This window comes from Homo sapiens, chromosome 6, assembly GCF_000001405.40.
Source record: "Homo sapiens chromosome 6, GRCh38.p14 Primary Assembly".
Classification (NCBI taxonomy): Eukaryota; Metazoa; Chordata; class Mammalia; order Primates; family Hominidae; genus Homo; species Homo sapiens.
In genome coordinates this window covers 14,539,915-14,775,958 of record NC_000006.12, presented here as the reverse complement: position 1 = coordinate 14,775,958, position 236,044 = coordinate 14,539,915, and the positions used below count along the sequence as shown (strand labels likewise).

The following is a 236,044-nucleotide window of genomic DNA, read 5'->3' as shown; positions in this document are numbered from 1 at the left end:
AATCACAAGTTTCAATTGTGATCCAAGGGTCAGGAAAGGGATTCTGGTAGGATAAACTGTCCTTGCTTCTTCACACTCACCCTATCTATTCAAAGACTCTGGCATCTATACAAAACAAACCAGAAAAAAACTTAATGAGAGCTGGAGATGGCAGAAAGAGAGTCACTTATAGCTAGTGTGATGACTGTCACAGGTTGTATCAGGCCCAGGAAAGAGTAAACAGCTCCGTCATACTATCATGCCACAGCTCATGAAGGGGGATGGTCAAAGTCACAGAGACTCTAGGGATATTCTTTCTTCACATGAGATTACATTGTGGTGTTTCCAAGGGAAATTAATGCTTGACTTGGCAAGGTGTTCTTTGCAATTTCCAAATAAACCAGTTGGGAGTTAGCCAGAGTGCTCTTAGAGTAAATTAAGATATTAAATTGGAATTGGGCACCCAATGTTGTTTTCATTTACAGAACTGGAGCTCATCCCTACTCTGCTCATGCCTCAAACCTCCACTCAGTCCCACCAAAGTTGAGGCATTTGTAAGAAGCAAGTGGGAATCCAAGGTGCAGAACTCCTTTCCTGGTTAAGAGGGGTGGAATTTGCAGAGGGAAGGAGAGGGTACTCCATGCACTGAGACTTAGTAAAAAGGACTATGGAATAAAAGGGGGGAAATCGAAGTGAGAGTGAGAAATATGAATGAAGGAGTTGGTTTTTAAAATCCAGCTGAATGTCACTGTAAATTTTACAGTTTGATGTTATGTTTCTAACCTAACGGTTCTCAATCAGGAATGGTTTTATGTTGTTGTTTTGTTTTGTTTTTGTGTTTGTTTTTGAGACGGAGTCTCACTCTTGTTGCCCAGGCTGGAGTGCAATGGCGTGATCTTGCTCATTGCAACTTCTGCCTCCCAGGTTCAAGCGATTCTCCTGCCTCAGCCTCCCGAGTAGCTGGGATTACAGGCATGCACCACCATGCCTGGCTAATTTTTTGTATTTTTAGTAGAGATGGGGGTTTCTCCATGTTGGTCAGGCTGGTTTCGAACTCACGACCTCAGGTGATCCGCCTGTCTCGGCCTCCGAAAGTGCTGGGATTACAGCCGTGAGTCACCGCGCCCGGCCAGGAATGGTTTTAAACATTGAAGGTTAGGTGGGGATCACTGACTGAAGGAAGGGGAAAGGCAGGGAGAAAAGTCAACTTTTCTTCTCCTGGCAGAGCTCAGCTCAGGAAGACCTTCTTCTCTTGTTAGCGGGAAGGAATAATTAACTTAGACAAAATGAAAATTTCAGTTCCTGCTCTGCCATACTGCTCTTTTTACAATAAAATTATCCAGAATATATAATAAAAAATAACTTCCCTAATAGTAACAAAAACTATATAATATTTAGGAATTTCTTTGATCAAGATTATATCGGACTTCTCTGGAAAAATATTTTAAAACTTTTATAGGAGGCATAGAACATGATATCAATAAATATTGTGTCCTTGGATGAATAATTCAATGTTATAAAGATTGCAGCTCTTCCCAAATTAGTTTATCATCTCAATGCACTCTCAAATCAAAATTCTAGTTGGATTTTTTTTCCCCAAGAACTACAGAAATTTTGGAAGGAATAAAGATTGACAAATAGGTAAGTCAATTTTCTGTTTGTTTGTTTTGAAACGGAGTTTCGCTTTTGTTGCCCAGGCTGGAATGCAATGGCGTGATCTTGGCTCACCGCAACCTCCGCCTCCCGGGTTCAAGCGATTCTCTTGCCTAAACCTCTTGAGTAGCTGGGATTACAGGCATGCGCCACCACGCCTGGCTAATTTTTGTGTTTTTAGTAGAGACGGGGTTTCTCCATGTTGGTCAAGGCAGGTCTCGAACTCCCGACCTCAGGTGATCCGCCCGCCTCGGCCTCCCAAAGTGCTGGGATTACAGGCGTGAGCCACTGCGCCCGGTTGGTAAGTCAATTTTAAAAAGAAAACAAAAATAAAAGGGGAATTTATCGAGATATTAAAACTTGCAACAAAGCCATAGTAATACAAATCATATGCATTAACATATATATAGACCAATGGAACACGATAGGAAGCTCAAAGACAGACCCAAGCATATTAGAAACAATGATGAGACACCACACATTACTGGGAAATTGCTTGAATGACTGCCAGAAAAGCTCTGCACAGAAAAGGTAAAAATGAGATCCCCACCTTACACAGCATGCAAAAGTAGACTCTACCTCCAGATAGATCAAAAGCTTACTCTAGAGAACAGGTCTGCTGATGGTAAGAACTAAAGCTATAAAGTTAATAAAAGAAAATATTAGGAGAATGTCTTCAGCAGAAAGGTAAGAAAGGACTTCTTAAATAAAATTCCAGAAGTACAAACCAGAAGGCAAAAAAATTGATAAATTTGTTTACATCATAATTAAGAATTTTATTTCATGGAAGGATATTATAGACAAAATTCATAGAGAAATGTCAGAGTGGAAGAAGATTATTTGCAATGTTTAAATCTGACAAAGGGTTAGTAAGTAGAATATTCAAAGAAAGCCTGAAAAGTAGCTCTAATAGAAAAATGAACAAAAGGTATGAACAGGCATTTTAGAAAAAAGAGAATCCAAAAGACAATAAATATAAAGGAATGCTTATATATAGGAATAACCAGAGAAATGCAAATTAGAATTCACTTTATACCAATTTAGACAGGAAACAATTAGAAAGCGGGGTAGTGTCAATTGACGGTGGAGAAAGGGGTTTGTCTTATCTAGGGCTCCTCATGCACTGTGGGTAAGAGTCTAGTACTGACATGTAGCCATTTTCATGAGTAATCTGGTACTACTCAGGTAAATTAAATACCTGCATAAACTGTGACCCCGCTATTTCATAACTAGATGCATATCCCAAAGAGTTTTCACGCTGGTCTGTAGGGAGAAACATATAAGGATGTTCATATTAATATGTTGATATATTATTATGTTGATGGAGAGTTGCAGTACCAGGAGAGTTCCTAAGTGAAACATGGTAGATATACATCATCTATGGAAATACTCTGCAGTAACAAGAAGCAATGGGTTCAATATACAATAGCAATGTGGATTTTCTTAAAAAACATAATGCTGATTAAAAAACAGAAAAAATGTGCAACATAAATCATTTCCACAAACTAAAAATACACATACACCAAAGAGCAATAAACATTACGTAAGAAAACATACAAAAAGATGGACGTTAAATACATTAGAATAATTACTTGTGGGGGGGGCAGTTAATGAGGATTATAAATGGGAACAAAGGGGATAGATAAAACAAATAGACAAGAAAAGGGCCCCCATAAGGACCAAAGACGATATTGTGGCAAGAACTATCAAGTGTAATTATATCCACCAATGCTCTCCATGTCTAAGGTTAAAGAATGTTAAAGAATGGTGTAACTAACTGGCCAGTAAGTCATCTTCGGAGGCAAAGAGATGGGTCTGGGATAAGGGAAGCAGGTAGGCACCAGCCTCTCCACGGATTAGTGGGTGGATTTACCATGGGTTAGGACAGTAGCAGAGGATAACTCACTCCAGGCACAAAAGGCAGGCAGAGTGAATTCCCTGAGTGCTCTCCATGTTTAACTGGGGCGTGTCTTTGAGGCAGAAACAAGGGACCTTGCATAGTTTGCATAGCATGGTTTAAAAAATTAGAATGGGGAAGAGGGCAGGAAGTATGAACTCCTGAAGGTCTTGAGCGGAAGCAGAAGGTGGAGGAGACTGGACAGGGGAAGCTACTGGAGGACTCCGCGATGCGGGGTGTACACTGCATCGTGAGACCACCCACGGGGGAAGCACACCCTGGAAAGGAGGGAATGAGACTCCCAAGAGCCACAGACTCGGGAAGGGCAGGACGAGATGCTATAGGTGTAGAGCCAGCAGGGCGCAGTCTGTGCCCTTGAATTTTTTTTTTTTTTTTTTTTGAGACAGAGTTTCATTCTGTTGCCCAGGCTGGAGTGCAATGGCGCGATCTCAGCTCACCGCAACCTCCGCCTCCCGGGTTCAAGCGATTCTCCTGCCTCAGCCTCCCAAGTAGCTGGGATTACAGGCGTGTAGCTACCACGCCCGGCTAATTTTGTATTTGTAGTAGGGACGGGGTTTCTGCATGTTGATCAGGCTGATCTCAAACTCCGGACCTCAGGTGATCCGCCCGCCTCGGCCTCCCAAAGTGCTGGGATTACATGCGTGAACCACCGCGCCCGGCCGAATTCTTTGCCCTGTTTTCACCTTTCTTGTTACACAACACAACAGCAATTCTTAGTGGTTCTGACCTGAGAAATGCCATCTCTGAATGTCCTGTCTGGACACTCTTAAAGCCTGTGTGGACAGCAGGACATAGCCCATGGGGCCCCGTGTCCCTTGGGTTCTGTCTGGAAGAATGCAGCAAATGTTCCTGCCTATGTGAAATTACACCTTCTCTTTGGTCTCCTCCTGAGTACATTCAGGAAACATCTGATGATCCAATCTACTGTTTTTGTTTTTTTTTTGTTTTTTTCTTTTTTATCTTTCCCCCAGGCTCCCCATCTCTTCAGAAAGCCTGCTCCTTTCTTTCCTTGGAGGGCCGCTGGACTGGGCTACACCCACCCCCATTCCTTAGTACTTAACTCTCCTCCGGAATTCTCCTCTCTTTTCTGAACCTCCTCCTTTACACAACTCCCCCAGCTTTTTTTTTTTTTTTTTTTTTTTTTTATAAATACACTTAGGTTCCACTGCAGCATGTGGGGGAGATGAGAACTGTTGGTTTAATTACAACAGCATCCTCCATGATGCTTTCATGATGTTTAATTACAGTAACGTTCTTCATAATGCTTTTGACCTTGGCAAAGCTTGGGAAAACCAAACCTTCTCACCCTTGCATAGTTCACAGCTGAAATCTCCAGGTGGAGTGGAAATGGGGTATTTAGGGACAGGCAGAGGTGAAGTTTGTGTGGAAATTGCACCTCTGTTTGGCCCCTGTCCTGTCTGCCCTCCTGACCCTTACCACATTAACTTCAGCAAAATATAACTGCGTTGCCGAGTGCAAGAGTTTTGGGTGTCTGGGTGTACCCAGACTTTGTGTATTTTTTGTGTCTTCATGTTTCAAAAACATTTCAATAACAAAGAGGCTTGTTGTTGCTAGGAGATTTCTAAAATATATCATTGATGGAGACAAGCTCCACCAATGCCCTCTTACTTTTGCTGATGTGAGTCAGGATGACCTTTTCACCTCCTTCCGGAGGATATTTATAAAAACCAGACACAGCGCGCATGTTGGAGAGAGAATGTTGGACAAGGCCAATCACAGTTGGAAAGAAGCAGACAGAACACCTCTCCCTGGAATGATGTTGGTGCAAACCATCCTGGAGCCGTCAGATTTTTCTAGTTGGTCTTTGAAAGAGAGGATGTCCCATGCCCGGTGTGTGCAGAAACATAGGTTTGGTTTCTGTATCTTCTCCCTGACTTCCAGAAGTCAGAAGCTTAGTCCCATGATCTGTAGAAGGAAGGAAGGAAGGAAAGAAGTGAAGATCACTTGGGCCTGGCTAAGGTGGGATTATTTTTAGCAGCGGGAGGAAGGTGACCTGAGGGACAAGCTTGCTCGCCTTGAGGGGAAGGATGGAGTTAAATAGGGGTTTACCCTGTGTCTCAGTCAGTGCAGGCTGCCCTAACAAAGTACCACAGATGGGGTGGTTTAAACCACAGAAATTTATCTCTCCCAGTTTTGGAGACTGGAAGTCTGAGATCAAGGTGCCAGCATGGTGGGGTTCTGGTGGGGGCTCTCTTCCTGGTTTGTAGACAGCTGCCTTCTCACTGTGTGTTCACATGGCCTTTTGTTGGTGTGTGCTCGTGGAAAGAGGGGGAGATTTCTGCCTTCCTTTTCTTATAAGGGTACTGTCCTAGTCTGTTTTGGCTGCTGTAACAAAATACCTGAGCTTGGGTAATTTATAAACAACAGAAATGTACTGCTTATAGTTCTGCAGGCTGGGAAGTCCAAGATCAAGGTGTCAACAGATTCAGTGTCTGGTGAGGGCTACTTTCTGCTTCAAAGATGGTGTCTTATTGCGTCCTCACATGAGGGGGAAGCAGTTTCTCTACAGCCTCTTTTTTAAAGACACTAATCCCATTTGTGAAGCCTCCACCCCTCTGATCCAATCACCTCCCAAAGGCCCTACCTTCTAATACCATTACCTTGAAGGTTAAGTCTCAACATATAAATTCTGGGGGAACACCAACATTCAGACCACAGCAGACACTGATCCCATCTTGAGGGTCCCACCCTTACAGCCTCATCTAAAACGAATTACCTCTTAAAGCCCCACCTCCAAATGCCATCATGGGGGGTTAATGCTTCAACGTAGGAATTGTGGGAGGACACAAACATTCTGCCCATAGCATCCTGGTAGGCTGGGAGGGTCTTAGCATCCAGCTTCCCAGCAGCTGCTCCTTCCTGGTCAGGGCCAGCCTCACCATATCAACTCCCTTCCTTGTGATGCTCCCCTCCTTGTTGGGGAGTGTGATAGTCCTGGGGCTGAATGAGGAGAGAGACAGAAGTACTTTCTAAGAAATCTAGAGCAGGGCTCTACTGTTCTATAAGAATGCGTCTGCCAAAACCAAAACAAACAAACCCAGCCGCAACAACTACCAAAATAAAAAAACTGCACTTACAACTTAAAAAAAGTTTTAATAAAACTTTTTAAATTAATAACTGTTACATCTAATTATTATGTCTAGTATTAATTTTTTTTTTTTTTTGAGCAGAGTCTAACTCTGTTGCCCAGGCTGGAGTGTAGTGGTGCGATCTCTGCTCACTGCAACCTCTGCCTCCCCGGTTCAAGCAATTCTCATGCCTCAGCCCCCCAAGTAGGTGGGATTACAGGTGAGCACCACCACACCCAGCTAATTTTAGTAATTTTACTAGAGATGGGGTTTCACCACATTGGCCAGGCTGGTCTCGAACTCCTGGCCTCAAGCAATCCTTCTGCCTTGGCCTCCCAAAGTGCTGGGATTACAGGCATGAGCGCGTCCACCCTGGTATTCATTTTTAGAAAAATTTTCATATTTTAATTTTAAAAATATAATCTTTTTATTTTACCAAGGTATATATCTTGACACCATCTGAAAAACTTACCTATCCATTTAAGCAAGTTCTTATTTCTCTTTTGTATTCATTTCCCCTTCTTCTTTCCCTGGTGGTACAGAGCATTGTATAAAATTAGTTATTCTTTCACAAGGGTCATTTTATTGTAAACGATTTTATTTTCAATTTCTCTTTAGCACTATGTTTGAAAATAAAATACTGGATTATACTGGAAGTGGGTGTTGCTTCCTGTACTCTTGAGTTATGCGGACAGGGAGGAGGAGAGGATCCCTGATGCTGGGGAAATAGCCAGGGCACCTGATATGGTGGTGATAGAGATTGCGTGGCTTGTACTCTGTGGCAGCCATCACACCGTCAGCTTGATTACCTCTACATTCAGGGAGCTCACCCCACTGAAGAGGGCAAGAAGCTTAGGAGCAGTGACAGTTTAGTCTTTCAGTAGCAGAATTAAAAATCTCTTTGTTGGCTGGGTGCAGTGGCTTATGCCTGTAATCCCAGCACTTTGGGAGTCCAAAGTGGGCAGATCACTTGAGGCCAGGCAGGAGTTCCAGACCAGCCTGGCAAACATGATGAAACACTGTCTCTACTAAAAATACAAAAATTAGCTGGGTGTGGTAGTGCGTGCCTGTAATCCCAGCTACTGGGGAGGCTGAGGCACAAGAATTGCTTGACCCCGGGAGGGGGAGGTTGCAGTGAGCCAAGATCGTGCCACTGCACTCCAGCCTGGGTGACAGAGTAAAACAGTATCTCAAAAGAAAGAAAAAGAAAAAAAAGTTTCTTTGTTTTTGCTTTCTCCTCCTTTTTTCTTGGATTCCTATAAAAATTGTAAGCCATTTGTCACTGAGTGTCCACTAACTCCATGCTGCATCCCAGTAGTTTGAACTTGAGGAGACAAAGCTCACCATTTGAAGAGACACAGTGGCTATGTCAAAGGCTGTCCAGTCTTCTTCCACTTGGGGAGATACTGCCTGAGAGGAACAATGGTCTTTGCAGCACTAGCGCCTCATTTGCTTTAAGCAGATACAGGGATTTGCAGTTTTTGAAAACAAATTCAATTACCACCTTTTTCTTTGGGGGTGTCCTTTTTTTGCCCTTCAAAAGTCATTCACTCCCTGTCTATTGATAATATATCCTCAGATAGAGGCAAGTTGGGGAGTGTTCCCTTCACCCCGTACTTCTCTGTGGTGAAAGAGGCAGGAAAAGTAAGCCCTTTGCAGTCGACATATTCACATTTATGGAAAGAAAGTGCCAAATTATCCCTTGAAATGTTCTAAGACCTGAGTTGACCCCAAATTGTACTGTGAGAGGAAACAGATGGAGGAATAAAAGATGTCCTTTTGAGAACGAAATCCTTTCTTATATCAAGAGCCTTCTACAGAGAACTGTTCCCCCATTCCCAAGAACCAGGGAGTCCAAGAAAGCCCCACCCCGCTGATTGGTCTAAGGATTTTGGTGTAGGAACAGATATACTGCTTGATCACTGCATCGTAATTGGTTTTGAAAACACATTTGCAAAATGGCAGTGAGCCAAACACTCCCTTCCTCTCAGTGCCTTCCATTTCGGAGGGCTTATGACTGATTTAAAGGATTTTTTTTTCCTCTGCGTCCTAGCCCCCCAACTTTTTGTGAAGAGGCAAAATATCTCAAGTTATTTGAACTGGGTCCTGGCTATGAACAACCTGCCCATGACGAGAAGAAAACAGAGCTCAGGTTTGCTGATTTTTATAGCAGGAGGGAACTGAACTACAATTTACTTGTCTTGCTCGGAGCCAGCTCAAATATAAAGCAGACTGGAACAGCCTCAGAGTTTCATTGTTGCGGGGCTGCATTCAAAGTTCAATAAAAATAGAGAAAAATATCTTTTGAAGGCCTAGAAAGCATATGGGGGCATGAAAGTATACACACGTGTGTTATTTTATGATCATGTTGAACGAGTGAGGTGGTAACTTCGGAGTTTTGCTGAGATCCTGAAGTCTTTTTTTTTTTTTTTTTTTTCCCCTGAGCATTTCCAATTCAGAAGCCAAGTTGCACATCTTCTCTCCATATGACAAGGGCAATCCGATGTGGGAGTGAGGCTTGCTTTCATTCTTGGTGGCTGAGACCTTTGCGTGGAAGTCTTCGTTGAATAACAACATGATGTTACATGGTTGTGATGGGCATGGGAGGGCTGTTTTATGGTAATGGCTTGTGTGTGCATGTGTGTGTGTGTATGTATGTGTGTGTAGACAAGGTGGAAAGCAACAGAATTCAGATTCTACAGGGTAGAAGTTTTGGCCTTTGTTTTAGCTTTTGTGTCACGAAGAGTTGCATGTGGCTATAAATATGAACATGATTGGCAAAATCTGCAGATGACGTAAAACCTCTGAAGGGTGTAGAATGCTTTATATACATCACATATTGGCAGTGTCTATTCATAGGATGCACATTGTAGAATTTGCTCTTTTTTTTTTTTTTTTTTTTAAAGCTTACTCATTCTATGTTGATGTGTACTTTTCTCCTCTTCTCTCCCCTTTCAGAAATCTTATTTCGAGTAGCCTAACTGGAGATTTGTAAGGAGGGTAACTCTCAAGATCACATCTGTTTAGATCAAAGGCAGGACTATTTCCTGATGTTGGCAAAGGGATTATGTAACAAGAAATCCTCATTGGTATCAGTGTGACACATGGGATGACATGGCACTTGGGAAAAATAAGGATATAAGTCAATATTCCCTCACCAGCTTCAATGTTGGAACTGTTTTTCCATACGATGCTTTTTATTCTTTGTCTTACTCCCTAAGTGGAACTGACAACTGAAAATTTTCTCTTGCTAATTTTTTATTTTGATTTTGCCACCAGGCTCCTCATTAGAAAACCTTGGCTGCAAAGTTGCCTCTTTGAAGCAGCAGGACTAGCCACATCTTCCTACACCACCCCACCCCAGTTCCCCTTTTCCAGCAAGGGATGGAAACAGATTAGCTTTGCCTCATAATTGGGCAAGTTCAAAATATTAAATATTTTCCACTCTTTATACTTTTCTGATTCAGGAGTGGCTGGAAATATTGGAAATCTACATCCCTTCAGATTTCGCAAAACTCCACTTGTCATAGGGATTCTTGGGACTTTGTCACAGGATGACATCTGGCCTGAAGAGGAAAGGCCAAACCACACTGGAGTGCTGTGGGGTGTCCTATTTTCAATGGATTCCTGTTCCTGACATATATCCCAGGATGGATTTTAGCTTTTTTTTTTTTGAGATGGAGTCTTGCTCTGTCGCCTAGGCTGGAATGCAGTGGCATGATCTCAGCTCACTGCAGCCTCCACCTCCCAGGTTCAAGCAATTCTCCTGCCTCACTGTCCCAAGTAGCTGGGATTACAGGTGCCCGCCACCACCACTGGCTAATGTTTGTACTTTTAGCAGAGGCGGGGTTTCACCATGTTAATCAGGCTGGTCTCGAACTCCTGACCTCAAATGATCCACCCACCTCAGCCTCCCAAAGTGCTGGGATTACAGGCATGAGTCACCATGCCTGGCCAGATTTTAGCATTTTAAAGACTGTACATTTTACTCAATCTTTGAAATCTCTGACCTGTCTTCTTCCCGGGGCCTGGAAGCAAGTTTGTGACTGAAAGAGGCATGTAGGTGAAGAGCCATTTCTAATGCCCTCCACGTCATTGCTTCACACTTCAATGTGCCTACGAGTCATCTAGGCATCTTGTTAACAGGCAGGTTCTGATCCCTTAGGTTTGGGGCGGTACCCAAGAATCTATTTATGTATTTATTTATTGAGACAGGGCTTTGCTCTGTGGCCCAGGCTGGAGTGCAGTGGCAGGATCATAGGTCTCTGCAACCTCTAACTCCTGAGCTCACGTGATCCTTCCACCTCAGCCTCCTGAGTAGGTGGGACTACAGGCATGTACCACCACAGCTGGCTAATTTTTAAACTTTTTGTTTGGACAGGGATCTCGTTATGTTACCGAGGCTGGTCTTGAACTCCTGGCCTCAAGCAATCCTCCCACCTCAGCCTCTCAAACCTCTGGTATTACATGTGTGAGCCACCACTCCCGGCCATGACTCTGTCTTTTTGTCAGTGCCAGATGATGCTTGTGAGCTGCACTTTTAGGCCTAAATGATCAGGTCTCACATTCTCACTGGCAGTGGGGGGGGAATGGGCCTGGGTGGGCATGGTGCAAAGATACTGAGAAATTTGCCCTGACTCTTCTCAGCCCCACTAATGTTCTGCTCATTGCAGGCCCTCTTTAAAAGTGCAGTTGACCTTGAACCACTAGGGCGTTGGGGTGCTGACTCTCTGTGTAGTGGAAAATCTGATCTCCCCTAAACTTAACTACTAATAGTCTACTATTGACCAGAAATTTTGTGGATAATAGGAACAATTGATCAACACATATTTTGTATGTTATATGTATCATATATGGTATTCTTACAATAAAGTTAGCTAGAGAAAAAATGTCATTAAGAAAATGATAGAGGCCGGGAACGGTGGCTCATGCCTTTAATCCCAGCACTCTGGGAGGCCAAGGCGGGTGGATTACCTGAGATCAGGAGTTTGAGACCAGCCTGACCAATATGGTGAAACTCTGTCTTTACTGAAAATACAAAAATTAGCCAGATATGGTGGTACATTCCTGTAATCCCAGCTACTCAGGAGGCTGAGGCAGGAGAATCGCTTGAACCCAGGAGGTAGAGGTTGTAGTGAGCCGAGATGGCGCCATTGCCTTCCAGCCTGTGTACCTGTCTCCTACCTCCACAATGTACTCCACAAGTGTACCTATTTGAGACTCCATTAAAAAAAAAAAAAAAGAAAATCATAGAGAAAATATGTTTACTATTCATTAAATGGAAGTGGATCATCATAAAGATCTTTACCCTCATTGTCTTCAGGTTGAGTTGGCTGAGGAGGAGGAGGGAGAGGAGGGATTGGTTTTGCTGTCTCAAGGGTGGCAGAGGCAGAAAAAAATCCATGAATAAGTGGACTCTGTAGCCCAAACCCATGTTGTTTGAGGATCAGCTGTATTTGGAATAAACTAAATAATGCTATGCTGTTTTACGAGCCAGCCTGTGGGAGACAGGGTGGAGACAGGTTACAGAAAAGAATGAGATCAAGCAGATACAGAGAAAGATAAAGATGGATGGGGCAGACAGTCTCTCCTGTAATTTCTGTCACTATCTCTTCCATCCTTTTCTCTGTTTCAATTTCATTTTTCTCCATCTTGTTTTCCTCACTGCTTTTCTGTCTGTTGTAAGATAACAGAATAATTCCACTAAAGTTCGGAGACACTGGGCACTTGGAAAGCAATATCTGAGCCCCAGCCCTGCTACTGAGTGTGACTGGACCAGTAACTTGCGGTCTCCAGGCCTCAGTGTCCTTTTCTGTAACATGAGCAAGTTTGGTTTGATGATTTCTAGACCTTTTCCAGCTCTTCAGGGCTATGACTCATAATCCATGTAAATATGTTTATCTGTTACTCGGGGCAAGTCTGTTCAATATGCAATGTAAATGAGTGAACTGTGATCTCGTCAGGGTTACTGGAGTACATAATTCCCAAGTCCACTGGGCATGTGAATGCATGCTGAGGATGCTCTTGGGTGAGCATCCTGCCTCCGCCCCGACCCCCAGTGCCATCGGAGCTCCCCTGTGTGAGGCTGTCTGAGAGAGCCACCCTCTGGATTTCTCAGAATTCAAAATCTGTTGTTCTTTAGGGGTTTCACAGCCCTTGTAAAAGATTATCATTATTATTATTCATATCATTTGACAGCAGATTCTTATCTAATATCCCCAGAGTCGGAAAACTCAGTTGAAAGGCTTCAAAACTTGGAACTGTGAAACTCATTTTGTAAATAATGTCATGCATTGTTATTTCTTGGGGAAGGGAACTGGAAGAAGACAAGTAGACCTGTTGGCTCAGGAGATGGGGTGTGATGGAGGAAAGTGTGGTTGGCCCATTACGTTTTTTCTTCTTCCCCTCCACCCCCCAATTGTTTGCTTTGCAAGTATGATAACCAACAAGCGACTGGATTTAAAAAAAGAAAAGAGCCGAAAATGAAAGAAAGAAGCCTCTGGGCACTGCAGAGGATAAAGCCTGTCCACGAGGGTGGACAAAAAGATCTATGACCACCAAGAACAGCATCAGCCAGCTCCTGCTCCTTGTTCTTCTGTCCTGTGTCTGTGGGGAAAATCAGGCTGGTTGGAGAGAAGTTGAAGTTATACTGGACCATTTGATAATGATGCAGAGAAACCCAGCAGCATCTATGGCAGGGAGGAGGGGTGTTTTGAGATTGCTTCCTGGGGATGGTGACTAACATTTGCAGAGTGCCTACATCTGTGTTGTCACAGATTCACAGGTCCATGGCCCACCCCACCCCGCCCCGAGGTCCCTTAGCTAGTAAGGGTGGAGCTAAGATAACAGCCCCGAATCCTAAGCTTCACTTCACTGGGCAGCCTCATAGTAGAGAACTGGTGAGAGACCAAGCAGCCCGAACCTGGAAGGCCTACAACGAGTTGCCTTCTGATGTACCACCAGCTGCCTAGTGAAGAGAAGACGGCGGCCACCCATGAATGACTCCAAGCCTTCCTGTGAGAATGGGTCGCAGAATCATCACTCGTCTTTGCTGGACTTTAGCCTTGACCCTTGTACCTAAAATTGCAGTCACGAGTGAGCAGTTGGCCAAACTAAACATGATGGTTGGGAAATCAGTTTCCCAGAATTGTTACTTCAGAGAAGTAGTAAATTGTGGAGGTAGGAGACAGGTACATTTGTGGAGGTAGAAGACAGGTACAATAAAAGTGAGGGGAGAAAACCTCCCTGGGAGGATGGGGGTGACATTGTCCAGTTATAGTTTTGTTGTGATTTTTCTCTTACTTTTCTAGGAGATAAGAGGATTTTCTGGAGCTCTCTTATGCTAGCTACCCTGGATGATAATGCTCAGATTATCTCCAAATCATCATTCAGATGGAGTCTATGTTGATTCACCTGATAACACCTTTTCTAATGGGATGACTTGGAAATCTATTGTCAAAGGCACTGTCCTGATTAATTTCCTTTTTTTTTTACAGTTTAATTTTTATTTTATGTTCGGGGGCACACGTAAAGGTTTGTTACATAGGTAAACACGTGTCATGGGGGTTTGTTGTACCTATTATTTCATCATCCAGGTATTAAGCCCAGTACCCAATAGTTACCTTCTCTGCTCCTCTCCCTCCTCCCACCTTCCCCCCTCCAGTAGGCCCCAGTGTCTGCTGTTCCCTTCTTTGTGTTCATAAGTTCTCATCATTTAGCTCCCACCTGATTCATTTTATTTCCTAGCATCTACTTAATAGAGTGTTGAGTTGATGTTTCTTTAATACCGATGCCCTAAATGTAAGCATGGATAGCAAGTCAGTCTGAGCAAAGGTACGATTCTCTCTGCCTCTGCCACCTTCCCCAAGTCTAAGCCTCCCTCATCTCTGGCTGTACATTGACAGTAGCCTCTTCACGGGGCTACCTGCTTCCACTCTTGCCCCATTCCAAAGAATTCTCCAGAATTCAGCCAGAGAGATTATGTTGAACTGCAAATGAGCATGTTGAACATGCCACCCTCTGTTATAAATTGCCATGACATCTCACGGCCATTTTGTTTTGTTTTCATTTTTTTTTAAATTTTTAACTTTTGTGAGTACCTAGTAGGTTTGTATATTTATGAGATACATGAGATATTTTGATACCGGCATACAATGTGTAATAGTTACATCAGGCTCATGGCTATTTTGATTTTTTGTTTTTTTCTTGAGACAGGGTTTTGCTCTGACGCCCAAGGTGGAGTGTAGTGGTGCAGTCCTAGCTCACTGAAGCCTGGGCTCAAGCAGTGCTCTTGCCCTAGCCTCCTAAAATGCTGATATTATAATACAAGTGTGAGCCACCATGCCTGGCCTCGAATTTTTAGTATAATAAATACCTATGAATCTATTGCCCACAAAAAATGGAACATTCACAACATTTATCTACCTGAGTGCTTCTCCCCAACCCCTAACACTGTCAACTCACAACTCTAAGCCTTGTACTTGACTATTTCTTTGCTTTATTGAAACATGGTTTTATTACAGTAGTATATTCCTAAAATATGTCTTGTTAAATTTTAGTTACCTTTAAATTTTTGAAAAGTTTGTCGTATTATGTGTTATCTACTGGGACCTGCTTTGTTTATTTCATAACGTGTTGCTAAGACTCACCCATGTTGTTGCATGTGGTTGTAGTGGATTTGCTTTCGCTGCTTTTTAATATTCCATTGTGTGAATACAACAGTTTTTATTTATCGATTCTCCTCTGGTCTTTTGGTTGCTTCCAGAGTTTTGCTAATGGCATAGTGCTGCTGAGAACATCTTGCACAACTTCCCACCATTCTTATCTGCATAGCTTGGATCCTACCTAACCCTCCACCTTTGCCTCATCATGCTTGTTCCCTTCCTTTTCTGTGCTTCACCCCATCCCAGTACAGTAAGGACTGGAAGAAAGTAAGAAGGATATGGTCAAGAAATTGAAATACTCCTTGTCTTCCCTCTTCCCTTCCTAGCTTCAACGTTTCCTACAAATTCCAGATCAATCATTAATCTACACTTTGGCATATCTTCCTTGATATCCCAGAACAGGAGGTCAATTCACCTATGTTGTGCTTTTATAGCTCTATGGACCTCCCGTCTGAACACTTGCCAAGGTTATTGTTTTTTGGTAGACTGCATTTGCATGGTGTGATGAACACCTGCTCTTCTACTGGACTTTCAGCTCTGAGAACAGGGACTGTCCCTCATTGTTCTCAGTTGTACCTCCAGGACCCAGCATGTTGCCTGCCTAGTTAGGAGCTTAATGTAGATTTTTAAATGAATAAAAGTAATCTAAAACAGTTAGGAGAGTAATTGAAAATGCCTAGAGGCCAGATGCAGTGGCTCACGTCTGTAATCCCAACACTTTGGGAGGCCAAGGCAGGTGGATCACCTGAGGTCAGGAGTTTGAGACCAGCCTGGCCAACATGGCAAAACCCCCTCTCAATTAAATACATAAAAATGAGCTGGGTGTTGTGGTGCACGCCTGTAATCCCAGCTACTCGGGAGGCTAAGGCAGGGAGAATTGCTTGAATCCGGGAGGTGAAGGTTGCAGTGAGCTGAGATCGCACCACTACACTCCAGCCTGGGTGACAGAGCAAGACTCCGTCTCAAAAAAAAAAAAAAAAAAAAAGAAAAAAGAAAAAAGAAAATGCATAGAGACCAAATAACAGGATCCAGTATGCTTCTTCCTCAAACTCTATAGTAGGAGTCATCAAACTTTTTCCTCTAAAGAATCAGTCAACATTTTAGACTTTATAGGCCACACAGTCTCTGAAAACTGTTCAACCTTGCTGTTATTTCATGAAAGCGGTCATAGATAATATGTAAACAAATGAGCATGGCCATGTTTCAATACACCTTTCTTTATGGATGTTGAAACTTGAATTTCCCGTAATTTTAATTTTCATGTGTGATGAAATGTGAGTCGTGTGTTATGACATATGGCTTTTTTGATTTTTTTTAACCATTTAAAAATGTGAAAGCCAGGCTTTGCTCATGGGGTGCACAGAAGCAGATGGTGGGCTGGAATGGAGCGGTGGGCCATAGTTGGCAAACCCTCTTCTAGAGGGGCTCTGTATCCCTGCCAGTCCAGTGACCTTGGATGTCAGACAGCCCTTAATCACTATTTGTGAGCAGGCAGCCAGAGAGGATGGAGAGTGAGAAAAGGTTCATTTAGTGCTTTATTTAAAAAATTAAAAGACACCATTAAAAAAAAAAACCTTTTCTTTAAAAGTTGCAAAAATCTTCTATTGCTTTCACCTTCGATATTGAAAACTCAGCCACTTAAAAGTGCATCTTATGACAACCATGTCATCCCCTCCAATTGCATAATAAAGAAGCTGCACACCTACTCGCTGGCTGCTCTTCTCCTGGCTGATTCACCCAGCAGGAGTGAGCAACTGACTGGCTGCTGCAGTTCACCAGCACTTTCACATACTGAGGTCTTGGCTGGGCTGACATCACCTGGTCGGTCTACCTTTGGATGAATGCAGGCGTGGGTTCGCCAGCACTACCAATAAACTAGGAAAACAAAACAAAACAAAACAAACAAAGGCTCCTGCTTTGCAATATTTGTTAATATCAAGCCATGTTGACATACTTTTTAATCTGTCAGCAGACAAACCCTGGAAGGTAGCCCACACTGTCAGCGTGTTAACTTGTTCTTGTTCACTGAGATGGAAATATTAATTGATTGGAAGGGATGTGTATTGGTACAGCTCTGAAAAGGAAGTGGCAGTGTGTGGCCCTGGTGTATGCCATTGTCAGCTGGAGAGAGGGATGGAGCAAGAGTGAGGTAACGAGGCCATTGCCCTCTCATGTAAATGCTCGGCCTGAGTTGCCCAACATGGCAGAGGCAGATTCTTGTCTTGACTTACAGTGTGGATATTGTTAGCACTATATACCCCTGCAGTTGGAAGGGCACTTGGAAGATCTCCTAATTCTGTCCTCTGCACTCAGAAACTTGTCTAGGTCATCTTCTGGTCTCTACTTGAAGGCTGCCTGCCTTCAGGTCCCACAGTTTGTACTTGGGTGGGCTGTCCCCAGACAGCTTTCCCTAGCAGAGCATTGGATGTGTTAGCCTACTTCTTAGTTCAGTTCTTTGAGAGGCCCCACCTGCCTAAGTGCTGAACATACCTGACCACAGTTACCAGGACACCTTCTTCCAAGCCACCAGCATCTCCTGCCTGAATTTTTGCATTCACTGGTATCCCTGCTTCTGGTCTTGCCGCCAATAATCCATTCTCCACACGGCAACCTGAGCGACCTTTTAAAAACAGAAATCAGATCATGTCACTCACCTCCTTAAAATTCTCCAAGAGATTACATTTAGAATAAAATCCAAATCCCATATCCTGTATTATGGGTTGAACTGTGTCTCGCCCAAAAGATGCTGAAGTCCCAAGTACCTGTGAATGTAACCTTATTTGGAAATAGGTTCTTTGCAGATGATTAAGGTAAGATGGGGTTGGTAGGTGGGCCCTAAACCAATATGACTGATGCCCTTATGAAAAAGGCAATTTAGACCCAGAGACAGACATGTACAGAGGGAAGACAATGTGAAGGCACAGGGAGCACAGTGTCTACAAAGCAAAATGCTTGAGCCCACGAGAAGTTAGAAGAAAGGCATGGGACAGATCCTCCCTTGCAGACCTCAGAAGGAACTAGAAATGCTGACACCTTGATTTTAGACTTCCAGTCTGCAGAATGGTGAGTTAATAAAGTTGTGTTATCTCAGCCACCCAATTTGTGGTACTTCATTACAGTAGTCCTAGGAAAATAATACAACTGCCTACAAAGGCTGGTGTGATGCAGGCCCACCTTCCTCTTTGTCCCCCTTAAACTGTGCTCATTCCTGCCTGCTGTGCTTCTTGACTAGGGCAGCACTACAGCTGCCCAAATGCCACTGGAAAAAGTGTGTGTGTCTAGTTTTCAGTAGTTAGGACTAGGGGCTTGACCAGCATTTAGTGGGAGGGAGGCCAGGGATGCTACAAATCCCCAAGTGCATGGAACAGTCACACATCATATTGTCACTGAAGCCCCATTGAGAATTACTGCACACTGGCCTTCACTCAGCTCTGTGAACCTTCCCTTTCACCCTACCCCAGGGCCTTTGCACGAGCTATTCATCTACCTGGACTGCTGTTCACTTACTCTTCACATGGTTTAGATAGCCTGACAAACATGATCTTCTCAGAGAGGCTTTCTCAGACTGTAAAGTACTCACTTGTTCACTTTCTTTCACATTAGTGTTTTGTTTTGTTTTTAAATACTCCTGCATAGAGAGCACTATCACTATTTGATGTTTTTAAATCGATTCTTCTTTTGTTTTGTTTTTGAGACGGAGTTTTGCTCTTTCACCCAGGCTGGAGAGAAGTGGTGTGATCTTGGCTCACTGCCACCTCCGCCCCCTGGGTTCGAGAAATTCTCCTGCCTCAGCCTCCCAAGTAGCTGGGATTATAGGCGCCCACCACTACGCCCAGGTAATTTTTGTATTTTTAGTAAAGATGGGGTTTTGCCACATTGGCCAGGCTGGTCTCAAACTCCTGACCTCAGGTGATCCATCCGCCTTGGCCTCCCAAAGTGCTAGGATTACAGGCCTGAGCCACTGTACCTGGCCAAACTGATTCTTCTATTTGCTTGTCTCTTCTGACTAGAATGTAAGCTTCATGAGAGCAAGCATGGTGCCCGGATGCCCAGGATCTAGAGCAGAGCCTGGCACACAGTAGGTGCTCTCATGTAAATGCTGAGTGAGTGAGTGAATCATGAGCTCTGAAGCTGGAAGCCTAGGAGAGCCTTGGGGGTCAGGGACAGAGGAAGGAAAGAGATGGGGCAAGAGGCAGGGCAGGGACAAAGAAGGAATTGGTGAATCGTGGTGGCAGGGCTGAGGAAGCACTAGTCAGGGCAATGGATTGAACACAATTGGCCTTCCCAGACTGAGAATGCAGCCAGTGTAAGGATTCCTGGAAGAGCTCTGGGTCGAGTACCCTCTCCTTCTCCTCATACAACAGGGATAGGCTTATGGAGCTCATTATCCCTACGATGGTGGAGACTGGGAAACGGAACCATCTTCCCTTGGTGTAGAGAAACTCATGGATGACAAGTTTTCTTTTAATAAGTTATCTGGATAATTGGGGGCCAGGTGGAAAACTCAGCTACAAAGTTGATGTTGAGAAGGACTCATTCATCTTTTATGGAACGCCCTTTCTTGTCTTTGCAAGAGCCGGACATTGTGTTAGATAGGATGTGGACTCTCCAGTGTGGCCAACCTGGCTTTTTAGGGACTAGGAGTTCTCTGGATTGAGTGTTAGCTCATTTCCTGGTTCAATTCTTTGAGAGGCCCCACCTGCCTAAGTGCTGCATATACCCGGTTACAGTTACCAGAACACCTTCTTCCAAGCCACCAGCATCTCCTGCCTGAATTTTTGGACTAACTGGTGTCCCTGCCTCTGGTTTTGGCCCTAATAATCCATTCTCCACACAGCAACCTGAGTGACCTTGTTTTTTTTTTTTTTGAGACAGAGTCTTGCTCTGTCGCCCAGGCTGGAGAGCAGTGGTGCGATCTCGGCTCACTGCAAGCTCGCCTCCCGGGTTCACGCCATTCTCCTGCCTCAGCCTCCCGAGTAGCTGAGACCACAGGCCACCACGCCTGGCTAATTGTTTTTTGTATTTTCAGTAGAGACGGGGTTTCACCATGTTGGCCAGGCTGGTCTCGATCTCCTGACCTCGTGATCTGCCCACCTCAGCCTCCCAAAGTGCTGGGATTACAGGCGTGAGCCACTGCGCCCGGCCCTGAGTGACCTTTAAAAAGCAGAAATCAGATCATATCATTCACCTGCTTAAAATTCTCCAAGAGATTACATTTAGAATAAAATCCACATTCTGTATTGTGTATTATGGGTTGAACTGTGTCTGCCCCGTCACAAGTTGCTGAAGTCGCAAGCACCTGTGAATGTAGCCTTATTTGGAAAGAGGAAAAGAGACAGAACATATATTCAGCAAGCTTCTTCAAGCACCTTCAAATTGGGTCATCTCAAAGTACATACGGTAATGAAAACAATGTAATGTTTTCCAAGCCAGCCGCAGCCCTTATTTTTTCCTCCGAAGTCCTCTATTTTACTCAGTTTGCTTTACAGAAAGTTTCATTTTCCATCTTGCGGCACCCTCGGAACTTCGGAGGTGAGAGATGCCGATGTTCTCAACTGGGCGAGGGCGGCCGTTTTGTTAATTCTCTTTGCGCTGCTAACTTGCTGGGTGACCTTAGTGTTTTAGTTAACCTCGTGAGGGCCTCAATTATTCTATAGAAAATTCGACGAGAATACGTTACACCACAGGGGACTGGTGATGAAGGAAGAATCCAATATATGTGAGAGCTCATGGAGGAACTTTCTGAGTCGACTTTCTCTGTCTTAGTTTTGTTATTTCAACTCTCCCCGCAGGGCCCTGTCCTCGGGGCAGCCCCTCTTCACCTCCCTGCCACCTCTCCCTCATATGGGTTTCCGAAACGTCACTCACCACCAAATTCACAGTCTGCAGTATATGTGAGGACTAATTCACTGTTGTTTGCTTAATATTGTGTTAACTCACTTTAAAAATTAAGTTGGTTTATTTAAAAAGGGAAAATTTGACTGGGCACAGTGGCTCATGCCTGTAATCCCAGCACTTTGGGAGGCCAAAGTGAGAGGATTTTCTTGAGTTCAGGAGTTCAAAACCAGCCTGGGCAACATAGTGAGACCCCTGTCTCTAAAAAAAAAAAAAAAAAAAAAAAAAAAAAAAAAATTAGCCAGGCATGGTGGCACACCCTTGCAGTTCGAACTACTTGAGAGGCTGAGGTGAGAGGATCGCTTGAGCCCAAGAGTTCAAGGCCACAGTGAGCTGTGATCATAGCACTGCACTCAGCCTGGGGGACAGAGTAAGACCATGTCTTCAATAAATAATTAATTAAAAGGGAAAATTTATGTCAGTATATATAATGACAATGAAATCATAAGTTTGTCAAGTATATATTTTTCCTAATACACATTTGTATTACTACACGATTATTAAAATGAAAACTCACCCCACTCTCTAGCACAGTCATTATGGAAAACAGTGTGAAATTTCCTCAAAAAATTAAAAATAGGACTACCCTATGATCCAGCAATCCTGCATCTCGGTATACAGCTAAAATAAATGAAATTAGTATGTTAGGGAGATCTCTGCACCCCCAGGTTCACTGCAGCACTGTTCACGCTAGCTGAGATATGGAAACAACTCAAACGTCCATCCATGAATGAATGGATAAGGAAAATGCGATATGTATGTATATGCATATATATGTCACATAAAGAATATTCCATGATATCTACATATAATGAAATGCTTTACATATATAAAATGGAATATTATTCAGCCATTAAAAAAGAAGGAAATCCTGTTATTGGCAACAAATAAATGGACCCGGAGGAGATTATGCTAAGTGAAACAAGCCAGGCAGAGAAAGACAAATACTGTGTGATCTCACTTATGGGTGGAATCTCAGAAAGCTGAACTCATAGAAGCAGAGAGTAGAATGGTGGTTGGCAGAGGCTGGCCTGGTGGATGGGCCAGGGTTGTAGAGATGTTGGTCAAAGAATATAAAATTTTAGTTAGATAGAATAAGCTCAGGAGATTAATTGTACAACATAGTGACTATAGTTAATAATAATATATTATATACTTGAAAATTGCTAAGATAGATTTTAAATGTTCGTATTACAACAAATGATAGGTATGTGAGATATTGGATATGTTAATTAGCTTGATTTAGCTAGTTGGAATGCCAGTGTATGCATATGTGAAAACATCATGTTGTACACCATAAAAATATACAATTCTTGTTATATTTATCAATTTAAAAAATTCAGTATCTGTGGAGTCCTGGCTTAAGGACTTCTTCCTCAACGACAGCTTCCCGAGCCTCCAGGCTACTTCAGTCCCCCTTATATACCTGTGCTTTTTCCTCTTTTGTGACACTCTTCACATCCTCCTGTAATTATCACCTCCTACTGCCTCTTCCATTAGAATGTAAGCTTGTATATCCAGGGTCTAGCACAGCACCTGGCACATAAAAGGTGTTCAAAACATTTGTGTGGAATTAAATAAAAATTCATCTCTGGCTGGGTGCGGTGGCTCATGCCTATAATCCTGGCACTTTGGGAGGCTGAAGCGGGTGGATCACCTGAGGTCAGGGGTTCAAGGCAAACCTGGCCAACATGGTGAAACCCCATTTCTACTAAAAATACAAAAATTAGCTGGGTGTGGTGGTGGATGCCTGTAATTCCAGCCACTCGGGAGGATGAGGCGGGAGAATCGCTTGAACTTAAGAGGCGGAGTGAGATTGCACCGTTGCATTCCAGCCTGGGCAACAAGAGAGAAACTCCGTCTCAAAAAAAAAAAAAAAAAAAATCTGCACCAACTTAGGTCTTTCTGTAGACCATTAGTGGGAAATTGCAGTGCATGACACCTTCTCTTTCTCTGTCTTTCAGTCCAGTGCTTGCCAATCTGGGGACATTTGTGGTACCTCTGAGCAGCCAGGTCAGAGCTTACTCCTAGGAGCTGGGGGACGCATAGTTAGAATTCTAGTCACTTCCTCTAATGGTCCAAATTTTAAGTATTGATATGTACAGAGAGTGAAGAGCTTGGTTAGGGCCATGGACTTCTCAAAGCTGTGAGTCTTGGGGATGAGTAATTAGTGGGTAATTGGCAACTTATTTTTCTGTCACAAAGACTTCTTTCCATATAAAGCATATTCCCACAGGGAGTGTTTTGCTCTTCTTGAAGATGATGTCTGGCCAGTACTTACATCTCCATGGGGTCCCCAAAGCAGGGCCTAAATCTTTTTACCTGTTATTCCCTTGACTTTTTACATCTGGTTCTATTAGAACTTTCCACAAGTTTCGGAACCACTGCAAAACAGAACTGTGCAGGCATGGTAGATGTCTTGGCACATGTCTGGTTGTGCATGGGTACTGAGTCCTTGACAGTGGTTTTCTAGAAAAATTGTGTGCTCCTTATCTATTTGCTAATTCCTTCCACATATCACAAGACTTTTCTGTAAATTCCCTCAGTCTTGACAAAGTTATCTTGTAGACCTGTGTAGTGATTTTGATGGCTGCACAGAGCTGTTTGTCTTGTTCAGAACTAAATTAATAACACTACGATGGCACCTACTTTAGCACCAAACTTCTTAAACTCTCCTAATATACGAATCAGCATGTCAGCGAAATATATATATATTTTTTCTGGATAAAGACAAGCCTGGTGAAATGGATTAGACATTCACATGGCATTGCATAATTCAGCATGCCGGTACGGTGCATATGATTTGCATTAATAGCCTGCACTGGAAGCTGCTGCTCATAGGTTTCTCTCATTAGGTCGAATATGGAAGATTCCAGACTGTCAATCAATTACAGTAATTTCCTTTTCCATATTTATTCCATCACCATCATTGACAGCTACCATTAAGTGACATTAATACAATACAATATCATCTTGCATTTCTACAGAGCATCTCAGGGTGCCTAATAGTTCCTCTTCAGCCAAGAAATCATATTACAAAGGAAAAAGTACCCTCATTCTCTAGGTAGAAAATATGCTGCCAACTCTCTTGGATAACGTGGGAGTTGCCCAAATCCCTGGGGATGCCCCTGACTTCTGGGCATGGGTGTTTATTTTTCTGTTGTCCAAAAATATTCAAGACTGTGACTCTACAGACTGGAGTGGCTTAGTGGGCAGGGATGACTTTCCAAGACGCATACCTGACCACACTTTCCACCTCTATTCAGCCTTGATTTAGAACACGTTTACAAGGCAGGGCTGGTGGGGACCCTTGTGGGGGAATTCACTTTCTTTCTTTCTTTCTTTCTTTTTTTTTTTTTTTTGAGACGGAGTCTCGCTCTGTCACCCAGGCTGGAGTGCAGTGGCGCGATCTTGGCTCACTGCAAGCTCCGCCTCCCGGGTTCACGCCATGCTCCTGCCTCAGCCTCCTGAGTGGTAGCTGGGACTACAGGAGCCCGCCATCAAGCCCGGCTAATTTTTTGTATTTTTAGTAGAGATGGGGTTTCATTGTGTTAGCCAGGATAGTCTTGATCTCCTGGCCTCGTGATCCACCCACCTCGGCCTCCCAAAGTGCTGGGATTACGGGCACGAGACACTAGGCCTGGCAAGAATTCACTTTCTTAGAAGGGGAGCAGTTATTGCATACCACTGCTTTGCAACAATTCCTCGCTCCAGGCCTCCATGGCCCCCCCGACTTGCCCCATCCCTTGAAATGCAATCAGCCACCTTGACTCAGTAGAATGGGGCAAAGCCCTTTTTTTTGCCAGACAGACGATTTGAATATGCTGTTGCCAGAGTTCCCATATTCACTCTTCCCCTTCTCTCTCGTAATCAGGGATTATCAGAGTTTTGCCACACAGAGGTCATCTCTGTTGCCTAGAAGTCACTAACTAAACATAGAGATTAATCTCTTGGTTGGTTTTGGGTGACATACCAGTAAGCTTTCCAGATAAGTATAGAATATACCGTTATATTTGAATTTCAGATAAAAAATGAATTGTTCGCATATATTTACTAAATATTGTATAGGACATATAAAAATTATTCATCGTCTATCTGAGATTCAACTTTAACTGGGCGTCCTGTATTTTTATTTGCTAAATCTGCCAGCCCTACCCATCAGGTGACTCAAAGGCCTAAGAGTTCAGCCAACAAAGCTACTGAGATCCTAGGAGAAATCAAATCAAGACAATATGTCTACACTGAACCAAAGTATTTGCAGAGTGCTGTGTTCACAGCTGTGGGAGATGCAAAACAGTGTCAGACTTGGTGAGAAAACAGTAGAGGAGAGGAATGGCCACAGGCCAGAGAGAGACCGTGGTGCTAGCACAAAAGCCTGGCTCAAGGACTACAGAAAAGCAAAATGGCATTTAAAAAAAGATTGTTTCCAGTAGTTTTATCTCCAACCTTTTATGATGGCTTCTTGTAATGGGAGCTTCCGCGTCACGGGAGAAGGCTGGAGAGGCTGGAAAACAAAGCTTTCTGACAAGGCAGGAGGCTTGTGGGCATAGCATGTACCCTAGTCCTTTATTGCTGGGATAAAGCAAACAGCATCTTGATTGACAACTGAGGGACGGTATGGCAGTAACAATCAATAGGCATTTGTGGGTTGGATGACTGACAAATTTTTGAGCAGGAAGAGCATGAGGAAGGATATTTTAGTAAGACTATCTTGGATGTGTTGTGGGAGAAACATGAAGGATACAAATCCCTTTTACTAACTGGGGAAAAATCAGCCATCTACCCTGACGGCTGTCCTGCACTGAACATCACCTAACACTGTCATTCTTCCTCCTCCAATCACATCAACAACTTGCTGTCCAGTTGTTCAGGGACTTCAAACAACCATGGCTATTATAGCAAGTATTGTGGTGCCATTTCTTCCGAAAACTGGGAGGATAATTATACACTCTGTGGGTGAGGGTGTAGAACAAACAAGAGGACAGATTAATGGCAGAGAGAGGACAGCGTTGAGAAAAGTGAATTAGAAAGCAGATTGGCTGGGAAAGTAGGGAGTCATTAAAACTTCTTTCTGATCAATTAATCTTTGGGTGGTTGGGGTTAAGGAACAACCTGGAATTCAGCCTCCACTGTGTGCCTTGAACTTCCATTCCTGTTATCTGTAAGGAAAACTTTATCCTTGTTTTAATGACTTTTCAAGCAGTTAGGAAACTTTGTCAAGAGTGTTGAGTGGCAAGGGCAGAGCCAGGATTGGAGGACAGGTCTTTCTTGCTCCAAGACGAGTTCTGGTTCCATGTCTGAAGGCTGCCCAGGCTCCCTGTGAAAAGGGGCTCTGCAAACTGCTCCTTCAGTCTCACAGAAGTGCATGCTAATGAGACTAACACAGACATCTACCCATCCATTGCTGTCAGTTGTGTGTGCTGAATTCTATTTTGCTATTTGAAATAAAAAGAAACTTACAGTCTGGATTGGGGATAAAGGAAAATGAAGATTTAGTCTACCTCGGTGATAGAGTGTAATTGCAAAGGGATAAATATATGGACTCACATCAGTTTTTCACTTCCTACAATGGCCAACCCTTCTGGAAAAAAACAGTATTTCAGGTAGTAGCAATGAGATTATCTGGCGATTTGGTAAAAGAGTTAAGCGTAACATTTTATGGAAAGAACTATAATCAGATGATAACCACAGGAAGAAGCAGCAACAGAGCAAAGAAAATAACATATTATCTTTTTAAAGACACCTAGATTTGTTTCTGAGGAGGATGAGGAGGCTTTCGAGATACTGAGAAGGGAAAAAGATATTAGAGCTGAGAATGATCTTTGTGATACTAAAAGCTACTTGAGGTTTGCGGTGGGGAATGAATGAGCTGACACCCGAGTAATAAACCTTAGGCTCTCACACGTCTCCACAGAGCCTGTTTGGAAACCAGGAAAGAGTAAGTGACTCAAGTATTCTAAATTTTAGTAAAAGAAGAAGGTAATCATCTCACCACCTCCCTTCCCCTCCCTCTTCCTTTGTGCTTGGTTTTCCTCAGGTTCTTCTCATATTAAATAATTAATATTTAATAAAAGGGTCACTCTACAACTATGCTTTTGCCCTTGTGCCAATCTTGAAGCAGGGCTCTATACTTCTGTGTTTTTCTCTCAAAGGAAGTTCACTCTCGAAAAGTGAGAATGCAAACTTTACTGAACATTTTATAAGGAAGACCGAAGAGGGGATTTACACCTCGTGATGCTCAGAGTTTAATTTCCCAAATCACCGTGAGAAGTCCCTCCCCAGTTCTATTCTCAGCTGTTGTTCTTTGGGTCTTTAAAATCTTCCACCAAGTAGCTTCTCAAATTCTCTGTTTTAGAGAAATCTTCCCTTCAGCCATGGTTCTTTTGCAGAAAAATTTCACTTCTCACCTCTCTCAGTCGTTGGCACCAGCCCACCCACAGACCTCGAAGCCCAGCATTCACTATGGTTTAGCAGAGGATTCCCCCTAAAAACTCACACTTTCTTTTGCAAGGCATTCATGAAACAACTGCTAAGAAAAATGAGATGTTTTTGTATTACCACAAGAACATAATTCATTGGGGAATGATACCTTGCAAAGTTTACCATATGCTTTGGGTTTCTTAATTTTTAGAATATTTGCTATCTTCTTATCCAAGCTTGGAGGTTGGGTTTGGTGGCAGTGGAGATAATTGAATTCTTGTCTAACCACATTTTCAGAATGACATCAATTATTCTCCCATTTTTAAGTGAATGTTTCCAAAGCATTCTGAATGGCTATTTACCCAGTAGCTGAGAGAGAAACTGGGATTTTGTTTTTTTAACTTCTCCATCTGTGAGGAGTGGCCAGCCATCTTTATTCCTTCTCTTTATGTAGGGGCTACCCTCTTGGGGGTTTCACAGTATTTCTTGTAAAGACCATGAACTTGGGCTGTCACTGTGTGATAACAATTCCTTTATGCCCACGACTGAATCTCAGATTCTGGCTGGGCGCTGTGGCTCATGCCTGTAATCCCAGCACTTCGGGAGGCTGAGGCAGGCGAATCCCTCTAGCCCAAGAGTTCGAGACCAGTCTGGGCAACATGACAAAACCCCATCTCTACAAAAATCTGCTGTTCATGGTGGCACAAGCTTGTAGTCTTAGCTACTCGGTAGGCTGAGGTGGGAGGATTGCTTGAGTAGGGGAGGTGGAGGTTGCAGTTAGCCAAGATCACGCCATTGCACTCCAGCCTGGGCACAGAGTGAGACCCCGTCTCAAATAAATAAATACATTAAAATCCAGATTCTAAGATGTTAGAATTACTACCTTAATTTTAAGGTTTTAATATTATTGATTGCTTATTCTCATGGGGACACCAGAGTTTGGTGATCCTGGTGGTCCGTATCCCTGGGGGAATTCAAGATGTTTGCTCAAAAGTTGGCTTATCAGCGTTTTGCTCCCTTTTGGCGCTTCAGCTTCCTGCAGCTTCGTGTAATTTGTGCATTAATAGTGCTCATTATGATCATGGGGGTCTTTTGATGTGAAAATCAGGCTTGATGTAGACTTGATATGTATTGGGATATTTCAAAGATATTTGTTAAATGCATCTGGAAAATTCAGGATGTCTGTTGTTGAGTTTCTAGACCTGTGCAGGGAACACCTTTCCAGAGGTCATTGTGTTTTGTATTTTGCTGCTCATTATTTTTCTTCCCTGAAGAACTGTTTTGTTTTGTTTTGTCACTTTCCAAATCTGAGTGAGTTCTTTTCTCCTTCCAACTCCCCTGCCTGTGATATTCTTTTATCATGTCATCATTATTTTATCAGTAATTCTGCTCACGCCCAAGAATTTTGCCTCTTCTTCCTCAGCTTACTGATTTCTATGGCATGTCTTTTTTTCTCAGTATTTCTTCCTAGGTCGGACATTTCCCCCAGTCATCCTTTCTCTCGCTTGATGCATGTCACATCCTAGGAAGCATCAGCTACTACATCTGCCCCCTCCTTTTCTCTTCCGTCCCCACCGGGCTTTCCTGGAGCTGCTCCTGCCACATTTACTCCATGTCTTGGGCTCACAGTGCTTCACTTCTATCCTTGTCATTCAGGGGTAACAGTTCAATGATCTTTCCCCTTCTCTGTCCACTGAGTTCATTTACAATTTACAATCCAAACAGTTTCTGGTTGTCAGCTTGCCTGACTGTAACCTTTAATATTTACCCTGCTGTCCCCTCCTCCAAACTTTCCTGTCATCTTTCATTTCTGGAGTTGTCAATATCTATCCCAAGTTGTTTATTTTTCTTTCTTTCTTTCTGTTACTTCCTCCCTCATCCTTTTTTGCTTGCTTTCTCTTGACTTTTTAATTTTGAATAAATGATAGATTTGCAAAAAGTTGCAATGATAGCAAAAATAGTGTGGAGTGGTCCTGTGTGCCCTTCACCCAGTTTCCCCCAATGATCACATCTTACATAATTGTTGTCCTGTATCTGAGCCAGGAAATTGACATTGGTACAATGCATGTGCATAGTTCTATGCCATTTTATTGCATGTGTAGATGCAACAAGATACAGAACTATTTAATCACCACAAAGATCTCCCTCATTGTAACCCCTTTATAATCATATTCTACTCACCATTCCTAGCCCCATGGCAACCATTAATCTGTTCTGCAGTCTATAATTTGTCATTTGGAGAATGCTATCTAATTGGTATTGCATAGTATATGATACATTGAGACTGGCTTTATAAAATTCAGCATAATGCCCTTGAATTCTACCCAAGTTATTTTGTGTATCAATAGTTCACTCCTTTTTATTGCTGAGTAGTATTTCATAGTATGGATGAGCCACCATTTACCTATTGAAGGACATTTTGGTTGTTTCCAGGTTTCGGCACACACATAATCTTTTTCCTTTTTAAAGATCTTTTTCCTCTAGGTTGCTGCTTTCTAAAAGGAACTTTCAGGAAAAGAAAAACTTTTGGGGGAGGAGGATTTACCCATTGGTTCTTTTGCCTAATTAAGGGTTAGGTTCAACCCACAGTGATTGGCAATGTAAATAAACTATTAATATTTTCTTTTCAGAAACAGCCTTGCTTTTGACATCCTGTTCCAATTCTTGGTTGTCAGTAAATGCCCTCCCTGCTTGTCTTGTTTGTCAGTGAATACGTTAAATTTGACCTCTGTGGAGGTGTTCCAATATAAATTTTGATCACGAACAAAAATCAGGTTTAGTTATTTTAAGTTAGGATGTTAATTTAAAGTGACTACATTGTTACAAGAGCTTTGGTGCCTGTTCAGGAGATCCTTAAAGTTATTTCTGGCAAAATGTATTGAAACTAGGGGACTTTAGAACTCAGACCTCAAGGGAAACAGGACAAGCTGAGTTTTAGCTGTTTGACTGGAAGGCTGGGTCAGCAAGCAGCCTCTGCTTAAAAAAAAAAAAACACATGCTCATTTTCCAAATGAGTTTAGGCTCAATATTTTGTTAACCCTGCATATGTTTGAGAGGGAACTCCTGAGCGCTGGCTGGCTGAGCTGGTTTTATCTTGGTTCTAGTAAATTAGTAGATTGGCCTGACATTTTTGGCATGCAGTAATGAAGGTTGTCATAGGTTTCCTTTCTGTGAGCAACTTGGCTTCCTATTATGTTTGAAGATTTCACATATTTGCATAAACTGAAGTTGAGGTGATTATATGGGAGAGAAATAAAAGTGCAAATATTTAAATATTACAGGATATTTTAGAGTCTTTTAGGGTAAAAAGGGGATTTAATATATGTGAAATGGAAGTTTGCACTGGCACATTAAGACTTTCTCTCTCTCTCTCTCTCGCCCAGACTGGAATACAGTGGCATGATCATGGCTCACTGCAGCCTCAACTTCCCTGGCTCAAGGGATCCTTCTGCCTCAGCCTCCTCCGTACTGGGACTACAGGCATGCACCACTGCGTATGGTTAAATTTTTTTTTTTTTTTTTTTTTTTTTTTTTTTGAGATAGAGTCTCTCTCTGTTGCCCAGGCTGGAGTGCAGTGGCACGATCTTGGCTCACTGCAACCTCCACCTCCTGGGTTCAAGCAATTCTCCTGCCTCAGTCTCCCGAGTAGCTGTGTTTACAGGCACATGCCACCACGCCCGGCTAATTTTTGCATTTTTAGTAGAGATGGGGTTTCGCCATGTTGGCCAAGCTGGTCGCAAACTCCTGGGCTCAAGCAATCCTCCCTCCTTGGCCTCCCAAAGTGCTGGGTTTACAGGTGTGAGGCACTGCCCCTGGCCGCCTTCTTTTTTTTAAAGTCCTCAAGAAATTAGAAATTTTGATAATGAAAACAATAATCAGAATCTTTTCTATTTTATGAAATTTCTAGGTCTTTGCTTTGCTGGTAACATTCAATTAACATCTTTGTGAAAGTAAGATTGCCCCTCCAATGCCCCCAGCCTCCTATTCCCCACTTCCGATTTCCACTGCTCCTTAATGTGTGGGAGATGATAATGCCTTGTATACATATAACTTATGCCTGGAGGAACAGAAAACAGTTTGAACACTTTGTCTAATGAGTCCCTAGTTTTCCTCAAGGTAGGCGGAGGAAGGTGAGCTGCACATGGGCCCAGTGGATCTCTGCGTGACAAGCACTGAGTCACCAAGTGAGTCACTGGTGAGGCGGGAGGGAGTGGTCCACCCAGGCTAGCATTCTCAGGCTAGCGCTCTCAGAATGTTTTCACAATATCCCAAGGTCTCCACAAGTGTTTCATGAGGTTACTGTAAGATTCATGTATCTCACAATCAAATCAGAATGAATTCGAAACAACAAAGCAAAAAGACAAAACCACAACCATTTGGGGAGGATTTCTTAGGACACCTTAGAGAACAGATCATTCTAGGGCAGTGTTGTAGCTCAGGAAACTTTGAGACACAACTCTTTTTATCCACCTTCCTTCTTTCTCTTTCCTTCCCCCTTCTCTCCTTTCTTTCTCAATTTCTGATGGGCCCAATCCTGGAACGAGGCCATTTAGGGAGACGAAGTGGGGAAGTACAGCAGCTCTGTTTTCAAGAGAAGTTACTGGTCAACATTCTTGGCCTTCTTTAGCAATACCATGAGCCCACTCTCATCTCACTCTCCTCTCACTATTACTATCATCTAATAATCAGAATTCTTTATTAATCAGTCTATTTTGAACATCTGCTATGTGACAACTGATTACTGCCAATGATGACTCAGGAGTGAAACATTTTCAACTGGCTCTGGATGATTGAAATCCAGATTTTACTGGGTGTTGGTGTTCATGCTAATCCTGGGAAAAGTGAGAACCCCCATGACGTGACTAGCCATGGTAGCAGTCTAATAAACAACGTCTCTCATTTGCTGGTGTTTGTGGATCATGGAGTTCCCAGTTCCAGTACTTCCTAGGCAGTGAGACTTCTAACCATTGAGCCATCTGGAGGCCTGCTGGGACCTGGCCATTAGTGTACAAAACATTGAAGCAATGGTGAAGATGTGGGAGAGCAAGTGATCAAAGCTGAGAAGCAAGACAAAGTGACAGGAACTAACATCTATTGAGCATCTAGTGAGTGCTAAGTATTGGGCTACGGGCTTTAGTGCATGTGGTCTCATTTGTCACTGAGAAATGACAACTGACCAGTGACAGAATCCTCACCAGAAAAGGTCTCAGGTAATGTGGTTTCAGAAGAAACCAGTATGGGTTAGGGTGCTTACACTGGCAATTCATAGAAAATGTAAAAACTTTCCTAAGTGATAAGGACACTTGTTGGCTCAGGAGAGGAGAGGCCAGTGGCTTATTGATGCTTGTAAGCCCCCAGGTTACCTCTATCTCTGCCTATGAGGGTTCACTCGCTCCTGGGGCTTGCTGTCTTTGTGAGCATAGAATGGTTGCCAACACATTAATGCTAGTGCTCCCTTATCTGTGTCCAGAGAGTGCGAGTGAGTGAGAGAGAGCGGGTTTCTAGTACTTCTTCCGGAAAAGCAATGTACCTCCTTCCTAGAAGCCTCTTAGCCATCCCATCTTGTTGCCTAGAACTGGGTGACACGGCCAATCTTCAACTCTAATAAGGAGGATGGAATTACCTTTACAGGTTTAGACTACCAAGGGGGTACTCTGGGAGTTAAGAGTGGGGTCAGTGGGCAACTTGGAAGCAAGGTGTATTCAAATGGAAATCTTGCTTTTGGTAAGAAGGAGCAAGCCCTGAGCTATACAGAAGTGAAATCAGGTTCTATGCAATGATATTTAGAAAGAAATTCATCAAAAAGATGTAAACAATTTCTGCTTTTACAGGGGAAAACAACAATTACCTGGGTTGTTCACTCAAATTTCACTCCTAAGCTCCAGATATATTTGGTAACCTTATGCATTTTAAATACAACAAATCCAAGATGGCAGCCGTCACTGCTTTGTTCTACCTCATCAAATGTGCTCTTCCTACTGGGTTCTCCGGTTTGTTCAATGACACCACCCAAGCATAGACACCCAAGCAACAAATTAAAACCCTTTCTGCCAAACTCTTATACCTGGATATGCCAGGGTGTCTCTGAAGTTATTTGTCATAAAGGGACAAAGCCTAGTTGGCAAAGCCAATGTTGATATCAACATATTTGGAATCACCTTCAAGCATGTTTCAACGTGTCTATGACTACCTGTCTTTTATGTAGATTTTATTTTATTTGGGCCAACTGCAGCATCTAGAACACATGACCTCAAGTAAGCAAGTTTAGTCCTTGCATTTTTCTTCTGGGGCTAACCTGTGCCTGTGAGAGAGACAGCTAAAGTTAAAGGCACATGCCTGGCTGCATGCTGAAAGGAGCAAGAGTTTCACCTGGTGGTAGCAAGATCGCTCTGGGGGCAGGTGGTGGTGAGTGTTGGCCGAACTTCAGAAATTTTCTGTAGTTGTAACTGATTTTGCCTGGTTGTGCTGTGAGTGCCACACAGTGTTGTGCACATCTCTGGATGTAAATGTGGAATTTTAAAACTTTGCTATCTGGCTTTAGTCAACCTAAAACATGGACTTTTTTAGCCAGGCGCTACCCCGGCTCACCAGACAGGTTTGCCACAGGGAAAAAAAAAATGAAGTGTAAGTTTGGCTTCAATTTACTTACAGACCATAACATAGACCCTCAGAATATGCTTTTGGTTTTTCTTGGTTGCTGTTTATTGCTGTATTAATTCCCTAGGGCTGCCATAACAAATTACTAAAAACTGATGGCTTAAACAACAGAAATTTATTGTGCCACAGTTCTGGAGGCTGGAAGTCTGAAATCACGCTCCCTCCAAAGGTTCTGAGGGAGGATCCTTTCATCATTTTCCAGCTTCTGGTGGCTCCCGTGTTCCTGAGACTATTCTGTTTTCAGCCTCCATCTTCACATAACCTTCTCTGTTTCTCCTTCTTCTGTCTCTCATAAAGACACTTATGGACACTGGATTTAGGGCCCACCTCAATAATCCAGGGTAATCTCATCTCATCTCTTAATTACGTCTGTAAAGACCATTTACCCAAATAAGGTCACATATACAGATTCCAGGATGTGGACCTATATTTTTGGGGCCATGATGAAACTCACTAGAGTTGCCATGCTTCTCCTGAGATCATGAATATTGAGACATTCAGCACGGTTCGTGGCTTCCAAATCCAAGGATCGGTGCCACCGCTCAGAAGAGCTGCTTCAAGGAAGGTGAGTCTCAAACATCCAAAATGGCAGGCTGTATCCCTCATAATCGTCTTGTTTCCTTGTTGTTTTAGTTATCACCTGGAGAGCTGTACATGCACAAGAAATAACTTTTGGGAGATCCCAGTGAGTAGCCACCAAGTTCCTTAGATTGTATCTTCTAAATCTCTGAGTCCATCATACCCTTCATTGCCACCACCACTGCTTTATTGAATCCCCATCATTTCTTCCCTGGATTATGCCTTTACATTTCCCCTGCCTTCTCTTCAGCTCCCTTTCTCCACATTGCTTTCTGGCAGATGTTGTAATCTGGTGTTACCTGCCTAGTGCTTGGTAGCTTTCCCTTGTGCCTCCAGGCCCATCCTTCTCCACTCTGTCTTCTTCTTCCAAAGCTCTATTGCCCTGTGGCTTCTGGCTGGGTTTGGTCAATGGGGAGCATTGGTGAGATGGGAAAGATGGAGTGGTGAGGGGGCATTTACCTCCCTAACGTTTTCCCTGGGGGTCACTGCTGGCTGGCTGCATCTCTCAACTGATGCTGACAGCTTCCATCAGATGCCTTCTTCACATGTCTTTCTCCTCCAAGCTTTAGTACCCATTTCTTTCTTTACCCTTCCAAACCTAAGGATGGCAACAGTGCCCTCTGTGGTTTCCCTACCTTGCCCACACCTTTAAACATAATTCCTTTATAAACTCTTCTTGGTGTGGTGGCTCACGCCTGTACAAAGTGCTAGCACTTTGGGAGGCCGAGGTGGGTGGATTGCCTGAGCTCAGGAGTTCGAGACGGGCCTGGGGAACACGGTGAAAGCCCATCTCTACTAAAAATATAAAAAATTAGCTGGGTGTGGCAGCGTGCACCTGTAATCCCAGCTACTCGGGAGGCTGAGGCAGGAGAATCGCTTGAACCTGGGAGGCGGAGATTGTAGTGAGCCGAGATTACACCATTGCACTCCAGCCTGGGCGACAGTCTCAAAAGAACCAAAACCAAACAAACAAAACGTGTCTTAAATTACCGATTTCAATGTGCCATATGTTTCTTGACTGGACCATGACTAATACATCCATGCTTAAAGCATGTCACTGGCTCCATCTTGCCCAGAGGGCAAATGCATTAGCCCATGCTGGGGAACAAGGCTCCGGCCTTGCTTCCAGACTTAGTATTTCCTGACACACCCACGGTACTCCTGCATGCTGATGGACTTTTGGTTTTCTGTACTTGCTGTGGAGATTTTATAAGTGATGTTTTCTTTCCTGATTTATCTGCCTGGGCCTTTTCCATCCTTCAAGATTCTGCTGGAAGATTACCTGTTGCCTGTTGTTTTGTTGACCTCCCTAGGCAGGGCTAGCTGCTTCCTCCTCTGTGCTCCCACATCGATTATATAAGTCCATTACAGTGCTATTCACTGCGACAAGTGTTTGTTTGTGTGTCCGTTTTCCTTCTGGTCGCTGAACCCTTGACTGTATACCTGACTATATCCCATTTTTCTTTGTTCTCCAAGTGCCTGTTGTTTTCTCAGGTAGGATTAATAAATATTTTGTGAATGAATACACTTGTTTTATGGACTACATTATTTCTCACCTTTTCATATCAACAAGATTGCAGCAATAAAATGTCATCTTCATCTATGCAACTGTGCATGCTGTTTTGTGTCTTGATGAGTATTATTTTATCCTTATGACAACTCAGAGAGATTGAGTAGATGGGAAGCAAATTTTCCCGTCATGTAGATTGTTACTGGCAGAACTTTGCCAAGAATCTAGACCTTTTGATACTGATTTGCTCTTCTTTTCATGAGACCATTTTGCCTCCTGAGATGCCAGATTTTAAAAAAACAACAGAGCCCAGGAGCAGGCTAACCTAATGAGCACCACCCCAAGGACCACTTCAGATGGAAGGCAACTCAGGCTGCCATAGAGATAACTCCAAGTAATTATAAACACATGTCAGGAAGACCGAAGAGAGAGAGCTTGTTGTCAGAAGGGTTCTAACGAACAGAGCTGGTCACATTACCGGAACCTAACTTGCTGTTGCGAGAGAATTATGTCTGATGTAGGCTCCAGGGACTATCAACAGAACATAACACTTGGATTAAAATTAGGAATGAACATCAAAAAGAAGTATTCCGGGACCCTGGGGAAGGGCTGGCAACCCATGGAGGAAGGAGTGGATTGTTTCTATAATTCAAGCCATATCCCATGAGAAAGTAATATATAGGCAGCAGCACAAATAAAGATAAATTCAAGAGCATTTGGGGCAATTTCTGTTATGTCAATAGAAGGCTTATAGGTTCTTCCCTCTGCCTTAGGGGAAGGAGCATTAAGTTGAAAGCGCTGCCAATACAATGTAGCTCACTTGTGAGGAACATTCACAGAGATAACTATCAGAGAATTTCAGGAGGAGAAGGGGTCTTAAAGGTCATCTGATGCTAGGCCTTGTACTTTTGGATCATTTCCAAGGGGAAGGAAAAAAATGAGACCTGAATACTCCAATTGAGTGAGGGTCAAGACAGACCAAGTTTTGGATGTGGCACATAGGTATTACCTGACATGATCTTTGCAATGCTGTTCGGTCTCAGCATGTCTGTGCAATCCCTGTGGGTCTGTGTCATGACCTCATAAGCCATCATGACAGACCCTCGATGAACTGGAACACCCGTTACTTGCTTGAATTTCTCCCTATGTTCTCCAGTGAAGACAGAGGCGAGTTAAAAAGAAATAAAGGCAATAAAGAAAATACATTTCCATGTATCCAGCTTTATCTTTTAAACCTTTGATGTTGGTGTTCTCAGTCTTAATATGTTTCTGTCTTTTGGCCTGATGTGTTTCTTTTTGGGAATTTATCTCAGTGATACAATAAGAATTGTAGACGAAGATCTGGAAACAAATGACATGAAGATGCTTATGATATAAACCAGAAAAGCAACATACAAAGTATATGGTAAAATCTCTGCCTGATTGTTTGAAAACCTTTCTCTCTCTGCCTAGATATGTATCTCTATAAATAGAAAAATACCAGAAAGGAAACCATCAAAATGTTAATTATGGTTATATTGGGGTGGTGGGATTATAGGTGTATTTTATTTTCTCCTTGTACTTAATTGTACTCCCAAACTTTATGAATATAAATTAGAAAATAACTTTATAAACAGTATTGAAAATCCTTCTCTGACTTTGCCCTGATTTCCAAGACAAAATCCAGACCCTTCAGCTCAGCAAGTGGAGTTCTTTTGGATCTGGCTGCCCACTCTCCTGTCCCATCTCTCCCCACTCCCCTCCCCTTGCCCTGCCTTGCAGCCATGCTGAAGCTCTCGTAGTTTTCCTAAAGCCGGATGCTCCTTGAAGGTCCCATTGGTGTTTTTTCTGCCTAGGACACTTTGCTCTCCTTGTCAGTATTTGCACACTCCAGAACACCCCGGCTGCTCCCGTTTTAGAAAGTCTCCTGTAGTGGATGCTGTGGTTTGCTGTCCCATCTCCTATTCAGGCGCAGGGTGCCCTTTTCCCCAGTGCTAGGGTGCTGCCTGCTGCAGGCTCATACATGGATCCCTCTCCCAGAATTGCCCTTGGTCCAAGGCAGCAGCTGTGTCTGAGGTTATGACCCTCCCCCTTGTGGGACTGCCCACATCTAAGGAGTAGTGAATGCAGGGTACCACGATCTGACTCCCTTGTCTCAATTCGTGTCCCCTCAGAAAGGTTATTCCAGCTTCAGAGCTGACTTCCTGTGGGATCCGCCGAGGCCTCTTTGGCGACCGCATCTCTCACTCTGCCCAGTCCTGTCTCCTTCACTTTCTTACAAGTGAGCACTGATCCAGGACACCTCTTGCACACAAATCTGTCTCTGTTTCTTGGGGAATGTAACTGAGTACCCGTCCTATGACCCCTTACCTCAGTCCCTAAGTTAGAGTCCCATCCTCTGGGCTATTGATTGCTCTTTGTTAATTTCTCCTTAAGCACTTCTCCCATTGCACTCTTGCAGAGCATGGTCCTAGCGTCTCCCCCAGTGACCGGGATCTCCCTGAGGGTAGGAGGCAGTACGTTGTTTTTCTTTGTGTCTGCAGCACCATTCCCAGTGCTTGGCTTTTGGTACATGGTGAATGAGCAAGTGTGAAAGGGGATCACATAGTAGGCAGAATAGCATGGGGAAGAGGGTGAACTACGGATTTGAATGAGAGCGTTATTGACAAAAATGAAATAATACAGGCTCTTCTATATCTTCCAATTGAAGGGACATTCCTATTGAACCTTTCTATGTATACACCCATAAACAAGGCTCTCACTTTGAGGTCCCATGCAGTTCCTGTCACTTTAAGCACCTTGGGAAATTCCAGTGAGTTGAAAGAATTCTGAACTTTATTTTTCCTCTTGTCCTGTATTCGTAAGACTGGTCTTCCTTTGCTCTCCCCTTCCTTCATTCTTTCTTCTCCTCCCCTTCCTTCATTCTTTGTTCTCCCCTTCCTTTTTTTCTCACCATTTTTTCCATCTAGGTCGAGGACTAGTTTGTTGCCCAGGGAATTACAAAAAAGTGGTGGCCAAGGACTAATCCTCTAGTAGTCTTATTCTTCAAGAAGTTGAAGAAAAAGTCGAGTGCCCTTTCAATTCCTACCCTTCTCTGATTTATCACTCTGAAAGTAATGATGTTCAGCTTTCTTGCTCTAGAGGAATGATTCAGGTAAAGCCCCACTGAGGGCAAAAGGTAATCTGTACCAGGTTTCAGAGTTACCAGTGTAATCAATCAAAATGTGTCATTAAGCCCCTGGCTGCGTGTTCTCCAAATGGAGTCAGTAACACCCAACCCTTAAGCTTATGGGTTAGGGGGACCTCCCCACCCCTCCCTTCTGTTTCACTTTGATGGGGTCCACCTTGGATAAACTCTCTGGTGCTAAAAAAGTACTGAGAAGTGACAGAAAGTTGCTTCACATCTACTCTATTTTTCAAGAAAAACATTACTATTTTCTCTGAATATGGAACCACCCCAGTGCTTCTGTGAAGTGGAGCTGGGTTATTCAGAGGCCCTTTCTGGTTTTATCTTGTCTTTCACACACTTGGCAGGACAGGTATTCTGATCTCCAGTGCATAACTGAGGACAGAGCACATGGAGGGCAAGAGACCTTGAATAACTATAGAGCTGCTTAACTCAGCACTGGGATAGGAATTCAGGACTCCCTACTCAAGGTCTGTGCCTCTAGCACTAGTCCACACCAAGGGCATTTCCTTAACGGTGGAGATTTTCTTCATGAGTACATTCATTCCCCTCAGACTTAAAAGTTGTCACAAATCCCAAAACTATACAAAGCATGAGCATGGCATTGGTGGCTGTGTGTGTGTGTGTGTGTGTGTGTGTGTGTGTGTGTGTGTATGTGCGCTGGGGGCAAGGGACCTCAACCCCACAGAGACTTAGCCTTACCTGTTGTAGGTAGCTGATGGGAACATTTGTTCCCTGCTGTCCTTGTTTCTATTGGGGACATGTTTCCATTGAGTAAATCCCCTGGCCGCCTGCATCCTCTCTCTCCTTCACTTCATTGGAGGAAGAGGAACTTCAGTCGGCCTGGGAGAAGCAATGGAAGATGTACGCCTCACCTATTCCTTTCTCTCTGGGAAGAGCCTGAGGAAAGTAAACATCCTCTGCCCCTCCAAGCCTTAACTTTTAAGTGGTAAATCTCCATGTTGCAAAGTTTCTGTTTGCCATCAGTGGTACAATATTAACAAGCCCAAGGACCTGAAATGATAGCCACCAACCAAGACTTTGTCAACTTAAAAGAATGGTGATATTTTCCCTCTATCTGCCTGATTCCTATTCCTCTTAATTGGCTCAGAAGTTGGGCAGGAAAGAGGGGTCCTATTTATTGGGTACCCTAAAACCCCAACATAAGGGAAGTCTTTTCTGGTTTCCTCTGGGAAACCTTAGGTTCAACAGTGGCCTGTTGTGGATAAAGATCTACTCTTGGGGGTGACCAAGGATTTGGGGGCAGGAATTTGGAATGAGAACCCAGGCAAGCTGAACTAAAATGCTAACTGGGCAAGGGTGTCCTGTCTCCAGTTTGATGACCAAGGGAAGGTCCTGACTCACTTGGGGCTTATGAAGGGTAACAAGGGGGACTTCTCAGTAAATCAACCACTCACTCTTCATGTGACAGTAAAAGCAGTCATGGAACAAACAAACTTCCTGCCAAGGCTCCTTCTTGTTACCGCAAACTTTCAAGTGTGAGTAACCATGTGAGCAAGGGGGAACCCAATAATTACTAGAATAATTCCTTTGTGTGTGCTGAAGTTCAGTTCATATCTGACCTCCCCAGCCAAAAGTAATCTCTCTTCTCCAGACTTCTACGTCCAGTATCTGGAACTTGCATTTGAGACTTACTATTCCTGACTGGCTTTATTATTTGCTTAGTCATTGTGGTGGTGGTTCTTGCTTTTTGTGCATTTTATCTCCAGTCCCAAAGATTTTAAGTTTATTAGGCATAAGGACCATGTCGTATATCTCCTTGTATTTTCCCTGACCATTCAAGGGCCTAGCATAACATTTACTTGCATTTGGAAGTGTGGAAATAAATGAAGACCAACCAAATAAGAATAAGCACAGGCTGTTTATTCAGAGCTACTATCGTTTGTGTTTTGGCAGAGACTCAAATGCGGGCAGAGGAGTGGGAAAACTTCATAGTAGAAAAAAGGGAGGCTCCAGGTATGTGCTGATTGGAGGCTGTTGGTGTGGGAAGCTGGAGGTGGTTCACTAGAAGCACAGATGCCTATGTGATTGCTTAGGGTGCATATTTGCCTTTCTCTGGTTTGTCCTAAGTTGGAAGCAGGGACAAAAATCAGGGAGGCTGTCCATTGTCAGTCAAGTTCTGGCCATTTGGAGCTGATTCTTACAGGGGTTATTGTTTGGCTTCCTAACTTGTTGATAGAGATAGTGGTTAGACTTCTAGAGGTCTGGCTGATGATAGCAGGCTGGCTTCCTGGGCCGATTGCTGTTGCTAATGGGTTGGTGTCCTGGGCTGGCTGCTGTAGATTGTAGGTTGGAGTTGTTTTTAATTATGGCTTGGCCGTTGTCCATTTGTATATTCAGTCTCTTGGTGAGTATCAATAAATCTTGCTTGATTAACTAATAGATTGTTCTGACTATGGGTTGAAGCATGCCCTTTGAATTAATATTATTTCTCTTTCTCCTCACTGCTTGATCAACTGTTTGACAGGTATTCTCCATTTGATTTTTATAACATGACCTTAGAAATAGCGCAAGGGAGAAGGAAACTTGCTCCATTTTTGCTCCTTTTCTTAATTACCTCTTTACAGACCCTATCTCCGAATAGAGTTACTGTCTGAGGCTCTAAGGGTTAGGGCTTCAACATTTGAAGTTTGGGAGGCAGTGGGGCATAATTCCCCATCATACTCTTTGAGGGCCTCATTTAACTGAATATGCTCAGATCTATCTCAACTCAAACACACTCTGAGCCTTTGGCCTGGATGCATCCAAAAGAAGTGAGTAGAATGCTCAGGTGGCCTGTGACTTGCCGTGATTCACTGACCAAACACGAAGGAAGTGGAGCAGATGGTCACGCCATTAGAAGGCAGTCTCTCCTCAGGGAAGTCAGTCTCGTGGATTCCAGTGGCCCTGAGAATCACGATGCTAGTCTTCAAAAGAATAAGAAAGACCGATAAAAGATTGCTTCTGCTCTAAGTTGAAAGTGGCTTATGGCAGCTTCTCTCACCCCATTGACCAAGCCCATTCGCTAAAGCCCGTAACAAAAGGATTTTCCCCCCTAACATTTAGAAATGGCAAAAAGCAAAGAGATGAATCATCAAATAGGCAGAACGCTCTTCCTACACCTCTTTTACCTGAGCAAAAACATGACTTCCTGAAAGAGTACAAAGAGAGAAAATTGGTAGGAGATGACTAACAGGGGTGACTGTGCTGATGCAAAGAATGTCAGGACAGCATGAACTTTAGAAACAGGCAAGGTTAGATGCTGAAACGGAGGCGGGTGAGCACACTCCCTCAGGAAATCAAACTCAGGGAGAACCGTGAATAAAAGGCTCCCCAGAAAAGACGTGAGTGTGTAACTTACTTGACATTTCCACCAACGTGCAGCAGTGGGTTGGGTATGATGGTTCTAAATACCCAGTGACACATATTTACAAAAGAACTGTGTGGTTTTATTTTAAATGACAATGTCTTCTTAATCACCCCTCCGTACTGCCTGTCTGCAGCACTGCGAGTCACCAGGGTTCTGTCTTGGAGGAGCACTGTTTGGTCATGAGTCGTGTGCTGGCAATGTCTGGGAAGTGAGGGAGGGTCAGCAGCTCATGACCGTAGGCTCCAGGGAGAGCAGGAAGCTCTGCAGGATGCATGTGTTATGGGTTGAACTGTGTCCCCTAGAAAGATATGTTGAAGTCCCCACCCCCAGTACCTTGAAATGTGACCTCATTTGGAAATAAGGTCATTACAGATGTAATCAGTTAAGACAAGGTCATATCGGGGTAGGATGGGCCCTTAATCCAATATAACTGGTGTCCTTAAAAGGGAACTTTAGACACTGAGACAGAGACATACAGAAAGAATGCCATATGATAACAGAGGCAGAGATTGGAATTGTGAACCCCAAACATCTGAGACAGGTCTCAGTCAATTTAGGGTTTATTTTGCCAAAGTGAAGGACTTGCCTGTGACACAGCCTCAGGAGATCCTGACAACATGTGCCCAGTGTGGTCGGAGTACAGCCTGGTTTTGTACATTTTAGGGAGACATGAGACATCAATCAATATATGTAAGATGTACATTGGTTTGGTCTGGAAGGGCTGGACAACTCAAAGCAGGGAGGGGGCTTTCAGGTCATAGGTAGATAAGAGACAAACGGTTGCATTCTTTTGAGTTTCTGATTAGCCTTCCCAAAGGAGGCAAGGAAATTCCTTGTGGACAAATTGTAAGGGAGGTACGTAGCTCTTTTATCTTAGTAGCTATCTTTTAAAGAATAGAATGGGAGGCAGTTTTGCTCTAAGAAGTTTCCAGCTTGACTTTTCCCTTTGGCTTAGTGATTTTGGGGTCCTGAGATTTATTTTCCTTTCACAGAATAATGCATTTGTAGTCCAAACGTTGCCAGCAGACACCAGAAGCTAGAAGAAACAAAGAAAGGGTTCTCTTCTACAGATTTCTGAGGGAGCAAGTGCCTGACACCTTGATGTCAGAACTCAAGCCTCCAAAAGTGTGAGAACATAAACGGTTGTTGTTTTAAGCCCCCCAATCTATGTTACTTTGTAAAGGCAGCCCTAGCAAAGGAATACAGCCCATCATACATTGTGGTGAGCCCAGAGCTTCACACCACACATTTCCTGCTCTGTGCCTTCTAAAGTATATTTTTCAAAGGTCTTCACTTTCAGAAACTTGACCTTTTTCCAATTTTAAAAAATGATACAAGACCTTATTGTCTTCTACCCTCTTACCTCAACATATTGCACAAAGGCTGCACAGATCAGAGCTGGAAACTGTCTACCTGTTTTCCATGGTGACATCCTCTGTAGTCTCAGCTTATCACTGACGACCTTGGGCGAGTCTTGAGGCCTCCGTCTCTTCATTTGTAAAATGAGAGACTGGAACTAAAGCAACTTTAGCCTGAAACATTGGTAACCATGACTCCTCTTTTTCTTCACTGGTTTTTTAGACTCCAAGATGATGATTAAGGTGGGCCCTAATCCAATCTGACTGGTGTCCTCGTAAGAAGAGAAGATGAGGACACAGACAAACACAGAGGGAAGACTGTGTGAGGGCACAGGGAGAAAATGACTCTCTACAACAAGGAGAGAGGCTTCAGAATAAACCAATTCTGCTGACACCTCTCAAACTTCTAGCCTCCAGAAGAGTGAGGAAATCCATTTCTGTTGTATAAGCCACCCAGTTTGTGGTGTTTATTATGGCGGCCCTAGCAAGGGAATACAGAGGGAGACAGGTTCAGACATGTAAAGCGAGCCTTTAAAAGACACCACGTGCACCAGTGGAGCCCCAGGCCCAGGCCCCACAGACCTTGCCTCCTGGTCCAGTCCTTACTTTATCTCAGGATGTGACATTGCGTTTCTTATGGAAAAGATCTCACTAACCTACTTCATTTAGGAATGCAATTTAATTGGCAACTCAACGGTGATGTCGCTTCTTTTGCCATTTTTCTGCAACACCAAAGGAAAAAATTTTAAGCCAGCTTTTTTTAGCTGCAAAGATGACAAATGTTATCAACAATATCCAACCAGAGTATATTTTCATCCCTTTTCATCCCGTCACGATAAGCCAGAAGTATTTGTTGCCAGAAATGGAAAACAGCTTGTTCATCAGCCAGATGATCGCAGTGCTCAGAAGTTCCACTCGTTTGCCATGTGTGAAAAGTTAAGAATTGAAAACAGACAGGCTTGCTCTGCTTAAACCGTGAGTTCTGTGAAGCAAGAGAAAGAGAAATTTGGATACTAGGAGAAGAGTTGTGAGATGGTTTCGACGGCAAAGTGAACAGGGCCTTTTCACATTATTCTGAGATGGGACCTCTGGGTTGATTTGATAGTGGATATGACTGTTCTCTAATTGGCTAGAAGATGAGTCTAAAGTTACCAACCACCGGAGGATACTTTTGTGTTCTAGAACAAATTCCAATGTCCTACACAAATGTGATGCTGGGGACTTCTCTGTTACCTGACACCAAATTTCCTAGACATTTCCATTATACTTCCTCTTCCTGATTATCTTGAGTGGGAAATCTCCATGAGTTCTTAGTAGAAGGCAGAAGTATACAGTGGACCTGGGCCTTCATTAGAAACCATGAGACTTCAAATGAGAGCCTGAATTATTCCTTTATGTTTTCATTTATGTGAGAAAATAAGGGATATTGTTGACTTTTTATGAGATTAAGTTACCCAGTTATCCATCCTATTATTATAAGTTTTAGTGTTTGCAAAGAGATTTCTGATCGTTTTTATTAGTCTCTTTGTAATAGCTTCAGGGACTTTTTGACAAAAGAGAGAACCATTTTAAGCAGTAGAAATGTAGGCTTACAGAGGTCAAATGGTTAATTTGAGATTGCCCAGCAAAACAAAACAATACGAAAAAGAACACCTGAAGAAAAATCAAGATTCATACTCTGGGCTGTAATTACCATTCTGTAGGTTTCCGGAAGCTCATATAGTCACATTACATTTTGTTCATGTCGTTAGAAATCATTTGCAGTTCAACACTTAGATTCCCTCCTGTGTTTGATTTGCAAGGTCTTGGAAGTTAACTTGAACTCAAGGATTTGTCTACCTAAGAGAGGCAAATAGAAAAACCCCTAAAGCCACCTGACCTGATTCTTCTTTGTTAAGACCAGCTCAGAATAGAGTGAAATAAGCAAGCTGCAGAAAGACAATGCTACGTTGAGTTCCACTTCCTCTTGATAAATTCAGAACAGCCAGTCCATCTTAAGGGTGGATGTTTTTAGCAGCAGGGAGTGGTAGTTGGATGGAGGCAAGCGGATGGAAAGGAGGAGAGAGGAGAAGAGAGACAAACTCAGGTGCCCCAGAAAAGTCCACTTTCTCCGTCCCCATTCAGGCCACCTTCATCTTCCCCCACCCTCTGCTGGCCTTTCTGGGGGCTCAGGTTTTGAGCTGACTGAGCCCTCAGCGGGAGACCACAACGCATTTTCAGATGAAAGGACAACCCTGAAGGTACCTATTACATGTCTGTGAGCAGAGAAACAAAGGCCCGGCTGCTGACACCCTCCCACTAACTTGAGTTTTAATGGTAGGTTTGATTTCCTCACGCTTAGCTGAAAGAAAGGGAAAAAACTAAGCGGAAAGAACGAGGGTGTGGGTATCTGTGGTGGTGGGGAAACGACAGCTGTTGTATTCATGGTTAATCAGGTGTGTCTGGCTTTGTGTCGCATCTGTCTGCTACTGTTGCCAGGCCACATGTGAAAGGGAACCGAGGGGAAGGGGCCATTCATGTTCAAAGCCAGTAGCACTGACCTCTGCCTCGTTCTCTTCAGGGTAGGAAAGCTTGTCTATTTAACTTTCCCTATTATAGGAAGCTGTAATTCTACTCTATTAGCCCACCCTAACCATTTTGGCCTGACAAATGCAAGCTGCATCCAGAATGCCATAAATCTGCATGGGAAGGAGTCCTCCTCCCTCCTTCCCATTTTTTTCCTTTGGGGTTCGGTTCGATTTGTCAAACAAGAGAAAACCAGCAAGAGAGAGAAAAATGAGAACTCAGGGCATCTTGGTTCACCTTCCATCTTAAATGGGCCTAGGGACCGAGATGGGGGCTGGGAGGCACCCCAAGGTCAAGCCTGGAGCACTGGTTCCCCCTCCAGATCTGTTTATCTCACGAGTCCCACATGCGTGTGGTGATTGCGTCAGACCTTAGTCATCTCCCTGGCACCAAATCCTCCTCCTGGATCCTTGATCCCCCTCCTCCTTCTCTGCCCACATACAGAGGGACCATGATGGAGGAGGGGAGGCTTCTGGCTTCTCCTGGAGCCAGGCCTGTGTTCTAGATATTGCTGGCCCAGGCCTGCCAGGCACGACTCTCCTCTCTGGCATATGGAGAAACAGCTGAAATGGAAACAACCCCCAATGCACCACATTGCACTAAAGCTTAGCGTCAGAGTTCAAAGGACTACTCCAATTGGAGATCAAACTGATCCCTCCCACTGTGGCCTTTTTTGAGGGGGTCCATCACAACCCTTCGGGGGTGCTTTTCTCCAGCACTTCCGCTTCAGGGCCAGCCCTTGTGTTTCTTGGAGTAAATGATTGCTGTCAGCATTTCCAACACCATGGAGTTCTGGCTCCAACTTTGGCTTCCTGGAGAATGGGCCATCATAGACTTATTACAGGGTTCAGAAGAGCTTGCCATCTGCAATCTATTTTAGTTGTCACTGCCTCTTAAAATAGGCACTAACTTTTATCCCATCACATTAATTCCTCTCATGTTGAGGCTAGAGTCGAGCTTTTGGGGTGTGTGTATGCACGTAACTATCTTTTTAAAATCAGAAGGGTTATTTTCCTAAGACATGGGTTATCAGCAGCACAGCTGAGTTTCCTCTTTCTACTGGCCTGTGCTGATGAAGTTGGTTGCGTTATTGACCTGCAGCTTTGGGGTCAGAATGCTTTTGGTTCCCTGATGTAGAAGGACATTGCAAAACTATCCCAGTGCCCTGTGCACTGTCTTTCTCTCTCTGATACTCCCCAGATCTCCAAATTTTAATGGTGTCAATAGACATAACTCATGCTCCTGCTAGAAGCCTAGCACCCTGCTAGGCTCTGTGAGGACTTTGAGAATTTGTCATCTTGTGAGACGCCATGAATAATGCAAGAAATAGCAAAACAGGTCTGAAAATGAAGTCTAACTAAAAAGTGTACAAATCCTAAGTGTACAGCTCTATGAATTATTACTAAGTGAATATGCTCACGTAACCATCACCTAGATTAAGAAACAGAACATTACCGCCACTGGAAACTTCTTAAAGTTCTACCTAGGTGGACACCTTGTTATATCTAAAACAATTCTACAACGTGATTGGGAGTGAGATTTAGTTCTTAATTATGTGGCTATGGAAATGTAGATTTTGAAAGGTTCCCATTGGCTGGAAGAGATTTGCCCATGGGAAGATTTTGAGTATGCCCTGGGCTGGCCTGCTGAAGTTGAACTTTAGAGAACCCGGGCGGGCTGGCTGTGCAATGCTCTTGGCTCCAGAGAAGGACATGCAAGATTCTGGCATCCTTTTTAAAAAAATTGTGGTAAAATATACATAACATAAAATTAATCATTGTAATCATTTTTAAGTGTGCAGCTCAGCAGTGTTAAGTACAGATTGTTGCGCAATGATCACCACCATCCATCCCCAGAGCTCTTTCATCTTGAAAAACGGAAACTCAATACCCATTAAACAGCAACTCCCTATTTCCCTCCACCCCCATACCCGGTAACTACCATTCTACTTTCTGTCTTTCTGAATTTGACTACTGTAGGTACCTCACAGAAGTAGAATCATGCCATATTTGTCTTTTTGAGACCGTTTTATTTCACTGAGCGTAATGTCCTCAAGGTTCATCCATGTCATGGCATGTGTCAGAATTCCCTTCCTTTTTAAGGCTGAATAATATTCCACTGTACATGTGTACCACATTTAGTTTACTCATTCATCCATCCAGGGACTCTTGGGTCACTGCCACCTTTTGGCTCCTGCAAATAATGCTGCTTTGAACATGGGTGTACAAATTACCCTTATGCACCTTTCCATTCTTTTGGGTGTATACCTAAAAGTGGGATTGCTGGATCATATGGTAATTGTATCTTTAGTTTTGGAGGAATTACTATATCATTTGCTGTAGCAGCTCACTATTCTGGAATCCTTTTCACCTGGACCATTTCCTCCTGACCAGCCTCCTGGATGGCATTAGAGGGAGCCTGACACGTGGATTGAGGTGGTGGCAATAGTGAGGATGGTGGTCTGTACTCTGTATGTGCCCGTTGTTGGGAATCTAGAGCAAATGGGGCAGGATGGAGTGTGACACCACAATCCATGGTGGAAACTTGAGAGTTCACTGAATAGAGGGGGAGGAATTTATTTATTTACTTATTTTTATTTTTGAGACAGGGTCTTGCTCTGTCACTTAGGCTGGCATGCAGTGGTGCAACATAGCTCACTGCAGCCTTGAACTCCTGGGCTCAAGAGATGTTTCCACCTCAGTCTCCTGAGCAACTGAGACGACAGGCCCACATCACCACACCTAGCTATTTAAAAAAATTATTTTTATTTTGTAGAGATGGGGTCTCATTATGTTGCCCAAGCTGCTCTTGGTCTCAAACTCTTGAGCTCAAGTGATGCTCCCACCTTCAGCCTCCCAAAGTGCTAGATTTACAGACGTGAGCCACTGTGCCCAGTCTGTGGGAATAGTTCATTTTGCACAAAGATAAATGCTTTTCCCCCTAATTTGTGGGAGACTGAGGTTAAAGGAGTCCTTAATAACCAGGTATTCAGAGGCCTTCTGCCTGTTCAGTGTATCACCTCCAGATTTTTGGGGGGCCTTTAGGCGTAAGTGTTGAGATATTTATAGAACAGATTATGAGCTTTTAAATAGATTACCTAAAAAAAAAGAAGAAGAGAGAGAGTGAGGGAAATGGTAGCCAGTAAACCAACTGAGGAAGGCACACACCTTTTGCCTGATAGGGATGTCGAGGAGAGGGATGCCACTTGAATACGAAGGTCGTTCTTGGGCTCACGGGTGCAGTCGTTTGGGTTTAGTGCTGGCTGCTGATGCCAGAAGCACTCAGTATTGAACATTCAGGGGCTTCTTCAAACAATTTTAAGTATTTCTGTTTTCTAAATCTTGATGCTTTATTGCTAGGGATAAGCTCACATTAATATCCACTGGAAGGAAGAACTATGAGGATCACCAGGGTGAGGACCTTTAGAACTGAAGAAGGACACATTATTATTGCTAAAAGAATATCTGCTTCTTCCCAGTTCCTTCCCTTTGGCCTTCTCCCATTTCATTATAGGAAAAAAAAGCTCCATGAAATTACATATTGTTTTCTTAAATTTAAAAGATACGTATGGCTGCCACCTAAAGTCTGTCAAGGAAAAAAAATGTCCTACCCCAAATGGTAACCATTATTTAACAGTTGTTTTATTTTCTTCCAAAACGCTCTGTATATATTCACTGTGCTTTTGAGGCAGCACAGTTTAGTTCTAATTACTTACAACCCAAACACCACCAATTATAAAAATATACAGATACTACCCGTATGCAACTCTTTACCATTATAAACTACTTTCACATATAATTGAACCTTATCAAAATTGAAATTAGTAGTAGTCTTTTTTTTTTTTTTTTTGAGAGGGAGTCTGGCACTGTTGCCCAGGCTGGAGTGCAGTGGTGTGATCTTGGCTCTTGGCTCACTTCAACCTCTGCCTTCCGGGTTCAAGCGATTCTCCTGCCTCAGCCTCCTGAGTAGCTGGGATTACAGGCATGCGCCACCATGTCTGGCTAATTTTTGTATTTTTAGTAGAGACTGAGTTTTGTCATGTTGGCCAGGCTGGTCTCAAACTCCCAACCTCAGATGATCTACCTGCCTTGGCCTCTGAAGTGCTGGGACTACAGGTGTAAGCCACCAAGCTTGGCTGAAATTGGTATTATTCTTATTTAATAGAAAGGAGAGGCAGGGGAGATTAAGACACTTGTTCAAATTTACACCACATGTTAGAAAATGGAGTTGGGACAAGAATCCAAGTCATTGAAGTAAACTGTAGGTCCACAAGCCTTTCTCCTCCACCATAGAATCTGGAGTGAACATTGGAGGCCAAAGTGCCTTACAGAAATACTTAAAGGAGCTACCAAGTCACTGGCTTCATAAAGCTGACTAATCTTCATGTGTCCATGGTGTCAGTTTATGAAACCCTTTATCTTATACGAGGAGGCACACTGGACTCACTAAGAATTGCAATGAGAATTGAGTTTATTGGAATAGGTATAACCTCAATAGAATCATAGAGAAGACAACTGAGAACCTGGAAAACATTTTTAGTATTCATGAGTGTGTTGGCACCAGCTTATTTATAAAGTTGTTTTGACAACGTGTGTGCCTTAAACTTCTATTTATAAGAAGTAAAATGGAATCATCTTCTTACCCTGCTGAGTTGCAAATTCTGTTTTAGGGCAAATTTTTAATCTGCCTCTTTAATATAGAGCAATAGATATATTTTTTTTCCTGCTGAGTTTATTTTTTCAAGTACATAAGTTAATTAAGAACCATTTACCTGAAGATATGTTTTCTTCCTTATGAAGTACATAATGAGAACATGGCCACAGATGTTAGGTAGTGACAGAAATGCCTGTCTGGAAGGTGAATTCTTTAAATTTTTTTTATCTCACAATAGCTGTATAGAGAATTGTTGATGGTTCATGTTTTATTTCCCTTTGTTATAAAATTTTCATAGTTTGCAAAAATAAAAGTTATGGGCTATGTGTCCTTTATTTGATACTCCCTGTGAGAAAGGGTAAGATAGAAGATTCAGTAATGGCCAGTGTTGGTGGAAGAGACTGCTGCTTGTAACCAGTAGAGAGGAACGGGGGGTGGGGAAGTTTACTTCAGCACTGTATTGATTAGAATTAGATTCTTCTTTATAGGAGACAGAAATATCTTATATAAGTGGCATAAAAATATGAAAGTAAATGTGTCTTTTACATAAAAGAAATTCAGAGTTGCAGTCTATGGCTGGTATGGTTCCTCCATGAGGTTTTCAGATACTCAGTTTCCTTCTAGTTCATTAATCTGTCATTCTTAGGTTATAGCTTTTGTCTTTATTGTCTTCATGATTCAAGATGGCTGCTAGAGCTCCAGCCATCATTCCTTCCTTCCTTCTTTCCTTCCTTCATTTCTTTCTTTCCTTCTTTCCTTCTTTCTCTCTTTCTCTCTCCTTCCTTCCTTCCTTCCCCCCTTCCTTCCTTCCTTCTTTCTTTCATTCTTTTGTTCTTTCTTGCTCTCTCACCCAGACTGGAGTGCAGTGGCACAATCACAGCTCACTACAGCCTCTAACTCCTGGGCTTAAGTGATCCTCCTGCCTCAGCTTCTCGAGTAGCTGAGGCTACAGTTGCACAGTACTATGCCTGGCTAATTTTTAAATTCTTTGTAGAGAGAGGGTCTTGCTTGGTTTCCTGGGCTGGTCTTGAAATCCTGGCCTTGATCTCCTGCCTTGGCCTCCCAAAGTTGCTAGGATTACGGATATGAGCCACTGCACCTGGCTCATGTGTGTGTGTGTGTGTGTGTGTGTTTTTACAGAGGAACTTCCTAGAAATTCCACACAATACTTCTGCTTATGTTGTATTGTCCAGAACCTAGTCATATGGCCACATTTACCTGCCAGGTAGGCTGGGAAATATATGTTGTGGATGGCAATAAGCTGAAATAAAAATTGAAGTTCTGTTATTGAAAAGGGGAAAAATGGATTTTTTTTTCCAGGAAGAACTTTTTATTAATATAAAGTTTTAAGATATTCACCAGTCAGATCTAAACTTACTCATTAAACTCTATTTTTAAAAAATGAACACACTGTACTGCAGTGAAAGGCAGGAACGTGGTTTTAGACACTGATTGAAAACCAGTGTCTTCACGCACTGAGAACAGGAAACATTCTGCACTGCGAACGAAGTGCACAGTCAACAGGAAGACACACACACACGACAGAAAGCCCCCAGTGTGAGTGACCGTGTACCTGGGCAGGTGACAGGATGCCCAGGCCGTGGCTTGGACATGGCTGCCACGCTGCGATGCCTGCTGGGCCCCACAAGGACTGGGGACACACACAGAGCCCAGCTATACACTGTGATAGAGTCCACCCATTTTGCTACCCTATACCCATGTGCACTGTTCTCCTACCTTCCTGCTACCTGGATTGTGATTGTAAGGCCTGGATTCCAAGATGTTAACTTGATAATAAAAGCCACACACAATAGAACAGTAAGATGCAAGGCACATGCATCCCTGGCACTGTGGAGCTGTGGACAGACTAGCTCTAGATTTCCACGTGAGAGAGAAATACCTCTCTATTTTGATTAAACCATTTTGCTAGAGTTTTGATGGTTGCAGCTGAGCCTAATCTTAACAGATACAAGCATAATATAAACTTATAAAATAGTGTTCTTTTTAAGATTGTGTCTTACTTTGCCTACCAATGCAGGTGGACTGACCATCTGCCTATCCAGCCTGGCCTACCATGTGATACTAGGTATACGAAGTTGGCTCAGAAGTTAATTTCACTCACGGGAGCTTCTGTTCTAGGAAGAACAAACAAACCAATGCAGTAAAGGGACTCCCATTGCTTTAATGGAAATCTGTATAAAAGAGAGTGGTGCCCAGAGATATTTGCTATATGCTCTACTGCCATCTTAGACTAGGAAAAACCAAAACCAAAACAATGCTGACCATAGCATATTTTTTTCATCATTGACATTATCTTTATATTAATCACTTGTAATTATTCCTTGAATATACAAAATCTGACTATTGGTTTTTGTTTATATTGAGAGAATGATGACATCAGATTAAACATTAATTTTCCCTTGAGAATCTTTCAATACAATTGGAGTAGAATTTTTTTTTTTTGAGACAGGGTCTTGCTGTGCCACCCAGGCTGGGGTGCAGTGGGGCAATCATGGCTCACTGCAGCCTCAACCTCCTGGGCTCAGGTGATCCTCTTGCCTCAGCCTCCTAAGTAGCTGGTACCACACGCGTGCACCACCACACCTGACAAATATTGGAAAATTATTTATAGAGATGAGGTCTCCCTATGTTGTTCAGACTGGTCTCAAACTCCTGAACTCAAGCGCTCCTCTTGCCTCGGACTCTTAAAGTGCTGAGATTGCAGGTGTGAGCCACTGCACCCAGCCTGGAGCAGAATATTTTTACATAAAACTAAAGAGAGGTTGGCGACTTATAATCGTGTTCAGGAGGTAGCAAATGTTTTACTTAGGTGAGAAGAAATATACTTTTCGTGTTGTCATAGAGTAAGCCCAATCCTTATTTACTTTTGTTACCATTGGCATGACAACAATCATTGGAGCATCTTTGTCTTCCAAACATTTCTTATATTATTTACTTTTTCATAGCAACTTAAAACGGAAGATCATAGAGTTTAGGTGACTTGCCCTAGGACACGCCCTTGGAAAATAGTAGAGCCAGAATTTGAATTCAGTTCTGGGTCTCTTTTTTTTTTTTGAATTCCATTCATGTGTTGATAATAGCTGCTATGGAGACTTAGCCAGGAAAGCAGATGTGGATGGTTAGCGGAAGCTAAAGAGGAAAAAGGTTAAGCTTTTTTTTTGAAGTTTTCCTGCTCAGCTAGGAAAACATTGCTGCAGTTATCAGGTAATTGAAGTGTCAACGTGACGCTGTCAGAAAGGTTGGATGAATTTGTTCCTGTTGGCCTATATTTGGCTGTTAAGTGAGTTGCACAATTGCAGTTTTCAGGTTAAGAAACTCTCTGGCAGTCGTGGGAGTTCCTCTTTAGAAGCAACTCTGCTAACATGCAAAATCAATGTCACTGAAGATTTTGCTTATGTTACTGCCTCCAACACTGTTTGATCCTTACATAAAAGAGACATTTGTCATTTGACAGGACTAAGACTGGGAAAGGTTGTGGAGGCTTCCCCCAGCTGTGGTGCACAAATATCTACACATTCTGTCTGCTTAAGTTTCTTTGGAATGTTTTCATTGCAAAGGCTGGGTCACTGAGGGGGCCTGCCCTTGCCCTTTGACCTTGGTAAATTACTGCCCCCAGTCCTGATGAGTTTGCAGGACAAACTTCCATCATCTTCCCAACCTTGGCAATGAGGGAGAAGGCTGGACCTCCCTGGCTTTGTTTTAATCCATTTTCACCTCCCTTTTCTTTTTCTTTCTCTTAATTCTTGTTGTTCTTCCTTTGAGTGACTACCAGCCCCTATGTAACTCTTTCTCTTTTTTTTCTACCCCTCTATCTTGGCTGCCACTCAACTTCAAAGCTCACTTCAGCAGGAGAAATGTGTGAGTTGTATGGAAATGCTGCCCTCTGGACTTTCAGTATTTTAACCCCCGGACTTGATTCAACTGCTTCCCAAATGATTGGAAAGAAATATCCCAAGCCCAGAACTGGAGAAACCCTTTTTTTTTCAGTGACCAAATAGATTTTGGTGTTGTGCCTATGTACCTTTGATCAATTCATATTTCCAATTTGGGGACATGCTTTTTCTAAAGACAAGTGTCTTTCACTTAGAGGAACTTAGCTGATGGATGACTTGTACAGATCCAATTAGTCTTGTTTCAGATTATAGGCATTCAGAAAGAGGTATCTTTTAATGGTTTTTTGGGACCGTGGGAATTTTGTTACAATATCTGTCACATCTTCCAGTAAAAAAGTGATAGCAATTTTTTTCTCTTTGGAGGTCTTTTTAAAATGCCTTCTTTCCTCATTGCTACAGATATGTTCTTGCATAAATCTTTGAAGCAAGCCAATGTCTTCTAGAATCTCATTAAATTTCATGACTTTCCATTCCTTGTGTTGAAAATATATTCCATTTTTTACATAACATTTTAAACATTATCCCTTAAAAAGGTAAAGGATGTTCATAGGGAATCAGAAAGTTTGTAAAACACAAATAATAAAAATTAAAATAATCCATAATGATAAAATTGTCACGTTTTATCCTGTTTATTTTGCTTAGAGAGTGATAGAGCCTTTGTTGGGTGATCATACACTTGTTATTGTTACTGAAGAGTGTGGGGTTCTGGTAAGCATGTTCTGAGAAAGAGAGAGATATTTTGTTTTTCTCTAAAGTGCTTGGATCTTCTATGAGTTGATTTACACTAGCATTTATCATTTTTGTCACTTGTCAGACATCAACAATTCAAGTGGTTGGCATTCAAAGTTGTGTCTAAGAAAGCAGTGTTCAACCATTGTGTTCCACTCTGGGTATGAAAAGGAATTTGCTAGCTAATAACAGAGTATCACAGTTTTGAATAATTTACTTTGTTGATAAATTACAATATATTTTAGAGTGTGCTTCCATAACAATGCTGTTTTTAGATTCTTGCATTCTGATCTGCTTTCTTGAGTGGGAGAGGAAGGAAGGGGCGGGTATACACTTGGCCCACGCGTATGCCCATGGGGCCATATTATTTGTGACTATCATGTAGGCTGTTTGCTGGGTCAGCGGAGAGACAGTGGTCGGCTCTGGGAGGTCACGCCTCCACTACTTGGCCTTCCTTCGGAGGCTCTTACTGGTTTCCACTGGAGAATAAGCTGTGGAAGCACTCTAGTTAATGGTAAGTAGAGAAGGAAGATGGCTGTGGAATGCAGAATATAGGAGTTTGTGTACTCTAATCCCACTGTAATAAACTGTGTTTCTGAAGTTGAGACTCAATTGAGATTACGATTATGCATGTAAATAGTGCATGAAATAACCAACATGACTATATTTAGATATTGGTTATGAATCGAGTCAGACATTTTCAGCAGGAGAAGAGAGCAAGACCTCCTGCAGAGAAAATCTCTGAATGCTGCTGTCCTTTAAACACACGTAGCCTTTCTGACAGGAGGCAAAGTGCCAGCCTCATTGCTTTGGTTTCAGCCACACTGAGCAGAAAGGGTCAGTCTGACTGCTTGCTGAGATTTTTCTCTTCTTTGCTCCATAGTTTCATTGATTTATTTTCTCTCCATCTGTGTTATATATATATATCATTTTTAAATTTTTTGTTTGAGACAGTCTTGTTCTGTCGCCCAGGCTGGAGTACAGTGGCATGATCTTGGCTCACTGCAGCCTCTGCCTCCTGGTTCAAGTGATTCTCGTGTCTCAGCTTCCTGAGTAGCTGGGACTACAGGCGCACACCACCATGCCTCACTAATTTTTGTATTTTTAGTAGAGACAGGGTTTCACCATGTTGGCCAGGTTGGTCTCAAACTCCTGGCGTGAAGTGATCTGCATGCCTGGACCTCTCAAAGTGCTGGGATTACAGGCGTGAGCCACTATGCCCAGCCCTGCTGAGTTTTAGAGCTACAGCTCCTCTGTAGTTGTTTTTTTTTTTTTTTTTTTTTGAGACAGTCTCACTTTGTCACTCAGGCTGGAGTGCATTGGCGCGATCTCGGCTCACTGCAAGCTCCGCCTCCTGGGTTCACGCCATTCTCCTGCCTTGGCCTCCCAAGTAGCTGGGACTACAGGCGCCCACCACCATGCCCAGCTAATTTTTTGTATTTTTAGTAGAGACAGGTTTTCACTGTGTTAGCCAGGATGGTCTCGATTTCCTGACCTCGTGATCTGCCCAGCTCGGCCTCCCAAAGTGCTGGGATTACAGGCGTGAGCCACTGCGCCCAGCCTGTAGTTGTTTTTTGTGGGGAATAGAACAAAATGGAACTAGAAAACTTGAGGCCTTTCAATCACAACCATGCTACATTTTATCTGAACACAGGAGAACCTGATAGTTCCCCCCAGCTCTCTACCTCATTGCTGCAAAGGTGGGATGGCTGCCCAGGGGTGTAGGAGCAGGAATCACAGCTTTAAAAAATATTTTATATTGATACACACTAATTGTACATGTTGATGAAGTACATTTGATATTTGATAGTTGCACACAATGTGTAATGATCAAATCAAGGTAATTGGGATATTCCTCACCTCAAACATTGATCATGTTTTTGTGTTGGGAACATTGCAAATCTTCTAGCTATTTTGCAATATACACTCAATTATTTACTACAGTCACCCTACTGTGCCATCAAACACTAGAACTTATTCCTTCTATCTACCTGTATGTTTGTACTCATTAATCAGTCTCTCTTCATCCCCACTCCCCACTACCCTTTCCAGCCTCTGGTAACCACCCTTCTACTCTCTACCGCCATTAGATCAACTGACAGCTTTTGTTTTTACTGCAAGGTCTTGTTCCACCTTCTTCCCACGGGTCCAGGCAGTTGTTCTTCTAGTCTACACTGTCTCTTGTAGCTTGTTTGTCATCTGGAGGGAATAGGTTGGAAATCTTGTATTTGGGTATCTATTCTCATACAGGGAGGAAATACAGGCAATTAGGTTAAAGTCATAGGCACCATGTAGAGGGCTGGGCTGGAAGGAAGTCAAGCTCTAAGTGTTGACTGTGTGGGAGGAGCTGTGAACATGAGGATGTGAACCTGAGTAAGACGGATCTCTACCCAAAGGGTAAGGAGTTTGGGGGACATGGTGAGTCCTGTGAAATAGGCCAGCAGAGTTTGCACAGAGTAGGGGCCCGGAGCCCACTGCTTGAGGTTGTGAGGGGCAGAGAAGGTCTCTAGACCAGAGACAATGGGGGTGCACTGCATGCATGCACAGGGAGGTAAGGTTGCACAGAACCCCGAGTCTGCAGCTCAGTAACTAAGGCCTCGTACGAAAACGGTGGCTTCATTCATTCCAAATCCCCTTGTGTGGTCTCTTCCTTGCCGTGACTGCCACTTGCTGTTGCTGCCTTGCCTGTTTCTTGTTCCCAACCTCATGACTTTTGCTTCCTTGTGCTTTCTAGGCCTTATGGCTTCTGCTCTCTGTCTCTTCTTTTGAAGTCCTTCTGCCTACTTGCTGCTGTCCTGGCTGCTTCAGCTGCTGCAGACTGTGACAGGCTCTCCCACAATCCAGCTTCTGAGAGAGGATCTGATTGGACTTGAATGGTTGCTGCACAGTTTAGAGTTTCCCTCCGAGGCAGAGTTTTCTTGTCCCGACTTGTCAGAGGCCACTGGCCCGCTCTTGGTTGATTCAGTTGCTGTACCTCAACATTGGATGAGTTGAGGGAGGCAAGACCCCTGTTAGCCGATGGTGACCTTTGAATAGGGAATTGCCTGCGGCGAGCCCTTTCCTCAGAGAAAGGCTGTGGGCCGTGGTCAAGGAGAGACGTTGGTCTGTGCTGCACAGGTGTGCCTACAAGTCTGAGCTGAACTGCTCCGCTCTATAAAGGGAAGAAGATTCAACTTTCTGGGGAAGTCCTGCAGAGGCAAAGAGGCTGGGTGCAGGGTTGGAGAAGGCAGGCAAAGAGACAGCCTCCTGATCATGGATAACTGGGAGGGCTTGGGGAATGTGCATTGTGGATTTTATTCCTTTCCTTCTTGCCTGCCTTTCTTTTTTTTCTTTCTTCTTTTCTTTCTTTTTCTTTCTTCTTTTCTTTCTTTTCTTTTTTTTTTTTTTTTTTTTTGAGATGGAGTCTCAGTCTGTCATCTAGGCTGGAGTTCAGTGGTATGATCACAGCTCACTGCAGCCTCAAACTCCCAAACTCAAGCAATCTTCCTGCCTCAACCTCCTGGGTAGCTGGGACTACAGATGAGCACCACCATGCTCACTAATTTTTAATTATTTTTTAGGACCTGATCTCACTATGTTGCCCAGACAGGCCTCAAACTCCTGGGCTCAAGTGATCCTCCCACCTCAGCTGAGACTACAGGCATGAGCCATGGTGCCCAGCCCATAGATTCTTGATTTCTGCATGATGTCAGTCTTTCCTCTTGTTCCCTTCTCTGTAGCACTTGTTAGTTATTTTGTGACAGTGACGTTGAATACAGTAGGGAGCCAATAGGACACAGCCCAGAAGCAGTATGTGAAGGTGTGGAATCCAGAAGCAGAGGGCATCAGGGGAGGGTAAGGCCCTTCAGTTGGCTGAAATTACAAGAAAGAATTTGGACGTTCAGAGGCCTAGAATTGGGTGTTTGTGTCAAGATCACCCACGTGTCCAACAGACAGGGAGATCCTGTTTACCTATAGGGGTCATAGACAACACAGTGTCCAGGTGTAGAGCAGGGTCAGACACACATGTGGATGAAATGAGAACTCGGGAGACCGGAGTGGAGGAGAGTAAGCTCGTGCCACCACAGTGGACAGTCAGGCAGAGCCCGAGGGCTCCAGAGCTGCTGAAGTGTGGAGTTGGGGACTTTCGTATAGGGATGGCTTTGCCAGTGGGTGCAAGGCATCCCTTAGGGACACTGCTATGAAAGGGAAAAGAGAAGCAGGAATGATGGAGAGAGAACCAGGCACCCAATTTTGACACACCCCAGTTCTCCCTAATGGAGCTGGCTGGAAGGTGTGACAAAATGCCTAAGAAATGCTCTCCAAACCCACTCTCCTGCCTTTCTCTCTTTTCCAGATCAGTGTCTCCACTTCCCTGTTCCCTTGGGCCCTCTGTGAAAGGTAGACTGATCCTCGGTGAAGGCTTTGTTAAACCCAGCCTCAATGCATGCCCTGAAAATGAATGAACGAACACTAAGGAAGGAGGCTGCAGAGGGGATTTTTCGAGACTGCATCAGTGTTGGTCACCTGCCTCCTTTTGGCTATAATAGGAGTCATGCAGCTTAAAAACCCTGACTGCTGATTTGAAAATTTACCTCATGCAGTGATTGATAATAGAAGCTTTCAGAAATGAATAAAAAAAGAGGGGGAGGGGATGGCAAGTGAGTGCTGGGGAAACATATGTGGATAAATGTTCAGATGTTGCAAACGAGGATGATTAAAACTTGAACCATTCATCTTCACCCAGTGGTGTTCGGATGTCCAAATTTGCCATGTCTGTGTTATAGGTAGGGAAACAGAGGCACAGGGAAGGGAAAGAGGCTGGCAAGCTCTCAAGTTCATCTTGGTATCATTTTTTAGGAGGGGTACAATGACCAGGTCACCTCTGGTGGCTTATTTTGAACCAACCATTTGCAGAAAAGTGAAGCCCGATCCTTCTCATGCGTTGTCTTCTACAATTGCAGTAGCCATCTGACAGATAATAGAATAATAGGAAGATGTTGCCTTGGACAATGGGCCAGCCAAAGAGCTGAATGAGAGACACTAAAATAAATAAATAAATATTCTAAAAAAGGCATTTTGACAGAAAAATTCTCCAAAGAGGGGAGGCATTCTCTTGTCTTTTCCTATCCACCTTTGCAGCAGGGTATCTTTTCCCCCTCACTTGGAGTCTTTCATCAGCTTTGGGCCCTTTCCTAGCTCCTCTGCTCTTTTAGAGACTTTTTTTTCAGGGGCCATGTAGTGGTTTAGATTTTAATGGAAGTATGTTAGGTGGGGCCTGGCTTCCATTATGCTGAGCTCAGGCCTAGTGATGTGATCTGTCCTCTTCACTGTTGTCAGGGAAGAAAAGAAGGAAGGGAGGAAGAAAAGGAAGAGAGGAAGGAAGGAAGGAAGGAGGGGAGGAAGGAAGGAAGGAAGGAAAGAAGGAAGGAAGGGAGGGAGGAAGGGAGGGAGTTAAATTAAGTTTAGCCCTAAAGCTATCTCCCTACATATTTTAAGTTCAGCCTAAAGGTTTCTCTGTACACAGTAAATGGTCACCCACCTGGACATGTAAACAGACTGTAATCTATTATTGTGCCAATCACCAAATTTTGGCCAATCACAGGGGGCCAACTGTTCAAGCCCTGTTCAAGTAAGGCAAACACCAGATTGTGACCAATCCAGCTGTTTCTGTACCTCACTTCTGTTTCCTGTCCATCACTCTCCTTTTACTGTCCATGAGTCTTCCACCATGTGGCTATGCTGGAGCCCCTCTCAACCTATTCTGGTTCAAGGGCTGCCTGATCCACGAATCATTATTTGCTCAATTAAACTCGGTTAAATTTTATTTGTCTAAGGTGTATCTTTTAACAGAGGGAGAGAAGAAGGAACTTATAGCAACTATCACGATGACAGTCGTATCATGCGTTCTTAGAAAAACAACCCTGAGGGTCGGCAATGGCTTTAGTATACTGAAGGGAATTTATAGTCGAAAACAATTAGTTTTAAAATGCAGCTGCACAGTCAAAACACTTGAAGAACTTAAAAACAATACTGGTGCCTGAGCCGCATTCCCAGAGAGCCTGGGGTGGAGACTGGACATCAGCACTTTTAAAGTCTCCCCTGGAGGCTGCAAAGCGCAGCCAGGGTTGAGAATCACTGTTCTAGATGGATCCCTCCTCGCATCCAGGAACAGCTGTTTGGAATAGAATCTTTGGATGGTGGAGTTTTTCACATGGTGAAAGGGTTGGGAACTTGTGTGGGAGAAGGCTCTGGAAGCAGAAGAACAATGGGAAGAGCTTTGATATCATCCAAGGTGGTCGTGGAGAGACTTGGCTGAAAGGTCCTTCACACCAACCTGGGGATGGGGAGATTTGATTTCATACTCGGGGTTCAGGAAGCAGAGAATTTTCTGCTCTCTACAGTTGAGAGCAGCCTGGGAGGACATCCAGCCTCTTCTACTCCCCTGCTGTGTTTTCTAGGCTTTGTAATCTGCCGTTTGGTTTCCTGGAGTGACCTACCGCCTAGGAAGGGAGCGCCCTGGACAGGCAGCTGGTCTCAGTTCTCCGGCCAGGAATACAGGAGAACCTTACATAACCCTGCAATTGAGCTCTTGGAAAGGAATGGCTGCCTGATGCAAAAATGCTTAATGAGAGGTGAACAATTAATGGAGGATGGGGCTCTGTTCCCAGGCCAACTAGGAGTGAGTGGTGACGGGTGCACAGGGTCTCGGAGTCACCCTGGGGCTGTGCTCATTCCTGACTCATCAGCAGCTCACTCACGACAGGCACATGCTGATGTCTCCATAGTTTGTCCCCAGGCAAGCATTCTGTTTCTATCTTGGTCTTGCCCTGCACACTCAGTTTTGGTATTTTAAAGGATTTGCTAATAATGTTCCTTTAGAATCGTTTTGTGGATCTGTCTTTCCCTTCCTTCTTTCCTTTGTGAGGGTTGTCTGGCATCTTTTTTTTACTCCCTGGCTGGTTATTCACAAACCAGAGGAACAGTCCTCATGTACATCAAACTTACCTCTCAACTCTCCAGGTGCTAAACCTTCTCATGGAGAAGAACAAACTTGACTGCTAGCCCATTCTGCAGCAGAATTCTGAGAGCTAGGGCAGGCTCTGTTACAGGTCAGGAGAATTGGCCTGATTAGAAACCATTTGAGGTAGGGAATGGGGGCTCACACCTGAATCCCAGCACTTTGGGACACTGAGGCCAGGAGTTGGAGACCAGCCTGGTCAATACATGAGACCCTGTCTCTACAAAAAAAAAAAAAAAAAAAAAAAAAAAAAAAATTTTTAGTACTCCGAATAAATGTATCTGTAAAAGGAAAGCCACAGTAATTCAGAGTCATGGTTTATATACCTATTTCACATAAGATGCCACTGTATCTTCTCCTACAATTAATAAGTTGTCTTTTTAGTACAATTCAGGTCTCTTTGCTTTTGGGTCTTAGAAGCCTAATTTTCTAGGCTCTGGCTATCTTTGACTACTAATAATATCATAAAACTATGATAATGATAATAACTCTTATTTATAAGAGTTGATATCAGGCACTGGTGTAAGGGCTTTCCTTACGTTACTGAATCTAATCCGTACATAAGATCAGTGTAGTCAGCATGATTAGTATCATCTCTAGGTTACACATGAGGGAATCAGGGCTTAGAACATCTGAGAAAATCCAGTGACGATAGAGTTTGAATTCAAATTGACATCATTCTGATTCCAGAGCTGATTCTTAGCCATGTCATATTCTAAGTGACGTTGAGATGACACGCATGATCTCATTCAATCATGTGGCTTTAAAATCCATCTATATGATGGGTGAGCCTCAAATTTATATCTCTAACTTAAACCCTCCCCAGGCTTGGGGATGCAACTGCCTGCTGTCATTGTCAGTCCAATTTCTTTCTTTCTTTTTTTTGAGATGGAGTCCCACTCTGTCACCCAGGCTGGAGTGTAGTGGCACGATCTTGGCTCACTGCAACCTCTGCCTCCTGGGCTCAAGCAATTCTTCCACCTCAGCCTCCTGAGTAGCTGGGACTACAGGTGTCTGCCACACCCAGATAATTTTTGTATTTTTAATAGAGGTGGGGTTTCACCATGTTGGCCAGGCTGGACTCAAACTCCTGACTTCAGGTGACCCACCCGCCTCAGCCTCCCAAAGTGCTGGGATTACAGGCGCCCAGCCCCTCAGTTGAATTTCTAACAGGCACCTCACACCTAAGCTGACCTAACAAGCTTGTTCTTGCCCCCTTGCTCTCCCTGCTCCCTCAGTAAATTTGTCTCCATTCAGTTACTCAGGCCTCGATGAAGGAGTCACCCTTGACTCCTCTCTTTCACAGCTCACATGGACACCATCAGCAAATCCAGTGGGATGCCTGTATTCAGAATCCATCCACTCCTTCCCTCCTCCACTGTTGCTGCTCCTCTACTGTCTGTTTTCAACACAGATGTCAGAGTGAGTCAGCTTTTGTCACTTCCTTGCTCAAAATCTTATCTCATTCAGAGAGTTCCAGTTAGTAAGTTATCATCTTTCAGCTCCAAAGCCTTCCTTCAATACTTGATTCTATGCTGGGCCCCTGAACACTGCATTTCTCCTTTGTTGGGCTCCTTGTTGCACTCAGCCAGTAGGGGTTGCTAGAGAGGCTCCTACTCTTTCCCATGGGTATCCTGTCTGCCTGTGGCTCCTGTGTGCAGCACCCCAGTACTGCTGCTTCATCTTGGCAGCAGCAGTTTCTTCCTGTAGCAGCTGTTCAATCTACGTTGCAATTTTTCCTACACTCAAGAACCAGACTCATTGTGCCTTTTTAGGGCCACAGCACTGACTGCCATTGCCCCATCTTTGAGGTTTGGGTTCTAGCCCCATGGGACTGTTTTCTAAGCTTCTAAATTTTAATTATCCGACAGCCCCCTTTTTCTTCTGCCAGCCCCAGGGGTGGAGCTTCCTGAAGTTGTTATACGAAAGACACCTTAGAGTTGTCTTTTTACTCTTTCAGTTACCTGGTTAAGACTTTATTCCTAGAAAATTATTCTTTATATTAAATTAGCCGTGTTAAAATAACTGGTGTGGCTTCTGTCTCCTGGTTAGGCCCTGACTGATGTGCTGAGTTAAAGGTGAAGTCCTTAAAATGGTTTGCAAGGTTGCAAGCGATCTGGCTTCCGGCCACCTCTCCTGTCTTAGCTCCTTCCACTGTCACCGTCATTCCTCGCTCCTTTTGGCCCCTTGCTGTTCTGTAAACACACCAATCCCTCTCCTGCCTCACAGTCTTGGCCCTTTCTGATCCCTTTGCCTGAAAAACCCTGCCCTGCAATTCTACATGGCCTCTCTTTCCCCTGCTTGGGTCTTCCTGAGATGTTACCTCTTCAGTGAGACCTTCCCTGACCGCACCACATAATCCACATCCCCCACTCCCCCCACCCCTGCCTGGATGATTTCTGTCCTTCTTAATCTGCCTTGCTTTTTCCATAGCACCTATCACCATCTGATAGTCTGTTTATTCATACTTGATTATTTGTTAATTCCTGTGTCCCCCTAACTAGCAAATAAACACCCCAACAAGGCAGAACTTTTCCTACTTTAGTGATTGCTACATCCCAGACTTTATAACAGTGTCTGGCGCATATAAATGCTTGAAAAGTATTTGTTGAGTGAATAGTAAAATTGAAGTTCTGGACTGTCAGGATTAAGACTGTCCTAGGCCCGGTGCTAGAGGGAGAATCCTAAAGAGGACGCTGGCCTTAGAGGAAAATGGTAATCATGCTTCCCACACCACATGTCAGGGAGAGCAGATGGCAGTGTCAGCTCACAGTTCGCATGAGTTTGGGGTGTACTTTTGAAGACTGAGTAATGTCTTTTCTCTCCCTTCTCCAAATTGCTATTGTTAGACCTGAAAAAGCCTGTAATAAAATTTGGAAGCTACTGAGTTTATGACATCTCAACTTTACCCTCCATTTCCACCCCAAATGGCTTTTGAACTGACACTGAATTGCTGCCTTATTAAATACCATCCTGAGAACTTTACAGAACATTTTAAGTGATGCCGAGCTCCCATGAGCTTCAATCATAATGGAAGAGCCTGGGACCGTTGGTTGTCAGCTTTTTCTTGTCATCTACATGGGGACTGTCTGTGAGGGTGTGTCTGCTGGGTGAAGTGCCACACCTCGCTTCCGAGACGGGGCCTAGCTCGCTAATCCAAGAGGGCTAGCAACATTTGCAAACCAGGAAGAGGCAAGAGAGGACTTTCTTAACAGTAGCAGTTACTGGAGACCTAACTTCTGAGGGTTGCAGGTTGAATTGTCCCTAATTCCTGGGGATGACAGGTTCCACTCTGCCCTGCCAGATTATGGGGACGCTCCCTGAATTACAGTGGCAGCTGTTGGGTTCCACTGCTGCGACTCATCTCTTCAGTCTTGTTGGCCTTGGATCTCAGCCACCCGAGTTTCAGAAGGTGGTAAGCTGGCCAGTGTTCTTGGCCCCAGAACACGGTTGTGATTGGTGCCATGTTAAATGCGAGTAGCAATTATGGCTGCCGATTTGAAAGGAGGCTGAACACGCTGGCTTTCATCGGGTCACCTTTGCTTGGCCACATGAGACTTTCCACTTAGGAAAATGAGGGCTGAATTCTTGATCCAGACAGGCTCTTTCAAGGTGTTGCGTTTCTGCTCTCAGATAAGACAACCCTGTGAAGTTGGGTGCTTTCTGCACTGTCACTGAACTTGGTGCCCTGTGAAAGGAGATTCTCTCTCTTTTTTTTTTTTTGAGATGGAGTCTTGCTCTGTTGCCCAGGCTGGAGTGCAGTGACGCGATCTCGGCTCATGCAACCTCTGCCTCCCAGGTTCAAGTGATTCTCCTGCCTCAGCCTCCCGAGTAGCTGGGGCTACAGGCATGTGCCACCATGCCTGGCTAATTTTTTGTATTTTTAGTAGAGACAGGGTTTCACTATGTTGGCCAGGCTGGTCTCGAACTCCTGACCTCATGATCCGCCCGCCTCAGCCACGTAAAGTGCTGGGATTACAGGTGTGAGCCACCATGCCCGGCTGAAAGGAGATTCTTAAATACACAAAATCCTTCACTCCAAGGGTTTAGATTTTTTGCTCAGTTTTAGCTGCAGACTTTGCTCAGTTTAGAGCTACTAGGGCTTTAGTTTACTGTGCCATATTTGAAACTAAAAGTCTGAATTATGCTTTATTTTTTGCATGTGTTATAGATAGCACGTAATGAATAAGCACCCTCAGAATACCTAGCACCATGTTAGGGAAACACAACGCTGAGGCCTTGGTCGTTGTCCTCAGGAAACTCTCACTGTATTTACGGTCCAAAAGGAGGTCCAATAAAACAAGACTATATATAAGCATTAAAATATCTATAGAAAGTCAGAGGAGAAACAGGTAGTTGTGGATCTGTGTTTGTTGGAGAAGGCTTGATTGGAATGTGAGGTGGCCTTGAGGAAAGAGTGCAGATTTCGATTAATTGGGAGAAGGAGAAAGGCCGGTAAGGCCAGGGGGGCTTGAACAAGGTTTGGTGGCAAGAATCTGTGTAGTATCCATGGTGCTCTGCAAGTGGATGAGCCCTCTCCAAGGGAATCATTAGGAGGGAGATGAGCAGATGGGAAGGACAAAGCATTGGAGGACACCCAATTGGGTTGGGTAGACAGGATATGTGCATAGAAAGAGATGAGCCAGACTGTTGTTTGTGCAATTTAAAATATGAAGAGAAGAAAAGGGAAAAAAAAAAGATAAGGGATATTTGGCAATGTACCTTCAAAGCCAAATGAAGGTTGCCAATAAGAAGTGCTTCAGGACCTCAGCAGAGGAAGGAAACACCCAGGGCAGGATTTGTAGAGGATTGTTGAGGGGGAATAGGTCTTAAGACAAGGGAAAGGAAGGGGGAGAGGCAGGAGAAAGGGATGCATGCAGATAAAGGGGGCCTCAGAGCAAAGTTGACTCTAGAAGGGCTCTGGCTATTCGGTGAAGGAGGAGAAGGGTATTATTCAACCAGGAATGGGGCTGAAGACAAGGTGAGAAGGTCTTTAACTGTTGTTCTGGGGAAGGAGTCAGGGAGTGGATGAAGGACAAATACCAGGTTACTAAGTACCTGTCAGGGCCAAGCTGTATTTGGATGGCAGAAGCCACTGGTGGGCCAGGTCTAGGGGTCACAAGCCCTTCTCTAGGTGTGTTTGTAATTCAAGCAGCCAGGATTGGGTGTAGGTGGGGCTGGCTCAAAGAGGGCCTGGGAAGATGAAGTCTTGGTTGCTGATGAAGGCAGCATTTATACAGCTGAATACAAGGTCTGCCAGACTTCAGAGAGGATTCTTGGGAAATTGGAGGAGACCTGCTGTGTTAGGTGTGGAGGTGGAGCTGGTCTCATGCTGATGAAGTCCTGGGAAGACCTTGATTGGCCAACACAGAAATGAGCTGAGGAAAAGAAATAAGGGAAGTTGGAAGGAGAGTATTTGTGAAGAAAGCAGAATATTAAGTATTTTCTTTGATACTTCTTTATATACAGGAAGCTAGGTTGTCAGCAGTAGCAAGAATAACATGACAATGATGAGATAGCTAACTTAGAAGATCTTGGAACAAACCATTTTCCAAATACCTCTGGGTTTTCTTTGTTCTCTATCCAAACTCATTTTATTAAACACCCTTTGTTAATATTCTGATAGATTTTATAGAGGTCAAAAGAGCAGGGATTAGGCTTCGTTTGGAAACTCAGCTCCCTCATTTCCTAACTCATTAAATGAGTCCAAGTAGGAAACAAGTGCAGATATATTTGGAAGATATTAAAGAGACCTTGGGCAAATTACCTAATCTTTCACCCTTGGTTTTCTCATATGATGACAGTGCCTTTCTGATGGAGCCGTTATGAAGGTAAACATTAGGTTCCAACGCATGGGAACTACAGTTGTGTTAAAATGAGAATTTCCCAGGAGTTCGTGTGTTTCATTGTGAGGTGCTATTCAGCTCTGTCTATTTCCCTCACATCTGTCCTTTCTCTTTCTCATCCCCCACTCACTTAGTAAACATGTCTGCTTGGACCAATGATTGGGAGTATGGCGTGCTGAGCCCTGGTAACGGGAAGTAAGCCAGCATTTTCAACAAGTTGCTAATTATACCACTTTTAAACACAATAAGAGAAGAAGGAATGAACCCCATGAGCTGGGGCCACTTGGCAAGTCCCGATGGTCTTCTTAGGCCAGTCAGGATGTTTCTTAGACTCACATCAGCCTTGATGACGATCTCCTCCCACATCGACTGAGTCAGGGGTCGCTGTGTGCTGAGTAATGCAGTCCTTTGCTGGGCGGGAAGTGGGCAGCACTCTGAAGGGACATGAGAGTGGATGACGGTGAAGCTGTGGGAAACTGCGGGGGAGCTGCACACGCCTGATGCCTGTGTCAGAGCCACGCAGTCTCTGAGTCGTGTTCCCAAGCACAACTCACATCTGTGAAGTACATCAGGGAAAATTAAATAAGTCCAAGTAGGAAACAAGTTCAGATATATTTGGAAGATATTAAAAAAAGGAAAAAAAAAATCTCCAAAAGGCCTGATCTCACCTTTCACTTTTTATAGACAACATTTTCCTTCTCTGGTTACATCTTTTCTTGAGGTGTATTAGCAACACTTTGTTCATTTGACAGCCATGATATTTCTTCTTTAGTATTGTATGTAGGGTGAAGTTCAAGTTCCTAGTTGCTCGACAAGTTCCAGTTCCTTGGCATAGGGCATAGAGGTCTGGCCAGGACTTTGTTTTCTCTAATTCAATTTGTCTAAAACACAAGAAAAGACTTTGTGGGCTGAGGCCGAGAAGTCGTGCTTCATATTTGCTTGAATCTTTTGGCCTTACTTCACTGGCAGAGTCTGTGAAAGAACACAGGTTTACTTAAAAAATAATCTTAACTTAAGCCTTTCCATTGTGTGAATTTGACAAAGAAACTCGCCTTATCTGGGTTGTCCCCCATTTCTTTGCTTCTATGAGGAACCCTGGAGACTTCCTGACTTTAAAAAGCAACCAAAAATGAATGTTAAGTTTTGGCATGTAAAAGTTCTTTGGTATACATTTTGCCAGACACGGATGTTGCAAAACTGTTTACTGAGGTATAATTTTGGTGCTTCTATGTAGGAAGGGGAGGAAAAGGGTTATTTATTAAAAGTTCTATATAGGCATCTCTTGCTATTTGACCTCTTGCCATCCAAAGTCTTTCCCTCAGAACTCAGGAGGCAAGTGGATTCAGATAAACTCAGCACTTTCTGAAATTTCAATTTTTGTTTTCTGAAACTCAGGAGCCAAATAGATTTTTTCCTCTCCAAACCCATTACCCAAACACTCACCATCAGAACTTAGGAATCAACTAAGTTTGGATAACAAGACATACTTTTCCCTTCTTCCTGTTTATTAGAACCCACTCATTGCTTGTAGAATATTAGGAAAAGTACAGAAAAGAGTAAAGGTAACAAAAATGACTCATTGTCAGAGGTATAATTCCAAACACTAATTTTCTGGTAATGGTTTATGTCAGGGAGTGAGGAATATACTCCCTTTGTCTCTTCCACATCCTCTTCACCCTCCCCAACTCAGAAACATTCAGAATCCATGGAAATTTCAAAAAAGTAGTTGGTCAGTAGCCATGAATGTTGGTTGGGTTGCCTGTTTCTGTCTGGCCAGCATGTACTGTCTGCATTGAGGGCTTTGTGTTGCCAGCCTTCTGCACTTGAATTTGGATTCGGCCACCAAGCCTTCTCTTGGTGGCCAGCTTCCTGCAGGTCTTCCCAGGCACTGGGGGATAGTCTGCTAGCATGGTTTTTCAGGGTGACATTTGAAGCCACAGGATCTGTGAAAATGTTGTGATCGATCGTTGACAGTGTCTCATCTCCCTACTGATAGACAAGGATAAAAATGCCTGGTTGAAATACTGCTTGAAAATCTAAGCATAAGGAAGGTCAGAAATGAAAATGATGTAGAACTGATGGCACACGTTGACTTAAAAAAAAAAAACACGCATTTTCCTTCAAGTTCTCAAAAAATAAGCACCACTGCTATCTGGTGTCCGACTGAGTGTGGGAGGAAAACAAAGGCAGATGCAGTTGATTAAGTCCAAGGCTTCTTTATGCAACACTGCCATGGCCAGTTTCCCTACTGCACTTATTTTCTCTAAATAAGCTTCCTCAGTTTCTTCTTCACTGCTTCTTGGGGATGCAGCCACAAGGAAAGAGGCAGGGAATGGAGACTCCAGTCAAATGTGAGGTAATGTAGCTGGGGTGCAAAGGCAGCTCTCAATCCAATATGTCTGCCTGCTTCCTGCTTCTGACCACAAATGTTCATCCCGGCTATGATTCTCTCCAAAGCAGCTCTGTTTGCAAACATTTCTCTCATCTGGCATTTTGCAAATGGCATCAATTCTGACAGTTGCTTCGTTCCTGGCTAAGGCTCAGGTCATCATTTGGTATCTAGAAGGGAATTCGAAAACGTTGCCTCTTCAGAGCTGATGAACCTTCTGGGCAAGGAGGGCAGATAGCGCCCACATGTGAAGAAGAGGCAGCTCCCTCCAGTCAGATGTGGCTCTGCTCAAGGCCGAAAGAGGACTTGGCTTCAGATCCTACTTGTGCCCTTTTGCAGTTTATGGACTGCACAGTCATACAGGGCAGACCAGTTAGGGTAACTGAGCACTTGAAAGAAGACATTCTGGATGAAATTCTGGTGGTGCATAGACACCTATCTTGCATGGAGCTCTGAGCACCCTGCTGCACTCTCATGATTCCTCTGTACTCAGAGCAGAATGTTGGCATCATAGACAAGCAAACAGAAGCCCAACGAGAGAAATTACTTACCTGGAAGACCATGTACATCAGCGGCCCTGCCAAGACCAGATCCCTGGTCCTTTAACTGTTCTATAAATCGCCAGTAGAACTTGACTGAAATTTAATTTAGTTTTCAACCCTTGGCAAACCGGATACCGCGTGTTTGTGTAGGCTCATGCCATTTAAAAGGTTCTTGGAGTTTAGGTCTTGCATGTAATTTGCTACATTAGCTCTGGGCAAAAATATTTGCTTTTTGGTCCTTTGTGGTTTAAGTTCCTTCTCAGCATTGACCTGGCATGTTAGAGAGAGCTGCACTGTGGAACGCAGCAGGGGGTGGAGAGTTTAGGGAGAGTGAGTGCAGTAATGCTTATTAGTGATGGCAGCTTTTCAGACTGTGGGAGCTCACATGAGATTTTCCCAGTTAGGTTGTTTGTTTATGTATTTGGATTATGACACAAGTCAGATTAGAAAGCTGATGCAGATCAAACGAAGCCTTTTAGATTTGGATTAAGCTTGGGAAATTTTCTCTCCTAAGATATTAGATTAAGAGTATCATGATGATTTTGTCATTGTTGTTCAAAGTGACAGTCATACTATTGTAATTGTTCCAACACCTCCAAGTTTGGCCGTCTTTGGCGTGAATAGACCCAGGATGGGTTATTTCAATCAAAAATTCGGGGGCTGGGCATGGTGTCTCACACCTGTAATCCCAGCACTTTGGGAGGCCGAGGCAGGCAGACCACGGTTTGAGACCAGCCTGACCAACATGGTGAAACCCTGTCTCTCTTAAAAACACAAAAATTAGCTAGGTGTGGTGGCGCGTGTCTGTAATCCCAGCTACTAGGGAGGCTGAGGCAGGAGAACTGCTTGAGCTCGGGAGGCAGAGGTTGCAGTGAGCCAAGATCACACCACGGCACTCCAGCCTGGGCAGTGGAGCAAGACTCCATCTTGAAAGAGTGGCTGTCTTCTTGGATTCTCTAGGTTAATCATTTCAACATTAGAGAATGGATCGCCTACTAATTATATCGAATCACTATATATTCTTTTGGGATGATAAATAAGAGGCAGATATTATGCTCCCATTTTACAAGAGAGACGACTGAGGCACAGGAAAAGGAAGTAACTGGTTGAGTCATATGACAAATCTCGAAGCAGTACCATTCTGGGGATAGCCTATGAGGATAAATTCTGCACCTATACTAATTTTCAGCAGTGTACTCTCTCTCTCTCTCTCTTGCTCTCTCTTTCTCTCTCGCTCTTTAATACTAAGGCTAATACTTTTGTCTTGGAAGACTGTGAAGCTCTTTTTTCCCTGTCCTGCTCCATTGCCAGCCTCTTAGTTGAATTTTCAATCCTAGTGTACATGCACTGGAATGACACTTTATGGGAGGTTTAGTTTCTAAAGTCAGCATGGAAGGTAAGAATCTATTATATTTTTAAAAATTCACTCTTAAAAAGTGAATTCACTTTTTAAGTGAATCTATTTTTAAGAATCTATTATATTTTTAAAAATTCACTCTTAAAAAGCTGCCCATTTTGTGCAGCTTGCATAGTTTACTCTATTGTTATACACAAAAACATACCATAGTTAAGACTATGTAAGGAGTATGTAATTTTCCAGTGCCATATCCTTAAACATTAGTATCTCGGCAAGAGGCTCTGAGAGATAAGCAGGAACAAAAATTGATTCAGGGCAGAATAGATTCACATCTCACATCTCCTGCTCACTCCGGTACATTTGCTCACTAAGTGAAATGGTTGGTAGAATCGCCACGTAACTGGAAAATTTCTTCCCTCTCCTCTCTCTCCTTACACTGACCCTGTGTGCTTCTCTCTCTCTATTTTTCTCTCTGTAATAGACGTACTTAAATTTGTGTAAGTTAAATATGCATGTGGTGTCGTTTTACTGTATGTTTCACAAATGACAGCTGTAAGTCAATGAATATCATTGTGAAATATAAGAAAAGGAAAAGAAAAAAGGAAGCTTGTTTTTCAGCACTCAGCAGGAAAACACACTGTTGGACTTTATGTTTCTTTTGGAATATGGGTTTACTGTTAAAGCTAAATTAATAGTTTACATGGTAAGCCAATAAGATCAATGTCCTTTTGGAAAAACAAGGCTAATATTCTAGTCTGGGATGCACTAAGCCGGAAAAGCATGAGTTACAAGTAAGTTTAACACATTAAAAAGCATCTTGGGGAGAATTCTTGAATTTACACAACTAAGTATATATAACAGAGTCTTTACATCTAAACCCCATTTTATCAGGCCAGGCCATTTGTCAGCACATCTCTTCTTAGTTACCCCCAAGGCATCCATACTTTACAGCAAGGAGTGATGGCAACAGCTGGGGGCGGGAACTTCAAAGAAGTACCAGACCCGTAGGCCCCATGTGGTGGCTCACGCCTGTAATCCCAGCACTTTGGGAGGCCGAGGCAGGTGGATCACTTGAGGTCAGGAGTTCGAGACCAGCTTGGCCAACGTGGTGAAACCCCATCTCTACTGAAAATACAAAAATTAGCCTGGCGTGGTGGCACATGTCTATAATCCCAGCTACTTGGGAGGCTGAGGCAGGAGAATTGCTGGAACCTGGGAGGCGGAGGTTGTGGTGAGGCAAGATTGCCCCAATGCACTCCAGCTGGGGTGTCAAAGTGAGACTTTGTCTCAAAAAAAAAAAAAAATCCCATTCTGGAAAAAAATCCTCTCTGAAGCTACCATCAACACCATCTGGGTTGGTTAGTTGTTTATTTTCTCTCTGAGCTTTTTCTGATTTCCCCTGCTATTTTTTACTTCATGATGCTAACCCCTATAGACCCTATTCCCAAACGATCTTGCCAGGGGTTTTACAGCTGGGTTTGGCCAAGAGAGTCATAGGAAGGTAGGAGAATGGGAGAAGCCAAGGTATTTATCCCTCTTGTTTCCTGCTTGGGAGAGTGTATTTGTGGGTAGCTGAGTCTCATCTGTTCTAGCTGTTATGGAACAATCCCTCCTGCTGGACCAGCCCGGATGTGGGCATGGGTAACATCACCTCCTTCCTTTATTTCCTCAGTCCTAGAAGGGGTTGTGACTTTTTGACATTGTCAATCTATGGGCTGCCTTACAATCTCATTTGGGTTTTGTGTGTGTTTAAAAAATTAAAATTGACAATAAAAATCATATGTATTTATGGCATACAACATAATGTTTTAGTATTTGTATGCATTGTGGAATGGCTAAATCAAGCTAATTAACATATGCATTACCTCACACACTTATCTTTTTTTGATACCTTTGCTGCAAGAGCCCCATATTAAATTTTCTTGGTTGAGCTAGCTGATGTGGACTATGTTTTGTTGTTGTTGCTGTTTGTCATGTTCCAGCCTCCATTGTGGATCTTGTTCTTGGCCTGATGGGTTTTTCCCTAGGTCTGACCTCACATTTAACCAACCCTTTGCTCCTCATGTACATCCTTCTATTGTTTCCTGGACTCAACCTTGATGCTTGGATCCCACTTGTTCTCTCAGTGGCTTTGATGCTTCAGCTCCCTCCTGCAAACTTTTGTCTCTGTGCGTGTGTGCGAGTCCATTTTGCGTCACTATAAAGGAATACCTGAAACTGAGTAGCTTATAAATAAAAGAGGTTTAATTGGCTCATGGTTCTGCAAACTGTACTGGAAGCATTGTGCTGGCATCTGCTTGACTTCTAGTGAGGCTTCAGGAGGCTTTCAATCATGGTGGAAGGTAAAAAGGAGCAGGTGTGTCATGTGATGGGAGTGGGAGCAAGAGAGAGAGAGGGGAGGTGCCACACTCTTTTAAATAATCAATTCTCATGTGAACTCAGAGCGAGAACTCACTCATCACCAAGGGTATAGCACTAAGCCATTCATAAGCAATCCGCCCCCATGATTCAATACCTCCCACTAGGCCCTACCTCCCACATTGGAGGTCACATTTCAACTTGAGATTTGGAGGGGACAAACATCCAAACCATATCAGGGAGTAAGAAATTGTCTGACATATGAGATACTGGATTTTACAAACACAAGAGTCCTTAGATATTTGACCCAACTTCCTATTTTCATCCATGAGGTTGCTGCTGCTTAGAATGGGTAATGACTTCCTCAAGATTGCCAAGTTAATGGCAGGGAGGGAAAAGGAAAGGAAGTTTCATGTCTAGGTAAACGTCATATCACTTTATTTACTGTAACATGTGACAGGGATTGGGGACACGAAGATTGAGATATTGATTACCCTATGACCCTCCTCATTGCCTGTCCTTTGCCTTTGAGCAAACGTTTTGCACTGAGTGGACAGAAATATTAATTCATTCAACTCATATTTATTGATTGTCACAAAGGGCAAGGCTCTATGCTGAACACTTTGGAAAGGACACATATGAATAGAAAATGATCCACATCCTCAGGAAACTCTCTAGAAAGGAGTACAGCCTATAGGCCAGTGATTCATATGTATGTTGCATATGTTACATACAAAAGAGAAAACAATAAGCTCCACAGAAAGTAAGCAAATAAAGTGTTATTTGCATGTGGAGGAGAAAGTTGCTTCTGGCTTGGCAGTATTAGAGAAGACATAATAGAGCAGGTAGTATTTAAAATGGACAGGGGCTGGGAACGCTGGCTCACTTCTGTAATTCTAGCACTTTAGGAGGCTGAGGCAGGTGGATTGCCTGAGCTTAGGAGTTCGAGACCACCCTGGGCAACATGGTGAAACCCCATCTCTACAAAAATACAAAAATTAACCAGGCATGGTGGCATATGCCTGTAGTCCCAGTTACTTGGGAGGCTGAAGTGGGAGAATTGCTTGAACCCGGGAGGCAGAGGTTGCAGTGAGCCGAGAGGACAGGGCTGGGTACAGTGGCTCTGGTGTGTAATCTCAGCACTTTGGGAGGCTGAGGCAGGAGGATTACTTGGGTCCAGGAGTTCAAGACCAGCCTGGGGAACATAGTGAGACATCGACTCTACAAAAAATAAACCAAATTAGCTGGGTGTGGTGGCGTGTGCCTGTATCCCCATTTACTTGGGAGGCAGAGGTGGGATGATAGCTTGAGCTCAGGAAGTCAAGGCTGCAGTGAACCAAGATCGTGCCACTGCATTCCAGCCTGGGTGACAGAGCAAGACCCTGTCTAAATAAATAAATAAATAGATAAATAAATAAATAAGATGGACAGGAAAGCACAAATAGTATTTGACCATGTATAGCTGAGAGAAAGGTGTTCAGGATGAGTGATCGAAAGCAGGTAAGGGGACAGTGAGGGCTTCAATGGAGCTGGAAAGCTGACTACCTGAAGGTGAATGACAATAATAATAATAATAATAATAGCAATAGCAATCATAGCTGACATTTAGTGGGCTCCTATCACATACCTGAGCACTGTGCCAAGTGCTTTACATGCTTTGTTTTGGTCTATAGATGGGTATTGTTATTTCTATTTTGCAAATGAGGAAACTGAAGTTCAGAAAGATTATAACTTTCCAAAGTCATCCAGCTAGCAAATGGTAGAGCAGATTCCACACAGGTCTGCTTGATTCTAGATATACTGTTAACTGCTAAGCCAAATGGATGGGTTATCAAGAAAGGCAAGGGATTTATATATAGATCTAAAGGCATGAATAGCAAATGTAGTGTTGAGTTGTTTTTTTGTTTGTTTGTTTTTGAGATGGAGTCTCGCTCTGTTGCCCAGGCTGGAGTGCAGTGGTGTGATCTCAGCTCACTGCGACCTGCGCCTCCCAGGTTCAAGAGATTCTCATGCCTTGGCCTCCCCTAGTAGCTAGGACTACAGGCGCACACCACCATGCCCAGCTAATTTTTGTATTTTTAGTAGAGACAGGGTTTCACTATTTTGGCCAGGCTGGTCTCAGACTCCTGACCTCAAGTGATCCGTCCGCCTCAGCCTCCCAAAGTGCTGGGATTACAGGCGTGAGCCACTGCTCCCAGCCAGCACCGAGTTCTTAGAAAAGTCATTAGGAAAAATTTAAAGACTCAGATTCCTGAAAAAAGATTTCTGCTACTACATCCTCCATAGAGAAGAAACCTAGAAACTGTTTTGATCCAACATCTTAGGACTTTTTTTTTTAGCATATATTTTTTTAAATTTAATTTTATTTATTTATTTATTTATTTATTTTGCATATTGTCTTAATATAATGAATGAAGATAAAATAAAAATATTTTAGAAATGTTATTTTTATTAACAATTCAAAAAGCCATTTATATTATTTTTATCATTAAGCTTAGTAAAGTTTTGTAAACCCTTGATTGGATATCACATGACTTTAAGCATAGAAACATTGTAGGTGATTGCTTTCAAGTTCTGTATGCTTCTCTTTTGATGTCTTGCTAATTGATGATTTCATACCGTCACTAGTTTATATCTCAGGTCACAGTAGATACTTATTGCAAGGTTCATTATTAACTATTGTGAGTATAAGTCCTTATTTTAAATATGTTTGTTTATTTATTTATTTATTTATTTATTTATTTTTTGAGACAGGATCTGCTCTGTTGCCCAGTCTGGAGTGCAGTGATGCAATCTCAGCTCACTGCAACCTCTGCCTCCTGGGTTCAAAGGATTCTCATGCCTCAGCCTCCCGAGTAGATGGGATTACAGGCATGTGCCATCATACCTGGCTAATTTTATATAAGTTTTTTTTCTTTAATTAGAGGGTTTTTTTATTGGCTGACGTTTGGCAAGTAAAATCTTCAGTGTTTTTTATCTTTTCTTCCCTTTTTAACATGAGCGATAAAGAGTTTGTCTGAGTGTGAGAGAAGTGTTGGTCTTGTCATTTTCTCGTTGTTTGCTGGGGTTTGTAGTACTTGCAGTATTTTGGACCTGTGGTTTCTTTCTATGAATCTTTTTTTTTTTTTTTTTTTTTTGAGACAGAGTTTCACTCTTGTTGCCCAGGCTGGAGTGCAATGGCATGATCTTGGCTCACTGAAACCTCCGCCTCCCAAGTTCAAGCTATTCTCCTGCCTCAGCCTCCCAAGTAGCTGGAATTACAGGTGCCCACCATGACACCCAACTAATTTTTTTTTTTGTATTCTTAATAGAGACGGGGTTTCACCATGTTGGCCAGGCTGGTCTTGAACTCCTGACCTCAGCTGATCCGCCTGCCTCAGCCTCCCAAAGTGCTGGGATTACAGGCGTGAGCCACCATGCCTGGCCTCTGTGACTTTTTTACAGTTTTTTTTTTTTTTTAATGATTTGAAAGTTAATTTAGTTAAAATTACGTGTTGCAATGCATATGGCCACTTACCTAGGCACAAGTAAATAGCAAAGTACTGAGAGCAAACACAGGGTTGAAAGTAAATAATCCCTTCCAACCTTACCATGTTCTGGAACACTGGAAGATTCCCACTTTGCTCAGGAAACCTCATCTATCTTAAGTATTGCAGATTGAGTGAAAACTCCAGGCTAATCTGGATATAAGACATTGGTTAAGCTTAATTTATTTTTAAAATAAAAACATATAATGACAGCCCTATGGTCTAAATTCCTGCAGGCTTCTACTCTGTTGAATCATCGTAACTGTATACCTTGTATATGTTTCTCCATGTGACTTAGGCTTCTGGTGAACCATGTGAAAGAAAGGAACGAAAGTATTTAGGTAACGTAATTTTCCCTAGAAAAATTTGAGGTGTAACTCATTATACCTGAAAAAATTCTCCCGGAGTTCCTTTGGGTATGTCTAACTAAATGCTGCTAAGAAGATGTGTTTCACATGTATAAATATTCATTATTTCTATATATTAGGGTTGAAGAACTCAAACATTTACAGGAAATTAAATCCTATTTTCATTAAAATTCCCCTGTTCAGAATCCTTAAAGTAGACAGCCCTGACATTTAAATTGGAATCCACTCTTTTCTTCATTCTGTTGACCAAAGTAATACTGGGAAAATATGGGAATTATCTGTTTACCAAAGTGATACCTATATCCTATATGCTAAACCAAACTCAGAAGCCTAGTGGATGAAATATCTACCTCCTGTGCTGAGGCCACCAGGTTCAATTCCTGCTGGGATGGTAGTTTTTTCAATTAAATTTCCATTAACTTTTCACCTCTGTGTCATTAGACACTAATTCTTAACGTGCTGCAAAGATGAAAGAGTAAAAGGAAATATCTGATTCATGCATCATGTTGCTGACAAGTGAAATGTGAGGATGACAACTTTTTAATGTGGGAGATATAGGGAAGCCAGCAAGGGGACAGGTCTTTTAGACCTGACACTGACCACGGCTGAGGAGTCGTGGCAGCTGCAGCACAGGAAGGCAATTTGGAAGATAGCGATCGTGCAGTGGAAGCACTCAGGATTCTAAATGCTGGGATGCAAGAAGGAGCTGGGCAGACACAGCAGGCTTCAGGAAGCCTGAAACACCGGATGGCACGTTGGTAGGGAGAGGAGGTGGAGGGGTGCTGGCTATTTGGAACAAGCTGTTATGAATGGGGAAGGAAAAGCCATTTTCACCAAAGGAAAGAAAAACTGGGAATTCTTAGGTGACCTAAAGACAAAACAACAATATGTAAAATATGTGGAAAGGCAAGTGGCTCAGAGGTGCAAAAGAACAGTTCATGCATTGAAACATGGAAATGGCTGGGCGTGGTGGCTCACGCCTGTAATCCCGGCACTTTGGGAGGCTGAGGCGGGTGGATCACCTGAGGTCAGGAGTTCAAGACCAGCCTGACCAACATGGTGAAACCCCGTCTCTACTAAAAATACAAAAATTAGCTGGGCTTGGTGGCAGGCACCTGTAATCCCAACTACTCGAGAGGCTGAGGCAGGAGAATCGCTTGAACCTGGGAAGGGGAGGTTGTAGTGAGCTGAGATCAAGCCATTGCACTCCAGCCTGGGCAACAGAGCGTGACTCCACCTCAAAAACAAAACAAAACAAGACAAACAAGAAACATGGAAATGGTAACAATTCCCATTGTTTCCAGATGAAGACTCCCAGAAACAGACATAGGCTACAATTTTGCAAGTCAAGTAAGGATGAAAAGGCAAAAACCAAGCAAACAAAATGCAAAACATATGTTTACTAATTGGTGGTGTGGAGAAATACTAACAGTTGATGCTGAAGAAGGCTTGCTTGAGAGGTCTTTTAACAAAGAGCCTGTATTCTTTCAAGGTTTCATGAAAATAAGGGTAAATGGTTTTCAGAGTTCTGTTTCACAAATCTTAACCAAATGAGCATAGACACAGAACTTAAAAAATAGAGGCAGAAGAGATTAAGGACAACTCATTCACTAGGGGGTTGCTTGGGTTTACCTTTGGGGCATCTAAAGGATTGGATGATGAAATTAAAAAATAATTCCATGTTTTACTTGATAATATAAAGTAAAATATAAATGATTGTATACATATAAACACATACATATATGCAGAATGGACTTTTAAATACCCATAATAATGCCTAATATTTATCAAGTGGTTAGTGCTCCATGTACTATTTTCAACACTGTCCATTTACTCTTTTAAATAGTGTACATCTTAGTTATTTATCACAATTACTTTATTAGGGAGGTTCTCTATTTCCTCCCATTTCACAGATGAGAAAACTAAGGCACAGAAATGCAAGTCCAGGTTGATAGCATTGGTACATGGTAGAGGTAGGCTTGAGGACAAGGCATTTCGACTCTAGAGCCTGCTACTCTATTAAATAGCAGTTCATAATTCAAAAAAATTACATCTGGAACAGGTTCAACATTCATATTTGAATATAGCTTTGCCTGAGGTTCTGGGAATATTTACTTCAAAGTTAAAACTGAAATAAAATAAAAAGGCAAAATCAATTCAGGAGGAGCTATTTCTTATTTTAATGCTGGAAAGAAACCACATCACTTGTTAGCAGGATGCAAAACATCAGTTTAAAATAAAATAGGCTCATCTCGGCAAGGTTTCTTTCTGCTTCATTCTTGACCTTTGCTAGTGCCCAAACCCTTGCCCCGTGCTTGTCTGTCTGTGCTGGAGTCTACTTTGGAGTCAGCCTTGTTACTTCCATCTGCGCTCTGATAGTTAGAACGTGCCTCAGGCCTTCAGTCTGTACATGGGTTTGCCTTAGCTTCTCCTGTGTAGGTGCCAACATCACATCGAAACCTGGCCCCAGTAAGCTGTTCTGTTAGTTCAGAATGCCTTTGGCCCCAAGCAACAGAAAATCCAGCCCACAGTAGCTTAAACAAATAAGGGTTTATTTTTCTCCTGTAGGGAGAAGTTTGGAGCGAGGCAGCAGCTGGTATTGGTTTATCTGTTCAATGTTATTAGAGTTGGAGTCTTTGCAGTGCTCTTGGCCCTTCCCTCCTGTTTGCAATATGGCAGTCGCAGCTCCAAACGTTCAAGGCAGGCAGTGCGGGGAACAGGCAGCACCAGCCATGTCTGTTTCCTTTATCATGAAAGCAAATCTTAAAAGACCCAATACCCTTCCCTTTCCCTCTCTCCCCTCCAGGGACTTGGGTAAGACTGGGTTATGACTGGCTGTAAAGCAAGCGGGAAGAATGTCTTTGCAAGACAAGTGGAGATGGGTGTGGAATAGCCAAACTATGGAGTTTACCCTAACATCTCAGTAGACTTTCTAATTCAAGAAACAGTCTGAATTATAGAATTGTGTAATAGATAATCAGATAACTTTCAAGTTCATGCTATAAATTAAATTGGGCTAAATCGTGTCTTTTTCTTTTGTAAATTTTTACAATATTGAGTTTGATCTCTTAAATATTTGGCTCTAAAATCTTATTTAAAATATTTCTTTACACTGTCAGAAAGAAATGACTTCTTAAGAAAGGGTAAACTTAAATTCAGATCCTGTCTAAATGATCTCAAATTCCAAAATGTTGGATTTCAAACTAGTGAGATTTTACTAAACTCCACTTGTTTGAATAATGTTTACTTCTGCATCTATGCTCACTTAAATGAGATTTACAGAACAGAACTCAAATAAAATTACCTTGTTCGTGAAAGTTTTTAAAAGGTAGCATTACTACTCTTGTTTCATTTTGACTCACTAGCGCACATTCTTGGTAATATAAAATTATATATTTTATATTAGGGTAGTCACCCTAACTGGACTTGGGTTTGAATCCAGGCTCAAAAATGATGGATATAGAATATAATATATTTATATTATATATAATTTATATATAATGTATATATATTATATATAATTTATATATAATGTATATATATTATATATAATTATAATATATAATATATTATATATTATAATATATAATATATATATTATATATATTATAATATATAATATATATAATATAATATATCATTATATATCATTAGATATATATCATTATATATCATTAGATTATATATGTAATATATACAATTATATAATATAATAATATATAATATAAATATATGTTTTTCTTAAATTTATATTTACGACAAAAAGTATGCAGTCTAATTTCAAATATGAAATTTAACACACTTGGGAGGTATGTTTCTACAAAAATTCAATTGGTAAAATAAGAGGAAAAAGTAAAATAAATTGCAAAAAAGAAACAAGTAATACTTTTTAAGAATAACTGATAATTAAGAGAAAAAGAGAGATGGAGGACTTTGCAACCAGTGATAGGTAATGGGTTCTCTTTTAGAGGCAGATTTATGGGTTGAAGGGCCACATATTTGTCATCCACACAGAGACCGTTTGAGAGTGAAAGGGGCACAATGAATACTTTATGCCAGGGTGACAGGCATAAACTGGGGCAGTTTCAGGCAAAGCAGGATGGGTAGTCACCCTAACTGGACTTGGGTTTGAATCCAGGCTCAAAAATTATCAATTCAATAATCATGAAAAACTTTCATCATCTGTATTATGTTTTTCTGAAATATTTAATTTTGTATACTTTTGGATGATATGTATAATTTGGAAAATGTCAATGAGGATTTTAAAAAGTATGGACAATGTGAGACTTGGAACTGAAAATATTCAGAAACTAAAAACCATTTTGTATTTTTTATCAGTGCTAGCACTTTATGTAAAAAACTGCCAAATGGTAGCTTCAACACTTTATTTTTGTAGTTTATTTTTAGTCACTCATTAAATTTAAGTAATCTTTACTAAATCCATATTATAGATCAGATATTATATTGCTGGGCTCCTTAATCCTTATGATGACTCTATAGAGTAAGCATTCTTAGTTTTATTTTTCAGAAAAATTTTACCTCTGCAAGGGTAAATGACTTGCTCAAAATCTCATGTCTGGTAAACAGTAGAGCCTGCATTTAAACCCAAGTCCAGTGCCCTCTCCCTTATTGTATAGCTATTTTGAATATATTAGTTAACAAAAATTATCTTTACTTTTTGAAATATGTGCTTAAAATGCATGCTGCATTCTTAAACGTATCTTAAAATTACATTTCAGGGCCAAATTTATTTCCATAGGAATGTGCCTCTAATTTTATAATGGTATCAATGGGAAAATAAAAGAGGCTGTATGGAATTTTGCTTGACTGCCAACTCTGTGGGAGAGGTATAACAATGATAAGCCTAGGATTTGAAGACATAAAAAAAAGTTAGCAATTCCAAAGCACTATTGTTATCAATATAAGATATTTGAAAGTAGAAACACACCTTTATTTTGGACAGGATTTCCGAGAACCCTGAACAATATAGTTCATTGTAAAGCAGATGTGATATAAGACAGGGAACATCCTGTACCTACAGGAGGAGTTTAATTCATTGCTCAAGTCCCAGATATATTGTTATAAGTGACCTAATTTATAAGGAAAACACAATGTGAAACTTCATGATGAGGATGTCATTTTTACACATTTAGATATAGAATAATTGGCCGGGCATGGTGGCTCATGCCTGTAATCCCAGCACTTTGGGAGGCCAACCAAGGCGGGCAGGTCACCTGAGGTCAGGAGTTCAAGACCAGCCTGGTGAACATGGCAAAACCCGGTCTCTACTAAAAATACAAAAAAAAAATTAGCCGGGCATGGTGGCTTGTAATCCTAGTGACTCAGGAGGCTGAGGCAGGAGAATCACTTGAACCTGGAAGGCGGAGGTTGCAGTGAGCCAAGATTGTGCCATTGCACTCCAGCCTGGGCGACAAGAGCAAAACTCCATTCACAAAAAAAAAAAAGAACGATATAGAATAATTTTTTTAAAATTTCAGGTCAGTTTATCCAGAACTAAAATAAAGATGCCAGAAATAAATAGCAGCTGTTTAACCATGTAACAGCAACATGACACAACAGTTCAGGACAGGAGACAAAGATGAATTATGTTGATAGGTTGTGAAGTGGCAACATTATTTTTGCCTTTTCTTTTAGCCATCAGTCTTGAGTTCTCCATTACCCACTCCTTTTAAATAATTCCACTGAAAAATGCAAAACAGCTCAATCCATTCATTTTTTTATGTTCTCTTAAAATACCAGAGCTGTAATTTGCTAATCATATTTCATCACTCATGACAATGACTGCACAGAATTATGGTTGGTGAAATTGTTAAGCGTCTGCTTGGCTGTTATTGTATGAAGAAGGCCCATTTTGGCAATGGAAGAATGTGTTGATCAAGAGCAATTAATAGGATCACAGATTCTATACAGAAATGTAGGTTTTAGTAGAGATTTATTTTTATCCTATGGTAGCTTTCAGTTTTCTATGACAACGATAATTATTGACCTAGATGTTCAAAACAGTGGATTAATCCATCAACTTGGGTGAAGGCCATTGGAGTTGAATAAAAAGGAGACTCTTCCTTTTATGGTAATGCCAATTCCAATGGAAAATGTCTGTTAGTGACTTTAGCCATGGTCCAACTGACTGACTTGTGCTGAGCAGCCAGGAACATATGACTCTTGACATATGACTGATCTGTGATGCTGATTATGTAGGTTTTTTTTGGCGGGGGGGGGGGGGCGGGGACAGAGTTTTGCTCTTGTTGCCCAGGCTGGAGTGCAATGGTGCCATCTCAGCTCACTGCAACCTTTGCCTCCCGGGTTCAAACGATTCTCCTGCCTTAGCCTCCCGAGTAGCTGGGATTACAGGAATGCACCACCACGCCCGGCTAATTTTGTATTTTTAGTGGAGATAGGGTTTCTCCATGTTGGTCAGGCTGGTCTCGAACTCCCGACCTCAGGTGATCTTCCCACCTTGGCCTCCCAAAGTGCTGGGGTTACAGGCGTGAGCCACCGTGCCTGGCTGATGATGTAGTTTTAAGTATCGCCAAGAATCCATTATTTTATTCAGAAGAGTGAGTAATATTATTTATGAGCCAAATCATTTTGCTGAGTGCTTCAAATTACACAATGCATTTCATCTAATCTCCCAACAACCTTAAGAGGTAGGTATTATTATTTCAATGTTATGAAAGAGAAAGCTAAAGCCCAGAGAAGGGAAAGCTATTTGTTAAGTCACGCAACTAATAAATAGTTGAACTAAGTTTGATCTCAGGTCACTGGTCTCCAAGTTCATTGCTATTTTCTTTAGACTACAGTGCTACTTCTCAATAGCTGTGTGCACGTAAGAAACTCTCAGGGATGAGTGATAGGCTCAAAGGTAGTTAGCAGATGTAGGCCTAAGTTAGGAGGCATGAAGAAGTATAGGATCAATGATCCTTCGATCAGGAAGTAAGTAGCCTGTGCCTCATTCCAGAATTCCTATATCAAGCGTGAATTTTTAGGGGTAGCTTGTCCAAACTATTTCTCATATCTGGCCTTCTCCAACTGTCTACCAATTCACTGGGGCACCAAAGCCCTTTTGCCCCCATCACAGTGTGGAAGATTCATTTGTCAAATAGAGATGTTTACAGAGAACATATCTTTCAGATCCTAATGTTACTGTGTAGACAAACATAGGTTTGGCAGGCTTAAAACCCCCTTTTTAGATCTTCTTTAGTTCCCCCTTCCTCTTCCTCCTGTGACACCATTTCTAAAATAGTAGTAGAAATTGTAGAATGAATGAAAACATGAACATCTTCTGACAGAGAAATCCTTTCTGTAGCATCTCTGCTGACATCAAGTTCTCTCTCATAGCACCCGGGTTTGTGTCTTATCTTTGTTCTTTATTTAGTTGAGTGACCTTCAGCCCACTTTACCTCTCTAAGCCATATTGAAAAGTCACTAGTCTTATAGGTGTCCTGTGAGAATAAATTGGGATGGTGCAGATAAGCACAATCTGCAAATTACCACCTCCTTCCTATGGGGCCCGTTACCCTGCAGATAGACACACTCACTTCTCACTGAGTCGCTTAAAATATATGAAGATGAAGTGATATTTGGATCTAATACTATTTGAGGGATTCTAATTCCAGTGGTAGTGAAAATTCTTGACTTGCCAGAGTTAGGGACTCTCTTCACTGTTCCCGCAGAATCTTGTATCTCTCTTCCACGCAGAACTTACCCCATGGAATTGTGACAACCGTTGACCTCTGTATCCGTGAGTTCTGCGTTCATGGGTTCCACTAATCTTGGATAGAAAATATTCAGGAACAAACCCCCAGACAATAAAAAACCCAATGTAACAATAAGAAATACAAATAAAAAACAATACAGTAGAAAAAACGATTTACATTGTATTAGATATTATAAGTAATCTAGAGATAATTTAAAATATAAATGGGTACTGTGCCTAGACGATATGCAAATACTATGCCATCTTATTTAAGGGACTTGAGTATCCACAGATACTGCCTTTGGTATCCACAAGAAGGTCTTGGAACCAATCACCCACGGATACTGAAAAACAACAATATCTCTTTACATTTTATTTTCCCCCTCAAGAATAAGAAGCCAATTTTAGTCACCTTTGTATCCGCCGCAGTGCTTGACATTCAACCTGGCACACTATGGTCACTCCATAATTGTTTAATAAGAATGGGTATTTGCTGAATGTTTACTTGGTGCCACTGTTTCAAGTGTCTTACCTATATTAAATCATTTAATCCTTATATCAATAAAATTATCATTTTGCTGTTGGGGGAACTGAGGTTTTAGGGATATTAAGTAACCTGACCAAAGTCACGTAGCTCTTCAGTGGCAGCTCTAGGGGAGTCCAGGGTGTGTCTGAGGTGGGGTCTTCTCACTCAAGACTACCCTTAAATACTGCAGCTTGTTGCTTTAAGACACCGCTCATGCCTGTAATCCCAGCACTTTGGGAGGCCGAGGTGGGTGAATCAGTTGAGGTCAGGAGTTCAAGACCAGCCTGGCCAACATGATGAAACCTTGTCTCTACAAAAATACAATGAAATTAGCCAGGTGTAGTGGCACATGCCTGTAATCCCAGCTACTCGGGAGGCTGAGACAGGAGAGTCGCTTGAACCAGGAGGCGGAGCTGGCAGTGAGCCAAGATAGTGCCGTTGCACTTCAGCCTGGGTGACAGAGTAAGACTTCATCTCAAAAAAAAAAACGACACCAACATTCTGGCCGGGCAAGGTGGCTCACGCCAGGTGGATGGCTTGAAGCCAGGAGTTCGAGACCAGCCTGGCCAACATGGTGAAACCCCATCTCTATGAAAAATACAAAAACTAGCTGAGTATGGTGGCACAGGCCTGTAATCCCAGCTACTCGGGAGGCTGAGGCATGAGAATTGCTTGAACCCAGGAGGCGGAGGTTGCAGTGAGCCAAGATTGTGGCACTGTACTCCAGCCTGAGTGATAGAGTGAGGCTCTGTCTCAAAAAAAAAAAAAAAAAAAAAAAAAGACATCAACACTCGTTGTAGAAAACTTGGACAATAAAGGAAAACACGCCTAAGAGAAAAATACTATTTCTTTATTCTTGTGCATATAAACATAATTCTACCACCTAGAGCTAACTACAAGTAGCATTTTCCCTCATTCTGTGGGTGGTATTTTATATAGTTGAGTTTATACTGTAAATGAATTCATAGCTATTTTTTACTTTTAGCCTATTATAATCGCTTTTAATGACAAAAATATCTTTACATAAATAAGTAGATTATTATTTACCCAAACATTCTCCCATAATTGGGCACTGTATTTTTCCTTCCAGTTTTAAATTATTCTGTAATTAGCATTTTTGTGCATAAATCTTTTGTATGTATTGTACTTTTGTGTGGTTCACAGAAGAGGATATTATTAATACACATTGCCAAATCGCTTCCTACAAAGATGGTATTAATTCACATCTCCATCAGCAGAGTCTGATCAGGCCTTAGACCTAGTTGGAGAGAAGTTTTGGAAGGAGACGAATGCAGAGATTTGAAGATTCTGAGGAAGGGAGACCGAGCATCAGGAAACAGGGAGTGAAGCAGTACTGGCCTTTAACACCCCTGCTCTTTATCCACTTAGAACAGGAATCACCAACCCCCAGGCCACTAACAAGTACAAGTTTGTGGCCTATTAGGAACCGTGCCACACAGCAGGAGGTGAGTGGTGGGCAGGTGGGCGAGCCAGGCTTCATCTGTTTTTACAGCCAGTCCCCCTCGCTTGCATTACCCCCTGAGCTCTACCTCCTGACAGATCAGTGGCAGCATTCAATTCTCAAAGGAAGGCGAACCCTACTGCATGCGAGAGATCTAGGGTGCACACTCCTTATGAGAATCTAACACCTTGATGACCTGTCACTGTCTCCCATCACCCCCACATGGGACCATCTAGTTGCAGGAAAACAAGCTCAGGGCTCCCACAGATTCTACATTATGGTGAGTTGTATAATTATCTCATTATATACTACAATGTGATAATAATAGAAGTAAAGTGTACAATAAATGCAATGCACTTGAATCATCCTGAAACCATCCCCCACCACCAGCCAGTCCATGGAAAAACTATCTTCCACGAAACCGGTCCCTGGTACCAAAAAGGTTGGGGACTGCTGACTTGGAAATGGGGAATGAAAAAGAGCTGCCCCAAAACAGAAGGAGGATTCTGTTGTCTTGGGCTGTCCCTTCATTTTGGTCTAAGTGTTGGAACTGCTCCAGCCTTGCTAGGTGTGTCAAGTCGTGAGGCCTTAGTTCAGCAGCGGGATGATAATGTAGTTTTAAATTTGACTAACAGTAATAAAGCACTTTTCAAAGACAAAGCAACCCTTCCAGAAAAGATTCTTTGAATTGTCCCCTTCTCTGTGTATGTGCCGTGCAGTGCACGTGTGTGATGGCATTGGTAGTGGGGGTGGGGGGAAGGGTGTCAATTTGAGAACAGTTACCATTAAGAAGAAATCAACTGATCAAAGGAATTGACTTTGCCATTTCCCTGGGTTTTCGAGCGTATTTTGTTAGGTTAGGCACACCGCAGTGAATTTAGGGCACCATGCTGTGGCCTTTTCATTAATACCTGGGAGGCTGTCTCTAGCCTGTGGCACTTAGGGAGAGGAATTAGAAATATATAATTCACCGAGTATCTAACTTCATATCTTGTAAGACCCTGGTTTTAATTATCCAAGAAAAGCATTTACTTTTCTCTGCCTTTATTTTGTGCTTTGAATTGTTTTTTTGGCTTTTCTCTCCCTTCTTTTTCTTCTCTTTAGCTCTCTAGCAATTATGTCTTGACTGCAGGGCACTCATTTTTCCCTTCCAATACATTCAGGGGCTTCATTTTTATTATTTGTCTTTGCAACAACTATATTCACCTGTTTATGTCTCTTGGCTTTTTTTTTTTTTTTTTTTTTTTTAAGCCCAAAGACCAAGTGTGCTTTGCTTACTTTGGTTAGGAAGAAGAAAATGACCTCTTGCTTCCAGAGCAGCAGACCTGGCCATGCTGGGATGCCAGCAATATGAGCTACAGATTGTTTGCAGTAAAAATTGCATCTTTCGACAAAAAGAGCAAGAATCCTCTGGGAGGGGATTGGTAGCATTTTCCTTGGGCATGTGAAAACTTTCATTTTGGCAAGGAGCATTGTAATTAGCACCATGGACTTTAGAATCAGATAAACCTAAATCGGAGGGCTGGCTCCAGTTAATAGCTTAGGAACTTGGCAGTGTTTTCTGAGTTTCAGTTAGTTCATCTGTGAAATGGGGATAATGACATTTACCCTACAGGGTGGCTGGAAAGATTATGTGAGATAAATCACATAGACCACTCAGCGCAAGGCCTGGCCTGTGTGCTCCATAAATGTTGGCTGCAATTATTTTCATCATTTTTTTTTCTATCATCGTCCTTACTTGTTTGACTCATAAAATTTCTCACTTGGCCTATCCTATAGTAAGGATTCTTTTTTTCTTTCTAAGTGTAGCCTCTATTTTTCTGGTAATCTCAGCAGATCAAAGTGAGGGAAAAGTCTTTCCTCAGGAACCTGTTAATATTGTGATAAGAATAGCATGTTGGATGGATTTCTCTTCCTTTTACTGTTGTTTGGGAAACACTGTCTGTTTCCATGGCTTGAGCAGTAGTGTTTGATTATAGGGTTAACTGATCCCTAAATGGATAGGGAAGAACATGGAGACACCAGAGAAAATATTTATGAAGGAGAAAGCATCTGAGGCATAAATATGCATCTAACTTGTAATGGAATCATTCAAACTAGTGCTTTGAGCTGCCACCTGGATGCCTGGTAAAGAGCTTGCCCGTACAGTTTCACTCCCACATACTCACTCCTATGGTGCCTACTATAAAAACAATAAAATATTAATAATACAAAAGGGTCTTCCTGAAGGTGCAGCATGTTACAAGTTGTAGGGCATTAACAGCAATTTTGTGAAATACAATTTGAGGCATGTGTTTTCAGAAACGCCTGCCCCAAATCTATGTCTTGCTTGATTCAAATCAGCTACTATGGTCTAACATGTCTCCTCGAGTTTTTCTTTTCATTGCTCTGGTGTCCTTGTACAATTTCTTCCTTTCCTTTCCTCCTATGATCATTCCCACTTGTACAAAGTACCAGATCTCTCCAAAGCTGGTTTCTCAACACTTAGCAAAGCTCTCTGTCTTTCTCTTCTGTAATTCTCAAGAGTGGGGTGAGGAGCAAGAAGACATTCAAGTTCTCAAGTGATTTTTCTGTGTTTTTTAATTCTCTAGAATCAAGGTCTTGATTCTTAGTTCTTCTGGGTCTTAAACCATTTTAACAGATCAACAGTCCACCCACTTGGGCTTTTTCCTCATGTAATGAACCAAGTAGAGGACAGTAAACCCACTTGGTTGGAACCCAGTGCCCTTGTGGGTCTGATTTCCACGTGGGCAACTGGCCTTGCTGGCTTTGCCATCACAGCCTAGAGAATGACCTGTTAGTGGCAGGAGGATGACTGAAAGTGCTTGTCATTTGGTAGTAGTGAAATGGGTTCATTTTCACACACGGACTCTAGTGGGTTGGGATGAAATTATTGCCATTTTTATAAATTTGGCCAAAGCTAGTTTCTGAATACCTGGTGGAGAAGGTTGGGCTGTGAGCGGGGTATAATTCATCTTGCGGCTGTGAAACTCTTGGGAAAGTGACTTGATGGGCCAGTTGATGTGAAGAGAAGACATGTCAGACTTAGTACTCACCTGGTGTGATGGTTAATATTGAGTGTCAACTTGATTGGATTAAAGGATGCAATATTGATCCTGGGTATGCCTGTGAGGGTGTTGCCAAAGGAGGGTAACATTTGAGTCAGTGGGCTGGGGAAGGCAGACCCACCCTTAATCGGGTGGGTACCATCTAATCAACTGCCAGCAAATGTAAAGCAGGCAGAAAAACATGAAGAGATGTGATGGGCCCAGCCTCCCAGCCTACATCTTTCTCCCGTGCTGGATCAGACTCCAAGTTCTTGAACATCAGACTCCAAGTTCTTCAGATTTGGGACTTGGACTGGCTCTTGTCGCTCCTCAGGGCTTGCAGACAGCCTATTGTGGGGCCTTGTGATCCTGTAAATTAATACTTAATAACCTCCCCTTTATATATATGTGTGTGTGTGTGTGTGTGTGTGTGTGTGTGTGTGTGTGTGTATCCTATTAGTTCTGTTCTTCTATGAGAACCCTAATATACATGGCGTGGTCTGGCAGGAGAGAGCTAAAATACTCTGCATAAAAGGAAAACAGGTGAGGGAATTAGTTGCTGCTATCTGATTATTTGATGGCTAGAGGTGGGAAGTTTGGAGAGAGACTCTTGAAAATAGTAATACTAACTAACACTTATTGAGGGATTACTGTATCTCAGGGACTGTTCTAAATTCCTATGAGTTGACTCATTGAATACTTACAACACCACACTACCACACTAGATGATATATGTGTGTGTGCACATGTGTGAGTTTACTGAGTTGAAATCCACTTAACATAAAATTAACCCTTTTTACATGAAAAATTCAACAACATCTAATACATTCATAACATTGTTCAACCACTACTTCTATGAGGTTCCAGAACATTTTCATCACCCCCACAAGGAAACCCTGTATTTGTTGTGTTAGTGGCTTAAAACAGTGGAAACGTATTGTCTCACAGTTCTACAGGCTGGAAGTCTGGAACCAAGGTGTCTGTAGGGCCATGCTCCCTGAGACTCTGAGTAGAATCTTTCCTCACCTCTTCCTGGCTTCTGGTGTGAACAGCAATCATGGTGATCCCTGGCTTCCCGCGGCATCAGTCCAGTCTCTGCCTCCATCTCCCAATAGTGTTCTGTCTGTGTGTCTGCACCTTGTCTTCCCTCTGCCTCTGTTCATCTTTCTCTGTCCTAATTTCCCCTTTTTACAAGGACACCATTCATATTAGATTAGGGACCATACTAGTGACCTCATTTTAACTTGATTACCTCCATAAAACCCTATTTCCAAATAATGTCACATTCTGAGGTACTTAATGATTAAAATTTCAACGTAGCTTTTCGGGGGAGCGCAATTCAACCTACAACACCCATTAAGCAGTTGACTCCTCATTCTCCTCTCCCTTAGCCCTGGTAACCACAAACCACAATCTGCTTCCCATTTCTGTGGATTTGCCTACTCTGGACATGTCATAGAAATGAAAGCATATCATATGTTACCTTTTGCGTCTGGCTTCTTTCACTTAGCTAAACCTCATGTTTTTGAGGTTTCTTCATGGGGTAGCATGTATCACCACTTCATGCCTTTTTAAGGACGAATAATATCATACTTGTTTTCCAAATGAAGAAACTGAGGCATGTTAAGGTTAAGTAACATGTCCAAGATCACACGATGAGGAGATTTCAGGAGAGGGCTCTGAGGGAGAGTCTGTTTCACTCAGAACCCAGTGGCCGGGGACAATGAACTCCTTCTGGTCTAAGTTATTGGTGCTGCCCCTGCTGGCTCCGCTGTCCATGGCCCGAGCCTCTGCCTGTCAGAGATGGTAGAGCCACCAGGACATGGAGTCATTGCTGACACAGGGAAATATGAGATGTCTTAGGTTTGGTGTATGTGAAACATGCATGAGAAATAGAGGCCAAAAGTTCCACTGTGGAGCGCAGACAGAATGGTCTGAATGCTCTTGCAGTTACTACGTCAGTAGTTTGTCATCTAATATATATTATACATCTATAACCTATGTATTTACCTTATTGTGATAATACTGTTTTGTTTTGTTTTTTTTCTAATTTTGCTTTGTGCAAAGCCAAATCCCTTTCAGCAGCATTGAGCTAAAAAAAAAAAAAAAAAAAAGTGCATGTTTAGGGCTGGGCACGGTGGCTCATGCCTATAATCTCAGTACTTCGGGAGGCCGAGGCAGGCGGATCACAAGGTCAGGAGTTCGAGACCAGCCTGGCCAATATGGTGAAATCACGTATCTACTAAAAATACAAAAATTAGCCGGGCATGGTGGTGGGTGCCTATAGTCCCAGCTATGCGGGAGGCTGAGGCAGGAGAACCGCTTGAACCCTGGAGGCGGAGATTCCAGTGAGCCAAGATCGCGCCACTGCACTCCAGCCTGGCGACAGAGCGAGACTCTGTCTCAACAACAGCAACAACAAAAAAGTGCATGTTTCATAAAAAATTAAGTATGAAATAATCTTTTCTAAAGAATGTTGATGATGATGTACAACTTGCAGAAATGCTTGTCAACATTTGCCATACACTCAGTGGCTGTAGTCATATCACTGACCACAGGTACACCCAGAAGACAAATTGTTATGGAAAAGCTATTTCAAAAACTAATAGCTATTTTAGGAAGATTATGACCGAGCTGATAATTTAAGCAATTATGTTTATATATCACTCTGGGTAGTATGACTTTTTAGGTAGTGATTTTTTTCTTCTAAATTAATTTTGCTTAATTTTAATTTCACTTTTTCTTGTGAGCATTGGGAAAGAAAAGTGATAGCTACTAACGGAATGGCTCTATCAGTAGAAGAAGATTTTTATAAACAGTTAAACGATGCAGATTTAGATCCATTTCTTGTAGAGAAAATCAGTTAATTTAAATAATGGTTTGATTTTTTTTTTGAGCCCAAGGACTCAAAGGAAAGCTTTTGAAAGTTCATCCTGTCAAAGATATAGCCTCTCATACTGTAATTTATAACTTCACTTAAAACATTCAACAATTAAGATGGAGGAGGTACTATAAATATAGATTTTCATGGAGTACAGAATCATGGGAAAAATAGTGTTATTACTAAATTAAGAAATCTATGGAACAGAAATATATTTGGAATTAGATGTAGTGCGTTCAGGGTTCATAATTGCATCCAAACAAGCTGTGATAGTCTACCAGCAAAATAGAAGCTATAGTTGACAAACATTATAAGTATTTTTATTTATACACAGAGAAACTGAACTACAAAATATTTGTGATAGAGACGATGTTGAATTAAAAAAACGCTGCAGCCTGGTGGCATGTGCTTTTTTTCTTCCCTCCTGCATGTTCTTAGATTTTAGAAATGTTTGAACCTTTGAAGGATTATTTGTAAATCAGCTCAAGCATACTGCAATATACAGTGACCTTTTACTTTTTTTTTAAAAAAAAAAACGAGGCCTCTAAATTGTGCTTGCTTTTTGTTCAAAACTGGTTGGTAATTTTTCATCAAGTAGTCAAGGAATGGTGAGCCAAAAGACTTCAGCTCTTGAAGCTTTTAGGAAAATGTAATTATTGAAAACTAACCTTCGACCTACAAAGCCAAAGGATAAACAACTTAAATAAGTTACATTTGAGATTAAACAGTTATGCTTTGAAATATCTTGATTTATGGGAAGGATATTTTGATGGAACTTTTATATTTAATTGGATAAATTTATGTTCTATACTGGAATGGAATAAAATTCAGAGGTCTATGATTTTTAAGCATCTAAATTTGGCAAAACATTTAAAAAAATCCTAAATAGAAACAACTTGTTTGATGAGTTTTGCCTTGTAAAATCTTTGTGAAAGTTTCTCTGTATGGAGATAAAAAGATGGTACCCGTGAAAAGATTTGAACTGAAATATTAACATACTTCAGGAAGAAAAAAGAAATAGAACTGGGAATGTCTTCTGTTGACCAGAATTAATTCTTAGCTTACAAGGTGCTGCAGCACTTGTAGAAAGAGTATTTTCTTTATTAAAAATACTATGGTCATCTGAGAAGAGTCAGTTGACAGTATCAGTAATTTCAGATTTACAAACTATAAAGTTCAACTTTGAAAAAGACTGCAAGTAATTTTACGAAAAAATTAAAAATACATATATCACAAATGCTTTCTTTAGAAAGATACCAGTGATGGGCCCAGGAGTAGTGGCTCATGCCTGGAATCCCAGCACTTCGGGAGGCCGAGGCGGGTGGATCATCTGAGGTCAGGAGTTCGAGACCAGCCTGGCCAACATGGTGAAACTCCATCTCTACTAAAAAAATAATAAAAATTAGCTGGGCGTGGTGGCGCGCATCTGTAATCCCAGCTACTCAGGAGGCTGAGGCAGGAGAATGGCTTAAATACAGGAGGCAGAGGTTGCAGTGAGCGGAGATTACGCCACTCCACTCCAGCGTGGGTGACAAGAGTGAAACTCCGTCTGAAAAAAAAAAAGAAGAAAGATACCAGTGACATGATATCAAATATAGATATGACTTCAAAACTGATTATGATAATTATGAACCAAAATAGTACACTGCTTCAGTTATTTCATGCATTTTCTTTTGCCTCCTGTTTATATTATTTTTATGTTTAAGCAAATCAACCTATAACTTAAAAAAACCTGTACTTTAATGTACATTGATTTTTTTATTTTTAGAAATGATTTTCCCTTTGAAGATAATTTTTGACTATAAGTATTTTATATACCTACTGTTGTACAAAACCAATTTGTCAATCTATAAATGCATGCTTTAAAAATATAATTTTGAGTTCATGTCCTTTGCAGGGACATGGATGAAGCTGGAAACCATCATTCTCAGCAAACTAACACAGGAACAGAAAACCAAACACTGCATATTCTCACTCATAAATGGGAGTTGAACAATGGAGAACACATGGACACAGGGAGGGGAACATCACACACCGGGGCCTGTTGGGGGGTGGGGGGCAAGGGGAGGGAGAGCATTAGGACAAATACCTAATGCATGCAGGGCTTAAAAGCTAGATGATGGGTTGATGGGTGCAGCAAACCACCATGACACATGTATACCTATGTAACAAACCTGAACGTTCTGCCCATGTGTCCCAGAACTTAAAGTATAATAATAATAAAAAATTTATGATCTAAAAATATATATATACAATTTTATTTTTCTCTTTTTCACATTCAAAATTATTTCTGTGTAGATAATAAATTATATAATCACATAGTTAGAACAGATGTCTATTTTGAGTGTTGTTTAAAAAAAAAAAACCTCATTGCCTCATTTACAGATTTTGACAAAGATTCACAGACCTCTATTCACTTGCAGCATCCTGAATGCCAAGAAGAGGAGGTGCCTACTATCGAGGAATGAGTTGGACATTCCTCGATTTGGAAATGGATGAACCTTGGGTGTTGATGGTTTCATTTGCTTTTTCCCCAGCTCACTTTGATTTAGCTCTCTCCACTGTCCTAACAGTAACAGTGATGTCCAGTTTGCACACAAGTAACTCTTCATTCAGTAAATAATTGTTTAAAAATGTTTATTCATTTTGGTAATTATATTTGCATTCATTACATATCTTTAGGAAATCATTTTATTTTTTACAATACATGACTTTTTTCAGTGTAGAAGGAAAAGGTAATTCTTTCAGTATTATAGCATATTACATACAAACACACCCACTAATGAGCTCACTAAGTGTCAAATAATTAGGTAATTAGTGTTTTAAATGCCTTGTATCATATCATGCAGAAATCCACAGTGGATTGTCTTATGGGTGATTAAGAATATAGGTGATATAGAGAATGCATTATTATTTTTTTCTTTGATGTAATAGAATATAAGCTCTTGCCGCCAAAAGTTCACTTTGTGGTAGAATTTCAGAGAAGGATTGGATTCAGATAACAAAGACTACCTATATTTATTGAGAGACTTTTAAAATGCCAGGTACTGTTCTAGGCATTGGGGATTCAACAGTGAGCACAAGCAACAAAGTCTAGGAGGAAAAGGGCAATAAATGAAACATGGTACAAAATGTGTCAGGAGAGACGCATCCAAAGAAGAAAAATCAACCAAGCTATGGGGACACAGATAGGAGAGGTGCTGCTTTATGTAGTCAGGGAAAGTCTTTTTGGTGAGGTGCAGAGACCTGAATGAAAATCCATTTGCATATCTGTGGGGAGGGCTGACCAGGCCAGGACTGAGACAGGGAGTGGCCTGTTGTGTTTGAGAAGGGTAAAGGGGCTGGTGTGGCAGGGGAGACTGAGCCTGGGGCGGAAGGGTTGGGGAGGTGGCGTGGGTGGGGAGGTGGGCGAGAGAGGACAGCAAACAGGTGGGTGTGGGGAGACCTTGGAGGACCTTGTAGGCAAGGGTAAGATCACTGAATTTTATCTTGAGTGAGGTGGGAAGCCACTGAAAGTTTTGAGCAGAGGAATGGCATAATCTCACATATCACAAAGGATGATTCTGGCTACTGTATAGAGAATATACTATGTGTGCGTGCATGTGTGTGCGTGCATGCGTGCATGTGTGCGTGTGCATGTGTGTGCGCGTGTGCGTGCGTGTGTGTACGTGTGCATGCGTGTATGTGTGTATGTGTGATGGAAAACGGAAGGGTAGAAACAGAGAGCCCACTCCAAAGGCTCTCGCAATGGCCCAGGCAACACACGATGGAGGCTTAGGCCCAAGTGGTCACGCAGGGGTGGTAAAGAAACAGTAGGTTCTGGACATATTTTGAGGGCGAAATTGACATGACTTGAGATGAATCAGAGGCAGGAGAAGGTTGAAAGCTTTCTGCCTGGATATTATGAAGAACGGGGTTGCCATTGATGGAGTAGGGAAGATGAGGAGAGGAGTAGGTTTGGGTGGGGTGGGGTGGGGAGGGGGAGTCAGGAGTTCAGTTTCAGACTTCTTCCATTGGAGATGCCTCTGAGACGCGCAAGGGGGAATGGAGTGGTTGTCTACTCATCTGCGTTCGCTCCCTCGTCAGTAGACTGGATCTGTCAATAGTACCCTGCAATAGGATTCCTGCGAGGATGAAGAGTCAACAGGTAAAAGTGCTTTGTAAGAGCTGGTGGTAGTAACTATTCAAATGTTATTGTCATGAATATCTTTGATTAATGTACATTTTCTGAAGAAATTCATACTAAAAGAAAATACCGGAGTATTTTAGTGCAATAGAACACATAAAATCAGAACCAGAAATGATCCCTAATCTCTGTTAATTCAAACCCTTCTCATTTTACAGGTGAGGAGACCAATGGATGGCCAGAGAGACTCATGGCCAGTCTAGATCCCAGGGGCTGCCCCTGAAGCCTGCACTCTTTCCACAACACAGGACTTCCTGTGTAAAGTTACACTTTCTCCTCCAGGGACTCAGTTTTGAAGGGTGTTTGCTTAAAATCCAAGATGATTTAATGTTTAGCAAGACTTCTCATAGGTTTAATCATCAGTGAGTGGGACGGGCAGTCCCAACCCAGAGAGAGCACGCTGAGTTAATGTTCATATTATGCCTTGTTTAGAAGGGTGGGACATGGGGAGAGTGTTTTAACACTTCATCACCTCCCTGTTGACCTGGCCTCAGGAGCATTGGCCTGGCTTGCTTCATGGGGGTGACTGACCCTGCCAAAGCTCTTTTTTTAATTGTCAAATATCACATGTTCAAGCTTCCTTGGCCACAAGGGCCCATTCAACTGGAGGGACTGGAAGACAAGATAGACGCATCTGCTGTAAAGTTAACGCCCCCATGAACTTGGATGTTTCTAGTACTCGCTGTATTTCATTGTCACCTAAGAGGCTCCTCTTCTCCTCATCTCACCCACGCTTCCCTTGTCCCCCTCCCCTGAACTCCAAGTTAATGCTGCTCAGATCTTTTCTATTCATCTCGAGATGGTGATTAATACATCACTTATACTTGAGTCCTCTTGAAATTCTGAAGTTTCTGCAGGAGGGGTTGTTGGCAGGCCTGGAAATCAGTGTATCAGATCCTTCTCCATTAAGGCCTAGAGAAGCTGTGATTTTTGCCGCAAAGTTGAGGGCCTGGCACATTCCTAGGGCTTTCTAACTCTTCCCAAAGTGAGGACCAGCTGCTGAACCAAAGGAAATGACCCACCTCTCTCCTTTCCATGGGAATGTGCAGTGAGCCAATAACCCTAATGATCAAGAGAGGCTCCACTTTGTGGCTTACCCCCAGCGTATCTTTGCAAGCAGGAGTGGGTGGCCAGGCAATAGTGCCTGATGCAGAGGGGCTGGATTCTGTTTAGAGGTGAGGTGGTGTGGCCAGGAGGAAAATGCATTGACACCGTAGGTTCCCTACCCGGTATCCTATCTCCTCTCTCGCTTGGTAATAATGAATGCTAGTTTTGTTTGTAGCAGGAATGCTACATATTCTTAATAAACCAATGAGATATAAGAGAAGGCTATTGAATGGGGCTTCTAGGAAAGCCATTGCTTTTCTAATAAAAATGTAGAGTCATAAGTAAAAATTTTGATCATGAAGATGAAAGTCTCGTACTAAGGATGGCAAAAACTGAAAAACACAAGGAACTTGAGATTTGGCTGACATCACAGATGTGCTGTATCAGTACCTCACTAGGAGTTACTGTTAGGTGAGAAAACATCATCCCCATTTGACTAAGCTGTGATATCAGTTTTGTTACATGCAGCTGAAAGCAGTCCTAAGCGATGACAGTATCTTACCCCTGCAGCTGAAAGTTTGGCTCTGCCCCTTACCTGTGGTGTAGCATTAAGAACAACATGTGAACTCTCTGAGCCTCAGTGTCTCCATTTAAAAAATGAGGACAATTAATACCTCCCCTGCAGGGGTCCCGAGGAAACTACAGGGAATCCTGTGATTACTGCTATGGTAGGTTTTGTTCATTTGCAGAAGGGGGAGAAGTATGATTTGACAGCATGGGTAAGGAAGGACGGTTTGGAGGGGGAGGAAGTTAACTCTCTGAAGTAATGAGCAAGCCAAGAGGTAGGGAATCTCAGAGGATGCTGTGCTAAGTTCAGTCACCAGGAAGCAGAACCCAAATGTGTCAACCCTGCCTGAGGCAAAAACCTTTCCAGCTATGTTCTCCTTACGTGCTTCTTGCCAAGGCAGGAAACCAGGGTCTGGGTGCGGGTGGGCTGGGTGTGCAGGTGCAAGCACTTGAGAGGCTGCAGCTGGTGAGGAAAGAGAGTCCTGGAGCCCCAGGTAGGTCCTTACATCCTGAGGATGATGCAAGAAGTAGTGAGTATGGGTACGAATGAATTTTCTGTTACTTAGAATACCTGAAACGGGGTAATTTATAAAGAAAAGGAATTTATTTCTTACAGTGATGGAGGCTGAGAAGTCCCAGGTTGAGAAGCTGCAGCTGGTGAGGGCCTTCTTGTTTGTGAGGCCTCTGCAGAGCGTGGACAGGCAAGGGATGCTCTGCAGGGCATCATGTGGCAGAGGCTGAGTGTGCTAATGGGCTCGCTCAGGTCTCTCTTCCTCTTGTAATAGAGTCAGCAGTTTCCTTCCCATGATAACCCATTAATCCATTAACCCATTAATCTACAAATGGATTAATCCATTCCTGAGGGCACAATTCTTCATAATCCAATCACCCCCTAAAGGCCCCACCTTTCAATACTGCCACATTGGGGGCTAAGTTTCCAACATATGAAATCTGGAGGACACAGTCAGACCACAGCATTGTGTCTGCATGTGCCCTGCCAGGCCTTGGGCAGTGGCAGGTCAAGGAGGGCTCTTTTAAAAATGAAAATAGACTTTTATGATTCTTCTGTTAAAAAACCTTTTGCTGCTCCTATGTTTGTGCCCAAGAGTAGGATTGGAAAGTGACAGCAAAGGGGTACAGGGTTTCTTTTGGGGCAGTGAAAAGATTCTAAAATTGATTTTGGTGAGAAATGAAGAAAAAAGGCCATTGAACTGAATTCTATCTCAATAAAGTTTTAAAAAAGAAAGAAAAATGCCTTGCTGGTTCGTCATTACCAACAGGATATAGGCCCTTCTGGAATTGATTTCTACCAGCCTCTCTGCTCTGATCATCTGCAGGGGTCTTTTTGCCCAGTGCCTCTTTACCTCCAGCCACAGGGAACTATTATACCTTTAGTCTCCTATCTGCATCAGGTGTCAGGCCTCTGGGCCAGGGTACCTGCAGTTCCCTCTTCTTTACCTGGCAGAATCCTAGCTCTGGTCCTGCTAGCGGAGCACAGTTAAGCTCCACTACCATTTCTTTGGCAAAGCCTTCCCTGACATTTGTTGCTCCTCACATTCTTGATTCATTTAGCTGTCATTCTCTGCTGCTGAGCTACAGGCAACTTGAGGGCAGGGACTAGGTAGCTTTAGACTTTTTCTCCAATGACATTCCAAAGGCTGTGTGGGTTATGAGGGGGAGTCATCCCAGCAGGAAGTAGTCTGCGTTGCTGACATCATTTAGGATTGCCTTCATACAGTGATCATAAAAAGCATACTGACACTTAGTGTCATCCTGGTGTTTACATTTTCTACAATGTGCCCTCTTGTTGCTTTGCACCCAAGGCTGACCACTCTCACCGTCCTTGCTTGGTACCTATTTAGTGCCAGACCTTGCACATAGTAGCTACTTTATAAATAAGCCAGGGTGGCTACGTTCAGCAGGGGCCAGGCAAAGGCTGGGAAGGGGGTCTTGTTCTAGGGGAAGAAGCAGCCAAAACTGAGGAACACTTAGACCATGCAAGAGAGAGAAAGACTCAGGGCCTTGGTAGGGCTAAGGCAAGGAAAAGGGGACTCGAGAGAGCTGACTGATTTGATGGAGTATTTACCAGGGTCCAGAAGGAGAAGTCAGATGAAAATGTATATGGTGATGTCTTAGATGTGGCTGCTACAATAAATTATCACAGACTGGGTGCCTTAAACAACAAACATTTATTGCCCACTGGAGGCTGGGAAGTCCAAGATCAAGGTGCTGGTGGGTCTGGTGTCTGGTGATGGCTCACTTCCTGGTTTGGAGAGGGTGTCTTCTTGCTGTGTCCTCATGTGGAGGAGAGCAGAGAGTGAGATCACGCTCTCCTGTTTCTTCTTATAAATAACACTAACCCCATTCACAAGGGCTTCATCCCCATGACCTAATTACCTCCCAAAGCCTCCATCTCCTCAAATCAGGGCATTAGAGATTTAGATTTCAGCATATGAATTTCAGGGGGACACAAACATTCACTTCATAGCAGATGACTATTCCTATAAAAAATTTTCCCCGTGTGCCTTTTCTCTAACCACTTTCCCTGTAGATCTGTCCCTGTGTTTTCACTGGTTTTCCATACTGAGAGCTTTGTCTTTCTCATCAGCTACAAAAGGCTCATGTTGGCTACGATGCTGTCTCTAGGGCCTCTAAGAAAAGCAACTGGTTGACTTTTTATAACCCTTAATTACTGAGCACCTACCATGTTTCAGGTAGAGTGCTATGCTAGGGACCTACTGTATATCAGACATAGAACTGGGCACTTTGCATGCATTATCTCATCCCATCTGTTAATAAAACCTAAGAGTATGTTAGCTAGAGTAAGTAACGTTAGCCACTGTAACAAACAACCCCCAAATCTCAGTGGGTTAACACAATGTGATTATCTTTTATTCATATCACAGCCCAGTGCAGCTTGTGTATGTGTGTGTGTGAGTGTGGGTTGGGCTGGGAGGCTCTTCTCTTTGCAGTTTTTCAGAGACTCAGAATCCTTTCTCTCCTGTGGGGCTCTTTACCTTTATTCTCCTGGCTGCATCAGGTGTCAGGCCTCTGGGCCAGGGTGCCTGCAGTTCCCTCTTCTTTACCTAGCAGAATCTTAGCTCTGGTCCTGCTAGTGGAGCACAGTTAAGCTCCACTACCAGAGTCCTCTGCTGGTTAATGGGGAAGAGACAACATGTGAGAGACTGTGGGAAGGGTTTTGGAGGTCAGGCTTGGAAGTGGCATTTAACTCTCCTGTCCATATTCCCTTAGCCAGAGCTCACACACCAGGCACTGCAGGGGATACTCAGGAGTGTTTAGCTGAGTGCCCTGCAAGAGAATGAACTGGATTTGGTGAACACATATCATTACAATCATGACTGTTTTACAGACTGGCTAGCTTTAGCTGTCTTCTGGCCAAACAATGAGCTATTCCCTGAGGGGGAGCTTGTCTTCTGCAATTCTAAAATTCCCTCACTGTGCACAGGTTCTGACACATCTCTCTTGAATTGGATTGAATTGGAAAAGCTAAATCCTGTTGCAGAGTGGTGAGTGATTCTTAAATACATCCTCCTTTCTTTAAGACTTTCTGGTTTTCCACTTCAGCTGACAGCACTCCCCTTCTGGGTTGGAAGGTTGACAGCTGGAATCCCTGGCTTCTGCCCAAGGCTGAAGTTGCACAGTGAAGCTCTCCCTTGCCAGGTGGGCCGCCCAAGGTCCTTTGGAACACTCCTTCTCTGTGGTTTCTTCAGTGAGATAAGAAAAGTCTAATGATGCAGAAATACAAAGGAAGTAGGTCGGAGGAGGAGAACGAAGAATGACTTTGTTAAACCTGGTAGTTTCATCTTTCTAATTGCGGAGAAAGGATGGATGCATATCCCAAAGCAGAGAGTTACCTACTTGGGATGATCTGATTGCTTTAGGGGCACATTTCCCCCATCGTTACACAGACAAACTCAAGCTCAGGTTCAAGTGTTGGTCTTGACCCCCGTGTCCCCTTGTCTGCTACATGCTTGATGTTATACGTGATCCTATAGAGACACGTCATCCTCTTCATCTTCATCTGTCCTCTCACTGGGAAAAATAGCCCATGACATTTCACATTGTTTCCTGGCCCGATGTTTGACTCAGCAGTGCCTAAATGAGGCTTGCTTTCTTTTTTTAATTGTGTTTCCTTTTTAAAATGACCTAATCGGTGATTATCACTGTGGATATCTGAGAAGAATGGACAAAAATGAAGGTGAGAATGGTAAACGGCTTCCACAGGGGGAGAAAAAGGCCCCAGAGAGCGAAAATCATCAAAAACAAAGACTGGAGATATGGTTTAAAGAACTTCATCATTATTAATTTAGGAAGCTTAAAGAGGGCTGGCGACAAGGAAAGGGCGGTAAAAAAAAATCCTAATGATAAGCCTGCCAAGCATGTTGAAGGTTATCCAGGCCTCTGGGAGCCAGAATGATTGCAGCCCTTTACTTCCTTTGTTCTTCCACCGGGGCCGGTGGGCACTCCTTCTGTAGGAGGCAAGGATGGGGGATAGGAGGATATGGGTGAGCAGCACGACCCTGCAGGGCCCTGACCTGTCCCTGTGGGTTGTTGGCAGGGTTCTGAGAAGGCTCAGCAGTGCTAGGAAGTCTAATGGGGCTTCCTAATCAAATATGGAGACTGCTTCACAGCGAGCCTGGCAGTGGCATTGACCCATGAGAATGGAAGCCACCTATCATGCTAAGTCAGGGCACTGGCAGGCTCCTCTTGTGCCAGCCCTTGCCCAGTTAGTAGAGTTGCTGAGTTGGGATCATCTGGGGGTTTTAGAGAAGGGTAGGGACAGCTTGGGGAAGAAAGGTAGGTGGGAGAAGGACTTGGGGAGTGTATTTTGGTCAACCAGTAGGCAGTATTTCAATATCTTAACAGCTAGTCCAGTTGTCCCAATGTACAGCAGCTGGATTTCTGCCTTGGTAACTTCACCCCTGTAATTTGCACTGCTGTAGGGATCGAACCACAAAATAGAAATGGATCTCCTTGGCAAAACCATTCATCGGTTCTACTGGAGAGAGTTAATCAGGCATCATAGCTCACAGTTCTCCATAATGCATATTTCAGGGAACACCAAGGCTAGTCACCCTTGACTGCTGCGGTTTTTAAAAATGTGTATTTCCTTAGGGTGCTGCGTCCTTTTCTCCATGGAGCCCTCTTTGGTCCCTTTCCCTCTCGGGGCTCATGCTCTCCAGTCCTCATGCCGATCCTGTGTATTTTAATCAAAGGCAAGGAGTAGGTAGCTCGTGGGTTGTCATGAGGATGATAGGATGTGAAATGACCACTGTATTGTTTTCATCTCTCCAAGACAGCAGCCTGGTGTTGGGCATTGCCAGCTCATTAGAGGATGTCACTGAGAAATGCAAAATAGCCAACTCCACATTATCAACTCCTTCCAATTCCCTCAGCACAGAACATCAGAGCTGGAGCATGCTAATCTGATTTCATCACTTGGGCAGTGGAGGTTTTTATTGAGCTCACTCAGAGGTGGCTGCAGGGCTTAAAAAAAAAAAAAAAAAAAAATCCAGGCCTTTTTGGGTGGGCAGAGGAAGGATGTGTTTGCAGACAGCAGGTGTGTTTCCACCTATATATTACATCTAATATATAACCTGCCTTGTTCCAAGAATGGTTTAATGCTGTTCTCAAACTGACATGCTTCTGCTTAAACCCAAGATAGGTAACTCCTATATATTAAAGTTTTTAAGAGAGGAGAAATTTAGGGCTAACAATTCCCTACATAAAAGAATTCTTGACTTTAAACAAATAACCTATCTTTTGACTCTTCAATGTAAGTTAAATTTCCTGAATTTATAATAAAGGAAGAGACCCTTTTACTGGCACAGAGTGGGTTCAGAATTGCCCCACAGTTTCTCACCTTCTCCCCCAAAATATGCTGATTGCAGAGGACCCTGACTCTGCATCCCAGGAGTCAAGCAGCAAGTTCAGTGGGACCTGGAATTTCTTCAAAGTCACATCTTTTAACGTTCAAATGGTAAATCTTGCATGCTATTCCATCATCGATCTGTTTTTAATGTAAAATGATGTCTTTGATTTTTTAATATCAAAGGGGATCCCTTCTTCACCTCCCTACATTTTAGGTAAAGTTGATCCATCCCTTCCTTCCTTCCTTCCTTCCTTCTTTCTTTTTGAGACGGAATCTCACTCTGTTGCGAGGCTAGCCCAGGTTCAAGCGATTCCCCTGCCTCAGCCTCCCAAGTAGCTGGGACTGCAGGTGCCCACCACCATGCCCAGCTAATTTTTGTATTTTTAGTAGAGACAGGGTTTCACCATGTTAGCCAGGATGGTCTCGATCTCTCGACCTCGTGATCTGCCTGCATTGGCCTCCCAAAGTGCTGGAATTACAGGCGTGAGCCACCGCGCCCGGCCAACACTTCTTATGGAACTTTTAGTGCACCCTTTTTTTCATAGTCTCTGCCCATAGGTACTGGTTTCCTTCAGGAAACACCAGCTCACACTCATTTGTGCTGCCAATTCAGCGAAGAAGAAGGGGCCTGAAAGAGTCCTGGCCTCAGAGGGACCAGAGGCCTGAGGGCCTCAGAACTCCAGTTCCATGTTGTCTTGGTCTCCAAGATCCTGTCTGTTTTATCATTGTCTCCTCACTATTGGGCTTTGGAAACAGTCTGTTCAATTCCCAGCCCTACTGATGGAGAGAAAGAATCTGGAGACAGGAGTGGATATATATTGCCAGCTTTCAAAATTTTCCATTTGCTTTGAGTTTGAGTTGGGGTAAAACCACTCTCTTGAGTCCCAGTTTTTCTGTGTGTAAAATATAGCTCAGAAAATTCCATCCTTAGAGTGAAATCTAATATTATGAGGGCTATGTGTGTCTTAAAATGTATGAGTCCCCCTAAAGCCCCAGTGATGATCACTAAATACCACTTAAAGTAACCAAAGGTCCTTGAAGAAGTGGTAGATTCCAGTCTAGGACAGCAAATATGTAAGATGTGCCTAGAGAATCTTATAATCCCAAAATGCAAGCAGGCTTTTAAAGCACAATAGGCTGTGCCAAAAAGACTCAGGAACCAATTTGAAGAAGCTCATACTATCTAAAGACAGGACAATTTAGGCGTCAGTAAGATAATTACTGCAAATGATTACAACACATCCAATTCCTTTATACCTATGAGTTCATAAATGATTCTTAAAAAAACAAAGAATCTCATTGGTCACCTTTGGAGGAGTCTAGAAAACTGCCTCATTATTTTGATAACTGATAAATGAAAGAATTGAGCACTTACTTACATTTACCATATGAATTCCACCTCAGGAAAACCAAGTAATTGATTAGGAAGTTTTTCTTTATATAAGTGTGCCAGCTAACAAATAAAAAGTAAATGACAGAAATAGAATATAACATTTTGCAACCCCAAATGAGTAAATGGATCCAGCCCTGGGGTTCTCAGCTTAGCACGGGTCACATTTTGGGTAAGATCATCCTTTTGTGGTGGGGGCTGTTCTGTGCTTTGCAGGACATTCAGCAGCATCCCTGGCCTCTACCCACTGGATTCCGGTAGCATCCAGCATCGCCAGACATTGCCACATGTTCCCTGGGACTGTAAAATCACCTTTGGTTGAGACACTGCCATAGGTGATCATCACCAATGGCGGCTAATCACAAAACGAGGGACAACCAGACTTTATGTCACTCCTGATGGGAGTATATACGACCACCTTTGAAGTTTTTGCCAAAAAAACACAACCAAAAAACCCTAAAAAAAAAAAAAAAACTGATCTGAACTAAGCCTCTATATCTAATTTCATTTTACAGGACAAGAAATATGAGGCACACACGTGTGTGCACACACATGCACACACACAAGGCAACCAGCACTGCAGGAATGCAATCAGCAAAATCCAGACTGTGTCAAATGCTAAGGGCAAATGACATGGTTTATTGAACAAAAATTGCAAGGAAGAAGCAATGATGGGGGCAAGCTATAAATTAAAAGAGTCTTATAATAAGGGGCATAACAACAAATTGCACGGTGTGGCACCTCAATAGGATCCCAATTTAAACAAATTGTTAAAAAATTCTAAGATTCATGAGGAAAGGTAAACTTTGACAGGATATTTGGTGATATTGAGGAATTATTTTTTAAAGATGTTAGTATGGTATTGTGGCTATGTGTTTAAAAAGTCCTCATTCCTTTAGAGACATAGCTGGATAATTATAGATGAAATGATGCGATACCTGGGATTTGCTTTAACATGATCCAGAAAGGTGGTGCACAGATGCACTAAGATTGGTCATGTATTGATAATTAATGAAGGTGGGTGATGGGTCTATCAGGTTCATTGTGCTATTATCGACTTAAACAATGTTGTATTTTTTTTCTTTCTAATTTGGTCTGGAGGTCTCTCTCTGGAGAGTAGTTATTTGGTTGTAGATGTTTACAATGTGCCTTTCACAAGGTACTTCTTTATCCTGGTGGACGGCCTCATGCCTGAGTGTCTCCACCTGTGACCAGGTGTCCCTCTCACAGGAAACTCACTTATACTTGTGCTCTCGTCTGACCTGTGTCTAGCTTATTCCTACTAAGATAGCCACGCTCTAGGAGAGCCCTGAATGGGAAAGAAGTTAGTTAGGTTTGAGTGTGTCAGTCAGGTAAGACCCAGAGGAGGCAAAAGAAAATGCATGAAATAACTGAAGCAGTGTATTATTTACAGATCCTGGAGAGAACAAGACAGCAACCTCAGGGCGAATGGGAAGAGGAGAGCTGTCTGGGACATATGTGCTCGACCAGTGGGTTGGAGACTGGGGAAGGGACTTGTGGGCCAGAGCCTTTGTTGGGATCCAGGGAATTACCCAGATGGGTTTCCCTTGAGGAGTTGTCATTGGTGGATTTAGAGCAAGCAGGCAGGAGTCCCACCAGCTAACGTTATGACTGAGAAGTGGTCGTTGAGTCATATCTGCATAGTCCGCCTGGGGTGCGGGGTCAGGGTGAGTCAAGTGGGCTGTGTCTATATGTCCCATAGGAAGTTGGCTGCCAGGAGGCAGTTGTGTAAGGCAGATACGTGGATTCATCACATTGAGGAACTGGGAGGAGGCAGAGAACTGGAAACTGTTTCACATGCTTCTGGTATGAGAAAGTCCAACTTATATTTAAAATGGATGATGAAACATAATATCTATATATATTTTTCTGAGATGGAGTTTCACTCTTGTTGCCCAGGCTGGAGTGCAATGGCACGATCTCTGCTCACTGCAACCTCCGCCTCCCAGGTTCAAGCGATTTTCCTGCCTCAGCCTCCCGAGTAGCTGGGATTACAGGCATGCGCCACCACACCCGGATAATTTTGTATTTTTTTCTTTTTTAGTAGAGACAGGGTTTCTCCATATTGGGCAGGCTGGTCTTGAACTCCCGACCTCAGGTGATCTGCCCGCCTTGGCCTCCCAAAGCGCTGGGATTACAGGCCACCGCACCCGGCCCCATAAATTTGTAAGACCTTGCTACACTTGTGTTTGACTATTTTCATAATGAAAAGTTAGAAATAAGAATGCACTCTCAGAGAAAGTCCCAACATTAAGAGAAGGTTGTGTTTAGTCCATCCCCTCGGCTTTGCCCCATGGGGACCCACCTGAACACACGCTAGCCAATGTGGGTTCTGTTTTCTGCCCTGGAGCCTGTCTGTAACAGGAAGCTCAGGAGTGAGTAGAGATGAATAGAAGGGTCAGGCCCTGTCCTCATGTTAATTAGCTATTCATCGTAAGGAATGGATTAACTGATTCATGATTTTCATAAATTTATTGGCCCTCCAGTTAATGAAGATCCTAATGCAGTATCTTTTGGCATACATCATTCCTTTGCGGGACTGGCTTGTCCCTTTCGGCAGACTGCCGAGCTTGGCTATGCAGAGAATGACAGCTGCTCACATTTTGGGCTTGAGGGAACTGGTGTGTCCTGTACAGAAGGTGGAAGGAGGCGGGAAACCTGGAGAAACAGGCTGGAAAGGGTAAAAATGTCCCAGTGAATTAATAATGCATGTGCACTTCCAGCACGCAGGCTGGCACTGAGAGGCTTGCTGTTTTCTGTCGACATCTGCACATCAGGATAATGGTTTTGAAGGGTTAACCTAGGGCTACTCTGTCTCTCCTTCCAGCTCCATCATTCTCCTTTTGCCAGCCCCTCCCTCCCCCAAAGCAGCCAGGCCATCTAATGCTTGTTGCCTCAGGGGACGGATGTGGTAGGAGGGAAAGCAAATAGCCTGGGTGCCTTTTGCTGACTTACACGTGTTTCAAAGGACTGCGCCCTTAGGGAGAAATGTCAGAGGATGAGATTGGCTCCCTACACCCGTCCTCATCCTCAAATCTAGATGAGGTTTCCCTGGGGTTAAGAAAGAAGGAAAGACAGTGGGTAAAGCATGATCTTATGGAGAGAGTAGCCTGCATTCTACTTCCTGGAGCTGGCTGCAGAGTCAGACCAGGATGGGGGCGGGGGGCCTCAGCAGACATTGCAGAAACTCCCAAGCCCCAGTGTGGCACAGGCCAGGCCAGGACGATTCCCCCCGCCCTCCACTCATCTGTGCTTAGACTGGTCAGGAGAGCCAGTGGGCCAGGAAGGCAGACAGAGGCAAAGGATGTCTCAGGGGACCTGTGGGCCAAAGGCTGCCTCAGCAGCCACCTGCACAGGCAGGTGGCAGCAAGAACCAGGTGACAGCCCCTTTGACATTGCACTAGGCTGCACTAGGCCCCCCAAGGCCGAGATGCATAGCCATTACATCAAAAACATCCCAGTGGAAGAGAGCAACAGTAGGTAGTTGTACATGATCTCATATACGTACTATCACTCAAGACAAAAACAAAACAAAAAACCACCGAAACCTCAAACCAAAATATACCAAAATATACAAACAGAAAAACCACTCTCTTCCTAAGTAAAAAAACAGACATTCTTTAGCATCCAAATGAACTCAGAAAATTAGAGAAATACAGAATAACACAAAGAAGAAAATGAAATCTACCTATCAGTTTATCAAATATATATCATTTTAATATTTTTATGCCTGTATTGTATAGATGAAAAAAATTGAACTCATACTGTATATGCCTTTTGTATCTTGTTTTATTCACTTAAACAGTGAACATTTTCCTCTTCTATTAAATACGCTTCTCTAAAACACTTTTAAAATTTAGCCAATACCTTGTATTGGTGTTTTAGGTTGTCCCAAGTTTTGTTATGTACATTATGTTTTTATGACAAATAACCCTTGGACATAAATGATTTTGCACATCTCTGTGTTTTTAAGCCATTAAATATAGTCATGTACCATGTAATGATGTGGCAGTTAATGATGGACTGCATATATGATGGTGGTACCATAAAATTATAATACAATATTTTTACTGTACCTTTTCTATGTTTATTTTTTTAATTTATTATTATTATTTTTTGAGACAGAGTCTTGCTCTGTTGCCCAGGCTGGAGTCCAGTGGCGTGATCTCTGCTCACTGCAACCTCCAGCTCCTGGGTTCAAGCAATTCTCATGCCTCAGCCTCCCGAGTAACTGAGATTTTACAATCATGTGCTACCATGCCCAGCTAATTTTTGTGTTTTTAGTAGAGACCGGGTTTTGCCATGTTGGTCAGGCTGGTCTCAAACTCCTGGCCTCAGGTGATCCGCCTGCCTCAGCCTCCCAAAGTGCTGGGATTACAGGTGTGAGCCACTGCACCTAGCCCTTTTCTATGTTTAGGTATATTTAGGTACACAAATCCTTACCATTGTGTTATAGTTGCCTACAGTATTGAGTACAGTACCATGCTGTGTAGGTTTGTAGCCTAGGATCAATAGACTACACCTTCTAGCCTAGTAGGCTACACCATCTAGGTTTGTGTAAGCTACTCTGTTGATGTTCGCACAACAATAAAATTGTCTAATAGTGCATTTCTCAGAATGTAGTCCTGTTAAGTGACCTGTGACTATATTTTTGAAAGAGTTGTTTATCCTTGTTATCTTCTGGTTGTTTTCCATTTACACTTCTCATTATCTCCTCAATACACAAACGCTGGTCCCCATCACTCTATAGTAATGGATTAGGAAGAGGATAGCATTGACCTCCAGGGTGCAAAGCCAGTGGTCTCTTCTTTGTATTAACTAATGCCCTGGCACTCTCCCTGAAACCCCTGCTCTTTTGACCTCAGGGATGCTATGATCACTTAATTTTCCTCATTCTCCCATGATTCCTCTTTTGCAGCCTCATTTGCTTGCTTATCTTTTTCACGTTCTCTTTAAACTGGCACAACCCAACATGCTCCCATCACCCCTCCTATTCTTCATCCTCTTCCCCCAAAAGGGTCCCCTATGCCTAATGTGCAGAAGACTGTCAGGCACTCCATGCGCTTCCAACAGCTCAAGGACTTACCCATTGCTTATTCTAGAGGCAACTCTGACCCAGGGTAACCCTGCACAAACCAGAGACTCATGCGGTCTAGTTTCAAAGGGAATGCTGAATTTAGGGAAACTGTCTAGCCTCCAAAGGAATTTAAAAATAACCCAAATCCTTTATTCCCATTTTCAAAGATCATCAAAAATGGAATCCAAATACAGAGTTCACAGCAAATGATTCTTCTCCTACTTTGTTCTCCATCCCAGCTTCCCCTGCCAATTATTCAGAGTCTCTTAACTCTTCAAATCCTAGAAAACGCTCTCATCCCTCTCCATCATTCCTTACTCTCATGACTTTCTTCTCCTGATTGCAGGGCTGTCACCATCTTGCACTGCCAGCTGTCCTCTCTGAAGGTTGAACTCCTAACAGAAGTTTCCTCATGTTTGTGGTAGCAGCACCTTGAGAAGTAGAGAAGACAAGAAGAAAAAAGGAGTCAGCACAGATGACAAGCTCTGCTTTTTAGTGTACATGGTCTTCCCCAGTATGCACATTCTTTTCCTATTCTTGACTTATCTCCCTTAACGATAAAATGGCCAAGTTAGAAACCCTAGACACTCTTATTCTCTTTTCTTTCTTTCTTTCTTTTCTTTCTTAAGAGACAGGGTCTCATTCTGTCACCCAGGCTGGAGTACAGTGGCACAACTGTAGGTAGCTCACTGCAGCCTGAAATTCCTAGGCTCAAGTGATTCTCCTGCCTCAGCGACTTCGGAGTGGCTGAGATTCCAAGCTTAAACCATTGTGTCCTGCACTTCTCACTTTCATGGCTGTTATCCTGGGGGTCATCAACTTTTCTAGATCTGATTACAGAAATGTCTCTTCTTTTTTCTTTATTGCTGCTGTTAAAGCTTTGATCCAGATCTTTCTCAAGTCTTAGTTATTTTAGAGTCTGTTAGCTGATTTTCCTGACATGCATCTCTCTCGGTCCTCTAATCTTCCATGTACACTGCTGCTGCTGCTGCTGTGAAGCAGATCTGGTCACCTCAGTCTCTTGGTTGACAATCTTGCATTGCTCCCCATTGCGTGCATATGGCTGAAAGTCCTTTCTTTGGCATCGACAGTCCTTCATATTGTCTTTCCTTCAGGATGTCCCTCTCATTACTCTTCTCCATGGTGCCGCAGCTCTCTCACATTGTCTGTTCACTGCTCCCCAATCCTCCCTTCACTTTCACTCTTTGACTTTCTGTTCATGATGTTTGTACTTCGTGGAACACCCTCCTGCCCTCTCTAGCTGGGTGACTCCTTCACGTTCTTCAAGGCCCAGCCTTGCTGCTTCCTCTTTCATGAAACCACCTCAGTGCTATTTTCCAGCTCAGGGGCTTTCCACTTTGTGCTCACAGGAATTTGTTTGTGCCTTTATGATGTCACTTATCACACTCTGTTTATCTTTCCTACTACATTGTAAGCTCAAAAGCAGGAGCATTATTCGTTTTGGAAAAATCTCCAGTACCCAATCTGTAGAAGTTGCTACATAAATGATGCCTTATTCACACGCAAACAAATTAGTGTTTATTCACCTTCAGCGTGCCTCTTCATCATATTATTGTGTGAAGCCTGAAAGAACCTCTGATTCTTGCTTGAAGGTGGAAGAATTTCACTCTAAACAGCAGCTAGGCTATCTGAATGAGGCAGCAGAGGAAATTTATTGGTGTAGAAAGAATGCAGTGGGGTCAGTGCTGCTGTGCAGCAGATCTTTAGCCAGCTGTAAACAAGCCTGCTATGTGTGAAAATAGAGACTTACAAAGCAGGTGTATTAGAGTACCGTTTTTCATCTTGTCAAAGGAATCATCTTTGCATTTGCTCCTCTTCTCTATTCTGTATCATAATCTGTAACACACAAGGGAATAGCCATTAGAAAATTCTGTCGATTTTCTCTCCTAAATCTCTAATTTGATGACTTTCCTCTATTTCTCCTGCCTATGCTCTCGCTGTTTTCTTTCCTCTTCTAGATTATTGCAACCTGTCTGACTAGCTTCAGGCTTCAGCTTCAATAGCACTTCCTTTCAAACCTTTTCTACCCTCCAAGACTGGGTTAGGTGACTTGCCTGCATGCTCCTATACCATAACTGCCTTTAAAAATTTTTCCTTATCTCTTATCAGACTCCAAGTTTCTTAGCATCCTGAGCTCATTCATCTTTTTACTTCCGTTGCCTGCACATAACAACTGCTCAGTAAATATTTATTGCATGAAGGAATTACAAAAGTATATATCCAAATATTTTGAACTCTTTTGTTTTTGCATGATATCTACTAATTGGAGCAAGACACATTTATATTTTGATGTGGAAAACCAGGCTGCTTAATGAAATGAATTTCACTGGCTTAGCAAGTAGGCGTTTTGTTTCCGCCTTTGTCTTTGACTTTTCAATACCAATTAAGATTTGCATAATGTAAACATGTATTGAGAGTTATGTCTTGGGGTGGGGCTAGGCACTTGCACATCCATTCTCTTTCTTCCCCATAGTTTTTCATCAGTTAATTGCAGATAGTAATTATATCTGTTAGCAAATAGTGCTGTAAAGAGTGACTTTTCATCTTGAAAGAATGTATGTGCTTCCCTAATCACCTGAGTTATTACTAGAATGTTATTTGTCCCCTAGGAGGACTAAGCCAGGTATTGCAGATGGTTTCCCAGTCCCTTAATGGAAACACATCTATCCACCCATCCATTCACAGCCTCAACATTCTCAGAAGAAATCCTCAAGTTTCACATTTTTAAAGAAATGAGGACAAGTGTTATATTTTTAAATACCTTTACAAGTCATTCTCAAAAGCGTTATCTCTTCCTTTCTACCTATGTGAGTGACTTCCAGCAATTTGATTTTGCTTTTAAATTGAACAGGAGGAATTTGTATGAATTCTGAGGGGGATATGAAGTAGCTTTTCAAAATTAAAAGTGAAAAAAAAAAAGACTCCATGAAAAATAGGACCAGAGACAAAACAGAATGTTTTAAGTGAGATTTGTATGCAGGAAAGTGAAAATCAAGTATTGATTCTCCTCTCATTTAGCTGCAGATGAAATCTCCTGGATTCTTGTACCCTCCAGAAAAGAGGGATGGGTTAAGATTCATGCCAGCAAGCCATTCCAGTTCTCCTTGCCTGGCAGCAGCATCCAAGCTAGGATTCCTGGAAGAGAAGTTTGCAGCCCCAGGAAACCAAGGCATTGACCTGGGCTGTCAGTGGCAGCTTAGGCGAGCTACGGAGAAATTACAGATGGAAAGAGGAAATGCTTGTCCTTCTTCCTTTGTCAAACCATGTAAAACAAACTGGAACAAGATGCTGTTCTGTTCTGTTCTGTTCTGAAGATGTGAGTGAGAAGCACTTGTGACAGAAGACATGAATTGAGTGAGATCTTAAAAGATTGCTCACAGGGCAGCGGAAGAGGAGAAGGGAGCTGGAGTCCAATCCTCAAAAGGAAGGAGGGATGAACCTGCATCTGTGATGAGAGAGGCTTGGAATGAGGCCACCAGGCACGTGAAGGGGAAGTTACAGGACTGCCTCTGAGTCGTTTGGCCTCAGGGGATCTTGGCAGCCCAAACATCATTCTCTGTGGTGAGAGATACTAGAAGACCACAAAGCAATGGGAACAGCGGGGCCATGTCAAGTACACCTCCTCCTTTTTGATAAGGTTATTTACTTGAGACCAGAGCTTATAGAGTGTGGACCCTAGAGAGTCTGGGGAGGGTTAAGCTCTGTGTGTTGAGGAGAAGAGAATACATTTTTGTGAGTGTCGGTGCGACGGGTGGAATTGTGTTTCTCCTCAATCCATATGTTGAAGTCCTAACCTCCAGAACCTCAGAATGTGACCTTATTTGGAGATAGGCTCTTTACAAAGGCAATTAAGTTAAAGTGAGATCATGAAGCTGGTCCCTAATCCAATATAACTAGTGCCCTTATTAGAAAAAAAAAAAAAAGCAAGTTTGGACAGAGAGAAACACACATAGACAGAACACAATGCGAATATGAAGATGGCCGCCTGCAAGCCGCAAAGAGAGGCCTGGAATACATTTTTCCCTCACAGCCCTCAGAGGGAAGCCACCGTGCCTAAACCTTGATCTTGGACTTCCAGCCTTCAGAACTGTGAGACAATACATTTCTGTTGTTTAAGCCATCACATCTATTGTACTTTGTTACAGCAGCCCTGGCAATTGAAGGTAGTTGGTGCTGGCAGCCTCTTCCTTCCATCAGAGGACACAGAAGAGAAGACAAGGATCTAGAGACTCTGTAAAGCAAAGATGGGTTTCTTCTGGTGCTGTACCTGGAAACCGCAACAGTATTTATAGAAGTGACACACTGGCTCAGACCTCAGCTGATCCAGTGATTTCTCTCATCTTAGCAAGCAATGTTCATTGGCCTACAGTAATCGTGCATTTGCTGCATGATCAGTTGTCAACTGGCCAGATAACCTACTAGGCACATGATTCTGTGCCCATCTGCAGGAAAACACCAGAGAGCTGGGCTGAGATGCAGTGAGTGAGAGCTGGGCTGAAAGTGTTCCTTGAGGTTTGCCTGAGTTTCTCTGAGCCTGCTCTCCTCAGTCCAACCACAGTCACTTCTGATTGTGAGGGTTGGAAAAATCCAAAGCTTGGGCTGAAAAGGTTGCCTAAGATGTGTTCTGTCTTTACTGAGCTGAGCAGAGCCTCTTCATTGGATTTCTATCCATTTGAAGAGAGCAAACCGTTAGAAGAGCTCAAATATTGATATTTCCTCTATCTCTAAGTGATTCCTTGAAAGTATCATTTTTCTTCCTTTCCTTTCCATTTCCTCCTAAAAGCATGTAAAAAATATGAATGCTAATTCGAATACAATTATCCTTATGATGGATCAGTTTACTGGATGTGCCAAATAGATGCTTATCATCAGAATGATCTGGCATCAGCATAATCAACTATTTGTAGGAAAAACATGAGAGAGAGGAAGACAGGTGAGCCAACACACCAGTTAGAATGTACACGTACACTGAATTTGGACACGCTCCATACTCTTCTTCACTCAGGTATCCATCAGAGTGCTCACCTTGTCAGTGGCTGTTGCTGTAAGTATGTGTCTTACATCCAGCGTCTTCTCTAGGTTTCAGATGCAATGAGGTGTTTCCAGGCTCTGCTACTCAGTTAAGTCCCACAATGCTGATAGGGCTATTGGAACAGTCAATCAAAGTAAAAGAAAAGAGAAAAAGTGATGGGAATCAGAAGCAAAGAGACATGCCCAAAGGCAAAGAGCTCTGTAGAGGTGGTGGATTTGGACTTGTGGCACGTTATTCAAATATCTTCTTCCCACGGGCCCCCCAAATTATTTGTACAAAAGACCTTTCGACCCATCAAGGAGAGGTCCCTGCAAGCTTTGCTCTTCTGAAAGACAGTGCAGCATGGTGCTTCACAGCATGAGCTTTGGAGTTAAGCCAACTTCAGTTGTAATCCTGGATCCACCATTTACTAGGTTTGTAAGTTATTTTTAACATCTTGGGTCTCAGTATTCTTAAGCTTAAACCTTAACCTTAACCTTCAAATGGTCGCAAACCCATCATCAATAAAATAGAAAAAATAAATTGTGGTGTGTTTCTATAATGGAATATTCTACAACTGTAAGGATTAATAATCTATAACTATACACAATCCACAGTACAACAGCACAATACAACTACTCACAAGAATATGGATGAATCTACAAGCATAATGTTGAGTGAAGGAAGCTGGATATGAAAGGGGAAGTTGTAAAATGGCATTTATTTAAAGTTGAAAGTTTGGGGAAACGACTTTATGTGATTAGACGTTGGGATAGTGCTTGCCCCTGAGGGGTGCGGCTGGATGGAGGCATGAGAGGCCTGGAGGTAGGTATTCTGTGTCTTGTTCTGGGTGATGGTTACTCGGGCCAGTTCAGAGTGTGAAATTCATTGAGTTTCATACTTAAAATATGTGTAACTTTCTGTATGTGTGGTATACTTTAATAAGATTTTTTAAAAAGTAGATCATTTTGGTGCCCAACTCATAGAGATGTGAGGATTAAATGAAATAATGAATGTATAATAAAACACCTAGTGATAGAAAATGCTTAATATATGTTAGGCACTTCTTCTTATTATTCTCATTACCCTGATGCAGGAATTGGTGACAAATATCATTTGTTTGCCAGCGACCTGTCTCATCTGAGTAAGCCTGTGACACTCTGGGGTTTTAAAATAGGACGGTAAGAGGCCACTTCCTTGTGAGAAGCAAACCCCTTTCATCCATTGGGTCTCATTCAGAGGCATATATTCTATGGGGAAAAGAATAAGGAAAACATTCAGCTCTGAGTACTCTGATTTGAGAAAAGATAGCTCTCTAAGTATTTTCTTCAGTTTGATTAAAAACAAAACAAAAACCCATCCTGTGTCTTCCTGAATGTGCAAAAATAACTTGGCAGAAAAAAGTAGGCTAGTTTCTGCTGTTCTTAAACTGGTTTACACTTCCTCTAGTTTCCTCCGTAGATGAAAATAGCAGTTTAATCTCTTGACAGATAAACGCCTTTCAAAGTACTAGCTCCATTTGGAGCTGTTGCTCTTCATTGTTGATTTTCTATAATACAGATGTTTTTGGCATAATGTATTATATTCTCCAGAATGTCCTCTGTCAGCTCCGTAAAGAAGACAAACAGCAGCCTAATCTTGAAAACAGGGCCTCTCTATGAACTAGCTGACATAAGCTCATTTGAGCTTCACCCCGCATAAGAATTTTAATAAACAAACCTCGCTGGTCAGCATATTGCTCTAGCATATTTAAACATACCACATGCTTTCAGCTCCTCTTCACAGTTCTGCAGCTTTTGCATGAAACGAGTTCTGGTTAACAGAATTTAATGAGTCTGAGCGGGGGGAAAAGTCTCTCCACATGCAATGATAAAGCCACGGTGGGACAGCGTTAAAACAGCAGGGCTGCAGCGGGAACCAAGGTTTGAGATTCGAGTCTCAGTGCTCGGAACTGCTGTTTCTCAACTGCGTTGGCATAAAGAACCCTGAGGAATCCAGTGTGAACTGTATTCCTGACCCACGGGACCTGCTCCATGTGTGTCTCTACCTAGTTCTCCTTTTCTCCTTTCTTTTACGTTTTGTGTTGGAACCTTATCTGTTTTTCTGGCTTTTCATTCATCTACCTAGTCTGTTCTTCCGGCTCTTGAGTCAGACTGCCTGATTTCCAATCCTGGCTCAGTCTCTAAAGACCTCTGTGACTTTGTACATGTTATTTAACCTTCTTAGCCTTGGCTCTCCCATCTGTAATATGAGGATGACAGTAGACCTACCTCTTAGGGCTGTTAGGAGGATTACCTATGGTAATGTGCTTGGCTGGCTTGAAGTAAATACTCAGCGAATAACGGCTGTTACTCAGTTTCTTTCTGATTTCATCTCCATCTCTATGTGCATAGTCACTTACACCACCCCAATTAGGAAAATCTATGATAGGGTTTGGATGTTTGTCCCCTCCAAATTTCATGTTGAAATGTGACTCCTGATGTTGGAGGTGGGGTCTGGTGGGAGGTGTTTGGGTCATGGGGGGCAGATCCCTCATGAATGTCTTGGTGCTGTCCTCCCAAAAACTGGGTGAGCTCTCACTCTGAGTTCAAGAGTAGGGTGTGGGTAGGATCTGGTTGTTTAAAAGAATGTGGCACACCCTACCCCTTGGTCTCTCTTGCTCCTGCTCTTGCCATGTGATGCACCGGCTCTCTCTTCACCTTCTGCTATGACTGGAAGCTTCCTGAGGCCCTCACCAGGAGCACATGCCTGCACCATGCTTCCTGTACAGCCTGCAGAACATGAGCCAATGAAACCTCTTTTATTTATAAAATGCCCAGCCTCAGGTGTATCTTTATAGCGATGCAATAGACTAATACAACCCATGATCCAGAGAGATGTGAGTCAGTTGGAGTCAAGGAATTTTAAAATAGAAATTAAAAGCAGAGTTTAGGAGCTAGTGGTTTCTTTTGTTTGTTTGTTTGTTTTTTCAACTGTGGCAGCACTAGTGACATTTTGGGCCAGATAATTCACGGTGGTGGGGGGCTGCATCCCTAGCTGATGCCTGCTAAACCCCAGGAATAACCCCTGCTATTTGTGACCATCAAAAATGCCTCCAGACATTGCCAGATGTCTCCTTGGGGCAAAAGTGTTGCTGATTAAGAACCACTGGACTAGACCAAAGCGCTAATTGTAGAACTACAGCAGGAAGACATGATGAATGAATTATAAAATTCGGGGGTAGGAGAGTTAGCCCAAGGAAAGTGCCTTCCTGACCTTATCCTGAAGCTTCAGAAATACATAGGAGTGGAAGACTGTGTCAAGATCCGACCCACACCTGTACTGACCATGGCAGGTCACTACCTTAATAGGCAAAGACTTCCTGAAAACTTCCAGCTCGTAGGAATGTGTGAAAGCAGAACAATAGAAGAGGAAGGAATTCCCTTCCTAAAAGGCTATAAAAAAGATCAAATCCCTAATCATACCTCTGCTTTCAGATCCAGTCTATCAAGGAATAGTTACAGCATCTCATAAAAGTTTCTTAGTTTTGTTATTTTCCTTCGCAGCTTTAAATCCACATTAGATTGCTCAACTTTCAGCTTATCTTGATGGTGTTAAGTTCATAAGAATTAAATTTCAGAGCTTTTCCATTTCTCCACTTATTTTTATAAAACCATAGGGGGAAAACGCAATAAAAATTTTCAATTAATTGCAGAAACATTGCTGTTCAGACAAAAATGGCAACATCACCCGAACTCAACTGTTGGCTGACAGCACCATCATGCAATAGCTCCGAATGTTCATTTTCCAGCTGATTTATACAGATTTGAATTTGGCATACAAGAACTGGTTGAGAGGTGTCAATGTACAATGTGTGAATGGATGGAGTATACAGAAATTTTCAGTGTACAAAGGTTGAAAACTACTAGTAATTATGACAAGGTGAGATATGGAGCACTAGGTCACCGTGTGTATTTTATCTTAATTAGAATATAAAGACTTCAAGGGAAAGAAAGGACTTTCAAAAAATTCTTCAGAATCATCCTTAGTATGCATGCAATAAACACCTATTAATTTCTAATTTAATGGATAATGGGTGGAATAAAATTAACAATTTATTTGAAACAAGGATGCAAGGCTTAAAAGTTCCTTAAGTGTTTAGATTCAAAATTATTTTGTGCCTGGTTAAGAAATGTCATATGTATTACATATAAGTGTAGATACATAGCTATCTTTAGAGATATGAAGACAGATAAATAGATATACCTGTCACTCAAACAGAAGGGGCAGGAAGGACATTGGTGTGTGGCACAGAATCTTAGTGCTATAGGGCTTTTTGAGAGACTATAATGAGGGCTTGGGGAGTAATGAGGGACCCAGAGAGGACCTTCTTTTTGTCTCTGATCTTTGTTTTTCTCTGGCATTTCTCCTATTCTTCTCTCTCCAGAGTGATTTTCTGCATCTGTAAAAATGCAGGAGATGGCCTCCTTTAAGCTGCCGAGTTCACTTGTCCTCTAGCACCCAACCAGCCCCATTAGCCTAACTACCTTCATTCCAATTTCCAGGAGAGAAAATGTAATTGGTCCAGCTTGGGTCAAGGTGCACCCCGATCCATTCAATTATAACCAGTCTAGTGGGGAGTGAGGAGGGGGTCAAGTGTTCAAACATGTCTTAGGGCTCAATCCTACGACGGTGGGGTATGATTTTCAGAGAAAGGAGATTAAATTGTTGAGGACAGACAACCCCAAAGATGTATTACTTGTATGTTAATAATGAATTCCAGTGAAAACCTTAAGGACATGTTTAGAGATCTTTTCTGGTTCCATTTTCTTTTCCTTGCTAGACCAGTTTGGTAGGTTTTAAGCATGGTTGTTGACCAATTGATTAATCAGAGGTATGACCCATGAGAAAATAAAAGAAACCTGTGAGAAAGTTTGATAATGGTATGATTTGGCTCTCTGGACCTTAAGGATGTAATTTGTCCTTGAAAACAAGTTAAGGTATATTTGTCTTGCAGAGCTTTTGTAGCAAATCAACACAAACTAGGTGGCTTAAAACAACAGAAATGTATTCTCTCACAGATCTGGAGGGCAGAGATCTGCAATCAAGGTTTTAGCAGGACCTGGCGCTCCCTCAGAGGTTTCCAGGAGAGAATCCTTCCTTGCTTCTTCCAGCTTCTGGAGGCTCCCAATGTTCCTTGGCTCATGGCTGCCCCACTCCCATCTGTGCTTCTGTCCTCACATGGCCTTCTTCTCTCCGTCAGCCTCTCCTCTTTGGGTCTTTGATAAGGACGCTTGTCTTTGGATTTAGGGTTTACCTATATAATTGAGGATGATCTCATGTCCACATTCTTAATTATATTTGCAAAGATCCTTTCTCCAAATAAAGTTAGATTCAGGGTTTGGGGATGTGGACATATCTTTGGGAGGCCTCCATTCAACCTGCTACATAAGGTGAAAATGGACTGACCAGTGGGGCCTTCTTGCAGTTTGTTCTTGCCGTGCCCATATCTCGCTCAGGGCAGGGCAGCTGCACTGGTGTAACTGAAATTTGGAACCCTTTTCCTGGGGCAGGCCTGGATGGTGGAGAGGACACAGTTGGCTCAGCTTAGAGCAGCAGGGACATGTAGGCTGGTCACAGGCCCCAGGCTGGTCCTTTCTGGCTGTACACATCCTCCACATTTTCATCAGTGTGTCTTACGGATATTTTCCCCCCTGTATTTGCTATGTCCTGAATACAAGATTGAGAAGCGTTGGTTAGGAAGCCACTTCATTTTATTCTCCCTCTTCTTTATAGTCTATTTGATCTTTCCTTGAATTCATTTTTGAAATGTCTTCTAGTTGCAATTGTTAGTTGTTGACTGAATAAGACACCCTTAAATTTTCCTTCCAGTGGTTTCTTTTAGTCTGCTATAGAGAAGAGCTATAGTGCCAATGGGTGGGAGTTCTCAGGAAGGAAAGTCTGGTTTGATGTCATAAAGAAGATTTTAATCACTAGGGCTGGCCAACGATGAAGCAGGCTGCCACATAAAGCCCTGAGCACTCCATTGCAAGTGGGAAAATAGATGCGGCAGATCATCCACCAGGGGTATTGTCGAAGGAGTAGTCCATCAGTGGAGGGGGTGGACATGCAACCTCTAAGGGGCTCTAATTGGTATTCTTCTGAACAATCATCTGATACGGGTATGGATACAGAATGTGATCGGTTCAGACTGCGAGGTGGGAAAGATTTGGCTTTTACTTTCCAGGAATTTTAAACAGGAGGTTTGGATTATATTGGCTTTTCCTGCACATAAAGACTGCTAAATTTAAACAGTTTGCCATTTAAGAGCTGGGCGATAGGAGATGACTTTAGAAGCTATGGAAACTAAAAAGAGCTCACTCTAATCAGGAACAAAAGGGAAGAAACTTTTCACAGACGTTTAGAATGTCTGGACCAAGAGATCCGGCTCCTTCAGTCAACAGCTTAGAGTGCTTATATTTTAATCCTTATTTCTATTTTATTTCTCTGTCTTATAAATTTAAGGAACATCTTACTAGGTTTTTCTCTGACAATACTTTGAATGTTCTCCTGTAATATCGATTATCACATTATATTCTAATTTATTCAGTATTCTACGTTCCCCATCTCTAATCCTTAGCACAATGCCTGGCACATAGTAGGCCCTCATGAAATGTTTGTTATTAAAACGTTGTGAAAAAATCAATCCTGGAAGAACAAAGGGGACTGTATATGCTTAACAGTGCATCATAACACTGACTTCTTAAATGAGATCTGTAGACAGAATTTACCCGTGCATTTCTCTCTATTTTTTGAAGGATAGAGTTTCTTGATTTTTCTAATAGACTGAATTAGGAAGCATAAATGAATCAGAAGCTTTTGTTGTGTGTGTGGTAGACTCACTTCTATAATGTAATGCCATGTCTCACTGGAGTCACCCTGAACTTCAAGGACTAGATAGGGTCAGCACAAATTGCCCTCTTTTGGCTAAAGTGTAGGCTGAGAGAACCTAGCAGTTGGCTAGGTCAACTCCTCACTCCCTTCATAATATTTTTCGGCAGTAAAATCAGGTAGATGGAGGTATTATCCTTTATAGTACTGGGGATGGTATAACAATTATTATTATTGTTCTTATTTGTCAAAATGTTATACTCAGAACTTAACAGAAGTCATTTTGAAGAGCGGAGATTAGAATTGGCAACATGGTATTTTTCAACTGCCATGCATCTCATGCAGAAAAAGTTCTTTACTGGGCAGAGTCACCAAAGCCTGGCTTTCTAGACAATTTTGTAGCTGTGCTTTGAACTTTCTTTGATGGGTTCTTGCTAACTATTTTGAAACTCTCTTCCAGGATGCAATCCTTTTTTGAAAGATAATAGCAGGACACAAGATAAAGGCTCGTTTCAGATGGTTCATCTAAATCTTATTCAGTGACTCTCAACTATGAAAATAATCATAAGAAAATTCATTTTACTACAAGATACCATGTATGTTTTTAAAAAGTAGAGTGTAGGACTCACTGTAGTAAACAACATTGAGTTCTATTTTTGAATCTCACTATTCCAGCCAATTTGCACATTGTCTTCTTACCCAGCTCCCTGATGCCTGTAGGCACCAGCTTTCAAGGCCGAACATTATCCACAGTTTGCCCCCTAGATTATGGAAGACTTTAGCCTCAGAAAGGAATCTCTGTTGTGAGATAGGAATCATAGAATCACTGCACAAAGCATTGTTTGCTTTCTCTCCACCCAGTATCCTTATCATCCTGAATAGCGTCCTGCACAACCCCACCCTCCTCGCTACATAGAACATTTGGGAAAGGATGCTAGGATGACTGGTCTTGAAGTGAAGTGCTGGCCTTGTTTCCCTGTCTTTAAACCAACCCATCTCCTATCTGGAGTACTAAACATGCAAGGTTTCACACAGGTCTCAGATACAGCCCCGCATGAGTAAAGTATTAAAATGCTTAAACAACTCAAGAGTGAAGGAGTGAGGCTGCTTCTTGGCGTCCATCCAAGTGGTCGTCGATTTGTGCGCAAATCCATGGAGGCCTTTTCAGGGAGCCATCACTTCTGTCCATGTGTGAGCTGTTTCTGACTCTGAGATGCTCTCTGCTCAGACCTCAGAAGCATTATACTCCCAGTGTAGTGTTTTTGTCAAATGTCTACTCTTATTCCTAATATTCAGACAGACATATGTTGCCTACAGAGACTTCTCCAGGGAATAAATCTCCCTTGTCCCCCTTCCCACCCCCATTTCCCCACCAGTATTCATTTTTCTGATTAAGCAGATTCAGTGACATATGAACAAAAAGGAAGGTGACACTGCTTGGAATATGAGAATTCTCAGGGAAATGGGCCATAGAATTCATGAGTGATGGGACTTTTCCTATACAAAAATAGCATCTGTTATGTTGTAGTATAATGACCTATTTGCACTTGTGTCTGATTTACCTGATGAAGAACTTCTGTAGGGTAGGAAGCATGCCTCATTCATCTTGTACCTCTGATGCCAACCAAACATCCAGCATCCAATATCCAAACTACAATAATTCAACTTCTGCATAGGGGTGAACAGCATTACTAGAAGAGAGCATAGTGAACTGAATGGTGGCTACCCCCAAAAGACATGTCCAGATCTTTACCCCCAGAATCTGTGAGTGTGGCCTTATTTGGGAAGTGGGTCTTTGTAGAGATAACTAAGTTAAGGACCTCAAGATGAGTTTACTCTGGATTATCTGGATGGGCTCTGAATCCAATGACAACTGTCCTTAAAGAGACAGAAGAGGAGAACACTCAGAGAGAAGAGGAGAGGACCATGTGAAGATGGAAGCAGCGATTGGAATGGTGCAGCCACAAGCCAAGGAACACCTTGGGCCACCAGAAGCTTGAAGAGGCAGGAAGAACTCTCCCCAGGGTCTTCCAAGGGAGCATGGTCCTGCCAACACCTTGATTTCAGACTTTGGACCTCCAGAACTGTGAAGGAGCACATTTCTATTGTTTTTAAGCCCCCAAATTTATGGTAGTTTATTATAGTAGCTACAGGAAACTAGTACAGGGGGTGACTTGCCCTTGAGAACAGCCATTAAAACTAACACACAGAGCTTGGCTCATGGCATTGAAAAGAAGAGACCAAGAAAAAGGCTAGTTGAAGGACTCTGGTTGGCAGAGCACAGGTAACGTGGACTGAATTGTTAAAAGAGGCCAGAAGGGGTGGATCTTGAGTTCCAGGAGCCTTGAAGAGCTGAAAGAAGTTTCAACCTAGGCTGAAGAAATGGAGTAACAGGAGCTTATAATTCACCAGACTGCATGCATGATTTAGATCTGGAGCACGCACTGCAGTATGCAGTTGAGTTGACCAGAAAAATACTTGAAGGCTTTGCCAATGGGGAGAGAGAAGCACCTTGGAGAAAAATGGGGTTTGGGTAGCGGGAGGATGGCCATTTCTCAAGCCAGGCCTTTGAGAAACTATTTTGCCAGTATCAGGGGCTAAAAGAAAAGGATCCAGGCATGGAAGGATTTTACTCCCAAGTAAGCAATGAAAATAAGCCAGTTTGGGGGCTGGGCGCAGTGGCTCATGCCTGTAATCCCAGCACTTTGGGAGGCCGAGGAGGGCTGATCACGAGGTCAGGACATCAAGACCATCCTGGCCAACATGGCGAAACCCCATCTCTACTAAAAATACAACAATTAGCTGGGCGTGGTGGTGGGCACCTGTAATCTCAGCTACTTGGGAGGTTGAGCCAGGAGAATGGCTTGAACCCAGGAGGCAGAGGTTACAGTGAGCCAAGATCATGCTACTGCACTCCAGCCTGGTGACATAGGAAGACTCTGTCTCAAAAAAAAAAGAAAAAAAAAAAAAAGACCAGTTTGGCCCGTCTGTTCCTGGCGTGTCCTGTGCTGCTCCAGCCTGAGGACCCTCTGCCTCACAGGGACTCAGTCCTCATGCACACAGATGGGGTGGGGGAGCTGATAGCACTGTGAGGAGCCAAGCATCCTCCTTCAGAGATGAGAGTGGCAGGGATGTCAGAGACGTCCTCAGCACCAGGGCCAAGTTGGAGAGAGCAGACTGTGTTTTGTTATGAGAAGATAAATGTAAGACACTGGAATTCCCAGCAGTGTGAAGGAGCGGAATGTACGCTGAATCCACTGCCAGGAGACCTGGGCTATTGCTCCAGCTCCATGATGTAGCAGCTGGATTACTTTGCAGGAGTAACGTATCTTCTTTTTTTTTTTTTTTTTTTTTTGAGACAGAGTCTTACTATGTCACCCAGGCTGGAGTGCAGTGGCGCTATCACGGCTCACTGCAACCTCTGCCTCCCAGGTTCAAGTGATTCTCCTGCCTCAGCCTCCCAAGTAGCTGGGAGTACAGGGGCGTGCCACCGCACCAGGCTAATTTTTTGTATTTTTAGTAGAGATGGGGTTTCACCGTGTTAGCCAGGATGGTCTCGGTCTCCTGACCTCATGATCCCCCCACCTTGGCCTCCCAAAGTGCTGAGATTACAGGTGTGAGCCACCATGTCGGGCCCATAACTTCTTTGTCTTTCCTGCAAGGAGCTTGGGGAGATCACTTCCAAGGTCTCTATAACCCTAAGAGTCTACATTCGCTGCCTGGCTATTGAATGAAATGGATTCAGCCGTGGAAGTGTCTTCTTGCTAAGTCACTCAAACCAATATGGAAAGTTTTCTGATATACACCATCCTCCCCACCACCAAAAGCAAAACAAAATAAAATATCATATGATATATAGGAAAAGTATATTCCTAAGAAAGGACTACATGATTATAGCATGGCTTGAGGTGGGAAGTCAATGAATGAATGTTGAATGATAAACGGATAAGGGTTGATTCATCTTTTTGCCAAAAATATAATATAGTCATACAGAGTATGTTCTTAGGAAAAGGACTACATGATCATAACATGACACAATGAGAACATTGAATGGATGAATGTTAAATAAATGGGTGAGGGATTTAAAAGGATTTTTTAAAAAAACATAGAATGCTTCATGAATTTGCATGTCATCCATGTGCAGGCCCTATGCTAATCTCTGTTTCATTCCAATTTTAGTACATATGCTGCCAAAGTGAGCACTGTAAAAGGATCTTAAGGATTTTTGCTAAGTAATACACCAAGTCTTATTTCTGCCAGTTATCTGTATCATGACATTTAATTTGTTTAGCTCTACCTATCCTTTTATTTTTAATTTTTTGAGACAGAGTCTTGCTCTGTCACCCAGACTGGAGTGCAGTGGCGCAATCTTGACTCACTGCAGCCTCCACCTCCCGGGTTAAAGTGATTCCTCTGCCTCGGCCTCCCGAGTAGCTGGGACTACAGGCACCTGCCACCACACCGGGCGCAAAGTTTTGTATTTTTAGTAGAGACAGGGTTTCGCCATGTTGGCCAGGCTAGTCTCAAACTCCTGACCTCAGGTGATCTGCTCGCCTCAGCCTCCCAAAGTGCTGGGATTACAGGTGTGATCTTACTCTTTAAGTGAGAAGTGACTTGTACGTGACACCCATATCAACTCTTCCCTCTTGGTGCCCTGAATCAGCTAGACAGTCTTTGGCTACATTGGTGGTCAGTAAGTGTTGATGACTCATTGAGCATGGATTTCTCTCACCTGTACTTTGGACTATACAGAAAACCAAAGATAAAGGGCTGTCTTGAATCTATTCAGGGTCCTTGTGTTTTGCTCTTCAATGCTTACCACCTTCTTTTCTTGGACAAGGGTGCCACCTGACCTTACTATTCATGCCTTGTTGACTGACTTCATCAAAAGAGTTGTAACAAACTGTTTTTAAACTGTTCTTATTTGTGGGGTAAAACATCTTTATTCCACTTGTAAGAACAAACAAAAATTATGGCACTATGCACGTTATAATGGAGATGACTGGCATTCTCTTAAAAGAAATAGGCTACAAAACAGAGAGAGCTCAAAATGATGGCAGGAGGCCAGGCCAGGTAGCACTGAAAATCCCTATCTCCCTGGCCTGCAGTGTGACACTGCCTGGTAGGAGGTGATCTGGAGCCAGGTGTGCCATGCTGTGACTGTAGCCAGTGTAATTTCTGTGGAAAAGTCTCAACTATCACATTAACAGGCCATTTAACAGACGCTGTAACCACCCTGACGCTGGGGTGTTGGTCCAATTTATCCTCCTGTGGCTGAGTGTGCGTTCAGATTTAATGAATTGGTTGAATTCATTTGGTGATCGGTTTTGGCAGGCTTCTTCTCCCTATCTCCTTGGTTTCCCCCTCCATGCCCTCCGTCACCACTGAGCCCTATTGGAGGGACACCTGTTATTGAAGACACTGCCTAATTATGTGCAGGACAAATACACACCCACATGCACATGCACTTTCATTACACTCCTGGAAAAACAAAAGCAAAGACAAGAAAATATTGCTTTTGGCTAAGTGAGATGAGGCTTTCATTGCTCCAAATTCTGTGAGTTTGGATAATGAGCAGGAAACAACCACAGTTCACATATTCCGAAGCCATGAGGATATTTACCTCCTGTTTGGACGGGTGGATACATATTTGGGTCAAGGAAATCTATGTAGAGGACAAAAGAGCTTGAAAATTCATTCATTCATTTACCCATTCACCCATTCATCCATTCATTCACTTGTCTTAAAAGTCCCAGATACTCTGGGTGTCTGGAGATGTTGAATAATAGCTTCTGCCTTTCCTCCCTCCACCCTCTCCCTTTTTCATACAATTTAAAGAATGACACACATGAGCACAGAAGTAATTTTAACAACACGAGAAATGGCTATTGTTGAGGAGCAAACCAAATATCATCAGGGCACAGAAGGATCACCATGTAACTGCCTGTAGATGGCCAGGAAACCTTTTGAAGGAGATGATAATTGATCTGAGTCATAAAGAATAAAGAGGAGTTTGTCTATCTGGGTATAAATTAACCTGGCTTTCTGTCATTTGTCTGTCTTTCTGATTTCCCATCAGCTTGTTGAGGGCAGAAGCTGTGTGATTGGCTTCTTTATGCAGTGGGAACCTGGCCCAGTGCCTTGTGTATGGGAACCACTTGCCATATTTTAGCTGAGTGAACAAATCTATAAATGACAAGTACTGAGATTCTTTATGGAGTGCACATTGACTAGTCATGGTCAAGATCTCCTTTTGGATTCAGGTGACAGCAGGAAGGTTTGTGCTGGAAAATTTACAGGGTACACAAGGACTGGGAGGCCTAGATGCTGTCTAGGTGGGCCTGGACACCTAGAAGGTGACCCCAGGACTGACCATGGGTACAGAGTCAACTAACTGTTGCACTCTACCTCTGGATAAGAGAAGATCACCACTGCTTCACTCCTCTGGTTGGGGTGGTGGACTCCCAGCTGCAAGACTCTGCCTAAGGGGTGCTTCGTGAGGAAGCTCCTTGGAAGTCCTGCCTCTCTCTAGGTCCTGGACGGCATGTGGGTGACCAGGGATTGACCACACTGAGTGTGATATGGATCAGAAGGATAGAAAAGGCAGCAACAACAAGTGATTGTCTCTTCCTAAGTTTTCCTGTCTTTTGTTGCCCTTTTATCTGCAGAGCATGGTCTAATAAACAGAGAAGGCTCAGGAGGGTCAGAAACACGGTGCCTCATTTCTCAGCCTACTTGCCAAGAATTCCCAAAAAGGAAGCACTGGAGGATCATTCCAAGGCTTGAGGTAATCAGATCTTTCCAGAACTTGAATTAGGTGGCTTGGGAGATTAAGACATTGAAACAAAAAGAGCCCAGTCTAGGAATCAGAAACCATTCTTTCTGGTTCGAGCCCTAGTTTATTGACTGGTGAATGACCTGCAGCAAGTTATTTAACTTCTCTGGAATATAGTTTTCTCCTGTTTCCAAAATCTAGCACTCAAAATCATTTATACATTTTGATTTATCAGGCACTCAACATATATACTCAATGTCTATGTGTAGCAAATACAGTTTCCCAAGTAGAAATAAAGAATACTGTTTTTCAAAAGCCGTGGGGCTTATGAATATTTTTGTAGACTGCACGTTATCTGCAACCATTCTTACATTTAACTGTGTCTCTGGAAAGTGAGTTCTTTCTAAAGGGATAGAGGTACTAAATGGTGATATTCTATAGCTAATGTGGAAAAATTTATCACAGCACTGTGTGATTTGTTCCAGGGACTACCTTTCCCAAAACAGAGAAGCCAGTAGCCTAGATGTCTGATCTAGAGATGACAGACATCAGCTCCTTTATTCATTAGCTGGTACATTTTATCATACAATCGGATTTTGAATTAAATTACAAATAGGAACTTATAACATTGGGATTAAAGTAATGTTGATTAATTTAATTTATACTAAGGTGTAGATGACTGATACTACAGCCTATCCTCAGGGTATATTTTAAGTAATGATAAGGAAAAAAAGCAAAACAGGAAAAGTGATGGGAACTCCAAGGGTGGTGGCAAGGTTATAGGAAGAGGGTTAAGGACATGGCAAGGAGAGAATGAATTTTCCAAGGATAAACTTCTTTTTTACTTCCTGCTTTTTTCCTAAGGTCAGACAGAAACCAGCAGTATGGGATCCAATTTCAGAAAATGTCACAGTCTCCTTGCTTTATGACCCAGGCTAATTTTCAAGACCTCAAAAATCAGATAAAGCTGCCAAAGTCGCTCTTGAGGGATTTTATGAAACTAACATTCTTTTCTCCTTTCACATCATGCATTTTTTTGGTGACTATAAAACACACCTTAATCGTAGAACATTTAGATACCACAGCAAAGCATAAAGGAGAAAAAGCCATCCTCAATTCCACCATCTTTAATATCATAGTGCATTATGTTTTAAAGGCAAAAGGGAGTTTTCAGGCCTGCATCATGGCAGTTTAAAGCGAGGAGGTAGCAAAGCCACCACAGCAAAAACAGAGGCAGGGCCTGGGCATGTTATGTCAGCAGAACTTGGGACCAGTTTTTTTTTTGGAGGGGGAGTAAAACTACATTGTATACTCTCAATGAGATGTGTGTGTCTATATGATGGAGGGGGCTTGGCATGTTCGGTTACCACTTTTTCCATCTTATATTCTTAGTAACTAGGTTACCTGAAGAGTCCATTTGCCACATTCAAATCAGAACTGATTTTTAAATTAGTTGACGACTGTGTAGGTAACACAGATCAGAGAAATTCTGTGCATATACGTGGCACTGTTTGAGTGTGTGTGTGTGATTGTGTGCGTGTGTGTGTGTGTGCACATTCTTGTACCTGCCTAGAGGTCAAGTAACCAAATTTGGAATGGAGTGGGTTGAGAAAAACTTCTCTGTTTTCCTGCCTGTTCCCATCACTATGACTTGCAAATGAAGCCTTTCTTCACGAAGTAAGTCAGGTTGTGGGCGAGAGATTCAGAAGACTGGAGAGAGTTTTTCTGCACTGCCTGCTCAGCACCAGAGAAACCGGAGGACCCTTGGCTGTGCCCACAGCGGGAAAAGCCCAGGCTCCAGGTGAGGCCTCGCTTCCCCCTGGGTGGTTTGAAGAAGGGGCCGATGGCGATCATAAATATCATTTGCTGACACGGAGTCCTGGGGCTGCGCTGACCACAGGAGTCGCGGTCCCCAGGATGCAGGAACTGCTCACAAAGCAGGCATTTATGAACTGGTTGGCTTTGCATTAATTAATTCCCCATTCACCAACAGTAACAATCCCTTCAATGAGTGTCCAGGCCCTGGAAAGCCCTGGTGTTGATTGGAAGTGACAAGTGCATCGCAAAGTGTGACTGTGTTAATATGGAACAGCGCAAAGGGACCTGGAGCCCCTCTCCTGTCCCGCGCCTTCCTTCCCGTGTCATTTTTGAGGAAGAAAGAGGACTTGGCTTCTTAAGGAGTGTTTAATTTGGTTTTTCCTCTTTGGTGGTTCGCTTGTCAGCTGCTGTTTTCTCATCTGCTTCTTCTCCGGGATGGGTTAGTTCTGATGTAGTGAGTTCTGTCATGAGTCCATGGAGTGTCGCAAGGCCATCGAAGGGCCAAGAGCCCTGACAGGTCACAGGGGGCTGATAAGCCAGGGCTGATATACACACACACACATACGCACACACACACACACACAAACGGATATGGACTCTCTGGGGAGGCTGGGCAAAGCCTGGCAAATTCGCTCATTGTTAAGAATTTGGGAACCAACAAGAGACTTGGAGTTCCACAGGTCTTAGTAAAAGCTGAAATGGCAGGGAAATTGTAGAAAGTGGAGCTGATTGTCAATTCCCGAAGGCCAGGAAAACATCTCTTCTTTAACAGGCAGCTCTGTGCCATGTGCTTGCAGGCTCTAAATAAACGTTTGTTGGCTGGCTGACTGGCAGTGGGTTAGACACTTGCCCCTGTGATCCTCCAGCTTGTTTAATTGCCAGTTATTTGGCTTCTTTCTTTCCAGTTGTCTTACTAGTTTGCCAGTTTCTGTGTCAGTTGCTGGTTCTAAGGACGCATGCACTTATCTGGCTGGGCCATTTTAGGTTTTGCTACCTATTTACACATTGGCCAAATCTTTCTTAGTTGATACGGTCCTTTATTACTTTTGAAGATTTTCCGGTTTGTTTCATTCTGTGTTTTTGCTTGCACTTTTAGGAAGTAGATTTAAAAGACTTCATTCACCCTTTTCTAGGTATACACTGTGCTAGAAGATACCAAAATGATTAAGAAAGATCTCCCTCTTACCACTAGAAAAGAGGATTAAACATAAGCACATTCACAAATAACTGTAAGGCAGGATTAAGACAGGCCAGCGCTGAAAGAGACATATAAATAAGGGTGATGGGGCTTCCAAGGAAAGCACATCACAGCTGCCAGATCAGTCAACAAGGGCTTCCTTGGGCATCTGCAATGGGTCAGGAAAGATGGTCAGGGTTTTGTCATGTAAAGGGGGCATTCTTATCAAAGGGAATGGGAAACATCCGAGGCTGTGTGTTCTGGGAAGGAGTGAAGAGTACACTTTGGGGTAAAGCATAGATTTGGGCAGGAGAAGTGGGAGGGACCAGGGATTGAGGACTTTGTCAGCAAGGGTGAGATGTCTGCAGTAATTTTTGCAGACATGCAAACCAGTTGGGAGATGTTTATTTGGGTAAGTGTGGGTGGGACTAGGGTGAGTCACGTGAGGGGCCTAGGGCACAAAACTTAAGGAGACTTGCTCTCAGGTGCCACCTCTGCCTTTGCAGGATCCTGAGTCAGGTCTTCTTACTGCGCTCCCAGCTTGGTCTGGGAGTGGGCTGACCAGTGAGCAGCAGTTTTGCATATTCGCAAGATTGCTGCGAAAGCTCTGCATAGGAGGGATTGGAGACGGTGGGCGCTGTGTGAGACCGTGCAAATAGAGTTAATAGAGACAGAAAAGATGTGCAACCTGGATGGTGTGAATGGTGTGCTCCTGTAAAACAGTCAACACAGGCCAGGGACAATTCCACATGCTTTTCACATGTTAATTAATTTCCTGATGAAAGATAAAGCTTCTAGCCAGGAGTCCAGACAGCTGAGTTCTAGTCTAGCTCTGCTCTAAAGAGTCCTGGGAGCCCCTGTGGCCTCAGCTTTTTGACCTGTGAAATGACCGAGTAACAGACCATTTCATAGGTCCCTGAGAGCTCTAGAATCTCACGTCACTCATGACGTATGTTAATATCAGCTGGCCTCGAAAGAGAACCCGAGCCTTGGGGACCCCAATCTTGGATCTACAAGATCTCTCAGACCAGAAGCCCTGGGGGGTAAATCCCTCCATCCAGAATCTTGTCTTTCATCGATTCAGTGTGAACTACTTCTCAAATTTCTACATTTCTGGTCCCCCTTAAACACTGACATTCCAGTCAGTCTGATGTTAAATTCTGCTTTCCCCTTTCCACCTTGTGTTACCTACCACCACAGCCTGGCCCACATTTTTCTACCCCTCCCTCCTTCTGTCATTAACAAAACTCCCCAGACCCTTGCAAAGCCCCTACAGCAGAATTATCCCAAGAGAGAAACAGTGGATTTAATAAGCTTCCCCTTAGATGGCCCCAAATCCCTTCCAGTTGATTAGGGGAAAAAACAACTACACACAGGACAGTTTCCTGATGCGGGAGGTGAGAGAGAGAAAGAATAAAGAAAGTTCCTGAAGTCCTGGGCCTCAGGGACCAAATTAAGAAAGCAGCACCACTTATTCAAAATCAGATGAATGTCAGTGGGATGTTTGTCAAACAAACTTGTCATTATTTGTCACAATTTGAGGAAGTATCAGTCAATAGTCACACTCGAGCGCATAACAGAGTTATTTATAGCTGCCAGTCTAGAGTTTTAACTCATGCAGGGCCAAGGTTCGATGTTATAAACAGCTTTGTTTATAATGACTGCGTGGCTATAAATAGTTTGGTTCCCCGGGTGTCACAGAGCAGCCCCGGGATGGGCTGCCAAAACCAGCGCCAGGAAGCAGGCTGCAGCAGGGAGGTGAATCCTGGTGGTGGTTTTTTTTCTTCTCCGAGTACCCTTTCTGTGAGTCCTTGGCCAGAGTATTTCATGTTGTTCCTCAGTGTCCCTTTTGGAACGGGGAGTCGGGCTCCCTGGTGTTCCTGGGAGATGGTGGAAGTTACTCACTTAATGAATTAACATCTGCCCCAAGATCTGCTGTTGAAAGGGAGCCAGTATGGGGAGCACCGCCTCTTTTGTGCCTATTCACGGACAATGAGCTAATTACAGTCTCTCTCCTGCTGGAGGGTGGAGGGAGATATCCTGTTATTCCAGTGAACAGGCAAAGCTCTAAAGGTTTATTTACAGCTTCAGATTTAATTTGAACGACAGCAGCATCTCTTCTAAAAATACGAGGTTGTCAGAAATTTAGAAATTTACTAGTTTCTTGTGTCAGCAGAACCTTATCTAAGGAGTGGGAAGTTGGGGGATTTGTGGGGAGCAGAAAAGAGGAAGGGGAATATGTATACATAAATTTTACATGTAAAATACATAGGTATGTCAGCTTAAAAACTGATCATTTTACCAATTGGCACAGGGGCAGTATTCTCAACATCTTCCTGACAACCTCCAACCCCACCCTCCAAAAATGCAAATCTATTTGTCATATGGAAATTTCTTGATCGACTCTTTCCATGTCACGCTCAAAATCCTTACAGTCAATTTTAATACTATTAAGCTAAATCTTCTTTTGCTTTCTTTTTTTTTTTTTTTTAAGAAAAGGTGTGGCCATGAAAAAAAATTTATTGGATCTTAATTTGCAAGATTAGTTCTGGTTCATTTTATTGCAGTAATTTAATACTCATAATGATTTTCTGATGCATATGTTTTAGCAGCAAGATCTACTTCCTATTCATTTTTCATTTCAATGCAACTGACGTATATTAGGCAGCATGGTACAGATCTAAGGGAGCAGCACCCCGTGAGAAACTGACATCATTCTGCCATCTTGGCATCCTCCCAGACATGTGTTGAGCCCCAAGAAGCCTGCACCCAGGTATATCCAGGGATTCAGGACCGAAGGTGATAAGCAAGAAATCCTTCTTTAAAAAGGAGTTACCTGTTTTTCATGGATAGGATTATTAACATCATTACCATTATCATCATTACTGCAATTCTGGCTAAGGGAGCTGTGAGTTGCATCCTATTTGAATGTCTCCCACTGGATGGGAAGGAAGCAATGAGGGCCTCCTAAGTAAACCAACAATCACACTGCAGGGAAGGTGAATCATGGACTCCAATACCCAATGCCACAGGACTCTGACCCAGGTACTAGGGAGGGCATCCTGGAGGAGGTGGCCTCCGCATTGAATCCTACAGGAGGTTCCTTAGGGTGGTAATTGTGCCTTTTTGTTTCTGTACAGACACCTGCTGGCATAGTAGGCACATGGTACATCTTTGTAGAGAGAGTTAATGAAGGTGTATTCTTTTTAGGAAGTTGACAGTCCCTCTGGAACTCTATGTCATACATTAGCAATACATAAAAATAAACATGAATTTAAATGGTTAAAAATGAAAAATAAGAGAGAGGAGAGAGATATTTGTGGAGTGTGTGTGCTGGAGTAGAATGAGGACCCCCCATCTGATTGGTGCTCTGGAATTCCTAAACAAAACAATCAACTCCCTATTGGGAGTCGGCCCTTGCATGGCAAGAGTGTGCAAGGCCAAGGTGTAGGAAATGAAATGGAGCAATGAGCATGTTGAAGTGAATTGATCCGAGTGGAGTGACAGGCATCGTCAGCATTTCCTCTCTGTTTATTTTTACATGAGGCTTTACCCATACGTGAGGCCAAGACCTCATCCGTTGTGGGTTCCAATTCTGTGTTCATGAAGGAGGTGGCATTAAGCTAAAAGGAAGAGGATAAGTACAAGGAGATGGACATTATATCAAGTTTCTCCCTTAGTCTTTCAGTTCTTCTCAAATACTTTTTCTTGTGGTTATACTTAGTTTCATGATTATTTCTACCATTTTTAAAAGAGAGATTCTCAATGTTTATTTTAAAACAAAAAGGACAGATGTTTTTCCACATTGTTATTGGGTGAAGGGGGAATTTTAATATTCACATTATCAAGCATCTGATTTCAGAGAAGATTCTTAGAATCGGAAATCTGTTTGCCCAGTCACTCATAGCTCCCATCTCAGAGATATTATGACGATATATCCTTGACCTAAATGTTCCCATTTAAAGGAAAAGGAACAGAACAATAAATTTTGCAGCATAACATGTAAATCTGATGACGGCTTATGCTTAATATTTTTGTTTATTTCTGTTTCTAAGAATTTTCCTCAATGCCGAGTACCAGCTGAGGAGGATGTGGTATAAATGTATTAAGCAGCTTAGGGTCTCTGGCCACTAATTCTTAGGATTGTAGCTTTTTAGAGCTTCAGGAAACAATTAGAATTTTCTACTTTAGTTCTCTCTTTTTTACAAATGTGGAAGCTGAGCCATTTGACTTCTAAGAGACAGAGTTGGGATAGAACAAATGTCTCTTGGCTCTTAGAAAAGATAACTAATATTTGTTAGACACAAATAGTTGTGCCCTTTACAAAGGTGCAGTGTGGTGGTTAAGGATGAGGGCTCTGGGGCCAGACAAGCCTAGGTTTGTATGTTGGCTCTGTCACTATTTGTGAGGCAGTGAAATGTTACTTCTCTTCTTTAAGCCTCAGCTTTCTTCATCCATAAAATGGAAACACTAATGACACAACAACAGAGGCATTGGAACGACTGAATGAGATAAAGCAGGTCAAGTACTTTGCGATTGTTCCTGACACATGGGACATCTTTAACATGTGACACAAACCACAGTGAAAACAAAACCAAAAAGCAAAACAACCACCCCACAGCTAGGCTTTTTGTTCTTTCAGCCTGGTAGGATCTGTACAGAGATGTTACTGGTGAAGCTTCTTTCTTCTTCACGTCCTTTTGTACATGTTTATTTCCATGGGGGTGGAGAAGCCCTCTGAGAGAGAAACACACGAGTCCCATTCACCATTAGGCTTTGGGTACAGTGACAGATCTGATGGATGGGTGGGTAGCGATGGGGAACAGGGAGGGGAGGTCCTGGTGAGTCATCACTATGAGCAAGAGGGGTTCTGATATGCTTAGCTGGCCCAGAGGGGGAGGGTCTGGGCAGTGAACCCCACTTTGTAGCCCAGCCTTCACCTGCTGGGGGTGCAGCTTTGCTCTGGGCATTGCTTTGATCAGCAATTGGAACTCAAGGTGGATGAGAGCTCCGTGAAAGGGACTGCTATACTGTCTGGCCCTGAGGACTCAGATGGTTGGGACCCCACCCCTGGGATGAGAACACGGGCAGCAGGGGCACAGGTTGGCAGCTTTGAGGACCTGAAACTTATTGGAGAGAGTTATTTATTTCTGTAAATACCTGGATCTCTTGTAAGTCAAGCAAGTGGGGACTTAGGCCACTAGAATTTGGAACAGTTGTCTTAATCACACAAGCCACGTGATTTCACTCATATCCTGGGAAATATTATTTGCACATAAAATTATCCCATTTAATCCCTCAGTAGCCTTGCAAAGTTTTTATGGTATTTTGCATATCAGGAAAATGGAGGCTCAGAGAGATGTAAATCACACTTAAGGTCACAGATATCAAAATAAAGCCTAGAATGAAAACAAATATCATTGGTTTTATAGTCTATATCCTGTCCTTGTCCATTGACCCAGCTGAATTTTACTTTTAATGCATTTTCCTTCCACCTCCTACCTTCTTTGGTTTGTGAATGGAGAGGTAGCCGTGACTTCCTGTGGCTGAGCCACTTCCTGTGGCTGAGGGAAGCAGCAGGCTGTCTGGTTACCTGAGCCAGGTCTGGGGCCAGGCAGCATGCATTCTAGTCCTGCCTGGGACACTCACTGGCCTCAAGATCTTGGGCAAAACAGCTGACTGCTTTGCACCTCAGTTTCCTCATCTGTAAGGTAAGGTGTATTAGGATTCTCCAGAGAAACAGAACCAACAGGTTGGGGGTGGGGGGTGGGGTGGAGAGAGAGAATGAGAGAGGGAGAGAAAAAAGAAGAAGAGAAGAGAAAAGAGACGAGAAGAGAAAAGAAAAAGAAGAACTAGAGAAGGAGAAGGAGGAGAAGAAGATTTATTTTAAGAAACTGGCTCAAGCGATTGTGGAGACTAGCAAGTCCAAAACGTTCAGGGCAGGCTGGAGACCCAGGGAGGAGTTGATGGCGTTCCAGTGGGAAGGTATTCTGAAGCAGGTTCTCTCTTCCCCAGGGGACCTCAGTCATTTCTCTTAAGGCCTTCCACTGACTGGATGAGGCCCACCCACATTATTCAGGGTAACCTGCTTTGCTCAAAGACTACGGATGTAAATGTTAATCTCATCTAAAAATTACCTGCACAGCAATACCTACACTGGTGTTTGACCAAATATCTGGGTCCCATGGCCTAGCTAAGTTGGTGCATCAGATTAACCGTGGGGCTAATGAGATGTACTACATAAGGTTGCTTTGTGGGTTAAGTGAGCTGATATAGGTGAAGAATTTAGAACTGTGTCAGGTACAGATAAATTCTTGATAAGTGTTATCCATCATTCCTTCCAAAAGGAATCATTCATTCCCAGGGCAGACTCTCCCTCTGTGGCTTGGACATGTCATCCTGGCCACTGGGTCCATGCCCCTGAAGTCAGCAGGCTTTGCTTCTCTTCCATTTACTTCTTGTGGCTGCGAAGAGTCTCTGTGCCTTGAGTGTGGCAGCCTGTGTCTGGGAGGAGAGCGAGCTTTCCTGGTGCCCACATCAGTGAGGACACTAGGTGCTGCCTCTTAGTAAAGGCCCAACAGGGGAGATGCTGCAAGGAGATGTCTGGGGATGGAATTCTCCTGAGAGGATCTCTGTTGTTGCTTATACTCGCGGCAAGAAGCAAACACATCGCTCTTTCATCTTGGCAGGATGTGCTGCTGCTGCCAGCCTGTCTGCCCCGCCCCTGGATCGCCCCCACCCCCCCGACTCAGGTGGATGGCCCTTCAGCAAATGCCTTTCTTGGAAAAAAAAGGAGAACTGCACCCCTTGCCGCCCACCTCCTTTTCAGTTCAAAACTCTGCTCTATCTCCTTTGCCCAGCCACACCTTTCGTGGCCCTTCCTACCTGACAAAGGGAGATACCTTTGAGAGTCAGGCCTGCATTGCGAGCTGAGCGAATGTTCTTTTTGGAAACAAAGGAGTGTTCTTTTGGCTTTGGTTGATGAAAGCAGGTGGATTAAGAACTAGGATAAATGCAAAATATCCTGGAGGACAATGGGGAAGGAAAGCTGCGGGAAGGAGACATGGAAAGGAGGGTGGAATGGGAGATGGGAAGGGGCTGGCAGGACCAGGGAAAGGGTAAACCACGCTTTCATCTTGGAGTCTGATCTGTTTCTGAACTCTGAAGAGTAAGGCCATGAATTTTAAAAGGTGTCTCTGCAGTATCTCTGCAGCTGACAGCTCCAGTCACAGAACCAGCCCTCTCTGAAGCTCAGGAGTGCCACAGGAGGCTGAGCCCAGGGAGTCTGGAGACCAGGAGGCTGGGGGAGCCCAGCTGGCCCTTGTCAGGAAGCAGGATCACTCACAACTCCAACGCACTGGCCTGGGCAGGCTTCTGGCTGCACTTGGACGTGGCTGGGGCTGAGTATCCCCTGGCAGCTCCTGGAGGTGTCCACAGGGATGGTATCAGCAGATAACTTTCTGAGCAGGTCTCAAGGCACTGCTGGATGTGCTTGTCAATGACAAAGTCACGCAGACACCTGCTGCAGTCCCTGTTCACCTGTGCTGACTGCTGAGAGGACAGCAGGCCTCCCGGGGACTGGCTGTTTTCTCAACAGGGTTTTGAGAAAGGTCCTCTTCTAGAAAGGGCTGGGGGACCCTGCTTTGAGAGCTGCTCCCAGAGGGGGAAGCCAGGTAGTTCCAAAGGTCCTGGAGGAGGCTCAGAGTCTGCAAGTCACCCAGTAGAGGGAGGGATGTGAAGGTGGCCTGCTGAGTGCTCTGGGCTGGAAAAGTGGCAGTGAGTATTGTCCTTGGAGCCCTGGGAGAAGTGTCAGTGCATCTTACTTTATGAGAAATGCATGCTCTTGAGAAATGGAATGTGGACATTTAAAAAATATGTATTGTTATATCTTTATCAATATGTCTGATTTTTTTTCGAAACCCTGGAGTATCGCAATCATGACTTCTCTGTTTGTGAATTGAGCATCAGGAATATTGAGTTTTCTAAAAGCAGGGATATTGGTAATGGAAGCAAATGGACACTTCTGGAGCTGTCAGGTAGCCCAGAGCAGGACCCCAACAGCCACCAATGACACAGCTCCTTAGCTCGCTGGCTGAGCCAGGAAAACAGAGGTAGTAGCCCTGGGCAGAGGGACGCCACACACAGCCAATCCTGTGGAGACACTGGGAGGCATCTGGAAGCCCCACAAGAACCTACCCCTCCTCAGCTCTGTGTCCTGCCTAGTTACATCCTCAGAATTGTGAGGTACCCCTCCAGCAGCTGGAGGCCTGTGGAGGGGACTCGCCGTGTCTCAGCTTTGGGACTCCTGAGCCCCCGTTACAAAGGAGACTCTTTTTAGAGGGTGTGTGGGGCAAAATACCTTCTTCCTCATTTATTAAAAATTGTTCATTGGAGTAAAATATACATAACATAAAATTTACCATTCTAACCATTTAAAATGTACATTTCAGTGACATTGAGCGCATTCATAACCTTGTGCAACCATCACCACCATCCAGCTCTGGGTATTTTTTCATCATCCCTAACTGAAACTCCATACCTATGAAACACCAACTCCTCATTCTCTTCTTCCCCCAGCCCCTGGAAACCACCATTCCACGTTCTGTCTCTAGAAATATATGACCACTCTAGGTATCTCACATAAGTGCAGTCACACAGTATTTGTCCTTCTGTGTCTGGCTTATTTCACCTAGCGTGATGTCTTTAAGGTATATCTATGTTGCAGCATATATCAGATGTTATTTATTTATCTTTTTATTATGGTAAAAATATCATAAGATGTATCATTTTAAGCATTCATAAGCATTCATAAAGGCACAGTTCAGTAGCATTAAATCCATTCACAATGCTGGGTAACCATCACCGCTGTCTGTCTGTCTATCTATCTATCTATCTATCTATCTATCTATCTATCTATCTATAACTTTTTCATCATCCCCAATAGAAACTCTGTACCCATTAAACAACAAGTCCCTATTCCCGTCACCTCTCAGTCTCTGGTAACCTCTATTCTGTTCTATCTCTGTATGAATTGGTCTATTGCTATGGACCTCATATAAGTGGAATCATCCATTATCTCCCACCTTTTGAGCACAGATTAGATTAGAACACAGATTTTCAAAGTCTTCTCAAAGAGACAGAAGGCCAGCACCTAGTGGAACTTAAGGGTTGCACATGGCTATGTTGGGGGTTTTCCAGCCTGCATCAGGAAAACAGAACAGGGAGCATCCCAAAGCAGCCTGGACAGGACCCCCTGGGCTTCAGAGGGAAGGTGCTCTGAGAGGGATAGCCTGGCAGGTACATCCAGCCACCGAGGGAGGCCCTGAGAGACTCACATCACAGTGCTCCCCGCGTTTGGATTCCAGCCTCAGTGAGCACCCTTCCGAAAATCTGCCTGTGCAGAGAAAGCATAGGACAGGGCTTTTCTTGATGGCTTGGCACTTATGCTTGTCTTGGCAACAGAGAGGAATGGCCAAAACGTAAATGGAGAAGTGGTTCCTGAGTTTGAAAAATGGCTCTGCCATTTACAATATGTGAGACCTGGAGCTCAGCTTCCACTTCTGAAAAATGAGGATGAGAAGAGTCACCATCTCATAGGTATGGGTAGGCATGAGAAACAAGGAAAAGCACACATAATGCAGAAAAGTGTCCTGCTGAATGCCTGACCCACAGTAAGTCTTCAGCCGTGATCATAATCGTAATGTTAATTCATTGTGTTGTTAACATATCAGTTTCTTATAAGTTTTGCTAGCATGGCTCACTATCCTCAAGTCCAAACAGTTTTAAGACATTGAAATTGAGTTTGGGAAATGCATGCCCCAGGGTCAGGCATTTCTGTGAATTTGCTGGGGTGGATAACCAACCACTTGTGCATCTTGAGAAATCAGTGGTTTGTCTCCCCGGTGACATCTTGATCTCACCGCTCATTTTCCTTCCTAAGCATTGATAGAAATAAAGAATTGAGAAGTGTGAGCTCATTTTTGGGTAATAAATCTTAAACTGCATCCTTATTTTAGTTTATCGTATTGCACAAACCGTACATTGGTGGATGGGAGACCTAGTCAAAAAGGTGTAGACGGAACAATTTTATATCTCCCCAGACGGCCAAGTTCACAGTGATGGGATCCATAGTAAAGCATGCAGTGGGTCTTCGAAGCCCTGCGATTTGAACATGGGTCCCCCATCCCGCACATCTGCCCTGGGTGGCTTCAGGGATTCTGCTCAGGGCAGTAGCTGCTGCCGTTACCTCTGCTGGTGGGATCCGGGCAGTGGTCTTCATGGTCTCAGGAGGCAGTTCTCAGGAGGGGTTACCCACGGCAAGGGTTCAGATATACTCATATGGGGGCAGTCTCTTTGCAGTTTCAGAACCCTGACCCTTTAATACCTGGCCTTTGGAGTAGAAGCCCACCCACTGCTTCTATTTCCCCCAGCCTTAGGGTGGATTCTCTCTCAAAAGCTTCCTGATTCCTTTGTGCCACCTCACTCAGGTTATCCGTAGATTTTTATTCACGGCAAATCTCAAAGCCAGAGCCCTGGGGGCTTGGTCCCTCTCCCCTCAGGTGGCCCCTCTGCTCCTGTGTGCATTTGCTCAACCCCCAGGCTCCATTTAGCAGTGGGCGTGTCAGGGCCGGCGGTGAGCGCCCATCTGCCCACCGATCCCAGTTGGGTGGATTAATTAATGATTATAGAGGACTTTGAAGGTTGCAGGGCTAATTATTTAGCCAGTTCCCTCCCTTCCCCCAAGTCCCCTCGACGGCCTTTTGTCTCTTTCTCTCATGGGGTGTCCTTTGAAGTGAATAGGAGAAGATGAATCAGGGGTCAGTTATTAGGGCTGGCCATTACAGATGGCTGGCTGGAGAGTCCCGTCTGGACGCTGCTCCGCTGCAGGAGCTGAGTTTCTCCACGGAGCCCAGCAGCACGGTGGAGCTTTCTTTCTATCAGAACTGGCCCAGGTTCCCAGGACACTGTGGCTTCCCAGTCTCCCAGCTGGGCACATCAAACAGCAGGTCTTCATTGGCTGTGGTGTAGCCTGGTGCCCTTGTGCTTCTGTGGCTTTTTCTCCCAAGCTGGACGTGAAATCCTTTACTTATGAATTCATTCTCTCCTCTCTCTCTTATTACTCTTTCCCGGAGCATGGCCCCATAGGAATAACATGTGAGTTCTGCTCCCATTTCCAGGTTACTTCCAGGTTGCAGAGAACTAATTCTAAGCCGTGTCATGGGAGCAGTGAGTTTAGGCTGCCTTGCAGAGCAAGAAGACCATAGGGTATCTCTGCCTTTTCTTTCTCCCCACAAACTAAGATATTGAAATAAAGTAGATTCTTCTATTATTGTAAATTCTGGAATTGTGTATACTTTTTTAGTCAGGAAAATCTAAGTATAAAATAAATATTATAGTTAGTAGGATTACGCTTCCAATATTTCCTGCCTGAGCTCAGGAGTGGGTCCTCTGTGTATCTGTGTACGTATGAAAGGGGAGACGTCTGTGGCTGAAAAATCCTGAGTTACATTAATTCATGCATTTGTTCGTACACATCTGTCACATTTACTGAGAAGCTACTTGATTGTAGAGGTGTTAGAGAGATAAAGCAGAGACACCACTCATTTCTAAAGCTATTTCCAGTCCAGTAGGGAGAAGAGTATAAAAACGTATCAATATGGCAGAATAATCTTTTGAGTTATTGTTTTGTAATTTGCTCTATTTTTACGTTCCCCGTGACCAACAGGTAGACAGGCCCTTTGCCTGTCCTTGCTTCAGGATATTTTCAGGGCTGAAAACAAGCTGCTTGAAGTCAAAGGCTTTTGTAGAAGTCCCAAGCTCTTTGAAAAAAATGATGTCAGCAGGCTCTGAGGGCAGCAGGATGCAAGAGAGGTGACTCCCGGGGCACGAGGCTGAGCATGAAGGCTTTGAGGGTGACCAAGGAAGGGAGGGAGGAGGACAGAAAGGTGAGGCCTCTTGGAAAGGTCTCAAAGGTGTGGGTGTAGCAGCCCTGGAGAGGCTGGGGAGGCACTGGGGGTTCCAGCTTCACCCCAGACTCCCTAGACGTGAACCTGAGGCAGAGAGGCCACTGGCCCTGAGGCCCATGTGGGCTGGGACCATGCCGGACTCTGGGGACCAGAAAGGACTGACAATGGCCAGCGAGTGGAGGGGGCTTTCCAGCTCTTTGGTGATCTGCACAGTTCCCCTGGGCCAGTAGGCTTGTTAATGATGGTGCAGGGATGTCTGCTGCCCCAGAAGGTTGGGAGATCAGAGTGGGATCTAAGATTGTTTAAAATAAAAATAATATGGAAAAGTGTACTCTGATATTATACCCATGACACAACTCTGACACAATTTAAAAGGGGAGGTGGTGGAGATATAGTCAAATTCCTAGAGATAGAAAGTAGACTGGTGGTTTCCAGGGGCTGGGGGAAGGGGGCACTGGGGGTTAGAGTTTGGTGGGTGCAGAGTTTCCATGTGGCAAGATGCAAAGAGTTCTGGAGATGGCATAATGATGGGAATGTACTTATCTTAGAGAACTGCATACTCAACAACAGCTACGATGGTTAGTTTTATGCCATGTGTATTTTATCATGACTCACAAGCCATAGAATTTGGCCCCAAGGGTGCCAGGAGCAAAGATGGAGGTAGATCTAAGTCAGCTTGGGGACAGTCATGGAGGGCTTCACTGGCAGGTGCCAAGTGACTGAGACCCAAAGGATGGGCTGGCAGGAAAGAGGTGGAGGGGGTGTGGAAACAGAGGGTGGGACTGGGGCGGTCGGAAGGGAGCAAGGGAAAGATGAGCACACACATACACACATATGTGTGCTTTCACACTTACATCCACCTGCTCACACACCCAGCCAGCAGAGCACCCTGGGTGCATCTGGACAGCATGGCTAGAGTTTAGAACATTAGGTGGGATGGCGAGTAGAGGGGAGGGATCAGCCTGGTTTAGATTTTATCTGGTAGGTGATGGGAACCATTGAGTATTCTTGGTGGCGGCTGAGGGATGGTGACATAATCAGATGGGTGTTCCCACAGGATCACCCTGGCACCTGTGCGGAAGATGGGTTTGAGTCCAGAGGCCGAGCCCCGCCTGGGACTGTGCCTGCAGAAGAGGAACAGCTTCTGCCTGTCTCAGAAGCCCCCTGCTCTCCCAGCTCCCTGGGAGCATGAGAGTTAGCATCACCTGTCTCCTTCCCAGACCCCAGGGGCAGCTCGGCCATCTGTGGCACATCATCTCTGTGTGCTTGACCATTCTGTTGTTTTGAGAATCTCTGCTCTTATCTCATAGCCCTAATGGGGAGAAAGAGTGAGCATCACACACAGATCTTTCCCCAAGCATTGCCATTCATCCATGCCCCCCATCCCCGTTCTATTTCTTTTATGAGCAGAGATTCATTTCTATGCCCTGAAACCTACCCTTCCAAGGGCCGTCTATTGCTGTTTATGGAGGCACAATAGTGCTTCTGTGGGCTGGGCAGACTTGAAGACCTCACTGCCTCGGTTTGAAGTCCAGCTCTGACAAGTTATTTAAACTTTGTTATCATATCTCTCAAACCAGGATGTTGATAGTATCATCTCACTGGGCTGTTATGAGGATTCAATGAATTTATCTTTTAAAAGCACTTAGAATGACATCTGGCACAGAGTTGATGCTGTGTTTATTAACTAAACGTCTACTCCAAAAAGTAATGATGGGGATTACATGGGACGCTGTTCCTGAGGGGCTTGGCGTGGCACCTAGAATACAGTAAGCACGCAATACATATTAACTGTTGCTATTACTGTTAAGATGTTTAGAATTGTGCTGGAATATGACATGTGCGAGATGAGATGAAAGGAGATAAGATTGGTTTGGGTAGGGGTGTTGAATTCATGCAGATGCTTTTGAGGAAACTAAAGCAGCCCCCACAGCCCTCTTGGTGGTCTCCGTCCAGTCTCTCTGACATCCCATCTGTCTCCACACTGCTGCTGCTGCAGATGCCTTCCTGACGAGCAGTGGATCTAGTCAGTCAACTCCCTGACTTACTTAGAAACCTGGCAGTGATCCTTGTTACACGGGTTGAACATTGCCCCGGCAAAAGATGCATTGAAGTCCTAACCCCGAGTAGCTCAGCATGTGGCCTTATTTGGAAATAGTCTTTGCCGATGCAATCAGTGAAGATGAGGTCCTATCAGGGAGGGTGGGACTCTGATCCAATAGGAAGGTCCTTATAGGAGGAAGGCCATGTGAAGACACAGGCCCGGGGAGAGGCCACAGGAAGGTGGAGGCAGAGATTGGGGTGATGCATCTCCAAGCCAAGGAATCATACGAGTCACTGGCTGCCAGTAGAAGCCAGAGACATGGACCAGAGTATCCTGCAGAACCCTCCAAAGGGGCCAGCCCTGCCTACATCTTGATTTTGGACTTTGAGCCTCCAGAACTGTGAGACACTCAATTTCTGTTCCTTTAGGCCAGTCAGTCTGTGTTACCTTCTTACAGCGACCCCAGGAAACGAACAAGAAACCAGTCCAAACTGCTTAGCATGATACTTAGGGTTCACTCTCCTGGCACACACACACACACACACACACACACACAGGCACACACATACACACACACACAAAACCACACCAGGCTATTTGTAATTCCACAAATAGGACTTGAAAAGTTATTTGTGGTAGGAAGAAATTATTTGATACCGATGATGACTGCTCCCAGAGTGCTAAGATCCTGGTGCCTGGGGCTCTTTTTGTTTGTGGGGCACCTGCACCCCAGAAGGCAGTGGGTGTGACAGAATGAGAGGACGCCCTAGAAAAGGAGGAGTGGAGTGGGCCTGGGAAATTCGCAGGGCTGGGGATTTGGGCCTTGCAGGCTGTGGAACCCAGGAAAAGAATAACCCGGGGTTGGTGCGCAAGGGACTTTGACAGAGGTGGGCAAAGTGTTGAGGGGGGATTTTTGGAGAGAAACGCTGCCTGCCATGTGATGTGGGTTGTCCCTGCTCTCTCTCTCTATCACTGGTAAAATCTTTGCCCCCTCCCTACTGGTGGCATTCATTCCCCTCCCTTCCGCCTTACCCCTCCCTTCTCCTTCTTCCTCTCCCCCCATTTTCTCTCCTCTCCCTTCTAATGGGTGGTAATGGAGTACCTGCTTGGGGACAGCTCGAGGTGAAATCAGAGGCTGGGTTATCTGAGTGATCCAAGCCCACACTCACATTCCCTAGTTCATGCTGTTCCTCTCTTTTCCCTTGTTCATGCTGTTTTCTACACCTGGGATGCTCCTCTCTTTTCTGCCCAAAATCCCCCTTGTCTTTCAAGTGTCCTCACTTTTGTGAAGACTTCTGTAACCCCTCCCCTTTCCCTACTCTTAGTCAGAATTACAATGAACGCTGCCTCTGAAATCCCCTAGAGCTTCTCAAATCTTTCTATGGCACCCCTCAAAGAAGAGTAAGCTTGGGTCATCATTTATCTTTACCAGCCCTCCACCCACCCTCGCACTAAGCCCAGAGGCCAGCACATAGTGGGTCCTCAGTGATGGGTGGGTGTGGGACCAGTGAGTGAACAAAGGGAGGGGCTGTGGGGTGCAGAGCCAGAAAGGGAGGGGCGCTATGAGCCAACAAGGAAAGGAGATAAAAATGAGGAGTGGGGAAGGAGAGAGGAGTTCAATCAGGCCCTTCCTTTAAGCGCCCCTCAGAGAAGTCGAATTTGCATCATTAAAACCCAAATAACCAGGGGATGAATGGTGAGCGAAGCAGGAGATAGAATTGTGGAGATGGAAAGGAAACAGAGCCAAGGACAGGAGAGGAAAGGGGCTTAAAAACAGTCTTGCGCTAGAATTTTTTAAAAAGCGGCCGGGTGCAGTGGCTCACGCCTGTAATCCCAGCACTTTGGGAGGCCAAGGCAGGAGGATCACAAGGTCAGGAGTTCGAGACCAGCCTGGTCAACATGGTGAAACCCCCATCTTTACTACAAATACAAAAAATTAGCCTGGTGTAGTGGCGGGCGCCCCTAATCCCAGCTACCTGGGAGGCTGAGGCAGGAGAATCACTTGAACCTGGGAGATGGAGGTTGCAGTGAGCCGAGATTGTGCGATTATACTCCAGCCTGGGCAACAGTGCGAGACTCTGTCTTAAAAAAAAAAAAAAAGACAAAGATGGAGGTGGGACAAATACGGCAGGAAGAAGAAGGAGTGAGAAGGAGTGCAGGAGGGACGCTGAGATTTGAGTTAAGAAAAGGTGTTGGGTTATGGTGGGACTGGGACAAACAAAATCCACAGCCTCACTCCACATAAGGCAGGTGGAGAACTGGCCGTGCACCGAAGCTCTGGAGCCGTTTTTGTGGAGAGGGAGGAAACGATGGATAATAATATGCTGTAGAGATAAATTAGTAATACTAAGCTACCTCACTGGGATGTTATGAGTGTTAATTAATTATTGTTTGCAAAGCACTTTGAAGGTGGAAAGGCTCTATAATTATTATGAATAAAATGTCAGAGATAATCATCTGGCAGAATGCAATGACCTCGTCAGCATCTCATTTGCATGGCATGAAGCAGAGCATTGGTTCTAGGATTCTCTGTCAAAGGGGGAGACCTGCCGGGGCCGACAGATACCCGTCTCCATGCCCTGCCTTCTCCTGCTTCCCACCGCATCTCTCTGGCAGCCCCAAAGCTACGGCCTCCGCTCCCTCGGCGGCGAGTTCACGAGCTACCGTGTAAGGTGATATTTTTATGAGTCAGAAAGCTACATATGCAATAAGCTGGTGGCCGGATGACTTTACGATGGGTAGCATTCTAATGTCACAGGCCCGAGGAACACTCTTCACACTGAGCAGCTTTTGGTTTGGCAAGCTGTCTTGTTTCAGAGGAGATTAAGAACATGGTGGTCTGGGGCTGCCCTTCCAGAATGGGAAGGGCGTAGGCTTTGCAGGCAGGGAGAAGAGGGACTTTATCTGGGAAGAGGTCAGGTGCCTGCAATGTGCCAGCTCAGGGTTTGGAGGGAAGGGCAATGAACAGACCACAGTGCTGGCTCCTGAAGCTGACATGCTAAATATGGGAAATGGACAATAAACAAACACCTCTGCATCTCTATATGTAATGTGTCCGGTGGCAGTAAAGGCAAAGAAGAAAAACATAACAGAGGAAGGCAAATGGAGGGTGAGGGGAAAAGCTGTATAAGTTGGGTATGTAGGACACCCATACTAGGTGTACCCACTGGTGTGAGGTCTGCGAGGTGTTCATCCGGGAGGAAAGATGTTTGAGGACAGTTACCTTCAGCCAGTGTTCCCCAACTTGGTTTAGATGACGAGGCAAAAGAACTGTGTGGAGTATTGACCAACCCTTGCCCTTGTATTAGAAAAGCAAAACAACCCTGCCAACCAATTCCCCTTCAAGCCAATATGGAAGAGAGAATGTTCTTTTAATATTAGATAGGCATGGTCCGAATTACATGCACGTAAAGGAACACAAAAGCAACTATCAAGTGTGGACAGGATTTCACATGCATTTATACCCAAAAGACAAAACATTGAAAACTTCTTTTATCTCCTTGAGAGACAAGAGGACTCACTTTATTTTTTGTCTCATGTATTCCCTGTGAGAGATCTCGCAGCTAGTTCTAGAGGTAAGCGTTGACAGTTCCAAGGGTCAGAAAGCCAAGGACCTTGTGTTGTAAAATAAACCGTTGAGCCTTTTTATCAGGCCTAGTGTGTTCACAAGGAGACATCCTAGCTAGGGGAGGGTGGGTAGGCAGAGGCCTCCTTCCTCAAAGAAAACATTTCCCCCTTACACTCCTGATGATAGTTATTAATCTTTTTAAACCTCAGCTGAATTAAGTGCTGGAATCGTGCTGTTACTGCTGAGACACCCATTCCTGTATAAACAACTGGCTACTGACTCCAATACTGTGATCTTAGAAAAAACAACACCAGCTTCAGGCCAGCTTTTTTTGTTAAGTGTGGATTTGGAGCAGTGATTCTAAAACCTCAGAATCCCTTGGAGGACTTCTGATAACACAGATCTCAGGGCTGCCCTATCCTCTCTCGAGATTCTGACTCAGTAGGTCCGGAGTGGGGCCTGAGAATGTGCATTTCCAACAACTTCCAAAGTGATGCAGTTGCTGCTGGACCAGGGACCACACTTTGAAAACCACTAAATATGAGCAAGTGAACCTGTTTTGGAGAGAGGGACTGGGGAGAAGGTAGTGGATAAAGATGAGACGAGACAGATGTGGAGGGGAGGTGAAGAGCATGGCATCCAATACAGAGAGCTCAGGGTTATGGACTGATGAGATGCACCAAGCTGTTGGGGACACAGTGTGGCTGGGAGCTCCAGAATGGGGGTTATCCTCAGTCAGGACTGCCACTCCCCGCTCTGGGTGTGGGCTACACTCCCTCTCCCTTCATAGTGCCCACCCTCGAGGAGAAGCACCTTCAAGGATGCACGCTCCTGCCTCTGGGAATGTCAAAAGATAGTTGGCAGGAAGTGCCTGGCACAGAGGCGGGGGCTCAGTTGTTATTGATAATTAGGAGCTCAACAGGAACTCGAACCCAAAAATTGTCCTCAGAGTGCCGAGGTATTTATTTGCACAGAGAGTTTGCCAAGTTCCTTCTGACTTCTCTTTCCCTTGCCATCCCCCACAGTGGCTGGGAACCCTGCAAGTCAACGGCTTTGAACTGGGACTTCAAAGAGAAGCCGAGCTCTGTTCTTCAAACAGGTTTATAAAGAGATTTTGATACAAGACAACAATACTTGTCAGCAGTGCCCAGTTATCGTCCTTCCCTTTGTAGTTTTATTAGGAAATAATTTCCCGGCTGGTGAGGCTCCTGCTGGCACGCCTTGTTTCTCTACTTGCGACTGGATCTGCCCACCGGAGGGGCTGCCCCTCGCACTGCAGCAGTTTTGCCAGCTGGGGTCCCGAGAAAGACGTCACCAAAGGGTCTCCTGGCAGCCAATTTACCATCTGCCCCCCCGCCCCCGCCTCCTCTCGCCCTTTGTAGCAAAAATGCAATTTGTTTGACCTCTGGGGTGGTTTAAAATCCCAGCTTCTCAAGTGCCCCCCGATTACTATTTTTTTTTTTTTAAGAAGGAAGAGAAAGAGGAAACTGACCAGAAAAGAAAAGAATAATTTAAGCCTCCCTTTCTATCATGTCCTGCATTTTGGGTTGGCAACAGATTTCCCAATAGATGAAAACTAAAGAGCCCAGTTCCTTTGGGAATCAAGCAGGAGCATTTGGAGCCTGCATTTAAGCCTAGGCAGGGTGTGGCTTCCCAGAAGTGACTGTTTCTTCCTCTTTCCCCGGTGCTGTTTCTTTCCCGATATTTTGGCACACAGGGCATTGAGTCTACTGTGTGTGGAGCACCGTGGCAGGTTCTGAGCAAGACAGAAATGACGGACACCAGGTCCCTCTGGTCATGTGTCTCTGCATGGGTGTGGTGAGCTGGGGGGACAAGCACGCTCCACAGGGGCTCTGCACAGAGGCCTCTGCTCACAGCAGAGGAAGGGACCCTGGGCTTTGGGGGCACAGCTGTCCAGAGCCATGCACCAGACCTGCTGGAGGTGGCTCTTGATCCTCAGCTGAGGGAGAGCCAATGGTCAGGGAGGGTGTGCTGTGGTGGTGGTTTTAGGATGGGGCCCCTGGGATGCACTTCCACACTAGAAAAGGGTGCAGACAGAGAGGGAGGGTGGAGTTGTGGGTGGGAGAAAATAATGGGTGGATTCTGATCCTGGGAGAGGTAGCACAGAATAGAATTGGGGCAGAAGGGGGCACCTAGCCCCAGAAAAACCTACATTTCACTTCCTTTTTATGAAATTGGGAAAGAATTGTGAGAGAAGGTGCTGATTGTTTAGGGGGTTAGGGAGCAGAGAATGTGGGCACGGTCACGTTTTCTGCCCTTTGTTCTCACTGGGAAATAGGAATTAAGGGTATCTGCTGGCCAGGGGAGGGGTTTTAGGAAGTTACAGGCAGAAGCATCTTAGAGATTATTTAGTTCAAAGCCTTCATTTTAGCCAGTGAGGTTCAGAGAGATGGAGGCATTTCCCAAGGTAACACGTTGATGAGTGGGGGAGCAGGGACTTGAACCCACGTCTGCTGCATCCCAGGTCAGAGGCCACTGCTTTGCAGGGGGCTTGCTGCCTTCCTGAGGGTGCAGCCCTGTTCTGAGTCCACTGGGAGGCTGGAGGAGCCGTGGCAGCTGGACGAGGCCTTCTGGGATTCTTTGCCACCTCAGTGATGAGGCTGGCTCTAATGCCCTCCCTCAGCTGAGAGGAGAGAGGTCAGTGCAGAGGGGAACCTGCTGCAGTCACGGGTCACCCAGGGTCACGTCAGGCCTCTGCACAATGCACAGAGCTCCAGGCGTGCAGGAGGCACAGAGCTGATGCCATTCCTCGGACTCCGAAGAAGTTTGCTGACCGGGTATTACTCACCTTCTCCTCAATAATTTCCTACTGTTGCCAGAGGAAATAGTCAATGCTTTCCCCAAGAAACTGCAGCATAGAAAGCAGTCTCAGAACTTGTAGTTTCTGAGGAGAAATGTGCAAGACCACAGGAATAGCAGAGACCTGCTGGTTCCTGCCCAGGATCTATGCCCATGTTATTATACCCATTGGACAGATGGGGAAACCTAAACAGAAAAATCAGTGATTTCCAAAGCTTCACCCAAAGGCAGTAAGAAAACTCATAGCTTAATGTTGCTGCATTTCTTCCTGAATCTTCCTCCTGCCGATTACTTTATATTTCCATGGAGTGTAAAGCCTTGACGGAGACAGACAGATTGAAGATGAACGATGAGCCCTTTTCCATGGGATCTGGCCAGAGTGGACTCAACCCTAGCCATGGACATCATTTTTTGAGGCAACCATTTAAAAAAAAAAATTAAGCTATCATGGAATAGAATCACAAAAGTTGTAAGATATTTTACATATTTGAATTTAGGGAATGGCAAACTATGGCTTGCAGGCCAAATGTGTTACAGCCTGTTTTTGTACAGCCTGTGAGCTAAGAATGGTTTTTATATTTTAAAAGGACTTTTTTTTTAAAAAAAAAAAAAAAGGAAAAACAATATTCTACAGAGGTTGTGTGCAGCCCATAAAACCTCATATGTTAACTAACTAGCCCTTTATAGAAAAAGTTTGCTGATCCCTGATAACATATAGTGCTTTTATTACAAAAGATACAACTGTGGAATTGAATTATTCACAAGATAAGCATAAAATGTATTAAAAATATTCATTTGTTGTATGAGTGGTCGTATGAGCTTATAATAAAATATAAATCCCAAGTCGTTTGGCCAGCTGCTGTTCATCCCAGTCACATCAGCTAACCTCTTGATCTTCACTTGAACGTAGGTCAGAAGTGAGCCTTGGAGGTCTCTGTGACCTTGAGGCTTGGCCGTGCAGTCCTCCTGGCACCCAGCCCAGGTAACATGCTCTGGGTTTCCTTTGAGCTGGAGAGGAAAGTGCAGGGCCTGCTACCCCGGTGTGGCATCTTAGTTTGCCTGGCCTGCATCATGGAGGTCATTCATGGTGGGATGAGGGAAGCCCGGTCCTTCTGCATTCTTGGGGCAGCTCAAGCACCGAATGTAGCAGAGGTGGCCAGGGCTGTTGGGGGCGTGACTAATTGATACCCTGGCTCTCTGTCCAATATATGCAACCAAAGCCTCGTGATGTCTGTTGTACATTCACAGAAGGGCTGTGTCAATCTGGTCAGGGATAGCTGTGTTCGGAACTGCCACACCCACTGCACAGAGGGCGCCAATGTGCTTTGGGGTCTCCCCATGAAGACGGGCGGCCAAATGAAGTAACACCTTGTGGCACAGCAGCTGGCCAGGAGGAGCCTGGCACAAACACGCTGCACTGGGACAGGATCTGGTCGCCAAGTCAGGGAGGGTGCACACCTAACTCTGCTCTACTCAGAGCCAGAAAGGCAGAGCAGTGGAGATGAAAGGAGGAGGATGGCCAGTCACAGAGAATGGGGTTAAAACCCTGCCTCTGCCATTGATTAGTCACGTGGTGTCTGGAATGGTCAGTTTCTTCACCTGTGAGACAAAGATAACGATAGGACCCACCCCTTGGAGTCACTGGGAGGTTGAGAAGAGATACTGGATGCAAAGACATTGGGCAAGAAGGCAAAAGCAAAAGTCACCAAGTCTTCTCTCTTTTCCATCCTGTGAATGGTGGGCTTAATTCTGCATAAATGCTTCACTTAAGGTCTAAGGGGAGTCACCAATGAGGAGAAAGAAAGAGAGAGAGAGAGACAGAGAGGGACAGACAGAGGGGCAGAGGGTGCACATTTTGGAATGCAGAAATGGTACAGAAAAGAAAAATGCTAGAGGGAGAAATTGTAACTAAACCAAAATTAAGCAGCACTTCTTAAACCGTAAGCATCATAGAGAAACAGAGCCAGCAGGCACCTCAGTGATCGCACAGTCCAACTTATCTTTAGACCTTCGCAAAGGAAAGGAGGCAGACAGCCTGTGCTCAAATCCCAACTTTGCCATTTACTTTGGGCAAGTAGTTGCAGTTTCCTAAGCCTCAACTCCCTTGTTGGTGTGAACATTAATTGTTGGCTTCAGGATCACGCTGTGAGTGAAGTTGAAGGCTGGTGCCTCCAGGTGCCAGGAGTCACTATAAATTGGGAGACCAGGGCATGTGTCTCCATCCGTGTCCCCCATAATCCAGGTTTAGACTTAATAGTGCCCAGAGGAGGCCTGAACAGGCTTTTCTTTGTGCGGGGCAATAGACTTTCGGAGACTGAATTCCATTAAATGACGCCAGCAACAATTCAGAGCTTCCATCCTACATCACTTAAGTCAAACCTGTGCAGCTCATTTCCTGTTTCTCTTATGGGTTGCTTTTCCTTGCTTTTGGTTGGGGAAAAGTTAGTTTTGAAAACACCCCTTGTAATAGGTGTTGCAAAACACTTGAGCATCGATATGAGCCTATTAAATTCTAATAGCTCTGTTGGCAGGTAAAATGCGCATATAGATTTGAAAAGTGCTCATGCCATTTGCCTTTTGGACTGCTGGGGCCATTCTGAAGAGATTACATGGTTAAGGTCAAGGAGTTTGGAGGGGTAGAGTTGGTCTCTCCAATTCATTTCCCCTCAGGTTGTTTTCCTAGGCAATTATACATTGCAGGATGGTTCATCTGACTAGCAAGAAGCTAGTCTTCCTAAACATCTATTGTTCCTCTTCAACCAAGAATATCTATTTTTTCTTTGTCAACACCACTAAGGGATTATGCCACCTCTCAGCTTTTCCTATTCTAACTTTGTTCAAATAGTTTAATTCTAAAAGCTGCTGATTCCAAGGAAAAAAAAAATCTACCGAGAAATCCTACAGTGTGGGATTCTGGTACTAACCAAATAAGGCTATTTGATTGTGTAAGTAAATACCCCAGGCCCAAAAGTTTTTGCTAAGGGAGAAAGATCTGAAATAGAAGACAGGCTGAAGTAAGGTCTAGCTTTTTGGGAGACGGAGAGAATGTGCTGGGGGAAAAAAAATCCCTTGCAGGGGATTCTGGGTTAGACAGAAGAGAGAAAGGAGTAACGAGATCATCAGTGCTCACTGTTACCTATGATATTTAGCAGAAAGATCCTCTAGGGTGAAGTACTGGAACCAATGCATTCCAGAGCCAGATGTGAAACAGAAAATGTTGGGACTTAGGGAACTGCATCCTAGGAGACTCCTTAAAATGTGTCATCTCATATTTTGGCTTATGGTGAGGCAGCAAGGGCTGAACTGTCCTAATAGCCATTTAAGTTTTCAACATGATGTAGAGTCAAAAAATGATGTCAGAACTTCAGAAAATGTGTTTAGACTAGACTCTTTTACCTTGTGGGAATTCAGTTGAAAGAATCACTAATTTTTTCATATGGCTACTGTCATTGATTTACAAAGAATTCTTCTTGCAGGCATACATAAAATACAGGAAACCCCATAATTAAATACCTACTCTGACCACAAAGTCAGACTGTCTTAAGCTATCTCCTTCATGCACATGCACATAGAAAGAAAGATCCATCTCTGAGCATCCATTGAAAACTTGCAGATTTTTTTCTTTACCCCTTCCTAGAATTGCTGTCAAATTAAGCTCCACTTCAGAAGACAAGCAACAGTGGGAGAAACTCTGAGTCAACGGCTTTAACTTTGGCAGCGTTCTTCACTGATTCGTGAAGTAGGCTAGCAACCTCGTTTCCCCTTTTAACCCACGTCCCATGCCACGTGTGTCTGGAACAAAAGAAATTTTAATATGGACAGCATGAACGAATGGAGGTGGGGTGTTCCTTCCTGACTCCACTCCTAGGAGTTAAGCTGCAAACACTGTCACCTTCGTGCATTTGATTCCGAGGCTTATAAAGATTCTAGACTATGAGATGAAATGGGGCCAGTTCAGCTGCCTGAATGGGCTCTTCCATAGATGGCAGAGGGGCAAGCTCTTGCAGACTGGAAAAGCTTCCTAAGAATTGCTTATGCTATACTAGCGCCACCCCCAACAAGTCCATTCAGCAGGCATCCCATCCCCCAAACCTGGATGTGGAGGGCTGAGTAATGGCACCCAAAGATATTTGCATGTGAACCCTTGGAACCTGCAAACGTTACCTTGTATAGCAAAATGAATTTTGAAGATATGATTACATCAAGAACTCTGAAAGGGGAGCATTATCCTGGATTATCTGGGTGGGCCCTAAAAGTAACCACAAGTATACTTATAATAGGGAGGCACAGAGCCATTTGACTACAGAAGAGGAGAAGTCAATTGGATGATGGTAGCAGACATTACAGTGATGCGGCCACAAGCCAAGCAATGCTGGCAGCCACTGGAAGCTTGAAGAGGCAGGAATGGATGTTCCCCTGGAGCCTCCAGAAGGATTCAGCCCTATCGACATGTTGATTTTAGCCTCATAAGATTCCTTACAGACTTCCAGCTCCAAGAACTGCTGGAGAATAAAGTTCTGTTGTTTGAAGTCACTGACTTTATGGTAATTTGTTACAACCGTAATAGAAAATGAATACATTCTTCTTTTCAGATTTGCTAAAGAATGACGGAATGCGTCCCTCTGGTTCTCACTGGGCTGCTATTGGGACACTAAGGGATACCTGCATAGCCACACCTGCCTGCCTCATGTAGAATACTCTGGCACTGAGTTCTTAGGGAGATAAATGCACGTTTTCCCAATCTGTCCACTCAGCCTGTTTCTCAGAGCTGAGCTCTTCTGAGAACTTTGGCGGGGTGAGAAGCTGACCTCAAGAGTTGCCACAGTACCTCCCTTTTCCTTTTGCAGTTACTTTTTGCTTCTTCCCCACTTCCACAGTCACTCCCCAGTCATTCCCCAAAATAGCCTGGTTCTGTGTCTCATTCACTGAGAGGCTGGCGCCATTAGCTAACTGAAGCAAGAGATCTGTGTAGTTGAGTCAAGTTTACTCTCCCCTCTTCTCACCTGGCAAGCTTCTTTCTCATCTTGTTAACCATGTATTTTTAACACTTGCCTCTCAGAGAAGGTGTTATCCTCCTTTCTTGACAGAGTCATTGAATTTCCAGTTCAGAAGGACCTTTATTAAACACATTAATTCCAACTCCAGTAAAGTAATTAACGTGGGGCTTGGGCAGTCGGGAGAGGTAGTAATGGGGCTAAGGGACCCACAGTTGTAATACCACCCCAGGTAATTCTGAGACACATGGCCTGTGGGCTGCTCTTGGAGAAACAATGGCAAGATTGCTAAGTCAAAAGAGGGGAAGCAAGCAGTGGGGACCTTCATTTTTTGGAACAAATTCTACTTGAAGCCACTGTCGTGTCCCTTTCTTCTTGTTCCTACAGAAGTAGAAAACAGTCCCTGGAAGATTGTCCTTCCAATGGCCATGGGCTAATCCGTGTGCTTTGGCACGTTCTGGGCAGATTCGTGGCTGAGTTTTGTTAAACCTGGGACCCGTAGGAAACCCTGGACATTCGTTGCACTTGGGCAAAGCTAAATTGCAAGAGCACTTCATTGAGATGCTGAGCTATCTGGGAAAGGAGCAAGCAGTCAGGCGAACCAGAAAGACCCATTTAACCAACTTGGAAGATGGGCATTTTTGATGAGAGCATTAACCTTCTCTTGGCTGGCTGTCATTTCCAAATGACAGCAGCGTGCCTGGCATTTCCATGAACTCTTTCATCTCTAAGAGAAGAAGGGGAAGCAAGGGTCACATCTAAGATATTAAAAGCAGGAAGGAAACCTTTGAGCAATTTGGTACCCTTTGGCCTGTGGATTTTTTTCTCCCACTGAGGTGGTGCATATTTAAAAAGCATAACCTAGGAGATGTTTTGAAAGAACAAGTTCAAAAACTGGCTTAGACCTGCTTTTAGAATGTTAGAAATTGCCTGCCCTTGTGGATGGTCAGGACATAAATTCTTCTGGGAGTTGGGCCCTGACAGGATTCTTTTGGTTGCAAGAGACAGAAAGCCAAGTTTGTATTTTCTTAATTAAAAAACAGGAGCTACAGGTCTCAGGTATCTGAACTGTCTCATTACAGATGAGGCTTCAGGCACAATTGAATACAGAGGCTGAATGATATAATTGAGGATTTAGTCAGTCTCTCTCTCTTCCCTGTGTGGATTTAATTTCTATTCAGGCTTTCCCTTTCTGCTTACAAGAAGGCTGCCCTCAACTGGGGAAGACACATTTTCAAGTTCAAATCCAGTCCCTGTGAGAATCTACAGGCTTCCATGACTGCTAATGTGAAAGTCTAGGAATTAGATGCTCTTGGTCATAACTGGCCTAATTTCTCATCTCCAGGACAATTATGTGGAGGGGGTATTGACCCATGCCTCTGAAATTTTAATGTGCATATGAATCATCTGGGAATTTTATTAAAAGCCAGATCCTGACTCTCTGGAAGTCTCAGGTGGGACTCAAGATTCTGCATTTCTAACAAGCTCCCAGGTGAGGCAAAGCCTGCTGGTCCAAGGAACATCTCTTGAGTAGCAAGGATATAGACTGGGCATGTTGGTTTAATCTAGGAGGTATTTTCCATCTCCATAAACTGAGGATAGTCTCAGCTTCAACTGAGGACATGAGCTGAGATTTGGGATAGTTAGTGGGGAGTGTGTCCCCTCAAAGAAAGATGTAATACTGTCTCCACCCAAAAGACAATTTGTATTCTGATGGCAAAAACAGCATATTTCCACCGTGGGCACTCTGGGCTTTTTTGGTGAACTGTAATACAAAACATCAGCCAGTGATGTCTGGGGTTGTACGAATTGTATCTGTGCCTCAGTAGTACCCCTTGCAGCAATGAAAGAAATGATCTTTAGATGAAAGACGAAAAGATAAATACTCTTTAAGCATTTGCACAAGCTTATTATCATTACTATTAATTATTAATTGAGGAAGGACTAACACGAGCTTGATGTGGGTAGAGATTTTGTTTAAGCACCAGCCCAGAGAGGCCTGGAAAGGAAACCAAAGGAAAAGCATGAATTATAAATACAGATCCTGCCATAGGAAGATGATGGAAGCACAGGCGCCTGGAATGGAGAAGGGGTCTCAAGGCTGCAGGCTCCGGAACTGTCACATGGAGTTAATGTGCACCTCAGGAACTGGTCCGCAGTGGCGTGGTAATGTTCATTAGGGGGCCAGCATCCAGCCTGCTGGAGAAAGACAATCAGTGCGAGAGCAGGACCACAACTTTGAGGATCTTTGAAGGAACTTACATTTCTTTTGACACGCATTATGTAGGGAGAAAACAAAAATCAAAGGCCTAGAGTTTTGTATTTTATTTAATTGCTTTGAAGATCACGGTAAACAGATAGTTAGACCTAGGGTATTCTATAATTAGTCGGTAAATTGTGACAACATGAGCTGGTATTCTGGAAAGCATGTATTTGGAATGTGGCAGATAAAGGAATGAGTTGCATAATTTAGGTATTTGAATATTGAAATGTAATAAACAATAGTAATAATAACCATAATAATCCCAGAGTGACAAGGACCTTGCAAGTTATAGAATGTTCTGGTTAGGTTACCAGATGGAGAACTGTAATTAGACTCATTTTTTTGGTAATTTAAGAAATGAAGGCAGCATCATTTTTGGCCTCTCACCACCTTCCCTTTATTTCTCAGCATCTCGATGCCTTCTGGCTGTAGCAAAAAATTTCTCTCTTTTTCTCTGTCTCTGTCTCTCTTTCTCCTTCTTCTCACACCCCTATTTTTATCTCTCCTGGAGCCTGAGCCGTTAGTGTTTTGCTGCTGGGAATCCTGGCACTGTGCATGTTCCTTACATGTTTCTTACACTGAGTGAGCCCTGTGCCATCTCTCTTGAATCTTCTTGGTGGGGGATGTCAAGACATTAGCTACAGCAGAATGAGTCGTCAAGGAAGTTTCTAAAGCTGTAGATACGTTTTTGCAGTGATCCTCTTCTATCCCTACACGTATCCTGGTTTCCATAGTAGAACAGTTAAGTCAGGGTAATTTTTTTTTTCTTGCTTGAATTCAGCCAGCTAGGTGGTTCTGGAGTCTTTCCTCTACAAGTTCTGAGTGCCTAGAGATCTGAGCTCTAGAAGACCACCCCCTCCCACCCTCCTCAGGCTGCTACCCTCTGACTTCCTTCAGCAGAGACGTTTCCTGCCTCTCCTAGCATCTGCGAATACAAATTCTCTCTTTATGGATGTTCTACCCACTTTCTCCTCCCCTTTTATCGTGTATCTTCAAGGACCCAATTCTGCCCAGAATTAAGTCCAGCAGGAGCTATAGAATTAGACCAATTCCCTACATTCCATTCGGAGTGACAAGTTAACAGGAAACAGAACAACCACGAGTCATCACGCTCTGTGGTACTCAGTCCAAGTGCAACTGGTCTTGAAAAATAGTGGGGAGAAATGTGGTCCCAGGGACTTGAGAAGAAATACCCATTTTGTGGTATGACACCCTCACATCCTGATTTTTGCTCGTCATGGCGTTTAGCACTGGTTGACAACTGCTTTCATCTGGGATTTCCGTTGTTAGATGGCACACTTTCCCAGGCACAAACTGTGCCTGCCTCTTTTGCCTGTGCATTCCAGAGCCAAGTACAGTGCTTGGCTGATGTAGGTGCTCAAAGCTCATATATTGAATCGATTTATTAATGCATATTTTGGAGGCAGGGGTATAAGAACAAGGAGAGTGCACCCTTCCACTTTTAGAGTAGCAATCCATTAAAATGAGACTTCTTGGAAAATAGCAAATTTTTAATCTGTTCAGTGTCTAGAAATTAAAACTAAAAAAAAAAAAAAGGGTGATGGTACCTGGAAATAATAAAACACTAAAGGATCCTAAAATTCTACACAAAACATTTAAATTACATAGTTTTGTTTTTCTTAAGTAAATTTCTTACTGAAATACACCAAATAGATAAAAGTGCACAAATCATGTGTGTACTTCTTGAGGAATTTTCACAAAGAAAACAAATTGGGAGACTACTCCCAGACCAAGAAACAGAAGCCTGCCAGTATGCCAAAAGCCCCCGGGGGTACCCTCCCCTTACTTCCCCTACAAAGATAACTCTTCCTAACTCCTATTGCTCTAGATCAGTTTTGCCTGTTTTTGACTGTTATATAAATGGAATCATGCAATATATTCTTTTGTGTTTGTTTTCTTTTTATTCATGGTATTACATTTAACAATAGTTCATTCCTTTACATTGCTGTATAGTGTTCCATTGTATGAATATGCTACCATTTGTCTATCTAATTGTTGATGGCATTTGTTTCCTTTCCAGTTTTTGCCTATTAAGAATCATGCTACTGTGATCATTCTTGAATGTCTTTGAGTGTCCATACATTGACTATATACTCAGGAATATAAATGCTAGGCTAAAGGCTATGTTTATTTTCAGCTTTAGTAGATACTGCCAATGTGTCAACTGGTTATACCCATTTACACATCTGCCAGCATTCAATGGAAGTTCCATTTTTCCTGTTTTCTGGCCAAAAATTTGGAATTGTTATTATTTTAACTTAACCATCCCAGGAAGCATGCAGTGAAATCTTGTGCTTTTGATGAGCTCACTTGATGACCAGGGGCAAACACATTTTCATATGCCTGTTGGCCATTTGGGTGTCCTCTTTTATAATGTGCCTATTCATGCTTCTGTATATCATTTTGGCATGTAGTATTTATTAATTTTTTTAAGACAGTTGGAAGGATAAATTTTCAACTTTAGGAGAGACTTTAGACCTTATGACGGTAGCTTTCCTACTTAAATAAATTTTTTTTTTTTTTTTTGAGACAGAGTCTTGCTCTGTTGCCCAGGCTGGAGTGCCATGGTGCAATCTTAGCTCACTGTAACCTCCGCCTCGCAGTTTCAAGCAGTTATCCTGCCTCAGCCTCCTGAGTAGCTGGGACTATAGGTGCATGCTGCCACGCCTGACTAATTTTTTTATTTTAGTAGAGACAGGGTTTCACCGTGTTGCCCAGGCTGGTCACAAACTCCTGAGCTCAGGCAATCCGTCTGCCTTGGCCTCCCGAAGTGCTGGGATCACAGGCGTGAGCCACCATGCTGGGCCAGTAAATGTTCTTTTATATCACCAGAGTCCTTTCTTCAGATGGAATCTTAGGCAGAGGACTAACATGCAAAGTAGGTTAAAGCAGAGAAGTTCTCACAGAAGGAAGGATGAAGAGCTCAGATCCTTTCCCATCTGTGACCCCTTGTGCGTTCCACTGAACCTTGAAACCACTGTCTTATGGCAAAGGTAGTTTTTAAGAACCAAGGTAACCAGTGAGCCAATAAAAACCCTCACAGATACTTTAAAAAACCTGCTAGCATGAAACAATAAAGATAACAGCAGAAATAAGAATATGAAAGGCGTTTTTACAACTTGAATGGGTTATAATGAGCATTATACTATTAATTTCCATTTATGCTTTCTTGCTCAATGGAGACTTTTCATGATCTCCTTTCCCATAATCTCAAGATGCTTTCAAATTTGTTTTGATTCATTGAGCGAAATATGCACACCAAGAGGCTGTGTGTGTGTGTGTGTGTGTGTGTATTCACATGCGCCTTTCATCCAAATGTTCAATGCTTTTCTGATTTTATAACTTAGATGTGTCCTGAATCCTGCCTTAGTCCATTGACACAAAAGTACTTGGATATTTCAAATGGAAAAATTATGTGGTGAGCTTTATTTAACCCAGTTAGGTAGGCACTTTTTGTTTCTGATGCTAGAGTCCAATGCTCATCACTCTCAGGAATATTTTACTAGCCCTTCTCCACCCACCCACCTCCCTGACTCTACAGAGCCGTTCAGGGCTCTAGCTTCCTTCTCTTCCTTTCCCTTTATCTCTCCCAGAGCTTCAAGCCCACACCTCTCTTTCTTTGCTGCCATCTGCTTTACCTCTCTTTCCTTTTTTCTAATCCCCAGTTTCCTTTTTTCTAATTATCCCCAATGGGAGTGACTTGCAACCTGTAGATATATGAACCTAAAAGATACATGGAAGCAAATTTGCATACAGTGGAATATGGCAAAGTGAAGGAGTTCAAGGCAGGCAGAGATTGTGGTAGGCTTTCCAAAAGTGGGCAGTCAATGGTGGTCCCTGAAACGATTTTAGGTAGTACACTTGATGAAAAGTTTTGTTTCTGTTTTTGTTTTGTTTGTTTTTTGAGATAGGGTCTCACTCTCCCAGGCTGGAGTGCAGCAGCACGATCATAGATCACTGCAGCCTTGAACTCCTGGGCTCAAGCGATCCTCCCATCTCAGCCTCCCGAGTCGCTGGGACTACAGGCACCACCACCATGCCTGGCTAAATACTTTTTTTTTGTAGAGACAGGGTCTCATTTGCCCAGGTCTTTTTGCCCAGGCTGGTCTTGAACTTCTGGCCTCAAGCAGTCTTCTCACCTCGGCCTCCCAAAGTGCTGGGATTAGAGGCATAAGCCACTATGACCAGCTGTTGAAAATGTTTTTAAAGATTTAAATAGTTATATATTCACTTTAGAGATATTAATACATTTCTTCTATTTGTGGTAAGATATATTTGTTTTCAGATGGATAAAAGGTTCTTTTAAATATTTAAGTTTAGAAAATGACTGTACTTCTCTGGAAAAACTTGTGAATTAGTGATGTTTGGAAAATACTGGCTGGTTCATGCTCATTAAATCAGAACGTTTTATTAGAGGACTGTGTTCTCCGATCAAGTCTTCATAAGCAAAATGAGTAAATAGTATATCAAATCCTGCCTCCTCAGTATAACGAGTGTTAGAATTTATATATATATGTAAGAGTTTATAACTGATTATACTTCCCCCAGGAGTCTCTACGACCCACTTTCAATGAGTCCATGAAGTTAAACTATTTTCGTAATACTATTATTAAGATGTTACTTGCTGTTTTCCCAGTATGTTGTTGACATTTGCACTGCTGATGCAAAAGCAATGGGGGGTAAAATGCCGGCATCTTAGGATGAGTCCAGGCAGTGGCCCTGGGCTGTGCGAGTGGTCATTGTATACTTCACTACACTCCAGAGAAGTGAAAAGCCAGGGTTCCCTATAAATGACCTTGATAAAGCAGTACAACTGATTAACTTTATAAAATCTCAACAGTTTACTGTTTGTCATATTCTGTGTAATCTTTATAAAATCTCAACACTTTACTCTTTGTCATATTCTGTGTAATCAAATGGGAAATATAAATAAACATTCTGCTGTGTACCAGTATACGATGATTGTTTCAAGGATGACACTCACTCGTTGTGTGTGTGTGTGTGTGTGTGTGTGTTTGCTTATTTATTTATTAGAGATGAGGTCTCACTTTGTTGCCTAGGCTGAAATGCAGTGGCACAATCATAGCTTACTGCAGCCCCGAACTCGTGGGCTGAAGTGATCCTCTTACCTCAGCCTCCAGAATATCTCTTGGACTATAGATGTGCACCACCACACCCAGCCGCAAAGACTCATTTTGAGTTGAACTACCCACTTTTGTTCATGGAACACTGTTTTTATTTGAAAGAACAACTGGCAGACAAACTATAGTTATTTTGACTTGGGTGTTTTGCTGATATGTTCTCCAAAATGAACGTAATGGGCCTGTTACTTCAAGAAAAATATTGACTATTTATAGCCAATGATAAAATTTAGGCTTTCAAGTGAAAATTAGGATTTTGGAAAACTTGTATTCTCCACCTTGAACTTGACTATTTTCCACTACATAAAGACGCATGATGAGATTGGTTGTAATATTTGCAAATGTGATTTCTTGATAGTTTGTAACAAAATATGCCAACATTTGGAAGATTTTAGAATTTCAGTGAATTATTTCTTTTCTTCAAATGGCCAATGCATGATGTTACAAAATCACACATCAGCAAATGATCCATTTAAAATGTAAGATAGACCAGTGAAATTTAATGTAGTAGAATGTAAAAAGAAAAGTCATTGTTGATGGTTTCAGATTCCACATTTTATAAGTTTTAAGAAACTATAACTACACCAAGTTTTGGTGTAGCATCAAAAAAATATACAATTACAGGAAAAGGCTTTTAAAATACTTCTGCTTTTCACAGTGATACGTCTATGTGACTGTATGAGGCCAGATTTTCTTCATCTAATTCCACCAAAACAACATCTTATAAAGTTTGGGTGCAGAAACAGATATGAGAATCCAGCTGTCTTCTATTAAGCCAGACATTAGAGATTTCTAAAAATGTAAAACACTGCCACTGTTGCTAATTTCTTTGTTTTTAAAAAAAGTTTTTATTTTGCATGAAAATGTTTGTGTTAGTATATAATGAGGTTGTTATTTTTAAAAAATATAAATATTTTAAACATTCTTCAGTTTTTATTTTTAACACAGATACATCAATAGATATAGCCTACATAAAAATAAGTCTTTGAAGGTCTTTGATGATTTTTAAGAGTGTAAAGGGGGCCCTGAAACCAAAAATTATGAGAAACAATGTTCTACAAGACAGATTCTTGTCCTGTTGGTCAGAACACTCCATTTCTCATTAGGTGACCATGGTCTAAGATTTGCGAGTGTGTGTGTGTGTGTGTGTGTTTGATGGGGGCATGTGATAGCATAGGATCTTTTCATCATATATATATAGTGACTGTGTGAAGGGGAAAGTTAACTCTAGCTTCAGTCACAGAGCGGTATCTAGTGACCTGTTTTGTGAAAATATACCTAGAAGACTTTTTGGGTGAAACTGATGGTTGAGACAGGAACAAATAATACAAATGTTGATTCAGAAGTTTAACGATACGATAAAAGATATGGGTCCTCTTCCTTTTCAAAATGTATTTGGGTAGACAGCCTCTATAGTGGGCCCTGCCTCCTGAGATTCATACCTCCGTGTCATCTCCTTCCCTTGAGTGTGGGTGGGGCCTAGTAATGGCTTCTGATCAATAGAATACAGCAAAAGAGATGGGATGTCCCTGCTGAGATTCCATTACAAAAGGACTGTGGCATCTGTCTTGTTTCTTGGCTCCTTCTGGGGAAAGCCAGCTGCCACACTGTGAGCTGCCTAGGGAGACGCACATGTGGCAAGGAACCAGTAGGTCCCCAGCTAACAACCTTTGAGAAACTGAATCCTGCCAGCAGCTGCACGAAGGAGCTCAACACTGGGTTTTCCTTCAGCAGAGCTTTCGGATGTGACACAAGTCCCTGACGGACACCTTGATTGCTCCTTGTAAGAGGCAGAGGCATCAGGGGAGCCACACCTGGATTTCTGGCCCGCAGAAACTGTGAAATAATAAACGTTGATTGTTTTAAGCTGCTAAATTATAGGGTGATTCGTTACACAGCTATTGATAGCTAATATACATACACATGGATTTTCATGTAAAACTTGCATATAATTTCAAGAGACGTTGAGACATCCCTGAAGCCCATTAATGGACAATCTGTGCATCTCATTAACTCATTTATGCCTAGTGTTCCATTAGTGGAACGCTAAGCGTGTGGGAGTCATTTATATCCTACTGCTCAAGGTCATTGCCGAGGTCTGATTTTTCACACAAAAAATTTGCAACCTCCAGCATAAATGGGTTAATTACCCCTGCTCGAGGAATACCTTAAAAGAAAAGGCAGCAAAGACAGAAAATAAGAACAGCAGAGTGAGGAATGGAAGGGAAAATCCAGACAGTACATTTAGACCAGGGGAGAGAAGCAAGGACCCAGTGCCTTAATGAAAAGAAAAGTTCACAAGAGCATTCTAAGGGGTTTGATCCCTGCAAATGGCAGCTAAATAGGTGAGGAAAACACTTTTATCATGAAATAAAATTGGGTGGATATGTTTCCAAGAGAAGAAAAGATCTATATTCTGTAGGGATTTAGGTATGTAGGAATAACATTTTCAACTCAGCTTTGTGGGTGGGCAAAGTGTTGAGTAACAATTTAAAGGAGACTAAAGGTGGATCTGTCGACTAAAACATAAGCATGTGTTAGAAATTTTGTGTTTAAATTACAAAAGTTCTAGTATTGGCCTATGTAATTTTCAAGTCTAGAGCTTGAGTTGGCTTCAGACATGGCTGGATCCAGGGATTTAGATGATGTCATTAGGTCTCATCCTCGACTGATCTTTTTGGCTGACCTTCAGATGGCCAAGGTTGGGTAGGGGGAGAGAACTCCAGGCTTCATAAAGCCAGATAGTGATGCTCAGAGAAAAAGATTACCTTCCTCTCAGTGTCCACATATAAAATTTAGGGAAGATCTCTGCTGGCCGTTCTTGGGGGGCCATTTTCTCCTTAGGTACCCCAGCAATACAAGGATTGACGGATAATTATCCAAAGGAAAAAGAGGTGCTGTTCTCAGACAAGGAGAAATGATGTTGGGCAGATAAGATGACATGTGTCTCCCGTAGTGAGTGACAATAACTAGGGGCTGGGAAGCTTATTTAATATTTAAAGTTATGCCAACCTAATTCAATAACTTGAGACTTAACACAGCTGTGCAGTGTTTGTGTATCAGCAGTCCCTCATTACAGGAAATTTGGGTCGTATATATGAATTGGCTTGGGATGATGGAGTCTAATGAAGAGAGAGTCATGACAGGGACAACACTGGACAAGGTGTTTCAGAATAAAACCATGAATTCAGAGGTTTAGATTTTATGGAAAAATTCAACCATTTCTGCTTCCTGTGCATCAGCATCTGTTGTTTTTCTTCTGGAACACAAAGTGACTTGCAGAGCCCATATCCATTTGAATAATGTGGGAACAACCACTGTAGCAAGGGCTTAGCTGCCAGGTCGTCTCTGACGTGGCTTGGTAACATTTCTACCACTCTAGAATTTCTGGAAGAGGCCATAGCTTATCGGGGGTCTCCTAGTATTTTCAGAATTGAGAGTTAATTCCTGATAATTCCACACATGGAAAGAGATGATACAGTTATTCAAATTTAATATAAAGACTTATCATTAACTAAATTAAGAATCATTGTGAAAAAATGACAATTCATTTGAGACCATCAGTAATGTAGAAGTTGGCAGGCGAACGCTTTGTGGTGGGCCGTCTTTCTTGCCAATTTGCATGCAAAGAAGTGTCACAGTGGGGTTTGGTTGGGGATAGGAAAATGCTAAATAATACCATGATAAATAATTGACATATCATCTAAATTTTGTAAAGTTTTTCAAATTTGATTTGGAATTTGATTTCAAATCATTATGACTTGCAGACACTATAAATGTTAGAAGCCAATTTAAAAAATTATGTTGTACTGAAATTGCTTGTTTTAAGAAGTAAAAATACTGTTTTTAATTAGAAAGACATGGTCTCAATTGTATTTTATGCCCCTGTTCTAAGGCCAGTCTCTTACGTAAGCTTCTTTTTTTGTTTGTTTGTTTGACACAGAGTTTTACTCTTGTTGACCAGGCTGGAGTGCAGTTGTGAGACCTGGGCTCACTGCAACCTCTGCCTCCCGAGTTCAAGCGATTCCCCTGTCTCAGCTTCCCAAGTAGCTGGAATTACAGGTGCTCGCCACCATGCCCAGCTATTTTTGTATTTTTAGTAGAGACAGGGCTTCACCATGTTAGCCAGTCTGTTCTTGAACTCCCGACCTCAGATGATCCACCTGCCTTGGCCTCCCAAGGTTCTCGGATTACAGGCATGAGCCACCACACCTAGCCTTAGGTAAGCTTCTGATAGTTCACTGCTGGCCCTTTTTATGGGTACACTGCCTTTTGGTGGCGAAGATGCTTTGCAGGGACATGGCACTTTTATTAGTCCTCTTCAGACTTGAATTAAGCAGAAGCTCGTGGTGTATTTCTGATCCAAACTCAAGGAATCTAACTGAAGTGCTTCCCACTTGATATGTGTATCTTGAGAATCATATCAGATATTAATAACATCCCTTGCTTAAAAGGTTTGTAAGCTGTGCCCTTCTTCCAACATCTGTGTTCCATACTCCACTTTTGTATTTTCCCCAATGGTCTACCCATAGCTTTTAGTTCTTAGAATAAATATTTGGGAAACCTGTCATATTTATGTTCTCTTCCCTGCCTTACATTTTCCATGCATGGATATCCCCAAAATTTTGAAAGGAAGAAGTACAAGAGATAAATTTTTTTCAATAACCACACTCTTCAAAGCCAGAAATTATAGGAGAGATGTACTTGTCTGTCCTTGCACTGCTATCAAGAAATACCTGAGGTTGGGTAATTTATAAAGAAAAGAGGTTTAATTGGCTCATGGTTCTGTAGGCTGTACAAGAAGCATGGCTGGGGAGGCCTCAGGAAACTTATAATCATGGCAGAAGGCAAAGGGGAAGCCAGCACGTCCTACATGGCTGGAGCAGGAGGAAGAGAGAGAAGGGGGAGATGCTACATACTTTTAAACAACAAGTTCTCCTGAGAACTCACTACTATCATGAGAACAGCAAGGGGGAAATTTGCCCCCATTATCCAATCACCTCCCACCAGTCCCCTCTTCCAACAATGGGGATTTACACTTAGACGTGAGATTTGGGTGGGGACACAAATCAAAACCATATCAAGAAATATGCTCTGGCTCCTCTGAACTATTCCTCTGATTTCTGGAAATTACTTTCTTGGAGATTCTATCCGATATTGACTTTTGGGAAGGAAGGTAAAGAAACATTTACATGTCCCCAAAAATATCTTCTCAGTGACTTTTCTGTTGATTCATTGTGGCTCAATTATGAGCTATTGAATAAACTCTGTGCCCCCAAAGTGCCAGGTGCCGAGGGTACAAAGATGCAGAAGATGCAGTTCCTGCTTTCTAGAACATCATAATATATAAAATCAGAATTAAGGGAAGAGGCCAAGAGAACCAGCATCTACTGGCTGTGTGGTTGCAGAGAGACATTCTCCCAAGTGCTCTCATATGTATTACCTCCTATCAATTTCAGAACCACCTATGACCTTTGGCATTACTGTCCTCATCTTGGAGGCTCAGAGATATTAAACACGCATCCAAATCATACAACTAGGATGTTGTGAATCAGGATTCAAGTCAAGATTTGATCCCATGCTTATTTTTCCTATATTATGTGACTCTTTCCTCCAGTACTGTTCAGTATCCTATAATTCAATCTTAGGAACTGCATTTCTGTTTCACTGCTAACAGTGGTTGGAAGAACATGCTTCTTTAGAGCCTAAAAACTGACCAGTTCTTGGAGGCTGTGAATCTCAACTCTCATATGAACTTCTGGGAATGGAATTCATTGAAAGCTTACTATTTCTGAAGGAAAATTATAATGATAGCACGAACACATGTTGTGGCTTTTAGCAAAATATCTTTTTAAAGGAGATTATGGGGACCTCGAAAGAGCTTATTGGGCAAAAAAAAATAGGTTTTTACAAGGTAACATTCAGAAGCATTAAGGAATCAGGAATTAAGGACATAGGTGTTTGAAAATATTTCTAACACGTTCCATAAATCTTAAATCACATCTGGATTTGCCCGGCATTATCAACAGACTCTTTATTCAAGCTCAGTTTATCCAATAGATTTTGTCAAATTAAAGAACTCAATCACATGCTATAGAATTAACATTATAGCAACTATCCCTAAATTTAGTAGGCGAACACTGATCTAGTACAGTATTTCAAAGTGTTCCTATAAGGCAGTGTTTGACTTGAATACAGATTAATCAGTGATTTGTGTTAGTAAACACAAACCTAACATTCATTATTTAAACACACAGGAATAATTGTATGAATACAAGTACGTAGCATGATGGGCAATTGGGCTATTACATGAATAATATATTAGTTAGCATTTAGTTTTATTTATCGTTCAGGCCTGGGGTGCTGGTCTGCCTCTCTGGGTCCAGCCTGCAGCTGGCACAGAGCCACAGCTGCCACAGAGTCAATGAAAAGGGTGTCAAGGCTGCAGGATGGAGCCTGTGTTTGTTTAAGAAGGAGCCTGATGACATCACGTCGGCCTCCTGCTCCAGAAGGCTCAGGAGCTGTGAAACGGCACAGCCTCCTAGCCCAGTTGTTGCAGACCTCCGGCAGGGATTTCTGTCTTCAGGTCAGGTTTCAAGGTGAACCAGGTTGGAACATTCAAGGAGAGACTTGGGACATTATAGATTTTTATACTGCCCGAATTGGCTGATTAGCCCCATACGTGGTATTTGATTAATGTCTGAGAGCTCTAATTAGCAATGTCTAATAGGCTCCACATACACCGGGATATCGATTCTTGCCTCCACAAAACTAATCTAATTGTGCTCCTTATCATTAGCAAGTGGTTGGTGTACGGAGATGATGAACCCACCTGGATACTGGAAAAGCCGCCCCGTTAAGGCAGCTTTGGAAAAGGGTAGAGCGGTTTCTGGAGGTAGGTCCAGAAGTGACCTTCCAAAGGCATCAGGAAAAGCACCACGTTTTAGCTCCTCAAGCCTGTTTGGCTTTTCTGAGGGGGAAGAGCCACAGATATCCAGAAGAAGTTTTTCTTTTTAACTTTCCCAGAAGGGGAAAATAGGCATAGGAATCCAATACATCATTTGGACCAGAGAGAAGAAAAAGGAAAACAAAGTTTGCCGACATCTCTTGTCTTCTGGAGCGCTTCTCTGATCATCTGTGCCCACCTTCCTGCTACACTCAAAGGATGGCATTTACACTATGTGATGAAGACGCCTCCACTACTCCCTTTGGTGGCTCCTTGTTTTTCAGGGATTGTAATGCAAAATATACTCCTCCCCCACAAAAGTAATAATATTAATAATATTGGCATAACACTAAAAAATAAACACAAAGATAATATACCTCGACTTACGTGGATTTTTATTTTCTGTGGTAACAACTGCAAACTCATGCTTTTGTTATAAATAAAGTTTCGGTGCTACAAAAGAAATAGCACTTGAATATAAAATTTTCTTTTTAATTCTCAGCAAGGCAAGTTACTTCTATAGAAGGGTGCGCTCTTACAGATGGAGCAATGGTGAGCACACACTTGGATAAAGGAGAGGAAGGGTTTCTTATCCCTGATGCAATTGACCTCTGCTTCTGTGTCGTTCCCCTATTGGCTAGGGTTAGACCACACAGGCTAAACTAATTCCGATTGACTAATTTAAAGAGAGTGACGGGGTGAGTGGTTTGGCGGGAAAAACGGTTATGACACAGCAGGTAATCAGAATGAGTCAGGGTGGAGCAGGTAATCGAAAAAGGTTGCTTTATGAGGAAGTTAAGTTTAAAAGTAGAAGGCAAAGAATTGAACATACTGACATAATGATTCTTGAAAAGAAATTTAGAACTTTAACACGTTCATGGCACTCTGAAGTCAAAAGCACCATCTGGTAAAGATGGTCTCCTTCATTTCTCTACCCATAGTACTAGTCTTAATTTTTCTGAAAATACTAAAATCTAAAATTTGATCACCTGGAAATTTTCCTGGGAGAAACCCAAATGGGTTCATGCTTTCAGCCACAGGGGAAGAATCCTCCATAGCCCTGTCTGCTTAGTGCCACCTTCTAGTGAGTATTACTCTACGATACCTTTGTGCCATCTTTCCTCTTAGCAGCTATTTTTGTGAGAGCACTTCTCATACTGTATTGTAATTATTTATCTGTCTGCCTCTTTTATTATACTGGAAAGTCCTTGAGGGTAGAGGCTCTTGAATTCATTGGTGAAAAGCACTGGTATGTCTTAGGTACTTGTCACCCAGTGATGAGGTCACATTTCCATTAATACTGCAGATTGTAATGGGTAGGAGCCCCATGTCATTGGTAGCAGCCTCAATCAGCCCCTGGTGTCGACTGGCCTCTCTACTGCTCTTGGAGCATCTCATGGCGTCTCATGTTCATGGAGCTCGGTTGAGGTTAAGCCTGTGCTGGGGACCCCCCTCCACCTCCCCACCTCTCCTTCCTCAGAATCCACATTGAGTTCCTGCTGCTGTCTCCCAACAGGTCCAGGACTACCCACTTCCCTTGGAATGGTGTTGCCATCACTGTTCTGGCACCGGAGGTAAGGTGGTGTGGCTTTCCTTCACCCAAAAGAAGACATTATGGCAGGAGTGGGGGAGAGTGGGATGAAATGGAACGAGTTTGGGAAGTGAGGTGGGCACTAGATTATGCAGAAGCTTGTGGACATGGTGAGGAGTTTGGTTTTTATTCCTAAGGCAGCAGGAGATATTAAGTAAAAGAGGCCATGATTTGATAAAACTGATTTAAAAGTTTACTCCGACTGCTGAAAACATAGTGGAGTAATCCACCAATATAATAAGTAGAGACACCCATAGGCTATTGCAACAGCCCAGGCAATATAATGGTAGCTTATACAATGGTGTTAGAAGCAGAGACGAGAAGAAGTGGATGTGTATTGGAGATAAAACCAATGCAACTTCCTGATCTGTTACGAATGAGGAAGAAAAGGAAGGAATTCATTTGACTTCCAGCGTTTAGTTGAGCAAATGAGTGGTTAAAGGCACCATTTCCTTAGAAGGGGAATATTGGTGGAGGAATAGAGTTTGGGACAAATCAAGAGTTCCTCTTTGGTGTTTAATTTGAGAGACCTATTGGGTAGTCAAGTGGCCATGCCAAGAAGGCAGTTGGACATGCAGGTATTGAGTTCAAGGAAAAACTGAGGGCCAGAGATATAAATTTGGGCATCATCAAAATATAGATGGTATTTAGAGCCCCGACAATGGATAAGATAGCAGAGAGAGAGTGAGGCTATAGAAGAGAGAAAGATCCACAACCAGGTCCTGAGAGAAGTGAACTTGGGTGGAGAATGAAGGTTGGAAAAGAAGTTTGAACAAGAGCATCAAGCGATATAGGAGGAAAACCAAAAAACAGCAGCAACTTAGAACCCAAGAGGGGAGAGAATTTCAAGATGGGGTGAGTAGTCAAGCGGAATGCAGGAAGCCTGAATAAGGAGAGTAATGCTCACTGGTTTCCTCTTCAGCCCAGCCTGAGGTTATTTCCCATGTCCACATTTCGCCATCCAAGACAGTGGAAATAACCTCAACAGGGTAAGCACATTAGAACACAGTATTCTAACATTAATAGATTTCCCAAGGGGTATTTTATTTGTTCTTAAATAACACAGTGTGCAGGACACCCACATCCTAGTACAGCCTGAACCACAAAGAGCCCTGTTTACAGTTCTCCTTTTATCCTAAAGTTAGGATGACTCCTGAATGTCTGTCTCTCTTCAAGAGAAACAAAGGTTTACTGGTACAGGGTACCCTAGATCTACATAGAGAAAAGGCATAGTCTTGCCACACATTCTCTAGAAAGATAAGCAGGATGACAACAACAACAACAACAAAAAATTACCAAAAGCTTTGGCTCAACCACAGGTAAAAATTTACAATTCGAGAAGGCTTTTGTTCTCATTCTAAAACAGCATTACTGTCACTTCACAGCTTTGGCTCTGAATAACGGTGGGTGTTTGCTTTGCATTTGGGTAATTAAAGAGCCCACCCAGTTGTTTATCCCAAGCATGGGAATAATCTGACCCAAAGGTGACTGAATTCAGGTCTGTAATTCTTTTGCTAAGTTTCGAAATGAGAGTTTTTGTACCTTTAAGCTAAGTTATTTTCTCAAGGCCTAGGATAAGGCCCTGAGTCCATTATGTGACCAGTTACTATTTGTTGCATGAATAGATGAACAAGGAGGCTAAGGGACAAAGTGGAAAAAACACTTCAGTTAGAAAATCTGGATTCTTGGGAAGCTCATTTCTACTTTCTGAACCTTAACATTCTCAAATGTGCCACCTTAAAATCCAAAAGCTTTAAAGTCATATGTTGAAAAAGCACAGTTCAACAGGCAAAAATAATTAAAACAGATTCTATTAATTTCTCACATCTCACAAATGAAATTAAAGGAGATGCAAATAAATCGCCCATAGAACACATTAAATTTCTCTTCCCTCATACCCCACTGTTGCTTTCATATCTCTCTCTCTCCTTAACACCCTCCTAACTGTAGTTGATGAGACTTTATTATACTCCAACTTGCCTACCTTAGCATTTCAACCTGTGTCCCTTTCCAGAAAGGATTCTACATCGTTAGGAGAAAAGAAAAAGGAGAATTTGGGCTTGCACTGAGAGGATTACCTTTGGTGGTCTGGAAGTGGTGGTAAGTCCTGGACAATTCTCACATTAATCGTTTTTGCCTGTTTAAAATGGGAAAAATAATGCCTACTTTATAGGACTGCTAGGAGGCTTAAGTAAGTATGTGTGCTTGTAAACTCTCCACAGATGCATGCTGTCATTATGATCTTTGCTGCACAAGCATTATTTAACGTCCTCAGTGTGATTTTTTAAATTTCACTCTCACAAAAGATAGGTTTCCTCTTCATAATAAACATGCGTCTACTTCCCTTTTTGAACGTAAGATCCCAAACAAAAAGGAAATTGATGTCCTTATAAAAAGGAGCCAATGCAAGAAGCATCTAGAAGTAACTTTAGATGCAGTGTCAAGAAGTTTATTAGTGACAGTCATGTACATAGCACAGTGTAGAGTAATGCAAATCTGTGCTTATACCACCCATTTAAAATAATTTTAGTTAGCACATGAATTTGTTGCATATAAGCAGCACCTTTGACAAGTTATTTATTTAAAAGGGTCAGATTCAGGCATTGTTTCTAAAGTAGAACTTCAATGGCAAAATCTGAAAATGTTATTCTTTCAATTAAAAAAAGTGAGTAGGTGTGTGTGTGTGTGCGTTTATCACTGGTTTCATGAGTATTGCTGATTCTCATAATAGACAGATTAGAAAATCTGACCAACTCTGTATTAATTATCTATTGTTGCACAACAGATTACTCTAATACTTAGTTAAAACAACAGACCTTTGTCAGTGTGTGGTTTTTGTGGGTCAGGTACATAAAAGAGGTTCAGCTGAGTGGTTCTTGTTTGGAATCTCTTATGAGTTTTCAGCCATGCTATTAACAGGGGTTTTGATCATCTGAAGGTTTAACTGGGGCTGAAGAGCCTGCCCCCAAGATGAGTCACTCTTGTTTAGTGGTTAGCAGGAAACCCCAGCTCCATGCTGGCTATTGGCAGGAGGCCTCGGTGTTTCACAATGTGTACCTCTCCATAGGATTGCTTGAGTATCTTCGCAACATGGCAACCGGCGTCTCCCACAGGGACTGATCTAAGAAAGAATAAGGAAGAAGCCTCAATGCCTTTTATGTCTTAATCATGAGGTCAAATACCATGCCTTCTTCTATATTCTGTTTGCTAGAAGCAAGTTACTAAGTACAGCCCATACTTAAAGGAAGAAGAATTAGACTCTACTTTTTGAAAGGAGGAGTATCAAATAATTTTTTAACATGTTGCAAAACCAACATAAGTTCTTTGGTATAAATTGCACTTTTCTATTGTTGGTATTCAGAACAAAACATTTTTCACAATTGCAATAGCTACCTATATTATTGGATTCTCAGAATACAGAACATAAATCTCTTTATTGGTTATGAAGAAAATGAATTCAGAGGCATAAGGAGCTTTCTTCAGGTACAGAGAAGTTCAGTGTCCAACTCTAGACTTAGATCTAGAATTCCGATATATAATTTCATATGCAGTCAGATTACATCTAAATAATAATAGCAAAAACAGGGCTCTTCTACTGTACTGTAATTTACTTTTCCAACTTTTGGCTACTTACAAGATCACAAACATCTGGATTTAAATTGGAAACATCTTCTCAAAAATCCAGATGTTTCCAAATATAGGTGTTTTTTTTTTAAGCCATCAAAAACCCCTTGGTGAATGAGTAACTATGCATGTTGAATGGTTATCCCATTAAAAATCTAACTCCCTTTCCCAATTTACGTTATTCTAGGTGGAAAGTTTCTAATGTAATCCAGTGTTAAATTAGGAGTTTGGACTGACTGAGGCAACAAGATATAAGAGATGTCAGATAGCAAAGTGAGGTGAGAGACAGGACATCAAGTCGGAAATTTTGAAAGAAACTCTCCTGAAACCGCACAGCTTCTGTGCCTCTCCTCCAACATTCCTCACCTAGGCTGAGGTTAAGAAGGGGGATGTTAGAGTGAGGCATTTGAATGTTAGAAAAGCAATCCCCCCACCGCAAATAAGGGAACAGCCTCCACACCAGACTGCTTAGAGTTGATAAAAGACCTCTGTAGGCCAAAGGCGCAAGGAACTCGTACCTGGCTCATGACTTATAAGACTTTGCCTATGAGAATTAGAAAACTCATGAAGAGTTCTTGAATTTTCACTAAGAGGCAGTGAAATCATTACTTCCACAGAACAGGTTTAAAGGGATAGCAGAAAATGAAAATAAAGATACTTTTATAACTATCCCTCATGCAGCCTCTATGTTTAACACATGGATCCACTAAAATATATCACAGACATTTTCTGCCTTTTAAACAAAGTATGGTGAGTTATTAAGAAAAGGTTAAGTTATTTTCAGTGTTATCATGACTAATGCAATAATTAAAAAAACCTTGGATTTGAATACTACATTTTCAAAGTAACTCAATACAATGATGTCCCCAAGGCTTATGGAGATCTATGGGGTTATTTACCCCAGACTCATAATTCTTACATGTGTGTTTCCAATTTTCCTGACACATCATTTGGTTTCTATATTTTCCATTGTCACTTTCACTAATTTCTTCATGCTTCTGTATATTATCTCCTCTCTCTTCTTTTAATTGATGTTTGGGAGATAAACTTGTTGGAATTGTGAGTGAAATAAGATTAAATAGTACCATGATCTTTATTTGTTAATTGCTTGCTAACCAACATTCTACACAGAGAAAGGTGCTGGATAACTGACTTATGAATAAGGGAATTCTGACTCAATTTATGTATTAGGTAAAAATTAAAAACCAGAGGTGTGTACATACGAGGTATTCATTGACATTAAGTATTTGATAAGTAATTTTGGCTTCATTTTTAATAGGATTTTTCTTTATGTACTTTTAAATTAGTTAATTAATTCGGCTAGTACATAGTGAGTACCTATTATGTGCCAGATGCTAAGCTGGTATCCATTAATGCTGAATTGGATTAAACTGTTTAGTCAACTGCTTCTATTTGAGTTCATGAGCTCAATCCTAACTGTGCTCTGTAACTTGGGCCAAGAAATGGATTTTCCATGTCTTTTGAGAATGGCAAATCTCTTATGCCACTTAAGAAGATGAAGAGACAATGCATTTAATACCAGATGGGGAATGAATTCTAACCCAACAAATGGCAGAGGATTTGCTGTGAGGCCTGACAGCAATAAAACTCACACTTTACTTTCATATGATGCTTTAGTTTTCCAGATTTCTTTAAGAACTGTCCTTGTATTATACTTCCACAACAGCTTTCTGAAAGGTAAGAGAACTCTGAATTCTGTTACAAGTGAGGCTAAATGTTCTAATTGCCGAGAGCCAATAACCAAGCCAGGGCTAGAGTTGCATCTTTATTCTGTAAAATCCGCCTTTTCTTTCTTAAATCAGGGCTCCAGCCTGGGCTTTGGAGGCTTAATTTCTGCTGGTATAATATTTATTGGGCTGATTTTGATGCAATGCAGATCACATATTTAAAGATATAATTGGACGTCCTTGTAGCCAAGTGGTTTCTCCAGAGCTCGAAATGCACCATCAGTGCCTGTGTTTGGGAACCTATATATTTCTGACCTCTGCTCTACTTCATAAAAGAGTTGAGTTACCAGAAACAGAACTGAAGGCCAAGAGTGGTTTTCATGCATTGAGCCCTTGGCATTGGTTCCTGGTAGCAAACCTCTGCCCTTCATGCAGCAGGAAGCTGAGAGAAAGACCTGCTTCCCAGGGCTAGATGCTTTGGGAGAAGACATTCCTCACCACCAGGTCAGTGTAGAGGCTTCTGCTGAGGCAACAAGGAAGGACTGAGGCTGGAGAAGGTCCAGGGTGTCCTAATTGCCATTGACTTCGAAGTCCTGCTTCCACTGCAGAGTGAAACTATAAGAGGAAAGAGAAATTTCCTACCCTACTGACACTCCCCACTTCCAGAAGCTCGGCTTCTACCTATGGAGCTGTCAGGCTCCCTTTTCTGGTCAGCACTGGGGAAGTCAGTGATGAGCAAGCCATTGAGGCTGAAACACACATTCAGGGTTTGCAGCCAACACCAACGTTTCCCTCATTGCACATATTGTGTTGGGACAATGGTCTGATCAAATGTTTCCTAATTTCATTGTGGACTTCCTCTCTCTAATGAGTCCCTTTCTCCCAGCTCTAAATAAAGAAGATGCTAAAAACGTGACACACACTACAGATGGGTCACCCACATCTGGGCTTTTCATCTTAAAGACGGGGTGGGGGTGGGGAGGACAGTTAAGCAAGACATGGCTGACTTTTCTTATAAAAGGGGTGAGTGGGGAAAGGGGGGGTAGAGAGATGAGGGAATGAGGCCGAATCATCCACCATTGTTACTGAATGACAGACATATCCATTGGGACTAATTATAATAACGATCCCAGTCCATAACTGACTCAGAGCTTGAGTGTCCCTCTCTATGCCACATTCTCAAATGTGGGCACCTGGATTGCACCCATGAAGTTGACATTTACCAGAGAAACCCATGTACAGATTGATATTTGCATGTGAAAACTGGATAATTGTGTGTGTGAGAGCAATAGAGTTTCTGTACACAATTACCAGCCTCTCCTCGAGATGTTGGGAGCAGTTTCTGGTCCTTTGGGAAACTGGCCTGCAATTTGCTGGTGCAGACTGGAGTTCGGGGAGTGTAGGAGACACATTCCCAGGTTTTAGGGAAGAAAGTGTGATGAGTTGAGATGGATGCATTGACCATCTGTGATGCACTCAGCACTGTAACATGGTGTGTAAGACCACAGACTGTGCCATCGGATGGACCTGGATTCCAATTCCAGCTCCACTACAGCTCTCACTAGTGCAAAGTGCAGGAGAGTGTAGTTTCTTTGAGAAGCTATAAATAACTATATGTTTGAGCATTGGGTCTGCATCGTATTGTAGCAGAATCACGTAGGTCTCTGTATTAGGCAAGGTTCTCTAGAGGGACGGAACTAATAGGATAGATGTATATATGAGGGGGAGTTTATTAAGGAGTATTTACTCACATGATCACAAGGTCAAGTCCCACGATAGACTGTCTGCAAGCTGAGAAGCCAGTGGTGGATCAGTCCGAGTCCCAAAACCTCAAAAGTAGGGAAACCGACAGTGCAGCCTTCAGTCTATGGCCAAAGGCCTGAGAGCCCCTGGCCAGCCACTGGTGTAAGTCCAACAGTCCAAAAACTGAAGAACTTGGAGTCCAATGTTCATAGGCAGGAAGCATCCAGCACAGGAGAAAGGTGAAGGCCAGAAGACTCAGCAAGTCTGCTCTTCCATCTTCTGCTTGCTTTATTCTAGCCAAGCTGGCAGCTGATTAGATGATAACCACTCAGATTGAGGGTGGATCTGCCTCTCCCATTTCACTGACTCAAATGTTAATCTCCTTTGGTCACACCCTCACAGACACACCCAGGAACAATACTTCGCATCCTTCAATCCAATCAAGTTGATGCTCAGTATTAACCATTACAGTCTCCAAGGGAACAGAGTTGGCACAGTGAGGTTAAGTCTTTGGCAGAACAAGATTTGAACCAAGACTGTCCCTTTTAATTGTCCTGCATTTAGCCATCTCACATGGGTGTTCAGTGAGCACTTGGTGAGTAATGGGACTCCAAGCACAAAGATGTTCATCATTCTTCTGTGTGTGAGTTTTCCTCTTCAGTTTGTGAGCCACACTGGGTCCTGTAAAGAAGGAATCTTCAAGCCCAGTTTTAGGGATGCAGGTAATTTCCACAGCCAGTGCTTCCTGTGGTCAGTATTGAGGATCACAAAAGCCACAAGATGCCACAAGGAGTCTGTCAATTTTCTTTTTGTGTGTGTGTGTGTCGTCCAACCTGGAGTGCAGTGGCGCGATCCCGGGTCACTGCAAGCTCCACCTCCCGGGTTCATGCCATTCTCCTGTCTCAGCCTCCAGAGCAGCTGGGACTACAGGCACCTGCCACCAAGCCCAGCTAATTTTTTGTATTTTTAGTAGAGACGGGGTTTCACCATGTTAGCCAGGATGGTCTCTATCTCCTGACCTCAGGTGATCTGCCTGCCTCGGCCTCCCAAAGTGCTGGGATTACAGGCGTGAGCCACCGTGCCTGGCCAGGAGTCTCTCAATTTTCTACCCCTGGCTTTACTGTATCTTTGGCTGAATCCTCTGCCTAGAGTGAACCATGTCTTTCTCTCTTTCTCTTCTGCTCTTCTCTTCCTCAAGCTCAGATGAAGCTGTACCTCTTCTTGGAAAAACAAACCCATGAGAAAGGCACTAATCCTATCGCCACTATATGGATGAGGAAACTGAGTTACAGAGAGATTAAGTAACCAATCCAACATCATAGAGCCAATAAGTAGCAGAGGCAGGATTTGAATACTGACAGATTGGTTCTAAAACCAGTGCTCCTAACCATTATACCATGCAACTGCTCAATTAGAATAGCCGTGTGTGTGTGTGTGTGTGTGTGTGTGTGTGTGTATACTGAGCTGGACCCTCAGTATATACAGTCAGTGAATTTTTAATGAAGAAGAAGGTGAGGAGTTTATTTTGGCCTTGGACAGATCACCAAGTATTCTTGGGTTTAAGGCACATTTTGGTAGTTTTCTAACTTTACCAGCAGAATGTAGTCAACGACTGGGAAGAGTGGGCCTCGGTGGCGTTTTTATGCCACCAACTGGCTTTAAGTGCACCAGCTAAAAGCAGTTTCTTGCTGGAGGAGCTGCAAGAACCAGGGGAAAGTGGCACTATTCGTGCTATGGTGTAAGACATGTTGCAGAGTCACGTGTTCTGTTGCCAATTTTGGAGGAATGCCGTGATGTATTTTCTGTTGCAGCTCTGGGGCTTCTCCTAAACTCCTACTCCAATCCCCAAGGTCTTTTTTTCCCCCTTCTGCAACAGGCTCTAGGAAATCAACACACTTCCCTCTCCCTCAGAAGCTGCCACTGTCCTTTGGGGTTGGTTTCCTTAACACCCTCTGAAGACAAACACAAAACACCTTTTTGTCTTTAAGGCTTTTACTGCTAATCGCAAGGGGAAAACAGAGCATCACAAAAATGGCAATGATGAGAAGCAGTAGATGGTCCAGCATCTTACAAAGTCCATGTTGTCTGGATCCTTTGTAGTTTTAAATTCCTTCTGAAATCATGAAGGAAAGCCTCAAAGATCTTGTGCCCACTTCTGAAGGTTGAACTCGCTTAATCTTCCCACTGTTTTCTGATTTCTCCTTTAGTGAGGTCATAGGAATAATTTTCTTCATGTGACTCCTCTTCCCAGCCTCAACATGTAGTCTCTGGGTATCCAGTAGGTGTTTGACTTCTGTAAAGACTTCCAGAGTGAGTTACTCTGGCTGGTTCAATGCACTGCTCTTTCTCTGGGTCTTTCCCTACACTCACTAAGGTCCCCAAAGGCAGGAACCATTCCCTGTTCTTCTGTCTCCTCTCTTGTTGATGGGTTTATGGCCAAAAGCCTGAGCTTATTGTCTACACAAGCAATGTAGAAATGGTTTATGGCTTGACTTGGGTCTTTATCCCTGAAAGTAATTCTCTGATGGTAAATTTGTACTTTTATACTTGTCATGAATCGAAGGGCCTTCAGGGGAATGTAATTTTTATTTAAAACCATCTAGTAGATGTTGGCAAATACAAAAATAGGAGAGTGGGTTGAGCCAGTCTGCTTGGGTGAATGTCTGCTTGGAAATCGCATACTAGGATATGCTGTATTGAGTAATAAAGTAAAGGCTGTCTGGAGTCAGATAGATGTGGAGGTGCAAGAAGAGGGTGTACAAATGTTCTTAGAGATAGATCTGGAGGTACAAGAAGAAGACGTACAAATGTTCTTACTGTGCTTATACCATTGAATGTACTTTGATGATTTGGTGCCAGAAAAGCAGAGAAACACAACTGCAAAGAAGCAAGAAAGGAGAAAGTAGGATCAGAGGACCTGGGGAAGGGGCAGCCAGACCTGAGAGGCAAAGCTTAGAGATCAGACATCATACTTGGGCTAGGAAAGGCAGCATTTGATGAGGCAAGGGAGCAGGGAATGGCATCTCTAAAGTATGACCTGAGATTGAAAGCACGTCAAGAGAAAGCCAAGAGCCGTGTGAAGCAAGTAAGAAATATCAGCCCCAAGATCTGCTCTCCCTTCAGTATGGGTGGCCTTTTCCTGTTCTCTTGTCTGCACTTTCTCAGGCAGTTGTGAATGATGAGGCCACCCAACAGAAATGATAAGCCCTCGAAACCTCCGTTTTGTTATGCTCTTTTTCCAGCTAAGCAATTTCTTCATGATGTGGGGCAGAGGGTTGGAGCAACGGTTCCCAGCAGACCACCATGAGCTTCTCATGAGAGAAGCTGCCCTGAAAAGATACACGATTGAGAGCAGATGATGATAATCATTATCATCATTTTGGCAAACTTAGAGGAGAACGCATATAGGATACTAAAATCTTATGGTGCTGGCGATGCATTTTATGGGAATCTGGCATTGATTCAGAAGACAGTACTTCTACCCTGAGACTGTTGTAATTTCAACAACTTAAAATACATGCCCACTTTAAGACAATATGTCAAGACTATAGTGAGTGAAATAATAATAATAGCTATTGTAATTTGAATGGGAATTTCTTACCGTAGCCTGATTAGCAGAGGGTCTTTAGTCAAGGACATGCATTAACATCATCTATTGTACGAATGATAATCTACTAATGCAATACTATTAATACAAGAGTCGCTTTGTAGATTTGTCATCATTATGTTATATGTCCAATGAGTGTATGTAAAAACAGTTAAGTATTTCTCCAGTGTCCTTCTCCTTAAAGTAGCCCATATTTTAAGCTCATCCAGCTCTGCTTCACTTGCATGAGCATCTTCCCCAGGCTCCTGGAGAAAGTCTGTTGCTTGGTCTGACATCTCCTGCTTCTCTCCTTGGCCAATCTCCTTTTCAACGTAAAGACCTTATCCCTTATTTCAAGCTCCTGATTAGTTGTCTGTTTCTGTTGGTCTCATGGACCTCACTACCTGTTTTGGATGGATTATCCAGCTCTGAAGGGCTGTCAGACTCTCCTCCCAGAGGACATCCATCTAAGAACCCCTGTTCTTCATCTCAGCACACTTTCTCTTAATACTCTTCTTACTGAATCAAAGAGCTGGGAGCTTCCACCTCAGTGTGGAAGAGCCATAGGCGCCAGACTCCAACCCATGAGCGCAGCTACAGGGGGCTGCAGCCTGGAATGCCCTAGGGGCAGAGCCTACCTCTTGCACCAGGTTGCAGGACATGGAGTCAAAAGAGATGGTTTTGGAGCTTTAAGATTTAATGACTGCCCTGTTGGGTTTCAGACTTGTGTGGGGCTTATTGTCCCTTTCTTTTGGCCAATTTTCCCCTTTTGGAATGGGAATGATACCCATTCCCTGCACCATCATTATATCTTGGGAGTAAATGACTTGTTTTTGAACTCACAGGCTCATAGGTAGAAGGAACTTATCTCCAATTGAGACTTCAGACTTGAAACTTTTGAGTTAATGCTGAAACGGGTTAAGACTTTGGGGGACTATTGTGAAGGCATGATTGTCTTTTGAAATGTGAGAAGGACATGGGATTTGGGGGGCCAGGGGTGGAATGATATGGTTTGGATGTTTGTCCTCTCACAATTTCATGTTGAAACGTGATTCACAATGTTGGAGGTTGGATTATGGCAATGTATTCCTCACGAATAGCTTAGCCCCATCCCCTTGGTGATGAGTGAGTTCTTGCTCAGTTAGCTTATATGAGAGCTAGATGCTTAATGAGCCCAATTCTTCCTGCACTCTCTCTTGCTCGTTTTTGCCATGTCATACACCTGCTCCCCCTTCACCTCTCACCATTGATTGTAAGCTTCCTTAGGCCTCACTAGAAACTGAGCAGTTGCTGGCACCATGTTTGTACAGCCTGTAGAACCATGAGCCAACTAATCCTCTTTTCTTTATAAGTTACCTAGGTAGTTACCAGGATTTTTTTTTTTTTTCGAAGTCTCAGTCTTGTCCCCCAGGCTGGAGCGTGATGGCGCGATCTTGGCTCATTGCAACCTCCGCCTCCGGGGCTCAAGCGATTCTCCTGCCTCAGCCTCCTGAGTAGCTGGGATTACAGGCACCTACCACCACACCCGGCTAATTTTTGTATTTTTAGTAGAGACAGGGTTCCACCATGTTGGCCAGGCTGGTCTCGAACTCCTGACCTCAGGTGATCTGCCCGCCTCGGCCTCCCAACGTGCTGGGATTACAGTCGTGAGCCACTGCGCCTGGCCCAGGTATTTCTTTATAGCAATGCAAAAACAGACTAATACAGAGGCCGTTAAGCTGCCTGCCACAGCTATGTAAATAGTGCTCACTACATGATATTATAGTGCATGTTATAGGGAGTCATGATTATATTTCTTTTCTATACAACTTTTTATTTTCTTTGGACCTAATATTTGCCTCTTTTTTTCTATTTGCTTGTGTTTTACATGTATCTATTATTAATTCATCCTTAAACCATCTGATACAGCTGACAATCTTAATTCCTAAACATGCCAACTATTCTTTTAGTTCCATCTCTCTTTTCTTGGCATCATTCCTCAAGAGCTCTCTGTCTTTCTTCTCCAATTTGGGTTTTGCCTTTTTGGGGTGCAGCATAGGTGTTTTCTTGTGGTTTCTCTTCACTACCATCCTGATTTTTTTCTCTCTCTCTTCTGTTTTAGACTCTCTGTTTCCAGGATCCCATGTCTTTGTTGTTGTTGTTGTTGTTGTTTATTCTCCCATTTAACCGACTCACATCAACATCTTTCTACCAGTTCTCCTGTTATCCTGGCCTCCTGTGTGATCTGTAACCCAAACACCTGGGTTTTTCCAGGAATCTTCAAGGAACAAGATCTTGTATTTGTGGCTTTGTCTGGGGCAGGTTTAAATTTCAACACTCCCTGGTCTGCTAACTCAGCCGCAATTCACCTCTCTTCCAGCTCTCAGCTTTTGTTGATATCAATTGTGTACTGTCATCTCTCAAAGTCTCTTTGGCCGTGTAGGCTTGAGCCGCTTTTTATATCTTGCTGATATTTTAGTGAGATTTCAGCAGGGAGAGAAGAATGGGTGTGTGGACACCTCTGTGCTGGGAACTGATTACTTGGCTTCCACACTTGGTTCAGCTCTTCCACTGAAGGCATGGGATTGTTTATTTTTCCCACAGATATTTTTGAAATATTCTAAAATGGAAGCTATTGCACTAACTGCCACTACATTATTTATTTTGTCATGTAGTAGGGTATCTGCTGAGATGGCCAGACCCCATTGCTCTATTTTTTTAATAGTATAATTTCTTTTTTGCTTTGCTTCAAAGACTCTAAATTATTTTAATAGGTTTATATATTTTTCTTTTCCTCTTGAATTAAGACAGAAGTAATTTTTCCAATGACTCTGTTATCTCAGTTTTGTATTAAACCTCTCCAGCTTCACTTAGTGGCTCCAGCAGGACAATCTAAGGTGTGTAATAGGAATGTCTCAGTCTCACTTGCCCACTCATACAAATGAAACCATGGTTATAAAAATACTCTTGCTGGCTGCAGAAAACTAAACTGCATCCAGGATTCTTTTCTCAATTTTTTTCCATGAATCCCTAGGGATATTAACATGTGTCCAGAAATCAGTTGTGGTCATTTATGACTTCACTGCTGGCTAAGCCAGGACCACACAGTAGTCCCATGCTGGAAATTTCTGCAGGGTTCACTCTGTAGTGAGAACATTGCTGGTACTGCTGGAGGTACCATTTTCCATGAAAACAGGCTCCTCCTCTCTCTGACACAGAGGAACTAGGCATCTCTAGCCTCAGCGTCAGTCACCCTTGCAGGTGACAGACAAGCTCCAGTGTTGGGTGCTTGGGAGTGGAGATTCTCAGGCTTTCTATGTTATGACTTGCCTCTTAACCCTGGCATGGCTGAGCTTTGGTCTTCCAGCTCAAACCCTAATAGATCTTCAGGGATGGGGTTCCCATCAAGCAGCAACCTCCACTCACTTGCAGTAGGTCTTTGTTAATCCATCCATGAGATATCTCCATGGTAAGAGGAAGGATATTCTCACCCAGCTTTACTGCCTGGACCCAGTGTAATCTGGCTCTATCAACTCAACATACTCTCACCACAGCATCCATCCTCCTTAAAACTTCCACCCTTTCCTGGGAATTCTCTCTCTCATTCATTAGGCATGCTTCTATATCCTAGAAACCCAAGGGGTATTAGAGTTCAATCCACCTTTTCCTCCATGAGCTCCTCAGTTCTTATGTGGATTTAAGTACAAATAGACTCAGGGGAGAATCCACCTTTCCTAGCCCTCTGTCCCAACTCTTCTGGCCAGCCATGTCTACTGCACAGTGTAACAGAATAGCTGAAGGGAAATTTTGTTTAAGACAGTAATCTCCAAAGTGAGTTTCACAAGTGGTATGGGAAGGAAAAAATATATAATTTCTATTTATTTATTTATTTATTTATTTATTCATTCATTCAGAGACAGAGTCTCATACCGTTGCCTGGGCTGGAGAGCAATGGCGCGATCTCGGCTCACTGCAACCTCCGCCTCCCGGGTTCAAGCGATTCTCCTGCCTCAGCCTCCCGAGTAGCTGGGATTACAGGTGTCTGCCACCACGCCTGGCTAATTTTTTTGTATTTTTAGTAGAGACAGGGTTTCACTATGTTGGCCAGGCTGGTCTCAAATTCCTGACCTCGCGATCGGCCTCCCAAAGTGTTGAGATTACAGGCGTGAGCCACTGCACCCAGCCAATTTCTATTTATTTTTTAATTGCATGCTTTAAAAAAATTTGCATTCATGTTTTACGTGCATGTGTAAACATTACAATCTATGGTCAAACATTTTTTCTGAGTGGAGTACAGTCTTGTAACAGTAGGTAATCCAGCAGTGTCCACAAGATGGACCTGTGGGGCCCCAGACACCCATTGTGTTCGTGTATTTAATAATTTCACTTGAAGGCTCACTGTTATAGTGTTTCTGTGTGGATATCAAGACTGCTTACTCGTTTTTACTTATCATTAGGGTGACGAAGGTTTTTGCTTTCCAGTCTCAGGAAATTCACACAATATTTGCCTACCAAGGCTTTTAGGTTCATAAAGCAACATTAAAATATAAAATAAATCGTATTGAACTTCTGGTATTACTACTGTTATTACCTAAATTTTGTCACCTGTGGTGAGATACATTTTCAATCTTTTTTCCACTTGTGAACCAAATGCTCCCTTTAGGTTTCTTTACAATTGCTATGTGGCTAATTGCTTTCAGCTACAGAAAGCCTAGATATGTATGGGTTTCTCTTTGAATTAGGCCTTCAAAAATTTGAAACAAAAAAAATTGACAAACGAATCTATTTACCACAGCAAACTGAACTGCATATATTCCTATTAAGGTCCATTTATGCATTGCTGGTAGACGTTGCTGACTTCCCAGACTTTGGGACTGGCTTATCCAGATGGACTCACGTGAGGCCACGTTGAAGAAGGGTAGCAAATCACTCAATGGCATAAACACTGAGCTGCAATATTCGTGTGGCAAGAGGGCATGTGTGGAGAGCATGGGCCGGGTCTGACTTGCTAGTTGCATAGTCTCTAAGGCCAGTGACTCAGGTGCCATAGAGCACTGCATCTGGGATTTATGCTGTCTCGAAGTCATGTGTTTCATTCCTTACTCCATATCCACGGCCATCGCCAGCCTCCAAGAGGACCCCTGGTGATCCCCACCTCCTGATTTTCATACCTGTATGGACTCTTCCCACATTGGACAAGGGGTGGTCTGTGTGACCAATAAAATATGGCAAAAATGATTGCATGTCACTTCCAAGATGAGGTTATGAAAGACACTGTAGCTTTTGTCTTGGTCACTTTCCTTCATTCTCTTTCTCTCTTGGATCATTTGATTCTGGGGAACTGAGATACCGTGTCATGAGCAGCCTTGTGGTAGGCCCTGTGCTAAGTGCTGGGTATACAGGGAGTGCACCATAATTGTGCCTGTGAATAGCCACTGCTCTCCAGCCTGGGCAACATAGTGAGACTCTGTCTCTAAAAATTTTTTTTTAAATTAAAAAAAATTTTTAAAAATAGAGAAAAAGGAGATGTTGACAAGATAAATAATGTGGGAAACTTAATAGGCAGAAGTATCTGAAATTCAACTAGAAGAAGGAACAGAACTTGTATTGATATTCTGGGGCCATACATAGCTCCAAGAAGAATTGCTGAGTAGAAAGATACCTGCTAGAGGAGTAAGTTGCTTTATGATCAACTCATGTATTCATTTTTTCATCCAATAATTTCTATTGAGTATCTGTTGTGCATTAATCACTGGGGTAAGTCAGAGGTAGCTCTAACCTTCATAAAGCTTAATTGTACAGAGAGAGAGAGAGATACTAATTGTACAAAGAGAATTAAATCGCTATTAAAAAATTATACTTAAATAAAAAGTTTCCTTTAAATACTGGGTATACAGAGTTAAGATACATTCCCATTTAAAAAAAAGTATTCAGTTTTTCAGAGGAGACAGCAATGTTCTCAAGCAGTGCAGTGCACCATAGTACGTGCAACAGCAGAAGAGTGCATAAATCTTCCCTGGAGCTTCAAGGAAACCATGCTTGTCTCAGCTTTGGTTCATTGAAGAATTGCCTTTTAAACTGGAGAGGAAAAAAAATAGATGCCTTGAGGCAAATGGGGAGGTGGAGAGGGGAAAGGAGTCTTTTCAGGCAGACAACTACAGATGTAAGGGCAGGAAATTGAGTTCTATATGAATTTAATGGGAAAAAAAAAGGAACTTAGAACTTTCTCTCATGGACCCCAATGGAAATATAAAAGATGTGTAAGAGAAAATGTCTGTCCTCTAAAATCTTATGCCTTCCCAAGATTTGAAGCCATAAGAGATCCCTTGAAACTCTGAGAATGCTTGAACCTGATGCTGTCCAATATGGCAGCCACTAGACCTATGTGGCTATTTGCTTCTTGAAATGTGGCTGGTTTGAATCAAATGTGCTGTTAAGTCTAAAATACCAAAATTTGGAGATGTCACAAAAAAGGTAAATTATCTCATTAATAATTTTGCATTGATTACACATTGAAATGATGTTTTTGGTATATTGAGTTACATAGAGCACATTGTTAAAATCTATTTTATCTCTTTCCTTTCAGTCTTCTCAAAGGGACTGCTACTAAGTTTAAAATGCTATCTGTGGTCTGCCTTGTGGCTGGCATTGTGTCCCTTGCGGACAGTGCTGGTTTATAAGCTGCTGTGGCAATGGCCCAAGAGAGCCTCTGGCACCAGCATTGTGGATGGGAAAGAAGGAAGAGGGCCCAGACATATTGAGAGGACCACAACCCATGTGCTTTCCTCGACACTCACTTGGTGCTGAGGGGGTCTAGTGTAGGGCCTGGGGAAAGCTGAGCTGGAGAAGAGGTGGTATTGGGTTCAGATTCAGAGATGGGTGCTGTGTGCAGGCAGCCCTCTGACATGGGTGCTGACACCCATTCCTGGTGACTGGTGCAAGATAATGCATTCACTCCACACCCTCCCACCACATCGGAAGCTTTTTAGTTCAGAATTCTTTGGAACATTTGCTTCCCTTTTGCTTCTAATATTATAGCATGGGTGGAAGAAAAGAGAAGGGGCTGTGCTCTTAGAAAGGGAAGGGATACTTGGCAATAGAGGAGAAGCCTATCTAATGTCTTTAGAGGAATTGAGTCTGGTTCTGGACACATTCCATTTGCTCTGCTGGAAGGTCTGAGAGTCTAACAAGTCTCTATCAGGCTGCATGATTTGGGGTCTTCATTGGGTATATGTTGGGGCAACCCATATCTTATTTTCTTGACTTGTAAAGGCTTGGAACTAGGCTTTATTGGGCTGAAAAAGGAAATAGGAATTTCCTGGGTCTAAAGACTTCATGTATTGACCCGTAATTGGAGGGACTGACCAGATCAATTGCTGGAGGTCATCTGAGTTGTTGACCAGGCTCTGAAATGGGGTGCTGATTCTATTTTAGTCTCTCTTACAAATTGCTGTGCGACCTTGCCAAAGATAGCAGCATCTCTCTGTCTTTATATCCTATTGGTTAATCAATTTCTGGATCTGAATAGCCAGGGTGCTCTGTAGATTTACTTTAAAACATTTTTTAAGTACACCATCAATAAGAACATCGTGCTTTTTTAGGTAGAAAGCACTTTGGAGGAGAATTATTGATTGTGTTCCAGGACCTCTGAGTGGAACTGTAGTATTAATAGAAGAGAACATTGCCCAATTCTGGGAATGTTGAAGCAGGTGGAAATGAACTGGGGGAACAGCATCTTCCGTGCCCCCTTCAGGTTACTCCAGACAGTTAAGGCATATGTAGTCTGAACTATCGCCACACAGCAGACCCAGGCTGGCTAGCCCTCCTAATCAAAGACTTCGTGTAGAGTTTTAGGGAATAACTTTGTTTTAGTTTGTTAGGTTGCCATAACAAAGTACCACAAATTGGGTGGCTTAAACAGCAGAAGTGTATTCTTGCATAGTTCTGGAGGCTGGAAGTCTGAGATCAGGGTGTTAGGAGGGTCGGTTTCTTCTGAGCGTTTTGAGCGTGACTCTATTTCATGTTTCTCTCCCTAGCTTTTGGTGGTTTGCTGGTAATCTTTGGCATTCCTTGGCTTGCAGGCTCATCATCTAGATCTCTGCCTTCATTTTCACATGATGTTCTCTCTGTGTGCATGTCTGTGTCTAAATTTCTCCTTATAAGGACACCAGTTGTATTGGATAAGAGCCCACTCTAAATCATTGTAACTTGATTACTTTTTGTTTCATGGTGGGCAGGTCTATGCAACCCTACTCCCAAAGTCCAAGGAAGCTAAGAGGCTAAAAAAAGAGGCTGACAAATCCAGTTTCTTAGAAAGAACTGGGACTTATGAACAGAAGCCATGTCTGGGTTTCAGGGGATGGCGAGACAAGATGGTGGACCGCTGCACCATTATCCCCCAGACCCAGGGCTTGTAGACCATAAAAAAAGGGGTGGTTCAGAACGGATTTGTGGGACAATTGAAGTATGATAACATCAAGGTTGTCTTACCTAAGGGCAAGATTTACAGTAAGTACCTAAGTTTACGCAGGAAACAATAGATGAACTGGAAATCTTAGAGACCTTCCTGGAACTGTGGTTAATCAGAATCCAACATGGCTGATTAGCATCCAAGATGGAGTCACTTAAACCTCCACACTTCTGTAAAGAACTTGTCTCCAATCATCTTACATTCTAAGGAACTGGGGATTAGGACTTCAATACATAAACAACATAAACTTGGGGGAAAAACAATTTGACCCATAACAAACTCCATTCAAGGAAAGTATTGATATCTTTTGCCTTATGTTATTTTTATATATACCAAGTGGGCCTATTGAGTAACCTCCCCTTGTTGATGGATCCATGTGAACTGGTGTTACTTTTCTATAACTGCTATGTTTGTTTTCTTTTAAACATCTTTTACTCTCTAGGTCCTCATTCCTTGAGCATATCCTACGCTGATTCCATAACTTTTCACTCATTTGGTTGTTATGATTCTGATCCATTCTTCCCTAAAGGGGAAAGAATAACAAAGAAGAGGCTTTGTTTCTAGTGGTATAGCTGGTATGATGGATACTGTACAGGACCCTCCCAAATCAAACAACTAAAATACTATTTCTTTAAAGATATAAACACCTTTTTCTTTTTTTTTTTTCGAGATGGAGTCTCGCTCTGTCGCCCAGGCTGGAGTGCAGTGGTGTGATCTCGGCCCCCACGCCTGGCTAATTTTTTGTATTTTTAGTACAGATGGGGTTTCACCATGTTAGCCAGGATGGTCTCGATCTCCTGACCTTGTGATCCACCTGCCGTGGCCTCCCAAAAGTGCTGGGATTACAGGTATAAGCCACAGCGCCAGGCCATAAACGCCTTTTTAAATACACTACTGAGCTGAAATGAAAGTAAGACACCATCAGAGTTTTTCTTTTCCAATACACTTTTTATTTTGGAATAATTTTAGATCTACAGAAAAGTTGCAAAGATAGCACAGAGTTCCAGTTTCAGTTTCCCCTAAGGTTATTATCTTACATTAAGATGACATATTTTTCAAAACCTCCGTATTGCACCTGTAATCCCAGTTACTCAGGAGGCTGGGGCAGGAGAATCGCTTGAACCCGGGAGGCAGAGGTGGCAGTGAGCTGAGTTGGTGCCATTCCACCCCAGCCTGGGTGACAGAGTAAGACTCCGTCTCAAAAAAACAAAGAACAAAAAACAAAAACAAAACCTCCATATTAACATTAGTACATCACTGTTAGCTCCAGACTTTCTACAGAGTTCACTCGTTTTCCCATTAGTGTCCAGAATCCATTCCAGGGTACTGTCCATGGTGTATTGAGTTGTTCTGTCCCATCAGTCTCCCTTGGCCTGGTCTATGCCAGTTCTTCAGTCTTTCATTGTCTTTCATGATCTGGACAGTTTTGAAGAGTCCTGGTCAGGTATTTTGCTGGATGTCCTTTAATGTGGATTTATCTGATATTTTTCTCAGGATTATAGCATTTTAAACAAAGTAAAAACGAGGACACTGTACCGAAGTTGGCTTTCTCCCAAGAGCTTGCTGCCAAACCTTGAAGACTTCAGTCCTTGAGCATTTGTTTTGATAGCCTCACAGGGCATCTGGGGCAGGACATCTAGATTTTCCAAGGTGAGGAATATAATAGAAAAACACAGCCCACCCCCCACTCCACCACCTCTGTGTCAAGCTGAGAGCGCAAGTCCCTGTTAGATTGATGGGAAATAAATTCCACCATTCAGAAAAGGACATTGAGAACACCTTTCTGCCGCAACCCTAGGAGCTAGGTAGAGGAAAAAGAGATTTTTCTGTGAGAATGTGTAACCATAAGCCGTGGTTACTTGTGAGCTTTCTGTCTGAATTCATACTACCTGTGTGGGCTGAAGACACTTCATGCAAAAAAGAAAAAAATAATAATTTAAAGAGATCCTGGGTTGGTATCACCACAAAGTATATTTAGTATTTTTTGGTGTGTGTGTGTGTGTGTGTGTGTGTGTGTGTGTATGTGTGTGTGCATGTGTGTGTTATCTCAAAATATAATGTCTAGAAATAACATATATATATATACACATACATATATATAACAGGTGGATTTTTTAAAAAAATTAATGATTAAACAGACTAACAAAATTTTGAGCCAGAAGATTGATCTAGACAAAGCATTCATTCTGGGGTCCTGTGAGACAAAGAGTTAGAAAAGACGAAAGAAAGATTAAAATAAAATAAGAATAGAATGAGATCTACCAGTCCCATCCAGTGGAATTTTCTCCAGTGATGGAAGTGCCTTAAAATAGCTGCATGTGGATAGTGGCTAGTATATTGGACATCTCAAGTTTAAATGTTGTCTAATCAGTGTTTCAGAAGGAAATAATTAGAATGCGAATAATAATAATAAGAAGAAGAAGAAGAAGAAGAAGAAGAAGAAGAAAATGGCTGAGAATTTTCCAGAGTTATGGTAAAACACCAATATTTTTTCTAGAACCTGCCCCCCTTCCAATCTAAGTAAGATAATAAGAAATGTACACTTTGGCCCACCATAGCCAAGCTGCAGAATATCAATGGACAAAAGATTTTTTTACAAAGCAGCCAGGGAGAAAAGCCAGATCATCCACTAAGGAATGGTGGTGAGGCTGATGGGTGCTTCTCATCAGGAACAGAGGAAACTGCTGCACTGGGGAATAATATCTTCAGTGTGCTCAGAGAAAATTTGTCCACTTACAATAATTTATCTTGCAAAACTCCAGTTTAAGAATGTGAATAAAATGAAGACTTTTACAGACAAAGCACAACTGGAAAAGCTTATCACAGAAAGACCATTGCCAAAGAAAATTCTGGAAGATGACTTTAGGCTGAAGGAAAATTATTCCAAGTGAAAAGTATGATATACAGGAAGAAATAGTGAGGCAAGATGCAGGTAAATCCAAATTAAAACTGCTTAAGCAATAAAAATGAAGTCTAGTTGGTGTAGGAAAAGAGGCTGAAGAAATTAAACTATTACAAAACATTAGCAGGTAATATGGGAGAGATTTGATCAGAGTTACACATATAAATATAGTCCTATTAAAAGGAAGAGTAGCACTAACGAATACACCAAAGCTTTTAACTTGCAAACAACCAGAGGCTAAAAATATAATTTAAAAAATTATAATAATTCAGAAGGGAAGAAGGGATATAGATGATTTGAACAGTTTAATTAGCAAGCTTGATCAACTGGACCTATATAGAACATGACACCCAGCTCTAGAAAAAATATCTGACTTTCAAAACACATGGAATATTAATGCAGATTGCCCCAGTGCTAGGACATAATGCTAGATTTCAAAAGATTGCAGTCTCAGACCACAAATGAAGTTAGAAATAGTAGATTAAATAAAATGTAGAAAACCCTCACTTATTTGGAAATTAAACATATATACACACACATAGCCACACATGCTTCCAAACAACTTAAGGGTCAAAAAATATTAATGAAAATTTAAAAATACTTGGAACCGAATGATATTTAACATATTGTAAATCAAAACTTGGGAACACAGTTAAGCCAGTCCTTAGAAAGTTAATGCCTACACTAGAAGAGCAGGAAGGACCAAAATGATTGAGCTAAGTATCAGACTTAAGAAGTAAGAGAAAGACAGCAGAATGAATCTACCAAAAAAGTAGGAAGGAAAGAACAGATATCTATTAATACAACCTGTGATGGTTATGACATTTTTTTTCATCCATTTAACCAATATTTATTGAGCACCCAGTACATAGTAGGAAAAGACAAAGTTCCTAACTCTCAAGCTTCTCTTCTCATGGGGGAACAGACAGTAAACAAAGAAACTGAATGAATGAACAAATAGCTTAATTTCAAGTAGTGAGAAGCACATTGAAGCTGAAGTAGGTACGGCAAAAAAAAGGAATAGAGTGATGAGAGGTGAGGAGTTGATGTGGCTATTATTTATTTATTTATTATTATTATTATTATTTTCCCTTCAACTTTTATTTTAACTTTTGGGATACATGTGCAAGATGTGCAGTTTTGTTACACGGGTAACCATGTATCACGGTGGTTTGCTGCACAGATCATCCCATCACCTAGGTATTAAGCCCAGCATCCATTAGCTATTCTTCCTGATGCTCTTCCTCTCCTTACCCAACCCCCTACCCACAGGCCCCAGTGTGTGTTGTTCCCCTCCAAGTGTCCATGTGTTTTCATCATTCAGTTCCCATTTATAAGTGAGAACATGTGTTGTTTGATTTTCTGTTCCTGCATTAATTTGCTGAGGATAACAGCTTCCAACTCCATCCATGTCTCTGCAAAGAACATGGTCTTGTTCTTTTTTATGGCTGCATAGTATTCCATGGTTTACATGTACCACAGTTTCTTTATCCAGTCTATCATTGATGGGCATTTCAGTTGATTCCATGTCTTTGGTATTGTGAATAATGCTGCAGTGAACATACACGTGCATATATCTTTATAACAGAATGATTTAATATTCCCTTAGATATATACCCAGTAATGGGATTGGTGGGCCAAATGGCATTTCTGCCTCTAGGTCTTTGAGGAATCGTCACACTGTCTTCCACAGTGGTTGAACTAATTTACACTTGGTAGTGGCTAGTTTAGACTTTAGGATGTCTTCCGAGGACAGGAACCCGTATAGCCATGAGGAAAGGTAAAAGGCCTGCATTCTAAATCATAGAGTGGTGATGGACTCCCTGCTGAATGCCTTCCTGCATGTGGCCATTCGTGGCTGGGCCAGGGCTATAGATGGGGATATTGCCAGTCTGGACAAAGAGATGAAGCTAGCAGATAATTTCCCTCCAGGACTTCAAGCCATTTGCCCAATTCCTTGCCATTCTTCAGACCCATGTCTTCATGTTGCCCTTGACTCTCCTGTTCTCGTGGCTGCCCTGCCAGCCTTCTTGCGAAGCCCTCCATGCTGTGACCATTGTCCCTCAACCTACTTCTGTCAGGCTTTGTCCTGTTCCCCTAGGAGCCTGGCGGGGTGCACAGAACACTAGGCTGGTGGTCACTGCAGCCCAGTTCTGAGCCTGGCTGAGTGACATTGGCTGAATTGCTCCCTGGGTCTCCTTTCTTCATCTGTGAAATGTGCGGGTGAGTACATGATCTCTAGGAACCCTTCCAGCTCTGTGGTCTCATGATGCTGGGAAATGTCAGTGTTAGGGATACCCAAAAATGCATCCACGTAGAAAAATGTGTATCCTTCCCAGGTCACTTTTACCATTTCAACACTTTTATATACCTTAGCCCAAAGAAATGGAGTTCTATCAACTTTTCAGGCAAAGTGAGGATGATAGGGAGGGGAAAGGTAATGTTGCCATTTGGGGAACTCAGTGGCCTCCAGAAGAGCAAAGAATCCAGGGTTTAATTGCAATTGGGAGGATCAGCAAAGAATTTATATACAAGGTGGAATTCAAGTAGGGTTTTGAAGGATGGATAGGACTTCAATAGGTAGGAAAAGGCCTTCCAGAATAAGAGACCAATATAAGCAATACCCAGAAATTAGGGAAGAGGATGGTGCATTCACCCTGTTTATATCATGTCTGGACAGGAGCAGGCAGCAGGCAGCAGGGAAATGTTATAAGTGTGTAGGGTTTGGTTGCTTGTAGAGTGTGTTATAGTGACAACCTCTCTTTCATGCCAGGTTTCTGCTATGTGCTTTATATACTTTCAGAAGCTTAATCCTCAAACCAATCTTTTGAGGCTAGGTCCTACTGGAATCCCCATTTTAGGGATGATGCAACTGAGGCTTAAGGACAATCCACAGTGATAGAGCTGGGATTCAAATGCAGGTCTAACTATAATTTATGCCAGGAGTAGGGGATTCAACAGGGCTGAGGTAAATGAAAAAGCCAAAAGTGTGAGCTGGGAATTTTGGAAAGGGAATCAGCAGATCTGAAATGCTGGGTCTGTGCTTGTGACGAGGGAAGTCGTGAGTCTGTTGACTTTGGTGGTTTAGTGCCTTTTTGGAGTGAAAAGTTCATAATGAAAGTTCTGCTTGACAGATGATAATGGCTCTAGAGGGAATCATGAGGGAAGACAAGTGTGTACTCTTCATTATCCTAAATGCAGTTTCTGGAGAAAGAAGAATGGCATGAGGTTTGTCATTCTGTCTCTTGGGGAGACATCCTGTGGTGTGTGCAGTAACGGGCTGATAAGCTGGCTCTCTGACAAACCACACACACACATACACACACTCATGCACACATGCACACCTTGATTTGTAGCATTTGTTGAGTTCATGGTGTACGTGGTCCTTCCATGGCTAATTTCAAGGTACCAGTGTGTGATGTCATGGATTTGGGAAGAGAGGCACACAACTAGCCCGAAAGCCTCTGCAAGCAGGGCTCAGCACACCCCTGGGGTTATATCACAGGGCAGACTTGCAGCCTGGGGCAGATGCTGAAAGGATGAGGAAATGCATTGCTCCTCCCTCCAATGTCCTCTTTTCTGACAGATGGTCCTCTTTTCCTCTGTGGAGGTATAAAAAAAGAGACAATGTGAGACTGCAAACAAGAACAAAGGTCTAAGAAATCAACCCCTTGGGGCCACTAAAGGTCCACCTCCTAATGCCTGCATGAGTACACTCAAGAAATAAGAGTTGAAATGAGTGAAAGCATGAACAAATGAACCTGCCTCTGAGAGGCTCCATTTCTCCCTTAATGTGTAGTTGAGCTGAGTCTGCTAATTTCCTTCCAGGGGCTAAGAGGCACATCCAGGAAACTCAGGCCAGGCAGTATGCTGCAGCAGTATAGAGAACAGTCTTGGAGAGGGGCCATCTGGTCTACCACTTATTAGCTGTGTGACCCCAGACAAGTCACCCACCAACTGTCAGCCTCAATGTCCTCACCTATGAAATGGAGGTAAAGTACCTACTTCACAAGGCTGGTGTGAGGCTCAATTATTATAAATAAAGTGCTTAGAACCATGCCAGGCACATAGTAAGTGTCAGATGAGTGTTTGTCATCATCATGATCACTATCATCTGTAATTATTGCTCTCAGTTGCTGGTTTTTCCTTTCTACGTAAATGGTAGCTATAATTAGCATGCACAAGTGACTATTTATTTTTACACTTTAGAAAGTACCCTAGGTTTAAAATACCATCTCAATTTGAATATTCCTCAGTATAACTCTTCCCTGCCTAGGGCTCAGAGTTGGCCATCATAGCCTGGCCATTCGATAAAATGCGATGCTCCACTCATTTGATAAAAACATTTGAGCAGGTGAAAGAGTGATTGATGTTTAGCAAGGAGCATTGAGTTCAGCAGCATTTAATAAATATGCAGGTATGTCCATTTCTTGTGGTAGTAGTGGGACTTGAGGGGATAATCTGGATAAATTAAATCTACCAATAATTCCCAGGCCTTATTTGGCTAGGGTCTTCACTATCATTCCTCATCTAGGCTTCACAGTTTTTTTTCTAACCTAGAGCTACAGATGGGTGTTTTAGTGGCTGGCTGGGTAGGGTCCTCCCCTCACCTGCTGTATTGTGTCCTGAGGTTTCTCCAATGAGCAGGAGGCAGCCTGGAGGTTCCCCTCCTGGGACAAACAGCCGGTGAGCAATCAAGAGTTAACTCCACTCTGAAGGAAACTGCCCCCCACCACCCCCCAACCTCCCCACCCCGCCCCCATCTCATTACCAAGATACCTGGAGAACATTCTCATTTAACAAGAACAGGTAGCTGGATCTCAGTCAGACTAGCCAAGGATTTCTGCCCATGACATCCAGAGGCCCCAGGGAAAGAAAGGGCCACTGTCCTGATTTAGATAGAGCCACATACAGCAAATCGATTTCATCCATGTTCACCATCTCTTCTGCCCTGATTTCCTACCTGCCACCCACCCTCATTGTTCTAGAAACACCTCTGGGTCGCCTCCATGGACAGAAATATGCCTAATGTGTTCTACAAGTATACTTTATATTCCCAGAGTCATAACATAGGAGAATCTAGATGTCCCTCAGAGTCATCCAGTTTTATTTGATGCCTGATTATTCCACACAAGACCCCTTATAGTGAGCACCCAGCCTCTGCCCCAATACATCCAGAAGGGGTGGGCTGGGGTGAGGCAGGTAGGTGGAATTACCTCTGCACTCCACCTCAAAGGCCTTGCAACGGGGCCCAAGCTTGTACTATTTGTTTATCAACAGAATATTTGTTAAACACCGACTTTGTGCCAGGCATGGTTTTAGGCACTGTGGGTTGCGATAATGAACAAGCCAGATAAAATGCTGGCCTTCATCAAGGTCACATTCTAGAGAGGGAGGCCATAAACAAGCAACAGATGAATATATGAAATGATTTCAGGTCATGAACCAGGGAAGAAAAAGAAAGGAGAAAAAAGGGGTAGAGAAAAATGGAAGTGGGAGATGGATTGGATGTGGTGCTGGTGGTAGGGTCTGAAACCTGGACAGAGGCATGTAGAGGGCGAAGAAGCAGGTCACATGATGACTGGATAAGCAGGAATAGCTGGTCCAAAGGCCTTGTGGGGTGAGGGAACTTGGCTTGCTGGAGGAAAAGCAGGAGGGCCTGCGTGGCTGGAGCAGAGTGAGTGGGCAGAGGCTACTAGGTGGTTGGTTTAGCCCGAGGAAGTGGAGCAGCAGGCAGCACTCAGAGTATGTCGGGTCAGTGGGCATCGGGGACAATCTGGATGTTATTCTGAGCGTGACTGAAGGGTGCTGGGGATGACGAGCTCTGATACATGTTTTAGGAAATGCCCTCTGGCTGCTGAGTGGAAAATAAGACAAGAGGAGGGCAACGTGGAATCAGTGAGTTGGTGTTTTGTTTTGTTTTTGTTTTTGTCTTTTTTTGCGATGGAGTTTTCGCTCTTGTTGCCCAGGCTGGAGTGCAGTGGTGTGATCTCGGCTCACCACAACCTCTGCCTCCTGGGTTCAAGTGATTCTCCTGCCTCAGCCTCCTGAGTAGCTGGGATTACAGGCATGCGCCACCACGCCCAGCTAATTTTGTATTTTTAGTAGAGACTGGGTTTCTCCATGTTGGTCAGGCTGTTCTGGAACTCCCGACCTCAGGTGATCTACCCGCCTCAGCCTCCCAAAGTGCTGGGATTACAGGCATGAGCCACTGCTCCCGGCTGAGTTGGTTGTTTTTAATCCGGTATGGTAGGACACACAGACACAGAAAGGAATGTCCTGAAGGAAGAAGTTATACCCACAATTCCTTAGAAGCAGGAGGCGGGCCATACAGGGCCAGGCGGGTCACTTAGGAGCACTGGGGCACCTAGGAGCCTGAGAGAACAGAAGACAACAGCGGTGGGCAAGAGCCTTGACCGTGGTTTTCCCAGGAGGGACAGGTGAGGCGGGGCAAGCAGGCTTAGGATTGGCCAGTGTGAATAATTCCAGCGGGCTCTGTAGCATGGGGGCTGTCCCTAGTTGTCTGGTACTTGGCCCTGGGGTCATTAGGACGGGTAGATGGTGGCCTAGAGTGTGAAAACCCAATAAAGGAGATGGTTGGGGTGTAGGCTCTGGTTTAGTTGGTTTGTATTTGAAAGACACATTGAATGATGAGTTGTTCTCTATTTCTAGGAATTGGCTAGCCCTGGAAGTAACAGTCCCTTCAGGGTAGCAAGACCCCAGATGTCAAAGCATCAGAAAACAGAAACTAAAAGACACGGTTAATATAGTAGAACAGTTCTTAAAGTTAGTAGTTCTTAAAGACCCTGCCAGGAGAGAGACAAATGAATGATAAGATTCAAACGTGGTCTAGAGGAGAGAATTTGATTCTTGCAGTGCAAATTGTGTTATCTTCAGAGACTTTTCGGGAAAAATGGCAAGAGCCTAGTTGGTGGAGAGAAATCAACCTGTAAGCAAAACCACCTCTTCCTCCCCTGCCATGAGCCTCCATAAGAGCTTCCACTTCTACTTCCTTTTGCCCTCTTCCCACCATGGAGCCAGCAGACACCTGAACTCTCAATGGAAGATTCTGCTGGTATCCACCTGAAGCCTAAGGCAGCAGAATGTTCAACCCAGAAGAAGACAGTTCTGGGGCTCTATTCACCTAAGGGTGCAGGGAGTCTGCGGAGGGGGCTTCAAAAGCACACTGTGAGAGGGTCTTGAGGAAGATTGCAGGAGATAGGAGATGCTGAGGGGGAGGATGTGTTCACGTGGCCTCCCTGGGAAGGCTGAGAGGGTGAGTCCCACCATGTGGCATAAGGAGAGAAAGTAGCTAATCCAAGGCACAGGTCCCCAGCCCCATCCAGCCCCCCAACTCTGGGATACTGATTCCAATTCTTTTGTAAAGGTCTACTAGAACTCAGTATTTAGTCTGGGCCACGCTGGCCAGGCAGAATTGGGAAAGGGGTAGCCCCTACTCCAAAGCCACCTGGTAGACAAATGGACTGTCCCATTTTGGATTGCTGTGCAGAGAGAAGCACCAATCTGTGATCAATCTTCCATCCAAGGGGATGGCTAACCGTCTCTGCCCTGATTTCCTACCTGCCACCCACCCTCGTTGTTCTAGAAACACCTCCTGGTAGACAAATGGACTGTCCCATTTTGGATTGCTGTGCAGAGAGAAGCACCAATCTGTGATCAATCTTCCATCCAAGGGGATGGCTAACCGTCTCTGCCCTGATTTCCTACCTGCCACCCACCCTCGTTGTTCTACAAACACCTCTTGGCCTCCTCCTTGGGTAGCAATGTGCCTAATGTGTTCTATGAGTATACTTTATATTCTCAGAGTCATAACATATGAGGATCTAAATGTCCCTCAAAGTCATCCAGTTTTATTTGTTGCCTGATTTTTCTACACAAGATCCCTTATAGTGAGCACTCAGCTTCTGCCCCAATACATCCAGTGTCGAAGAACTCAGCTTCCTGAGAAGGCTGGTTCAATGTTCAGACAACTCATTGTTAATACTTGGTTCTATATAGGGAAGTCTTTCAGCATATACACCCCCTCCCTACAAGCTTCTCAGTACTTGCTTAATCACTCTGGAACACACAAGATGACTTTAATCCCTTTTCCACAAAACAGACTTTGAGTTATTGAAGATAGGCATCTTATTCCTTTTTGTCTTCCATCAGCAAGCAAGACAGTTGCTTCATTTGCTTTTCATGTAGCTTGGTTTTATGTTCCCATGCCCTGCTAGTGTTTCTTCCTGAGATATATTTCAGATTGAATACTTGACTCTTTAAATATGGAAATCAGAAATGAATGCAGAATTCCAGCTCATCAAAAATATTTTTAGGCTCTGAATCTTCCACATCATCCTTGTGTTATCACACCTATCTCTTGTAGAAGTAGTGAGCATGCTCTTTGCAAGTCATTGGCAAAAATATTGAGTTCACACACAGGGCAGTGAACTATTTCTCTGGCAGAACACTGGGACACTAGGAACCCCTCACCAGGTTTGATATTGGTCCATTAATGGGTGTTCTTTGGATAAAACTTCAGAACAGTTAGAAACCCACTAAAATGTTCAAAGATTCTCTGTCTTACCCACAAGTGTATCATTAAAGATATGGCCACTTGTTTTGCTGAAGTCCAAATGCCTGAAAGGAAATGTGTGTCCATTGTCTTCATCGGCCAGCTCCCTACTGAGGAATGGAAATGGGCTGGGCTAACAGGACTTGTTCTTGTGAACCCATGCTGGGTCCTATAATCACTTTTTTGTCATTTGGGTGCCCATTATAGCATTGCATTGGTAATGATTCTGGAATCTTGTCAGAGATCCATATCAAGCTCAATCATCCATAGTTTACAGAATCCATTTTCTATCCATTTTAGAAAATTGGAAAGATAGTGGCTAATTTCCAGCCTTCTAAGGTCTCTTGACGTCTTCCCAAACAACAGACCTATCCTGTCCTCGATCTCAAACTAGTCCCAAATATAGCTGAAAGGTATTTTGGTTTTATTTTTGCCTTTTTGTTTCTTTGCCAGCTGTGGGTCATTTTGTCAAAATTCTGTCTGTGTTACTTTCTTATACATTTTTTTGTGTCCTTCTTCTTATTCTGTCCTTTAAAACCTGGGTTTCTAGAGCAGTCATTTGCAGGTAAGGGTGAATATTGGAATCACCTGGGGAGATTTTTAAAATTGCTCATGCTGGCTTCCCACCCTAGACAAATTGGATAAAACTTTGAGAAATAATAGAAGCATTTGTGTTTTTTTAAGACCCCAGTGGACAACCAAGGTTGAAACTATAGCAGAAGAACACAAGTAGTTTTGTTTGTTTGTTTGTTTGGTGGTTTTCACAATTGTTGAGGTTTTCTTTCTCTTTATCATTGGCCTCACCTGTATCTGCATGGTGAGATTTGAATGTTTGAGAAATTTCTGAAACATCCTGACCACAATGAACCTTCCTTCTTCATGCCTAAGGATTGTGTTTTTTTTTTAACCTTTGAATTTTATCTCTGAATCATGCTATTTTCACCTCTGCTCTCCTAAACTTTGTGAACTCAGTGACCTTTTCCCTAATTCTCTTATCTCATCCTCTTGGCTAAACATTACTTTAACCTACTTGGTCAAAATGTATCTAGGATAGTGGTTTTTCCATTTGTTTGCTCAATCTTATTAGAAATTTAGTAAGGCAAGTTTTCTGCTGTTCTGCTTTTGGCTAAATGAAATGCAGATGTCTAGAAAGTCGAAATCTCCCATCATTACCAACTCATACCTATATGGTATTTAAGAAAAATGTGCTAGTACTCTATCACCCTTTCTATTCATCCAGCTTAGTAGCCTCATCTCTATATTAGAGATTAGTTGAGCAGTTGTTAAAATACAAATTTAGGATCCAACTCTCCAATTTATAATATAATAAGATCTCAAAAAACTCCTGTTTTTTGTTTGTTTTTTTGTTTTGTTTTGAGACGGAGTCTCGCTCTGTCACCATGCTGGAGTGCAGTGGCACAATCTCGGCTCACTGCAACTTCCACCCTCTGGGTTCAAGCAATTTGCCTGCCTCAGCTTCCCGAGTAGCTGGAGCTGCAGGCACATGCCACCACGCCCAGCTAATTTTTTTCGGTATTTTTTAGTAGAGATGGGGTTTCACCATGTTGGCCAGGATGGTCTCGATCTCTTGACCTTGTGATCCACCCACCTTGGCCTCCCAAAGTGCTGGGATTACAGGTGTGAGCCACTGCACCTGACCAAAAAACTGCATTTTAAAGCTCTCCTAAGCAATTTTGATGATTAACCGGATTTGAGAAACACTGACCTGCCCACAACAATATCCCTCTATCCCTGTCTTCTCATCTGTTCACTCTTTGGCACGCATCCACCTGCAGGTTCCTGAGTTTTCACATAGACGTCTGTCTTGTTGACATAGCTTTCTATTCAATCTCTTCCCCTAACAGGCCCATTTGTCATGCTTCCATCAGTGTATTTCAATTTTGTGTCTACTTTTTCCCAAGCTTGGTGAAATAAGGTCATATTTACTGCCCTATCTTGTAAGAATTTTTTTTTTTCAGATTCTCTCCAATTCATTTTGTTACTCATGCTCTTATGACTGGCACAAAGTAAGACATCTGAAGTTATAACAGTTTTTTTCTGTTTCCCTCTGCTTAATTGTTTTCTAGTAAAAAGAAAATCACAGATAACATAACTCATTCTTATTTTTTCCTATGTCATATCTTCTGATTTTCAGAGCAGTTAGTTTTATGAATTTATCTGTGGATTTTTATTTCTCCTCATCTGTATGTTTTATTTTTAAACTTTTTTTGTGGAGGCAGGATCTCGCTATATTGTTCAGGCTGGTTGTGAACTCCTGGGCTCAAGCGATCCTCCCACTTCAGCCTCCCAAAGTGTTGGGATTACAGGGGCAAGCCACAACACCTAGCTTTCTAATATATACCTAATGTTTAATACATTTTCCCCTCTCTTTTAAATTTTCCTTGCTTTTTAAAAACTTTATGTTATGAAAATGTTTAAAATGCTGCAAAGTAGAAAGACTAGTATAAATGTTCATACCCATCACCTGGATCAACAGTGTGTCAGTTGGTTCTTTTGGAAGCAGATGTTGGGATGGAGTTAGGAAAGCAAATGCCTTGGGAGTGACACCCATAGAAGGAAATGGGAGGGGCAGGATTGGGCCAGGGGAGCTGTCAGGCGGTGATGCTGACCTGACAAAGTTTCTGCCAGCCCAGCAAGGAGGTCCAGGGCAAAGCTGGTCTTTAGAGAGGTTCTGTGTTGGCAGAAATGGCTGGGCCCTTGGACCATGGTCTTTCTTAGTCATTAGCTGGGGCCACCTGGAGAAAACTGTGACCTCTGCTCAAAAGCTGGTATACCTGAGGAAGTTAACTGCTAGAAGATGGCAGCAGATGACACTCCTCAATGCTGGGCGAAAAGCCCACTGGTACATATAACCTTCTCAGGCCAGGGTTACTGTACTTTTTAATTCACAGTCAAAGTTGAGCAATTGAGTGAGAATGGACCAATATGTATCCAAGTGGATTGCCCATGTCTACCTGTGCTCCCCAATGCCGCCATGTGTAATAGCAGATCTCTCTCTCCTCATGCTAATTAGGGTCCATTACCAGTGCCAAGATGGTGACTCCTTTTATTGCCTGCTGGTCCTTGGACATAGGAGTTCAAAGTGCCCAGGCAGGAGCCCAATCTTGTGGTTCAGTGAGTCCCTTTGGGGTCCAGGTCTTTTAACCCTGCAAAGCCCAGAATTCCATGAATGGGAAGAACAAAGCTTCCTAGTAGGTCATTGGGAATGATGGTAAGTGGGCCACTACTGGATACATCCCTTTGTTCCCAGATCCATGTATTTAGCCTGTTGGGGTCACAACATCCCACAGCATCAGATAGCGGTGTCTGATTCACTGCAGGTACTGCACCTGGAGGGTAGTGTCCCACCTTTGCTGGTGTCACTTCAGCTGCTTCCTTAGCGGGCCATTTCCATTTCTGCAGGGATCAGATGGGTGAATTCAGCAGAGCTATGTAAGGGAGCACCACCTCTGAATGTTTAGATCTTTAAGAGGGGCATTAACGTGTCATCTCCCATCCCCAAATGTGATGATGATTTTTTATTTCACTGTTTTGGCTGGGGGTGGTAGGGAGGGCAGTTACAGAGGCTTCTACATTTTCCCACTATGCTAGAGTTTACTCCAGACCAAGGATCTAAAGTGAGGATTGTCCCCATTGTTCAGTATGTCACTCCCAATATGTGTGAGAACTGGGAAAATAGCCACTGGGTGTGTCCCTGGGCCCAGTGAACTTACTGTAAGTTGGATTTTGGTAGGACTCTGTTTATTACCTGACCCCACATACCCTCACTCTAACAAGGGGCTGGGTCTCTGGAAATGTCAACTCAGACCCTGTGTCCAACTGTCCTCAAAAAGTCCAGGTATTCTCCTTTCTCTAGTGTACAGTCACCCAAGTAAATGGCCATAAATCTCTTTGGGGAAGGATTGCGGGACTCATTATAGTCTTCAGGGTCTCTCCTCCTGGGACCTCTGCAATTAACAAATTTTGGATCTGAAAGCTGCCTCAGGTCTAGGAACTGGACAATGGATCATAACTTTTTACCTGGGATGTTGGTATGGTTTGGGCTGTGTCCCCACCCAAATCTCATCTTGAATTGTAGCTCTGATAAGCCTCATGTGTCATGGGAGGGACCTGGTGGGAGGTAACTGAATCACAGGGGTGGGTTTTTTCCATGCTGCTCTCATGATAGTGAGTACGTCTCATGAGATTTGATGGTTTTCTAAAGGGCAGTTCCTCTATACATGCTCTCTTGCCTGCTGCCATGTAAGATGTGCCTTTGATCCTCCTTTGCCTTCTGCCATGGTTTTAAGGCCTCCCCAGCCATGTGGAACTGTGAGTCCATTAAACCTCTTTTTCTTTATAAATTACCCAGTCTCAAGTACTTCTTCATAGCAGTATGAAAATGGACTAATACAGGTGTCCTTTCCCAGCCTTCTGCTCATCCATCCTCCTTTTACTTTGACTCTATATGTTAAGTAGTACCCTCATTGGCTGCCTATATATTTTGCCCCTACGGATGCCATATTCTGTTAACCATCTTCACAACTGTCTGTCCTTTTGGCTGCTGATCCTGTATTGCTGGTTATTTCAATAATTGCAACCACTGGCTTCTGATATTAATGACTGTTTCTGTTTTTTCAAGGTTCCATAGTCCCTGCTGCTATCAATGAGCCAAATTTTGTGACAGCTTCTCTTTACTATTAGCCCTGGCCTGAAGAGGACAGCCACTGCTGAAATTCTCAGTGATGCTGATGTCCCTCCCGATAGGCTACCTGATTGTGTGGGCTCTAGTCCTTCTTGGTTAACATAGAACTCCAGTGGGTCTTCTGATCTCATGTAATATGTCCACTCTACCATGCCCATTTCTCTAAGCCTGTCAATCTCTTCCTTCTCCATCTCCCATGACAATTCAGGCGTTTCAACATTGCTTAGCCTGGGCCATGGCTTTTTTCCAGCCTTTTAGGAACCATCCTAGCAGCTAGTTTGTATTATTTCCTGGGGTTCTTGCTAGGTTATTAAAAGCCATAACCTGAGAGAGTGCCCCCATGTCAATGTACTCTTCTATACACAGTCTTATATTCTAGCCCCCAAATAAGAACCCTTAGAATCCAGTCTCATGGGTACTCCCCAACTCCTACTGGTGCATGTTAGCTAATTCTTGCAGATTCTTTGGTGTTACAGTCCTTCCTTTATCAGAATTAGTATGTCCCCTTCTGGGTTATAGTCAGACTTTACCCCAGCTATTGGCTTACCAGCCAAGAGGGGAAGTGGGGGCAAGTTCTGGTGGACAGAGGAATAGATGGGGCATGGTTGCCCTGAAGGTGGAGGCTTCCATAGTTTCTTAGCACAAGAAGGAAGCACTAGTTATTAGTATGGAGGAATGAGCCACCTCTGCAGGTTCTGCATTCACAGGAGTTTGGGGAGCCAAGGCATTGTGGGGTATTGTCCCCATCCCCCATGTCAGAGCCCCAGGCTTTCCCAGCCAGGACCTCAACTTTGCAACACCAAATGTGCTTAGGCTTATCTTAGCATCCAGTGTCTTGGAGCTGGGCCTCCATCTATTAAAACCTGAATTTGGTCTTTAGCTTTTTCTGCTCTGCTGCTGCAGGAGATAAAGACCTTCTTGTAAGATTCAAGGAGGCCCTCTGGCTTTCACACTTCGGTTTCAATTGTTTGTTAACTGCATTTAGCTTTTCAGTATACCTCTGTAGAGTGGCAATGCAATTTAATAACCATGAGGCCACAGTGAGCTTGTCTGCATTCTACCTTCCCCACTCCACACACACATATCAAACATCTGAATTATGGCACTGGCCTGCTCATGCCTAGCCACGGCAATATTTTCCCAGGTTACCAGGGTAAAAGTCTTAGAAGTTGGGCTACCCCCTTGTGTCAAAGACTATAGATGACCCACATACCACATGGGATGAAGTCCTCATTGCTAGTCAGTTGTGAGTGATCCAGTCCTTAAGACCCATCCTTTTAGGGAAAAAAAAATTATTTTTAGTGGTGGTAAAATATACATAACATAAACTTAACTCTTATTAAGTAGGCAGTTCAGTGCCATTAAGTACATTCACATTGCTGTCTATCTCCAGAGCTCTCTTCATCTTACAGAACTGAAACTCTATCTTGATTAAATAACTGTCTATTTCTCTTACCCACCCCAGCCTCTGGTAACTACAATTCTCTTCTCTTCCTATGAGTTTGACTTTTTTTAGATACATGTAAGTGAGATTATGCAGTATTTGTCTTTCTGTGTCTGTCCTCTCTCACTCAGTGTAATAACCTCAAGGTGCATCCATGTAGCATGTGTTAGAATTTCATTCTTTTTAAAGGCTGATTGGCATTCCATTGTATGTGTAGACTATATTTATCTATCTTTTCATTCAACAATGGACAGTTGGCCCAAGCCCTATCTTACTGCCTGCTTTCTTGGGCTGCTCCTGGTACCACCTTTGGGACACAGATGATGAGGTGGCATCAGGCTCTAAAACACCTGGGAAAGGAAAACAGGGAAGCAGAATTGGGCAGGGGAGCCGCCAGACTTCTGCACACATTTGCCAGAGTCTGCCAGCCCAACCGAGAGGTCAGGAGCAAAGATAGCCTTTTACAGGAGGCCATATTGGGCTTAGATGCTGAGCCCTGGGACCACAGCCTTGCTCCGGCATTGTCTGGAGTCTCCCAGAGAAGAGTATGGCCTTGGCTCAAAAGCCAAGGTGGATCTCAAGGAGTTCACCTCTGAGGGCCCTCCCTAGCTGCCATCTTTGCAGCTAGGCAGGGTCCTTTCTTAGAAGCAGGCCAGCCTATCTCTCTCTGCCCTAAAAAGTTTATTAACATCTGCCAGACTTGAACCATTAAAAAATTTTTTTTGTTATTCTTTCTAAAATTGTTGATTTCCTATTTATCTTTTCTTGTTTTAATTTCCAACTTTTAAGTTCAGAGGTACATGTGCAGGATGTGCAGATTTTTTACATAGGTAAACATGTATCGTGATTTGCTGCACAGATCATCCCATCACCTAGGTATTAAGCCCAGCATCCATTATTTATTTTTCCTGATGCTCTTCCTCCCCTTACCCACCCCCTACTCACAGGCCCCATTGTGTGTTGTTCCCCTCCATGTGTCCATGTGTTGTCATCATTCAGCTCCCACTTATAAGTGAGAACATGTGGTGTTTGGTTTTCTGTTCCTGTGTTAGTTTGCTGAAGATAACGGCTTCTAACTCCATCCACGTCTCTGCAAAGAACATGGTCTTGTTCTTTTTTATGGCTGCATAGTATTCCATGGCGTACATATACCACATTTTCTTTATCCATTCTATCATTGATGGGCATTTTGGTTGTTTCCATGTCTTTGCTATTGTGAATAGTGCTGCAATGAACATACATGTGCATGTGTCTTTATAATAGAATAATTTAAATTCCTTTGGGTGTATACTCAGTGATGGGATTGCTGGGTCAAATGGTATTTCTGTCTCTATGTCTTTGAGGAATCACCCCACTGTCTTCCACAATGGTTGAACTAATTTACACTCCCAAAAACAGTGTAAAAGCATTCCTTTTTCTCCACAACCTCACCAGTATCTGTAAAACATTCTTAATTGAGTCAGTGAGCTACTGGGCGAATTCTTTCTTTTCTGTCCACATGAAATTCGTTCTATTCTCAGCCAAGATTGCACCATTCTGGCATCTTAAACCATGGTTCAGCAACCTAGATCCTGCCCAAATATTGTCTATAGAGCCAACTGCTCACTTCCTCAACTTCCCTCTCTTGTTCTGAATCCCAGCTATTGATGTAAAGAAGCAATGAAAGCCTTATCTGTGCCTCCAAATCCTCAATTTCTTTCTTTCTTTAAATTTCAAAACCTTTAAAAATATATTTCTGGTCACTTCAAAGATGTTATTTGTACTCTTGAGAATAGTTGAGATGGATGTAGTTGGCAGGTGTAATAAATCTTGGGCCTTCTGTCACATCCCATGTACTCAATCCAAGAAATTCAGTCATGGCTGTCCTACAAAGACCTCCCTCCCCCTCCCTGGGATATTGAGAATCCCAATATCACAGCATGCCCCTTTCTTCTTAAGCTATTAGGGAATTCCCTTGCATTCACCAAGAACTGGTCAGACTCCTCATCATTCAACTTTTTGTCCCTGAATTTCGAGCCTCACCTTCATCGGACAAGTCTCATATCACTTGAAAGGCTCTAAGAATGAAACATTTCTTCATTTCCTTAATCTCTTCCTCTTGATTTCAGTTTTAATTTTTTCACCACATTTTGAACCCCCTGGTTTTCTTTTTGCATTGACCCTTGCATTTTCTTCGAGAATACCCCTAATATGTAGCACACAAAGAGACAGTTCTTGTGCCTTTCACCTGGTTCTCAGTTATAAACAGTGTGTGCATTTGCAGTGGATGCTTCCCCTTGGAAATGCCCCCCACAGGGTGCAAGTCACAAGGATAACCCCTGATGGCTTCCATTCCTCTTGGTTAGCTTGAGAGTCCAAAGGGAAGAATACTGGCCCTCGGGACTCTGCTTTGTAACTTCATTGTCCAGATAATGAGGCAAACAGTCTCAGACTTTGGTAGACCTTGCTCTCTGGGTTACTTTTTACAGCTATGCCCATCATTCAGTATCTTTCATGATTACCCTAGCCAGAGAAAGTCAGTGATTCTGCACCATTGAATCATCAGCCAAATAAATGTTTGCTTAATGTTGACTGAATTGTCAATAATTAATACCTCTCTGCTGTAGCTACCAGATTGCAAAACACTAAGGAACCAGAGGGAAAAGCTCTAAGGATTTCAGTGAATCATTCACCTTCTCCCACATGCCAGCCTCTGCTGCAGTGTTAAATTTAATTTTTGTCTCCCTGGGCTTAGGCCAGCAAGAACAATTCTTCTAAATTGACTATCTCCACATGCAAAATGGGATCAACATTTTTATTCGAGTTGAAAAATCAATTCTTACAAAAAAGTAAAACAATCAGTTTGACTCCTTTTCTTCCCCCTTAATTGTTGAGCTGAATTGACTGATCAAATAGTGACAGACTGTAAGGTAATGAAAAATACCACTGGCAACTAGTCACATAATGCAGGAAGCTTTTCTACGGGAATCCTGACAGATTCTTTATTATCCTGTGAGTCTGCAGGATATTTGAATACTCCCAGTGATGTGGAAGGCTCTACTTCATGGAGCACTCTACTGAGTCCATTTATTAATAATTCATCTGGGTCCAATTTCCCTGGAGTTTGGTATGGAGACATTTAATGAACACTCACCTAGTTTCACCAAAAAGTGTCCCTTCAGCTTAGTGTCCCAGAACAGAGCCCAGAAATTATGGTTTTAGATCTGTCTTGGACACTTCCTTCAGTGTCCACCGTTTTGCTCTGGAGTCCCCTCCCTCCCCTACCCAGTACCTCATGCCATCCCCTCTCCCATCTCAACAATGCCTTTTTTTTTTTTTTTTTTCCTGAGATGGCATCTCGCTCTGTCACCCAGGCTGGAGTGCAATGGCTCAATGTTGGCCCACTGCAACCTCTGCCTCCCGGGTTCAAGCGATTCTCGTGCTTCAGCCTCCCGAGTAGCTGGGACTTACAGGCGCCTGCCACCACGCCTGGCTAATTTTTGTATTTTTAGTAGAGACAGGGTTTCACCATATTGGTCAGGCTGGTCTTGAACTCCTGACCTTGTGATTTGCCACCTTGGCCTCCCAGAGTGCTGGGATTACAGGCGTGAGTCACCGCACCCAGCCAACAATGCGTATGACTTTTAAGTTGCATCCCCTGGCACCATCTCGATTCCATGCATATATGTCTCTAGAAACCTTTCCTTGTGTGCCACATATCTAGATAAGGGCCCATTGGACACCCTCCAAAAAAGCCTTCTCTACACTTAGAATCTTCCTGGGAGCGACACTATCTTTATGGTCTAGAAGGGAATGAGGAGGCTCCGTGACATGATGTCATCATGACCCCACCATCACCGGCAACCACTGTTGATTTTTTTCTTTAACTAACTCATTCATCCACCCATTCATTCTCTGTCTTAGATTTTAAGGCAACACATATGATGCATACAATAAGAAAAGAAAAGAACAATTTAAAGTGGCTATTTAAAAAACCGAAACAAAAATGTTAACAGTGGATGCTGAGGACTTTTTTTCTTAAAGATGGGACTAAAATCTAAACAGGTAGGAGGCTAAGAAAAAGCACATAGGACAACACAGTATATTTTTTCTTATAAATATATCACAAGTTTCTTTCTAAACTTTCTAGTAGGTGCTCAGTTTGATGACTAACAGGACTCATAAAAATTAATGAGCACTTATTGCATACCAAGTGTTTGCTAGGCATCACATTAGGCAAAAAGTGATACTTGAGTTATAGGATTCAATTTACAAAAACAAAAGTTCCTATTTTTTAACCATATGATTGGCAAAGCTAAAAAAGAATGATGATAACTGGAATGAGGGGGAAACGGGAGCCTTCAGACCCAGCCATGGGGACCGGCAAGCGCTGCGGTCTTGCTGCGGGGCTTTCTGGCATCTTGTATAAATACATCTTTTGGCCCCGCAATTTCATTTCTAAAAATGAATCCCACAGAAATGGGTAGACAAATGTACAGAAATATTGTCAAATGATATTTATTGCTGTCCTATTTTTAATAGTGAAAATTGAAAACAATCGAAATGTCCCTGAGTTGGCGACGTACTGAGTAGAAAGCCATGCAGGAATTAAAAATGAGCTGTAGCTCCCGGGCCTGTCGGGGGATGGGGGCCAAGGGGAGGGAGAGCATTAGGACAAATACCTAATGCATGCGGGGCTTAAAACCTAGATGATGGGGTGATAAGTGCAGCAAACCACCATGGCACATGTACACCTATGTAACAAACCTGCGTGTTCTACACGTGTACCTCAGAACTTCAAGTAAAAAAAAAATGAGGTGTAGCTATGGCCACACTGACCTGCAGACATTCATGATGGATACACTTTTTCAAATGTTAATAGATAATGTATAATGCACTAAGATTTTTGTGAAAAGACAAAAAACTACTTGAAAAAATATCTTCAAGGATATACATTTGGAGGTTAATAGTGACTGTTTAAAGATGGTGACATTATATAATTTTTGCTTTTTTCTTTATGCTTTTTAAAATATCATCTGAATTTACATGACTTCTGTTATCAGAAAGCAAAAGAAAACCTTGTTCATGCCTCTCAGAGATAATCGAGTTTATCCAGTCCAGCCTCCTTATTTTATAGAGGAGGAAACTGTGGCCCAGAAAGGCGGTCGTTAAGATTTTTGTGGAATTTCTGAAAGTCACTGTGATGATCGTGTTGGTGCTTGCATGGTACCAAGAGGTTCACATGAAAGAGGAACACTGGGGGATGCTCCGCAGCATTCACTCAACCAGCAATTATGGCTCAACCTTGGCTCTTGTGCTTGACATGGGAGGAACTCTGAGAAAACTTGGAGTGTAGTCTCTGCATCTCGCAGCTTGCTTTTCATCTAGTAACTAACAATCACAGCAGTGAAGCCTTCCCAGCAGGGACGCTCCCACCTCTGAACCCTCTCAGTGGTCCCTGCTGACCCACCTGGAGTTTGATCCACCACCCCCCTGAGTTGCTGTTCATCTCCGGGTGGATGCTGCAACCATCCCCACCCACACCACCAAATGTAATGTATGCTGAAAAAGAGATTTGCCCTGTTTCATGTCTCTACATCTTCAGCAACTAGAACACATTTGTGCTCATGCAGGGCAAGTAATAGAACACTGGCCTGTAAAATGGAGAACCCAAAGCAAAAATCCTGTACAACATTGTGAATATGAAAGGAAAGCATTGGTGTCCCTGTGTGATGTGGTCCATTGGGGAACTGGATTCGCTTTTCTCAGGCTCAGGAAACTGGTCTGATTCTGATTCTGTTTTGTGTTGGGTTGCCAGGAGGAGGGGATGATGGAGGCGGTTCTTCCATAAATCCAGGCTTGGAGATACAAGCAATTCCTTTTACTTCAATAGCACTGGTGAATCATCTATTGGAACAAGGTTTTTATTCTCCTCACCTTTAAAAAAACATATCTCCATAAAGCATTTGTGACGAAATAAATTTCTTGATGGTCTGGTGTTGACAGCTGGTATTTTAGGCGCCCTGCTAATGCACTTTGTTTTGCCGCAGTGTGGTCTCAGGAAGCCTAAAGCTAAAGAGAATTGAGAGTGGTCGCTGGCAAAGACCTCTGCTAATGCAAATGTCCCGAGAAGCTGACTGTTCATCTCAGAGCTTGGGAGTAGGGGTAGAGGTAGAGACTTTATAGGCTTGGTCCAATTAGGACCTGAGTTATCGGGTCCAGGCCTTGAAGGAAAAGACAGACACAAATGCAATGCTGCTCATCTTTGCTCTGGAGGGTGCCTGTGAGCTGGCAATATCTATGTGCAATATCCAGATTTTGTGGAAAAACCCTAGAAAAGCCTCTGAGTTTGTCCAGAGCCCTGTAGCCCAAAGCCTATTCCTTATCCTCCCACCCCCAAAACTGGGTAGGTCAGAGCCTGTTTCATGCCTTCTTTGCCCCTACTTTTCCCAAGCCTGGGCTTTAGAAGCATACTCTTTTGCATTCACAAATATCCTCAGAGATTGTCTTTAACCAGTAGAGCAGCACTGAAGCTAGGAGCTGAACAAGATGGAAAAGGGTACCACATTATAAGAACGAGGATCCTGAGAAAGACCATATCCAAAATCGCCTGTCCACACATGGACACCAATGCCTGGCATTTCCCTCTACAATCACACAGCCCTTTGTTCACTCATAGTGTCAGGCATTGCGTGGCCAAGGATTTACTAGAAAACAGATCCTCATAGGACATAGACAGGCTGATGAAGAAGCAGATATTCATCAAAGGGTTGCAGCGATAAATGCATGGTTTAAAAACACAGTAAGTGCACAGTGGAAAGGTACATAGTGCCAAAGGTTAAAAAGTAAGGGTGTTGGCCGTCCCATGGACATCCAGGGAAGGACTTGTCATTCATGCTTGTTCCCTTTAGTTCAAGGAACCGATTCCAGTTACAATCAGCACAGCCCGTCTAGGGTGGGGCCTTCAAGAACGAGGAGAACAGGTCTGTGATTTGTTGGATGCCTGCTTTGTGATGGGAGCTTCACATTCTCATCCACATGATTCTCAAAAAGCCCAGGAACGTTGGGCCTATTACCCATGACAAATGAAAACCTAACTTCAGAAAGGAGAAGTGAGTTGCCCATGGTCAAATGCCTTGTGAGTTACAGAACAAAGATTTAAGCCCAGCCACATTTTAGCCAGTAGCGATTTGTTTACTCCTTAGTGGAAAGGGATCATCTGAGGAACTGTTTCTCTTCTGGAGCATTCAGGAGGACTTGGAGGGCTGAGGGCAGGAGGAGTGAATGGGGTTCCCAAAGAAGAAAGGAGGAGAGAAAGGATGCATAATCAAGACTCTGATCAATTTAAAGTTAACTTTGGATTTCACAGCAGTGTCAGTCCTACCTGATCCAACCGTCTGAGGGTTAAATGGAAAAGTATAAAGCTCTTGCCATAGGTAGAACACGCACTGCTCTGATGGTTACAGGGGGCAGGGCATAGTAAATGTGTTGACCCACTGGCAGGTACAAACACCAGCTAGTCAGAAAGGATGGCAGCCTCGGAGCCACAGGAGGCCCTGCTGCCCCGGCGTTAACCTTCAGCCTTTGAATCGGAGGTCCTAAGGTCCTGGAGAGAGGAGGCCCCCAGGATAGGGGACATGGGCTAAGGATGGGAGGTGAGGGACAGTGTCTGTTTACCAGGTGGTACAACTATATTTCAACATTTTAACAACCGCACCTGGACCCACCTATTGAACAACAGCCCCGGTAACTGTTATTTTAATTACAGTTTAGCCAGAGGTACAAACAAAAACAAATCAACCCCCACCGCAAACAATATATCAATGCCTATTATTTGGAATCTGGCCTGAAGTCTTGTCTTATTTAACCCATAGAGTAATTAAAAAGAAATACAGGCCAACCTTCAAAATTGAGTAGTTTTACAGAAGAATTCAAAAGTCTGTTTGCCTTGTAAAAAGCAAATCACAAAATCTAGCATCTTAGGGCCCACAGTTTGCATGTGGCAATGGCCACCTGGAGCTGAGGAGAGGCTGCACCCTTATACAGGGTGGGCTTCTCCAGGGTGATAGGAACCCTAGTTCACCCTGTTGTCTGCCTGGCCTTGGGGTCCAGTGTGGGTGGCCATTCAGACTGCACCCTTGTCTCATCACAGAAAATGATTTCCCAGGCTGGGCATGGTGGCTCACACCTGTAATCCGGGCACTTTGGGAGGCCAAGCAGGCGGATCACTTGAGGTCAGGAGTTTGAAACCGCCCTGGCCAATATGATGAGACCCTGTCTCTACTAAAAATACAAAAATTAGCCAGGTGTGTTGGCATGCGCCTGTGATCCCAGCTACTCGGGAGGCTGAGGCAGGAGAATCACTTGAAACTGGGAGACAGAGGCTGTAGTGAGAAGAGATCACATCACTGCACTGCAGCCTGGGTGACAGAGTGAGACTCCATCTCAAAAAAAAAAAAAAAAGATATGAAAATGATATCCCCAGGCCTAGTGCCTATGTCTATAGCAAAATAGCAAGAGAGGGACAGAAGAGCCTGAAGAGCAGGCTGTTTCAGGAAACTTTCAGGCAAAAGTATATTTTCTCATGGAATAGAAAACTCTTCCTACTCACTTTTCATATCACAAAATTGTGTCTTGGCCAGAACACCAGACTCATCTGACTTTACTCACTGTGCCCCCTACCTGGCTTTCCTGGGCCTCTGGGCTTGTGACCCATCATGGACCATGTTCCACTTGGCTCTTCTGATGCTTCCTCTGCCGCCTGGCTTGCATGGAACTGGAGACACGAATCTGCATTTTAACACAGTGATCCTGCTGCAGGTGGTCCAGGCATCACACTTGGAACAGGGCTTGGCAAACTCCTTCTATTAAGGGCAAGACAGTAAATATTTGAGGCTTTGTGCACCCTGTGGTCTCTGTCACAACTACTCAACCCTGCTGCAGTAGCTCAGAAGCATCCACAGACAGTATGTGAACAAATGAGCCCGGATGTGTTCCAATACCCCTTTTTTTTTTTTTTAACACAGGCAGCAGGCAGGCAGGATTTGGCCCATGGGTTGTGGCTTGCTGACCCCTCTAGAGCAGGGGTCCCCAACCCCTGGGCCACGGGCCACTACTGATCTGTGGCCTGTCAGGAACCAGGCCACACAGCAGGAGGTGAGCGGAGGGTGAGTGAGTGAAGCTTCATCTGTATTTACAGCCGCTCCCCATCACTTGCATTACCAGCCGAGCTCCGCCTCCTATCACATCAGCAGCGGCATTAGATTCTCACAGGAGCGTGAACCCTATTGCGTGTGAGGGATCTAGGTTGTGGGTTCCTTATGAGAATCTAATGCTTGATGATCTGTCATTGTCTCCCATCACCCCCAGATAAGATCATCTAGTTCCAGGAAAACAAGCTCAGGGCTCCCACTGATCCTGCATTATAGTGACTTGTATAATTATTTTATTATGTATTAATAATAGAAATAAAGTGTGTAATAAATATAATGCACTTGAGTCATCCTGAAACCATCCCCCCACCCCTGACCCCTAACCACTCTGGTCCATGAAAAAATTGTTTTCCACGAAACTGATCCCTGGTGCCAAAAGGGTTGAGGACTGCCGCCCTAGAGGATGCATGAGATAACCGAAGATAGTGTCTGGCACATGGTGGTATCTCAGCCCCAGCTCCTCACAAAAGCAAAGCTTGAGACAAAGACTGCCATGCAGGCTGAGTGGCTTATTTAGGAAACATAGCCGAGACAGGGGCACTAAACAGGGAAGGAGAGAGATTCAAAATGCAGATGTGTCATTGAGTTAGCTGCCTCTAGGGCAACTGGAGGCTTGCTCCCCAGGACTCTCTAGAAGCGTGATGGAACATGTCTCAGAATCTCTTCCTCAAGGGGCATAGATGTATGGGATTGTTTCTGTCCTGTATTGACCAAGGTCTACCCCTAGGGTTGTCAACTCTTTCTCATTGCTTTATCTGTATGTGGGCTCTGCAGAGGTTCTAGAAACAGAGGTGCTGGGGACGAACGTGAGAAACATGAGGTATGTGCCTACGGTGAGGCATGATGAGGCTGTGCCTGCAGGAAACCTACATAAAACCAGTTGTTGAGGCAGCAACTGGAATTGAGAGCGAGGGATTTGAAAAGCAGTGGATGGATAGGTCTGGCTCAGTGACCATTCATTTATGCTGAGGTCAATTGTGATGCGGTTCATTATTCTTAGGAGGGAACCGAGGGGGACAGCAATGGTTTTCAAGCTTGTCACGCTTGGAAATGGTGCCATGTGGTGAGGCCTCATGGAAAAATCAGCTGTAGAGTGCCCTTTTAAGAACTGCTAAGCACTAGTTGATTAAAACATGTAGACATTACTTGTTTCTTTTTAATTTCCATCATATAGTTTATTTACGTAAATATTTATTAAATGTAAATCATCGTAACAATCCTGTAAGACAGTGATCATCATTCCTATTTTACAGATAAAGCTTGAGCACAGAAAAGTGAAATAACTTGCACAATGTAACAAATATTTCCTTTTTTGCCTTTTAATTTTGAGACAAGTTCTCTCTCTGTTGCCCAGTCTGGAGTGCAGTGGCATGATTACGGCTTACTACAGCCTTGACCTCCCAGGCCCAAGTGATCCTCCCACCTCAGCCTCCTGAATTGCTGGGACTACAGGCATGTGTCACCACACCCACCTGATTTTTAAGAAAAAAATTTGTAGAGACAGGGTCTCCCTATGTTGCCCAGGCTGGTCATGAACTCCTGGGCTCAAGCGATCCTACCACTCTGGCCTCCCAAAGTGCTGAGATTACAGGCGTGAGCCACCGTGCCTGGCTACAAATATTTCTTGTCTCTTTGTGTGCTAGGTGCTTCAGTTACTAACTAGCAGAGGGAGATTTTAAATCCAGGCCCTCTGATTCTATGTTCTTTGTTTTTTCTAATAGTGATTTGGAAGGGAATGGAGAGACCACTCACCACTTCTTCTTCTCCTTCTCCTTCTCCTTCTCCTTCTCCTTCTTCTTATTGAGATGGAGTTTTGCTCTTCTTGCCCAGGCTGGAGTGCAATGGTGCAATCTTGGCTCACCACAACTTCCGCCTCCTGGATTCAAGCGATTCTCCCGCCTCAGCCTCCTAGGTAGTTGGGATTACAGGCATGCGTCACCACACTTGGCTAATTTTGTATTTTTAGTAGAGACGGGGTTTCTTCATGTTGGTCAGGCTGTTCTCAAACTGCCGACCTCAGGTGATCTGCCTGCCTCGGCCTTCCAAAGTGCTGAGATTATAGGGGGAGCCATCGCACCCAGCCCAGAGACCATTCACTTCCAACCTTTCACCCAGTAAAATAATTTCTCTTGGTGTACCCCTGGTGATGAGGGGAATGCTAACTTACCTGTCAGCTCATTTTATTTCTAAAGTGTACTTAGTATTCATTTACATCTTTCATCAACCATTGATTAGAAGCAATTTGGACATAGGAGAGGATATCCAAGTCATGGTTACGTGGTCCAGAAGAGAATCATCCACCCAGCAATTTGCATGGCATGTACGGGATCCTTAAAGCAAGGCCACTGGGTAGAGAGGGATCCTGAGAGGCTGAAAAGCAGGTAAAGGAGGGTGAAGACAGGTAAGCAGAGCTGTGCAGTAGCCTCAGAAGTTCAGACTCTTGGGAAAACCGTTGTCTCCCTTAAAGGCATGTGACTCCTTTGAAAGTCACCCTTGTTGAGCTTGGAGAAAGTGCTGGAGAAGAGAATGCTACTGGATTCGCTCCACCAGAGCCCTCTGAGTCACACTTAAAATTAGATGGGGCAGTAAGAGTGTAGCTCAAGGGGAACTGTATCTGCCTAAATTAATGCTGACCTTGTTGGAATAACTCGCACTCTTCAGTATCTGCAGCTGTGGAGTCCCGAGGGAGTTGTCTGGCTACATGTGATTTTACATATCTGACAGCTAAGTCAGAGATCCAAATGCCAAATCCTGCACTCAGGAACATTATGTGGATTTGTGACACTCCCAAGGGGACTTTGGATCCATAAAGCAATGAATGGATTACAATGAGGCATAAATATAGCATTTTCATCTGTGACATACAATCTTGCTCTATTATTTCTCACATTGTTATGTGAAGGAAATCTATACCCACTCTCTCAGGTCTGTTCTCAGAAATTAAAAGAATGAAAAAGAGGTCTAAGAAAAAAAAAAAGCCTCTTGATGCATCAGGAATAAACTAAGAATAGGGTGTGGTAATTCCATGGAGGTAATTTGCAATATAGGGTAAACTCTGAGATCACGCGCATTATCAGGAAACAGCGATCTCAGGCCAGCATGTCAGCTCAGTCACCAACTAGCCAGTTGGCTTGGAGCAAATCACTTCATCTCTCTGGTCCTCAGTGTCCTGATTTGTCCAGTGGACTTCAATGTTAAAGGCATGTACTCTCAAGAATGGGCAAGATGATCCACTGTGTGGTGCCAGAAGAAAATATTAGAACTTTTTTTACACTTTAAAAATGTCTAATTTTGTGTATGTTTTTAAAATGCCCATTTATATTAGTACACATCTATTGTCTATAAATGAATAAATAGGCATATATTGGAAAGTTATATGCAAAAATGCATTCCTGCTAAAAGCATGGGAACAAGAAGTTTGGAGGCCACTGATTCAACCCATCAAGGTTCTACTGTAGATGGGAAGGCCCCTTTGTATCTGGTAGTCCATGATTCTGTGAATTTGAGAATTCTCTCACTTGTTTTCCTGAGATCCCCCACTCCCCATCAGGGCTGAGTACATCAGCTGTCCAAGGAAAAAGTTGTGTGCCCATTTGCGATGCGCCACAGATGTGTGGGCTCAGAAACCACAAGATGCTATTAGTGGACCTCTTGAAGTTGTGCCTTCCATATCAAGAGTCATGCAAATAATTATAATAACTTTCATTTGCTTCGTACAAGAGAGCTCACAAATCAGTTTCATAAGTAATTTCACATATGTTTCACTGAGAACTTCAGAACAGGTATTTTCCTAGGTATGAGAAAAGAGGTACAGAAACAGCTACCCACCTGGTATGCGACAAGGCTGCCACCCAAATTCTGCTCTCCTGATAAAGATTCCAGGGCTCTCTGCACTTATAACCAAGTACAAATACGCTCCCTGGATCCCAGGGGGAATTAGGTGGTGGTGTGTGAGGAGAGCAGTGTAAACGCAACCCCCAGCTACTTACAAAGAACGGCAGTGCTTGGGGCCCACAGTGGGAGGATCAATAGCATCATTCGTGTGTACACAAGACCTCCCATTATTCAGGGAGGCCTGGCAGAGGGAGAAAAGCAGATGCATGGGCTCCTCGTGCCACCAGCTGTCATGGCTTGCTACGCTGCAGTTCCTGACAAGTGCTGTTGTGACAGTCTCTCTACACAGTTGCAGGGAGCAGCTTGATGGGAACAGCAGCAAAAAGCCTTGTTTACAGAGGTGTGAGAGAACAAAGAGCACGTATATACTTAAGAGAATGTAATTTCAAGGACTTTGGTCCTGCCAGGTGTGGTGGCTCTGGAGGACAGCAGGTACTACCACATCTGTGAACTGGTCACCCTGTGCCCTGCCAGGAAATGGGACTTGAGGTGCAGGAGAGAAGCTTTCCCTGTTCCTTGTCTTCATTCAGTCTTGTGATAATGACCTGCAGAAACGTTTATCCTTTTTCCTCTAAAGTGGCGTTATGGCAGCTAAGACGTGTAATATTTCACCGCTAACCATGATGGCTCTTACGGGGTTGTAATAGAATTTAAATGTTTGTTTCCTCCTCTGCATTGCAAATCTCTTAAGGGTAGATATCCTGACTTGTTTATTTCTATATCCCCAGACCTTTCCCCTACCGAGTCTAACCCATAGAAGATATGTAATACTTGTCTATTTAGTGAAGGAACTGTAAATATATTTACATATTGGCTGTCCTTTTGGGAACTTCTTTTTTTTTTTTCCTGCATTAGCCTTAAAGTAGGACTCAACACATTAAAATTCACCATAAAGGATTACTTTAATGAATACTTGCCATGATGCGTATCACCAGCAGAGGATTACTATCAGGGTATGTAAAGAATGCCTACAAATCGATAGAGAAAGACACATACTCCAATTGAGAAATGGATGGACCAGCGATTAAACAGGAAATTCAGAAAGAAGGAAACCTAGTCTATACAAATATGAAAAAAGAAAGATTTCCATATTTGTAATGGCAGAAATGCAAGTTCAAGACACTGTAATGCTATTTTACTCCTTTCAGAGTAGCAAGCATTTTAACAACCTGATTTGTTGGCAGTGCTGTAGAGCTGTGAATTCTCTTACCAATGAGTGTACCTTGATACAACCCTGTGGCACCGTCAGGTACCATAGGAATTGTGCACCCCCAGCAGAAATTCCACTCCTAAGATACATTCTACCAGTTTTTCTCAACCATTTATGCAGAGAATGAAGCCCTAATGTCCTGGGGCATCCATTGTGTGAAATGAACTAACTTCTCATTTCTACATCTAGAATGATGTTAGTGATATACCATCCATGGGCAACTTAAAAAAATACTCATTCGAACCATCTTCTGTGTTCTGTGGTTTTGAAATTTTGCATTTATTATTTTTGGACTGCCCTTGACCATGGGTGACTAAAACATTGGAAAGCTAAACTGCGGATAAGAGGAAACTACTGTATTATTATACATTATAATATTAAGTATATTATACATTTATAGAATATATAAAATAATCCATATATTAAAATAGAATACATATAATTATTGTTATTGATATATTTATTCTTTATATTAATCCTTTTATTTCTCTGTGTGTAAAAATAGGTAATTTCAAGAATGTACCATGTTAAAAGAATAATGAAATATACCCCCACCAGTCCATTTGTACTGATGCAGTTGTGATGAATGACTCCTCTTATGAAGGGAAAGAAGTTTTTCTTTCCTCAAGTTTTTCTTGAGCAAATTATTTTAGACAGAATCTGATCATTTCACTCCCCAGTTCAAAAATGTATGCTGGTTTTTGAGTGCTGCTCGACAGAGTCTAAATTCTGAAGTCTGGTGTTCAAAGTGCTCCACAAGCTGGGTCCAGACCAATTTAGAAGCAGTGCTTCAATCTCTTGTCTTCAAGCACTTTACATTCCATTCAGATTGGAGTGTTTGCCATTTTCCAGACATACCCCCATGCTTTTCCATTTCATGCTGTTGCTGATCCCATTTTCACTTCCTGAGAACTCCTTCCCTCATTCATGCAATTTGACGTTACATACCAAAGCCTTAATAACATGCTTACTCTTTGACACAACAATTCTACCAGAAAAATAATTCGGGTTGTGCGTAAAGATTTAGCTTGAGGATGTTTACTCTAGCATTGTTTCGAATGTCAAAATATTAAAACTAACCTTAATGTCCTCAGGGGATGTTTAAATAAATCCACTGCACATGGAACACAGTGCGTAAAAGCATAGGCTCTGGAACTAAAAGGCAGACTACCCCAGCCAAGTCCCTGTTCTGGAACATTCTAGCTCTGTGATCTTAGCCTTTCTGTGTCTGCATATTCCTAATCTGTAAAATGGGAATAAACCAATATTTCCTTCACAGAGTTGTCAGGGGGATTTAATGTGTCAATATTTGTTAAAGCACTTAGAATACTATCCGGCATATTGTAAATTCATTTGTAATTGGCTGATGTTTCTCATCCATAAACCCTTGAGGTAAGGAAATGTTGCAGTCTATTTTGATGTCCTGGTTAAACCTGACATTGTACTAAGAATGAGTAAGGGTTAAAGGCAGGAGGGGTGGTCCAATCTTTTGGCTTCCCTGGGCCACACTGAAAGAAGAAGAATTGTCTTGGGTCACACACAAAATACACTAACACTATTGCTAGCTGATGAGCTAAAAATAAATCACAAAAAAATCTCATGATGTTTTAAGAAAGTTTATGAATTTTGGGGGGCTGCATTCAAAGCCGTTCTGGGCTGCATGTGGCTTGCAAGAGTGGGTTGGCCAAGCTTGGTTAAAGATATATGCAAGAATCACCGCCATTCTAGCTGAGTGCTTTTTAATTGGGGGTTCTAAAGTAGTGAATTTGAACTTGAATAATTCGTGGCAGGTGGCAGGAGAGTGAAGTAGGAGAACCCCAGGGTTGGAAAGTGAGTTTTATAAGGAAAGTATGAAGAAACTGGTTTGTTCTAGAAAGCCAAGTCGCTCTAGAAGGAGTACGGAGTAATAGATTATTAGAAGTACTTGGGTTCTGGAGTTAGAGCAAGCCACTCTAAACTTGAACTGTACCACTAACTACGTGGGTGGCTTTAGGCCAATTTCTTTCACCTCCAGCCTAGGGTTTCTCTTCTGTTGAAGAAGTGCAATAAGATCCACCCTTATGAGCTTATCGTAAGGTTTAGAAAGAATAAGTAGTTCATGTTCCTATGTTCCAGGCACTGGTCTAAGCTCTTTTCATATTATCTCACTTAATTCACACAACATCCCATGGGGTACTACTGTGGGTTGAACTGTGTCTTCTGAAAAGATCGTATTGAAGTCCTAATCCTAGGTACCTGAGAATGTGACCTTATTTGGAAATAGGATCTTTGGAAATGTAATTACATTAAAATGAGGTCATACTAGGTTACGATAGGTGCTAAATTCAATATGCCTGGTGTCTTGTAAGAGGAGAAGGCACAGACACAGGGCAAACATCATGTGGTGAGAGAGGCAGAGATTGGAGTGATACAGCTGTGAGCCAAAGAATGCCAAGGCTTGACGGCCACCACCAGAAGCTAGAAGAGGAAAGGAAGGAGTCTTTCCTGGAGCGTTCAGAGAGAGCGCATGGACCTGCTGACACCTTGCTATGGAACTTCTGGCCTCCAGGACTGTGAGAGGATAAATTTCTGTTGCTTAAGCTGCCCAGTTTGTGATGACTTGTTTCAGTTGCTCTAAAAAACAAATACAGATACCATTATTTTCCCTGTCTTACAGATGGAGAAACTGAGGCAAAGAATAAGCAAGTAACCTACCCAAGTTCTCACATAACTAGTAAGCTAACCAGGGTTTAAAAGCAGGGCAAACTATGGAGTCTGTGCTCTTAATTATTAGCTGATATTCAGTTGGGTTCTGGGTGATTTCATCATTTTCCTGGGGAACACAAAGTTTTTATTTTCAGCTCTTAAATGTTGATATACTTCACCATCCACCATCCCCAAGAGGCATTATTCTGTGGAAGGAGAGTGATCTCGTCACATGGTTATCTGAAGTCCTGTCCTCATTAGCCCAGCTGAGTCTACGTTCAAATCATGCAACTTTTACAATATTCACACAGCCAAGCTTCCAGCCCAGCTGGGTCACAGCAGGCTGGTGACAGAGACTCTTCCTCCATGGATCTTGGGTAGAATCCTCAAATGGCTTCTTCAGGTGATACCAGAGAGAGGCCTACCTCCTAAGACTGGCTGTGCTTCCTCTAATAACTGTATCACAGCAACTATGGATAAAGCAAACTGCTATAGGCAGAATATTTTACAGTGACTGTTAGAGGGCCCTACTGACTTAAAGAGAGAACAAGAAAGAGAATAAATGAAATCTGAATTACTCCCAAATTCCATTTCATCCAAAAGCTTTACCTTCCTCTTTCATCAAAATGATTTTCTCAACTGCAACCATTAGAAAGATTTTCAGATTTCAGCATCATATGTATTTACTTCTCTCTCTCTCTCTCTCTCTCTCTCTCTCGATACTCAGGAAAATGCATGCCCGAGAGAAGAGCAGAGGCAATCCAAAACTGGATTTCCAGTCTAGAATCTTCTAGGTTTTTCTTAATCAGTTAAACCTTAAAAGACACAAAAGCTTACTAAGCAGCTACCATCTATTTTTCTGTTTCTTTTGGCCTGATAATCTTCAGTTTTACCAAGAACCCACCCCCAATCTGATTCCCTTGAGAATGTGCACTGGCTCTTGGCTTTTGGATGCAGGGCAAAGAGAAGCTTATTCATTGCCCTCTGCAGGCACCAGGCTGCAGCAGGTTGTTATTCAAGTTGATAAGGCTTCCATCCCTGGGGAAAAACTCCATCTTGCCAACCGTGACCCTGACTCAGGGTGTAAGCTGAGCCCAGGCACACCTGTACATCTGACAGATGAGGCAGGCTCTGAAAAGCCTCTGCTGACAAGCTTATCGGAGTGCAGACACCTGCAGAGGGGCCCACACCTTTCTTGGTGAGGGCTCCAAAAGCAGCCTTGATTCATCAAGTCTGTGTACTCGGTTGAAGAGAGATTACTTGGAGAATCAAAAAGGGGTTGAATTATGCCAAGACCAAAAATCATGCTTGGAAGGAAATATAGCCATTCATTCATATCATGGCTCTGTTTGATGGAATTCGTTAACATACCCTTCACTGGGTTTTGTTCCAGATAAAATCCTATCTTTGTCTTGGGGAGATAAGGGTGAGGACAAAGACAATTTAGATTGATTAAGCCTACTATGTTGCCTGGCACAAGAGGAGGTGTTTTATATTTAGCATCCTGTTTAATCTTCCCGAGAACCCATGTGATGAAAGTGCTGTTATCTTGATTTTACAGAGAAGAAAACTGAGCCTTAGAGAGCTTAAGTCACTTTGCAAGATTGCACATCTAATTAGTGGCAAGGCAGGATCTGAAAGGGTTCTCCCAGCGTTTTATGTCCACTAGCAGCTGTTCCCAAGCATACGAACTCAGGAAACCCAAAGCCCAGGGGTTTGGGGACAATTAATTATGTTTGTGGTCCTTCATGAGTGGGGCTCATGTTGCTATGTGTTGGCTGTATGGGGGAAGGTTGACCTGAGGCATGACCCTGTTACCCAGAATTCCAGGCAGATGGTGCAGAATGGCCCGGAATGGCCCAAGTCAAAGCTGATAAGGATTGCTGTTGGTCTCTGTGCTCGCCTGAACTAGAGGCAAATGATCCCAACATATCAATTTAGAGGCACATCAATTTATACTCTAAAGCAGTGGTCCTCAACTGGGGGCAACTTTGGCATCCAGGAGACATTGGGCAATGTCTAGAGACATTTCTGATGGTCACAACTGGGAGGGAGTGAGATGCTACCAGCATCTAGTAGAAAGAGGTCGGGGATGCTGCTAAGCATCTTACAATGCACAGAGAAACCTCCTGTATAAAAGAATTATCTGGTGCCAAATGTCAGTAGTATCAAGATTGAGACACCCTGCTTTGAAATACTATCCCACCATATACGTGAAGTTCTTAGCACAGTGACTGCTACACAGCGATCAACAAACATCAGCTTTGTCATTATCGATCACCAGGTTCCAAGCATTCGTATGTGAAGGCTGAGTTGACGATTTTTGGTAGGTGATCCCTGGGGTCCTCCCTGGGGAAAGCAAGGAGGAATGGGATGCCTTCCTCCCCTTGGTGACTGCGCAAGTCACCCACTGACACCAGTTCTCATTAATGCGTCAAGCTCCTTATGAATCAATACTTGAAGATTTTTGCTTTTATTTTTTAAGTAGAGTTGGCAAGGTGTGTGGCTAGCAGTGGGTGGCATGTACTTATCTCTGAAAAGATGTTTATTGAGTGTGAACTCTAAGACATTGGCAGAGGGGAGTGCTCCAGAGGTAGCATCTTACAGCACACAGCTGCCCGGGGGAAAGAGCTCAGTCACTGGAGTCAGACCAACTTCTCAGAGCCGCCATGTCCTAAGGTGTAAAACAAGAGCCATAATTCTTACTTTCAAGGGTTGGCGTGAGAATTAATTGAAGTAATGAATGTAAAGTGCTTAACACAGCAGGTGGCATAATGAACACTTTCCTGGTACCTCTCATCAGGAAGAGTAGGGCAGGCTGGCCTCAGAGGATTGGCAGGGGGACAGCTTCTAAAATGGTGACCCCAGTGCTTTTTGGTGGGCTCTGTTCGCCTCCCCCCTGGTCACCACATACCCAGGCAATACTTAGAGTACCCAAGGAGTGAGCAAGGGGATGTTGGCCACGACCCTGTTCTCCTGCTCCCTGCCAGGGAGGCAGCTGTGGTGCAGGAGCTGATGCATGACTCTCAGTTCCACCCACACGCTAGCTCTGTGATGCTGGGTGAGTCACTTATGCTGTTTGAACCGGGATCTCCTTCCCTCTACAATCGATTACATTTGCTACTTCACAGTAGTCATGTAAGGATTAGGTGATGATGATGACGATGATGACGATCATGACAATGATAAATAATCAAGATGAAAAAAGTAACTGGTTGTATCAGGAACCTGATGAAAGTTAATTTTTTTGTTGTTGTTTTTCTGTGAGAATAAATTCCTCATTATGCAAATGAGGATCCGCCTTGATGGTTTGACTTCACCTGACTACACATTTCTCCCATTTGCCGTGGGCATGGTCCTACACAGATAGGCCGGCCACCTCTCTCTATATATCCATTCTCATTCCCACCTCTACATCTGTGCCAGGGGTGATCGGCTCAGAGTAGCCTTCCTTTTCTTTCCATCTAAATCCTCTCCCTCTTTTGTAGCACAGTTCTGGTTTCACCTCTCCTGGTCACCCCATCCTCCCTAGTAGCTTCAGTTACTGTCCCCTGAGCACCAGAGGACGACTGCTATGCCAAGCCTCACGTGGCTGCCACTGAGGGCCACAATAAAGAACTCACAGGCTTCCTGCTTTGCTTAGAATGTTTTGTATTTAGGGATATCTATTATACAGAGGCAGTTCGTGTTCTTCCCTCACCTACTATATCCATTAAGTACTCTGTGCCCAGATTTCAACTAAGTTTTCTTGCTATAAAATACTAACAAAAGAATTAAGTTATGCCCACATGGTGCTACCCTCCTTTAACCTCAGAAACCATGTGATATTTGACTTTGTATCTCCAGTCTTGAACAGAGACTCAGAAATATGGTAGACACTTAAACATTGATGAATGAACGAACCAATGCATGGTTTTGTGGTAAGAGATTTTCTTCCCCTCTACATGACCACATTTTCCATCTCGTGAAGCTCAATTAAGATGGTTGAAGATACAGACAGGTGGATGTTCAGGTTTCTTCACAGCGTTCCTGGGATCATACTCGAACCTACAGGACTCTCAGCAGAATCCTGGATACAGGCACACCCTTGCTATTTTCACAGAAGGTGGAGAACTGGACCCTATTTTCCTTTTCTTACCCTGCTTTCTTGCTTTTCCCGGGGCAGAGAGAGGTGTTGAGCATTCTATAGGTACATTTTTTGATATCAGGCCATTTACAGTCTATTGTCCAAAATAAGTGGCCCACATGCCTCTGACCCTCAAGGGACTTGTTCTGGTTGCCTTACCCGTACATTTTAGTGCTTGGTCATATTCCGTTTAGAATGTCATGCCTCATTCTGTGGTCTTTCGGCTGGTTTTGTTTATTGGCTGTTTGTTTTGTTTTGCTTTTTTCTTTTATTTTTAAGGGCATTCTTTCTGATTAGGCAGAAATTCTCAGAAGGCATGCATTGAACTTCCCACTGTCTTCATCAGAGCTGAACATAGGCCTAGGCAAACAGCAGGTGCTCAGTAAAAGGTTGAACCAATGGAATCAAACAAAACCCTATCTTTCTAATTCATCTTCCTCCAAGCTTCTGCGATGACTAAGTCCAGGATGTAGCAACATAATCCTGAGTGTGGATTTTTAAAAGGGGGAAAATGAGAAGAATGGCAAGGTAGACAAAGATAGCAGGCACAAGATGAAAATACCAAGACTGACACCCACCCCACCTGGCCCTCAGCTCCTGATGAAAAGAAACCAAAGCCCTCGGATTCACTTCAATTGCTCTCTGGACCTGAAATGACTCCCTCCCCCAGGCCTGTAGGAAAATTCAATTAAAGGGTCCATCTGCGAGGCAGCAGCTGAAGGGGAATGACAGTGGGGAGGCCCACATTTTCATAAAAAGCTCTTCTCCTCCTAGCCCGCCCCCTCCTCTATGCACCCTCCCCTGCTTGCTTATTAGGCCCAACCCTTACCTCTAAACTGCAATTCTCTCCAATTAGGCGGGCTCAGAGGAGCAGCTTTCATCTGCTCCTTTCAAATGCGCGCACGGGAAAGACTGGGTACATCCCACAGACACGAGGCTTGCTGGGAGAGAGCGAGAAAACCCGCAAAAATAGCCCACAGAGGCTGGGAGCTAGAAGCCCCCTAGCCCAGTTAAGCCCCCTGCCTCAGTGGGCTTAGTGGCCGTGCACTGCTGGGCATGAGTTCTGCAGGCCATCCAAACCGAAAGGCAAGACACTAGTATTAATACTACTAATAATAAAAAATCACGACCAGGCAAGCTTTCTGGGCTTCAGTGAGAAACAAAGAGAAAGGCAGAAGGGAAGGATTAAATGGGATGACCTCCAAAACAAGCCTTCACCCTCCTGAGCCTTCTCACCCACAGGGCTGCCTGCCTGCATTAGTGTTTGTTTTGGACAAAGGGAGCCGGGCCACGCTGCTGGCCGCAACGATGGTGGCTCTGGCCAAGGGGCAGGTAAGAAATCCACCATCCTGTGACTCACTGTCATCTGGCAGGGTTGACTGAGGCTATTTTAAACATGAAGGATGGCCCTTCCAGGGAGTGAGTGCCTCTTCCTTCTGTCCACATTCCCTTCAAACCCACCAGTGCTCATGACAGTCCTGTGGGGCAGGACTGAAGCACAATCTCCACAAAGTCCTCCCAACCCTGAGCCCCAGAATGTCCTGCGGTACCCTCTGAGGACTTCTTATCTACCTTGGCAACTTCTCAGGCCTCCTTCCCACTTCCTTCTGCCCCCTTTTGATGATCCGTGTTGAGAGAACATAGGTAAAAGGGCGGCTCATTGCCCTCCTTTGTACCTAAAGCTGGAGGAAGCAGAATCTGGCACATGAGAGTTGACTTAACATAGGCCCGTATGAGGCTGGGCGCTGGGACTGGTGTACATATTTGTCTGCTCGGGATTTTTGCCCTAACAAAGCACCACAGCCTGGGGGGGCTTCAGCAACAGAAATGTACTTTCTCATGGTTTTGGAGGCTGAAGCCCGAGATCCAGGTGTCCA

General features: G+C 43.1%; 2 long non-coding RNA genes and 1 pseudogene across 6 annotated transcripts, besides 15 other annotated features; 1 reads left to right on the top strand and 2 right to left on the bottom strand.

Moving 5' to 3' along the window:
• Window positions 31,649-32,848: an enhancer, noted in NCBI's record as "P300/CBP strongly-dependent group 1 enhancer chr6:14743342-14744541 (GRCh37/hg19 assembly coordinates)". NCBI's record gives its function as "activates an origin of replication core promoter dependent on BRD2, BRD4, P300/CBP, MED14 and CDK7 cofactors, with strong dependence on P300/CBP, by STARR-seq in HCT116 cells {active_cell/tissue: HCT116}" and the evidence as "EXISTENCE:reporter gene assay evidence [ECO:0000049][PMID:35650434]".
• Window positions 39,558-39,637: a silencer, noted in NCBI's record as "silent region_16945". NCBI's record gives its function as "represses an Ori minimal core promoter by ATAC-STARR-seq in GM12878 lymphoblastoid cells {active_cell/tissue: GM12878}" and the evidence as "EXISTENCE:reporter gene assay evidence [ECO:0000049][PMID:35858748]".
• Window positions 41,911-43,110: an enhancer, noted in NCBI's record as "P300/CBP strongly-dependent group 1 enhancer chr6:14733080-14734279 (GRCh37/hg19 assembly coordinates)". NCBI's record gives its function as "activates an origin of replication core promoter dependent on BRD2, BRD4, P300/CBP, MED14 and CDK7 cofactors, with strong dependence on P300/CBP, by STARR-seq in HCT116 cells {active_cell/tissue: HCT116}" and the evidence as "EXISTENCE:reporter gene assay evidence [ECO:0000049][PMID:35650434]".
• Window positions 42,950-43,069: an enhancer, noted in NCBI's record as "active region_24055". NCBI's record gives its function as "activates an Ori minimal core promoter by ATAC-STARR-seq in GM12878 lymphoblastoid cells {active_cell/tissue: GM12878}" and the evidence as "EXISTENCE:reporter gene assay evidence [ECO:0000049][PMID:35858748]".
• Window positions 44,333-45,532: an enhancer, noted in NCBI's record as "BRD4-independent group 4 enhancer chr6:14730658-14731857 (GRCh37/hg19 assembly coordinates)". NCBI's record gives its function as "activates an origin of replication core promoter dependent on BRD2, P300/CBP, MED14 and CDK7 cofactors, and independent of BRD4, by STARR-seq in HCT116 cells {active_cell/tissue: HCT116}" and the evidence as "EXISTENCE:reporter gene assay evidence [ECO:0000049][PMID:35650434]".
• Window positions 58,324-58,383: an enhancer, noted in NCBI's record as "active region_24054". NCBI's record gives its function as "activates an Ori minimal core promoter by ATAC-STARR-seq in GM12878 lymphoblastoid cells {active_cell/tissue: GM12878}" and the evidence as "EXISTENCE:reporter gene assay evidence [ECO:0000049][PMID:35858748]".
• On the top strand, window positions 58,470-189,655 carry LOC101928354 (uncharacterized). 4 transcript variants are annotated; one of them, XR_001743992.2, is made up of 5 exons: window positions 58,470-58,515; window positions 131,890-132,008; window positions 133,660-133,797; window positions 176,271-176,328; window positions 178,360-189,655. It is a non-coding gene; the product is annotated as an uncharacterized LOC101928354 (long non-coding RNA). The 4 variants fall into 4 exon arrangements; XR_241980.4 differs by lacking the exon at window positions 133,660-133,797; XR_007059472.1 differs by lacking the exons at window positions 58,470-58,515; window positions 133,660-133,797 and adding an exon at window positions 124,407-124,512.
• Window positions 68,862-70,061: an enhancer, noted in NCBI's record as "P300/CBP strongly-dependent group 1 enhancer chr6:14706129-14707328 (GRCh37/hg19 assembly coordinates)". NCBI's record gives its function as "activates an origin of replication core promoter dependent on BRD2, BRD4, P300/CBP, MED14 and CDK7 cofactors, with strong dependence on P300/CBP, by STARR-seq in HCT116 cells {active_cell/tissue: HCT116}" and the evidence as "EXISTENCE:reporter gene assay evidence [ECO:0000049][PMID:35650434]".
• Window positions 98,778-99,313: an enhancer, noted in NCBI's record as "H3K4me1 hESC enhancer chr6:14676877-14677412 (GRCh37/hg19 assembly coordinates)". NCBI's record gives its function as "activates a minimal SCP1, AML or CMV promoter by ChIP-STARR-seq in primed H9 embryonic stem cells {active_cell/tissue: H9 hESC(primed)}" and the evidence as "EXISTENCE:reporter gene assay evidence [ECO:0000049][PMID:30033119]".
• LOC102724463 (uncharacterized) lies at window positions 110,696-116,808 on the bottom strand. Of its 2 annotated transcripts, XR_926514.4 has the most exons (3): window positions 114,109-116,808; window positions 113,638-113,750; window positions 110,696-110,913 (listed from the first exon to the last, which is right to left on the bottom strand). It is a non-coding gene; the product is annotated as an uncharacterized LOC102724463 (long non-coding RNA). The 2 variants fall into 2 exon arrangements; XR_001744001.2 differs by lacking the exon at window positions 110,696-110,913 and having other exon boundaries at window positions 113,448-113,750.
• Window positions 114,475-114,594: an enhancer, noted in NCBI's record as "active region_24053". NCBI's record gives its function as "activates an Ori minimal core promoter by ATAC-STARR-seq in GM12878 lymphoblastoid cells {active_cell/tissue: GM12878}" and the evidence as "EXISTENCE:reporter gene assay evidence [ECO:0000049][PMID:35858748]".
• Window positions 114,685-114,764: an enhancer, noted in NCBI's record as "active region_24052". NCBI's record gives its function as "activates an Ori minimal core promoter by ATAC-STARR-seq in GM12878 lymphoblastoid cells {active_cell/tissue: GM12878}" and the evidence as "EXISTENCE:reporter gene assay evidence [ECO:0000049][PMID:35858748]".
• RNU6-793P (RNA, U6 small nuclear 793, pseudogene) lies at window positions 129,321-129,424 on the bottom strand (annotated as a pseudogene).
• Window positions 135,270-136,253: an enhancer, noted in NCBI's record as "OCT4-NANOG-H3K27ac hESC enhancer chr6:14639937-14640920 (GRCh37/hg19 assembly coordinates)". NCBI's record gives its function as "activates a minimal SCP1, AML or CMV promoter by ChIP-STARR-seq in naive H9 embryonic stem cells {active_cell/tissue: H9 hESC(naive)}" and the evidence as "EXISTENCE:reporter gene assay evidence [ECO:0000049][PMID:30033119]".
• Window positions 135,467-135,761: a silencer, noted in NCBI's record as "tiled region #8489; HepG2 Repressive non-DNase unmatched - State 22:ReprW, and K562 Repressive non-DNase unmatched - State 7:EnhWF". NCBI's record gives its function as "represses a minimal TATA promoter and a strong SV40 promoter by Sharpr-MPRA in HepG2 and K562 cells {active_cell/tissue: HepG2 | K562}" and the evidence as "EXISTENCE:reporter gene assay evidence [ECO:0000049][PMID:27701403]".
• Window positions 139,321-139,420: an enhancer, noted in NCBI's record as "active region_24051". NCBI's record gives its function as "activates an Ori minimal core promoter by ATAC-STARR-seq in GM12878 lymphoblastoid cells {active_cell/tissue: GM12878}" and the evidence as "EXISTENCE:reporter gene assay evidence [ECO:0000049][PMID:35858748]".
• Window positions 150,167-150,461: a silencer, noted in NCBI's record as "tiled region #399; HepG2 Repressive non-DNase unmatched - State 22:ReprW". NCBI's record gives its function as "represses a minimal TATA promoter and a strong SV40 promoter by Sharpr-MPRA in HepG2 cells {active_cell/tissue: HepG2}" and the evidence as "EXISTENCE:reporter gene assay evidence [ECO:0000049][PMID:27701403]".
• Window positions 235,235-235,805: an enhancer, noted in NCBI's record as "H3K4me1 hESC enhancer chr6:14540385-14540955 (GRCh37/hg19 assembly coordinates)". NCBI's record gives its function as "activates a minimal SCP1, AML or CMV promoter by ChIP-STARR-seq in primed H9 embryonic stem cells {active_cell/tissue: H9 hESC(primed)}" and the evidence as "EXISTENCE:reporter gene assay evidence [ECO:0000049][PMID:30033119]".